The sequence below is a fragment of the Bos javanicus genome, chromosome 5 (genome assembly GCF_032452875.1).
Source record: "Bos javanicus breed banteng chromosome 5, ARS-OSU_banteng_1.0, whole genome shotgun sequence".
Lineage (NCBI taxonomy): Eukaryota > Metazoa > Chordata > Mammalia > Artiodactyla > Bovidae > Bos > Bos javanicus.
Window position 1 is genome coordinate 88,362,268 of NC_083872.1, and position 244,695 is coordinate 88,606,962.

At 40.5% G+C, this 244,695-nt stretch overlaps 1 protein-coding gene, 1 long non-coding RNA gene and 1 pseudogene across 3 annotated transcripts; 2 read left to right on the forward strand and 1 right to left on the reverse strand.

Annotated features, from left to right (window-relative positions):
- The first annotated feature begins 28,088 nt into the window (after positions 1-28,088).
- Positions 28,089-211,106, forward strand: ST8SIA1 (ST8 alpha-N-acetyl-neuraminide alpha-2,8-sialyltransferase 1). 2 transcript variants are annotated; one of them, XR_009736594.1, is made up of 6 exons: positions 28,089-29,199; positions 86,107-86,251; positions 131,996-132,105; positions 140,017-140,109; positions 194,348-195,103; positions 207,939-211,106. XR_009736594.1 is itself a non-coding variant. In XM_061417657.1 (5 exons), the coding sequence occupies exons 1-5, from the start codon at positions 28,964-28,966 to the stop codon at positions 194,832-194,834; spliced, it is 1,071 nt and encodes a 356-aa protein (XP_061273641.1). In that variant the 5' UTR covers positions 28,089-28,963; the 3' UTR covers positions 194,835-203,831. The 2 variants fall into 2 exon arrangements, 1 of the variants encoding a protein (XP_061273641.1); XM_061417657.1 differs by lacking the exon at positions 207,939-211,106 and having other exon boundaries at positions 194,348-203,831.
- Positions 94,454-99,455, forward strand: LOC133248623 (large ribosomal subunit protein uL16-like; annotated as a pseudogene).
- Positions 141,981-159,415, reverse strand: LOC133248017 (uncharacterized). Its single transcript, XR_009736595.1, has 3 exons — positions 157,682-159,415; positions 148,531-150,753; positions 141,981-142,114 (listed from the first exon to the last, which is right to left on the reverse strand). It is a non-coding gene; the product is annotated as an uncharacterized LOC133248017 (long non-coding RNA).
- Positions 211,107-244,695: the final 33,589 nt, after the last annotated feature.

The window sequence follows — 244,695 nt, forward strand, 5'->3', positions numbered from 1 at the left end:
GTTTCATCTGATTATATGGGTAATAAAGGGGAGACACCTTTGGACAAGTTTCTGGAATGCGGATTGGGAAGAAAGGAGCGGAGTTTGATGCACTCACAGCAATTCTGCTTTCTCCCTGTCTCACAACATTTTTTTCTTGTTTTCCCTCATTCAAATGGGCTGGTTCTGAGACTGCTCTTGTGGGTCTGGAAAAGGAAAATAGTATTCAGAACACTACTTTTTAAAGAAGAAATGTTTTTTTTAATTATTTATTTATGTACTATTGGCTGCACTAGATCTTCGTTGGTCTGTGCAGACTTTCTCTAGTTAGAGCGAGCAGGGGCTGCTCTCTAGCTGTGGTGCACGGGCTTCTCACTGTGGTGGCTTCTCTTGCAGCAGAGCACAGGCTTGAGGCATGTGGGCTTCAGCAGTTGTGGCTGGAGCTCAGGCTCAGTAGTTGTGGCACATGGCGTTTGTTGTCCCGCAACATGTTGGATCTTCCTGGACCAGGGATCAAACTCGTGTCTCCTGCCCTGGCAGGCTGATTCTTAACCACTGCACCACCAGGGAAGTCCCAGAACACTGTTTTAATTGCTTTGAATTTGACTCAGTGTATTCTTAAGGGAACAGTGAGTTGGGTAGCATGTCATGTGCTTAAACCAGGCTATCTCACTGCCTGGTGGTGGAAACAGGCTCATCACCCTTACTCTTTCTAACTCTAGTCCTGTTTCCTCAGCAAGGACAGAAGAGGAAACTCTGGCAAGGCTGTGCCTGCAGCTTGCTCTGTGGTTAGGCTGGGACTCTCATCCAGGAAGGCTGAAAAAAGGTAATAAATGAAAGCAAATGGAAACTGCAGAGGATGGAAAGGAGTTAGGTAGCAGGGTGATGATGCTAGGAATAGGCATCATCACATTTTTCCTGGGAGAACAATCTCAGAACAAGAGAATCAATACTTGTAGCTGTTTCAGATGCACTGTTGAGTCATGGCCAAGGCTAGGCAAAGCCCCGAGATTTGTTTTCCCCTGAGAAGGAGATCTGGACTGAAGCCATACTATAAGATTCATCTGAAGAATGTACTTGGGAAACTTGGAGAAAAGCTTAATCAACAGCATCTTATGATGAATCACTGGAATGAGAGCAGGTTGCAAGTGCCATTTGGGTGATGTTCTATTGATTGTGTTTATTGTATTGAATCTTTTGTGGTTTTAAAAGAAACGTATCTTTGAACTGGAAGAGGAATCACAGGTTTAGCATCTATAGCTGATACCATGGCTTGCCAAGATGACAGCCTGCTGAGGCAACTGGGTATGATGGGAGACGATTTGCTGCCTGCCTTAGATATCAGGATCTACTTTGCTCTTTCAATAATACCAGATGTGAATGCAGATAAGAGTGCTTTACAAGCCTGTCTTGATGGAATAAGGATGATCTTCCAGAGGGTGAATACTGGTTTGATATGATTATCATATATCATTGGTAATTTATGCCTGGAACTTCAAAAAGAAAAATTATGGAGAGTTTTACGGTTTACTTAAAATGAACTGTATCTAGGAGTTTCATAGGCTCAATGAACACAATTTCTGAATGTCACTCAAACCACAAACATATGGTGGGAAACATCTGTTGTGCCTTAATCAATATTAGCCATAATTTACTAAGAGGGACTTTCAGGTTTGGGGCGTTGGATTTGGTACATGAAAACAAGTGGAGATAGGGGGTGGCATCATGATAGTAAAGATCTGTTAAGCTGGAAAATGACAACTAGTGAGATAGCTACAGGCTTGGCATTGGGTCTGGAAAGATGATGAAGCAATAGGAGAATGGACTTTCCTTATTTCTAATCTGATGGAGGGCCAGGCTTGGTAATATCTCTGGGGGAAGGCATGAGTCTTGGCACGTTGCTTACAACAGAATCTGATATACTTAAAAGGGCAGTGCCCGAAGATACAATAGAGGTTCAGGCTAGGAGGGGGCATTTGCAGAAAAACTGAACCCAGCCTAAGCTATGGCAAGATATCACCAGAAAGTAGGTTCTTGTTTTTGGATCCATTACACCACGGTGCCATTAATTAAAAATATATTTATATTCCCTGTGGCATATGTTGGTTAGATTTTTGACAAGTTAAGTATCATTGTTGACCACACAGAATAGCAGGCCCAGACTCCAAACCTTATGAAATCGAATCTGGATTTTAACAAGATGCCCAGGTGAACTGTATGTGCATTAAGGTTTGGGAGACACTGGAATAGGCTTTTTTAAATCCTTCTTATGATATAGGAATGCTTTCCTTTTCTGTCAGTAGATCTGAAAGAATAACTAGGGACTTTGCCTGGTTCTGATATTTGTGTGCACGTGCACAGTGTACTCAGTTGTTCAGTCATGTCTGACTCTTTTGCAACCCCATGGTCTGTAGTCCCCCAGGCTCCTCTGTCCATGGAATTTTTAGGCAAGAATACTGGAGTGGGTTGCCATGCCCTCCTCCAGGGGATCTTCCTAACCCAGGGATCAAACACATGTTTTTTGTGCCTCCTGCATTGGTAGGTGGATTCTTTACCAATAGCGCCACCTGGGAAGCTATATTATCTAGTGTAAAAGAGATTTGTCAAGTGCCAAATGCTTATCCCGTCCCTTGTTTATCAGCTTCCCTTGTGGCTCAGCTGATAAAGAATCCTCCTGCAATGCAGGAGACCTGGGTTCGATCCCTGGGTTGGGAAGATCCCCTGGAGAAGGAAAAGGCTACCCACGCCAGTATTCTGGCCTGGAGAATTCTGTGGACTGTGTAGTCCGTGGTGTCACAAAGAGTCGGACACGACTGAACAACTTTCACTCACTCACTCAAATGTTTATCCACAATGCCCAGGTTAAGTTTTTCTTGCTTCATTTCACCCAAACATCTCTATTGGTAGATGGTTGGGGACAGCTCTGAGTTTCACTCAGACCACAAATACATGATGGGAATATCTGTTGTGCCCAAATCAATACTGGCCACAATATACTAAGAGGGATTTGTGGGTTTGTGGAGTTGGACATGGATACATCTAAATCCTCTCCTGCCTTTGACTTCATCTTCCCACATTTCATTTTCATCTTACAGCTTGTATTAGTGTTCTCCTGAGACACAGAACCAATAGAAAACACATGAATATATATATATATATATATATAGCAATCATGCATATATATATATATATTCCTATATATAGGAATTGTCTTGCATGATTATGGAGGCTGAGAAGTGCTGTGATCTTCCATCTATCTGCAAGCTGGGGACAAAGGAAAAAAGCTGGTGGTGTAATTCCAGTCTGAGTCTTAAGGCCGAAGTATCAGGGCAGTTTATGGTATAAATTCCAGTGCAAGATCAAAAGACGAATGATCCAGCTTGAGCAAGTAAGCAGAAAGATAAAAAGGAAAAACTCCTCCTTTCTCTGCTTTTTGTTCTGTTTTGGCCCTAAATGGATTGCATAATGCTTACCCATATTGTGGAGGCCAGTATATACTTTACTTAGTCCACTGATTTTGATGGAGGAAACAGAACAGGCTCTATCTTGAAAGCAGGACTCCCTCTTGGGCTGGACTGTGGACTTTGAGCTATATGCCCAGTACCTATGGAAACGACATACCAACTGGAAAACCAGGCCCCTAAAAGGAAGAGCCCAGGGCTCTCCATCACCTAAAAGAATACCCTGATTATTTGTGTAACCTAATAGAATCACACATTCTATTATGATTATTGGGGTATGACCACAGTTCAGTTCAGTTCAGTCGCTCAGTCTGTCCGACTCTTTGCGACCCATGAACTGCAGCAAGCCAGGCCTCCCTGTCCATCACTAACTCCTGGAGTCCACCCAAACCCATGTCCACTGTGTTGGTGATGCTATCCAACCATCTCATCCTCTGTCGTCCCCTTCTTCTCCTGCCCTCAATCTTTCCCAGCATAAGGGTCTTTTCAAATGAATCAGCTCTCCGCATCAGGTGGCCAAAGTATTGGAGTTTCAGCTTCAACATCAGCCCCTCCAATGAACACCCAGGACTGATCTCTTTCAGAATGGACTGGTTGGATCTCCTTGCAGTCCAAGGGACTCTCAAGAGTCGTCTCCAACACCACAGTTCAAGAGCATCAATTCTTCAGCGCTCAGCTTGCTTTATAGTCCAACTCTCACATCCATGCATGACTACTGGAAAAACCATAGCCTTGACTAGACGGACCTTTGTTGGCAAAGTAATGTCTCTGCTCTTTAATATGCTGTCTAGGTTGGTCATAATTTTCCTTCCAAGGAGTAAGCGTCTTTTAATTTCATGGCTGCAGTCACCATCTGCAGTGATTTTGGAGCCCCCAAAATAAAGTCTGACACTGTTTCCACTGTTTCCCCATCTATTTGCCATAAAGTGATAGGACTGGATGCCATGTTCTTGGTTTTCTGAATGTTGAGCTTTAAGCCAACTTTTTCACTCTCCTCTTTCACTTTCGTCAAGAGGCTTTTGAGTTCCTCTTCACTTTCTGCCATAAGGGTGGTGTCATCTGCATACCTGAGGTTATTGATATTTCTCCTGGCAATCTTGATTCCAGCTTGTGCTTCTTCCAGCCCAGCGTTTCTCATGATGTACTCTGCATATAAGTTAAATAAGCAGGGTGACAATATACAGCGTTGACGTACTCCTTTTCCTATTTGGAATCAGTCTGTTGTTCCATGTCCAGTTCTAACTGTTGCTTCCTGACCTACATACAGGTTTCTCAAGAGGCAGGTCAGGTGGTCTGGTATTCCCATCCCTTTAAGAATTTTCCAGTTTTTTGTGATCCACACAGTCAAAGGCTTTGGCATAGTCAATAAAGCAGAAATAGATGGTTTTCTGGAACTCTCTTGCTTTTTCCATGATCCCGCGGATGTTGGCAATTTGATGACCACAGGCCTATTGATAATTGTCCACTGTTAACAACCTAGGCTTAAGGCCTATGATCACGGGTTAAGTTTGATTGTATCTTTCTTTTTCCTTTGTTCAGACTAGTTTCAAGGAACCTTACGCACTTAGGGTATATAAGGTTTTCACAAAAACTGCTCAGGGTCCTTGGCTAAGAGGAGATTCTGTCTTGGGCCGCCAGTTTATTACACTGGCGGCCCAATAAACTCCACTATCTGCATTGTCCTTCTGAGTGAGTTTGTTTCCCGGAACATATGGCTACAACAATTTTAATGCTAATCTCATGAACAAATACCCTTACAGACACACCCAGAAATAAGGCTTAATTCTGGGGACCCTGTTGGCACAGTCAGGTTGACAAAGAAAATTAACCATCACACAAAGAAATTTTTTTGTTCTTCACCTTTTCTACGTTTATCACTCCAATTTTAACTCTAGGTGGTGTGAATGTAAGAATAATGGCAGAATTTTATAACTAGAGGGATGTTCAAGATAAGCAGGCACAATTCCCTAATTTTAGAAGAGAGAACTATGTGGCCTAGAAAAATTAAGTGACTTTGTAATCTATTGTGGGTGGAATTTCATAGAGTGTACATATTGACATTTAGGAAAAATAAATTATGCCAGATGGAGTGGGCAATAGTCTGCAATGGGTCTCATAAAATAGATTATCTTACAAGGTACCCAAAGAATCTATTTGAAAAAGGCCGTGTGATAAAAATCACCGTAGGCCACTGAAACAGCATTCAATACAAGTTTCCCTCTGGATGTTTTTACTTACAGGATCAAAGGTATTGGACTGTGGAAGGTGGCTAGGCTCACCACTATACCATCAATACCCTAAGGTATTTGACTCTAAAGAGAGGAAATGTCTTTGCTTTAGGCTGTGAACTTGGGGATACAGACTTGTCTTGATAAACACTTTTTTTCCTGTTTCACAAGCACTTTGTATAACATAAAAGTCTGTCTTAAGATATGCTATCGGAATTATGGGTAGGCAAAGTCACCGAATACCTGTTTTATCTCCATTAACACACAAAAGAAGATTAGTGTCAAAAATGATGGGATTTAAGCAGTGTGTGAACTGGGACTGTGTCTGTTTTGTTCATAGTTGTATTTTTATACCTATAGTGTTCTTGCCTGGGGGTCACACAGAGTCGGACACGACTGAAGTGACTTAGCAGCAGCAGTGGTTTAGCCTTAAAAGATAGCCTTTTATTTGTATTTGATGTTACCTAAATCATTTAAAATTTAACTGAGAAGGCAAATCATGTAAATTTAATATATAGGTAGGAGGCATAAGGTATAGTTCGGGTCGAGGCAGAAAAGAAGGAGAGACGATCTCAACGGAAGCAGGTTACCTTTATTCAGGCAAGGAGGAGTGACAGTCGGCCTAACAACCAGACTGAGAGCGAGAGGGATCTGGGAGGCTTCATACTGAAAGGGAGGTTTGTGGAAGCAATAAGGGAAACTTCAGTCAGGCGGGATGATTTGGGTATTCTTTAGTTAAGATGGCATTTGTAGTTGGGCAGGGGGGTGATAAGTCCCTGGTATATACAACTGGCCTGGAGCATCAGGGCAGGACTAAAGTTCAGTTTTGTTTTCTCAGAAGTTAGATGATTCAACAAGGGCCTTTGATACTGTTGTTTTCTTTTCTAGGCCCAAAGACTCCTTCAGGAAGGCAAAGTGAAAATTCAAACCATGTTGAAATTGTTCTAGAAGCACTACTAAAAGAGATTTATAGATACTGGCATAAAATCAACCAGGGGAGTCATGACCGTGGCTTAGAATATTGTGGGGAGAAATGAACATTCATGAAAAAGATGGGATTTGAAGATGGGTGAGATCTACATGGGCAGAATGTTAAATGAAGCTTGTATAAACAAAGTAAACACAGGAAAAGTAGGAACATGAATAGAATGACTTGGTTGGAGGCAGTGTCTTGAATGGGAATACAAGTCTGAGAATAATGATTAGTGAGATTATGGTGCATGCAGCCTGCTTGACTATGGATTTAGACACACATACTTGGAAACTGGGAGTCCTTGTTTAATGGCAGGATGACACAATTAAGAGTTTCTTAGAAAGATAAGCATGTCAATAGTCCACAAGATGGAGGAGCAAAAGGACTGCAGGCAAGGATTAGTAAGATAAAATCAGAAGCAGACTCTTGGGAGCAACTCAGGAAGATTGGATTCTAAAGACACACAAAGAATTAGCCAAACTTAGTACCCATTAGATGAGATACATTCACTAATGCTTCATTCTTTCTACCTATAACCTAGGGACTTAGAATTTTCTTAAAGAAAGATGAATATCATATGTAGAGTTAATCAATAATATAGTCTTTTCAATGTGAACAGATTCATTTCAGTTCAGTTCAGTCGCTCAGTCGTGTCTGACTCTGCGACTCCATGAATTGCAGCACGCCAGGCCTCCCTGACCATCACCATCTCCCAGAGTTCACTCAAACTCATGTCCACCGAGTCAGTGATGCCATCCAGCCATCTCATCCTCTGTTGTCCCCTTCTCCTCCTGCCCCTAATTCCTCCCAGCATCACAGTCTTTTCCAATGAGTCAACTCTTTGCATGAGGTGGCCAAAGTACTGGAGTTTCAGCTTTAGCATCATTCCTTCCAAAGAACACCCAGGGCTGACCTCCTTTAGAATGGACTGGTTGGATCTCCCTGCAGTCCGAGGGACTCTCAAGAGTCTTCTCCAACACCACAGTTCAAAAGCATCAATTCTTCGGTGCTCAGCTTTCTTCACAGTCCAACTCTCACATCCATACATGACCACAGGAAAAACCATAGCCTTGACTAGATGGACCTTTGTTGGCAAGGTAATGTCTCTGCCTTTCAATATGCTATCTAGGTTGGTCATAACTTTCCTTCCAAGGAGTAAGTGTCTTTTAATTTCATGGCTGCAGTCACCATCTGCAGTGATTTTGGAGCCCCCCAAAATAAAGTCTGACACTGTTTACACTGTTTCCTCATCTATTTGCCATGAAGTGATGGGACTAGATGCCATGATCTTCATTTTCTGAATGTTGAGCTTTAAGCCAACTTTTTCACTCTCCTCTTTCACTTTCATCAAGAGGCTTTTTAGTTCCTCTTCACTTTCTGCCATAAGGGTGGTGTCATCTGCATTTCTGAGGTTATTGATATTTCTCCCAGCAATCTTGATTCCAGCTTGTGCTTCTTCCAGCCCAGCATTTCTCATAATGTACTCTGCATCTAAGTTAAATAAGCAGGGTTAGTTATTACATTATTTTCACGTTGGTTTAGTTTTTTATGTACCTATTCGTATTTCAACTCCAAACTACTTAACACAAGTGTCTAATCTCAACACATTCAAACAGAACAGGAGATCACTCAGGTTCTTTTTCTTTGCTTTCTTCCTTATTTTTCTTCTTCTTCTGTTTTTTTGAGAACTCCTTTCTCAGACCCTCTGTATTCCGGGTCCAGTTTGGATTGGCTTCTCTCTTTCCTTCTCTTTTCCAGTTCTCTGTGGTTTTAATTGAGCATTCTTCTCCTCTCTTAACATATTATTAATCGTTATACTTCTTTCTAAAAATTCTTTGTTACCACAGAGATTGCAATACACATTTTTAGTTAATCTCAGTCCATCTTTAAACAATGCTATGGTGATTCATGTGCAGTGCAGGTACCTTCAGATCAGTCGCTCAGTCATGTCCGAATCTTTGCAACCCCATGAATCGCAGCACGCCAGGCCTCCCTGTCCATCACCAACTCCCGGAGTTCACTGAGACTCATGTCCATCGAGTCAGTGATGCCATCCAGCCATCTCATCCTCTGTCGTCCCCTTCTCCTCCTGCCCCCAATCCCTCCCAGCATCACAGTCTTTTCTAATGAGTCAACTCTTTGCATGAGGTGGACAAAGTACTGGAGTTTCAGCTTTAGCATCATTCCTTCCAAAGAAATCCCAGGGCTGATCTCCTTCAGAATGGACTGGTTGGATCTCCTTGCAGTCCAAGGGACTCTCAAGAGTCTTCTCCAACACCACAGTTCAAAAGCATCAATTCTTCGGCGCTCAGCCTTCTTCACAGTCCAACTCTCACATCCATACATGACCACTGGAAAAACCATAGCCTTGACTAGACGGGACTTTGTTGGCAATGTCTCTGCTTTTGAATATGCTATCTAGGTTGGTCATAACTTTCCTTCCAAGGAGTAAGTGTCTTTTAATTTCATGGCTGCAGTCAGCATCTGCAGTGATTTTGGAGCCCAGAAAAATAAAGTCTGACACTGTTTCCACTGTTTCCTCATCTATTTCCCATGAAGTGATGGGACCGGATGCCATGATCTTCATTTTCTGAATGTTGAGCTTTAAGCCAACTTTTTCACTCTCCTCTTTCACTTTCGTCAAGAGGCTTTTTAGTTCCTCTTCACTTTCTGCCATAAGTGTGGTGTCATCTACATATCTGAGGTTATTGATATTTCTCCTGGCAATCTTGATTCCAGCTTGTGCTTCTTCCAGCCCAGCGTTTCTCATGATGTACTCTGCATATAAGTTAAATAAACAGGATGACAATATACAGCCTTGACGTACTCCTTTTCCTATTTGGAACCAGTCTGTTGTTCCGTGTCCAGTTCTAACTGTTGCTTCCTGACCTGCATACAGATTTCTCAAGAGGCAGGTCAGGTGGTCTGGTATTCCCATCTCTTTCAGAATTTTCCACAGTTTATTGTGATCCACACAGTCAAAGGCTTTGGCATAGTCAATAAAGCAGAAATATGTTTTTCTGGAACTCTCTTGCTTTTTCCATGATCCAGCAGATTTTGGCAATTTGATCTCTGGTTCCTCTGCCTTTTCTAAAACCAGCTTGAACATCAGGAAGTTCACATACCTTAAAGCAGAGTGTTTCCAGTTCCTCCCTCCTGATCCTTCCTATGACATTGCTGGCATTCATTCTACTTCTACATCTGCTGTAAATACCCTATAAATTGTTACTGCTATTACTTTTAGCAATTATCTTTAGCTAAAATAAGAATAAGAAAGAAAACATTTTCATTGTACCTTCATTTATTCCTTCTCTGATGGTCGTTCTTCCTTTACGTAGCTCTGAGTTTCTGACCTATACCATTTCCTTCTCTCAAAGAACTTCTAACAATATGTTTTGCAGGGTAGATCTACTGGTGATGAATTCCCTCATTTTTTGTCTGGGAAAGTCTCTTTGAGTTTGGTTTTTTTTTTACTTTTGAAGAATACTTTCACTGAGTATACAATCCTAGGTGAGTGACTTTTTTTTTCTCAACACTTTAAATATTTCACTATATTATCTTCTTGCTTGTATAGTTCCTGATGAGGAACTGGTTGTAATTCTTATTGTATTTCCTCTGTGTATACTCCTTGTTGACTTGTTTCAAGATTTTATGAGAAAATGTCTTTGATTTCTATAGTATATGATAAGTTTATATGCAGTTTTTTTTGTGTGTGTATATTTATCTGGCTTGGTGTTACTGAGCTTTCTGAATCTGTGGTTTGATGTCTATTATTACTTTTGGAACATTCTAAACTATTATTACTTCAAGTATTTCTTCTGTTCCTTTCTCTCTTAGTTTTCTTTCTGGTATTGCAATTAAACGTATTTAACACCTTTAAAAAAGTTGTTCTTGGTTGTTTGTTTTTTCTTCTAGTTTTATTGAGATATAATTGACATACTTCACTGTATAAGTTTAAGGTGTACAGTGTAATGATTTGACTTATATGCATCATGAAATGATGATCAAAATAAGCTTAGTGAACATCCATTATCTCATATGGAAACAAGATTAAAGATACAGAAAAAAATTTCCTTGTGATAAGAACTCTTGGCATTTACTGTTTAAATCATGTTCATGTATAACATATAGCACCGTTAATTAAATTTATCATGTTGTATGCTATATCCCTAGTATACTTATTAATCTAATAGCGACAAGTTTGCACATTTTAACCACCTTCATCCAATTCTTCTCTCCCCTACTCCAGAACTGGTAACCAAAAATCTGATCTCACTTTATATGAGTTTGTTTGTTTTTGAGGTGTAACTGACCTATAACATTATGCTAGCTCCTGTTACAAAACACAGTGATTTGATACTTCTATACATTTCTATACAAAATGATCACCTTGGTAAATCTAGTTACAATATGTCTCCATACAAAGATATTGCATAATTATTGACTATAATCACCACAGTGTACATTTCATACTCATGACTCTTATATTTTGTAACAAAGTTGTATCTCTTAATCTCCCTCACCTGTTTCTTTTCTCCCTTGACCCCTTCGCCTCTGGAAACCAACCACCTGTTCATTCTTCATATCGATGACTCTGTTTCTCTTTTATATTTATTCATTTGTTTTTTAGGTTCCACATGCAAGCAAAATAACATAGTATTTGTCTTTCTTTTATGATTGATTTCAGTTAGCATAATACTCTCTAGGTCCATAATGTTGTTGCAGATGGCAAGATTTCTTTCTTTTTTTTTTATTCCATATAGTATATGCATATATATTACATCTTCTTTATTTATTCATCTATCAGTTGACACTTAGGTTCGTCCATATCTTACCTTTGTAAATAATGCTGCAGTGAACATAGGGGTACATATAGCTTGTCTAATTAGTGTTTTGGTTTTCTTCAAATATATACCCTGATGTGGATTTGCTGTATCAGATTGTAGTTATATTTTAAATTTTTTGAGGAATCTCCATACTATTTTCCATTGTGGCTGCATCAGTCTATATTTTCACCAGTGGTGCATGAGGGTTCTCTTTTCTTTACATCCTTGCCAACACTTGTTATATGTAGACTTTAACAATAGCAATTGGACAGATATAAGTTGATATCTCATTGTTGTTTGGATTTGCATTTCCTTGATGACTAGTGATGTTGAGCATCTTTTCATATGCTCACGGGCCATCTCTATGTCTTCTTTGGAAGAAAAGTTTATTCAGATCGTCTTCTCATTTTATTAAATTGAGTTACTTATTTGTTTGGTGTTGGGTTATATGAGTCTTTGTATATTTGGGATATTAATTCATTGTCAGATACATTGTTTGCAAATATCTCCTCCAACTCAGTAGATTGCCTTTTCATTTTGTTGATAGTTTCCTTTGCTATGCAAAAGCTTTTTAGTTTGTTGTAATCCCATTTGCTTATTTTTGCTTTTGTTTCCCTTGCGTGAGAAAACATCCAAAAATATATTGCTTAAGACTGATGTGAAGGAGAGTACTGCCTATATTTTATTCTAGAAGTTTTATGTTTGGGTCTTAGATTTCAAGACTTTAATCCATTTTGAGTTTACTTTGCATATAGTGTGAAATGGTAGTGCAGGTTGATTCTTTTGCAAATAGCTCTCCAGTTTTCTCAACCCCATTTATTGAAGATACTGTCTTTTCTTCATTATATATTCTTGCCTCCTTTGTCATAGATTAATTGCCCATATAAGTTTAGGTCCACTTCTGGTCTCTCTATTCTGTTGCAATTAGTCCATGTGTCTGTTTTTGTGCCAGTACCATGCTGTTTTGATTATTGTAGTTTTGTAGGGTACTTTGAAATCAGGTTGCATTATACTTCCAGCTTTCTCAAGATTGTTTTGGCTCTTTGGGGTCTTTGGGCTTCCATACATATTAGAATTAGTTGTTCTAGTTCTGTGAAAAATGCCATTGATATTTTGATAGGGAATATGGTCATTTTTGGAGAAGGCAATGGCAACCCACTCCAGTGTTCTTGCCTGGAAAATCCCGTGGACGGAGGAGCCTGGTAGGCTGCAGTCCATGGGGTCACTAAGAGTCAGACACAACTGAGTGACTTCACTTTCACTTTTCGTTTTCCATGGGGTCGCACAGAGTCGGACACAACTGAAGCGACTTAGCAGCAGCAGCAGCATGATTATTTTAATAATATTAATTCTTCAAATCCAAGAAAGCACTATATCTTTCCATACGTTTGTATCATCTTCAGTTTCTTTCATCAGTGTCTTGATTTTCTGAGGACAGGTCTTTTGCCTCCTTAGATTTATTCCTATGTATATTCTTCTTTTTTTTGTAATCATAAATGGGATTGTTTACTTGGTTTCTTTCTGATAGTTTGTTGTTAGTGTATAGAGATGCAACAGATTGCTCAATTAATTTTAATTGCAACTTTACTGAATTTACTGATGAACCCTCATAGTTTTTTGGTGGCATCTTTAGAATTTTCTATGTATATTAGCATGTCATTTGCAAACAGTAACAGTTTTACTTCTTCCCTCCCATTTTGTATTCCTTTAACTTTTTTTTTTTTTTTTTTAAACTCCAATAGCTGTGGCTAGGACTTCCAATGCTATGTTGAATAAAGTTTGAAAGAAAGGGCATCCTTGTCCTGTTTGCTCTTAGGGGAAATGCTTTCAGCTTTTCACCACTGAGGATGATGCAAGCTGTGGGCTTATCAAATATGGCCCTTATTATGTTGTGGTATGTTCCCTTTATGCCCACTTTATGGAAAGTTTTTTTTTTTTATCATAAACAGATGCTGAATTTTGTCTAAAGCTTTTTCTGCATCTATTGAAAAACACTTGACTTTTGGTTTTCAATTTTGTGTGGTTTGTGTGGTGTATTACATGGATTGATTTGCAGATATTGAGCCATTCTTTGATGCCTAAGATAAAACCTACTTTAACATGGTGTTTGTTCCTTTTAATGTATTGATGAATTCAGTTTGCTAATATTTTGTTGAGGATTTTCCACCTATGTTCATCAGTGATATTGGCCTGTAATTCTCTTTTTTATGGAATATTTGTCTGGTTTTAGAAAGTGATTTAGAAAGTGAAATTTACTTGGTCGTGTCTGACTCTTTGTGACCCCACAGACAGACAGAATACCAGACCACCTTACCTGCCTCCTGAGAAATCTGTGTGCAGGTCAAAAAGCAACAGTTAGAACTGGACATGGAACAATGGACTGGTTCCAAATTGGGAAAGGAGTACATCAGGGCTGTATATTGTTACCCTGCTTATTTAACTTATATGTAGATTATATCATGCGAAATGCCAGGTTGGATGAAGCACAAGCTGGAATCAAGGTTCATGGGAGAAATATCAATAAGCTCAGATATGCAGATGACACCCTTATGGCAGAAAGTGAAGAAGAACTAAAGAGCCTCTTGATGAAAGTAAAAGAGGAGAGTGAAAAAGTTGGCTTAAAACTCAACATTCAGAAAACTAAGATCATGGCATCTGGTCCCATCACTTTATGGCAAATAGATGGGGAAACAATGGAAACAATGTTAGACTTTATTTTGGGGGGCTCCAAAATCACTGCAGATGGTGACTGTAGCCATGAAATGAAAAGACGCTTGCTCCTTAGAAGGAAATCCATGATCAACCTACACAGTGCATTAAAAAGCAGAGATATGACTTTGCCAAAGAAAGACCCGTGTAGGCAAGGCAACGGTTTTCCCAGTAGTCATGTATGGATATGAGAGTTGAACTATAAAAAAGCTGAGTGCTGAAAAATTGATGTTTTGAACTGTGGTGTTGGAGAAGACTCTTAGAGTCCCTTGGACTTTAGGGAGATCCAACCAGTCCATCCTAAAGATCAGTCCTGAATATTCATTGGAAGGACTGATGTTGAAGCTGAAACACCATTTGGCCACCTGATGCGAAGAGCTGACTCATTGGAAAAGACCCTGATGCTGGGAAAGATTGAGGGCAGGAGGAGAGGGGACGACAGAGGATAAGATGGTTGGATGGCATCACTGACTCAATGGACATGAGTTTGGGTGGACTCCAGGAGTTGGTGATGGACAGGGAGGCCTAGCATGCTGCAGTTCATGGTGTCGCAAAGAGTCGGGACACGACTGAGGGACTGAACTGAACCGAACTGATAATTTTTTTCTTCATATTTTCTATTTCTTCCTGGTTCAGACTTGGGAGAGTGTACATTTCTAGGTATTTTTCCATTTTTTCCAGATTTTCCATTTTGTTAGTATATAGTTCTATGCAGTAATCTCTTATGATCCTTAGTTATATTTCTGTGGTATTGATTCTAACTTTTTTCATTTCTGATTTTATTTATTCAGGTCTTCTCTTTCTTTTTCTTGATGAGTCTAGGCTAAAAGTTTATAAGTTTATCTTTTCAAAGAAGAAGTGTTTGGTTTCATTGATCTTTTCTGTTTCTTTGGTCTCTATTTCACCATTTATTCTCTGATCTTTATGCTTTATTTCCATTTACTAACTTTGGATTTTGTTTGTTCTTTTTCCAGTTCTTTTAGGTATATGATTTTATTTTTATTTGACATTTTTCTTATTTCCTGAGGTAAGCTTGTACTGCTATAAACTTCCCTGTTACAACTGCTTTTGCTGCATCTCTTATATTTTGCATCATTGTGTTTTAATTTTCATTTGCCTCCAGAATGTTCTTTCATCTTTGGTTTCTTCATTGATCCATTTGTTGTTTAGTTGTATATTGTTCAGCCTCCATTACTTGTGTTTTTTACATTTCTTTTTTCCTTGTAGGTAATTTCTTGTGACATAAAATTGTCAGAAAATTTTTTTTCCTTTTTTTTTTTTTTTGCCACGCAGCATGTGGAATATAAGCTCCCTGACCAGGATTGAACCCATTTCCCGTGTGTTAGAAGCACTGAATCTTGACCACTGAACCACCAAGATTCTTGATATGATTTCAATTTCCTTCCATTCAGTGAGACCTGTTTAGTGTTGTAGCATATGATCTATATTGGAGAATACTTCATGTGCACTTGAAAATATCGTGTGCTCTGCTGGTTTTTGGATGGAATGTTTCATATATATGTAAAATTCTTCTGGTCTAAAGTGTCATTTAAGCCTTGTATTTCCTGATTATTTTCTGTTTGAATGATCTGTCCACTAATGGAGTAGTAAAGTCCTCCACTATTGTTGTGTTACTGTTGATTTCTCTGTTAATGCTTGTTAATATTTGCTTTATATATTTAGATGCTTCAATGTTGAGTGTCTATATATTTATAATTCTAATATCTTCTTGGGTTGATCCTTTGATCATTACACAATGGCCTTCTTTGTCTCTTATTACAGTGTTTGCTTTGTGGTCTATTTTGTCTTATATAAGATTGCTACCCCAGATTTCTTTTGATTTCTATTTGCATGATATAATTTTTCCCATTGCCTCACTTTCAGTCTCTGTTTGTCTTTAGATCTGAAGTAAGTCTTTTTTAGGCAGCACACATATGTATGTATTTTGTATCTATTCATCCATTCTATGTCTTCTGATTAGAACATCTAGCCTATTAAAATTTAAAGAAATTATCGAAAGGTACATACTTTTGCTATTTTTTCTATTTGCTTTGTTTTTGTAGCTCTTTTTTATTCATTTCTTTTTCTTTTCCTGTCTTCCCTTGTGATTTGATGACTAGCTTTAGTATTTTGTTCAAGTTCCTTCCTTTTTATTTGTGTGTGTATATGTGTGTGTGTGTGTATCTAATATAGATTTTTGGTTTGTAGTTACCATGAGGTTTATATACAGCAATCTCTACATATGTGTGATTAAGTTCCTGATCTCTTAAGTTCAAATGCATTTTAAAAATCTGGTATTTTTATTTCCTCCCCCACTTTCACTGTTTTTGACATCATATTTTACATCTTGTTCTGTGTATTCTTAACTACTTGTTGTGGAGATAGATACTTTTACTACTTTTGCCTTTTGATCTTCCTACCAGCTTTATAGGTGGTTGATTTACTACCCTTCCTACATATTTGCCTTTACAAGTGAGTTTTTTCTTCTTGTAATTTTCATATTTCTAATTTTGGCTTTCTTTTCTTTTGCTTACAGAAGTCTTTTTTAACATTTCCTGTAAAGCTGGTTTGGTGGTGCTGAACTCTTTTAACTTTTGCTTGTTTGTAAAACTTGTGATCTCACCATCAAGTCTGAATGAAAGCCTTGCCAACCAGAGTTTTCTTAGTTGTAGGTTTTTCCCTTTCATCATTTTAAATATATCCTGTGACTTCCTTCTCGCCTGCAATTTTCTGTTGATAAGTCAGCCGATAGCTTTATCAAAGTTCCTTTGTATATAACTTACTATTTTTACCTGGCTGTTTTTAATATTCTCCCTTAGCTTTAACTTTTGTGATTTTAATTACAATATGCCTTGGTGCGGTCCTCTTTGCGTTGATCCTGTTTGGGACTCTCTGTGCTTATTGGACCTGTATATTTGTTTCCCATGTTAGGAAAATTTTCAGTTATTATGTCTTCAAATATATTCTCAGCCCCTTTATCTACTTCAATAATATGAATGTTAGACTGCTTGATGTTGTCCTTGAGTTCTATTAAACTGTCCTCGTTTCTTTTTTATTCTTTTTTCTGTTTAGCTTCAGTGATTTCCACTACTCTCTTCCACCTAGCTGATACATTCCTCTGTATCATCTAATCTACTGTTGATTCCTTCTAGTGTACTTTTTATTTCAGTTATTATATTCTTTATCTCTTTTTGTTTTCTTTTTATATTTTTAACTGTTAAAAACTTTCAACTTCTCTGTTCATCTAATTTTCTTCCAGGTTCTTTGAACAGTTTCAGTGGCTCAGTGGTAAAGAATCTGCCTGTCAGTGCAGGAGACATGGGTTCAATATCTGATGTGGGAAGATCCCTTGGAGAAGGAAATGCAATCCATTCCAGTATTCTTGCCTGGAAATCTCCATGGGCAGAGGAACCTGGCATGCTGTGGCCCATGGGGTTGCAAAGAGTTGGACACAATTTAGCGACTGAACAACCAACAACCAACAGTGATTATTACCTTATGCTCTTTATTGGGTAGATTTCTTATCGTTATCATCACTTTACTTAATTCTCCAGGAATTTTATCTTGTTCCTTATTTTGGAACATATTCTTATGTTGCCTCATTTTGCCTACTTTGCTGTATTTATTTCTATGTATATGGTAGGTTGGCTGTTTCCCAACCTTGGAGAAGATGCTTTTTTTGGGGGAGAGGGTGAGACATCCTATGCATCCAACAGTGTACTCCCCTCTGATCATCAGAACTATATGCCCCAGTGGTGCTCTCTCTGTGGTCTGTGTGTCCCTCTGCTGTCATGGGCTCACTACTGTGAGCAGTCTGCTAAGTGTGGCTGGCCCTTGGTCCACTTGATTGCCAGGCCTTGTCTTGTGTAGAAGTTGGTGCCAGATCATAAGGTGGCTTGCTACAGAGCCCTATCATGTCTCAGAACTAGTGCTGGCCCACTGGTGGTTGGAGCTGGGTTCTGTGGCAGAAGCTGTGGGACCAGGGATCCTGGATTTAATTTTGTCCTGGTGGTGGATGGGTCCAGTTCTTGATACAGCTGGATGTGGTGTTAGAGATGTCGCAAAGCTGTTGGATCCTAAGGAGTTCAAGGTGTCTTGGAGCTGGTGTTGGTCTGCTCGTAGGCAGAGCCAGGTTCTGGGGTCTCTGGTTGCAAGGCCGTGAGGGTCCTGGAGCTGGTGCTGGCCCTCTAGTCAGTGGGGCTAGTTCCTAACACTTCTTATTGTGAGATCAGGAGTGTCTCAAAGCTTGTGCTGCCTTTCTGGTGGGTGAGGTCAGATCCCAGGGTGAGTAGCTGAATTGTCCATGGTGTCTCAGAGCTGGTGTTGGCTTAGTGGTGGATGGGTTGTATCTTTACATGGCAGGCTGCAGGGCTCCCACAGTTCTGAGGCTTGTATCTGCCTGTTGGTGGTGGGTCTGTGTCCCTACCTGCCTAGTTTCTTGGCTGTGGGAGATCCAGTGCTGGTGCCAATGGTGCAATAGGTGGGGCCAGGTTCTGGCATGAAAAAGCTAAAGGGAATATTTCCAAATGGTGATTTCCAGCAACATTTTTCTCATAGCAGAACAAGCTTCTGCAAATTACTGTTCCCAGTGTCCTTGTCCCCAAGGTGAGCTCCAGTTTCTTCTTGTCTCTCTGGGAGGCTCTCCAAAAGCAGGGTGAGTCTTTCCCAGTCTCCTTTCACGCTGTCGCCTCTGACCTGTGTCCTCAACCATTTGCGATTTTGTGTGCATTCTTTAAAAGTGAAGTCTCTATTTCCCACACCCCTCTGGATCTCCCTTCCCAAGAGTAAGACCCACTGACTTTCAAGGCCAAATGTGCTGGGGCCTCATCTTCCCAGTGCAGGACCCCCAGGCTAGGGAGGTCTTCCCCTTGTTCCTTGGGAAGAACCTTGAAATTGTAATTATCCTCTCATTTGTGGGTTACCCATTTAGAAGTATGGGTCTTGGCTATATCATGCCTCCACCCTTTCTGCCCACCCTTTTCTGGTTTCCTCATTATAGCTTTAGTTGTAGAATATCTTTTCTGCTAATCTTCTGGTCTTTCTCATCAAAAGTGTATTGTATATAATGGTAATTATATATATATATATATATATAAAATTACCATGGGATTGCAAAGAGTCAGACATGGCTGAGTGACTGAACTGAACTAAATAATATATTGTACATGGTTTTAATTTTGGTATGTCTGTGGAAGGTGAATTCAATCTTCCTACTCCTCAATTTTGGTCATCCTCCAGGAAATGCCTATTTAATATCTTTTGAATTAACTATTTTCTATTGCAGCCATGAAATTAAAAGACGCTTACTCCTTGGAAGGAAAGTTATGACCAACATAGATAGCATATTAAAAAGCAGAGACATTACTTTGCCAACAAAGGTCCGTCTAGTCAAGGCTATGGTTTTTCCAGTGGTCATGTATGGATGTGAGAGTTAGACTGAAGAAAGCTGAGCGCCGAAGAATCAATGTTTTTGACCTGTGGTGTTGGAGAAGACTCTTGAGAGTCCCTTGGACTGCAAGGAGATTCAACCAGTCCATCCTAAAGGAGATCAGTCCTGGGTGTTCATTGGAAGGACTGATGCTGAAGCTGAAACTCCAATACTTTGGCCACCTCATGTGAAGAGTTGACTCGTTGGAAAAGACCCTGATGCTGGGAGGGATTGGGGGCAGGAGGAGAAGGGGACAACAGAGGATGAGATGGCTGGATGGCATCACTGACTCGATGGACATGAGTTTGGGTACTCAGGGAGTTGGTGATGGAGAGGGAGGTCTGGCGTGCTGCGATTCATGGGGTCGCAAAGAGACAGACACAACTGAGTGACTGAACTGAACTGAACTGATCCCACATTTAGTTTGGGAATTTACTTAGACCTGTCTTCTAGCTTGCTGATTCTCTCCTCAGCTATATGCAGTACTGATAAGCTCATCAAATATATTTTTTATTTCCATTATAGTGTTTTCGTTTTCCAGCATTTTCATTTGATCCTTGCTTAGAGGTTCTATTGCTCATCTTACATTAGCCACTGGTCTTGTGTGCTATTTATCTTTTTCATAAAAGCTTTTAACATCTTAATCACAATGATTTTAAATTCTCTGTCTGATAATTCCTACACTTGGGTCATATGTTCTTTGCTGGGTCTGGTTCTGATGCTTGCTTTGTTTTTCATGCTGTTTTTTCTTTTCTTGTTTTGTAATATATAATGTATAATTGTCTTGCCTTATTATTTTTCTTGAAAGCCAGAGATGATGTATTGAGTAATAAGAACAGACATAATTAGGCCTTTAGTGTAAAGTTTTGTGATAATTTAGCTGATTTTTTGCCCATGTTTAATGTTTGTAGTAGCTCCAAAGTGCCATAGGCTTCAAATTGCTCTAACATCACTTGTTTTAACTCATCTATTGACTTGGGGCTTCCTCTAAGTGCTTTCCTCAGAGAGAATTTGCATCTTGTAACTTTTCAGCTATATCCTCTGCTTAGAAACGTATTAGTCTGGTTGTAAGGGGTAGAAGGGGCTTTCCTGGTAGCTTGGCTGGTAAAGAATCCACCTATAGTGCAGGAGCCTGCTGTTCAATTCCTGGGTCAGGAAGATCTCCTGGAGAAGGGATAGGCTCCCACTTCAGTATTCTTGGGCTTCCCTGGTGGCTCGGATGGTAAAGAATCTGCCTGGAGTGCAGGAGACCTGGGTTTGATCCCTGGGTTGGGAAGATCCCCTGGAGGAGGGCATCACAACCCACTCCAGTATTCTTGCCAGGGGAATCCCCATGGACAGAGGAGCCTGGTAGGTTACAGTCCACGGGATCGCAAAGAGTTCGATACAACTGAGTAAGCACAGTACAGCACAAGATATGGAGGAAGGCAAACGTTCCATGATATTATGATCAAAGACCTGTGTCCCTGGGCTGTGAACTTCACAAATGTTACATAGTTTTGTTTTCTCAGCTTAATTGAGGCAGGAAGATACCTGTTAAAATGGGAGAAGTGCTCTTCCTCTAGATGGGATAGAGATATGATGGGACTTTGCTATCAAGAATCTTCTGAGCATATTTTACATATTTTACAATGGTTACTCTTCTCTACCCCTACCAGAGCCTTAAAAGGATCTTTCTCAGTTTTTTACCCTGAGAGCCTGGTGGGATTCCTGGAGTTAAATTTTACAAAATAGGGACCCACCTCATTATTACTCCTAGGAGTTTCTGACTCTTGGTAGTCCACATTCAACTCCCAGAAATTCCGTTTTTACCAACTCCAAGTTATGATTCTTTGCTCCTACGAGTTTTTGGCTTCGTATCTTCTACTTCAAATAGACAGGTCTGAGCTCTGGCTTTGGATCTGCCTATGTCTCTATACATGGACATCACCAGATGGTCAACACCGAAATCAGACTGATTATATTCTTTGCAGCCAAAGATGGAGAAGCTCTATACAGTCAGCAAAAACAAGACCAGGAGCTGACTGTGGCTCAGATCATGAACTCCTTATTGCCAAATTCAGACTTAAATTGAAGAAAGTAGGGAAAACCACTAGACCATTCAGGTATGACCTAAATCAAATCCCTTATGATTATACAGTGGAAGTGAGAAATAGATTTAAGGGCCTAGATCTGATAGATAGAGTACCTGATGAACGATGGAATGAGGTTCGTGACATTGTACAGGAGACAGGGATCAAGACCATCCCCATGGAAAAGAAATGCAAAAAAGCAAAATGGCTGTCTGGGGAGGCCTTACAAATAGCTGTGAAAAGAAGAGAAGCGAAAAGCAAAGGAGAAAAGGAAAGATATAAACATCTGAATGCAGACTTCCAAAGAATAGCAAGAAGAGATAAGAAAGCCTTCTTCAGCGATCAATGCAAAGAAATAGAGGAAAACAACAGAATGGGAAAGACTAGAGATCTCTTCAAGAAAATCAGAGATACCAAAGGAACATTTCATGCAAAGATGGGCTCGATAAAGGACAGAAATGGTATGGACCTAACAGAAGCAGAAGATATTAAGGAGAGATGGCAAGAATACACAGAAGAACTGTACAAAAAAGATCTTCACGACCCAGATAATCACGATGGTGTGACCACTGACCTAGAGCCAGACATCCTGGAATGTGAAGTCAAGTGGGCCTTAGAGAGCATCACTATGAACAAAGCTAGTGGAGGTGATAGAATTCCAGTTGAGCTATTCCAAATCCTGAAAGATGATGCTGTGAAAGTGCTACACTCAATATGCCAGCAAATTTGGAAACTCAGCAGTGGCCACAGGACTGGAAAAGATCAGTTTTCATTCCAATCCCAAAGAAAGGCAATGCCAAAGAATGCTCAAACTACTGCACAATTGCACTCATCTCACACGCTAGTAAAGTAATGCTCAAAATTCCCCAAGCCAGGCTTCAGCAATATGTGAACCGTGAACTTCCTGATGTTCAAGCTCATTTTAGAAAAGGAAGAGGAACCAGAGGTCAAATTGCCAACATATGCTGGATCATCAAAAAAGCAAGAGAGTTTCAGAAAAACATCTATTTCTGCTTTATTGACTATGCCAAAGCCTTTGACTGTGTGGATCACAATAAACTGTGGCAAATTCTGAAAGAGATGGGAATACCAGACCACCTGACCTGCCTCTTGAGAAATTTGTATGCAGGTCAGGAAGCAACAGTTAGAACTGGACATGGAACAACAGACTGGTTCCAAATAGGAAAAGGAGTTTGTCAAGGCTATATATTGTCACCCTGTTTATTTAACTTATATGCAGAGTACATCATGAGAAACGCTGGGCTGGAAGAAACACAAGCTGGAATCAAGATTGCCTGGAGAAATATCAATAACCTCAGATATGCAGATGATGCCACCCGTATGGCAGAAAGCGAAGAGGAACTAAAAGGCCTCTTGATGAAAGTGAAAGTGTAGAGTGAAAAAGTTGGCTTAAAGCTCAACATTCAGAAAACGAAGATCATGGCATCTGGTCCCATCACTTCATGGGAAATAGATAGGCAAACAGTGGAAACAGTGTCAGACTTTATTTTTGGGGGCCCCAAAATCACTGCAGATGGTGACTGCAGCCATGAAATTAAAAGACACTTACTCCTTGGAAGGCAAGTTATGACCAACCTAGATAGCGTATTCAAAAGCAGAGACATTACTTTGCCAACAAAGGTTCATCTAGTCAAGGCTATGGTTTTTCCTGTGGTCATGTATGGATGTGAGAGTTGGATTGTGAAGAAGGCTGAGCGCCGAAGAATTGATGCTTTTGAACTATGGTGTTGGAGAAGACTCTTGAGAGTCCCTTGGACTGCAAGGAGGTCCAACCAGTCCATTCTGAAGGAGATCAGCCCTGGGATTTCTTTGGAAGGAATGATGCTAAAGCTGAAACTCCAGTACTTTGGCCACCTCATGCGAAGAGTTGACTCATTGGAAAAGACTGTGATGCTGGGAGGGATTGGGGGCAAGAGGAGAAGGGAATAACAGAGGATGAGATGGCTGGATGGCATCACTGACTCGATGGACGTGAATCTGAGTGAACTCCGGGAGTTGGTGATAGACAGGGAGGCCTGGCGTGCTGCGATTCATGGGGTCGCAAAGAGTCGGACACGACTGAGCAACTGATCTGATCTGATCTGATCTGATGTCTCTAGATTGGTGGTTTGCCTTGTGACCTCAGTTCTCTGATGGTGCAAGAGAAGTTGATTTATAGCTTGTTCAGCTTTCTGGGAAGGATGAGAGTTACAATTTCCAAGTTACTTTTGAGCTAAAACCAGACATTAATAATTGTTCTTCTGATCTGAGGCTATTTCCTGAGGAATTCCCTTTGTTCCCCTCTTGTATGAGAATCTTGGATCCCTAATTCATTTTTTTCTTGGTAAACTTATTTTAGTGGACTCTTTCCAGTATCTTCCCAGGAAAGAGTGCCCAGGAGTAAAATTTTTAAGACTTTTGAAAATTTGAAATCTGCAGTTGAAAATTCTATTCTATCCTCAGGTTTGAGTCACATGTTGACTCTACAGAGAACTTGAGGCTATAAAAAAATTCCTTAAGAATTTTGATGACTTAACCCCATTTCCTTCTGGTTTCTAATGCTTTTTTTGGATAAATCTAATGCCATCATTATTTCCAGTCTTTTGTGTTAAAAAAAAACTTTCAAAAATTTTTCTTCCTTGCTTTCTAAAATTTCACTGTCATATATCTTTTGTTGTGGGGGTTTTTTATTCCTTATGTTGAGTCCTTGATGGACTCTAATTTTAAGACTTTTTAAGTATGTCTTTGAAAATTTTCTCCTAGTTTTTTTTATCTTCCATTCCTATTATTTTGGATGTTTATTTTTCTGCTCAAATCTGTTCTTTTTTGCTCTTTTATCATTTTGATCTACTTTCTGGGAGACTTCTTCAAATTTGTGTTTCAACTCTTCTATGAATTTTGTGTATGTGTGTGTGTGTTTACATGTTTTTAATCTGGTCATCTGAATATGCCTTTTTTTTTCTCACTTCATGGATTGTCTTTTAACACTGTGAAGATTTTATTATAGTTTTTATTGGAGATTTCCCCACTCTGGGTTGATTTTTTTTTTCTTTTGCATTTTTTTAGATCCTTGACTCCCCACTCTTATTTAAGATTGAAGCCTAACAAAGAAGCCAGTGGGTCTGTGTGAGTTGACTTTATCTACTGATGGGATTCACCACAGGGTGTGAGGTAGGGATATGGCTATTTGGATGGAGACCTCCTGCATATATCACAATCTGTAGGTCTTCTTCTTTGTGCTGGTCAGTCTCTCTAGAAAGCTGATCTCTTATGTTAAGCCAGGCTACAGGATACGACTGTTCCTAGAGACATTACTTCCTTCTAAAGACTTTCAAACAAACCTCTTATTTTCTTTCATCCATTACTTACAGAGCCTTTGAAGAACTCCATCGTGCCAATTAGTTTGACTCTTGTTGGCTTCAATCTATATTGCTCTATCCTGTGTGCCTACACACACACACACACACACACACACACACACACAATATCACTTGAAGGCCTAGAGTTTTCTCCATTCTGATAAATCAGTTATCACTCTTCAATTGCTTACTTGCTTGTGAACTTCTTGACATCATTTTTCTCTTTATGCATCCTTTCCTTTCCTCTTGTTTTTTTTTTTTTTTTTTGAGTTTATGCCTCTTTTATTCCTTTATTGTCCTTTTAGTGGGGTCACAAGATGGAGTGAAGATAAGCAAATGCATTTATTCAGTCTTTCTCACACTACAACCCTATTTACTTTGGTATTATAACTTGTTGTGAAAAGGGCATGGTTTTGGCTTTTATCTCTTCATTCCAAGTCATTCTGACAACAAGAACTTGAGAGGAGACTGAAGAAAGGATGACATTTTTGAATTTTTAATCTTCTAATGAGATACTTCTATGTGACTATTAATATTTCTCTACATACCATTAGTGTCCAAGCTAACTTGTAAGTTGCACCTGACCCATTCACTCTGATTATCTTTCTGCATTTTGGTCTCTCTTGACTGTTCAATGAGAGGGGCTCTTTTTCTCTCTCTTCTCCATGGCTTCAGTTCTGTGATGGATGTATCTTAGACCACTTTCAGAACTCCAATGTCACAAAAGTGCTGCCCATCAAGTTTACTTATGGTATCAGGTAGTTTTGCCCATGGTGTTTACATGATGTTTACTGGTCCAGTAAAAGACATTTATAGAGCAAAGCCCGCTTGTGTGTACTCAGATGCTGAACTATAAAACAACACCTAAACTGCCTACTAAAAGTCATATAAGCCAAAGAGCTAAATATAAGGTAAAATATTTTATTTAAAACATTAAACATGGAGGTTTATACCTTTCCTTAAACAGTGCTGCCTTAGCAACAGCTGGAATAAATTAGAAATGCTCAGATTTATCAAGAAAGGAATCAAGCAACAATTGTTGAGTATGTATGTGTTCAAGCCTGAGATGGCACCTGGAGGAACATGAAAAAAATGTAAAATATTGTTTCTGCTCTTCCCCAGACATTGATCCTCCTTTGGATGAAAAGTATAGGCTTGTCATTTGATACATGAGACCCAATATTCTTACTACCCCATTGCTGAGACAAAGTTACATATGAAAAATGCTAGCAACAGAACACGACACATCTAATGTTTAATCATCTGTCAGAGACAGGTAACTCTACAGACATTCAGATCAGGAGGTCAAAGGGAATAGAAGCAGAAATCAGAAACGTTTAATGAGTTCCTACTCACAAAGTCTATGTTTTAGGTGATCTGGGAACACATAGAGGGAGAAATCCCCAGCACCTTGGATTGGCCTTCAATGATGCACTGTATTTGTATGGAGGGAGAAAAAAAGATATCCCATACAAGAAGTATAAGGACCACAAAACACAGTGACAAAAGAGATGCCTGTGAGACTTGGAAGGGGGACAGGCAATGGTCTGCCTAGATTCAAGTGTTCAAGCTCCAGAGAAGCAGATAATGAGGCTGGATTGTAGGGAAATAGAATCTTAATTTTCAGAAGAAGGAAAAACAGCACACTGCATCACAGAAGCCCCTCAGTTTAAGGCACAACTTTGCTGCATTTTTAAATGATGTTAAATAGGGGAACATTCACACAGACCCTTCATAACCATACCATATTTGTGGTTTCTGTCCTATTGATTTGTAGCCCTTAAATTGGAATAGGCGTATCCCTTGGACTAGCGGGGGGAAAAGAGAAATTAGGATAGTCTGGGTTCGATTTAAATCACTGAAACAAAGGAGGCATATGATTTATCCAGTCTGGCAACTATGGGACACGTTTCCCTGGCCCCTTGGACCACCCCCGTTCCCTGAATCCCCTTCCCAGAGCAGAAGAAAGTGGGTTGGGTATTTTGCCGGACTTCAGGTAATCATCATTTTAAAGACTCTGGATTAGGTTCCACTGTGTAAGATGTAACTTTGGGGTTTCACGCTTTTTCGTCTCTCTTGATTTGCCTAAAGTAAGTAGGAGGTATTTCTGGGGCATGCTTGCAGGCGGAGGGCAGTGGGCTTTGGAGGGAGGATGAAACTTTGGTGGTGATTTTTGATCAATAACTTTCCATCAACTTCTTAAGTCCCATCTCTCAGTAGATAAAGATGCATCAGGCCACCTAACAGTCACTGTAGATTTGAGGGACGCGGTAGCCAAAGTGGGCTTGAGCAGCTGAAACTATGGCCTTAAATTGTGATCTCCTGACGACGAAGGCGACCCCGGTAGCAGGCTGCGGGATTTCTTTGTCCCTGCACACTTCATGCTTGACGCGATGCCTAAGCAAACAGTACAGGCAGCCGCTAGGAGGTAGCCGCGCTATTCGCCCGGCCACCAGTGGTCGCAGACACTAAGGGTCTCTGGACTCCGCCGGCCCAGGCGGGTGGCGCTTTTCCAAGGTCGGGGTTGCGATAAGCTGGTCGTTTGAGCTAGAAAGACGTCGAGGAACAGACGGCCCTGTCGTCTAACAGGGAGAGAAGGCGACCGGGCCTCCAAGGCATTGTCACGTCCGTCCCGAGGTCGGCTCGCTTGGCTACCAGCCGACCTCACATCTGGATGCGGCAGCGCCTTTCCCCGCAGGGCGGAGGCGAAGCGGAGGACCCCGGGGTGCAAGTACCTCCTCGTGAGCGCGCGCGGGCCCGCGAGCCCGCGAGCGTGTGTGCCCGCCTGTGCGCGCGCACGGGGACCACGGGAGCCGCGGCTTCGGGACCGGGGAATGGGGGTGGGGGCCCAGCAAGGACTCAATCTCCGCCGGCCTCCTCGCGCCTCACTGCGGGTTAATAACCAACCAGTTAGAGAGAGCCGAGCGTGACGGCGGCGGGGTGACAGCCCCAGCGAGCCGGCTGCGTGTCGGAGGGTCAGACTGTCCGCCAGCTTCGGCCACGCTCAGGGATTTGAATATATACATTTTGGGGGAGGGGGGTTATTATTTATTGTTTTTATTTTATTGTTTGCCTCTACCTCCGGAGGGACCAGAGCAGGAGAGGGGGGTTCTTTCTCCAGCCGAGCGTCGCGGATCTGAACGGGTCAAAAGAGGCAATTTTGCGGGTGGGGGAAGGAGGGGAGACCTTGATTTCCACCAATCCCCGGGCGTGTGTCTGCGAAGTCCCGGGCGCCGCGGAAGGCTGCGGCGCGCCGCTGAATTCACTGATGAGAGCGAGTTCTTTTCTTCTCCGGGAGGGGTGGGGAGCGGGGGTCCTGGCAAGCCAGGAGGAGAAGCCCGGGGCGGGCTAGCGGTCCCGGCCGCCGTGGAAATTTCCAAGGACTTGGCGCGTCTAGGGGGCGGCGTGGGGCGGGCGGGGGGGCCCTGGCGGCGCAGCAGAGCGGGAGGCGGGGAGAGGCGGCGAAGGGCGCAGGAGCATCGCTCGGAAAGGGACGCCGCGGGCCAGATGTCTGGGAGGGAGCCGAGCCTCTCCCCGGACCCACGCCGAGGGCGACGGTGATGCTGCAGAACTGGCGGGAGCAACACCCCGCCGCCGCCCCCCACCCCCTGTCCCCGCGCTCTCGGAGACCCCGGCGCCCGCCTTCTGCAGGGAGAAACGACCATGGCCGTAGCTCGTGACTTGCTCCCCGGCTACTTACCCTAGCAAGATATCCTTGAAAAAGTTGCATTGGAAAAAAACATCTTTGCCCTGACCTTTGGGGTCCTGGGCGCCCAAGGAGCGGGCGTCCCAGTGCGTGCAAGAAAGCGGAAGGTGTGTGTGAATGGAGGGCCGGCGTGGGGGGAACCCTCCGCTGCCGCTGCGCCTAGCCTGGTGCTGAGGCTCCGGCCCTCGCCCCCAACCCCCACCCCGGGACCCCGGAGCTGCGATGAGCCCCTGCGGGCGGGCCCGGCGACACACATCCAGAGGGGCCATGGCCGTCCTGGCGTGGAAGTTCCCGCGGACCCGGCTGCCCGTGGGAGCCAGTGCCCTCTGCGTTGTGGTCCTCTGTTGGCTCTACGTCTTCCCTGTCTATCGGCTGCCGGACGAGAAGGAGATCGTGCAGGGAGTCCTGCAACAGGGCACTGCGTGGAGGAGGAACCGGACGGCCGCCGGAATCTTCAGGTACTCCTGCCCTCGCGGCTCCACCCCACTCGTGTCCTTTCCTCCCCGGGGCGCCGAGGACAGGGTCACCGGAGAGGACTGCCTCGCAGCGGCCCTTTCTTCCGGATCTTCTTATCCTTCTGCCCTTTCTTTGTCGTTCCCCAACCTGGAGACGGTAGTCAGGGGGCCCTTCCCCAGCCCTTAACCCCCAGAGATGTGCGGACACCTGCCCTGGCCATGAAAAGTCTTTTCGCCTTTCTTCCCAAGCCTGACTGGTAGTCAGCGATTTGCCGATGACCGAGGGGAAGAAAAAGCTAGGCTAACTTTGTCCCTTGAACTTAATGAGAATGTATCTTAGGCTCTGTAGAAGTTCAGAGCAGTGGAGAACTAGAAGCAGGTACCAGGCATCTTCCTGGGGTTTGGTGAATGGTTGGTAAGAGAAGTCACTAACGAGGGAGTCGTGGACAGTGAAAACATGGACACCCAGCCTGGCTCCGCTGCTTTGTGCAGTGAGCCCATAATAAACACAGGACACTCGTTGATAACCCTATCTGCTAAAGAGTCAGGGACTAGGTGATTTTTATTGGGGCTTTATCAACTTTCTAATAATGGATATTATATCCTCATTGTACCCTCTCCGCCCCCCAAACTAAATCTTCAGAAGGAGGAGTTAATTTCCCCCAAGGTCAGGTACCTTTGCGGGATCAGGGCTGAAATTTTTGTCACATAAAGCAATTTTGCTCGGCTTAAACGGTGGCTGTATTCTGGTGACCGGGAGATTGCTTTAGGCAGGGGGTTGAACTCAGAAAACACACAGAACTAAAACCAGCTTGGAAATCAGAACTCTGAGGATCACTCAGAGGTCGAAGTTTCCCTTCCTTTCTGGGACGTTCAGCCTAAGGGTCTAAAAATGAGTTCTTGGCGGGAAGACTGGAGGTAAGGCTGACCTGCTTCCCTCTGCTGCTTCTCAGTCCTCCTGGTCATGTTGAAGGGACACCCTGGTGCTTCTCTCACTGTCAGGGGCCCCTTTCACCTTCAGTCCCTTCAGCTGAAGATGATGCCCTTGGCTCTTCCAGGGATGGTTGCGGTCTAGGGATATGGAGGGGGTAGACAGTGCTTTCCTATGCGGAGCAAAGGAGTATAGGGCCAGGTGAGAACCAACTGAAACAGTTTCACAGCTGTTACAAATGCTCAGAAACATCTGTAAATTAAACAAGAAAACAAACAAACTTTGAAAACATATGGTTTCCCTCCCTTTCTCAGGCCTGCTCCTGAAAAGAAGGTCAAAGAGGTAACAGCCAATCCTTGCAGGGAAAGGCAGCGGAATTCTCTAAACTGGGAATTTCCTTTGCTCTCTTCAGAATTCTGCTATCATTAAGTTTAAAAATAACTCCACTCCCCTTAAAAATATATAAGAGCTCATTTTCTCTCACCTTCACGATATTGATTGTTTTACTCAAAGGGCATAGCATGCAGCAGTTCTTTGCTCTAAAGACAGAAAGCACTTTCATTTCAAGTACTATAAGGAAATGAGTTCAGAACTTCCCATTCGTTTGCAATGAATGAGCCCATTTTTTTGTATAGGAGGAGTAAGAATGAAGCTCTGTTAGAGACTGGATTTCTTTCGGAGGACATCATCAAGAGGAAAATGCTTCATTTTCTGAGAAGCCCAGGCGGGTTGTTCCTGAGACACACTTGCCTCTTACTGTCTGTAGCCTGGGGTGATGTTCAGTGTGCTTGGCTGGCATGTGGGCTAGTCTCTCTGTGCAGAGAATTACTTATGAAAATCCACATGAATTTGAGCAGACTCAGGGAGATGGTGGAGGACAGGGAAGTCTGGCATGCTGCAGTCCATGGGGTCGCAAAGAGTCGGACATGACTTAGCGACTGAACAAGGACAACAAATAAAAACTGCCTGAACACATGTCCCTCAAAGTTAGTATTTATAAAACTGTGTAAGAGGTACCGTTGAATGCATGCTGCTTGACTCAGGCAGTAAAGAATCTATTTGCCATGCAGGAGACCTGAGTTTGACCCCTGGGTCAGGAAGATCCCCTGGGTAAGGGAATGGCAACTCACTCCAGTATTCTTGCCTGGAGAATCCTATGGACAGAAGAGCTTGGCGAGCTGAAAAAGAGTTTGGGCTTCAGAGTCGAATCCTGAGTTTATCCTAGACTGCCATGACTAGGTAAACAGCAGAGTATCTTCAGCAAATTACTGTATCTTTTTGAGTTTTAGTTTCATTATGAGTAAATGGAGATAATAACATCTACCTGGCAGAGTTGGTGTAAAGTTTAAATAGGAAAAAAAAAAAAAAAAAACCAACACTGCCCAGTGTCTGGTACATATAATCAGTCAGTAGTATCATTCCAGTTGTTATAAATTGTAAGTTGTATATGTTACAACTTAAATAAGGGCACTTGGCCAGGCCAAAAGAACTTGGAATGTTTCACCTGGCAGATTTGCAAAGAATCATTATTAGTCCTAATATGCCCCACTGCCCTCCCCACCCCACCCCGACACTTTACACTGAAGCTAATAAACAGGGAGGAGGATTTTGAAAGATAGTCAAAATATCATTGTTTGTTAAGTCTTTTTTTTTTCTACTCTGAATGATTAATTGATTTTTTAACATCTGGATCATTAGTATGTATATAGTAGTGTTGTTCAGTCGCTCAGTTGTGTCTGACTCTTTGTGACCCCATGGACTGCAGCACGACAGGCCTCCCTGTCCATCACCATTTCCCGGAATTTGCTCAAATTCATTTCTATTGAGTCGGTGATGCCATCCAAGCATTTCATCCTCTGTTGTACCCTTCTCCTCCTGCCCTCAATCTTTCCCAGCATCAGGGTCTTTTCTGATGAGTCAGCTCTTCGCATCAGGTGGTCAAAGTATTGGAGTTTCAGCTTCAGCATCAGTCCTTTCAATGAATATTCAGAATTATTTCCCTTAGGATTGACTGGTTTGATCTCCTTGCCACCCAGGGACTCTCAAGAGTCTTCTCCAGCACCACAGTTCAAAAGCACCAATTCTTTGGCGCTCATCGTTCTTTATGGTCCAGCTCTCACATCCATACATGACTACTGGAAAAACCATAGCTTTGACTACACGGACCTTTGTTGGCAGAGTGACGTCTCTACTTCTTAATACACTGTCTACGTTTGTCATGTGGTGGTGGTTTAGTTGCTAAGTCGTGTCCAACTCTTGCGACCCCATGGACTGTAGCCTGCCAGGCTCCTCTATTCATGGGATTCTCCAGGCAAGAATACTGGAATGGATTGCCATTTCCTTCTCCAGGGGATCTTCCTGACCCTGAAATCAACCCGGGGTCTCCTGCATTGCAGGCAGATTCTTTACTGACTGAGCTATGAGGGAAGCATTGTGAGCTATGACATTTGTCATATGTTTGTTAAATATGAAACAGGTCAGCCAGAAGCCTTTGTTGTGTTAAGGAGACACAACTTTGGCAAACAGGTATCTGTGTTTTCCAGTCTGACAAATCTTCTGCACAAATACAAACACGTGTACATAAATGTACAATGTACACATATGTGTGGGGATATACACACATTTATCCATAAACCATGGAATGATGTATGTATATGTATTGACATAAATACATATATTCATATATGTGTGCATGCACGCTACGTCTTTGTGATGCTATGAACTGTAGCCCACCAGGCTCCTCTGTCCATGGGTTTCTCCAGGCGAGAATACTGGAGTGAGTTGCCATGCCTTCCTCTAGGGGATCTTCCTGATCCATGGATTGAATCCACAGCTCCTGCGGCTCCTGCATTGCAGGTGATTCTTTACCACTGAGCCACCTGGGAAGCCCGTATTCATATACACACACATGCAAATAATTGCAGCCAGTCAGTCAACCCATATTTAATGAGTGACTACAGTGCACCGGATATGAGTTAGGATAGCAGTGGACAGGATGGACAGCTGCTTTCTCTGAGACAGCTTACCTCCTCCTGGGTGGTGACTGACAAAAACATATGAGGAAAGAATGGGATGGTCTTGAAGTCTTGTAAAATCCTGTGAGGACAAAAGAAAGTGTTTGCTTAGGTTTATAAGCATCAGAATTTCAGATTCCATTTTGCCTTTTGTGCTTCCACTTACTTTTGTGATTTTCTTCTCCAAGCTTAGAGCTTGTTAAGTGCTGATCCCTCAGAGGGGAACTTTGACAAATCCCCCCTGAGGATGAGGAGCAGCAAGAAAGCAACCAAGCTTTAGGAGTGTTGCTAAACAGAAAGTTTCCCTCTCATCCACATAGCGGTAGAAAATACATAAATCAGTTCACCCTATCACAGAAACTTAAACTTTCTAGGCAACTCGTGCTGCTTCTGATTAAACAGTCAGGTAGTATGTTCTGTGTTGTGTGCTCAGTCATGTCCTGTTCTTTGGGACCCCATGGACTGCAGCCCACCAGGCTCCTCTGTCCATGGGATTTCCCAGACCAGAATACCAGAGTGGGTTGCCATTCCTTTCTCCAGGGGATCTTCCCTGATCCAGGAATTGAACCCGCGTTTCCTGCATCTCTTGCATTGGCAGGTGGATTCTCTACTGCTGAGCCACTTGGAAGGTCCTTAAGTAGCATGAGGAGAGTGGCATTTGTCTCTTCTGTCAGGTCCTTACCCATTGTGTTTGTTCCTCAGAAATAAGCTTCTGTTCCAGGTTTACATGCAAGGCTTTATTCTTGGCACCTGACGTGGTAACAGTGACAGCAAAGCCAAAGAATTATTAGGCCCTGTTATGCGCATGGCACTATGTTCAGTTCAGTTCAGTTGCTCAGTCCTGTCCGACTCTTTGCGACCCCATGGACTGCAGGATGCCAGGCCTCCCTTTCCATCACCAACTCCTGAAGTTTACTCAGACTCATGTCCATTGAGTCGGTGATGCCATCCAACCATCTCATCCTCTGTCGTCTCCCTCTCCTCCTGCCTCCAATCTTTCCCAGTATCAGGGTCTTTTCACATGAGTCAGCTTGTTGCATCAGGTGGCCACAGTACTGGAGTTTCAGCTTCAGCATCAGTCCTTCCAATGAATATTCAGGACTGATTTCCTTCAGGATGGGATGGTTGGATCTCCTTGCAGTCCAAGGGACTCTCAAGAGTCTTCTCCAACACCACAGTTCAAAAGCATCAATTCTTCGGTGCTCAGCTTTCTTTATGCCCCAACTCTCACATCCATACATGACTACTGGAAAAACCATAGCCTTGACTAGACGGACCTTTGTTGGCAAAGTAATATCTCTGCTTTTTAATATGCTGTCTAGGTTAGTCGTAACTTTCTTTCCAAGGAGTAAGCGTCTTTTAATTTCATGGCTGCAGTCACCATCTGCAGTGATTTTGGAGCCCCCCAAAATAAAGTCTGCCACTGTTTCCACTGTTTCTCCATCTATTTGCCATGAAATGATGGGGCTGGATGCCATGATCTTAGTTTTCTGAATGTTGAGCTTTAAACCACTTTTTTCACTCTCCTTTTTCACTTCATCAAGAGGCTCTTTAGTTCTTCTTCACTTTCTGCCATAAGGGTGGTGTCATCTGCATATTTGAGGTTATTGATATTTCTCCCGGCAATCTTGATTCCAGCTTGTGCTTCATCCAGTCCAGCATTTCTCATGATGTACTCTGCATATAAGTTAAATAAGCAGGGTGACATTTCCCGATTTGGAATCAGTCTGTTGTTCCATGTCCAGTTCTAACTGTTGCTTCCTGACCTGCATACAGATTTCTCAGGAGGCAGATCAGGTGGTCTGGTATTCCCATCTCTTGAAGAATTTTCCAGAGTTTGTTGTGATCCACACAGTCAAAGGCTTTGGCATAGTCAATAAAGCAGAAATAGATGTTTTTCTGGAATTCTCTTGCTTTTTCGATGATCCAGCAGATGTTGGCAATTTGATCTCTGGTTCCTCTGCTTTTTCTAAAATCAAGTTGAACATCTGGAAGTTTACGGTTCACATATTGTTGAAGCCTGGCTTGGAGAATTTTGAGCATTACTTTACTAGTGTGTGAGATGAGTGGAATTATGCAGTAGTTTGAACATTCTTTGGCATTACCTTTCTTTGGGATTGGAATGAAAACTGACCTTTTCCAGTCCTGTGGCCACTGCTGAGTTTTCCAAATTTGCTGGCATATTGAGTCCAGCACTTGCACAGCATCATCTTTTAGGATTTGAAATAGTTCAACTGGAATTCCATCACTTCCACTAGCTTTGTTCATAATGATGCTTCCTAAGGCAGTATGTTAAGTGTTTAAATATCCTGTCTGATTTAATTCTCCTAAGAATGTTATATAAATGGGTACAGTACTATCCATTGTTTACAAAGATAAATGTGCCCTGGTCCCTGCCATCAAGGGACTTGCTGTCATCCTGTGCGACAGGCATATATGTATTTAATCAACCAATGTCTTGGCAATAGAGCTGTTAAAGGGAGACAGCATAACAGAGTGAAAAATTTAGCAGATTGTGGAGCTGTCAGCAAATGCTTGGAGTTCCCTGTCTGGTTGTATGACCACTGGTAAGTTCAACTCTCAGAGCTTCACCATCCCTGTTTGTAAAATGGGGCTTGTAGTCATTTCTTACAGGTTTATTGTGAAAGTTACCTGATAGCATACAGATAGCACTTAAAAGGACGTTGCTTGCTTCGTACCTCTGTTTAATAAGTGATCCTTGCAACAGTCAAAATAGAAAGCAAAGGGCTGGGGAAATTCACAGAACTTGGCGCTTGATTCTGGGGAAGGAGGGAAGCTGAAAGGAAGTGGTATTTGTACTCAGGCTTGAAGGTTGTTAGGATAGGGGAGTAGTGAGAGAGGGCAAAAGATGTTCCGGGCAGAGAGGACACCAGTAGTGAGAGCGGAAGGGTGGCGAAGGGTCAGGTGTGTGCTTCCTGCCTGGAAAGTCTTTAAGTTGCTAGTCTTTAAGTCTTTAAGCAGTTATAGCTTTCTGCACGTTCCTTTCTGTCCTTGTGTTTAATCTATGGTTTCCAGAAGCTTTGGGTGTTTCCACAGCTGCCCTGGTGAGTGCAGAAGGGCATTGGGTGGTGGTAGTGAGGGGATGAGAGGCGGGGTGCAGACGTCTGTGCATATGGAATGTAGGTTCATCTTTGTTAAGTGTGGAATTCGTGGAATTCACTGCAAAGGTCATTTAGGAAGACAATGGTTTCATAAATTTGGTGCTTAATGAAAATAAGCTGCCATTATGTTGCAGATTCACACGTGAAAAAACTTGACCAGCAATGACCGTGGTGGGGTCAGTTTAGTCAGTAAGTCATGTCTGACTCTTTTGACCCCATGGACTGTAGCCCTGCAGGCTCCTCTGTCCATGGAATTTCCCAGGCAAGAATAATGAAGTGGGTAGCCATTTCCTTCTCCAAAATAGCAAAAATAAGTCATGAACATTGCTTGGACTCATGATATGTATCAGCTCCTGTTCTTAGTGCTTGTATTGGTTATCTTGTTTTTCCATAGCTATTTTTATTAAGTTCCCATTTTATATTTATATGTTCTTTGTTTTACAGTTGAGGAAATGGAGGTTCAGAGAGAACCATTAACAAAGTGATGGAGTTGGGATTCCACCTAGAGATATTAGACTCTAAGCACATGCTTGTTCCCTGATAATCTTGGGGAAATGATGCATTGCTGATGTCTCTTACGATCTGGCCATGATTACTCCTCTGCCATCATCTTTCATCAGTATTCCCCTTTATGATTTAGTCAGATTGATAAAGGATACAGTCCCTGAAACAAGCCAGGCTGTATTGGTTTTGCTTGTACCATGCCTTCTACCTGGAATCTTTTCTTTCAAGACCACAAGGTCCAGCCTTCACGGGGCCAATCCTTACTTCTGTCTCCATAGTGCCTAATAGTGGTTAAGAACAAAGTTTCCGAAGTTAGCTGTGTTCAAATCCTGATTCCACTGTTTGTTTTGTTCTTGAGCTAACCGGCCTTCATGGTCCATTTCCTCACATGTAAAGGCTGGCTTTTTGTAGAAGTGTCGTGAGTTTAAAATAGATAGTGCGTTGAAAATGCTGAGAGCTGTTTCTGGCATATAGAGTTGGCCCTTTGTATCCACAGGTTCCATATCTGTGGGTTCCACCTCAATGGGCTGAACCAGCTTCGGGTTGAAATTCAAGACCGCAGTTGGCTGAATCCTCCAATGCAGAATCCGCAAATATGGAGGGCAGACTCTACTAGCCATTGTACATCAGGGACTTTAGCATTGGGGAATTTTGGGAGCTGGGTGGGGGTGGGAGGGTAGGGAGCTGGGATGGCGGCCTGAAACCAATCCCTCGAGGGTCCTGAGAGCTGAGTGTAATAAGTGCTTGGTTCACATTAACTTCCCTCAAGGCAGCTTTCCTTCCTTCTCCCCCAGGCTGTGTTAGACTCTTCTCCTTTAAAACAAACCAGACAAAACCAGCAAGAAGAAAACATTATGCCTATTATTGCATTTTTTTCCACTGACCCAAAATATCTACTACTGTTTCTACCACTATTAACATAGAAGGTGCTGGAACCACAACAATGAACTTAACAGAATCCTTACTTTCCTGGAGATTTATAGGCTGATGAGGGGAGACATAAACAGATATATATATATAAGTATCTGGTAATTTCTCAAGCTGTATTAAAAGTACCAGTTTATTTGTCTGCCTTTTCTGCCAACTCCTTCATATTTGCGTACCTGGAGCTGAGCATGGTTACTGTCACACTTGTTTTGCTTGAGTTACTGTGTGAATGAACATTTTATAAAGGAGTGGGCCTGGTTAGCCAGTCAGTTAACCAGCAAAGATTTATTGAGGTTCGACACTCTGCTTGGCTGTGTGGGGTCAAAGGAGTAAACAGCATCCTCTGCAATTTCTAAGAGTTCTTCCTCTAGAACAGTTTCCTAGTCTTAGCACTACTAACACCCGTGTGTGTGTGTGTGTGTGTGTGTGTGTGTGCTCAGTCGTGTCCGACTCTTTGCGACCCCATGGACTGTAGCCCACCAGGCTCTTCCACCCTTGAGCTTCTCCAGGCAAGAATACTGGAGTGGATTGCCATGTCCTACTGCAGGGGATCTTCCCCACCCAGGGATCAAACCTGTGTCTCTTGTCTCTCCTGCAGTGGCAGGCGATTCTTTACCAACTGCGCCACCTGGGGAGCCACTAACATCCTGGGCTGGATAATTCACTGTTTTGGCGGCTTGTCCTGTACATTGTAGAATGTTCAGCAACATCCATGTCTTTTGTCCACTGAATGAAACAACCAGATATGTCTGCAGACTTAGTAAAATGTCTCCTGAGGGGGGCAGAATGGCCCCTGTTTGGGAATCACTACTTTAGAGAAACAAAACCAATCCAGTTGACAGGATTTAAGAAATCCAGAAAACATCATGCAATTAACAGTGAAATGCAAACTGCAAACTGTGAATGCTCTGACTACCAAAAGAGGAGTGAATGAATGGTACTTTGATAGATGGCCAGGTCTTGGTTAGGGAAGGATAGGGAACCCGGGACACATTTGGGGAGATTTATGATAAGCATCTGTGTCTTTTGAAAGCTTGTATGTGAGCCTGTCAGTTGCCCCCTTAGACCTTGGCGAGAGGAGCCCATGCTTCGTGTCCTATGTTTTGGGGAAGCTCACTTGGCTCTTTTCTCATCTCACCCCTTCTCAGTCAGGCAAGGCTCAATGGGGTCTTTGTAGCCTGCCTGCCCTCAGGGAGCGTTTCCCCCTTCTCCATCCTAAGGGTGGCTTGCCCCTCTGCTGTGTGCACTCCTAGACCCCCAGACAAGGAACAGCTCTTTGCAAGAATGGGAGGCTGTGAGAACAACTTGCCTCCGGGGTTAGGGGGATTCATGTGTACACATGTGGGGAGAAGTTCTCCTTGTGTTGCCATGTTTCAGTATGAAATGCTCTGGGATTTGAGAGGCCTAAATTGGAATCTGGCATTCCAGGTTGTTATATAGGTATGTTTGTCCAGGGAAAAGATTAGGAGAGAATATATATTTTACTTGTTTGTTAATGTGATTATAACTTTTAATTAAATATTAGACACATTTGTAATACCTTTGTCTTCTGCCTTGCAAGTAGGGTCTTTTTTTTTTTTTTTTGGCAAGGTGGGAGCCTATTTGTCTTAATTTTGCAGAGGGGTATTTAGGAAGCTAGTTGGATCAACTGGATAATTGTATATGTTAGTCTAGAGCATGGCCAGTTTGTCTTCTGACAGAGTTCTGTCTGGAAGCCAGAGCTGTTGTATCAAACTAAGAACATGCAGATTGGAACCTGCTAAAGGAGGCAATATAAGCTTCCCACTGGGAGGGCAGGTACCTCCGTCAGTATCCAGTTCCCATTTTGGGGAGGTGAAACCCATGGTCAAATTGATTTAGGACAAGGTTTTAATACACTCAAAGGAGTCCAAGATATGTTACTTACAGATCTAAGAAGCCAGGGGGCGCTGTGAGCTGGGGGAGGGGCTGCCCTCCATCCCAGGCTGGGAGCAGGAGATAAGAGAGCCGTGTTGCTGCTGTTGTTCAGTGGCTCAGTCGTGTCCGATTCTTTCCGACCCCATGGACTACAGCACTCCAGGCTCCCTTGTTCTCCACTGTCTCCCTGAGTTTGCTCCGAGTAATGTCTACTGAGTTGGTGATGCCATCCAATCATCTCATCATCTGCTGCCCCGTTTTGCTTTCAGTCTTTCGCAGCATCAGGGTCTTTTCCAGTGAGTGGGCTCTTCACATCACGTGGCCAAAGTATTAGAGCAGGGTAACAAGCATCTATTACTTATAAGGTGGTGGCGGGTGGGGGGTGACTGGAACTTTTCGCGGGCTTAAACTCTTAAGTGGTTATTTTAAAAGGTGCCTGGGAAAAGGCAAAGAGGGAACTTATGGCAGGCATCCTAAACTTGAGTCCTAATCAGAATGTCCAGACTCTTGAGTGTGAGCAGGGTTATCATACTGTTAAATGCCTAGGCAGCAAGTCAGTAAAACGTTTTTTTCTTTTCCTCAAGGGTCATTTTTCTCATCACAACTGTGAATCGTTGTGGAAGTGATGCTGACTATGTATGTATCATCAATGCAGTCCTTAACAATGAAGTTGATCTATTTACAGGAAAATCCTTTTTAACTTTTTCATTCTATTTTGGCTCTTCTGGGAGCTGTGTGACCTTGGGCAAGCTGCTTAACTTCTCAGTTCCTTTGTTATGTCATCTGAAAAATGGTGTACTTTGCTAACCCACTTCCTAGGTTTATGATGTTAATTAAGGGAGATAATTAGTGTACAGTCTGGAGCCATCCTCAGCCTGGCTTGGCGAGGTGACAAAATGATTGTTCCCACCTGGAAAGAATCTGGACTTCAGAGCCCCAGAGAATCAGGTTTTAATCCCAATTCTGTCATTTATTAACTTTGTGACCTTGAAAAATTTATCTGGCTTTTCTGAGCCTTAGCTGTGGGTGGCAGTTTTTACCGTGAGAGTATTAGGTGCTGAATAATTGCTAATTATTAAGCCATAATGATGAGAAATGCTGCTTCCTGAGACACATCCTATGCCTGTTATTACACTTTTAGTAATAGAATAATGACAATAAAATGTGACCTTATGATATCGTTCTTCCATAGTGTTAGAGTGAAGGCTGCTATAAAGTGGCCAGGAGAATTTTAAGCGAGAGAGCAGGCCCCCAGCATAAATCTCCTGTTCATTCATTCATTCAGTCATTCCTTTATCTACATTTAGTAAATGCCTCCTGCGTGCCACTTAGGTGCTGGGATACATGATGAAAGTTAGACATGGTTTATGATTTTATAGAATTTACAGTTGCATCAAGTGTCATTAGTTAAGTCACTAAGAAATTGAGTCATGTGTTCCAAGGGTGAGAGTTTGTTTTAAGTAATCATGCTGAGTTTTGAAGCAGCCGATTTTCTCCCCTTTCTGTTGGACTGTCTTCTGGCTATGGCACTGCGTGAGAGGGAATCAGCCAAGACCGTAAGAGCTGTGTCACTCCTTTAATTGGTGCCAGGAGGAAGCCGAAATGAATTCAGAGCTACAGTTCTCCATTATTCAAGGCTTAAGTAACAGACTGCAAGCCAGAGATTTATTTCCAAGTGAATGTAATGAGAAAGGGCTTGTTTTGAACAAAGTGCTTGTTTCAATTATTGATAAGACAAATGTATACATGATTTTTATATCCCTCATGCTTATTTAAAAAATTTATAATGTTTATTATTGGTCTGATTTTGGAAGTCAAAGATACCGACTGTAGGAAAATTTTTAATGTAGGAAAAAGAAGAAAACAATCACTTGTAATTCCGTCCTTCAGAAGTACTCATTGTGAACAGTTTTTTGTGTTTGCATGTGAATGTATGCTAAATTGTATGTATTTTGTATATTTAGTTTTATATCCTTTTAAAATCATTCAGTGTTATATCTGTAACATTTTCTCATATAATTAATTTTTAACTTACAGCCTTGTGATAGTTTTGTGATTTTCATTTTGGAAAAAGATTATTTACCTATGTTTTTAAAAAGTTTTTATTGGAACAAATTACTTTCTTAAAAAGGATCCTTAAAAAGGATATTGACAGGATATGTTAGATTCTTTTAAAATTTCTTCATATATATGGTGAATACTGAATGTGTTAGTCGCTTACTCGTGTCTGACTCTTTGAGCTATAGCCCGCCAGACTCCTCCTGTCCATGGAATTCTCCGAGGAAGAATACTGGAGTGGGTTGCCATTCCCTTCTCCAGGGAATTTTCCCGACCCAAGAATTGAACTGGGGTCTTCTGCATTGCAGGCAGATTCTTTACCGTTTGAGCCACAAGGGAAATACTGAATATGGAAAATCATAAAGCCTCTTTAAAGAGTTCTTCTTTCTCAAAGTTGACACTTAATGATAAGAGCAATACTGTTTTTATTTGTGAAAGTGACTGACATGTATTCACCCAAAGAGAAACATTTCTAATATTTTGGTATATGTTCTTCTAGACTGTTCATTCTATGCCGGTGTGTGTATACAATGAATTTGGACAGGACATTGTGAATATTTTTGTAGTAACAGTATATGTAGATCTTCATCATCCCTTTTTAATGGCTGTAAGATTTTCCTTTTGTGGGAGAGTAATTTATTTAAGTAACCACTGTCATTGGATATTCATGTTGCAATTTCTCACCTATGTAAATAATGCTTTTATGAACATCTTGTATAACTTTAAGTATTTATTTATTTTCTAAGTATAAATTTCTAAAAGTGGTTTCTTGATAGTTTTTCCCCACTAGCATCAGTTCTTTATAACTGGTGTGTTTGGTTGTGCATAGGAAGTTTGACTTCGGCTAAAGGGCAGATTTGAGTTTTCCTCCATTTCAGTGTGGATAGCAATTGTGTAAATAGTCAGGCATACAATGATTGTTAACATTAAATGATGAAATTCCCCTTAGGGAATTTTCAAGAAGCCAAAGCAGCTAAGAAAGATTCCCACAAAACAGGATACTTACAGTGGCAGTTTTCCCTTACTGAGCATTGCAGGCCTATTAATAGCTATGAGGAATTTATTTAGTGCAATGGAGCATGTACCTTTATCTGCCATGGTTATCCTTCCCATTAGCATGGTCTGTCATGTAGTTTTAAAAAGCAGTGCCTTATTTTGTAAATAAGTTCATTTGTATTATTTTTTCAGATTTCCCATATAAGTGATATCATATAATATTTGTCTTTACTTAGTATGATCATCTCTAAGTCTATACATGTTGCTGCAAATAGCAATATTTCACTCATTTTTATGGCTGAGTAATATTTCATCATAGAAATATGTGTGTGTGTGTATATACATATATATATTATATATGTGTCTATATCACATTTTCTTTACCCATTCATCTATTGAGGGACACTTAGGTTCTACATCTTGGCTATTGTAAACGGTGCTGGTGTGAACATTGGGTTTCATGCATCTTTTTGAATTTGTGTTTTCATACTTTCCAGCAAGTAGACACACAGACACAGAAAACACACTTATGATTATGAAAGGGAAAGGAGTGGAGGGATAAATTAGGTGGATGGGATTAATATTAAGATACATGCTACTATTTATAAAATAGATAACCAACAAGGGCCTACTATATAGCACAGGGGACCATATTCAATATCTAGTAATAACCTAAATAGAAAAGAGTCTGACAAGAATATACATATGTGTTATACACACACACACACACAACTGAAACACTTTGCTGTATATCTGAAACTAACACAATATTGTAAATCAACTATAGTTGTTTTTTAACAGCTATATTAGTTGTTTTAACAACTAATAAAAAACTGTTTAATCAACTATATAGTTGATTAACAACTATATCTCATAAAGGCACTGCCTTTATGAGATCATTTGTATCATTTTCCCAGAACTTAAGCAGTTAAATAAAACTGTGATTTAAAAGGGAAAATGGAATTCCCTGGCAGTCCAGTGGTTAGAACTCTGCACTTTCACTGCCAAGGGCTTGGGTTCAGTCCCTGGTCAGGGAAATAAGATCCCACATGCTGCATGATGTGGCTAAATAAATAATAAGTGAAAAGAAAAGGGAAATGAACTTTTGCTTCATTATAGAGATTTCAAGGAAAATTGCAACTGTGTTAAAGCAATTGTGTTTTCTGACTCTGTTAAGAGTTTTTTTCTTGTTTATTGAAATTAAAACTCTTGAGCTTGAATCTGGAGCAGAGCATAACCACATGAGTGGAGGGTGAAGGTGCAGTAAAAAGGCACAAAACCCTCATGATGATATTTGGTTGGGTTGGGTTTTTGGAGGTTGAGTGATGATGATTGAGTTGACGTTGCCTGTCATTCCTGTCCATGTCCTTGTCCCCTTGCACCTTTTTGAAGCAACTTACACATTGTTGCTTTGGTGTTTTAGCGTCAGAGATTGAGTCTTGTTTTAATTTGTTTTAGATCCCTCATCACAGTCATTACAAATTTAAGAAGTGTTTGTTGATGTCATATAAATATTCACTCCCAATTCATTCGTTCACTCCTCCACTCATTCCTTCCTTCAGCAAATATTTCTTCGGTGCTTTCTATGTGCTGGGTGCTGTTGCTAGGCTCTGGAAATAAAGAAGTTAGTCAGAAGGACATGGGCCTTCCTGCAGAGAACATAGAAGCACACAGTATTTTTAGGAACAGCCATGGTCTCCAAATACCCTCTCAATTCCTTTTGGGAGGAAAGCCAAATGCCGGTTGACCTTCACTTTCAGAACTGAGCTGTGATAATGTCTGTATTCGGCAGAGTCCAGAGAAGGCCCAAGTTCCTCCTCTGGCCCACTGAGGTTTTGAGCATGGGAGATGCACCCAGAGGTCTCCACACAGTTCAGTGGTATAATATCTTTTGACTCTGGGTAAACTGTGCAACATATGAGATGTCAGAGAGGAAAAGCTCTTTAAAGCATTGCTAAAAGATACATGAGGGGAAAGCACAACAATTACTATGGAATAAAAGAGATGGAGTAGCCAGCTGGGTTGGATGAACAGCTGATCTGCCCTCCTCTGGCCAGGCTGCCATAGTGAGAGGGAGCTCAATAGGACTTGGAGAGGCAGGAAGCAGGAGGTGTCCACTGGGATTGGAGCCTCAATTTGGGGGTAAAAACGTGGTCATTTTATTCTTTTCCTGGTAACTGCTCCAACTATGCCTTGTCAAATCTATTGCTTGACCCTCACCCTTAAGCCCCTTTAGGATGCCAATGGATCTGTGACCAACCTGGCCAGACTGTATCAATTTACATCCACCTTGATTACTGGGATAGTCTTATTCTGGTATTTAGCTCAGTTATGTTGCTTTTAAAGCACAATGAAAACTCTTGTGTGTCTACCACCTCTGCTAGCTTTGAGGGCTTCCCAGGTGGCACTAGTGGTAAAGAATCCACCTTCCCATGTGGGAGATGGAAGAGACTTGGGTTTGACTCCTGGGTCCAGAAGATCCCCTGGAGGAGGGCATGGCAACCCGGTCCAGTATTCTTGCCTGGAGAATCCCATGGACAGAGGAGCCTGGAAGGCTACAATCCATAGGGTCGCAAAGAGTTGAACATGACTGAGTGAGTGAGCATGCATGCACACATCTGGGGTGGGAGTGTGCAGGGCACCCTCTGCTGCAGAGCCCCAATCTGCCCCTGCCTGAGAACTACTCCCTTCCCGCTGTGCAGGGAGAATGAGACTATTTCACAGTCCGTCTCTTGGTGACTGCTGCTTTTCATGTGAACCCTGATGGGCTGCCCACATCTTTTTTTTTTTTTTATTTTTTTGCTACATACCACCATTCAGTTCAGTTCAGTTCAGTTGCTCAGTTGCGTCTGACTCTTTGTAACCCCTTGGACTGCAGCACGACAGACTTCCCTGTCTATCACCAATTCCCGGAGCCTATTCAAACTCATGTCTATCTTGTCAGTGATGCCATTCAATGATCTCATTCTCTGTTGTCCTCTTCTCCTCCTGCATCTTCAATCTTTCCCAGCATCAGGGTCTTTTCCAGTGACTCAGCTCTTCACTTCAGGTGGCCAAAGTATTGGAGTTTCAGCTTCAGCATCAGTCCTTCCAGTGAACACTCAGGACTGATCTCCTTTAGGATTGACTGGTTGGATCTCCTTGCAATCCAAGGGACTCTCAAGAGTCTTCTCAACACCACAGTTCAAAAGCATCGATTCCTTGGTGCTCAGCTTTCTTTATAGTCCAACTCTCACATCCATACACGACTACTGGAAAAATCATAGCTTTGACTAGATGGACCTTTGTTGGTAAAGTAATGTCTCTGCTTTTTAATATGCTGTCTAGGTTAGTTATAACTTTCCTTCCCAGGAGCACCATATTCAGGCTCAGATGCCTGACTAGGGATCACACTCGTGCTCCTTGCAGTGGAAGTGTGATTCTTAATCCCTGGACTGCCAGGGAAGTCCTTGCCCATGTCTTTTAAGAGCAAATTGTCCCTATTCCTTTGCTTGCTGGGAAGTCTTCTAAGGTGGAAGAAAGATGCTGTCCTTGCCATACCAAAGGGAATTTCACCACCTTTCAGCCTCAGCCTCACCATATCTTTCCATGTCTGTTTCTTCTTCCCAGACAGCTCAGGACCAGCACATCAAAGCATCTGGGATGAAGTGACAGTTTCTTTTTTAATGCAGACCCTCAGGCCCTTGATAAGTGGTTCTTTTGTTCCCCCACCCCTCTTCTTCCCTAGTTGGCAAGGAAGGAGAGGGATATCTAGCCTCTCTGTAGAGTGGGGAAGCAGTGGCATCATGGCAGAAGTGGGACTGCTTATTCCTCCTACGCCTTCCGAGCGTGGCTCAGTGGCATGGTGCCAGTGCTGCTCCTCTGTCAGGTACCATCACTTACAAGACTTGTAGAGGGGTGGCTGCTCTGACTTCTGGCAGCTTCCTGAACTTAAAGCATGGGGAACTTATTGCCCACTTTGGTCTCAGTTTTGGGCAATGATCATAATGCTCAGATAGAAGAAAAACCTTCATGTTTTGTTCTATTTGTCCCCTGGATGAGTTTGTGCATCCTTCTAAAACTCAGTTATTGTGTATTGTTTCTTAAAGGATCCTCATGGCCCCAGGAACAGTGAAACTTTCAACCTAGTTGATTCACTTTATCCTGAGCAGGTGATCAAGGTCTCACATCACAAAAGGCATCCATGCTCCCCTCCCTCTCATTTTGGCGGTTTACCATGAGTGTTTCCAACTGTTGCCTCATAGTTTAGGGTCACTCTTCTGCTGCCAGTTGGTTTTCATTTCCTTTTCCTTTCACTTTATAAGCTTTGTTGTTGTTGTTTAAAAGCTCTGTTGTTCAGTCACTCAGTCGTGTCCAACTCTTTGAGGCCACATGGACTGCAGCACACCAGGTTTCTCTGTCCTTCACCATCTCCTGGAGCTTGTTCAAACTCATATCTGTTGAGTCGGTGATGCCATCCAACCATTTCATACTCTGTTATCCCCTTCTCCTGCTTTCAATCTTTCCTACAATCAGGGTCTTTTCTAATGAGTCAGCTCTTTGCATCAGGTGGCCAAAGTATTGGGACTTCAGCTTCAGCATCAATCCTTCCAATGAATATTCAAGATTGATTTCCTTTAGGATTGACTGATTTGATCTCCTTGCAGTCCAAGGGACTTTCAGTAGTCTTCTCCAACACTACAGTTCAAAAGCTTCAATTCTTCAGCATTCAGCCTTCTTTATGGTCCAACTCTCACATCCATACATGACTACTGGAGAAACCATAGCTTTGACTAGACGGACTTTTGTCAGCAAAGTAATGTCTCTGCTTTTTAATAAGCTGTCTAGGTTTGTCATAGCTTTTCTTCCAAGGAGCAAGTGTCTTTTGCTTTCACAGTTGTAGTCGTGAAATAAAAGCTTGGGGAGTGTGAAATGAAAATATCTCCTGCCGTATCAATAAATAAGAAATATCACAGCCAGCCTCGAATTCTGGCCTCCAACTGTGAATGAGGGCTCCCTAAACTACGATCCAGTGGATGCTGCCACCCACCAGGGTAATTGCTGAGGAGCTGGGGGAATGCAAGAAGCAAGATGAACAAGGAAACAGAATTGGCCCCAGATAACTGAGGTGCATATGAAAGGAATGAATTCAGTGAGCCCAGAGACTTGAATCTTCCCATACATAGAATGCTAAATTCCTTAACTTGATACCTGATCTTTGATGTTCAGACTGCCCAGCTCCCTTTGTTGCAAACTGGAATATAGCCTGAATTCCTCTCCTGCCTCTTTGGAGCAGTTTTATGAGAGCTACTGACATGCTGTCTCCCTGGCTGGGAGTCCTAAACATTCCCACCAAATAAAATAACTCTGTACATTCAAGTTGTGACTGTATTTTTTAGTCGAGAGGGGACAGATCAACAAGTGTGTTGGCTTAAGCCAATCCTATGGAAGGATACCCCTTTGGCCAGGTACCCCCAGTCTTGATTATCTTGGGTGCTCCCTCTTCATCAGAGTAGGGGAGAATCCCCACTAGTGCCTCAGCAGGGTTCTCTGACTCCAAGTTTTCTCCTTTTCTCTCTTTTTCATAGACATATAGTTAATTTACAATGTTGTCACAGTTGTGCAGCAAAGTGATTTATATATATATATATATATAATATATATCTACTATATATCTATATATTTATCTCTCTCTATATATCTACTCCCAGGTGGTGCTGCTGCTGCTAAGTCACATCAGTCATGTCCGACTCTGTGGGACCCCATAGACGGCAGCCCACCAGGCTCCTCTGTCCCTGGGATTCTCCAGGCAAGAACACTGGATTGGGTTGCCATTTCCTTCTCCAGTGCATGAAAGTAGTGGTAAAGAACCCGCCTTTCAGTGCAGGAGACATAAGAGACACGGGTTCAATCCCTGGGTCAGGAAGATCTGCTGGAGAAGGGAATGGCAACCCACCCCAGTATTCTTGCTTGGAGAATCCATGGACAGAGGAGCCTGGCAGGCTACAGTTCTTGGGGTTGCACAGGGTCAGACATGACTGAAGCAACTTAGCATATATATAGACACACACACACATACACATATTATTTTTCAGATTCATTTCCCTTAAAATATCATTAGAAAATACAGCATCTAGTTCCCTGTGCTATACAGTAGGTCCTTGTTGGCTATCTGTTTTGTATATAAGTAATGTGTGTATGTTAACCCCAAACTTCTAATTGGTCCCTTCCCCTTCCCAGTTTTTTCTTTTATTTTTCTTTCTGATGAGGCTATGGTGTGGTAGTAGTAGGGCCCTTGATTGCTAATGAATGTGCCTCAAGCCCTCCTGGGGGACTGACCACATGTCCAGTGTCACTCTTAACTCAGAATATGGCTTACTTAGCATCTGTGTCTCCAGTTTTGGACTTCAACCATAATTCCAGCATAAAATCCCACTGAAAATCTTGTTATGGGAAAAAGAGAACTTGGAGATAAGCCAGAAGATAGCTCCTGGTGTATCAGATTTCAAGATTTAGAACTTTAAGCAGTCTGAAAGATTCTCTTTACATTTTAAAAATAGAGATGCAATATGGAAAATTAAGTTTATATTAATTAGCATTTATTGAGCACCCGTTACGTGCAAGCACTGTGTTAGATGCTCTTATACGCAATATATCCATCTAACCCTGGATTTTAAAATCAGCTCCATTTTTCAAACAGTAATGCTGATATTTTTAGTAGTATTGTCATTATTTATTTTGTGTCTGCCATATGCCAACCCCTGCTTTAAGCACTTTACACAGTGTTATCATTTAACATTCACAAATGCTCTGGGAGGGAGATATTATTGTCCTTATTTTATAAAGAAACAGGCTATGAGTAATTACTTGCTAAGTCCATTTAGATTGTAGGTGGTGCTGAGAGCTAGCATTTAATGAATGCTTACTATGTGTCAGATCCTCTTTTAAATATTTATGTGTGTTACCATCATCATAGGAACTTTGTCAGTTAGTCCTTCCTCACTCTGGAACAACACAAATTTATTATTTTACATTTTTACAGAAGAGAAGTCTAACATGGGCCTCCTCTCAGTGGGCTTAGATCAAAGTGTCAGCAGGCTTCATCTCTTTTTGAAGGTTTTAGAGGAGGGGCCATTTCTTTCCTCATTCAGGTGGTTGGCAGCATTCACTTCCATGTGGTTGAAGGAGGAGGTCACCGTTTCTTTGCTGGCTGCCAATTGAAGATTGTCTTTGACTTCCAGAGTTTGTGTGCTCTTGCTTAGTCACTTAGTCGTGTCTGATTCTTTGTGACCCCATGGACTGTAGTCCACCGGACTCCTCTGCCCATGGGATTCTCCAGGAAAGAATACTGGAGTGGGTTGCTGTTCCCTTCTCCAGGGAATCTTTCCGATCCAGGGATCGAACCCAGGGCTTCTGCACTGCAGACTGATTCTTTACCACCAGAGCCACCAGGGAAGCCCCAAAGGCCACCCTTATTCCCTGGCCTATGTTTCCCTTCTTCTTCCTTAAAACCCCCCAGGGGACTTCCCTGGGGACGCAGTGGATGGGAATCCACCTGACAATGCAGGTGACTTGGGTTTGATTCCTGGTCCAGGAAGATCCGACACGCCGAGGGGCAGCTAAGCCCATGAGACACAACTACTGAAACCTGCACCCCTAGAGCCTCTGCTCCATCCACAGCAAGAGAAACCACAGCAATGAGAAGCTGAGCACCCCAAGGAAGAGTAGTCCCTGATTGTGCAACTAGAGAAAGCCTGTGTGCAACACCAAAGGCCGAGTGCAGGCAAGTAAATAAGTCAGCTAAGAGGAAGGAAAAACTCCCAAGAGCTGGCTGGGTTCCCCATCCCACCTCTCACCTCCTGCCCCTGCCTTTTTTAAGATGGTATTTTTAAAGAGCAGTTTTAGGTTCACAGCAAAATGGAGACAGTTATAGGGATTTCCTGTGTATCCTCTCCCCCACATATGAATAACGTCCCTCATTATCAACATCCCCCACCAGAGTGGGACATTTGTTGCAATTGATGAATTGACTTAATTACTCAAAGTCCATAGTTTAACTTATTAGAATTCACTCTTGGTGTTGTACATCCTACAGGTTTAAATAAATGCATTATGACATGTATCCATCATTATAGGATCATACAGTGTACTTTCACTGCTCTATTAATGCTCTGTCTATTCACCCCTGTCCGTTCCTCCCAACCCCTGGCAACCACTAATCTTTTACTGACTCCAGTTTTGCCTTTTACAGAAAGTCGTATAGTTGTGTATATACGTATATATATGTATACACACACACACATATATATATAACATCATATAGTATATGAGCTCTTCAGATTGGCTACTGTCTTTTAGTTATGTGCATTAATGTTTTTCCATATCTTTTCACAGCTTGACAGCTCATTTCCTTTTAGCCCTGAGTAATATTCCATTGTGTGAATCTATCACAGTTTATTCATCCATTCACCTACTGAAGGGCCTCTTGGTTGCTTCCAAGTTTTGGCAATTAGGAATAAAGCTTCTATAAACATGTGTGTGTGGATTTTTATGTGGACATAAGTTTTTAAACTTGTGTGGGGTAAATATCAAGGAGTTTGATTGCTAGATTGTATGGTGTGTGTGTGTATGTACTCAGTTGCATAAGAGTATGTTTAGTTTTGTAAGAAACCGTCCAGTTGTCTTGCAGGGTGGCTGTACCATTTTGCATTCCCACCAGCAACAAATGAGAGTTCCTGTTGCTCCACACCCTCACCATCGTTTGGTGCTATCAGTGTTCCAGGTTTTGGCCCTTCTAATAGATGTGCAGTGATATTTCATTGTTGTTTTAATTTGCATTTTCGCTATTACGTATGATGTGGAGCATCTTCACCTGTTTATTTGCCATTTGATAAGGTGTCTGTTAAGGTCTTTGGCCCATTTTTTTCAATGTGAGAACTAATTGACATGTAACATTATGTTAGTTTCAGGTATACAAAGTAATGATTCAGTATTTGTATGTATTGTGAAATGATTACCACTATAGGTCTAGCTAAAAACCACCACTGTACATAGTTACAGAGTTTTTTTCTTCTTGTGATGAGAGCTTTTAAGCTCTACTCTCTTAGCAACTTTCAGATACACAATACAGTGTTACTGACTGTAAATACTGACTTCCCAAGTGGCTCAGCTGGTAAAGAATCAACCTGCAATGTAGGAGACACAGGAGACTTGGGTTTGATCCCTAGGTCAAGAAGATTCCCTGGAGGAGGGCATGGTAACCCATTCCAGTATTCTTGCCAGGAGAATCCCATGGACAGAGGAGACTGGTGGGCTACAGTCCATGGGGTCACAAAGAATCGAACACAACTGAAGTGACTGAGCTTAGCACATTACTCACTTAGTTACTGTGCCATGTATTATATACCCAGAATTTATTCATTTTAAAACAGGGAACTTGTACCTTTTGGCTTCTTTCACTCATTTTACCCACTTCCACCCCCAGCCTTTGGCAAATAGCAATCAGTTCTCTGTATCTATGAGTTGGTTTTTATTTTTTGTGTTTTTTTTTCCATTTAAAATTTGAGTTATTGTTTTCTTGTTGATATATTTTGGATAAGTCATTTATCAGCTATGCTTTGCATATATTTTCTCCCAGTTTCTGGCTTATCTTTTCATTCTCTTGACACTGTCTTTCACAGAGCAGAAATTTTTAATTTTAATAGAGTCTAGTCAATTATTTGGGAGAAGTTAGTGGCACCCCACTCCAGTACTCTTGCCTGGAAAATCCCATGGGTAGAGGAGCCTGGTAGGCTGCAGTCCATGGGGTCGCTAAGAGTAGGACACAACTGAGCGACTTCACTTTCACTTTTCACTTTCATGCATTGGAGAAGGAAATGGCAACCCACTCCAGTGTTCTTGCCTGGAGAATCCCAGGGACAGAGGAGCCTGGTGGGCTGCCATCTATGGGGTCACACAGAGTCGGACACGACTAAAGTGACGCAGCAGCAGCAGCAGTCAATTATTTAAAAATAATTATCAGTTATTTCTGTCATGGATTGCACCTTCGGTATTGGATCTAAAAATCTTCACTACATCTAAGGTCATCTAGGTTTTTTTCTATGTTATCTTCTAGGAGTTTTATAGTTTGCATTTTACACTTAGGTCTGTGATATATTTTGAGGTATTTTTTGTGGAGAGTGTAAGTTTGTGTCTAGATTAATTTCTTTTGCAGGTGGATGTCCAATTATTTCAGTACCAGTTGTTGAAAAACCTGATAGTCTTATTTTATTGATGGAGAAAATGAAGCAAAGAGAGTTTTTAAAGATTTTGCTCGGGCTTATGCAGTTAGTAAGAAGCCTGTCTGGCCCTAGAGCTCGTTGGATCTAGGGTTCGGGGGCTCCTTACTATGCTGGATGCCCCCTTTGCTGTAGAATCAATATCAACATTCAGGGCTTTCAGTTAAAGCCTAGTATATCTCCTTGTGTGTGTGTGAAACTGTTAGTTGCTCAGTTGTGTCCGACTCCTTGCAACCCTATGAACTGTAGCCCGCCAGCCTCCTCTGTCCATGAGATTCTCCAGGCAAGAATACTGGAATGGGTTGTCATGCCCTCCTCCAGGGGATCTTCCTGACCCAGGGATCAAACCTGGGTCTCCTGCCTTGCAGGCAGATTCTTTGCTCTCTGAGCCAGCAGGGAAGCCCGTATCTCCTTATATTGAAATTTTAACAGTGGAAAGAATCTCAAATGGTAAAATTTCAGTCTGTGAAGGTGAATTATCACTTGCTGTATCTTTACTTTATTATTATCCAAGACTGTTTTTACCTGCCCACTTTTCAAGGATCCTGCAAGTCAAACAAAGATCTTGGGGTCAAGTCAGTGGGAAGGTGCCTCCTTCCTTCTCTCTCTGCCTAACATCTCTTATTCATCCCAATGGCTTAGTTTTAGAATTGGTTTTATTTTTTTCTTTCTTATCTAGCTGTCATAGCTTACTTACTTAATTCTCATTCACTCATTCAATGAATTCTCATTCATTCTCTGAGATGGATGCTAAGAAATGATACCAACTATGCCATGTTCAGGGAACTGAAATCTATAAAACTGAGAAACTGAAGTGGGACAGCCAGCCATGTGGAGGCCTTTTCTGTGTCACCTGAAAAGGGAAGTTACCCTCTCTCTTTTATCCATTGCTGAAATCCCCAGGGGCTTCTCTTTTGGTGTCAGTCTCTGTGTCTGAAATGGAAGCCATGTGATAATATTTGAGTTATTCATGACCAACCTAGATAGCTAAGAGTCAGACATGACTGAGTGACTTCACTTTCACTTTTCACTTTCATGCATTGGAGAAGGAAATGGCAACCCACTCCAGTGTTCTTGCCTGGAGAATCCCAGGGATGGGGGAGCCTGGTGGGCTGCCATCTATGGGGTCACACAGAGTCGGACACGACTGAAGCGACTTAGCAGCAGCAGCAACCTAGATAGCATATTCAAAAGCAGAGACATTATTTTGCCAACAAAGGTCCATCTAGTCAAGGCTATGGTTTTTCCTGTGGTCATGTATGGATGTGAGAGTTGGACTGTGAAGAAAGGTGAGCACCGAAGAATTGATGCTTTTGAACTGTGGTGTTGGAGAAGACTCTTGAGAGTCCCTTGGACTGCAAGGAGATCAAACCAGTCCATCCTAAAGGAGATCAGTCCTGGGTGTTCTTTGGAAGGACTGATGCTAAAGCTGAAACTCCAGTACTTTGGCCACCTCATGCGAAGAGTTGACTCCTTGGAAAAGACTCTGATGGTGGGAGGGATTGGGGGCAGGAGGAGAAGGGGACGACAGAGGATGAGATGGCTGGATGGCATCACCAACTCGATGGACGTGAGTTTGAGTGAACTCCGGGAGTTGGTGATGGACAGGGAGGCCTGGCGTGCTGCGATGCATGGGGTCACAAAGAGTCGGACACAACTGAGCGACTGAACTGAACTGAAAAGGTAATTCATCAATCCAATGTGTAATTTCTGCTTTTTGAGAATTCTTTATTAAGGTAATGCATTTTTATTGTAAAAGTTAAAACTCACAAGTGTGCACTGAGCAAAGAGAAAATTCTTCTCAGTCTCATTCCCTGTAGGTAAAGAATGTTAATGTTTTGATGTGTATCATTCTGATGTTTCTTCTGTTTAGAGTATAATTTAGTACCCAAACTGGATACATGTGGTAAAATACTATCATTATCCCAGGACAACAGCAATAAAATAGGACTATTTCAAACAAGCTGGAATGTATTGAGACAGCCCCTCTACTTTATATAAGTGTTTTTATTCACATCTCTGTAAACATCTAGATAAACTCCATATATATTATATAGTGATGGCTTCTAAGATGGCTTCCAATGCTCCCTACATCCTGGTTGTCATGTGTCATCCCCTCTTTTTGAATGCAGGCTGGGTTTAGTGACTCACTTCTGGAATAGAATAGATTACTGTGGAAATGATGGTATGTCATTTCCAAGATTAAAGTATTCTTTTTTCCTCTCTCCATTGGGTCACTTGCTCTGGGAGAAACATCGGCCATGTTGTAAGGGCACTCAGGCCGTTCTTGGAACTGGGGTAAGAAATTGGCACAGAGTACATGGCAGGGGACTGAGGTGTCTTGTCAACGGCCAGTGAGAAACCAAGCCTCCCAACAACCACAGGAAGGAGCTAGGGAGTGGGTCCTCTGGTTTTCAGTGACTGCAGCCAACATCTTGACCTGAGAAACCCTGAGCCAGACTCATGTAGCTCAGATGCTCCTGACCCTCAGAAACTGTGTGAGAACTATGTCTTTATTGTTTGAAGCTGCTGAGTTTTTGAGGAACTTGTTAATGTAATAATAAAGGGCTAACACATTTATAAAGTAATTATCAGATCACATAAAAATTATTTTTAATAGCATCCATCTTTTCCTGCCCACAAAGTATCAATCAGTTGATACCTCATTTAGTTTGTGTAGCACAAAGCAGTACTATCTCATTAAACAAAAAGATGGAGAGAATATAAAATTGCATTTTAGAATTGACCATGATGGGTTTTTTTCCTTCTTTTTAAAACCAGGAGCGACATAACATTCTGGAAATAGGTGTTTCTGCTCCTCAATTGTCTCCACAGGATAGTGTCTTTTTTTTTTTTTTTTTCTGATTGATTGAAAAGATTTATATTATAAAGATACCAGTTTTCTCCAAATCTAAGGCATATGTGTAATGCAATTACAACCATGATATCAATGCTATTATCTTTCTTTTGTAACTTTATGAAACTATTCCAGTGTTTTGAAAGAAGAGTAAATAATGAAATTAGTGGGGGAGAGAAATAGGTATGATTGGGGGCAAACGGTGAGAGGGTGCTTGCCCCAGCCTGTAGTAAGGCATGTGAGAGCTACACTGGTCTTAAGAGTGTGTGGTGCATATGAGGAGATGGACCAGACTGAAAACAGAGCCAAGGATGTATAAGAAAGACATGGCAGGACTGACACCCCAGTCATTGTGGCATAGTTGTGGCTTCAGTCTTCCTTTAGAGACGAATCTTCAGGGTTACGCTCTGGTCTCTGGGGTCGGGGTAGGGGCTGTGCATGATTCTTGAAGGCTGAGGCAATATTAATTGTCCATATCAAATTTAGGCTGGGGAGGGCCAGTTAATAGATATCGTAGGTGCTCAAGTCTCCTAATCCACCCTTTCTCTCCAACCCAGATGGAGAAATGATGACGTTTCACAAACAGATTAAACAGAAAAATACAGCTAATCCTGAGCTTAAGTGTTAAACCCAGTTCAATTCTGGACAGATTAAAAATTTACATGTTAACTAGTGTTAGTTGCTCAGTCGTGTCCGACTTTTTCGACCCCATGGACTGTAGCCCACCAAGCTCCTCCGTCCATGGGATTCTCCAGGCGAGAATACTGAAGCAGGTTTCCATTTCCTTCCCCAGGGGATCTTCCAGATGCAGGGATTGAACCCATGTCTCCTGTGTCTCCTGCATTGGCAAGCAGATTCTTTACCACTGAGCCACCAGGGAAGCCCAATAAAAATAAAAAGAATTAAAAGGAAAGGTTTTTTTTTTTTTTTTCTGTAAACACAAGAATCGGGCAATCAACTTCACCAGTTTTTTTTTGTTGTTTTTTTCTTTTATGGTTTTTAAACCTTCTTATCATGATTCCAGCAGCCTAGGATATTTTCATCTGGTATTTTTCTGATTTAACTTTTTGCATTTAAATTTTAGATCTGTCTGTGACTTATTTTAGTATAATGAGGTAGAGATCCAGTATTTTCCCCATATGTTCTAGCATCATTACTTAAAAACAAAACAGAAAACTTACCCTCCCCACACTGATTTGAAATGTCAAGTTTATACATGCTAAATAATTCTATATGTGTGGGTCTGTTTTGGAAGTTTCACTTTCCTTGCAAAACTCTATCTCAGTAGTTCTGTTTTACAATCCTACTGTCTCAATTACTGTAGCTTTATAGTAAAGGCTAGTCATCATTTCTTTGTCAGAGTTTTCTTTGTAATTCTTTCATATTTTTCTCTTACGAACACTTGAGATTGCTTTTGAAGTTCAAGTGATTCCTGTTGATATTTTCATTTGAGTTTCATTAATTTATATGTTACAAAGTTGATGTTCTCTACCCAGGAATAAGATATGTTTACTTACATATTCAATCCTTCTTTTATTTCCCAAAACAGAATAGTGTTTTCTCTTAGATTCTATACATTTCTTATTGAGATTGCTCCTAATTATTTTATCTTTTTGATGCTTCTTTTTTTATACCCACTAATATCTTCTTTTCATAATTATTTGTGATTATTTTTTGATTAGAGGAAATTTATTAATTTTTATTTATAACAGTCTACCTTATTTAAGTTTCTCAAGTGTTTCTATTTTCAGTTTATCTTCTTTGGGTTTCCATATATGCACTTGTATTTTTATATGTAATAAAAATACTTTATAAATAATGATTTGTTTTCTAATATTTACCATTTCTGTCCTATTTTTTAATGGGCTTGCTTGTGGTGTTTCTTCAGTGGATTTGGCGCTGGATTCCTTTCTTCTTCTGTCTCTTTCTTCAGTTGAATCTTGTCCCTAGTCAGTTTCTAACTCTGGGACCTGGGGCAAATCCCATGGGGACTTTCCTCAAGACTCATGAGGAAAGTGGAGCTCAGAGAGGTAGTGAGTGGCTAAGTCAGGATGCAAAACTCTGACTCAGGACTCACTCTCTAAGCACCATCTCTAAATGTGGCCTCAAAAATGATTTTGGAAGCTTGTTTGCTCCCCATCTCCCTCTTCTCTTCCCCTTCCTTCCTGCCTGCCTCTCTGTCTCCCTCTGCCCGCCACCGCCCCCACCCACTGTTCCGCCCACCCCTCCCCTTCCTCCTCCTCCTTATTCTTCCTTCTCCTCCTCCTCTGATTCTCCCCCTCCCTCCCTTCTTCCCTTCCTCTCTTCCCCTCCCCACCCCTCCTCCTTTTCATCCCCCTCCTCCTTCCTTCCTCATCCTCCTCACATTGCTCCCAGTCTCTCCCACTCCTTCCCTTTCTCCCTCTCTTTTTCCACTCTCTCCCCTTCCCCACTGCTTATTGCCTATAGATCCTCTAAATCTAGTCACCAGACCTCATCCCAGATTGCATCCTGTTGGAATAGTGGTGGTGGGATTCTGCAGTTGACATAATAAACATCCAGATAAAGCCTTATGGTGACTGGAAACAAGATAAGATGGACCTCTGACTTGAAGAAACAGCAGATTTCATCATATAGCATCTCCTCTTTTTGAGGGCCTTTGGGAGGAGGGTCCTAAGTTGGCTGGTTGGTTTGCCCTAACCATTTTCATCTTCTCCAGATTATTCGAAGTCGTTATTTCTTCACTCCTTCAAGGACTCTTGCTGCATATTCTCCCCTTAGCCTTCACTACTGTAAGGTCCTCAATTGGAGAGGGAAACACAGCTCACTGTGAGAGGCTTACATGAATCTGGTTTCTGGAAATGTCATTATTTTAGGAGGGAGCACAAGAGGGAGGGCAGGAAAATAGTTTAGATTTTTGTGGGGAAATGGAAAGCAAGAGACAAAATAGAAGTTCTGTTCAGAAAAGAGGACATTGGTGATAGGTTTGAAACATCGGTATGTGTTAATTTTGTGTTTTTTTTTTTTCTGCACGTGTCTTACTTCAGAGAGAGACTGGCTGCTCTGAACCAAGTTGTTTTGTTAATGAAGCACCGGTTTATCATAAGTGGCTGGGATGGGGCTGGATAAGGAGTAGGAAAAATGAGAAAAATAGCAACTTCTTACTTGCAAGTGATAGAATTTCAGCTCTGCTTAGTGCATCTTTTATTCAGCAAATTATTGTTGCTCTCCTACTATGATGGTGACTTTGAGGAGGGATACAGAGAAAGGGTAAGGCATAGTCCCTGACCTCCACGTGCTTGTAGGGAGTGGGTCAGACAACTCAGTGATGGTACTTGGTGGTAGAGAAGACCACTGAACCTAGGCCTGAAAGACGAGTGGGATTTGAATTGGCAGAGAAATAGTAATAGCACACTCTGCGACTAAGAAATGCTTTCTGGTTGTGAGCTAGTGCTGAATGGTTGGTTTCAACAGAATTATGTAAGTGTGAGAATGAGAGAAAAGCTCAAGCAGTTCGGATGGGGTTCAATAGGCGTTTAAGAGCCACTGCAAGATCCTGGATATGGAAATTACTCAGTAACGGTGATTAGGAGCAGACGTCTGGTAGTGGCGTGGGGGCAGATTGGCAGAGGCGGGAGTGTGAGTTAAGAGCCTGGCATGCCAAGAGCTCGATGTCAAGTGCAGAGATGGAATTGGCATAGAGTGGAGATCTAAGAGACCTAGGAGATGCTCAACACATACACACTATTGATACTATGCATAAAATAAATAACTAATGAGAACATACTGTATCGCACGGGGAACTCTACTTAATGCACTATGGTGATCTGAATGGGAAGGAAGTCCAAAGGGAGAGGATACATGTGTATTATGGCTGATTCTTTTTGCTGTACAGTAGAAACTAACACAGCATTGTAAAGCAACTATACTTCAATAAAAATTAATTACAAAAATAAAAGACCTAGAAGAAAACCCTCTGGACTGAAAAATGGTTTGGTAGGGTTAATGGACGAAAAGGAAGATACAGCATAATTTAGATTTGAGCCTCAGGTGCTACTATACAAATCTGGACCAATAGACCAATTTGGCATTATCTGCATACTCTCCTCCTGAGTCATGGAGTCTGCACTGGAATCGAATTTTCTTCTGCTGGTTGAGCCAGTTATCATTCCGTCTTTCTTCTTTAAATCTTTGCCCCATTTTAGATGGGATTCTCAGTGCATTCCCTTAGCTCTTGCTTCGGCTATGTGTTGACTTGTCCTTAAGTGATCCTCCAGAAGATGCTCCAATGAGTGAAAAGTCAAAGCTCTCACCATGATGGCATAAATAGAGGGGCAGTTAGGAACCTCTGTTAGGAGACACACAGGCTGGCTTCCTTTTCTGTCTTTGATACTGTGTTTGAGAGCTCTTGGATGAGTGAAGATCTACAGTGAATGCTGAGACCAGTGATCATGGGCTTCCCTGGTGGCTCAATGATAAAGAATCCACCTGCCAATGCAGGGAACACGGGTTCGATTCCTGGGTCAGGAGGATCCCCTGGAGAAGGAAATAGAAACCCACTCCAGTATTCTTGCCTGGGAAATCCTGTGGACAGAGGGGCCAGGCAGGCTACAGTCTGTGAGATTGCAAAGAGTCAGACACAACTGAGAGACCAAACAACCACCACCAGTGATCATGGAGGAGGGAAGGGGAGAGTATAAGGCTGGCCCAGTTCCATGTTAATCACTTGGTCGTTTGCTCTGTTCTGGCCCATGAGCTCTGGGTGTTTGTGTACCAGGTGGGCCTGAGCTGGTAGGGTCTGGATGGATGGCACAGGCAGACATCTTGGCTTATGCCCTTCCTTTATCCATCTTCTGATAAACCAACTCAGTGCTCTAACGATCACAGGGCACTTATTCCAAATGCACCCCTTTCCCTTCAACACAGTCAAACATAGACACATACACACACATGCACGTGCCCACATGAAGCAAATACTTTCTCACTAGACATTGAATAAAAATGAAAGTCACTAAATTTGCATTATCAGCGCATTCCAAGGCATAATCACAGCAGGTCTGCTGATGCCAGGTATCTGACCACTAATTGGTAGCCCATATGGCCTAGGACCTTCCTGCTGGCAACACATGCCCTTGGCTTCATGGACATTCCTGGCGTATTCCAGATATAAAAGTACCTGGTGAGAAGTTTCAAGTACTTTCCATTAAAATTGGGAAATTGAGCTTAGGCACACATTCATCAGTTTTGGTACAAATTAGTTTACATTTCGGTAATTCTCTTTTGTTGTTGATCATCAGGTCTGTCTGGCTTAGTAATCCATTTCCCTGAAATAGGGTGACATTTGTGGACAAGTGGTTACCCAAGTCCTTTGGCTCAGGCTGGAATTCTCGTCTCATTTTCTGCTCCCTTGGGTCTTGTCCCATTTTTTCTTCCTGATGGTTTCTGTGTGGAAATAAGTCCTCCATCATTTGTTCTGCATTTTTCCTATTTTCTTGTTGGCAGAACTCAAGTGTGTTTATTTGGTAGCTTTAATCCATGAATTCTTCTTGTCCTTCTTTGTAACCTAGTTTACTTTATGTTTAAAAATGAATTAAAATTATAATTGTAATAAAGGCTAATTAGTTTGGGCAATGTGACAGGTTCCCCAAAAGGAATTTCTGTGACTGATCTTGTTTTGTTTTCTCCACTTCGCTATGTGGTAGATACTGTTTTACTTATATTTCCAGTTGAGAAAACAAACACAGGCTTAGAGAGTTTAAGGAAAGTGCCTAAGGTCTCCTATGTATTAAGAGTAGGACCAGCATTCAAATTCAGGGCCACGAGCTATAACTATACCAGCACACTTATGGATGATTCACATTTGAACTGTAAATAATAGAGGTATGTCTCAAAGTTATTTGAAAATTATAGCATATGACACTGTCAATGTACATACTCATCTCTACCTGCCAAAGAGTTAGTCTAATAATGAACGAGAAACTAAAGTTGTTGGCTAAATTAATCAAAAGTTCTGCTTAAAATTTTAAAGGACCTAAAAATTGAAAAGAATATAGGATGCTTGGTTCAGCAAAGTTTTTTGATTTTGCCCATGATTATTTCAATGCTTTTTAGGAATTCAAGTATTAAGTTATTAAAAAAAAATTTTTTTTTCCCATTTCTGTCATGCCCTTTCTTGGTTGGCATGCCACATACAAACATCATCGGCCTTTTGGTTAATCCAGCAAACACTAAAGTAATTTATATTTACAAATGAGCAGTAGCCATTGAAAATCACAGCCAGTTCCCCACAACACTGATGACGCGCTAATATGACACGTCTTTTCTAGCAATTGTGGGAATCTCAATACTGCCTGTGTCAGGCTCAAAGGAAGCATTGTTCTACAGCCAAGTGTGGTACAGCAGCCAGGCTTCTCTGTAGAATGTTGAGTGGGAATTCTTGATACCCTCTAAAAATGTCATAATTCTAGTATTTGAAGACTAAATTTTTCATAGCTCTCAAAAGTTAACTTGGTAGATTGTTGGGAGGTGGTGCTTTGTCATATAGTAACATCAGACTCTGGTAGAGAGACTTGTTATTCATCAATTGGGACTCAACAAGTGTCTTACTGTTTATGTCACTTCATGTCCTATCGGTAAGACCTGTTGGTCTAGTATTTTGGCCAAAAGGGATGGGGAAGGAGGTAGGAGTTTAAAGCTGATTAGTTTAAATATTTATGTAGAGAAGAGTGAGGATCCTATTAATATTAACCCTTTATCTTTGTAATAAGCAGTCGAATTTAAGAAATATTTCATCAACTTGAGTTTGATTTAAGCACCCGTAAGTCTGGTAGGTGTGGTGTGGTTACCAGCATCGGTATTTTCCAAATAGTTCAGTTCAGTCACTCAGTCATGTCTGACTCTTTGTGACCCCATGGACTGCAGCACGCCAGGCTTCCCTGTCCATTACCAACTCTCAGCTTGCTCAAACTCATATCCATCAAGTTGGTGATGCCATCCAGTCATCTCATTCCTCTGTCATCCCCTTCTCCTCCTGCCTTCAATCTTTCCTAGCATCAGGGTCTTTTCCAGTGAGTCGGTTCTTCACATCAGGGGGCCAAGTACTGGGGTTTCAGTGTCAGCATCAGTCCTTTCAATGAATATTCAGGACAGATTTCCTTTAGGATTGACTGCTTTAATCTCCTTGCGGTCCAAGGGACTCTCAAGAGTCTTCTCCCACACCACAGTTCAAAAGCATAAATTCTTCAACAGAATGAAAACCACAATCACAGAAAACTAATCAAACTGATTACATGGACCCAGCCTTGTTTAACTCAATGAAACTATGAGCCATGCCGTGGGGGGCCAGTCAAGACGGGTCATGGTGGAGAGTTCTGACAAAATGTGGTCCACTGGAGAAGGGAATGGCAAACATTCAGTATTCTTGCCTTGAGAACCCCATGAACAGTATTTGCCAAATAGTGAAGTGAAAGTCACTCAGTTGTGTCCGACTCTTTGCGACCCATGGACTATATAGTCTGTGGAATTCTCTAGGCCAGAATACTAGAGTGGGTGGCCTTTCCCGTCTCCAGGGGATCTTCACAACTCAGGTATTGAACCCAGGTCTCCCGCATTGCAGGCAGATTCTTTACCAGCTGAGCCGCAAGGGAAGCCCATTTGCCATAAGCAACTTGTCCAGCATCATACTTAAGAACTACTCTCCCTTTTGAATGTTACTTCTCTTCTTTTTGTTTTCGTTGTTTAGTCGCCCAGTTGTGTCCGATTCTTTGCGACCTCATGGACTGTAGCCCACCAGGTTCCTCTGTCCATGGGATTTCCGAGGCAAGAATACTGGAATGGGTTGCCATTCCCTTCTGTAGAGGATCTTCCTGACCCAGGGATCGAACCTGCATCTCCTGTATTGGCAAGTGGATTCTTTACTACTGAGCCACCACAGAAGCCCTCTCTCCTTTTTGCTGGTGGGATAAAGTTTAAACTTATTAACTAGCCATATAAAGTCCTTCATAATTTAATCTGGTCCTCACCTACTTTTTAAGTTCATTCTCCTGTGTAAACTAACGCATGCTTATTTGCCATGTATATTTTGCCTTCTCGGAGTACTTGTGGCTCTGTTCATTGTGTTCAGGGTTACTCAAATTTAAAACTTAATGGACTAGAAAATTACCAAAGAAATTAAGCAGTGGACATTAATAAAGTGGATAATTTTGTATTCTGGCAAGTAAGGAAATTCTAAAATACCACCATTTCATTAAAGACTTTACTCATTACCATAAAAATGTATAAAAGACAGGGACGTCCCTGGATGTCCAGTGGTTAAAACTCCATACTCCCAATGCAGGGATAGAGCAGGCACGGGTTCAATCCCTTTTTGGGGAATTGACATCACACGTGCTGTGTGGTACGGCCAAAAAAATAAAAATAAAAAATAAAATTTGAAGTAGAAAGGACATAATCTCAGGAAAAACAGGCTGCTAATTAAAGTAATATATGAAAGCCTCATTCATTGCCTGTATTTTCCTCATTTTACCAGAGTTGATTGAAAAAAATGTTCTGGACTGGCCCTGGCCTGTGGAATTTAGGAGCTTGGTGCTTTTGTACATGCTGTTTTCTTGGTCAGAAAATCTCTATTTTTCTCATGCTTCAAGCCTTTGGTCTGTCTGGCTAAATCCTCTTAGTCCTTCTATTCTCAGTTTACGCGTTGACCTTAGAAAATCTTTTTCCATCTTCCTCCACCTATTCTTTCCCACACAACCCAGCCCCTCAGTTATCTCTCCTCAATGGTGTTCTGTGCATCCTCCTCCAGACACTGATAAATGGTGCTGAGGTTGTTTATTTGCTGCTGTCTCTTGAAAAAGACTGTGAGATATCAGGAGACAGAGACCCATCTTATTCACCTTCATTCATAAGGTTTAGCATACAGTCTTTGCACACAGTGTGAAATAAGCATTTAATCAATGAATAAGTGAATGAATGAATGCATGGCTATCTGGGTACCCTTTATGCCCTTGGCTTGTGTCTTGTTCATCTTTTGTGACCTGCAATTTCCAGCACAGAGGATTTATTCAAACAAACACAAGCACTCATTGAACTGAATTAATTTATGGATTTTTGACCTCATCAGTTCTCCTATTTTTCTTTGTCAAGGAAAACTAATTACATTCTCCATTATCAGAGTGTCTGGGAAAAGTCTGCAGCTGCTGTCTAGAGTACTTCCACAGGCCATAATGCTTCTGTCAGCTTTTCTGGTCAGTTTGTCTTTTTCTTGTAGTCTGTTCACTTTTGGTTCACTATGTCAGTGATCACATTTTTATGTATTTTTATGGCAAAGGAATGTTAAGACATGCTATAAGGGAGGTAGGGAGAATATTTAGCATTTGTTGTAGTCTGATCTTTCTAAATCCACATGGGCTTATGATACTTTTCCTTTTTGTTATTATTCCTTCAAAAAATACATACCTTTTTTGCCTTTTAAAATGTATGTCAAAATAATTTATCCAGAAAGGATAGCCACAGCTTGTCTTGAGATTCAGTAGTGACGCAAGCCCCCTCTTTTGGGGACATACAGTCTCTAGGCAGTAGGAGGTCCTGGGCTGAGCACTTTCCCCACTCACAAGATGAATTTAACTCATGTTATTTCACTGACTTGCTCGGTCACAGTGGGACCCATTCATCGACCCTTCTCACAGAGATGCTCCATGTAAACAGCAAATGACAGAGTTCTTCTCTAAAGTTGTGCAGCCACAGGAAGCCCGGGCTTCAGTCTGGGCTTGGGTCTGTGCCTTGGAAGAAACATTTGCTCCTCTTCTTGAAACTCTCTTCCTTTGCTTCCCATGGCATGCCCTTTTGTTATGAAAATACCCCTACTTTATATTGTCAGAATAATAATAATCACAACAACTTATGAGCACTTCCTATGTACTAAGTACTTTATATGTCTTATTTACAATCTTTTCAATACTTATCAACTAAAATTTCCCCATTTTATAAATGAGAAGATTGAAAACAAGAGTGTAAAGTAGTTTGGCCAAACTCTGCAGTAAGTGGCAGAGTTAAAGCTGTGTGATCCCAAAGCCTCTGTTTTTTCCAGCACTGTGCCTCCTTCTTCATCAGGTAACCTGGGTTTTCTGCTTAATTCTTGTAAAGAGAGATAAAGTACCTGACTATGGGATTGTACAGAGAAGGCAATGGCACCCCATTCCAGTACTCTTGCCTGGAAAATACCATGGACGGAAGAGCCTGGTAGGCTGCACTCTACGGGGTCGCTCAGAGTCGGACACGACTGAGTGACTTCACTTTCATGCATTGGAGAAGGAAATGGCAACCCACTCCAGTGTTCTTGCCTGGAGAATCCCAGGGACGGGGGAGCCTGGTGGGTTGCCTTCTCAGGGGTCGAACAGAGTCGAACACGACTGAAGAGACTTAGCAGCAGCAGCAGCAGCATGGGATTGTGGTCGAGAACTAAATGAGGTAGCATATATTTGAAAGGACTTGGCATAGTGTCTTGTGCCTCATAAGAACTGAATGCTTTTCTTGTGGTGGTGGTTCAGTAGCTAAGTCGTGTCCAACTCTTGCGACCCCATGGAATGTAGCCCGTCAGGCTCCTCTGTCCATGGAATTCTCTAGGCAAGAATACTGGAGTGGGTTGCCATTTCCTTCTCCAGGGGATCTTTCCAACCCAGGGATTGAACCTGGGTCTCCTGCATTGCAGACTGACTCCTATATTGCAGGTGGATTCTTTACTGACAGAGCTGCATAGGAATGCTTTTCTTAATTCCTTCTTTTTTCTCTATGTCTTCCTTTCTCCATTAGTCCAACCTTGCCCCCCAATTTTAGATATCTCCTGATGGTCCATTCTAGATTTGTTCTCTTTTGTAGCTCTTGACGTGATATTGTTAGTGTTCTCAGGTTGAGTGTAAGGAATGTGACTGTGATTCGTTCCTTCATTATTATTAGAATCAAATAAAAGTACTAGGAACCAAAGTTCGAGCCTTGGGACATAACCACATTTAGGTGATGGGAGGAAGAAGTGCTATTTTGTCAGGAAAGAGAGAAAAAGCAAATAGGAGGTGGTTAGGTGGGTTGATACACTGTTTTGGATATCCAGGGCAGAGAAACTTACAAGAAGAAAGCAGGTGGTCAACAGTGCTAAATGCTGGAGTGACCAGAATGAGTAAGGAATGAGGAAAGGCTATCTGACTTGGTTTGCTCATTTGGATATATTTGAAGACATTAGAGAGGGTAGTTTCAGTCAAGTTGATGCACTGGAGGCAAGTGAAAAGATTAATGAAGAAATAGAAACAATGAGTGCATTGAGATGTTTTGTTTGTAAAAGACTTCAGAGAGATTTTAGCATATCTTAAAGAAGGAGGCATTTTGGGGGGAATTTTTCTTCTGTTAAGGACAAATATAAATATTTTTATGGTCAAAAGCTAAGACTTAGATAAGAAGGAGCCTTGGAAGAAGCTGGAGGCAGGGGGTAAGTGATTAGTCAATCTAAATCAATTTTAAAGAAAATCTGAGAATATGGTCTTAAGATCACAGGAAGAAAAAAATTATTACTTATACTTTTCTCAGTGTGGATGTATTGCTTTTTAAATTTCAATTTCCTATTTGTCCTTTTAAATATTTTTCAGATTTTCTATAACAAGCATTTATTAGCTTAAATTTGTAAAAGCTCTAAAAATTAAATTTAATCTGATAAAGTAACAAAATGGTAAATATAAATACATAATGTGAATGAATAAAAATAAATATGACAAATGTGATAAATTGATAAAATAACAAAAATGATAACTTTCAGAGCACTAAAAAGGTATAGAAACATAGAAGATAAATAATAAAAGTCCCTACATATCCTAATAGCCCATTTCTATTTTTTTAAAGCAACCATCATCAGAATGATTTTCCCTGGCAGCCTTTTAGTTTTATACACATATGTTTTCAAATCAGAAAACATTATTGACAATCACCAGTAATGAAGCTAAACTGGAAAAGGTTAATACCACCTGGCTTCTGGTTTTCTGACCTATCTTGAAAGACTAATAAATAATAAGAGAAGAATATAAATATTAATAAACTTGTAAGAGTGAATAAAATGGAAGAGGAGACAATAGCAGACAAAAGACATCAACACAATTTTTGGAGATAAGAAGCAGATGGCCCAATCACGTCTGACAACATGTAGAGTACAGAAATTTGAAATACAACAGGGTAACCCAGCAAGAAGGAAACCAGTTTATGTTGCAGAATTCCTGATAGACTCAGCACTTAGAGGTGAGTGCCAATGACACTAAAAGCAGGAAGATTGATTGAAAGTGTTCCTGATCTCCCCTTGCCCACAGACACAAGGAGCTGCCTTTGTCCATGTGTCAGACGACTAGAGATGAGACAGAGAGGCTGTGCACCTGGTACATCAGCTGAGAACAGGGGAATTAAGAGAAAGGTTGTATTCTGGAGTGAGATATCAGCCTCCTCTTTTCACTTAGCTCTTAGAATGTTATCAACCAGGCTTATGTTGATTGGCCAAAAAGTTTGTTCTGGTTTTTCCATAGTATCTTTTTGGCCAGTGAACCTTTTGGCCAGTCCAATAACATCAAGAAATTGGAAGATTCCTCAATGGGAAAACTGACTAGTAAAAGAGAAAAAGATGTGGATACTGACATTTAGGGATCCTCTCATGAAATGACTGGGTCCCTATTGGATCATACTCTGATGAGGCTCAGCAGTTGGTAATTACACACAAAGATCTTTTATTCATCACTTTAGTACATTATTTTTAACTGTAAACATGTATAAATCTGTAAATATTTTTAGAAAATCTCTAACATGAAAGAGACCAGTGTAAACCAACAGGAAAAACATACATGAAACAAACGATAAGGAAGCAGAAGAATATATAACAAATGATACGGTTGAGTCTTACAAATTACATTGCATTAACAAAGGTTAGGAAGCTATGAACAAAACTTTCTGAAGACCAGAAAGAACTTTTTGATATTAAAAATGTGGTAGTGGAAATTAAAAGTTGAGTAGGTGAATTTGTAAAATAACGTTTAGAAAATAATATCATCTCGAAATAGGAAAGAAAAATAAGACAGTGAAAAAATGGGGAAACGGTGAGACGTTTGATATGGAAAGAGAAGTATAGAAGAAAGGGAAGGTAAAAGTTACTAAAGACATAATATAAGGTTGTTTCCAGAACTGAAGGACGTGCTTCCTGATTGCTAGGGAATACCAAGTGTCTAGTACAGTGAATGCAAAAGACCTATCCAAGCCATATTATTGTGAAATTTCAGAATCCCTAATTTAGGATCTTAAGAAGATGAAAAATGATTAAAATCAAATGATTAGAGATAAGAACGATCCCACATTTCTCAACAAAAACACTGGAAGCTAGAAAACATGGATAATGCCTTCAAAATTTGAAAAAAAAAATCTAAATTGTAATTTTACACCCAGCCAAACTAAGTAAGAGTGTTTTCAACATTCAAAGAGTCAAAAATGTACTTTGCTGCACTGCTTCTCAAGAAAGAAATAAAATATATGCTATACCCAAATAAGAAAGTACTAAAAAAGAGAAAATATGGATAAAGTAACTGAATAATACAATACAGAAAAGAGGTGAAGGCAGTTTTCAAGATGACACGTGTTTATCAGAGCTAGAAAGAATGCAGCCCAGATTGGAACTAGAGGGCAAAGGGCTCCAGAAGAGATGTTCCCAAGAAAAAAAATCAAACTGACTGATTTCTTGATGTGTTTGACCACATTGACTAAAATTTACAGTTCTTTGAAGAATTAGAAGGGGAATTATTGGAAAGTGCATGTTATTAATAAATGAAGCTAATGAAAAAAGTTAGGCAATATTTAACTCCAGGAAGAGCAAATTCAAGACAGGAAATACAGTGATAATACTCAGCTATTAAATCATACTTAGAGACTCATAACACTGTAATAATGTTGGTTAAGTTAAATAGTTTATGTAATTCTTTAGGGAATGTGGAATGAAGAGAAGTCTGTGCATGTTAATTTGGGGTGGGACTGAAAAGTGACATCTTCATCTTCCATAGTTCAGTTAGTTGATAGTACAAATAGTTAGAAAATAAAAATAGCATTATTTGAATGGTAGTCAGAAATAGGAATACCATTGCTTTTTAATCTAGACATCTTTGTGAAGAATATGAAAGGGAACATTTGTTTTTGTTGCCTTATAGTAGCTTAAGCTCTGTAACTATTTTGTGTAACAATATTTTTTTGAATCAAGAGGAACCTCATTAGTATAGAATTTAAAGTAAATACTTTGAAAAATTTATCCCAGGAAAACAATCATGTGTATGTTTACAAATCTAATAATGCGAATGTTTACCACAGTGTTGTATATAGCATCAATAAATTATAAACAGACTAAATTCCCATTTCTAAAGGGCAACTACTGAGTATTTTGTTTACTGCTGTGTCTGAAATCTTTGATGCATGGTAGGTACTCCATAAATATTTGTTGAGTATTTACTGACTAAGGGAGTAATTGACTTAATGCATAGGAAAAATGCACACAAAAATCTATTAATAGTGATTCTCTCTCCCTGGAGGGATAATGTTTTTTTGTATTTCCCTCAGTTGAATGCAGTCTTGTTCACCTCTAAGCAGTGAAAGCATTGAGTAGGCTTATCTGGTCTCTAGTTTGCAGCTTTTTTTTGTCTTTTATTGACAAACTAAAAATGTTTTTTTTTCCCTTTAATCTATCATTTTTCCTTCTCTTTTTCCAATTGTTTCTTTATCCACTCTATCAAATGACTCATTCCATCTACACTTGTAATATCCTTTATTTTCTCAGTGCTTTTAGCTTTTAAAAGTTATCTCCACTTTTGTTTCCATTTTTAAGCATATGCTTCTCCTTAACTGTTGCTGTCAACTCTCTCAATGCTTTTCTATGTAGATAGGGTCAATGATATCCACAAAACAATTCAAAATTGAGTACGAATGTAGTGAACCTAGCAACAAGAAGAGGGATAATAGATAGATGAAATGAAAATGCCTGCCTGATTGTTTTCACAACATGTTGCAGGTAAACTGAGTTTATACATTTGACCTGGACAACAAGGTGTATTCTCATCTATGGAAGTTTATAGAGTGGACAGTTAAAAATAGATACTAGTCATGCAAATAGCTGACTTGTTTGTGGTTTGATTTGATATAAAGAAAATGTAACTCTAACTCCAAGGAGAAACCAGCTAACACATCCCTATGTCTCTCTTCCTTTAACCATACATTTAATGGAAACTAGATAATGGTCAATTGAAGGTTGTTGACAACCTGAATGGCTGATATTCTGTACTGAGTAAAGAGAGACCCATATGTTTTAGACAAGCAGGTGGCACAGTTAATATTCTGGTAAGAAAACTGAGAATCCCTGGTTTGTGTTGTTGCACAGAATTCCATCCTGTGAAAATGGGTCATAATGCAAAAGCCAAAATTTTTCTCAGAAAATAATTTTGAACATGTTCAAATACCAGAATGATTATTCACTGAAATGCCAGGTGTGTGTGCCATAAATCATAGAAGAGACAGCCATGGTCTGGAAAAATTTTAGGACTAATGCTCCAGTCCTGCACTGAAGGCAAAGCTGAGGTGAATCCAACAAACTTGACTCCTGGGCTTGAACTTCTAAAATTTACCACTTAGGTCATCTTATGTTTGTTGGTTCAGTTTCCTAGTTTAGAAAAATCTGTATAGTTTGGAAGACTTACGTGGTTTCCATCACATTTGTCTCCTTTTCTACTAACTCCTTGCCATCTACATTTGTAATATCCTTTATTTTCTCACTTCTTATCTTTCACAGAAAATAATCTCAGACCTAAGCCTTACTATAATAAGAAAAGTGGTTCTGAAGAGAGATGTTTTTATTTTATTTTCAGCATAATGACTTACATGCATCATGAAAGGATTATCACAATAAGTTTACTGAGCATCCATCATCTCATAGCTACAACATTAAAGAAATAGAAAAAATATTTGTCCTTAGGATGAGAACTCTTAGGATTTACTCTTTTAACCTTTATATATATATCTGTGTTACTTATATTTATCATGTTGTACATTATATTCCTAATATTTATTTATCTTGTAACTGGAATTTTGTACATTTTGAAGAACCTTCATCCAATTGCCTTTTCCCCACTCCATCACCTCTGAAAACTGAAAATCTAATCTCTTTTTCTGTGGGTTTGTTTTGTTTTTGAAGTATAATTGACCTACAACACTATGTTAGTTCCTGTTATACAACATAGTAATGTGATATTTCTATACATTTCAAAATGCTCACCATGGTAAGTCTAGTTACCATCTGTCACTATACAAAGATATTACATAATTACTATCTTCCCCATACTGTACATTATTTTTAAAATTTTATCTTTTATTGAAGTATAGTTGATTTACAGTGTTGTTTTAATTTCAGGTGTACAGCAAACTCAGCTACATACATATATACACACACACACACACACACGTGTGCGTGCTCAGTTGCTTCAGTTGTGTCCAACTCTTTGTGGCCCTATGGACTGTAGCCTGTCAGGCTCCTCTGTCTATGGGTATTCTCCAGGCAAGAATACTGGAGTGGGTGGAGTAGGTTGCCTTCAGGGGTCTTCCTGACCTTGGAGGGTTCTTTACCCCTTGCGCCACCTTGGAAGCCCATATATATACATAAGTACATATACTTAAGATTCTTTTTCCTTATAGGTTATTATGAAATATTGAGTATAGTCTCCTGTGCATACAGTAGACCCTTATTGATAATCTGTTATATGTACAGCAGCCCCACACTGTACATTTCATACCTGTGGCATTTATCTTGTAACTATGAATCTGTACATCTTAATCTCCCTCACCTATTTCTCTCCTTTGCTGACCCCCTTTCCCTCTGGCAACCACCTGTTTGTTCTCCATATCTATGAGTCTCTTTCTATTTAGTTACATTTGTTCATTTGTTTTTATATTCCATATCTAATTGAAATTATACAGTATTTGTCTTTCTCTGTCTGACTGATTTCACTTTTAGCATAATACATTCTAGGTCCATCCATGTTCTCACTAATGACAAGATTTCACTTTTTATGGTGGAGTAATATTCCGTTGTTAGAGAAGGAAATGGTATTATTTCCAGCTCTGGTATTATTATTGCCTGGTAAATCCCATGGACAGAGGAGCTTCATGGGCTATAGTCCGTGGGGTTGCAAAAGAGTTGGATGTGACTCAGCCACTACACAACAACAGTGTTCTGTTATATATGTACACTGCATCTTCTTCATCCGTTTATCCATCAATGAGCACTTAGGTGCTTCCATATCTTGGCAAAACCCTTGGTGCCACTGGACTCTCAGTATGAGAAACACTTCCTGCCCACACCTGAGGAGCTGGGCCTCCTGGCCCCACTGCAGGCTCCAGGCTACAGCCTGAACCGACCTCAGGAGGGGAGAGGGGAGCTCCTTTGACAGATGAAGACATAGAGGCTCAGAGCTGAGTCACTTGCCCGAGGACACCCAGCCAAGGAAGAGCTAAGACTAAAGGACCCCTACCGAGAAGGGCCTGGCCCTACAGGGAAAATGTGGATGGATGAGGGAGCAAAGGAAAAATACGTGATATCCAGAGTGGCAGCTACTCCCCAGATCTGTCCTGCTGCTGTAACAGAACTGTAGTTGGATGTACTCCCAGCCTCCCTTGCAGCTAGGTGTAACCATGGACTGAGTTCTCACTGGTGAAACATAAGCAGATGTGACATGTGCCAATGCTGGGTCTGGGTGGGGGCTCTTCCACATTCCCTTCCCTTTCCCATGAGCTGGAGCACTGATGTGCCCTGTGATACAGCTTCGGCCACACCCAAGGTGAAGGCAGCTCAAGAAACAGAAAGAAAACAGAGTTTCCAAGTGATCCCATCAGTTCAGTTCAGTTTCTCAGTTGTGTCTGACTCTTTGTGACCGCACGAATCGCAGCACGCCAGGCCTCCCTGTCCGTCCCATAGAAGTGTCCAAAGAAATAAATTGTTTTCTCTTTTTAGATAGCTGCTGTGGCTTGAGATCTTTTTGTTACAGCAACCACATCTATTTAACTCTCACTGACTCAAACTTTGCTTCTAGCAGAGTCAAGCCCTCCACTTCCCACCAGGAGACAGTGAGGTGGTTCTGGGTCAACAACACACACACTCACACTGTCCGAATGCTTAACATTTATAGCTTTTAGAATTGGTGTTTTCATTTTTCAGATAAATGCCCAGGAGTGGAATTGCTGGATCATATAGTGGTTCAGTTTTTAACTTTGGGAGGAATCTCCATACTGTTTTCCATCGTGGCTGCGTCGGTTTACATTCTCACCAACAGTGTTCCGTTTTCTTCGTATCATTGCCAACACTTGTTATTTGTTGTCTCTTTGATGATAGCCATTCTGACAGATGTGAGGTGATATTTTATTGCAGTTTTGATTTGCATTTCTCTGATGATTAGTGATGTGGAGCATCTTTTCATGTGCTTGTTGGCCATCTGTATATCTTCTTTGGAAAAATGTCTGTTTAGGTCCTTTGCCTGTTTTTTAATCGGAATTTTTAATGTTGAGTTGTATGTGTCCTTCGTGTATTCTGGAATTCAACCCCTTATCAAATATATTTCTTGCAAATATTTTCTCCCATTTAGTAGGCTGCCTTTTTGTTTCACTGATAGTTTCCTTTCCTACGTAAAACACTTTTTTTTTTTAGTGTGATGTAGTTTCATTTCCTTATTTTAGCTTTTGTTTCCTTTGTTTAAGGAAATATTGCTTAAGACTGATACTGAAGTGCTTAGTGCCCATGTTTTCTTCTAGTCATTTTTTGGTTTCAGGTCTACATTTAAGTCTTTAATCCATTTGTAGCTTATTTTTTGTATAGTATGAGCAAATAGTCCAGTTTGATTCTTGTGCATGTAGCTGTTCAGTTTTCCCAACACCATTTAATGAAGAGGCTGTCTTTTTCCCATTGTTTATGCTTACCATCTTTGCCATAGACTAATTGACCAACCTAGATACCATATTAAAAAGCAGAGACATTACTTTGCCAGCAAAGGTCCATCTAGTCAAGGCTATGGTTTTTCCTGTGGTCATGTATGGATGTGAGAGTTGGACTGAGAAGAAAGCTGAGTGCCAAAGCATTGATGCTTTTGAACTGTGGTGTTGGAGAAGACTCTCGGGAGTCCCTTGGACTGCAAGGAGATCCAACCAGTCCATCCTAAAGGAGATCAATCCTGGGTGTTCATTGGAAGGACTGATGCTGAAGCTGAAACTCCAATACTTTGGCTACCTCACGCGAAGAGTTGACTCATTGGAAAAGACCCTGATGCTGGGAAGGATTGGAGGCAGGAGGAGAAGGGGATGACAGAGGATGAGATGGCTGGATGGCATCACCGACTTGATGGGCATGAGTTTGGGTGAACTCCAGGAGCTGGTGTTGGACAGGGAGGCCTGGCGTGCTGCGATTCATGGGGTTGCAAAGTCAGACATGACTGAGTGACTGAACTGAACTGAACTGAATTGATCATTTAAGTGTGGGTTTGTTTCTGAGCTCTCTATTCTGTTCCAGAGATGTGTATCTGTTTTTCATCAATGTTATGCTGTTTTGATTACTGTAGCTTTGTAATATAGTTTGAAATCAGGGCTACCTCCAGCTTTGTCCTTTTTTATCAAGATTGCTTTGTTATTTGGGGTCTTTTTTGTATTCCATACAAATTTTAGAATTGTTTGTTCTAGTTCTGTGAAAAACACCATTGGTGTTTTGATAGTGATTACATTGAGTCTGCAGATTGCATTTGGGTATATAGTCACTTTAACATTATTAGTTCTTCCAGTCCATGAACACAGTATATCTGTTACTTTGTGTCATCTTCAACTTCTTTTCATCAGTGTCTTACAGTTTTCCAAGTAAGTCTTTTATCTTTTAGTTAGATTTATTCTCAAGTATTTTATTCTTTTTGATATGATTGTACATGGAATTTTTTCTTGATTTCTCTTTATGATAATTTATTTTAGTTATTAGAAATGCAATAAATTTTTGTTTATTGATTTTGTATCTTGCAACTTTGCTGAATTCCTTGATGAGTTCTATTAATTGGTGATGTCTTTAAGATTTTCTGTGTATAGTATCATGTCATCTGCAAGCAGTGACAGTTTTACTTCTTCCTTTTTGATTTGGATTCCTGTGATTTTTTTTTCCCCTTGTCTAATTGTGGCTAGGAACAAAAAGGGGAAAAATCCAAAATAAGTTTGTTTAATAGATCTTCTCATACCTAAGTTTGATGTTAAATGATTATGAAAGGAGTCAAAGTTAGAGGGCTTAATCAAGTGAAATTTCTCTGGATAAGAGAGAGAGGTGATGGAGAAAAGGCCAGTTTTTGGATTCAGTTCAGTTCAGTCGCTCAGTCATGTCTGGCTCTTCACAACCCCATGGACTGCAGCATGCCAGGCCTCCCTGTCCATCACCAACTCCCAGAGTTTATTCAAACTCATTTCCATTGAGTTGGTGATGCCATCCAACCATCTCATCCTCTGTTGTCCCCTTCTCCTCCCACCTTCAATCTTTCTCAGCATCAGGGTCTTTTCCAATGAGTCAGCTTTTCGCATCAGGTGGCCAAAGTATTGGAATTTCAGCTTCAACATCAGTCCTTCCAATAATCTAGAGAAAATGATAGAATTGTACCCAGGGGAGAGGTAGATATTGAAGTTTCTGTTGTGTGGCGACCCAGCCCCCTCCATTACAACTTCAATAAAATCCAAATATTTGTATGATTTTGGAGTTGGATTTATTCTTGGCAGTCTGTGGATGATGCCACAAGAAGTTTAGTGGTGAGGACAGATTCTGCTCCTTTCACTGGAGTAAAAGCCACATACACAATCTGACCTGATCCTCCTTCCATGAACCCCTCTCCCCAACCCACAGTCTAGCTTCGTTGGTTTCCTTCATGTTCTTTGAACATACCAGGGTCGCTCCTGCCTTGAGACTTTTGTACTTGTTCGTTCTTCCTAATGCTTTCTCTGGGATATCCTGGATATCTATATGACTTACTTTCCTCACCTCCATCTGAGTAAACTCAGTTACCCAGTGAGGACTTACTTAGCGCTCTGTTGAAAATCACACCCCACCCCTTACCCACATACTTTATTTATCATTTGTCTATCTTCTCTGTTAGAATTTACAAGGGCAAAGTATTCCCACCTCTCCTTTTCCCAGCTCCCATTCTGGCTGTAGTGCCTGGGATAGCACTGGGCACATAGAAAATGCTCCATAAATATTTATTGAATGAATAAAATAATGAATGCTGGTCAAAGGAGTCTAGTCAGTTTCAGTTACCAAAAAAGCAAACAGGTGATTCTCAAAGGATAATATTAAGAGTTTTTCTACTTGTATAGATATATAAGCATAAGTAGGAAGATTGCAGGTAAGTGCTTATTGAGATTCTTCCTGGAAAAATTGATGCTCTTCAGTTCAAATAATCATATGTACTTGTTAAGCACATTACAGAACAAATATGTATTTAGGAAAACCAGATCACCTTTGAAATACTTGTTTTCCAAAAGTTCCTTTCTTAAAGTCTGCTCTGCCTGTGGTAGAGAAATGCAAATTACACGTGGCATAAATTGATTTCTCTTTGGAGTACTTTTTCCTTATTATGTAGTCATTTCAAATGTGAAGAATAAAATGCCGCTAAATAAAAGATTGCTTGCCATCTCAAGTAGTACGCAAGAGTTGTTTTTCCCTGTTTTTGTAGTCCTGGCAAATTATACAGAAGATTAATCTTTGAGAAGCTTTTTTATTATAACTGTGGAAAAGATTATTGTAAGCAGTAATCTCATGAAAGTAATTCTCCTCCACACCATTCAAGAGAATTTTGCAGAGAAATAAGATGAATACAGGTCTCTCCCCTATATTGAGGGGGTATTTTGAATCTCTTAGGTCAGGGATCTAAGCCATCTATGGGACCGTGCTGTGGACAGAAGATGTGGTCTCTGCCATAGAGATGGTATTGTCACCACCTGCTTCCGCGTCTGCTGCAGGCAGGGCCCTGCTGTTCGTTCACTTGAGAGCAACTTCTAGTGCTTGTTCCAGATCCTGGACTCTCAGTCAGTAGTGACTCCTGATTTCTAAACTCGCCTCAGAACGGATAGTTTAAGACACAGATTTCTTTATGTTAGGGCAAAAAAAAAACAAAAAAACTTCAGAGTGGTTCAAACTCTACCTGCCGTAATCTCTGTGAAATCTGTAATTTACATATATATAAAAAAGAAACTTGTCTGATTTCTCTTAGGCCATTAGATTCTGCACTTAAAGGAAGGCCCTCTTTTACAGGATTCTCTGTTTATCTTCTACTCTTAATGGAGTGAACACATAATTTATCATCCAAATAGGGACATATTTGGGAATGGAAGGGGGATAACTATTAATTATTATATATAGAAAGCAATCATAACCTCAGATCATGGGAAACAAGCAGAATCATATGGTGCCTGACTGTTAAGGAGAATGAATACTTACGGAAAGCATATAATGTGCTAAGCATTTTATATATATTACTTCACTTTCAAAACCATCCTCTGATGTGGTTATGTGAACACATTTTTAGCAATGAATCTGGGCTCTATGACGTTAACCCAAGGAGTTAACATATACTAATCTAAAAGGAATTTTATGAACTCAGTACAGTTTACAATAAGAACCATTGATTGAATGGAGGAAATGCATTAGATACACATATGGCCAAAAGCCAAATGTTAAAATCAATACTTGACTAAAGTCAGGTAGTGTTAGAATAGAAGGGACTTTTTGGAGGCAAGATTAAAATCTGAAAACTTATCTAACATTTTAGAAGTCAAATTTTGAAAGTTTGACAGTGGTGAAGGAAACAGAATTTATCGGCACCATTCACTGATGGAGCACTCCGGTGGTCCCTGTGCTGCAGGCCTGTAATCCCAAAGACATGCTCACTTTGATCAGAGTAATGTTTGTTAGTGCACAGTGTTAAGGAACTTTGGATTCACCCATCATCGAACCTTAAAAATCCTGGATCTGCTGCTACTGAAAATGTTTACTCACCTGTAGCTACTGTTTTGTCAGGCTTTTGTGTTTTGGTCTCCATAGTCTAAAACTGTAAAGAATTGACTTCCTCAATTTGAATTTTGACCAGTGGGAACAAAATGTGCATTGAGGTTCTCTTGATTCTCTAATGTGTGTTTTTTTTCCTTTTCTTCCTACTTGTAATTTATTCATCCAGTTGATCAGCATATATTAAGCACTTATTTGGTGTAAGACAAAAGTCTTTGCCCTCAAGGAGTTTAAATCGTGGGACTTGGGGAGACAGACAATAAGTAAAACTATAGATAAAATGTATAACGTATAGGGACTTCCCTGGTGGTCCAGTCGCTAAGACTCTGTGCTCCGAGTGCAGAGGGAGCCTGGGTTCAATCCCTGTTCAGGAAACTAGATCCCACATGCTGCAACTAAGACCCGGTGCCGCTAAGCAAATAATTTTTTTTTTAAGTATATAAATAGTGTTAAGTGCTTTTAAGAAGAATAAAGCAATTAAGAAGGATATGAGGAATTCTCTACTATGACTGGGTCATGATGATTTCTCATGATGTTTGTGGGGTTTTTTTATTTTCATGAAGTTTTTAGGGGCAGATTTGGCATTTGACAATCTTGCATATGAAGATTTCCCAACTATGGCTTTTTTTCCCTGAACAACTCACTCTCTAAATGTAATTAAATAACTAAAAATCAAATATAGTTCTTAAAGGTTATTTTTTTTAAATATTTTGAATGCTAGTATATCAACTAATTATACAAAGATTTGGATTTTCATGAAATTTCAACTCTGTTATACTGTCTTATATTATTATGTAGAATTTTGTAAGCACTTATTGGCAAAAAAAATGCAGTATTTTCCTTAAAATTATCGTCTAGGCACACTTAATATTTCCTTTAACTGACAGTTTATTCGCTTCTGTAATCAATAATCCTTCATAAATTTTGTATGTAAAATTAATCACCTTCACAGTAAATTTATTATTACAGCATTTTCCTCTTACGGTATTAAAGATACATTTATTTATACTTCACCTGATGGCTAGAATTTCAATACAGAAAGCACATAAGGAAATCCTCATTCCATTTACTCCTGGGTTGCTTATAGAATTTTAAATTACACACTCAGTTATAAACATTATGGTATTTCCTGTTTGGGTTACTTCAATACCCTGTTTAGATATGATAATGAAGGGTGTGATCACACAAGCCTTTGTCACATACGTGTTCAGGAAGGCCAGAGATGGCATCAGATCAGATGTTTAGCTGAGTCTAAAGCTGAACTCTTTAGAGGTAGAACTCTTCTTCAAGTTTGCTTTCTCAAATTCAGTTCTTCCTCCGGAGGGGCACGATAGTCAGTCACTGGAGTGGGAGCCTCCCAGCCTTCATCGTGTCTGGTGCCTAGAGCAATGAACATGGCATCTAAGAGATCTTAGCAGGGTTCACATTGCTTTGTTGTTCAGTCGCTCAGTCGTGTCTGACTCTTTGCAACCCCATGGACTACAGTACACGAGGCTTCCCTGTCCTTCAACATCTCCTGGAGTTTGCTCAAACTCAAGTCCATTGAGTCGATGATGCCATCCAGCCATCTCATCCTCTGTCATCCCCTTCTCCTTTTTGCCTTCAGTCTTTCCCAGCATTAAGGTATTTTCCAATGAGTTGGCTCTTCGCATCAGGTGGCCAAAGTATTGTAGCTTCAGCTTCAGCATTTGTCCTTCTAATGAATAGTCAGAGTTGGTTTCCTTTAGGATTGACTAGCTTAATCTCCTTGCTGTCCAAGGGACTCTCAAGAGGCTTATCCAATACCACAGTTCAAAAGCATCAATTCGGCGCTCAGCTTTCTTTATGGTCCACCTCTCACGTCCATACATGACCACTGGAAAAATCCTACCTTTGTCAGCAAAGTGATGGCTCTTCTTTTTAACATGCTGTCTAGGTTTGTCATAACTTTTCTTCCAAGGAGCAAGCGTCTTTTAATTTCATGGCTGCAGTGACTGTCTGCAGTGATTTTGGAGCCCAAGAAAATAAAGTCTGTCACTGTTTCCATTTTTACCCCATCTATTTGCCATGAAGTGATGGGACAAGATGTCATGATCTTAGTTTTTTGAATGTTGAGTTTTAAGCCAACTTTTTCACTCTCCTCTTTCACCTTCATCAAGAGGCTCTTTAGTTCCTCTTCACTTTCTGCTACAACTGGGTGTTATTAACTGAGTGATTGGGTTTTCACTCTTGTCTGTTAGTCTCTCAGTCTTTCTGGCACAGGAAGCCAATATGGTCCTTTTGGCTTTGTTGATATGCATGGCTTTCACTGGTAGGCAATGAGAACCTGAGTGAGTTTTTAGCATGTGGCTCCTAATTACTTAACTTCACAAAGCACCTATAGCGTCATTGGTAGGAGCTCTACTGAAGCTTGAATTCAAATAATAAAAACCACTTGCATTTTAACTCCAGTACTCACCTTATACTCAACTGGTAAAAATGAATAATCTGAAGATTTAAACTGGAACATAAAAATGGATTTACTTTTACCATTTTAACCCTGCGATTTCATTGCCTGCCATAAAAATTGGGCTTCCTAGGTGACACTAGTGGTAAAGAACCGGCTTGCCAGTGCAGGAGACATAAGAGACATAGGTTTGGTCCCTGGGTTGTGAAGATCCCTTGGAGGAGGGCATGGCAGCTCACTCCAGTATTCTTACCTGGAGAATCCCATGGACAGAGGAGCCCGGTGGGCTATAGTCCAGAGAGTCACAAAGAGTCAGACACGACTGAAGCAGCTTTGCTCGCAGGCATAAGAGAAGCAAAGAATAGGCAGCATCAGTGCCAAGCATGAAAAAGGGGGTGGGAATAAAAATTGCTAAACATTCTAAAAGCTGGTACGTGTCTTCTCTCCAGGATCACCTGTAGGATGGCAGGAGGTGAAGCTCAACTTTCTCTTCCCCCAAACCTAGTGGTGTTAAGCAAGAGCTCAGTAAAAATCATTGCTACCACTACCCTGATTCCCACTCCTACTGCTGGGAGAACTATTTCCACTTCTGCTTTTGCTTCTGTGGTTATATAGCCATATGGCTGGTGAGCTCGTGGGGCCCTTCTCAGGCATGGAGGGGTGAACACACTTTTACATTGTAGTCTTTTTTCAGCCACCCTCTAGACAATGGGCCTGACAGACGGAAGATGCAGAGGCACTCTGGATGGAAGATAGAGGGAAAAGTTCATAACTTTCTAGGGAAAGCACTCCCATACTGCAAATGGTGCTATGGTTATTATGAATTTGAATTCATAATTCTTTCTTGAATTTTTAAAAGTAGTTATATGCATGTGATGCTTTCTATTTTTGTCCAGTGTTTGGTTTCCCTCCTCAAGGTATAGTTGCCCTGAGCATGATGATGCTGTAGGAAAAGGTGTGAACTTGAGTCCGTCTAAACATACAATTTGATCGATAATTAAGCAAACATTTATTTACCTCATGAACTTGACTTGAGCAAGTCTCTTGGACCGAGCTTCGGTTTCATTGTCTGTAAATTTAGGATAATGTAATCATCTCTATCTTAGTTTTTTATGAGGATGAAAAGAGGAAGCCAGTATAAAGTGATATGTAAGTGGCTAGGTCACTTACATATCACTCTCCACTGGTAAAGATTAAATGGGGTCTTATTATGTAGCTGGGACAAATTTTTCTTCTGAATTTTCTGTAGCACTTTGTGCTAAATGGCAAGTTTAGCTTGGTTTGGAGGCGAGACTTTGGTCTGGCTGAAAGTAAGTACCAGACATGAAGTGAGAAGACCTGGGAGCAAACCCATGCTCCACCCTGCTTTGTTAGTTATGTGCCCCAAGTTAAATTGCTGAAAAAAAAAATCCTAAAGCTATGTAGCTCCAAGGTCACTCACTGTGAGAACTAAGTAGAGAAAGATCTAGGAAGGCACCTGGAATGCTTGGTGTTTAGAAAGCATTTCTTCAGGGAAGAGAAAGGTAAGGGTAAGTCAGAATGGTCCTGATAGGCAGCCTTGCAGAGAGGAAAAAGCATGTCCTGCAATCACCCTAATACCGTTTCCTCAGATGTGAATTGGGACTAATAATAGTTAGTGCTAGTCACTCAGTCGCGTCTGACTCTTTGAGACCGCATGGACTATAGCCTGCCAGGCTCCTCTGTCCATGGAATTCTCCAGGCAAGAATACTGGAGTGGATTGCCATTTCCTTCTCCAGGGCATCTTCCTGACCCAGTGATTGAACCCAGGTCTCCTGCATTGCAGGCAGAATCTTTACCTTCTGAGACACCAGGAAAGCCCATGTATTCCCTTAATTATCTCTTAGGACCACTCTAAGAACTAAAAGGTATTCCATTTCTGGTTATTTCCATTTAACCAGAAAAGGATTAAGGGCTCAAAAATTTCCTCACCTCACAAAGCTCAGAGTCATGCCTAAGATAATTCTCCTAATTTTTATTTATTTTATTTTATCATTGACTGTGCTGGGTCTCGTTGCTGTGCAAGGGCTTTCTCTAGTTGCCCCTCTGCGGTGAGTGGGTGGCTACTCTAGTTACGGTGCATGAGCCTCTCACTGCGTTGGCTTCTCTTGTTGGAGGGCACAGGCTCACTTTCCCCGAGGCACATGGATCTTAGTTCCCAGATCAGGGATTGAACCCGTGTCCCTCACACTGGCAGGTGGACTCTCAACTGCTGGACCACCAGGGAAGTCCGCAGTTCTCATTTTTAAAGACCTTGTTCTATGTTAACTGACGATATTACCCAGGATGCCCTTTTGAGAAAATGAAGGCAATTCATTGTAAAACTTTCCTGCCTCTGTTCAGGCTGCCTTTTGGGTAATGAAACACAATAAAAATTATTGAACATAGAGGAGGCAAGAGAAGAGGGGCACTTGGAGGAAATGGGATGATGATGTAGGAGCAAGAGGGACACAGATGCTGGCAAATGTGAAAGAAGAAGGCCACCTTCCCCAGACCCCAGCCCTGTCCTTTCTGTTGAAACCTTTGTGAAGTTCCCCTGGTGCCAAACAAAAAGCACCAGAGAAAGCACCAGGTGGTGGGAAGAACCCCAGACTATGACTTGGTTTATTTGTCCCTGCGTTGAACTTGAACTTGGTCTACATGCTGCATCTGTATGTCCTCGGGGGAATTCCCAAGAATAATTTCTGAGACCATTTCTGAAGCCCAGTAACATTCCTGGGTAATAGAGTTTGTAAGTTGCAGAACCAGGTTTTGAACCCAAGTACTGCTGCTGCTGCTGCTAAGTCGCTTCAGTCGTGTCCGACTCTGTGCGACCCCATAGACGGCAGCCCACCAGGCTCCCCGGTCCCTGGGATTCTCCAGGCAAGAACACTGGAGTGGGTTGCCATTTCCTTCTCCAATGCATAAAAGTGAAAAGTGAAAGGGAAGTCGCTCCGTCATGTCCGACCCTCAGCGACCCCATGGACTGCAGCCTACCAGGCTCCTCCGTCCATGGGATTTTCCAGGCAAGAGTACTGGAGTGGGGTGCCATTGCCTTCTCTGGAACCCAAGTACAGTTGCCCACAAATCCTCATCCTCAGATTTTGCATCCAAGGATTCAACTGATGGGTGGATAGAAAGTATTTGGGAAAATTAAAAATGCCAAAAGATCTAAAAAGCCAACTCGAATTTGCTGCACACTGGTCACTATTTAATGGCATTTACATTGTCTTTATAACTATTTACATAATGCTTGTATTAGGTATGATAAGTAATCTAGAGATGATTTAGGGTACAGGGCAAGAAGTGTGTAGGTTATCTGCAAACACAGTGCTGTTTTATGTAAGGAACTTGAGCATCCTTGGGGTTTGGTATTTAGGTGGAGGGGGGGTTACGGAACCAACCCTGTGAGGCCGAGCATGACTATATTCCAATTACCTGCCACTTTTCAGCTCCAAGCTTGGAGCCACCCCTGGTGGCTAAAGATGTCTGAGCCAGCAAGTCTACTTGGGGGTGCCATTCAGAAGTGGTTTATGTCAGCAGTTTATTTTATTGGTCCTTCTAGAAGTGGGACTGGGGAATAAGCTCTTTTATTCCTGAAAGCTCAGTGAGGAAACAGAGTTGGTTTCTGACAGGCTTTGAATTTGAGGAGAATGTGAAGATTGGCTTGTAGAATAGTGGCCTCCATGTGAGGGAACAGCAGAGGAACAGCTGTGAGCCATTCCAGGAGGGTGGGTGAGGGAGATCCAGAAGACCCTGGTGTTTCAGAGAGAAAGGGAGTGAGGAAGGAGTGGGACTTCTAAGCTCCTTCCTGTGCTCAGCTGTGTCCCACCCTGCTGAGAGGTCAGACAAAACAAGAACAGGAGAAGCACACGAGATTTACCAGCTGGAATGCAGGTTGCTTCGTCAGTGCCTGAAATCACATCCCTCATCTCATTCAATTTCTGTTTCCAGAGATTTCCCAGGGCTTGTTCTTGGATCATATCCTCAGTTTTGGGGGTGTGTACCCTTTTTAGGGCCAGTCTGTGTATTTCCTACTCTGTACAGTTCTCCTAAAATCCCTGATCTCTGAAAGTCACCACTTGATGGTTACATCACCATGAAGAGATGTTAGCCATCCAAGCCTTGGATATTTAAATCCATCAGTCTGCAATTACAATGACTAATTCAGACACATTTCAGCTGCATATGAGAGCTGATATGTTTCTTTGTTTCTGTTTAGTTATGTCAGTTTCAGGTGTAAGGTGTACAGCCTTGTAATTTGACATCTGTATACACTACAAATTGATCACCACGACGAATCTAATTACCATCCATCACCAGACAGGTGACCCCTTTACTCATTTCACCCATCCCCCAGCCTCTTTCCCTTCTGGTAACCACTAATCTGATCTCTGTAACTCTGAGTTACCAGTTCCCTGCAGATACCAAGGGACAACTTTAATGCTGTAGTGAACATAGGGAGTGCATATATCTTCTTTTCAAATTAGTGTTTTTGTGCACATGTGATAAATACCCAGAAGTGGAATAGTTGGGTCACACGGTAGTTCTAGTCTAAATTGTCTGAGGCATCGCCATACTGTTTTCCATAGTGGTTGCACCAATTTACAATCCTACCACCTGATGTCTTTTCTTCTGAAACTTTTTAAAACATGAAATACTCCAGTTGTGCATTCCGATGGCTGGAAGGGTGAATGAATAGTTGTCTAATCACCCTGGAGACACAGATGCTTTTGTGAGCTGGTGGTGAGGTAAGGCTGCACATCTCTGTGGGAATGACAAGTGAATGAGTCTGCTGCTCTCTTAACCTGCTGTTCTTTTCTCTCTCCATTTTCTCTCCTAGGAAACAGATGGAAGACTGCTGCGACCCCGCCCATCTCTTTGCTATGACTAAAATGAATTCCCCCATGGGGAAAAGCCTGTGGTACGATGGGGAGTTTTTATACTCGTTCACCATTGATAATTCAACTTATTCTCTCTTCCCCCAGGTTAGTAAAGAGTTTACTGCCTTTCAATATAATTTCTTACATGTCTTGATATCATAGGAAAGGGATCACTGACCTTTTCTTACCAATCAGATCTACTTCTTTTCATCTTCTTTTTTCTAAAAAAAAAAAAAAATATTTATTTACTTACGACTGTGCTGGGTTTTCATTGCTTTCTCTCGTTGCACATCACCAGCTCGAGACATGTAGGCTTCAGTAGTTGTGGCTCACAGGCTTGGTTGCCCTGTGGCATCTTCCCGGACCAGGGATCAAACTTGTGTCCCCTGCCTTAGCAGGCAGATTCTTAATCACTGGACCACCAGAGAAGTCCGTATTCTCTTCTTAATTATAAATTCTCCCCTTTATAACTGTCATTTGTGTGTGTATGTGTGGGAAGAAGTCAAATGGTGTTTTGATACAGGGGAAGCAGTAGGATAGTATAGAATAACAGATTTCCTAGCGCTTCTGATTTGAGTCATATGAGACTGAAGGAGGCAAGCAGAGAAGGAGGCGAGGCCGGGGAATTGTGGAATTCTAGTGTTTTGAGGTTGGCTGTGGAATGATCTTAAAGATTTGCAATACTGGAATGTTTTCTTAAGGCTGGTATTGCTCTCGGGGAGTGGGGACCATATGGTCAGAAGTTGCTTCTTAGAGCTCGTGAATCTTAACCCTGTGGTTAGATTCCTGCTCTGAAGTGGAGGAGTGGTGGTGATGGAAAGAGAGTATCTGACCACTTTTGAAGTGGTCTAAATCAAGCTTTGCTCCCTTAATGTTTTCCTCTGTGGTTTTCCAAGCACTGAAATCAAATGTTTTATTAAAATAGATCTATGTAGCAGTGGACTTTCCCGGTTGCTTAGTGGTAAAGAATCTGCCTGCAATGCAGAAGACACAGGAGATACGGGTTTGCTCCCTGGGTTGAGAGATCCCCTGGAGGAGGTCATGACAACCCACTCCAGTATTCTTGCCTGGAAAATTCCATGGACAGAGGAGCCTGGTGGACTACAGTCTGTGGGGCTGCAGAGTTAGACACAACTGAAGCAACTTCTTGAAAAAACTATATGCAGGTCAGGAAGCAACAGTTAGAAATGGACATGGAACAACAGACTGGTTCCAAATAGGAAAAGGAGTATGTCAAGGCTGCATATTGTCACCCTGCTTATTTAACTTATATGCAGAGTACATCATGAGAAACGCTGGGCTGGAAGAAGCACAAGCTGGAATCAAGATTGCCTGGAGAAATATCAATAACCTCAGATATGCAGATGACACCACCCTTATGGCAGAAAGTGAAGAGGAACTAAAGAGCCTCTTGATGAAAGTGAAAGAGGAGAGTGAAAAAGTTGGCTTAAAGCTCAACATTCAGAAAATGAAGATCATGGCATCTGGTCCCATCACTTCATGGGAAATAGATGGGGAAACAGTGGAAACAGTGTCAGACTTTATTTTGGTGGGCTCCAAAATCACTGCAGATGGTGACTGCAGCCATGAAATTAAAAGACACTTACCCCTTGGAAGGAAAGTTATGATCAACCTAGATAGCATATTCAAAAGCAGAGACATTACTTTGCCAACAAAGGTCCGTCTAGTCAAGGCTATGGTTTTTCCTGTGGTCATGTATGGATGTGAGAGTTGGACTGTGAAGAAAGCTGTGGTGTTGGAGAAGACTCTTGAGAGTCCCTTGGACTACAAGGAGATCCAACCAGTCCATGCTAAAGGAAATCAGTCCTGGGTGTTCTTTGGAAAGAATGATGCTGAAGCTGAAAGTCCAGTACTTTGGCCACCTCATGTGAAGAGTTGACTCATTGGAAAGGACTCTGATGCTGGGAGGGATTGAGGGCAGGAGGAGAAGGGGATGAGAGAGGATGAGATGGCTGGATGGCATCACCGACTCGATGGATGTGAGTTTGAGTGAACTCTGGGAGTTGGTGATGGACAGGGAGGCCTGGTGTGCTACAGTTCATGGGTCGCAAAGAGTCAGACACGACTGAGCGACTGAGCGACTGAACTCAACTGAACTGAAGCAACTTAGCACAGCACAGAGAATCTATGGAGCAAGTGAGGGGGAAAGAAAGGAAATCCTTATTTCTAGGGAGCCCTAGAAATCATTAGGTGAAAGGTGGAGTAGGAGTCATGAGGTCGCTCCTGAAATTACTTAGAACAAGAAGTTACTGCCATAATTGTGGTTTAGAGATTAGGAAAACACAGTGGCCACTGCCATTAGCAGAAACGAGCCCCAAGAAGTTGTTTCAACTCACCTCCTCCCTCCAGACCTTTCTCCAGTGCATCTAATGGGGAAGATTAATTTGCATCCGGAACACTAGTTGCAGAGAATCCAAGAGGGGCAGTTTTCTTTAAAGCAGTCAAGCTTTAGCAGGAAGCTAGAAAAAGAGTGGAATTGAGGTTGAATGAGCCAATTTACAGTATCTTCTTTGTGCAAAAACTGATACCAACTTGCTATGAAATAAAGATGAGATAAGGAAGCAATCTCCTTTAACAGCGCATCAAATAGAAAAATATTTAAAGAAATCCAAAATAGGATTTTATAGATGAAGGCTTTCAGTCATACTAACTGACTCTGTGCTAGGAAATAGATTTGAAGAAAAGAAATGATTAAAGAAATACAAACTAACCTCCCATCTTATCTGTAAGTTGCAGCAGTCAGATAGCAGGAAACATTGTCCTTTTCAAGTGCATGCGCATGAATTCTATGTCTCTCCCTGCCAGCTTCGAGATCAAGGAACCATCCCTGAATAATAAAGGAAACGTACCTTTTTCTTAGAAAGAGTTAAACCATTCTATCACTGTGTGTGCACAGTCATTCCGAAGGCCTGAACCAGTTCAATGGGTGGACTTGAAAAAAAAAAAGTTACATATATATTCTTCTGATGAGATTCTGAAATGACTAATTAATTTATAGAAACCCTGGAAAACCAGTTTGCAGCAACACAAAAGGTATTTATCCCTGGGCCCTCTTATTTCTTAGTGAAAGAATTCTAGTTTGTTATCAGGAAGCTAAATTGTCAGTTAATTGTTAGGCTTCATTCATGCTCCTGGCGGGAAGAAACTGCCATGTGCTCATTAGGCAGAAATGCAGGTGGGTGAGCTGGGCTCCATGTTGTCAATTGAGTATAACATCTCTCCTTTCCCTGTATTTCAGCAAAATAATGCTAAATCACTCCTTCTCTAACTGAGATGTATAGCTTTATATTACACTTTTAATTATATATTTTAATGTATTTATTTTAATTATGTATTATACGTCTCCCCTAAAGGCTCAATATAAGTTAGCTACCGTTCTTATTGGTATTATTCCTTCACCCATTTTTATCCACTGCTTTTATTGTTGTTGCTGAGGTGCAATCCAAGATTATGTGTTTGATGTGGAAAGTAATAGGTCCTGAATCAAGGTTGGAGGGTCCACAGAGGCCCTGTAGAGATGGTGTGTATTTTGTAATTACAGTTAGTGGCTTCTTATTTGTACATCTTACAAAATCCCATGGCTTTATTATCTGCTGCTGCTTCTGCTGTTTAGTCGCCAGGTCATGTCTGACTCTTTTGCAACCCCATGGACTGTAGCTCACCAGGCTTCTCTGTCCATAGGATTTCCCAGGCAAGAATACTGGAGTGGCCATTTCCTCTACCAGGGGATCTTCTTGATCCAGGGTTCAAACCTGCATCTTCAGCGTCTCCTGCTTGGCAGGCAGATTATTTATCACTGAGCCACCTGAGTAGCCTGGCTTTGATTTATTCAGTTTCACGTCGTATGCAATTATCTGCATAATTATCTATCACAATTCTCTAAAATTCTTTATTTTCTGATCTCAATACTATCTTGTGAGGTTTTGTGGGAACTCATTTTTGTGCCTCGTACTGTGCTTTGCACTCAGTGTAGAGGTTCATTTCTAGCTGCTCACGGTTGCCAAGATCTCCTCTGAAACATCCCACCTGGGCTGGACCACTGCTCTGCTCTGGCTTGAACCACAGGAGACCAAGCAGGATAGTTAGATGTAGTTGTTTCCAAATGGCTCTATCAATGTATTTTGATGAGATACTTCTTGATTATTATTAGGTATGAGGTGGTGCAGTGACAAAGAATCCACCTGCCAATGCAGGAGCTTCAGGAGATGTGGATTCAATCCTTAGTCAAGAAGATCCCCTGGAGTAGGAAATGGCAACCCACTCCAGTATTCTCGACTGGGAAATTCCATGGACAGAGGAGCCTGGCAGGCTACAGTCCATGGGGTCGCAGAGAGTTGGACATGGCTGAGCATGCACGCATGCACCGTTTAGACATGAAGGGCTGAATTATAATCTTTATGTGAGTTTTCTAGAATGTACTGTGTGTGTGTGTTTGGAGGGGAAGGTGTGTTCGTAGGTGTTTCCATTTTGAGAATACTTTAGGATCCCTCCATCCCCTGGGTTGGAATCAACTCCTTGCTCTGCCTGTCTCTTTGAAGCCTGCATGGTCCATATTTGTAGATAATGCCGACTAAATACTATTTTGGGGCTTCCCTAGTAGCTCAGCTGGTTAAGAATCCATCTGCAGTGCCGGAGACCCCGGTTCAATTCCTGAGTCGGGAATATCCGCTGGAGAAGGGATAGGCTACCCAGTCTAGAATTCTTGGGCTTCCCTGGTGGCTCAGCTGGAAAAGAACCCACCTGCAATGTGGGAGACCTGGGTTCAGTCCCTGATTTGGGAAGATCCCCTGGAAAAGGGAATGGCTACCCACTCCAGTATTCTGGTATTCTGGGCTGGAGAATTCCATGGACTGTACAGTCCATGGGGGTCACAAAGAATTGGACATGACGGAGCGACTTTCACTGTCACTTGACTTATAACATATTTTTGCCCAGAAAGAGCATAAATTTCTTTGGGAATGAGTGAGGAAGTAGCAGGAATGTTAGAAACCACAACTGTGCTAATATAATCTGAGAAATATTTTTCATTGGTGTAATAAAAACATGGTCAGCCTACCATTCTCTTACATCGTGCTGGATAGTCACGTGATATACATCACAAACTAGATGAGTCATTTTTCCTCAAAATATCCACCCAAGGCCATATGTAAGGAATCACATAATTAATGCACCTCAAACAGACACTCATTTCCAGTTTCTCTGGTTGCCATAGACTTCCACTTGGCCTAGATCCACCATACCCTTGGCCCGTGGGAAACCCAGCAGAACATGTTGAAGCAGTTTTGTCAAAATGACTTTGTTAAAATGAAAATACACATTTTTATTTTCCTTCTGAGTAATGTGCTTAATAGAATCCTCTGAGCTTCTGGACATTCACAGAGCAATTTTTTTTTTTTTTCCTCCTAACAAAATTTAGATTCAACTGTGCGATCTATGGCTTTCAGTAATTCAGCTTTTTTACTTACCAATATGATGGTAGTCATTTTCCAAATACATACCATTTCAGCTGAAGGAAACTAAAGAGACTAATGTTTGGTGGGCATAGATCTTTGCCAAACCAGTGTTGGTTCATGCTGTCAGACTTGTGTTTGGCTAAACTTTGGACCTCTTACGATTCCCCATGGCTTTATTATCAAATTTCTCCAATTCTGACACAGGGACTTAACCAAATAGGTACTTATTTATCTCAAGCAGTAATTTGAAATTAGGTGAGTAGTTTAAGGCTGGGTGGTGGCCACACAGTGCCATCTAGTTCTCAGGCTCCTGCCTTAGCTGATGGCCAGGTAACCCAGTTTTGATCCAGGATCCCTGTAGGATTGAGAGGAAACAGAAGAGGAAAATTTGGATAGACTCCTGCTGATGTGCCAGTGATCAGAACTGAGTCTCATGGCTGTGTCTAACCAAAAGAGAGGCTAGGAAATTTTAGTATTTCATCTCTGGACAGATGCACTCCATGTGCTGACCTGTGCATGCCTGCTAAGCCGTTTCAGGACTCTTTGTGACCCCATGGACTGTAGCCCACAAGGCCTCTCTGTCCATGGGATTCTCCAGGCAAAATCACTGGAGTGGGTTGTCATGCCCTCCTCCAGGGGGTCTTCCCGATCCAGGGATCAAACCCGTGTCTCTTGTCTTCTATGTTGGCAGGCAGATTCTTTACCACTAGTGCCACCTGAGAAGCCTTGTGTTGACCTGCACTATCTGCCTTAGTTTTTTTCACATGTTAGCTCGCTTTATCCTCATAGCAACTCTGTGTGATGGTTACTGTGGTCTTCATTTCATAGGTGAAACTGAGAACTGAGATGGGCTAAATAACTTACGCACAGTTCTAGAGATTGCAAGTGGAGGGCTGACATGTAAAACCCGGCCCATCTGATTTCCAATGTATTATTGTTTATTCTCTTTTTTTTTTCTTCTTGAACAATCATGGGTTCTGGCTATTTATTGTTAATTTATATCAGTCACCTTGAAACCATTTTAAGTTTTTTACTTCCCTTAGATGAATATTCTTAAAGGAAATGGAGAAATTCTTTTTGTAGCTATCTGAGAGAAAAAAAAAGCAGAGTACAGACATGCAGGCTCTAGGATCTCGTGAAGCAGTGTAGCTTCTCTTTGACTTTGAGTGCCTTATGGCCCACTTAGGAAGGAGAAATAAGACTAGTCCCTTTATTTTGGTTTCTATTAAATGGGTTCTTGGGCCCAGTTCCAATGTGTGTGACTGGAGACTTCGCCTCACCACCAAGCAATTCTCAGACACCAACTGGTGGTCTTACAATTCAGCTCAATTCTGACACTACATACCTGGAATTAGCATCAGATTCCAAGGACTAAGAGATGCAGGTTTGATCCCTGAGTCAGGAAGATGCCCTGGAGGAAGGCATGGCAACCCACTCTAGTATTCTTGCTTAGTATTCAAGGACACAGGAGCCTGGTGGGCTACAGTTCATGAGGTTGCAAAGAGAGGACACAACTGAAGCACACCAAGGACTCAGTCCAATAAGACTGCCCTCCTCTTCAAACATCAGTGGCAAGCCCAGGTTATGGCTTTTGCTTTTGACTGACTGACTATGCATTGGAGGTTCCAGTGACTCCCTCCAACTCAGGCTGCCAGTCGCAAGTCCAGGTCTTATCCTGATTGACTTCTGACTGACCCTCTATAAATCAGAGGTTCCTATGACCTCCTTCTTGCGTTCTGTGAGTTTGCTGGAACTGCTCACAGAACTCAAGGAATCCGTTTACTTTCTCCATTACCGATTTATTACAAAGGCTATTAGAGGATATAGATCTACAGCCTGATGAAGAGTTACATACAGCAATGTCCCCAACAAAGGAGCTTCTGTTCTTGGGGACCTTGAGGCCTTGCTTGGTTGCAAGCGGAAGCACCCTGTCTCCACAACCTGGAAGTTCTTTGAACCTCATCCTTAGGGTGTTTTGTGATGGTTCTATTATGTCAGCATAATTGATTACAACATTGACCATTGGTATTTGATTCAACTTCTAGCCACTCTCCTCTCCCTGGAGATCCAGGGAGTAAGACTGAAACTTCCAATCCATTCATGATGAGTTCCCTTGACAACCAGCCCCCATCTGCATTAACATAAAGCCAGTTGTGGTGTGAAGGGGCTTGTGATGAATAACAAGACACCCATTTCACCTTTATGGCTCTGAAGGAGTTTCAGGAACTGGGGAAGTGAAGCGAAGTGAAGTGAAGTCACTCAGTCGTGTCCGACTCTTTGCGACCCCGTGGACATAGCCTGCCAGGCTCCTCTGTCCATGGGATTCTCCAGGCAAGAATACTGGAGTGGGTTGCCATTTCCTTCTCCAGGGGATCTTCCTAACCCAGGGATAAAACCCGGGTCTCCTGCATTGCAGGCAGACGCTTTATCCTCTGAGCCACCAGGGAAGCCCCCAAGAACTGGGGACAAGAGACCAAATATTATAAAAGATGCTCCCTTCACTCATTACTCAGGAAATTACAAGAGTTTGGGGAGCCATAAGGCAGGAGACCAAATATCTTTCAGAAACATATTTTGGTCATCTGAATGACCAAATATATTTGTTCCTTATAAATCACATCACATCTGTCATAGAGAAATCCAGGTTCTCAGAGGGAAGCACTTTATTCTCTGTACATTGCTTCTTTATTACAGGAACCCAGAACACGATTCCACTGCCATTAACTACCTCAGGGCATTTATTCTTTCATCATTGGTTGAGTGCCAGCGATAGAGAAAAAATATGTAGGGAATGGAATCTAAAGATCTAGGGTTTAGACCTGGCCTTTCTATGATGGTATTTGTCATCTCAGGTAAGTCATTAGTGGTTGTAACTATTCTCAGCCTGAATTTTAGAATTTTCAGTTCAGGATTGATAATACCTGGTGTTCATAGTTCAGTGTTCTTATGAGAAACTAAGTTAAAATGAGATTAGGGATGTAAAAGTACTTTGTAATGAATGCACAATGCAAACATATAATAATGTTACTTTTATTATCTTTTTAAGCATTTATGGCATGTAAGCATTTCTTAGGAATTTTAGTAGTAAAGGAACCAATGGGGGAGTGGAAGCACTAGAAAAGGGGTCAGTTTTCCATGCTGGTGAGTAGTGAGGAGATAAATCTGTTGAGTCTTAGATTTGGGAAAATATAAGGAGTGATGGAGAATGCCTCAGACTCTGGCAGTCAGACATTTGTATCCTTATAGTTGGATAATAATGATGATATGCTGAAATGTGATGTGAGAAATATGCAGTGTGAGAAACATTATTAATTTCTAGTGAATTAAGATTCTGTGTCTAAACAGTGGATTAGCTACTGTTCCTCATACTGTTCTGTAACTGAGAGGATAAGGAGAGTGGGTCATCCCAGGATTTCCGCATGTCTGTTATCCTCAGAGGAGAGGAAAGCACAAGATTATAAGTGAGTTGTGGATGAATCTAGAGTCTTTCATTCAGCGTGAAGTAAGTCAGAAAGAGAAAAAACAAATATAGAATATATCACGTATATTGGGGCTTCCCTGGTGGCTCAGTGCTAAAGAATCTGCCTGCCAATGCAGTTAATGCGGGTTTTATCCTTGGTCGAGAAGATCCCCTGGAGCTGAAAATGGCAACAGACTCTAGTATTCTTGCCTGGGAAATCCCACGGACAGAGAAACCTGATGGGCTACAGTCCATGGAGTCGCAAAAAAGTCAGACATCACTTAGTGACTAAACAACAACACATATATGTGGGATCTGGAAAAATGGCCCTGATGTACCTATTTGCAGGACAGGAATAGAGACACAGAAGCAGAGAACAGATGTGTGGATGCAATGAGGGGGGAGGGTGGGACTAATTGGGAGATTAGGATTGATATATATACACTACACTACCATTGTAAGACAGATAGCTAGTGGGAGCCTGCTGTATAGCACAGCGGGCTTGGCTCAGTGCTCTGTGATAACCTAGAGGGGTGGGATAGGGGGCGGGTCTCAAGAGAGGAGATATATGTATGCATATAGCCGATTCACACTATGGTACAGCAAAAACTAACACAACATTGTAAAGCAATTATACTCCAATTAAAATAAACATAAAAGGAAAAAAAAAAAAAAAAGAAGTGAGTTGCCCCACAGAGTAGTTGAAGGTAAACTGAAAGATGTGTTTGTCTTTCAAACTTAAAAATAATTACAAATTAAGATCTTTCTATAATGAAAATTGGGCTTCCCTGGTGGCTCAGATGGTAAAGACTCTGCCTGCAATGCTAGGAGATCTGGGCTGGATCCCTGGGTAGGGAAGATCCCCTGGAGGAGGAAATGGCAACCCACTCCAGTATTCTTGCCTGGAGAAGTCTATGGATAAAGGAACCTGGCAGGCTACAGTCCAGGGAGTCCCAAAAAGTTGGACATGACTGAGCAACAAACACTTTCACTTTTCTAATATTTATCATAGGTTGTCTATGGTTGAAGATAAAATGAAAATGAGATGTAATGAGTGGTCTATCTTGCCATGGTGTGGACCTTTCTAAAATGTTTGCAGTGTATAAAATTTAGTGCAAAGACTGATCATGGCTCAGACTTACAACTTCCTGGAAACAGTTGAAAAGCCTGCATGACACCAGTTACCACTGAGTCAGGTCTCATCTGCAGGTGTGATGGGAGCGATAACTCTTTTCAGGAGGTTTGCATGTTCCATAGAACATTTTCTTCTTAGATTTGGTTGACATGACAGGGTGTTTTCCTGCAGAGAAAACTGGTATATCTCTGTTTTTCTTCAGCTGGTGTCTTTATCTTGGTCCTTCTTAGGAGCCAATGTCCAGATGTAGAGAGGTATTTCTGATTTTGATTTCATTTTGAGCTTTTGTTTTCATACCAGGAAGCCTCTGTTTCTTTTTTGCTCTTGATGTACTCATTTGTACTTCTTAACTCTATTAGGGATCTCACAGAGTCAGACACGACTGAAGTGACTTAGCAGCAGCAGCAGGAACTGCATAACGGAGAAGGCAATGGCACCCCACTCCAGTACTCTTGCCTGGCAAATCCCGTGGATAGAGGAGCCTGGTAGGCTACAGTCCATGGGGTTGCTAAGAGTCGGGCACGAATGAGCAACTTCACTTTTACTTTTCACTTTCGTGCATTGGAAAAGGAAATGGCAACCCACTCCAGTGTTCTTGCCTGGAGAATACCAGGAACGGGGGAGCCTGGTGGGCTGCCATCTATGGGGTCGCACAGAGTCGGACATGACTGAAGCGACTTAGCAGCAGCAGCAGTAACTGCATAAAGATACATTTGATTAACTTAGAGCATACACTAAATTTTCTCTAACTTAATTAGTTTGGTCAGGGAATAAAAAGATACAAAATGAGTATGGAGAACATTTTCTTAATGTTTGTATCTGTTCAAATCAATTTACTCTCTTTCTTCTGCTAATTGGCCTGTAGTCTTTAGGTCCCTTGGGAGCTGATGCAATGTTCTTGTCATCCTTCATGGCCTGACACACCTTCTTATCTGCAGGTCAGAACTTCAGGGTAGACTTGCCCAACAGGGTGAAGAGGGGGTAGGGAGGGGATAGAATAGGGAAGTGAATTTAGCTATGGAGACTAAAAGGAGGTCCAGCCAGTAGTAGCCAAGTAGATTAAGATTCTCAATTTAGGTAACTATTGTCAGTAACCAGGAGATAATAAGAAGCAAAAGAAAGACAAATACCATATGGTATCACTTATAAGTCTGGAGTTGAAAAGAGGACACAAATGAACTTATCTGTAAAACAGAAACAGACATAGAAAACAGACTCGTAGTTGCCAAGGCAGAGAGGGAGTGGTGAAGGGATAGAGCGGGAGTTTGGGATCAGCAGATGCAAACTATTATATAGAGAATGCATAAACAAGGTCCTACTGTATAGCACAGGGAACTGTATAGTCAATGTCTGTGATAAATCACAATGAAAAAATATGGAAAAGAATGTATACATAACCAAATCGCTTTGCTATACAGTAGAAATTAATATTATAAATCAACTATACTTTAATAAAATAAAAAGGGAATAAACGAATGGTTACCAAAGGGGAAAGGGAGGAGAGGGAAGGTTAATTTAGGAGTTTCGGATTAACATATACACACTTCTATATATAAAAAGATGAACAACAAGGACCTATTGTACAGCACAGGGAACTATATTCAGTATCTTGTAATAACCTGTAATGAAAAGAATCTGAGAAAGAATAGATGTATATGTACACCTACATCAATTTGTTGTACACTTGAAAGTAACACAACATTGCAAATCAATTATACTTTAAAAAAGAAAAAATAAAATAATGTTCCACTAGTGTGAAGCTCTATCCAGAGAGCCAGATTCATCTGTCAGTGATTTCAAGTTTCCAGCCACTAGGCTAGACATTTTGGGAACTGGCAGCTTCAGGGAGGTACAGACCAGAGGAGGGCAGGGTCCCATCCTTCTAGAGACTTGGGAGCTGATTCTTTAATCCAGGCAGGGACCCAGGGGAACAGGATGGACGTTTCCAGCATGAACATTGTTAGGACTTGGCCAAGTTATAATGTCCCTCCACACCAAGCTGCAAAAACAAGGAGCATATGATTGAGGCCCTCTCCAAGGCCGAGTTCAAGTTTCCTGGCCACCAGAAGCTCCACAGCTCCAAAAAGTAGAGAATTACTGGCTCTTTCCCTTTGCCACCACCGAAGTTTCTGGTGTCCCGTATTTCTGGTGTCCCAAGTTTCTGCTGCTGCCCCGCACGGTGTTATGGATACTATAAGAAAAAGCCATACCCAAAGTCTCCCTTTTGCCAAGGTGTCTCAGATGCTAAGATCTACATCTTTGACCTGGGGTGGAAGAAGGCAAAAGTGGATGAGTTACCATCACATGGTGAAAAGCTGTGGCAAAGGTGGTTTTCACATCCTGGTGTGGCTCCACCCCATTATGTCATCTGTTTCTATAAGATGTTGTTCTGTGCTGGAGCTGATAGACTCCAGACAGGTATGTGTGGTGCCTTTGGAAAGCCCTAGGGCACAGTGGCCAGGGTCCACTTTGGCCAAGTCGTAATGTCCATCCCCACCAAGCTGAAGGACAAGGAGCATGTGATTGAGGCCCTCTGCAGGGCCAAGTTCAAGTTCCCTGGTGGCCAGAAAATCCATATGTCCTGAAGTGGAGATTTGCTAAGTCTAACGTGGATGAATTTGAAAACATGGTGGCATGAAACACTATCCGTAGGGCTGCAGGTTCAAATGCATCCCTGTTGTTGTTCAGTCGCTCAGTCATGTTTGACTCTTTGCAACCCCAGGAACTTTGTGACCCCAGCATGCCAGGTCTCCCTGTTCCTCATCATCTCCCAAAGTTTGCCCAAGTTCATGTCCATTGCATCAGTGATTCCATCCAGCTGTCTCATCCTCTGATGCCCTCTTCTCCTTCTGCCCTCAGTCTTTCCCAGCATCAGGGACTTTTCCAATGAGTCGTCTGTTCCCATCAAATGACTTCAGCATCAGTCCTTCCAAGGAGTGTTTGAAGTCAACGATGTTAATTTCATCGCTAATCCTGGCCTAATTGGGACAATTTTTGAGAACAAGGCAGAGGCACATTTCTAGAACTGAGTCTGAGCTGGGTACCAGGAATCTGGAAGAGCAACGTGGGAGTGTGTTTTGAAAATAAGACAGAAGCCAAGTTACCAGCATCACACCAAAAGGCTGGAGGCAGAAGACTGTGGGTAACTTGATGTTGGTTCCCACAGCTTTGGGTGGCTACTTCCCCAGATCATTTCCCTGAAGCCAGGGCTGGTCCACATTTCCCAGGGCTCCTGCCAAGTCTGCAGTGACCTGAGTGTGGGTTCAGGCTGAGAATTAGGCCTGATAAAGAAGAATTTTCTGACAAAATATTAAGTTCTTACCCTCTCCTGGGTCACCTCTGTGGACTGACAGTCCAGAGGACGCAGACACTCAGTGAAGGAGAGAATCTGGGCAAATTGTTAACCAAGGCAATGTATTAGCAGTTTGTCTGAAAAATATGGGACTTCCCTGGTGAAGAATCCGCCTCCAATGCAGGAGACATGAGTTTGATTCCTGGCTGGGGAAAATCCCCTGGAAAAGAGACTGGCTCCCCAGTCCAATATTCTTGCCTGGAGAATTCCATGGACAGAGGAGGCTGGAGGGATAGGTGACCGGCTAAGTGTGGTGAAATTTAGGATGGATAGAGTGTGGATCAAGATTCACTGACTATAATGGAAACAGAAGTGCTTTCTGAGAATAACCAACATTTTATACTCTGAAAACTATTACACATAAAATTTTTCTTGCTACATTTTATTTTTCCTGTCTGCTGAGACTCAGACTTTTAACTCTTTGCTAAGGAAAATAAAAAGGTGCTGAGCAAAAAGACAATAGCAAATTAAATTCATTCGAGAATTTTTACTCTGGGCGATCTGCTGTTAATGCATTGGCTAACAGCTCCTTATAAGTATATGACTATTTTGCTTAAAATTTTCTCTTCTTAGGGTTCAGTCTACTCTAATGAGTTGGCCAAAAGTTTCATTTGGGTTTTTCCATACCATCTTACAGAAAAACCCAAATGAACCTTTAGACCAATCTAATACAATTTGGGGTCTCATCTACTATTCAGATGATAGCACATTCACAAAGTATTATTATTCTGGAACCGTAAAACATATACATTTCTAAATTGTTTTGTTTTTTTTGTTAAAGCCTGACATAGATGTTGACTGTTACACCCAAGGTCATTAAGAAATGAAGTAACTGCAGTTGGCAGGTGCTTCCAGATGAGATGGAGATTGTTGGAGTTCTTCAAACCTGAAGGCCAGTGATATGTATGGACTCCAGGGAAAAGTATAGTATTTCTTTTCCAATAAAAATAAGCTTTAATCTTAATTTTATTTGTATTTACTTATTTATTTACAAGTATCTATTGGTCCTGTTCAAGTGTCATTTTTTTAAAGAAGTATAGCTGATTTACAATATCATGTTAGTTATGGGTATACAGCACAGTTGTACGTATATATACATCTATATAGACATATGTATTTTTTTTTCATATTCTTTTCCCTTGTTACAAAGAATTGAGTATAGTTTCCTGTGCTTTCCAGTAGGTCTTTGTTGATTATATAAAAACTATAGTACTTCTATGTGATCCATAAAATTTAGTACAAATCGAGAATCAACAACATATAATAAGAGTTGAGTTAAATTTTAAAATAAGGCTTTGCTGCCCCAGAAATTCCCTTTCATGTGTGTTGAACTTGCCACCAAAATGAATATGCCCTGTGCCAGAAAAACTATGCTTTCTTAAAATTTGGGTAATTCTGTACAAAATAGAGAGTTGACACATTCATTCATCAGGCATTTATTAAGCAACTTCTATTGTGTACTAGGGGAGGTGGTGGTGGTTGAAAAGAGACCTTTCTCTCCCCTTATTTGGGTCCTGTCTTCAGTGTCCCAGAGACTCCTTACCTTCCACATGTTCAAAATTTAACTCCCTCCCTCCCCATCAGCTTCTCTTTATTCTCTGCTGCAGGAAATGATACCATAACCCACTCAATCACTGGAGTTGTACTTAACGTTTGAGTCCATCCTCTGTACCAACCACTTTTCCAGTGCCGTTTCCTTTTGTAAATATCTCTTGATTTCACCCCTTCTTTCAAGACCTCTCTGCCACTGCAGTAGGTCAGGGTTTGTCATCTGTTACATGGGTTCATTCGAGAACTTTCTGACAAGTTTCACTGTTAACGAACTTGCTTCCCTGCAATGCCCTGCACCCTGATGCCAGTGGCTGTCGTGACAAAATGTAAATGGTTTGTGTAGCTTCTCTTAGGCTGCTCCTCTCTGCTTGCCATGCAAGCAAACAAAAGCAAGTGGCCAGACTGAACACTCGCCAAGCCTGCTGGAACAGGGTCAGAGCAGGAAACTCATGGAGAAGGACAAGTAGCAGCTGGCAGATACTCTGCTGCCTTTGCATGATTAAAAATGATGAGATTCTAGATGTTCTAGACTCCAGGAGAGGGACCCTTAAGCTAGGCTGGCATATTAATCATCTAATTAGGAGTGCTAACCCTTCCCCTCATCTGGTCCCATCACTTCTTGGGAAATAGATGGGGAAACAGTGGAAACAGTGTCAGACTTTATTTTTGGGGGCTCCAAAATCACTGCAGATGGTGATGGCAGCCATGAAATTAAAAGACGCTTACTCCTTGGAAGGAAAGTTACGACCAACCTAGATAGCATATTGAAAAGCAGAGACATTACTTTGTCAACAAAGGTCTGTCTAGTCAAGGCTATGGTTTCTCCTGTGGTCATGTATGGATGTGAGAGTTGGACTGTGAAGAAAGCTGAGCACCGAAGAATTGATGCTTTTGAACTGTGGTGTTGGAGAAGACTCTTGAGAGTCCCTTGGACTGCAAGGAGATCTAACCAGTCCATTCTGAAGGAGATCAGCCCTGGGTGTTCTTTGGAGGGACTGATGCTAAAGCTGAAAGTCCAGTACTTTGGCCACCTCATGCGAAGAGTTGACTCATTGGAAAAGACTCCGATGCTGGGAGGGATTGGGGGCAGGAGGAGAAGGGGATGACAGAAGATGAGATGGCTGGATGGCATCACTGACTCAATGGACATGAGTCTCAGTGAACTCCAGGAGTTGGTGATGGACAGGGAGGCCTGGCGTGCTGCGATTCATGGGGTCGCAAAGAGTCGGACACGACTGAGCGACTGGACTGAACTGAACTGAACTGAACTGAACCCTTCCTCTCATGTGATCAAAACACTGTGGTATTTTTGTACTAAGATGCAGCAGAGCTTGACTTTGTCTTGGTTTATCATCTCAGTGTTTGTGGCTGATAGAGAGCCCTCTGTAGTCATGACTAGCAGCCAGAGGACAAGCCTTGCACCCATGGGTGAATGACATAGCTTGCCAGAAAAGGATTTATCAGTTGGCTCAGGGATGGATAAGAGTTGGCCTCTTCCCTGGCATGATGGGAGGGCTGGGATCCTGCCTTGCTATTGGCCTGGATTGAGGGCCTTCAGTGCCAGACCACTGCTGGCCTCAATGGTGCTCTTCCCAGAGGCCACTTCCTTTTCTAGACTGCAGGCCCTCAGTCTTGGACAAGTTAATCCTGCCTGATTACCACCTATAGATAAAGGTCAGACTTCATGCAGTGGCACACAGGCCTTCAATATCTGAACTCTTGGAGAATATAAGATGGTATCAGTTTAGTAATAGCCATCCACCTTCTTCCCCTGCTGCTTATTACTTTATACAATTGATTCTCAAACAACACGGGTTTGAAGTGCATGGGACTACTTATATGCCGATTTTTTTTAATAGTAAATACTAAAGTACTACTTCATCTCCTGTGGGTTGAAACTTAGGTTCAGAACCATGAATACAGAGGAACCATGTATAAGAAGGGCTTATTATAAGTTAACATGAGAATTTTTTTGACTGTGCAGAGGATTGGGCTCCCTAACCACCCCTCCCCCTACATTCAAGAATCAGCTGTACTCTGTGATTACCACGTGACTTGCATTTCCCCTCAGAAGTTGTGCTTTTTTATTCCCTCTGCCCAGCATATTCTTCCTTTTGTTGTCTGATAAATTTTTCTTCATCTTTCAAGATCCAGCTAAAACATCTTCATATGTGTATAATCTTCCCAGTTACCTCTCCAAAATCTCTGTTGCCTGCCGTGTCAATTAAAAATCTGTTCTCCCCCTCCTCTGCCCTGTATATCTCTGTCACTGTACTACTGAATAGCAGTGATTTGTTCACATGCTTTCTGCACACCAGAAAGCTTCTGAGGGCAGTATCTAGACAGGTTCTGGCACATAGCATGGCAGATGGTAAGTGAAAACAAGCTGAATTAACAATAGAAGGGAGAGTTGTTCTTCCAGAGCCTTTGCAACCACATGACTGCAGCCTCATTCTTTTGGAAGGAGATGCTGCCTGTACTGGAAGGACCCAGGATCAGACCTGTGAAGGCCACAATACTGGGAGAAGGAAAAGGGAGTGGGTGTTAACAGTGATCCACGTTGTGTGGGATGTGGCATGTCCGAGATCACTTAGGGTTTCATTCTAGATTTGAGATGAACACAATCATACAGTTGTAAAGTTAAGCCACAGTTTTGGTGCTGGACATGTAGTTGTTATACTAAGTCCCCTACATATGAATGAGTTTTGTTTCAAGGACGCATTCATAAATCCAATATTTTTTAAATCCAACAAAGTTAGCCTAGGTACCTAACTAACAATCACCTATATAGTAGAGTACTGTAATAGATTTATAATACTTTTCACCCAAATAATACATAAAAATACAAAAATAAAAGCATTTTTAGCCTTATAGTACAGTACCTTGAAAAGTGCAGTAGTACAGTCCAAGGCATATGGGGGCTGGCATCGAGTGAACAGGCAAGAAGAGTTACTGACTGGAGGAGGGAGAGGAGGTGGGAGATGGTAGAGCTGAAGGATGGTCAGCAATAGGAGACGGAAGGCAAACTAAAATGTCACTGATGCCTGACATTGATGAAACACACATTCACATCTTTAAAAGTTTGTAACTTGAAGGTTTGTATATAAGGGGATTCAGTTCAGTTCAGTCGCTCAGTCGTGTCCGACTCTTTTCGACCCCATGAATCACAGCATGCCAGGCCTCCCTGTCCATCACCATCTCCCGGAGTTCACTCAGACTCACGTCCATTGAGTCAGTGATGCCATCCAGCCATCTCATCCTCTGTGGTCCCCTTCTCCTCCTGCCCCCAATCCCTCCCAGCATCGGAGTCTTTTCCAATGAGTCAACTCTTCGCATGAGGTGGCCAAAGTACTGGACTTTCAGCTTTAGCATCAGTCCCTCCAAAGAACACCCAGGGCTGATCTCCTTCAGAATGGACTGGTTAGATCTCCTTGCAGTCCAAGGGACTCTCAAGAGTCTTCTCCAACACCACAGTTCAAAAGCATCAGTTCTTCAGTGCTCAGCTTTCTTCACAGTCCAACTCTCACATCCATACATGACCACTGGAAAAACCATAGCCTTGGCTAGACAGACCTTTGTTGACAAAGTAATGTCTCTGCTTTTCAATATGCTATCTAGGTTGGCCATAACTTTTCTTCCAAGGAGTAAGTGTCTTCTAATTTCATGGCTGCAGTCACCATCTGTAGTGATTTTGGAGCCCCCAAAATAAAGTCTGACACTGTTTCCACTGTTTCCCCATCTATTTCCCATGAAGTGATGGGACCAGATGCCATGATCTTCGTTTTCTGAATGTTGAGCTTTAAGCCAACTTTTTCACTCTCCTCTTTCACCTTCATCAAGAGACTTTTTAGTTCCTCTTCACTTTCTGCCATTACTGTATTTTATTTTAGTTTGTTTTGCTATTATTAAACCAGTTTTCAAATATATTATTCTTGAGAAATTGTTATTGGATAGAGCTGAAGGGCATTTGAATGTTTGTGAAGATCATTTCTTTCTCTTTCACATCTCTCTTCCTTATTTTCCACCATTGCCTCTCCCCTCCTGTTCCAGGTGACAGTGGCCTCTTGCCCAGGATTTTATAGTAGTCCCTTATTGGCCTTCTATCTAATCTGGCCTCCTCTCCAGTCGATTTCCAAATTGCAGCCTGAGTTACTATTTTAGAATGCAAATCAGATTGTGTCATCCAATTGTTTAAAATCCTTGATCAGCTATTCCATTGATTTCAGGATAAGACAGCCTTCTTAGGCCACAAGGCTCTGCCTACTCTGTTCCTGCCCGGGGCTCTAGCAGCAGTTTGCATGGTGCTCCCTCTCACCCTTGACTCTTCACCTTTCTGGCCTGCTTTCAGTCCCTAATAAATACTATGTGCTCTCTTTCTATACAGCTTTTTGACACTCTGTCCCTTTCCCTGGAAAGCTCTTGTGTTCTCTTATCTGGTTCACTCATGTTAATCCCTTGGATCCTGTTTGAGTATCAGTTCCTCCAGGTACCTTTCTTCAGACACCTCTCATTCATCACTTCATATTTAGTTGTTTAGGTATTTGATTCAAGGTTCTCTCTCATTTGAGACAGTATTCACTGTCCCACGGACAGTATTTAATTTGGGAGGATAGGGAGCTCTGTAGTACTTTCTATTACCGAGTCCCAGCTCATATTGCTTGCCACACGACAGGCCAGTCAGTGGAGAGATGAGATGTTTGGACAAGGAATCATGACTTTATCCAGAAAACCCACAGACGGAGAAGATGACAGACTAGTGTCCCAAAGATCCATCTTACCCAAATTCGGATTCAGTCTTCTGTACTAAAAGGGGAAGAGGTATGGCTGGTTTTTGCAAAATTCTTGGCGCAGAATCCTTTTGTTCTTGTAGTTGTCTCCACAGGTCAGGTAAACATACAAGAAGACAAATGTTATTCTCTAGGACATCCTGTAAACATCCAGGAAGTCAAATGTTATTCTCTGTTCTGCAACTTTTTATCTCGATATGAATGAAAGTGTTATAGCTGTAAAAGTCAAGCCTGGGAGGCAGAGCTTTGAGAAAGGGCTGTTGAGTATATTTCAGGTTTGTTCTCTGTTATAGTATCTCAGTTATTACCCTGAAGCTTGGGATGTGATAGAGGGTCAGTAAATTTTAGTGGAAGGAATGAAGCAGCTTGATTTTACTGTGTAAAATCACCAACTGTAATCCTGATAGACCTCCCAGCTAGGTGTGGCATATATATATACACACACATATATATATACACACGCACATATATATTTATATGTAAGAAACTTGGAGTTCATTATCACAGAGCAGAGGGAGAAAGCCCCACATTGGATGCAGTCACTTGGGAAGCCCCTAAATGATTGTCTGAGACTGAAGCCTATAGGAGAAGCCTGGTGGTGATGCTCAAGTAGGGTTGAACAGCCCAAATAGACATTGAACCCCTATTGTTGCTGTAACTATTATTGCCCTTAGGTGGTTATTTATCAATACAGGGTCTCAGGTGTTGCAGTGAAATCAATCTTGCAGTCTTAACAATGAAGAAATTGCTTCTCTTTTCAAAGATTTAAAATCACTGTCAGTGATGTCAGTTCAGCCAGGCTCTGCCCTCTGCCCAAGCAGAACTAAAGGGCAGGAGCAGTGACGGAGCTAGAAGAGTAGGTGTCCCCTGGGTCTCCTCCCTGCCTGGAGATGGCATCCCCCGGCTCTAGGCCCCTGTGTTGAGGCCATCATGCTCTCTTCTTCAGTTTTCCAGCCATCAGATATCCCAGCACCAATTTTCTTGCAAAACAAACATGTGGGATTTGTATTTTGAAATGACGGCTCTTAAAATACCACCATCTTTTCAATTAACATACTCCTTCCCTGCTTGTTTTCAAGGTATCTTGCCTCAGCTGCTGGAGGGAAACATTTTTTAGTCTTTGTAGCACTGCAGAGCCAAGATATTTAGGAAACAAACCAATCAATATAGCTCCCAAACAACCTCTTGCCAGAGACTGTGATAATATTTTAGCCCCTTGGAACTCTAATAAGGAAAAATATTTCAGCCAGATTATAGACACTAAACTAGTATGTTGAGTGTGTGGTTAGAAGAATCATCTTTTGACTTGAAAACTTCATGACTTTTCCAGGAAGTAGTAAAAGCCAATTAAGTAATCCTCTAAGACTTCTTTTTTTCAGATTGTAATCCTATTTCATGGAAAAGACCTTGCAGCTAAAATAGTGGAATGCTGTATAATATTCAGAAGGAAGAAGATAAAACAGGTCAAAAATTAAAAGTCAATGACAGGCATTAAGTTCTTAAGGCATTTTATCACTTCATTGCTGACCTTTCCCTTAAGGAACAAATAGAGGCAAGGAAAGGTTTGGAACATGAAGATTTAGGTCCAGAAAATTAAATCATGGTGAGGATTTGTCAGCAGTGAGGTGGATTAAGTGAGGACTAGGAGACCTTGGGGGCAGGAAAGGCAAACTGTTATCATATTAATAAAAAATAGTGGCATTAAAATGTAATGGATAATGTCATGTCTTTAAAAAGAGAGTGCCTGAAGGAAACTTGGGTTTTATGTTTTAGTTTGTAAAAACCACTGGAATCTTGGTCAGTCACCCTTGCAGATAGTTGAGAGAAGTTGTAAGCTGAATAGGGCAGGAGTATGTAAGCTATGGGGATAGGCAGAGCAGACATGGGGAAGTGGGCACTGGAAAAATGGTGGAAAACAGGGAGGAAATCAAAGCAATGTGGCTATTGGTTACGACCAGTCCATCCTAAAGGAAATCAGTCCTGGATATTCATTGGAAGGACTGATGCTGAAGCTGAAACTCCAATACTTTGGCCACCTGATGCAAAGAGCTGACTCATTTGAAAAGACCCTGATGCTGGGAAAGATTGACGGCGGGAAGAGAAGGGGATGACAGAGGATCAGATGGTTGGATGGCATCACTGACACAATGGACATGAGTCTGAGTGAACTCTGGGAGCTGGTGATGGACTGGGAGGCCTGGCGTGCTGTAGTCCATGGGGTCACAAAGAGTCGGACATGACTAAGTGACTGAACTGAACTGAAGTGGTTAATTAAGGTTAGTAATTGCTAATATTTACTGAGTAATTTTGAAGTGCCAGGCTTGGCACGTTTTTTAATTATCATCTTATCTAATTCTCTTAATACCTCTCAGAAGGTACTTTTATTTTCATTTTATAGAAAAGAAAACTGAGACTCAGCTTCAGTAGAAAGCTCAGGGTCACACAGTTGGTGGGAGAATCTCTGACTGTCATTTGTGTGTTACGCCCTCCACGACTTGAGTCCTTTCCATGACCTGGACACTTAGAGAATGATTGACAAATAATATAGAGTGTTATGTTGCACGTATAAATATGCAGTCTGTATATGTTATTCTTCTATCTGTCTGCAAAGTTTTCTTCAGTTAGGATGTGTTTGAGAAGTGCTGAGGGTTAAATTGGCCAACCTCGAACTTTCTATTGCCAGTGCTGCTATGGGGTTGGCATTATGTTTAGTACACTTGAATTCGTTCTAGCCTTGAAAATCACCCTGTCAATGCACAGTTTTTCTCAGTAAGTCAGTTGAGGGTTATGTGAGCCAAATGGTCCCTCAAAGCTGCTGCTGACAAAACAATGAAGCTTCATTTACTTGAGAATCTTATTGGTAAGTGAAAAAAATCTGTGTGTCTCTGGGAAGTGAAAGACATCATGGAACTATCCTACAGCACATGAAAGGCTGCCGTAAATGCAGGAGAGACAGGGGAGCAGTGAGGAGTGCATGCAAATGAAGATGGCCAAATAAATAGAAAAAAGAGTTTCAAATGGAGTTTCAAATACGTTTCAATTTACTAATTATGACTCTACAACAAGCATATATGCAAATAAAGCAATGAGTATAAGCTGCTTATGACTCCTCTACAAGTTCCTTAATTGCAATACTTCTATTTAGAAGAAGAATAATGTTGAACATATTTTTGTTTTAATTCACTGTTCTTATTTTAAATTAGAAACAATAGGTACATTTATTTAAATAATGTATTATTTCTAATTTAAAGTAAATACATTTATAAAACTGTTATCTTTTAAGTAAAATGTCTAATAAATATTCATGAAAATCAAATATGTTAAATAAAATCTATGAAAGAGGGAGTTAATTATATTTTTGTAATTGGTGCCTCAGATGGTTAAGTGTCTGCCTGCAATGTGGGAAAACTGGGTTCAGTCCCTGGGTCAGGAATAGCTCCTGAAGGAAGGCATGGCAACCCATTCCAGTATTCTTGCCTGGGGAATTCCATGACCAGAGCAGTCTAGCGGGCTATAGTCCATGGGGTCTCAAAGAGTCGGACACGAGTGTGCGACTAACACACGCACAGTGAAGTGTAGATATACTGTACAGCTGTAGTTGGCTGAGGACTTACTATGTGCTAGGCTTCTTGCTAAATGCTTCATCTGATAAGGGTTTTATCATCTCCATTTTACATGTAGAAATTAAGGCTGAGAGATGTTAATGCGACCCAGGTCTCCCAGCTAGAAACTGGTTCCAAGCTGAGTCTGGATTTGAACTTAGGCCCACTGATGCCAAACTGTGAATATATCCATTTAAACTGCACTGCCTTTCTTCAGATTAAGTAACTGCCACAGAATGATTACTACACAATAAAGTCTCTCCTTTAGTATGTCTGGGAGAGAGAGCTATAAGTATATAAGGAAATTTCCATTGTGCTTTTCTTGTGGAAATGGATGAATACTTGGTCAGTTGCTCCCTTTTATTGATACAACCCAAGTTATTTTCAATGCAGGGTACACTGGTGTTAGTGAACCTGGTACAGTTTTTTTCTGGTGAGAAATTTCACAGTGTATATCGAAAGCCTTAAATCTGTGCTTGTTATCTGACCCAGTGATTCCATATAGTAAGGATTTACTTTAAATAACTGATCAAGTTCTCAAGGTTATATATATCAGGTCAGTATATATATTCCTCATACAGAATTCTGTGTGTATGAGTTAGGGATGACAGTCCATGAGGAATTCTGTGTGGAATGGGTTAGGGATGACAATCTTTCTGGAAGGCAGTCGTGAAGAGACTCTTGCATGGTGCTTTACATAAAATTAAGCCAACTTGATTGTTTATACAAAAGGAGAAAGAAGAATGGATTCATCTGTTCTTCCCCATCCACCTTCCTGGATTTGCCACAATTCGAAGATGTTTCTAGCAGTGTTATTTAACGCAAGTGAAAAATTAGGAACCACTTAAATACTCACGGGACTTTCCAGGTGGCCCTAAGTGGTGAACAACCCACATGCCAGTGCAGGAGACGCCGGAGACTCCAGTTTGATCCCCTGGGTTGGGAAAACCCCAATGGGAGGAAATCACAACCCATTCCACTATTCTTGCCTGGAGAATCCCATGGACAGAGAGGAGCCTGGCAAGCTATGATCCATAGAGTCAAAAAGAATCGGACACAACTGAAGCAACTTTGCACTAAAATACTCACAGTAAGGAACTGGTTAAATTATGAGCCACCTATCCAGTCAAATAATATCCTGGCATTAAAATAATGCCCATCATATCTTGTTAAATAAGATATGCTCATATCTTTAAATAAAGATATGGTATGGGCCCATACCATTAAATAAGCTTTGCCCATCATATCTTGTTAAATAAGCTTGTATGTTGCAATAGCAGGGATAAGATGATCCCATTTTGGTTAGAAAACAAACAACTGTTTGGAATGAGAGGCTTCAGCCACTAAGGGTTGAGAAATCACAGTGGGTAATATCTGAATATGACAATATTACTTTAAAGTAAGGCTTAGGGAGACTTCTCAAAAAACTTTCCATCTGTTGTCTCTTCATGTCCTGAATTCTTCACAGACTGCCTTCTGAAAGGACCTGTTTCTTCTCTGGGCCTGCAAAGGGGAAGAGAGTCTTCCTCAGTTTTTGGCTAAAGGTTCTCTAACACATGTCTTTTCCTATGTATTTCTGAATAACTTGAGATTTACTCTCATCTCGAGCTTCCTGTGCTGTGTGCTGCACTTAGTTGCTCTGTCGTGTCTGACTCTTTGCGACCCCAGGGACTGTAACCCACCACGATCCTCTGTCCATTGGATTCTCCAGGCAAGAATACTGGAGTGGGTTTCTATGCCCTTCTCCTCTAGCTTCCTACTCTTTGAATAAATATAAATCTGCTAGGGCCCTCCTTGGGTTCTAGAGGAAAAATTGCTACCAGCAAGGCAAAACTGGCCCTCAAATGTATTTTGTTTGGCTTTTACTGTTTTTTTTTTTTTTTTTTTTAAAGCCATGTGAATTATATGATCAATATTAAAGACTAGATTTCATATAAAAATATGGATTTTTAGTTTTCCTTAGAAAAAGCATCAGTATATCTGGCAGCACTGAGTCGCAGTGCCCATCAACAGAATATGGATCAGTTCCTGATCTTTTCAGTTTGATCAGGTGTCTTCTGTTTACCGCAGTCCTCAGCACTCCCTGTTATTTTCCTTCCATTCTGCTTGTGCTTCCAACCTGGATTCTGTAGATGTGTGATTTTGCAACTTCTCTATGCTAGACTCTTTTTAGCTCAGCTGTATATCCTTAACCTTTATACCAGTGGCCTGAGAAAGTTAACAGATTTGCTTCATTTGCTTATATTCTTGGCATTTCTGGGTAGGTACATCAATCATCTCAATAGACATGGGATTGAGCAAGCTCTGGGAGTTGGTCAAAGACAGGGAAGTCTGGCCTGCTGCAGTCCATGGGGTCGCAAAGAGTCAGACACAACTGAGCAACTAAACTGAACTGAAACCAATCAAATGAAAACATCTATATATACTGACCACAGTAAGTACGTAGATGCTTTCATCGTACTTACTGTGGTGAGTGTATAATGTCTGAGGACATTAGGAGTTACAAGACATGCTTTATACTCTTGGGTGGCTTATTCTCCATTTGTGGAGGATGTATACGTACAATGGAGGACAGCAATTGGTACTAAATGCCTAGTGTCCAGAGTGTCTGGTTAGAGGGTGTAGGTTTTTTGGTGGCAGTGGGCAGGACTGTGGATGACAATCCTAGAAAATGAGATTGGTCAGGGGAAGTGCTAAGGAAGGAAGACCTTAGCCTGTATTTGAAAGTTGGCAGAATCTGGTGACTCACAATCTTTATTGTGCACGTGAATTTTATAGAACTTCAGCTTTTCAATGGGCTTCCCTTGTGTCTCAGCTGGTAAAGAAGCCGCCTGCAATGCGGGAGACCTGGGTTCAATCCCTGGATTGGGAAGATCCCCTGGAGAAGGGAAAGGGTACCCACTCTAGTATTCTGGCCTTGAAAAGAGTTCAGACACGCCTGAGTGACTTTCACTTTCACTTTCAACTTTTCACGCTGTACTCAGAGATAGTGATTCAAGAGGGCTGAGGTGGGACCAAGAATATTGTTGTTGTTTAGTCGATTCATTGTGTCTGACTCTTTTTTGACCCCGTGGACTGTAGCCCACCAGACTCCTCTGTCTGTGGGATTTCCCAGGCAACAATAGTGGAGTGGGGTTGCCATTTCCTATTCCAGGGGATCGAACCAGCATCTTCCACAATGGCAGGTGGATTCTTTACCGCTGATCCACCAGGGAAGCCCAGGACCAAGAATCAGTTCAGTTCAGTCACTCAGTCGTGTCTGGCCAAGAATACTCGTCTCAGCTATGCATGGCAGGGTGATTCTGATGTCCCAGACAACAATACTGGAGTGAGTTGCCATGCTGTCTTTCAGGGGATTTTCCCAGCCTGGGGATCAAACCCACATCTCCTGCAGCTCCTGCATTGCAGGCAGATTCTTTACTCACTGAGCCATTTTTTATATATAGTAGTGTGTATATTTCAGGGCTTCCCAAGTGGCTCAGTTAATAAAGAATCCGCCTGCAATACAGGAGACACAGGCAGACACCAGTACGATCTGTGGGTCGGGAAGATCCCCTGGAGGAGGGCATGGCAACCCACTCCAGTATTCTTGCCCGGAGAATCCCATGTACAGAGGAGCCCAGCAGGGCAACAATCCAAAGGGTCACAAAGAATCAGATGTGACTGAGCATGCATTCATTCCTGTATAAAACAGATAAATAATAAGAACCTACTGCATAGCACAGAGAACTCTATTAGATACTCTGTAATAACCTTTATGGGAAAAGAATCTTAAAAGAATAGAGACATGTACATGTATAACTGATTCAGTTTGCTGTATGCATGAAACTAGTGAAACATTGCCAATCAACTATACTTCAATAAAAAACTAATAAAAACATTTTTTAAATGAGGAAATCAAGTGGGGAATATTCTCTTCCAGAGTTACTGGCTTCTGAGCTTCCTACCTCCCCTAACTGTATTTTTTAAAAAATCTGTCATCCTTACTTGTGAGAAAAAAGGAAAAGTTCTTTCTAGAACACCCCTTTTCCCAGTTTTGCTCCCTTAGTCAATTCCCAGGAACGCCCTTACCCGACAAACCTCCAATCAGCTAAATTTTACAGCCTCTAAATTCCATACTCACATCCTTACCTCTGTTTATTTCACCCTCCCACCCTCCCCAGTTCCTTCAGTGTGGCCCATGTATGTCAGAGTCCCCCTGCCATGCTTATTAGAGATGCGTATTCTTGGTCCTGGGCTTCCCTAGTGGATCAGCAGTAAAGAATCCACCTGCCATTTCGGGAGATGCCGGTTCGATCCCTGGGTCGGGAAGATCCCCTGGAATAGGAAATGGCAACCCCACTCCACTATTGTTGCCTAGGAAATCCCATGGACAGAGGAGTCTGGTGGGCTATAGTCCATAGGGTCGCAAAGAGTAGAACATGACTGCAGCGACTGAGCATGTGTATATGTCTATCCCAATCTCCCAATTTTTCCCTCCTTTTTCATTTTTAATGGAAATAGTTATATATGGGACAATACTGATTTTTAAAAATGTAATAATTAATAGTTAACTAGCAGGCAGTTGCTACTTCAAGTGCTTAATCAGTTAAATTGGATTAACGGTTTAACAGTCTGCTGCATTACTGAGTAACTGTGCACTATTTATAGTTGAAAACAAAACAGATGTCTTAATTCCCACCATGTTTTAGTGGAATAAACATTGAACTGGGGGTCAGGGTTTTTGCCCCAACACATCATATGGTAACTGGTTTATGGTTGGTTGGCACTCAGTAAATACTTGTCGCATTTTCTTAGCTAAAAGGTGTTTGATGTTTGTGGTTCTTCATTCCTGGGGGGAAAAAGGAATTTGATTAGGTTAGTAGTTTTCTGCAGTATCAAATTCCTTACTGTGTCTCAGTGTCACTTTCAAAACTGAGAGAGACCAAGAGGTCAGTTGGAGAAGGAAATGGCAGCCCACTCCAGTTTTCTCGCCGGGAGAATCCCATGGACAGAGGAGCCTGGTGGACTATAGTCCATGGAATCTCGAAGAATCAGACACGACTGAGCAACTAACACAAAAGGTCAGTGTGGAAGGATGCCCACCTTGACCTCAAAACATCTTCTCATTTGTTTTTTGTATTTCTTTTTCTTTTTATGGAGTTTTTCTTCATACAATCTTGTTTGAAAAAACAAGAGACTTCCATTTCAAAGCAAACAGAATAACAACATCAACAGTAGTAAGTTTAAAAGTCTCTGAAGTATTGAAGAAGTGATTTGATTCAATTCCACACATATTTACAAGCCTCCGTGCAGAGCTTTAATACCTAATTCTCATGACTCATTGAGCATAAATGAGTTACAATGTTTTTCACTTCTGCTTTAGTTTTTGGAGTATTTCCTTGAATTTGTAGGGGATCTTAGTGGACATAAACCTGCAGACACTTCATAAATATTAACAGTAAAAAATAATTTGTTTGGTAGATAATAGAGGAGGGAAGTTATGAAGAGGGGAGAGGAAGAGGCACTGGAGCAGCCTCAAACGTGTGTGCTAAGTCGCTTCAGTCGTGTCTGACTCTTTGCAACTCCATGGACTGTAGCCCGCCAGGCTCCTCTGTCCATGGGATTTTTCAGGCAAGAATACTGGAGTGGGTTGCCATTTCCTTCTCCAGGGGATCTTCCCAACTCAGGGATCAAACCCACATCTTTTATGTCTCCTGCATTGTATTGGCAGGCAGGTTCTTTACCACTTGGGCGACCTGGAAAGTCTCCAACAAAAGTACAGAGAGACAAGAAATTCAGGCCGTATTGGAGGTCAACAGTTGTAAATAAAATGGTGTGGAGAGAACTTGGGGTGTGAGCATAGATGATGTGGTTTGAGTAAAGGATGAACAGGGACTTCAGCATGTTGATGGGTCCTGAGTGTCTCAATGAAGATCTCAAACATTTTTGCCTGTGAATAAAGAGCAAACGTATTTTGTACGTTTTTCTTTTGATAGGGAAGTGATTCACACTAGCCTTTGTTTATATGAAGATTTACTGTGAGATAATTCTGGTTCCAAATAGGAAAAGGAGTATGTCAAGGCTGTATGTTGTCACCTGCTTTTTTTTTTTGTTTTTGAATGTCTTATTCTAAATGGTGAAAGCTGATCTCATCATTCTCAAACCTAACCTGCTTCTGACTTCTCTATTTCAATTAAGAGTGTGTTGTCCTCCTTTCATTAAATTATGGTTGGTTGATCTTTTTTCTTGCCTTACCAAATACTGATGAGAGTCCTATTGATTTTTCTGTCAAATATTCTCACATATACACTTCTGTCTCACTGAAATCACTGTAATTTAGGCATATTACTATAAATAATCTTCCATCCAATACTTGGGCCCTGCTGGGTTTGGTCATACCAGTTAGGGTAGATAGTGTTGTCACTCAGTCATGTCCAACTCTGCCACCCATGGACTGTAGCCTGCCAGGCTCCTCTGTCCATGGGATTCTCCAGGCAAGAATACTGGAGTGGGTTGCCATTTCCTTCTCCAGGGTGCTTTTTTAACTTATATGCAGAGTACATCATGAGAAACGCTGGGCTGGAAGAAACACAAGCCGGAATCAAGATTGCTGGGAGAAATATCAATAATCTCAGATATGCAGATGACACCACCCTTATGGCAGAAAGTGAGGAGGAACTAAAAAGCCCCTTGATGAGAGTGAAAGAGGAGAGTGAAAAGTTGGCTGAAAGCTCAACATTCAGAAAACAAAGATCATGGCATCTGGTCCCATCACTTCATGGCAAATAGATGGGGAAACAATGGAAACAGTGTCAGATTTTATTTTTGGGCTCCAAAATCACTGCAGATGGTGATGGCAGCCATGAAATTAAAAGACACTTACTCCTTGGAAGAAAGGTTATGACCAACCTAGACAGCATAATAAAAAGCAGAGATACTACTTTGCCAACAATGGTCCATCTAGTCAAGGCTATGGTGTTTCCAGTAGTCATGTATGGATGTGAGAGTTGGACTATAAAGAAAGCTGAGTGCTGAAGAACTGATGCTTTTGAACTGTGGTGTTGGAGAAGACTCTTGAGAGTCCCTTGGACGGCAAGGAGATCCAACCAGTCCATCCTAAAGGAAATCAGTCCTGGGATTTCTTTGGAAGGACTGATGCTAAAGCTGAAAGTCCAGTACTTTGGCCACCTCATGCAAAGAGTCGACTCATTGGAAAAGACTCTGATGCTGGAGGGATTGGGGGCAGGAGGAGAAGAGGACGACAGAGGGTGAGATGGCTGGATGGCATCACCGACTCGATGGCCGTGTGTTTGAGTGAACTCCGGGAGTTGGTGATGGACAGGGAGGCCTGGCGTGCTGCAGTTCATGGGGTTGCAAAGAGTCGGACACAACTGAGTGACTGGACTGAACTGAACTGAACTTTTAAAGCAAGTTGAGGGAGGGATGTGATTAGTTTGCTGCAAACTTCTTGGCGTCAGAATTCTTTGTTCTTGCAGCTGTTTACATAGGTCAGGTCATAATGTCCTGCAAACCTGCAATGAAACAAAAGTTATTCTCTGTTCTGCAACTTTTTATCTCCATATGAAGGGACTCTAAAGGTCAGAACCCTAAGAATAAGCAAGCCATCCTGTAACATTCTTTTACAAAAGATGCAAAACCAGAATGACTAAGCACAAGAAAAGGAACAGATCTAATATGGAGTCAGATTTGTTCTTTTCTACTGACTTGATGGATGTGAGTCTGCGTGAACTCTGGGAGTTGGTGATGGACAGGGAGGCCTGGCGTGCTGTGATTCATGGGGTCGCAAAGAGTCGGACACGACTGAGCAACTGAACTGAACTGAACTGATTATAATATAAACTGATGTTTTATAGTTGGCTTCCAGAATTTATATCCAAATATGTGCAAAATACATAATACAACAATTGAAACTTAAACTGATGTTTTATTTTGTAGTTGGTTTCCAGAAGTTATATCCAGAATAATGGATATGTGAAAATACATATTACTCCTTAGAATGATTAAGTGTTATTTTTAAATAATGAATTGAGTCAAATAGTTTAATAGGGAGCTCAGTTCAGTTCAGTTGCTCAGTCGTGTCCGACTCTTTGCAACCCCATGAACTGCAGCACGCCAGGCCTCCATGTCCATCACCAACTACCAGAGTTTATCCAAACTCATGTCCATTGAGTCAGTGATGCCATTCAACCATCTCAGCCTCTGTTGTCCCCTTCTCCTCCCGCCCTCAATCTTTCCCAGCATCAGGGTCTTTTCAAATCAGTCAGTTCTTCACATCAGGTGACCAAAGAATTGGAGTTTCAGCTTCAGCATCAGTCCTTCTAATGAATATTCAGGACTGATCTCCTTTAGGATGGACTGGTTGGATCTCCTTGCAGTCCAAGGGACTCTCAAGAGTCTTCTCCAACACCACAGTTCAAAAGCATCAGTTCTTTAGCACTCAGCTTTCTTTATAGTCGAACTCTCACATCCATACATGACTACTGGAAAAACCATAGCCTTGACTAGACGGACCATTGTTGGCAAAGTAGTGTCTCTGCTTTTTATTATGCTGTCTAGGTTGGTCATAGCTTTTCTTCCAAGAAGAAAGCGTCTTTTAATTTCATGGCTGCAGTCACCATCTGCAGTGATTTTAGAGCCCAAAAAATAAAGTCAGCCACTGTTTCCACTGTTTCTACATCTATTTGCCATGAAGTGATGGGACTGGATGCCATGATCTTTGTTTTCTGAATGTTGAGCTTTAAGCCAACTTTTTCACTCTCCTCTTTCACTTTCATCAACAGGCTCTTTAGTTGTTCTTCACTTTCTGCCATAAGGGTGGTGTCATCTGCATATCTGAGGTTACTGATATTTCTCCTGGCAAACCTGATTCTAGCTTGTGCTTCCTCCAGCCCAGTATTTGTCATGATGTACTCTGCAAACAAGTTAAATAAGCAGGGTGACAATATACAGCCTTGACGTACTCAGTTTCCTATTTGGAACCAGTCTGTTGTTCCATGTCCAGTTCTAACTGTTGCTTCCTGACCTGCATACAGATTTATCAAGAGGCAGGTCAGGTGGTCTGGTATTCCCATCTCTTGAAGAGTTTTCCAGTTTATTGTGATGCACACAGTCAAAGGCTTTGGCGTAGTCAGCCAAGCAGAAATAGATATTTTTCTGGAACTTTCTTGCTTTTTCAGTGATCCAGCAGATGTTGGCAATTTGATCTCTGGGTCCTTTGACTTTTCTAAAACCAGCTTGAACATCTGGAAGTTCATGGTTCACGTATTGCTGAAGCCTGGCTTGGAGAATTTTGAGCATTACTTTACTAGCGTGTGAGATGAGTACAATTGTGCAGTACTTTGAGCATTCTTTGGCATTGCCTTTCTTTGGGATTGGAATGAAAACTGACCTTTTCCAGGCCTGTGGCCACTGCTGAGTTTTCCAAATTTGCTGGCATATTGAGTGCAGCACTTTCACAGCATCATCTTTCAGGATTTGAAATAGCTCAACTGGAATTCCATCACTTCCACTAGCTTTGTTCGTAGTGATGCTTCCTAAGGCCCACTTGACTTCACATTCCAGGATGTCTTGCTCTAGGTGAGTGTGAGTGATCACACCATCGTGATTATCTGGGTTGTGAAGATCTTTTTTGTATAGTTCTGTGTATTCTTGCCATGTCTTCTTGATATCTTCTGCTTCTGTTAGGTCCATACCATTTCTGTTCTTTATTGAGCCCATCTTTGCATGAAATGTTCCCTTGGCATTTCTAATTTTCTTGAAGAGATCTCTAGCCTTTCCCATTCTGTTGTTTTCCTCTATTTCTTTGCATTGATCACTGAGGAAGGCTTTCTTGTCTCTCTTTGGTATTCTTTGGAACGCTGCATTCAAATGGGTATATCTTTCCTTTTCTCCTTTGCCTTTCACTTCTCTTCTTTTCACAGCTATTTGTAAGGCCTCCTTAGACAACCATTTTGCTTTTTTGCATTTGTTTTTCTTGGCGATGGTCTTGTTCCCTGTCTCCTGTACAATGTCACGAACCTCCATCCATATTTCATCAGGCACTCTGTCTATCAGATCTAGTCCCTTATATCTATTGCTCACTTCCACTATATAATTGTTAGAGATTTGATTTAGGTCATACCTGAATGGTCTAGTGGTTTTCCTTACTTTTTCCAGTTTAAGTCTGAATTTGGCAATAAGGATCTGAGCCACAGTTAGCTCCCAGTCTTGTTTTTGCTGACTGTATAGAACTTCTCCATCTTTGGCTGCAAATAATATAATCAATCTGATTTCAGTGTTGGCCATCTGGTGATGTCCATGTGTAGAGTCTTCTCTTGTGTTGTTGGAAGAGGGTGTTTGCTATCTTCAGTGCGTTCTCTTGGCAGAACTCTATTAGCCTTTGCCCTGCTTCATTCTGTACTCTAAGGCCAAATTTGCCTGTTACTCCAGGTGTTTCTTGACTTCCTACTTTTGCATATATAAATACTCGGGCTCCCCTGGTGGCGCAGAAGGTAAAGAATCTGCCTGCAGTGCGGGACACCTGGGTTTTGATCCCTGGGTTGGGAAGATACCCCAGAGGAGGGCATCACAACCCACTCCAATATTCTTGCCTGGAGAATCCCATGGTCAGAGATGGTGGGCTACAGTCCATGGGGTCACAGAGTCAGACTGAGCAACTCAGCACAGTACAGCACATATAAATACTCAACATCATTCAGTTTCCAGAGATGCATCCTGTGTAGCAGAACTATTAATAGTGAACTAGTCTTTTTATAATCATAATTTTATTAGTGGAATGGGGAATACAGATCTTAGCAACAGCTTTCTGGAAATTCATTTTGTGTAATTGAAGAACAGTTAACCTTTTTTAAATGGAAGGGATGTGCAAATATTCTATCATTAGTATTTATAAATATATATCCCCAGGCAAAATTTTGGGTAATGCTTTTTTAAAGGGCTCAATAATTAAATATCTGTAATGAGAAGCATTTGTCTCTGAAATAAATTAACTAATTACTAGATCTTTTCATCACAAAAATGCTTAAGCATGCAAAGTTAAAAAAAAATACAGCTGAAATTTTAATTTTGACTTCCAAGGGCCTGGCTAAATAAAACTGAAAAAACGAATACCGGAAAAGCTTATTTACTTGAAAGCACCAAAGCTGCTTTTGATTCAGCTGCATCTGAACATGCATCATTATTTTGCATGTTTATCTTGGTGCCATACTTGCTAGGAATTTGCTTGTGGGAAGTTGGCAGTCTCTAGCTGAAATAATAAAGTGGGGTACAGAGATAAAGAGATGTGCATCTGAAGAATACGGTTGGAGGGTTGGGGGCTTAATTGATGGACTGGTTAGAATGTAATTAGGTCCTTGAGCAGGGCAGTGCAATTAAATACGTCAAGGAGGGCATAATTAGATGGGTGGCTGAATGGTATAATTACATTCATAAGAAGGGGGGGCTGTAATTAGATGTGAGGCAGGGGGTGTATTTAGATGCTTAGACTGAGGATATAATTAACATAGGGATGAGAAATTAAATTATGTGTGTGGGTGAAGCATAATTATATGTGGGAGTCCATGTGGATATGTGGGTGAGGGTACATAGAAATGAACGGTTTGGACTGCAGTTAGGTGTGAGTTCATCTTCTTTTGGACAAAAACTTGATATTTTCATCAAGTAAGGGCAAGCATATGTTTTGACTTCATGAGTAATAGCAGCTGACATCTAGTGACAGCCTTTCAGGCCATTCTAAAGGGCTGCAAATCAAACCCCCCTGTTTTTCTATTAGAACTTGAGACCCACATCCAACAATGACATTGATTATTCTTCTTAATCATGGCACTGTACGGTGTTCTAAGTACTGAAAGATTTGGTAAATTTTCCAGCTTGAAAACACAACTGCATGACAAGGAAGACTTACTTTTCCTTCCTATCAAAGAGGAGTTTGAAAGGTAACAAAAAAGATTTCCCTTGAATTGTGAAAATAGAAATGCCAACTCTTCTAGCTAAAAGTATCAGTGTAAAGTTACGTGCGTAACAAAACCAACAAAATTTAGCTTGACAGCCTCATCTTTTTTTGTTTGTTTATGAAACCATGTTTATTCAGAAATATTTATGGCATTTCTCCCCTTCCCTCCAAGTATAAAAGCAACAAGGTGAGGAATAGAGGTTATAGATACAGTAGGGATAGAAGAAAGAGGGATAGAAGAGGGAGAGAAGAAAGCTAGACGAGGAAGAATCTAGAGTAGCGGGTAAGTGAAAATCACTCAGTGAGTCTGAGAAACTTATATTGAATCAGTGAAGTATGGTGAGAATTATAATAACCTAAGTATCCTATATTAAACTTGAAACAGTGGTGTCTTTTGTTGCCATCTTCAAAAGCAAGAGGGCATTTTAAAATACAAGTTCAGAAGCTGGCTTGCTTAACTATAAAGCCATAAGTAAAAGCACAAAATATGCCCCAGGCCTTTAGGTGGAAGAAAAATGTCACAAGGCCCAGTACTATGGTAATTCTAGTTTGACCTCAGGGTCAAACACTCTCCTGCTCAATACAAAGGAGGACCTAGTGATGTAAGCCTGAAATCTTCTCAAAGAAGGTGGTCTTTTCCCCCTCTCTCACTTCCCTTTGATTATAAAATTGTAGTCCACTTAATCCTGGGGGCAGAGCCCCCTTGCCTGCCCATTTGCATCTCTCACAAGCATCCTATATTAATACATCTACTCCTTGTCTATCAAAAACATACAAGTTTATTGCTTACAGAAATTTCTTGATATTAAAGTGTTTTAATTGGCCACTAGTCTGCTTAATCTAATTCAGTCTGTTACTTAATTTTCCTAATGCTAGGCACCCCAGAGCTGCTTCTCACCTTTTGAGAGCCTAAGTTATTTCTGGTTGAACTCCACTGTAGAAAGAATCTAAGTGGGACACTTACAAGATTTCAAACTTTTTGACTTCCTGGTGTTCCTACTTCTGCTGCTGCTGCTGCTGCTAAGTCGCTTCAGTCGTGTCTGACTCTGTGCGACCCCAGAGATGGCAGCCCACCAGGCTCCGCCATCCCTGGGATTCTCCAGGCAAGAACACTAGAGTGGGTTGCCCTTACCTTCTCCAATGCATGAAAGTGAAAAGTGAAAGTGAAGTTGCTCAGTCATGCCCGACTCTTAGCAACCCCATGGACTGCAGCCTACCAGGCTCCTCCATCCATGGGATTTTCCAGGCAAGAGTACTGGAGCCTAGATCTGAGGTTGTGCTTGCACACCAAGTTCCTTCAGTCGTGTCCGAGTCTTTGTGACCCTATGGACTATAGCCCACCTGGTTCCTCTGTCCATGGGATTCTCCAGGTAAGAACACTGGAGTAGATTGCTAGGCCCTCCTCCAGGGGACATTCCTGACCAGGGATTGAACCCATGTCTGCTGCAGCTCCTGCATTGGCAGGCGGGTTCTTTACCATAGTGCCACCTGGGAAGCCCCTGGCTTTAAAGTTAGTTATATTTATTACTTCGATGTAGAGACATTACAGCCTGCAACCTAGTCCTCAGTTTTGCCCTACCGTGGTTCTGTAGAACACTTTTTATTCTTTGATTCTGAGTTTACATCAGTGTGTGATGCTAGTTTTTTACACTGAATGCCTAAAAGTTACCCTCTCTCTCCAAGACTGTTGTAACTTAATTTTCAGTCAGAGGCACTCTTACTGAAATGTTCTATATTCCCGTGAGAATAATTAACGGCAACATTTTTTAGCCCAGTTCTTTCTATATTAAATGGTTTGCATGTTTCTTTTTTCCCATGCCTGTCCTTCCTCCCCTCTTCCCAAGGCCAGCTCAAGCTCCTAAGAGTTTTAGAGATTGATGGTGGTCGACTCAGTCCTCCACAGAGGTAGTGTAATTATCATTCAGGACATCTAGTTAGGTCTGTGGGATGGAAGAGGAGTAAGTGATCGTGGTCACTGTGTCTTACTACTTTGTTGTCTTGTGTGGATTGCCCATGAGGAGGAGGCAGAAGTCAGGCACTTGGCTTTGGACATGACTTGTTAAATAAGACTTTTAAGGGCTTCCCTGGTGGCTCAGCTGGTAAAGAATCCACTTGCAATGCAGGAGACCCCGCTTCGATTCCTGGGTCGGGAAGATCTGCTGGAGAAGGGATATGTTACCCACTCCAGTATTCTTGGGCTTCCCTTGTGGCTCAGCTGGTAAAGAATCTGCCTGCAATGCGGGAGATCTGGGTTAGACCCCTGGGTTGGGACGATCCCCTGAGAAGGGAAAGGCTACCCATTCCAGTATTCTGGCCTGGAGAATTCCATGGGGTTGCAAAGAGTTGGACATGACTGAGCGACTTTCACTTTTCAAATAAAGCTTTTATTCATTTAATTATAAAATCCATTCCTGGATCCTCTGGAGCTATTTATGTAAGGCAGGAAGAACCAGGTTTAAGTTCTTCAGTTTTTAATAGCCTTTGTCAAAAGTCATATTCTCAGCCAGGAATATTTTCACAGTTGGCATTTGTGGTTTTTATCTGAAAAAGTCTTCCAGCCTGTAACAAGTCTTTTTACCTTCATTCATGCCATAAGACATCAGCGACTCTAATTTTTGTCTTTTTTTTTAATCTTGGCATCTGGTCCGATCACTTCATGGGAAATAGATGGGGAAACAGTGGAAAAAGTGTCAGACTTTATTTTTTGGGGCTCCAAAATTACTGCAGATGGTGATTGCAGCCATGAAATTAAAAGACGCTTACTCCTTGGAAGGAAAGTTATAACCAACCTAGATAGCATATTGAAAAGCAGAGACATTACTTTGCCAACAAAGGTCTGTCTAGTCAAGGCTATGGTTATTCCAGTGATCATGTATGGATGTGAGAGTTGGACTGTGAAGAAAGCTGAGCACCGAAGAATTGATGCTTTTGAACTGTGGTGTTGGAGAAGACTCTTGAGAGTCCCCTGGACTGCAAGGAGATCCAACCAGTCCATTCTGAAGGAGATCAGCCCTGGGATTTCTTTGGAAGGAATGATGCTAAAGCTGAAAGTCCAGTACTTTGGCCACCTCATGCAAAGAGTTGACTCATTGGAAAAGACTCTGATGCTGGGAGGGATTGAGGGCAGGAGGAGAAGGGGATGACAGAGGATGAGATGGCTGAATGGCATCACTGACTCGATGGACATGAGTCTGAGTGAACTCCGGGAGTTGGTGATGGACAGGGAGGCCTGGCATGCTGCGATTCATGGGCTTGCAAAGAGTCGGATACGACTGAGCAACTGACCTGAACAGAACTGAAGATTATCTAATAGGCCAGAAATCTCAACTGTCTTTCTTATGCCTAAAAACTGTAGTCCTCAGGTCCCAGCGTCATTTCCTCAGAAAGATCTTTTTCTTAACCTTATATAACACTCTATACTTCCCTATTTGTTAAATTTTGTTTCCTGTTTCCATGAGCAAGATATATGTCAGGTTTGTTCATCAGTCCCTTTCCAGAATTCAAAACAGCTCCTGCTCCTTAACAGGGCTCAACAAATAATTGTTGAATTAAAGGCAAACCAGGCATCAGAGCTATTTAAGAAGAGACACAGAGAGTGTAGGCTATGGACAGTGATGAGGATGAGGTAATCTCAGAAGCAAGATTCTGAATGGCTTCATTAATTGACTCTTATTTAGAGAGTGGTGGAATTTGTGTTTGTTCTTAACGTTTGGAGATTAAATTATATATCCATTATGGCAGAAGATTTAAATAGACATTTTTTCCAAAGAAGACATACAGATGGCCAATGGTCACATGAAAAGATGTTCAACATTGCTAATTATTAGAGAAGTACAAGTCAAAACTACGGTGAGGTACCACCTCACGGTGGTCAGAGTAACCACCATTGAAAAAATCTATAAACAGTAAGTGCTGAAGAGGATGTGGAAAAAAGGTAACCATCCTACAGTGCTGGTGGGAATGCAAATTGGTGCAGCCATTGTGAAAAGCAGTGTGGCGATTCCTCAAAAAACTAAAAATGGAGTTGTCATGTGATCCAGTTATTCCATTCCTGGGCATATGTCCGGGCAAAGTGATAATTCAAAAAGATACGTGCACCCCTAAATTCATAGCAGCACTATGCACAATAACCAAGACATGGGAACAACCTAAATGTTCATCAAAAGACAATGGATAAAGAAGATGGAATACTGCTCAGCCATAAAAAAGAATGAAATAACACAATCTGCGGCAATATGGATGGACCTAGAGATGATCATACTAAGTGAAGTAAGTCAGACAGAGAAGAACAAATACGTGATATTGCTTATATGTGGAGTCTCAAATATGCCACAAGTGAACTTAACCTACGAAACAGAAACAGGCTCACAGACGTGAGAACAGATTTGTGGTTGCCAAGGGGAAGGGGGAATGGGGAAGGGATCAAGTAGGAGTTTGGGATCAGCAGATGCAAACTATTATACACAGTATGGATAAAGAACAAAATCCATCTGTATAGCACAGGGAACTATATTCAGTATCTTGTGATAGACCATAATGAAAAAGAATATAAGTAAGGAATGTATGTATATGTGTAACTGAATCACTTTGCTGTACAGCAGAAGTTATCACTGTAAATCAACTGTATTTCAATAAAATATATTTTAAAAATAAATAAAATAATATATCCATTATGATGTTAAGAAAATGCCACTGTTTAGGGCAGACACTGTTTCAAGTAGATTGGATGCTCAACAGAACTCTTCGGATTAAATATAAATAATTAGCTTATTGAGCAAGCTGTTGATCATCTCATCTATTCTTAATTTGTGTGTAGAGCAGTGAGCAAAAAAAAAATATGGTATTTGGAATGATTCATACAAATATGTGCATTTAAAAACTCATTGACTGGGCTCCCTGGTGATCCAGTAGTTGAGTCTACCTTGCAATGCAGGGGACACTGGTTCAATCCTTGGTCCAGGAAGATCACACGTGCTGCAGGACAGCTAAGCCTGTGCAGCACAGCTGCTGAGTCTGTGCTCTAGAGCCCGGGAGCCACAACTACTGAGCTCGTGTGCTGTGACTACTGAAACCTGTGCATGCTGGAGCCTGTGCTCTGCAACAAGAGAAGCCACTGCAATGAGAAGCTGGTGTGCTGCACCTAGAGAGTAGTCCCTGCTCTCCAAAACTAGAGAAAACTCGTGCACAGCAACAAAGACCCAGCACAGCCAAAAGTAAAAATAATAAATAAATAAGGTAAATAATTATTTAAAAAAAACTTCTTTGGTCAAGTAGATACACCCTCAAAGGGCCAATGATAAAAAGTGCTTTGTTTAAAATCTATATAAAACCTTTGACATTGCAAGCCCCTCACACAAGGATAAACTACGTGTAATAGTAGGGATCCAGCAATGTAATGATATTTTTTCTCCAGAGAATTTAGTTTTTTAGTGTTTAGTAATGTACTAATCTCATTTGTATAGGATTTCAGAGTTTTCTGATAATTTTCAACACCTCAGTTCATTTTTAATTTTCATAATCATACTGAGAGACAGATGGGAATGGTTATTATCATTCCTCATTGCCTGACTTCCAGTGAAGCACTGAGAGTTTGAGGGGCCTGGCAAACCATAATCTGAATCCAGATGGTTAAGATAATATAGTCATTAAGAAGATGGCCATTAACAGATGGAAGAGTGATAGGTGAAAAAACGTGGACAAAGATTTATAAGGTGAATTGGTGGTCATGCAATATTTTGAGCCCATGGCTGTAATCAATTCGCCTAATCCAGTCTTTCATTTAGAGTAGTACTTTTAAGGTTAGCACGAGGAGTGTTGTAGCATAGTGCTGTGTTCTCAGATCTAGTAGATATTTTCTTACATGGATGCAAGGAGATACCTTTGAAAAGAAAGAATGAAGTTAGTACCTTAATAAAAATACTCCTTAACAGAATCACAATCTTTATGTGGAAATGGACTATCCAAAACATTATCAGTTCTTTCTATGTGGATGCGTATGTGCTAAGTTGCTTCAGTTGTGTCTACTCTTTGTGACCCTATGAACTGTAGCCCATCAGGTTCCTCTGTCCATGGGATTCTCCAGGCAAGAATACAGGAGCAGGTTGCCATGCCCTCCTCCAGGGGATCTTCCCAACCCAGGGATTGAAACCACATCTCTTAGTTTCCTGCGTTGGCAGGTGGGTTCTTTACCACTAGCACCAACTGGGAAGCCCCCCTTTCTGTGTAATAAACAACCAAATGGAGAACACCTTGTTCACACATCATTCTAATAAGCATTGACCATTGCCAAGATGAGATATTCTGCATCTTAAATAGAACAATGTTAGTATTATCTCAATTAGTTAAAAAAAATTTTCACAGTATTTTCCCTATTAAGTTTTTCCTTTTTAAACTTTGGTGAGCTCTTCTGTTTGCTGCTGCCAATGCCCTGAAGAGTGCACTCAGGGCACTGGAGAAACAGTTATTGAAATGAAATTGCTGTGTGAGGGCCAGTATTGACCAAATGAAGAGGAAGTAAGCAAATATTACCAGCTCCAACTCATACCAGCTCCAACCAGACTTCAGTTCAAAGGCTTTGAAAAGTATATATATTTATATACGTATATACATACATAAGGGGCTTCCCTGGTGGCTCAGACAGTAAAGTGTCTGCCTGCAATGCAGAAGGAAATGGCAACGCACTCCAGTATTCTTGCTTGGAAAATCCGATGGACAGAGGAGCCTAGTAGGTTACAGTCCATGGGGTCGCAAAGAGTCAGACACGACTAAGTGGCTTCACTTTATACATACAGGAAGATTACATATGTACGTGTGTGTGTTCTGTCTTGTCCGACTCATTTGCAACCCCACAGACTGTAGCCCACCAGGCTCCTCTGTCCATGGGATTTCCCAGGCAAAGTGGAGTGGGTTGCCATTTCCTCCTCCAGGGGATCTTCTCGATCCAGGAATCAAACTGACGTCTCTTGAGTCTCTTGCATTGGCAGGCAGATTCTTTACCACCAGTGTCACCTCAAATAGGTAAACACCATAGAAAATAGGTAAATTTTCTGCCATAAGATCATCTGTGTTAAGATAGATTTTGAGAATCACTCTTTACCATGTATTCCCCAAAACTCATGGAATCTGAGTATTTTGCGGCTTTAACAAGTCAGTAACCTTGCTAGGAGAAGGAAAAAGGTGAAAGAAGAGGGGGAAGGGTAATGGGGGAACCACCATGCTAGTAGCTTGGTGAAATGCTTTACCTCTGTTGTTTCATGTAATCCTATGCAGCATGTTCCGTCTTTAGAGACAGGAAGTGAAATGTCAAGGGGTCCCAAAATCTGGAAGTTAGGAGGTAGTATTTGTGCCCAGGTTTATGCTGTTACTACTGCTTTCCAGATTTGCATGTTCTGTGCCCAGATTCTTGTTCAGAAAACTGAGATTGCCAGTCAATCTGGTCCAGGGACTTTTCCTTAACAACGGGGGTGGGGCGGGGGTCGGGAAGTGGGGCTTAAGTTGACTTTTACAAAGTAAACTAAATATTAGTTGAGCATGAGTGAGACCGTACTTTTCACATAAACTATATACAAATAGTTGCAAATAGCCACATATTACTCACTGTACTCCGATCAGGCTTCCATCCTCACTTCTGAACCAGATCTGTCCTGGTGAAGGTTACCATTGACCTCTGTGTTCAAAATCCCATGGCAATTTTCAGCTCTTATTTTATATAATCTATCAATAGCATTTGCTGCAGTTTTCTCCTGTTCTTCTTGAGTATCTTTAGGTTACTTTTAAACAAAGAAAAAACTTACTTCTACGACACATTACTTTCCTGTTTTTTTTCTCCTCCATTGACCACTCCTCAGTCTCTTTTACCTATTTCTTCCCAGTCTCCTAATTTCTTTCTTGGAGCATCTGGAGATTCAGGTCTAAGACCTCCTCTCTTTCCTGTCTAAACTCGCTCACCAGGTAGTCCTCTGATTTTAAATACCAATTGTATGCTTTCTATCTTCAGGAGAAATAGGTTCCCTGACTGTATTCTTATATATTCAACTGCTTATTTGACATCACCACTTAAATGGCTTATGGAGATTTCATATTTTATGTCCTTAAAAGTGAACTCCAAATCATCTCACCCAGACCTGCCTCTCTGTTACTGTCCACGTCACAGTAAACGGCAAGTCCCTCTTTGCAGTTGTCTGAGCCCCGGCCTTGGCATTGTTCTTGATTCTTCCCTTATCCTATTTTCATTGCAGCTCTGGTCAGCTCTTCCTCCAAAACATCTCCAGAATCTGCTTACTTCCAGCCACCCCCACTGCTCTGACTCTAGCCCAGGCCACCATAATCTCTAGCCTGTCATTTCAGGAGACTGGTCTCTCTTTCTGTACGTGACATCTTGCAGCCTATTCACCCAGCAGCAGAGTGATTGTTCTAGAATATGACAGAATGCCACTCCTTTGCTCACCCTACCTTGACTTGATTCTCATCTGAGAATAAAACTTAGTCTTTACAGTATCCTTCAAAGCCCTTAGAATTTGTTCCCCAACCTTCCTACCAGCTAAGTCTCTGATCTCTTCTCCTCTGTCCCTTGCTTACTCATCTCCAGACACAGTGACCTCTTTCTCTTCATTTAAAACCCAGGAATGTCCCTCTTCCATGTCTGCCCCAGCGACTCCCCCAGGTGCCTGAAAGGCTCACTACCCCCTCACTTTCAAGGGATTTGCTTCCATATCTCCTGACCACCCTAGTTCAATGGCAGGTTTTCTTCAAAAGTATTTCCTGATTTTCTCATGCCAGTGATTTCTTTCTCTCCACCATATGATATTCTGTTTATTTTATTCATTTGTCTTTATCATCCATTTTCCACTGGAATCTGACCTCCTTGTGAACAGGGATTATTATATCCTGGTCACCCAGGACAGTGCTTGGAACATAGTAGGAACTCAGTAAATATTTGTGGAATAAAAGGGCAGTTAACTTGAGCATAAATACCTTAATCTACATCTAGCAAATTACAGATCTGACTTGTGTATTTCTAGTATTGATTCAAATCTTCCTCCCAGGAGTGAGTGAGAAAAATGCCATGTATCATCCTGGCTCATCCGGGAGAGCTGGAGTGCAGCCCTTTTCCTGACCCTCCTTCTCTGTATCCTGCTCTGGAGGTCACTGGACAGTCTCCGGAAAGCCTTTCCATCTGCAGGCATACGCTTAACACTGCAGTTTCAGTGCTGTATCTTCATTACCTTTATTGTCAGAGCTCTGCCTGTTCCTTTTACAAACTAGAAATCAAGGAAGTTAAATTTCCTTCTTGAGCTTTGCTGAGTGCCCCTCAGCTCCCAGTGACTATGTACATTCCTGGAATTTCATTTTTCTGCTTTAATTATTTATACCTATGTGCATATGTTCATATAATCATTTATCCTTTTGGTGTAATCCATATGATGCCCTCAGATTCATCAACAGTGGTGACTTAATATGGGCATGGTTGTTTTATACAGATGTAAGGTCTTCCGCCAGAGACTGCCAGCCACTGTGCCTGGTTTCAGCAAGCAGGAAATGCTGTGCTGGTGGTTCTTGCTGACCCAGCTAAAAGAGACTGAATGTCACATTTCACTTCCAGGGCTGTTGCTGGGTTTTGATAGTCCCTGGTACTATAAATAGCACTCCAGGGAACATTCAGGTACATGGGACATTTTCTTTGCAGTCCAGGTCAATGTCTGCAGAAAGTCACATGCTGCCTGGTTAGATACAAGTCACTTGCCCCTGAGTCGCTCCTAAGTTCTAAACAGACCCAGAGTGTGCATTTGCTCATAAACACTGCACTCGCTCTCAACATACTTCTGCACCTCTGTTGATGCTGCTCTCCCTGCCTGCAAAATCCTACTCATCCTTAAAGATTCATCTCAAGTTAGAAAGCTCTCCCTGAGTCGGCTTCACAGACGTGCCTTCTCATCCCTCTCTGGCTTCTCCACCACATGTGAAACATTCCTGTTGTACAGCGAGGTCACCTTCACAATACGGTCTGTTACATAAGCTTATATATTCACACTCTCCTCGCATCCCAAACTGTGAATCCTGAGACCTGTGACTTTGCTGTCTTTGTGTTTATCCCCAACAGTTAGCATAGGAAACGCTCAGCAACGTCTGTTGAGTGAATGACTGATTGTATGAACGAATGAAAGTGCATCTAAATAGGGGAGTAGAATTCATTTGAGTTTGTTCCCAGCTTAATGCCTTTGAAAAGAATCCAGTGTCTAGTGGGGATTTTCCCATTTTCCTTAGCAGTCACTCCCTATTATATGCATGGCCAGTTTGAGACCCAAAATGTGGTTGTATTGAAATCCACTTCAGGGAGTTAAAAAAGAAATGTTTTTATTTCAAAGGAATGGGCTAGTTTGCTCCTTGCAGGCTTCCTGGCATCTTTCTTTCTATGCGCTCTTTTCACTTTGCCCAGTCTTCAATCAAATTCTCCGGCCGGGTCTGCTGTAAACAATGATTTGGTGAGCGGTTGTGTGTTCTCTGCAGTGAAAACCCGCCTTGTTTTCTGTTGCTAGGCAACCCCATTCCAGCTGCCCTTGAAGAAATGCGCGGTGGTGGGAAATGGTGGGATTCTGAAGAAGAGTGGCTGTGGCCGTCAAATAGATGAAGCAGATTTTGTCATGCGGTAAGAGAGAGCTCCCACAGCGCGGCCTCCGCCTTCTCTCCTCTCCCTCACCCCTCCCGCCAGCCCCGGGGCCTTTGGCGACCAGTCACTGGTGATTAATCAGCTGTAGCTTCTCTTCGACTTCCCTCCAGGTTCACATACAAGTGAGTTGAGGAGAGGGCCAGGGAACCAGGGAACAGGCCCCAAGAAAGCACAAAGAAAAGAAACACTCAGAGGCCAAGGGGAGATACCCAAAGTGGAAACACTCATCTTATTTTAGATGATACAGTTGGGTGACTCCAACTTTAAAACTTGTCCTTAAGATGAATTCTCAATGAATAAACGATTTCATTTCATTCTGCACACTTTGCTGCTTTGTTTTTCACAAAAGCATTTGGAAGTAGTGAGTGGAATTCAAAGAGGGAGTGGATCTGTGCAGGACTAGGAAAACTGGAAGGAAGGAGGGGGAATACATTTTGAGCAAGGTGGCAGCTTAGTAAGGGGACTGAGTGGAGTGGTGACGTGATGTCGTTTGTACTGGAAAACAAGAGGTTCCTGCAGGGGTGTGTAAGGAGACTGCTAGGATACACCCAGCTGAGGATAGAGACCGTGACACTGAAATGGTGCCAACCTGCACCACTGGGTGATTTTGACCAGAAGGAAAGACAGTGAGTGATCAGATGGACACAGGCTTAGGATTGTCTGGGGGAGAGGGGAGAAGGGTGAGGAGGGACAGCATGGCTGGAGAGAGCTTTGGAATCTGAGCTGGAAGGAAGTTGGCCCTGAGAGGCATGGAGAAAGGAAGGGGTGCAATGGGGCCATACGACAGGACCATTCAGACCTGAGGGAGTGGAAATGGGAAAGATAAAGGAAGATGGAAAAATGAGAGTTAGTGTCAAAGAATGGCCCGCTGGAACATGTGACTTCTTAAGAATCTGACGTCAGCTTCTCTGGGATGAGCAGATATGTTATAGACAAAGAGGACACTTGTTACTGAAGAAATGTAGGAGCTTGGAGGCTACTCTGGGGAGTGTCTTACACGATGGCCCCAAAGTCTCCTTGAAGTGGGAATAAGTGAGGCATTGAGGCTTTGTGTTGGTTGCTCAGTTGTGTCTGACTGTGGCCCGCCAGACTCCTCTGCCCATGGAATTCTTCAGGCAAGAATAGTAGAGTGGGTTGCCACTTCCTTCTCCAGAGGATCATCTCAGCCCAGGGATTGAACCTGGATCTCCTGCATTGCAGGCAGATTTTTTACCTTCTGAGAAGGCTCTGGGGCCAGGACTATTGACTCTCAAGCAACACAGAGGGTGGAAAGCTGAAGTGGGGTGGAGGTTGGGGTTTTGTGTTCATTTTTAAGGATAATAAGGATAAATAAATAATGGTCTAAAGTGACGAAACAAACCAAAAAAAGGTAGCTGAGGGAACATTTAGCCACCTCTGGACTCTGAGCTAAGTGGAGTAGGGGAGAGTAAAGCTTGTCTGAGAGTGTTTCAAGGAAGCCATTTCAAGGGGAGGGTCAGATTCCTTCTGAGAGAGCAAGGGTTGGGTTCCTCAGAAGACTTCATCTCACTGGTGAAGCCTGCAGCAGAGGGGGAATCCTTTTGTATCTTTCCTTTATGGAGGTACCCTGCCCTAGTTTTTCCAGTGTGAGACTGTGTTTTCCTCTCCACTGTAATGATTAATTTTTGCAATAAAAATAGAAGACAAGAAAGATAAAAAAAATAGAAGCGAGGAGAAGAGAAAAATGTAGTTCTCTTAATTCAGGTCAACATCTGCTTCACGAGTATCTGATCTGTATTAGGTCTTCACTGGGGTTGGAAATGGTATGTTGGACAGGTCCATCATGGACTTAGAATCTGGAGCTGTGTCATTGCCGAGGTCAGGGTGGCTCAGAGGTGAACGATGAGTGAGTGGGGTCCTTCTGTGGGGAAGGGGTGTCTGGATGGAGCCCTCTGTCCATTCCACTCTGGGTACAGGCCAGCCTTTCCAAGCTCTGATGTGGGAAGGACACCAAGGCTCCACAGGGTTGTGAGCCATGGGGTGAGCATGGTGAGATGGTAGCTATAGAAGCGGAGACGATCACCTGGAGAGCAGAGTGGAGGAGGAGACCAGAGGCACTCCCTCCATGACACTGGCGTTAGGGGGGGTCTGAGGGCAAAGAACCAGCCCTTGCCACAGACTCGCTCTGTGACCCATAGCGCACCATGGTACCTTTGCTGCAGCTCAGCTTTCTGATAATCTTGCAGAGGTGGCTGCAGACAATTCCCTAAGCCTTTCCATTGTGGAAACTCTGATTCTGTGATAATGTGACTATCACACAACTGTAACACATTCGTGTAGTCTAGTTTGATTTTTCATATTGCTCTCGAGTATAAGTTGACTTGCTTTTTCCAGAAACTATGTAAGGAGGAAGTGGAAATATTATATTCACAGATTCAGGAAAGTTAATTGATTTTAAGATGTCTGAGTACAATGTAGAAGAAGGCAGTACAATAAATGTGTTTTCTTAAATTATTCCTGAGCACACATGTGTGTGGCACCACATTTAGGAAGATGGATATTTTTTAAACTTAATGTGTAGAAGATCAGTATTAAGCATCTTATGGGGTTATCCACATTTATTTATTACAAATACTCAAGACCACATTTGCATTGTATACAATCACTGTTGATATATTCACATTCAAAATTAACAAGTGCCTGTGATTAGGGTGCACAGCACAGGATTAAACAATGTTCATGGGATGTTCATGGGATGATGAGAGAGGTGAGGATTGAAAAGAATTCAAAAAAGACAGCATCAAAACTAGAGGTATATGTGCATGTGCCTTTGATTCAATTTCAAGAATGGTGCCATTGTCATAACACATTTGAATCTTTAAAAAGCTTTATTTATAGTTCATGGCAAATAGATGGGGAAACAATGGAAACAGTGACAGACTTTATTATTTTGGTCTCCAAAATCACTGCAGATGGTGACTGCAGCCGTGAAATTAAACGACACTTGCTTCTTGGAAGAAAAGCTATGACCAACCTAGACAGCATATTAAAAAGCAGAGGCATTACTTTGCCAACAAAGGTCCGTCTAGTCAGAGCTGTTGTTTTTCCAGTAGTCATGTATGCATGTGAGAGTTGTACTATAAAGAAAGCTGAGCACTGAAGAATTAATGCTTTTTAACTGTGGTGTTGGAGAAAACTCTTGAGAGTCCCTTGGACAGCAAGGAGATCCAACCAGTCCATCCTTAAGGAGATCAGTCCTGAATACTCATTGGAAGGACTGATGCTGAAACTGAAACTCCACTACTTCGGCTCCCTGATGGGAAGAACTGACTTACTGGAAAGACCCTGATGCTGGGAAAGATTGAAGGCAGGAAGAGAAGGGAACAACAGAGGATGAGATGGTTGTATGACATCACCGACTCAGTGGACATGAGTTTGAGTAAGCTCGTTGGTAATGGACAGGGAAGCCTGGCATGCTGCAGTCTGTGGGGTCACAAAGAGTTGGACATGACTGAGTGACTGAATGGAATTGATAGTTTATGGGGCTTCCCCAGTGGCTCAGCAGGAAAGAATCCGCTTGCAGTGCAGGAGACATGGGAGACACGGGTTTGATCCCTGGGTCGGGAAGATCCTCTGGAGAAGGAAATGGCAATCCCCTCCAGTATTCTTGCCTGGAAAGTCCCAAAAACAGAGGAGCCTGGCAGGCTACAGTCCATGTGGTCACAAAGAGTTGGACACAACTGAGCGCACACACACACACACACACAAACACATACACACAAAGAATTTATAATATGGGAGTAATTAAATGTTGATTAATTGTAAATTATTCTTATTTGACCACTTATGGATCTATTTATACATGGTTGATTAATACACATTTTGGGGGCACCTTGCGAAAATTGAGGTAATAGCATATGTTCAAAATGAAACACTTAGTGAATATGATTAGAAACATGTATGTCTGATCCTAGACTATAGGGTACATGCACCATTACAGTGAAAGACGAGATCCCAAAATAGCCTTACCTATACACAATGGTGTACCGGATTACAGTTCAAGATGTTTTCCAGAATTGTAACAATGCCATAATTTCCTTTGCTTGGACATTTTCAAACACGTCTTTTAATGCTAAAATATACCTTCCCATATTTCAAAGTAAACATTTGCTCTAAACATTTGTAACCAAAAGTGACACTTAAAAAAAATAATATTGTTAAATATCATTTAGCTTGAAGTTCTGAAAGACAGAGGTAACAGTGATTATATCCTGGCAAGAAATTGGCTGGCTCAGGAATATGAGTGAAGACAATATAATTTTGGTGCTTGTGAATTATACTCAATTATATGTGTTTTATGTATTGAAGTATACATATAATTTTAAAAGGAATTTTTAAATGTATTCTATTTCATTCTACCCATTCCCCACCCATCTTCACTCCCCACTTCAAAGAATTTTCATTTCTCATCAATTCTGTGGTCACATCCTCTATGATCCCGGGCACAGTTACTAAGACACTTCAGCCAGTAATATCCGTTCATTGTGCCAATAAACAATAAAGCAAAGTTTGAAACACTTTTACACAATTATGCCTTATAAGAAACAATTTGATTGTATTAAATGTGCCTTTTATGTAAATCTATGTAATTATCAATTTAGGAGTTGAGCTAAAAATTACAGTGTGCTTTTTTTCCCCTGGGAGCTGCAGGGAAGTATCACGAGCATTCATACTTGAAGACAAAGTTTACCCAGAAGAACAGTTATTTATACCAGAGTACAATGGCATTATTTTCCAGAAATGGATGTATAAAATATTATCCTTATTGTTTTAAACATTTCACTATGTTATAGAATTTGGCATTTAGTCTCTGGAAGTGTATTTCTGAGGTTTTGCTTTGTAATAGGAGGTGTCTGTATAGTCAAAGGTGTGATTTTTCCAGTAGTCATGTATGAATGTGAAAGTTGGACCATAAAGAAGGCTGAGCGCTGAAGAGTTGATGCTTTCAAACTATGGTGTTGGAGAAGACTCTTGAGAGTCCATTGGACAGCAGAGAGATCAAACTAGTCAATCCTAAAGGAAATCAACCCTGAATATTCATTGGAAGGATGGATGCTGAAGCTCCAGTAGTTTGGCCACCTGATGCATAGAGCTGACTGATTGGAAAAGACCCTGATGCTGGACAAGATTGAAGGCAAGGAAGGGGATGATGGAGGATGAGATGGCTGGATGGCATCACCGACTCAATGAACAGGAGTTTGAGCAAACTCCGGGAGATGGTGAAAGACAGGGAAGCCTGGTGTGCTGTAGTCCATGGGGTCACAAAGAGTCTGACATGACTGAGCGACTGGACAACAAAGGAAATGTGAAGGGATCCAGACATATGAGCCGTGGATCAACCTACAAGGAACACACGGAAAAACAAAGTTGTTATCCATGAACACCAACTCCTTTCATTTACTGATGACAGAATAGGTTGACTGCACTTTCTAGCAATAGAGTTTACAGTTTTAATATAGTGAGATTGATTCTCAAATGTTATGAAGGGCCATCAAGATCGAAGGGGAAGTGATAAATTAAGAGTTTGGAATTAACATACACACACTACTATATATAAAATAGTCAACTAAGAAGGACCTACTGTATAGTACAGGGAATTATACTCAGTATTCTGTCATAACCTAAGAATTTGAAAAAGAATGGAAACATATCAATATATATGTATAACTGATTCACTTTGCTGTAAACACTTGAAATTAACAGAACATTGTAAATCAACTATATTCCAATAAAAACTAAAAAAAAAACTAAGTAAATAATTATATTCATCCAAGAAAAGAGAGAAAAGGTGCTCGAATTCTAGCCTGTGTTTTATCCTGAGAGTTCTGTTCATCTTAGCAGAGATCAGTTGAATCCCAAGGTCAGCACCATGGTCAGATGAGCCTGGCCATTATGAGTAAGCTCATTCCCCAGCACAGCCCTCAGAAACCGCATGGATGTGATGGGACCGTTAGACTGTGGATGCCTCAAGTAGGCTCTGAGACTCGGCTTCCCCTGGGCTTCTCACAATGCCCATTGTGTTTGTTTTCAATGGGCACTCAGCGAAAGTCACCAACTGGCTGACTCATTACTCTGTGGGGAGCTGTCAGAAGAATCAGGATCTTATTACCAAAGAGCAGATGAAAGTAAGATTCCAAATCAAGTGAGACAGATTTCTACCTCAAATGCCCTGATGTGGTGGGAGTCACGGGGATAAATACAAGAAAACATCAAGGAACTTGTGCTAATCAGCTGAGTCGATTCTGGACAACCCCATGTCCTGAAGGAAATTTGTCCAGGAAATTTTAATAGTTGGGAAGTGGCTGAGGCCTTGATATTTGTAAGATCTCTAACAACAAATAAATGATTCTTTACTTTGCTGAAATAATACAAAGTTAGAGGTGCTCTGATGGTTGGAGTCAACTTAGAGATATGGCTAGAGAGGAGAAATCAATACTCAGTAATAAAAGAAAAGTCCAGTGGAAGCTATAGACTTATTTGGGGTGGTCATAAATAATAAATATGTATTTAGTTATATTTATATGATCATGGCAACCCACTCCAGTATTTTTGGGGCTTCCCTGGTGGCTCAGTGATAAAGAATCTGCCTGCCGACAGTGCAGGAGACTAGAGTTCCATCCTTGGGTTGGGAAGATACCTTGGAGGAGGTAATGGCTACACACTCCAGTATTGTTGCCTAGAGAATTTCATGGATGGAGGTGCCTAGCAGGCTACAGCCCAAGGGGTCGCAAAGAGTCAGACATGACGGAGTGACTAACTGAGTTACCAAGATATGATATTGCTGATATGGAATATTTTTGAGCTTTTGCTATGTGTGAGGCATCAAGGTAGGGACTTTTTAATACATTTCTTACTTTAATCCTTACACCCAGCTTATTGAAGGAAAAGTCATTATCTTCATTTTGTAATGGGGAAACTGAGGCAGATGTCATAACTTGGGTGACAGCCCACTAGTAGAAAGCCATGAGATTGGATTTGCAGTTGCAGCATTTTCCATTGTAAGCATTCATAAGACATTGCAGTCAAGGAGAGCACCCAGGGCAGGGTGTTGTGTGTGGGAGGGAGGAGGGGCTATTTCTGTCACCTGCACTCTTTCCCTTGTTTAGCCTGGGATGGTGGAGAATCACTGCATTTTTTTGGATGACAAAACATTTTCACTGGAAGTCAACCATACGTTGGTCATGCATGCACTGATTTAGGTGGCAGAGTTTGCCTCAAATGTACTCATAATTCAGAATTTGGGAAAAGAATGAGAAACACAAGCAAATACAACTCTTCCGTTTCTCTTGAGGCTTGTTGGTATCTACAGAGACGACTGTAGGTCCTGTATCTTCTAGCACAGGGATCCCCAACCTCTGGGATCTAATGCCTCATGACCTGAGGTAAAGCTGATGTAATAATAATAGAAATAAAGTGCACAAAGTGTAATGCGCTTGAATCATCTTGAGACCCTCCCTCCCACCCAGTTCGTGAGAAAGTTGTCTTCCATGAAAATCAGTCCCTGGACCCAAAAAGGTTGGGGACCACTGCCCAGGGGCCACACCCCTAAATGCTCATTTCAAGTCTAATGCACCCTGACTTCTCACCTCAAAAATATTTTGAATGGAATAAATTCACACTAGTTGTATCTTTCCTTTAGTAGATTTCTTACCTCTCTTGCTGACATTTTCTTTCTTCTAACACAGAAATAGTTTTTATGACAACATTCTGAAGATTCTGTAATAGTCCTCTAACATCTATTAAAAGGAAGAGGTGACAAAAATCATTTATTTGTGAATTGAGCTAGACTTAGTAAATTCCTATTTGCCATGATAGTTGACTTGTTTTAAAAGTATGTAAATCATTCTGAAGTACTTGTTTTTGTTTTTCTAGATGCAATCTTCCTCCTTTGTCAAGTGAATACACTAAGGATGTTGGATCCAAAAGTCATTTAGTGACAGCTAACCCCAGCATAATTCGACAAAGGTAAGAATTTATGACTTCTGCTTGTGAGGAATTAGAAAGAAGGCTTTCAGGGTATTTAACATCTTAAAGACAGTGAACATAAATCAGCTTGGGAAACAGACAAAAACCATCTGGACAGGCAGGAAGGATGAAGGAGGGAATTGTAAATAAACTAGGCAGGATTAAGGGAATCCAAACACTGTTTCATGCTTCTGCTGGGTTTCTGTTTTTTGCCTTTAGAGATGGTAAAAAATAACATGCGAATCCACCGTTTTTGCTCAAAGAAGTAATAATATATCATGTTTACTCATTACTACTACTTTCCAACTTATTGGCTTCAGTCCCAACTCATTGATTGGCATTGACTGGTGAACTGAAATCAGATCAGTTTTATTAAAGACAAAGAAATGACCACTTTGCTGCATCTGCATGCATGAAAATAGCAATATTGTGGGAGTGTACAAGAATGTGTGATTATATGATAATACAATATAGTACATCAAATGATATCCAGTCAGATTTTGGGGAAGAGATGGGAAATTCCTGCTCTAGTATCGATTCCAGAAATCTTGGCAGCTGCTGTGGGAGCTTTTGGGGGTCAGTCTCTATCTGATGAAGCCCAGCGGTGAGCCGTGAGCTGTTTTTCCAAGGACTGCTCATGTGGAGATTCTTGATCTCTGTGAAAAGAAGACTTGAGCATCACCTTAACGCTGTCTCATGTACACCAGCAGTTAAGGGTAAAATATCCAGACAGTCTGGGCGCAGGCACTTGTCACCTAAGGAAGTCTTATCCGACTGAATAGCACTTGAGTGTCACTTGGTAAACAATGCTGCGCTCCTTGTTTCAGTTCTGAAGTAAGTATTCCCATAAAATAGACGTTCAGAAACACAACCAAACAACATTTAATTTGACAGATACCATGAAATTACACTTCCAGAATGTACCATTACTTCCTCTTCCATAATGCATCAGACTGCCTGTTTCCCAGTATTGAAAACATTACGTGCTATTCATCTTTTCTTTTCGGTTTGTTGAGTTAAAAATGATACATGATTTTTTACTTCATATGCGTTGTTTTCTGAATACAAGAAAGCTGAGTGGGTGTTGACTCTGTATTTTTTATTCTGTAAATTACCTGTATTTTTTGCTAATTTTGTGCTTTTTTCTTTTTAAAAACTATTTTCCTGTTGATTTATACAAACAGTTTATATTATGTATATAGCAAATATTAATGTTTTCTTCTAACCTGACACATATTGTTTAGCTTATGTTCTGTCAGAATTCAACATTTCTATACAGTGAAATTTATTAGTCTTTTTCTTCAAAAAAATTTTTCTGTAGAGAGTCTTCCTTACCACATCCACTTCAATGAGAAAATATTATCCTAATATTTTTTAATTTATTAATTATTGCTAATATTTTAGTGCATTTATAGTTTCACTTTTATATTAAGAAATTTAATCCATTTGAATATCTTTATTTTTATAACAACGATCTTAATTTTCTCAACAAAAATATATGATCATTATAAGAAATTAAAAGAGAAAAAGAAGAAAAAGATGGTAACAAAAAATTTACCCCAAACCTCACTATTTGTAGATAACTGTAATTAACATGAGGTGAACTTTTTTCAGATATTTCTTACATTCTTCAGAACTTTGAGTGTACTGTTTCATTTCACTCAAAGTTGCCAGTCAGAAACCTAATAGAAATTTATTCATTTTTTGTTTGAGGGAAATCTTTATCTCCTCCACTAAAGTTTTTATACATTTCCTTTTATCATTGAAATTCAGAAAGTTTACCAAGACATGTTTTATCTTAGAGTGGGTCTTCTTTCATTAATGTTGCTGGACGCATTAATGGAGTTCCTTTGAGTTGGAAGACGTGGGATGTAGTGGTTGGGATGTAGTGGTTAGGAGTCTGTCCACTAAAGCATGATGACTCAGGTTGCTCTTCCCTCTCACCCACTCACAGCTGTGTGAGCCTGACGGAGTTACTTAACAGCTTCTCCTTCAGTTTTCTCATCTATAAAGCAAGGATAATAATTCTTACATAATAGATATAATGAATTAAACTATGTATGTATGTATATGGTAAATATGTGGGTATATCTGTATCAATATATTATATATGCTTATTTATGCCTGCTATATGTAAGCAATATATAAATGTTAGTTATCATTAGCATTGTTTTTCATGTTTGTGAGCATTCTTTCAGATGCCTGATAATGTCTTCTTCTCCATTATGTTTGCTCTCTCTTTCTAGTCCTCCTATTAGGTGGATATTAGAACTTCTGGGCATATTACCATTATTTGTAACTCTTTCCTTGTACTATGTAGCTTTGTGTGTGTATACGTGTGTGTGTGTGTGTGTGTGTGTGTGTGTATATTATGTCCCAAGTATTGTAGTTGTGTTCATTCTGCTATGTAGTCTACTACTTCCATTTTTTAATTGTGTTTTTGTTTTCCATGAGCCAAATTATTTTTCCGTATCATTTTTTATGGCTATAATGTCCTCTTAGTTATCATCAAGACAACTTTTGTGTTTTTGTTCTTTCTATATGCAGATTATTCCTCCTATTTTTTTGGACTTAATGACATTTTCTAAAATTTATACTTTAATTTTCTGTTCATTTTTATATGATAAGCCTTTTTGTTGGTGGAGTATATTTAAAATAGTTGGTTTTAAAAATATCACTGAAAACCAAAAGTTCCAGTCAAATTTATGAGTTAGTAACTTAACTGAATTTCCCCAAATTAGTGCTCTGTATTATTTTTAGTGTGATTTGTTTGTTGACATAGCTAATGTTGCATAGCAAGGAATTAGTAAGAGTAAGAAAATGAAACATTTCTATTTTATAGTTTAGTTACTGACCCTCACTCAGTCTTGGTTTTCTGTGGTTATTTTATTTTTGAGGGGAATGAGAGGTCTGATCAGGAAAATATTAGAAAATCACCAGGGATGATGGTGATGTCTCTTTAATTCAATTAAGTGGATTGAGGTTCTGGGAAAATTGAGAAGGATTCATATCAGATACAAGAGAATGAGCAAAAGATCAAGAGAATACTTGCAGAATTATTTTTCTTTGCTTATTTAAATTTTAAAAAATAATTTCAGATTCACAAGAACTTGTAAAACAAACAAAAAATATGTAGGCAAGTCCTTTGTACTCTTCAACCAGTGTACCCAAATGGTAGTGTCTTGTATAACTGCAGTATAATACTTTAACTCTCATTTTGAGTAGGAAATAAAATCACTTTTAAGAACAAATAAATGTTCTTATGAAGGGAAATGAAACATTCAGTACATTATATTGAAGGATAAAAGATTCTATTTTTCTACCTGACTATGTGGAATTGGTGATAAGATTTTTAAAAGCATGTGAAAAAGAGTATTTATCTAGAACAAGACTTAGAGCAAGATGAGAGGTTGAGATGGTGATTTTGAGAAATGTTTTAACTACAGCAGGAGAAAGCAAAGTATTTCTTTCCTTTAAACACAATAATTAAGTGTTTAAAAGGAAAAAATTTAATATAAAAAATTAATACCAGGCAAGCAAGAGTTGTTATGATTAATCTTGGGTCAACATTTAGTCAGTGTTTTGGCATGCCAGGTTCTGTGTTCTTTTTGTGCTTTGCTTCATTTAATCCTCAGAATAATCCTAATAAGGAAGTATCTTAATGTGTGCTTTTACGGAAAACAAGATGTAAATTTTGTCATCTGCTTATGTTCACAGCTGCTACTCATCGGTCTGGGACCTCACCCAGACTTGTCTCAATCCAAAGTCACTCTTAACCAGTGACCATTGCACACCTGATCTTTCCAGATGAGCCATATATTGCACAAGGAGACAATTAAGTTTTCACAAGTGATGTCATTTTGGAAAAGGGAGTGAAAGTTTTTCATTTAACAAAATGTATTCAATGTTGCAAGGTTTTTGAAGACAAAATCAAAATGCATACAGCAATTCCATTTTGTGAAATAAGGAAAAACATACCACTTACAATAATATTAGAGAACTTTATATACTTAACAATTAGCCAATAGGCATTCCTCGATGGTCCAGTGGCTGGGAGTTGGCACCTTCACTGTTGGTGCCGAGTTCAATTCCTTCTCAGGGAACTAAGATCCTGTATGCCACAACTAAGAGTTTGCATGCTACAACTAAAGATCCTGCATGCCACAACCAGGATGCAAGATCCCCCGCGACCCAGCTAAGACCCAATAAGCCTGTATGCCGCAACTAAGAGTTTGCATGCTACAACTAAAGATCCTGCATGCCACAACCAGGATGCAAGATCCCCCGTGACCCAGCTAAGACCCAATAAGCACAGCCAAATAAATAAATACACATTTTTTAATAGAAATTTTCACTCAGTAAGAAGGAGCTCTGCTATAGCCTTTGTCAGGATATCTTGTCCAGCATACATTCTTATTTTTAAAAAAATAGCTTTATTGAGGCACAGTTTATATACCCCCAAAACTGCATATGTTTATTGTGTACAATTTGATGAGCCTGGGCATATGCAAACACCCGTGATACTATCACCATCATTAAGGTCATAAACAGCAATCACCTCCTAAAATTTCCTTGTGTCCTTTTTTTAATTTTTTTGAGTGTGTGGTAAAAATAAGAACACTTAACGTGAAATCTGCTCTGTTAACAAATTGTTGTTCAATGGGTAGAAAGTGAACTCCTTTTGATAGCACCCAGAATGAAAGGATTAGTTAAGGTGTCTGGGACACAGATTAGAAAGGGCTCTGCAGTTGCAGTCACCCTCTGGATTGTACCTTAATGGCCTAGGAGAAGTGAGGTTATTCTAATGTGGCAGCAGGGTCTGTTGGATTTTTAGACCCATTGCTGTCATCGTCTTCTTTCCTTTGCTGGGTCTTGCAGGTAGAGGCAATAAGGATCTCTTCATGAATTTACTCTTCATTAACATATACCGGCTCTAACCCATTGGTCTGCAAACATTTTTGTTCAAATACTCTTTAAAAGAACTAAGAGAGGTTCAAGAGGGAGGGTGTATTACGTATATCTATGGTTGATTCATGTTGATATATAGCAGAAACAGCATTAATATAGCATTAATATTATAAAGCAATCATCCTCCAATTAAAAATAAATAATATTTTTAAAATATAATTTTTTAAATCCAACATTATTTCCTTCATCTTTTACAAGTTACCTAATATTTTTGGCATAAAGTTAAATTGTTGCCAAATATGTACTTTTAGAGCATGCTGCATTGTCCATGTTTAAATATATAGTTACAAAATCTCTGAAGTGCAGTGCGGATTTAACTTTTTGTATGCTACATGTCCTTAGAGCAAAGCCAAAGCTCTTTGTCAAATTGATTCATTAAGTTGAGTTGGCTTTCTGTCAGAAAAAAAACCTGACTACCTTCTATTCAGTAAAGTGTTAACATATAACACCTTATATGGTTACAAGGTTAGCATATAACCTCGCTTCTGAATTCTAATTATTCAACATATAAATAAGGTATAGAACTTTCCAAGAATTGTCCCCCAGATAAAATAAGGCACAGCCTCTTTCTATTTCTTATAAAGATCTTTTTGCCTTTTCTCAGAGGACACTCTTTCAGAAGCTGTGTACCTTACCAATATTTCTTTCCTGGGTGACCAGCTGGTGTTTGCACTCTGGGGCAATGCATCTTTATAATATTTGGGATAATAGGAGGTATGTCTTTCTTTTGTGAAGTGGAAAAGGGAAAATTATGAAAGTGGAGTTTGGAAAATAGTTGTTTAGACCATCAGATTAGTCTTGAGTAAATGTTTTCAAAAAACATGTATGTAGAGGTTGAGGTTTAAAAATTCATGGGGGGGAGGGGTGTTAATATGGGAGCTTTACAGGAACAGAGTTGCAGAGGTGCTCATTCGACAAATATAGTTTGAAATCTACTCTGGGACAGAATATACAGAGTTGAAGAAGATGGACAACTTATACCCTGAAGTTACTCCCAATTAAGAGATATTCTGTGGTCTAAGTGTTCATAAGGGGCTTAAGGGGATCTCTGAACACCTCCTGAAGTTTATTTTAAAAATTTATGTGTATGTATTATATATTATTTATCAGCTTTTTGAAGGTTTCCATTACTCTTAATCGGTTTAAAATTCACTGGCCTAAACTGAGTCATTTTATCCTAACATGATATAAAAGGAGAGATTGTAGTTCTCAAAGCTTGTTTCTCAGTTTCTGAATCGAATTGAAAACTCAGCCATTTTGCCCATAACAGAAGGTCAATACATATTTGGGCCAATGATGGTTAAACAAATAAAAACTGGAACTTAATTGATTGCTTTATTATGATATTAAGAATTCACTTTCGAACTTTGAGACTTCAACTTGGGAAGTTATTATTTGCAGCCACAAAAAGGAGCAGCAATGTTCCGTTTGTGTGTTTCCATGTAGGATAATAGAGATAGTAGTATCAGGGTGAACAGCTTGGGGTCACTAATTGTTTATCTTTGCTTTTGAGATCTCAGCGAATATATATGGGCTTCCCTGGTGGCTCAATGGTAAAAAAAAATCTGCCTGCCAATGCAGGAGATGCAGGTTTGATCCCTGGGCCAGGAAGATCCCTTGTAGAAGGGAATGACAACCCACTCCAATATTCTTGCCTGGAGAATCCCATGGACAGAGGAGTCTGGAGGGCTACAGTCCATGGGATCCAATGGTTATCACCTCTAATTTTACTCAAAGCAGTTGGGATTATGGAGATATTATCTGGGAGAACAATTATTTGTTTTATTGATGTACTTTTTAAAAAATAATTTGAGCTTTGAGGAAAATGACTTGGGTCCAAAAAAGGGTTATAGCAACTTCTGTTTAATATTTTATATGACTCATGCCCCAGACTGTGTTCCTAAAATGTCCTCGTCTCTTCTGCCAGCGACTTCTTTTTCCTTTTCTCTCCAAACTTAGAGCAACTTATCAGTGTTTGCACCAAGTTTTGGCAGTCACTGATAGCCATTCTGTCTTAACATCTGCCATGATGTAAGGGAATTTAAAAGACAGATGCTAAAACTGGAACTACAGAGAACAAACAGAAGACAGAGAAGAAACACCTCTGAAAGGGTGTAGATCTGTATTGGGTTTCAAACAGACATAAGCTCTTAAGAAAATATTGAAATTAGCAATATTGAGAGTCCTCAGAGATTAAAAAAATAGAAAATAAAAATTGTGGATAAACATGCCTGAGAACTTACTGAAATTTTCAGATGCAATATATTACTAAGTATGAAATTCTTATAGAAAAAAAAAACATGAGTTAAGTCAGTAGTAAAACATGAAAATTACATAGATAGCTTTAAAGAAACCAAATAGGAATTTTAGAAATGAAAATATAATTGTTGAGATGAACAGACATCAGATTAGACATACCTGAAGAGAGTATCAGTGAACTGGGAGATAGAGCAGATAATTTGCTAGATATGAGATATGCTAGAAAATATGCTAGATTTGCTAGAAAATATGCAGATAAGGCAAAGAAACTTGGATGATGGAATAGAAGTTGCTCAGTCATCTCCAACTCTTCGGGACCCCACGGACTGCAGCCTGCCAGGCTCCTCCATCCCTGGGATTTTCCAGGCAAGCGTACTGTAGTGGGTTGCCATTTCCTTTTCCAGGGTATCTTCCTGACCCAGGGATTGAACCGTGGTCTCCTGCATCATAAGCAGACTTTACTATCTAAGCCACCAGGGAGGATGGAATGAGAAGGCCTAAAATCCAATCTTTATTTAAATGGAATTGTGGAATTATAAAATAGAGGTGCAATGCAAGAGACCGGAATTCAATCTCTGGGTCAGGAAGATCCCCTGGAGAAGCAAATGACTATCCATTCCAGTATTCTTGTCTGGAGAATTCCACGGACAGAAGAGTCTGGCCATCTACAGTCATTGGGTCTCAAAGAGTTGGACATGACTAAGCAATTAACACTTTCACTACTTTCAATGGCTGAGACATCTTCAGAATTAAAGAATAATATACTCCGTAAATAGAGAAAGCAAGGTATCAAACATGGGTGAAATTAAAATTAAAAATGCAATTCAGTAAAATTGAACTAAAGATAATAAGAAGCTTTTAAAAGCAGCTAGAGGAAAAAAGACATTATCTGCAAAAGAAAGATTAGACTAAAAACAGACTTCTTCCAACAGTCAATGGAAGTCAGAAGACAGTGGGACAAGATCTTCCAAGTGCTGAGAGAAGGAAGCTATCAACATAGGAGTGTGTACAGATTATCTTTCAAATAATATAAAACCTTTTCTAGAAAAACAGTAAAATTAATTATCATCAGCAAACCTTCACTGAAAGAAATTCTAAAGATTGTATCTCAGGAAAAAGGAATGTTACTTCAGAAGGAAAATTTGAGATGCAAAGAAGTTGATAAACATATAAACAGATCTAAACAAACCTCACCTGCATGAAGTAATAATTATATGTTATCTTTACATTTGATATGTAGAAGCCACAGATATGGAGAGCCTAGTTTAAGGGCTGTGAGCATCCATGGACTGGGTCCTGGAACCAAGGGATGACTGTACTGGAAAATAGCATCACTTAAATTGAGGAGAGACTGATGTTTTTTAAAACTCTTGTTTCAGTTTTTGTTGCTCAATAGCAAGTAATTCTCCATGGCTTAAACAACAGTCGTTTTATTGTCTTTCACAGTTTCTGTGGGTCAGGAATTCAGGAAGGACCAGGCTCGGGAGATCTGATGCATCAAATCAACTTCAGAGGGTGGCTGGAGTTGAAATGGTGAAGAATTGGAGCAGCTGGGATAGGCTGGGCATCTCTCTTTCTCCTTGTGGTCTCAGGAATCTCTTTGTGGTCACTCACAGCATGCTCGCTTAGGACAGTTGCACTGTTTATATAGTAGTTGGCTTCCACCAAAGCTAGTATCCAGAAAGAACATTGCAGGCAGAAGTCATGGCGTTTTTATGACCTCACGTTGGAATGACGTATAGGTCAGTTCCATCACACTTTTTAGGTTGAGGCAACCACGAAGACCCATCCAGGGTTGAGGCGGAAGAGTCCTGGCACAGATCTTCCTGATATTAGGAGAAGTGCCAAAGTCACATTGTTAAAAGAATATGACTTCCTTCGTGGTCCAGTGGTGGGGTCTGTCTGCCAAAGCAGGGCATGCTCAGGTCTGGTAGGATCCCACATTCTGCATGGAACAACTAAGACCTTTTGCTGGAACTACTGAGCCTGTGCTCTAGCGCCTGTGCTCCTCAACAAGAGAAGCCACTGCAATGAGAAACTCACGCACTGCAACTAGAGAAAGCCCCTGTGTGGCAGCGAAGACCCAGTGCAGCCCCCTCCCCCAAAAAAAGAATATGTATGCTGCTGTGCTTAGCCACTCAGTCATGTCTGACTCTTTGTGACCCCATGGGCAGAGGAACCTGGAAGGCTACAGTCTGTGGGGATTCTCCAGGCAAGAATACTGGAGTGGGTTGCCATGGCCTTCTCCTGGGGATGTTCCCAACCCGGGGATCAAACCCAAGTATCCTGCATTGCAGGCAGATTCTTTACTAGCTGAGCCATAAGGGAATCCTTGTGTATGCTAGGTCATCTTTGGACAACATAATCTGCTACTGTCTGCCTTACATCACAACAATTCATATCCCTCGACTATTCAGAATAAACTTAACTCCTCCATGAAGACTTACTTCATCACAGCATCAGTTTCAAGTCCCAGGATCTTTGAAGAGTTGAAAGAAGGAGCAGCAACAATAACAGAAACCCAAAAAAGAATAACTTGAAAACAAAAGTACAACAAAGGGGATCCAAAAAGCTAAAATCAATTCTCTGAAAAGTTGACAAAAATTACTTAAAAGAGACATTTTATCATTTTTCTACAAATCTATCCTAAAAACTAAGAGAAAAATCTCTAGTGTGTGCAAGCACATATATCATGTTGTAAGTAATTTGAAAATAGTTGCACTCTTTAGATATCCAAAAATATAGCAATCGTTTTGTAACTTGTGTCCATGTTGATGGAATATTATGCAGTGATGTTATGGAATAATGTTCATGAATAATTTTAGCAAATGGTAAAATGCTTATTTAAGTGAAAAATAAATATATAAATGCATTGCTTCAATTATATAAAATTACATGCCTAAGGAGATAAATCAACATTTTCTGATTTTGCTGCAAAGGTTTATAATAGGAAAAAATCTTTAAAAAGAAAGCCTAGTTGTTTTACATTATCTCCTAATATTAACTCATTTTGATGATATAGTAGCTCCTCCAACAATAGAGGAGCAAACAATAGAATGAAGCCCTGATTTTCTGTGTGTGTGTGTGTGTGTTCCTTCTTTTCCAGATCTAAGTGGGATTGGCTTGATCCCCAAATTTTATATACCAAATTCCGAAAGTTAGAACATTCTATGCATCTTTTTGGGAACATTGTACCAGGAGCAGCAGAAGTGAGCCTGGCAATAAGAACCCAGCTCCTGACATGGAGTAGTTATCACATCAATGTCCATTTGTTTCTTCCCTTTCTCTTTCCCTCTTGTTATTGTTGTTCAGTCGCTAAGTCGTGTCCAACTTTTCGTAACCCCATGGACTGCAGCATTCTTTCCATCTATGAAGTTCTGATCCTCAGAATTAAGTAGCTGGTCAGATCAAATGTAACTGTAAAAAGAATAATTAGTACTTAATGAGTAAATAAATATTGAAGTAGCCTAAATTCTCATGATGCTTTCATGCAGGTCCATTGAGAGTAGGTTACACTCCAGAGAGAAACCTTAAGGGGTTGACCCAGCAGAGTTACTAAGTTTATATTTACTTGCAACAGGTTGAATTATAAGAACATGCCTCTGTAAGTTTTTATTAGTAAATTGCTTTCATTTGTTTAGTAGAACTTTTAAAAAATAAGAAGTCTATTCTTTGACCCTATAAATTGTGATATGCATTTTAATTTAAACGATATCTGGATATGCTCTCATATCTGATCTCTGTATGACTCACACCTGCACACACAACCACAGCCCATGAGAACAGGCGTCTTAAGGATCAGAGTCATGATGTAAATTATTGACGTGGGAGGAATGTACACTTGTGAGAGAGAGAACATATTTGATAAATATGATCCTTGGTGACTCAGACAGTAAAGAATCCGCCTGCAATGCAGGAGACGCAAACCCTGGGTTCCGAAGATCCTCTGAAGAAGGGAATGGCAAGCCACTCCAGGATTCTTGCCTGAAGAATTCTATGGACAGAGGAGCCTGGTGGGGCTATAGTCCATGGGGTCGCAGAGAGTCGTATACAACTGAGCTCCTAACGTGCATGCGTGCATACACACACACACACACACACACACACACACACACACTGCAAGTACTAATGAAGGGAAGGGCAAAAAAAAGGGATACACACAAGATAAAATAATTGATCAGAGGAGTCCAATTTCATATTATACCATTAGTGAAACTGAGCTGCCTTTTACAGTCTCTGGTGACCAGTTAGAAGCTGAGGCAGAGTTGACACTGCCTATGTAGGCCTTGTGCATTGTGGGTCCTGCATGTTAAGTTTGGTTGACATTTAAAATATAACCAAAATGTTGGAGTGTCTGTTGTGTATAAAGGAAGGCATGGAAACAGCAATGAGTTGCCAATTTGATTTATAAACAAGTTATTTCAGAGAAATGCTGAAAGCAACTCTATATTTTCTTGTAAGGCCGCAAAATGAAGTGAAGGAAGAAAATACCCACAAGTAGATGAAACTGTATTATAAATAGTTACCAAGATGGGTGCAAAATGATTGTCTTCATATCAAATGTCAAACAGTGCAAAGTGAAAGTAGGAAAAATTGCTGGTTCCTTTTTGTGTTGCTTGTGTGTGCTCAATTGTGTCCAACTCTTTGCAACCCTATGGACTATAGCCCGCCAGGCTCCCCAGTTTCTTAGAATGGATCAAGGAAATATCTAAGTGAGGAAGTTCAGCTAGTGGCAACTTCTCTGGTGGTCCAGTGGTTAAGACTCCATGCTGCCAATGCAGCGGGTACAGGTTTGATCCCTGATCAGGGAGCTAAGACCCCACCTGCTGCATGCCTAAAAGATTAAAAAAAAAAAAAAAAAAAGAGGCTAGTGTAGGACTATCTGTAGCACTGTTGTAAAATCATTGAGTTGTAGTTTCATTGCAGTATTCTTTTTTGTGTGTATTATTGTTAAATACCATAATAACATCTCAGATCTGATTAAATACTATTTCTTTTATATAAATAATACTTGCTAATTACTGAGAAATAAAAATTATTAGGTAGAAGGAAAGAATAAATGGAGGAAGAGTGACCCATACCAGAAAGAAACACTAACCATTGCATAAGCATTAGGTATATAGGACTGACCCATGGAGAGGCTGCTAAGACAAGTATTAGCATTATCCTGATTTTTCAATGACAGGCAAGTGAAGAGATTGGCTTCAATCAAATATTGTGTCAAATTGGCTTGAACCTAGGACTTTGGACTCCTTTCTTTTCCTGGAGAGTAGTTGGAGAACTATCACCTAGGGGTTTATAGTTGCTATCACAGCTTATAATTAATTGTTATCTCTGGGAGAAGAGGGAAGAGAAAACTCCAAGAGGCCAGGAAGGAGTTTACCATTTAAAAGGGAAAGGGAGAATTTTTGATTAGGAAACAATTGGGTGAAACTCCTGAGGACATAAAAAGAAGTGATTTATGCATTTGTAATACTACATACTGCAGCCAAGAAATTAAAAGATGCTTTCTCCTTGGAAGAAAAGCTATGACAAACCTAGAGTGAGTGAGTGAAGTCGCTCAGTTATGTCCGACTCTTTGTGACCCCATGGACTGTAGCCTACAGGGCCCATCCGTCCATGGGGTTTTTCAGGCAAGGATACTGGAACTAGGTTGCCATTTCCTTCTCCAGGGGATCTCCCCAACCCAGGTATCGAACCTAGACAGCGTATTAAAAAGTAGAGACATTATTTTGCTGACAAAGGTCCATCTAGTCAAAGCTATGGTTTTTCCAGTGGTCATGTATAGGTGTGGGAGTTGGACCATAAAGAAAGTTGAGTACCGAAGAATTGATGCTTTTGAACTGTGGTGTTAGAGAACACTCTTGAGAGTCCCTTGGACTCCAAAGAGATCAAACCAGTCAGTCTTAAAGGAAATCAACCATGAATATTCATTGGAATGACTAACGCTGAAGCTGAAGCTCCGATACTTTGACCACCTGATGGGAAGAGTTGGCTTATTGGACAAGACCCTTGATGCTGGGAAAGATTGAGGGCAGTGGGAGAAGGAGGCAACAGAGGATGAGATGGTTGGATGGCATCATCGGCTCAATGGACATTAATTTGGGCAAACCCTGAGAGATACAAAGAACAGGGAAGCCTGGCATGCTGCAGTCCATGGGGTTGCGAAGAGTTGGACATGAGTGAGTAGCTGAACAACAGCAAAAATACTGTAGTAGCAAGATTCTGACAGCAGCAGGAAAGAAAGAAAGAACACAATCTCGATAAATGTTAAAGAAAAGAAAAACAGAAGAAACCACGGGATTACTACTGAGACATGAAGAGTCAGAAAGAAAAAGACCCTGGCCACTGCAAGTTAATACAGAAAACTTTTGTATAAAGGCTGAATTTACCATCTCTCCTATTTCAAGTTGTTTTGTTGGGGGCTGTTTCAAAGAGAAGCACCCCTTCACTAAATACTTGCTTTTCTTCTTTATAGCTTTAAACTCACCCCTAAGCATTTCCCAGGCTTCACCTGTGGTTCAGCAGTAAAAGAATCGGCCTGCGAATGCAGGAGACTTGGGTTCTGTCCCTGGGTTGGGAAGATCCCAGGGAGAAGGAAATGGCAACCCACTCCAGTATTCCTTGCCTGGGAAATCCCATGGACAGAGGAGCCTGGTGGGTTACAGTCCATGGAGTTGCAATAGAGTTGGAGGTGATTTAGCAACTAAACAACAGCAACAAGTATTTCCCACCTGCACGAAAGGAAATTGATTACTCGTTTTCAGGATAAATTGTGATTACCCCTCACTGGGTTCTCTTCTTCTATTATGATTCACCTTTTTACAATCAATTCTCACAGCCAGATTATCTTGTGATATTTTAACTGAGATCTTTAAATGCCTCCAATTGCTTTCCTTCAGATGAGGCCCTTGTCAGCACCTTCTAGTTCAATGCGCACTGCTGTGGGAATACTCTTCCCCGGCGTACCTCCTCTCCTGGACCACTCCTGCCGTTTCTCCACTGGAGCTGACTTCCGCTCTTCTTTGTGACCACTCAGGCTTGTGAGCCACACTCTCTGCTTAGTGTCCTTCTTTCTCATATTGGAGGAGTTTCTCTTTCTTACTGCTCTCCCCTTCCATTAGCGGTATTTATCAGGCCAAAGAAACCAGCTTTCCGATGTGCCACTAAGAACTGGTAGGCAGTTCCACAGCATTTTCCAAGTCCATTTACTCTTCCACTTCTAGATGATTATATACTGTCTTCTCTCTCAGACTTCCAGCATCTCCTGTTCATCCCGCTTCTTCAAGGTGATAACCTTGCTTTCCACTTTCCAGAGAAAATAGATGAGAAGGAAACCTCCCCGCTCCCCCTCCACAATCCCAGTTCCTCTTGCCTGGAGTTAATCCACCTCTTATTCCTTCTTTTTTTTTAAAGTACCTGTTTATAGTACAGCTTCCCAAATCTTAACCATTTGTTTAAGTCAGTAGTCCCCAACCATTTTGGCACCAGGGACCAGTTTCATGGAAGACAATGTTTCCATGGACCAGGGATGGCTGATAGCTTCAGGATAATTCAAGCTCATTTCATTTATTATGCTGCCATTGGTCTGACAGGAGGCAGAGCTCAGGCAGTAAGTAGTGCGAACAGTGGGGAGTGGCTGTAAATACTGATGAAGCTTTGCTCACTTGCCCACCTCTTACCTCCTGCTGTGTGGCCCAATTCCTAACAGGCCTCAGGTTGGGGACCCCTGGTTTAAATGACATTTAGCTGTATCAGCAATTTCAGCTTTTTTAAAGAATGAGTCCTGGAATCTTTTCACGTGTTCTAATATGTGTGTGCTGCATGCTCCATGTCCAACTCTTTTGCAACCCCATGGACTGAAGCCCCCCACGCCCCTCAGTCCATGGAATTTTTCAGGCAAGAACACTGGAGTGGGTTACCATGCCCTTCTCCAGGGGATCTTCCCAACCTAGGGATGGAACCCACATTGTGTCTCCTACATTGGCAGGTGGATTCTTTACCATTGCACCACTTGGGAAGCATCATTCTAATCTACTAGATGCAAGTTGGTAGTCTAGAATCTTCCCGTGTGTGTCTGTATATGTGTATGTGTGTGTCTGTAGAATCTTCCCGTGTGTGTCTGTATATGTGTATGTGTGTGTGTGTAAATCTTCCTTTACTATCATCCTAAAGATTCCCTTCACCTTTTATGTGTATTGATCGCTGAATTCATGTAATCTGTATCATCTTGCTTTGATTATCTCTTCAGTTTGCTGGTGCATAGTCTCCAATAGCTTACCAAGAATAGGTACAAGGGAATTAAAGGTTTTGAGACCCTGTGTGTCTGAAATTCTGAGAAGGCAATGACACCCCACTCCAGTACTCTTGCCTGGAAAATCCCATGGATGGAGGAGCCTGGAAGGCTGCAGTCCATGGGGTTGCTAAGAGTCGGAAACGACTGAGTGACTTCACTTTCACTTTTCACTTTCATGCATTGGAGAAGGAAATGGCAACCCACTCCAGTGTTCTTGCCTGGAGAATCCCAGGGATGGGGGAGCCTGGTGGGCTGCCATCTATGGGGTCGCACAGAGTTGGACACGACTGAAGTGACTTAGCAGCAGCAGTGTCTGAAATTATCTTTATTCTGCTCTCACACTTGATTGACATTATTGTTAGAATTTTACTTCTTGTTTGGAAGTCCTTTTAGCATTTAGAAGGCATTTTTCCAGTATTTTCTAGATTCCAGGGTTGCTTTTGAGAAAAGTGATGTCATTCTGATTCCTTACTTTTGTATATGACCGGGAGTTCTGTTTCGCCTTGCATTCCAAGCTGGTCTTATCTTTACCTCCTCGTCTTCCAGCACCCCCAGTATTTTGAAATTTCACAATGATGGGCCTTGTTATTATTGGCCTACTTTCATTTATCATGTTAGAACTCTGGACCTTTTAAATCTGAAAGCTCATGTCCTCCCACTTTAGGAAATTGTCTTGGGTTATTTCTTTAATTCCATGTTGTTACTTGTTAGTTCTCATCTTACTTTTCCTAGTAGTACCATGTGACACATTTGATCCTTCTTCTTAATGCATCTTCAGTTAGCTTCCTGAAGCTTCCTTCACTTAGTTAGCTTCACTTAGCTTCACACTCTTGATTTCATGCTGTTTCAAAAGCCACTGCTTCTTAGTAGCGTTTTCTGGCTTATCTTCTAAATCTATAAACATTGGAGTGGCCCAGGAATCTATCCTCTAACGTTTCTTTTTCACTGTTTGTTCATTCTCTACAGGATTTCTCCCAGTTTCATGGCTTTAAATACTATATGTACTCTGATGACTCCTAAATTTGTACTGTAGCCAGGACCTAATTCTATAATCTCCAGGCTCATATACCCAACTCCCAGCTTGGCTAATCTATTTGGATATTGAATATGAATTTCAAACTTAAAATTATCTGTGCAGAACTCTTTTTTTTCTCCCTTTAAGACCCATGGGTTCTGTCATCTTCTTTGTCAGAAAAAACAAAGAAAAATTTTCAGTTGTTCAGTTCAGAAGATTCCACCCGTTCAGTTCATAAACCTTCGAGTCTATCTTGGCTTATCTCTTTCTTGCATACCTTGCATTTGATTAACTCCACTGCCAGTGCTGATGAACCTTCTCTTAAACATTGTAACCATTTTTCACCTTATCCACAGCTACCACCTGGTCCAGGCCACCACGGTCTCTTTTCTGGTTTATGCAATAGTCTTCCAACAAATTTTTATGCTTCCACTCTTACCACGTGTGCCATTCAGTAGGCTATTGTCTCTTAGCTATGGACACAATTTCCTATACAGTGTTTTGTGATGTTGGAACCAGGACTCTACAGATCATATTTTTCCTTTGCCAGCTGGTTCCCTGAGGCTTTCCAATAGGAGGCAATAGACAGAGACTAGAGGAAGAGGGCCTTTCTTCTTCCTCTTGGCATCCTGTGGATTTCCTATCTGTATCCTTGATTTTCCTGTCTCCTTATGATTCTTATAGCATTACACTAGCAACCGTCCCTTTCCATAGCAGTAGCTGAATCCATTGGCAGTTTTTCTAACACTTTTAAGCCAGTCACCACACAGATAAGAAATTCTTATTCTTGTCTTCTTGTAAACCCACAACAACCCAATCTAAGTATTAGCATAAAATGGAAGAGTTTGTCTTGGCCATCCCAAATTCTTTTGTTTCCTCATTCTCTTTTCAGGCACTTTCTTCCCACATGGGCTGGTTTTTCTGCTTTAAATTTTGGCCTCAGCCTTAAAACAATTATTTTCTGTGATGTTCTTCAGCTCAAGGGTGGGAAAATGGCTAGTATTTGTTAATCTGATCAGTTGCTTGCCTCTTACCTGTCTGGGAGTGCAGATGTTAGTGACGGGGTAGTGATGGTAGCACAGATGGTATTTCACATCAGGATCTCCAGCAGGACATGGGTCTTTGGGAAAACATATGCAGGATTATAATATAATTGTATATTTAAATATTTACATTTGGGAAATTTAAGAAACGTTTTTGTTGTTTTCACAATTCAAATTAAATGAAATCGTGTTCAGCCACATTTTATTTTGGTTGTTTGGGATTTAAAGATTTGTGATTCTTAGTGGAGGTCACAGCTGCCTTGGGAAGTACAGTGTAGGGACAGTGATCCAAGAGATCATAATGTTTATTTGTTTATTTTTGGCTACATTGGGTCTTTGTTTCTGTGTGAGGGCTTTCTCTAGTTTTGGCACACGGGCTTCTCATTGTGGTGGCTTCGCTTGTCATGGAGCATGGGCTCTAGGGATCTGAGTCATGTGGAATTTTTCTGGACCAGGGATGGAACCAGTGTGCCCTGCATTGGGAGGTGGATTCTTTACCACAGCCCACCAGGGAAATCCATAATGTTTATTAAGGAGAAATTTGGTTTGAGAAACTCTGCTTTATATTATCTCTTTCTCTTATTTCAGCATCCTATCTCCCATTCCAGTGATGGGGAGTTCCTTCTTTACAAGAGCCCTGTCCCAGAGGCAGGACCCTTTGATTCAGATCTTTTCAACGCCCAGTCCCTACTCTTTTTTCCCTAAGACAGTAACAAGTCAATTGATGAACAGATCTTTATTGACATATTAATGACTGATAATGGGTTAGTGTTTTACTCCTCTCAGTGTCTTTATGGAACCACCTGGAGGAATCTAAGTGCTTTAGCAAATGAGAATAATTCTCTAACTCTGGAAATGGCAGACACCTCCACTATCTTAGGAGTGGGACCTGGGGAGGTATTTTATGTGAAGGATTGGAAAGGAGTCAACTTTAGGGCTGTTTGTGCCACAATAGGTATACAGCTGGTTATTCCTAGAGCTGACCCTGCTGCCACAAGATTAATGATGGTTTTTGGAGAACTAATAGGAAACAGACTCTGCTTTTTTTCTATGTCACAGAGCCTGTGGTCTGCTGCTGTCTTCTAAGACCAGAGGCTCCTGAAAGGTTGTCTCCGTCTTAGGTTACATCTCAGTTCATCACTGCAACAAATTCTGTGAAACAAAAAGGCTGCCTTTTTCAAATCTTTGCTATATAATAGCCTGTTCCAGATATCATTAAAAAGTCCAGAAGGCATAGGCTTCCTAATGAATTCTCATTAGATACTTGTTTTCTGATTAGAAACACTTGTGTTATTGTGAAGGAGCTTTCAGTTATTATTTGTTTGAACATTTTTCTCCTCCCTTGAGATGCTTTTCTTTCGTTTAAAATTGAAGTATAATTGATTTGGGCTTCCGAGGTGGCTCAGTGGTGAAGAATCCACCTGTCAATGCAGGAGATGTGGGTTCGATCCCTGGGTCAGGAAGATTTCCTGGAGAAGAAAATGGCAATCCGTTCCAGTATTCTTGCCTGGGAAATGTTAGGGACAGAGGAGCCTGGTGGGCCACAGTCCATGGCATCACAAGAGTTGGACACACCTGAGAGACTATACCATCACCACTACCACCATGGTATAAGAGTGGCCATGGTGACCAATTTTAAGCTACAAGTGTGATGTCTGATTGGAATTGAGAAGTGCAAAGGACTCATGTGCCTGTAGGAGCTAACTTCAGCTGATCTGTTATTCACAATTTGAGAAAAAAAAATAGTTTGAACATTCTCTCTAAGCTCACATACCAAAATCCTTGGTATGTATTGTATACTCCTTATATTAGTTTGTGCGCTGCCATAGCAAACTGGGTGGCTGAAACCAACAGTTGTATTGTCTCACAGCCCTAGAGGCTGGCAGTCTGGAATCCAGGTATCAACTTGTAGATTCATCATTCCCGTCTCTGCCTTTGCCATCACATGGCATTCTCCCTGTGTGCTTCTGCGTGGCTGTGTCTTCTCGTCTTACAAGAGTATCAGTCATTGGATTAGGGTCCATCCTAATCTGCTGTGACCTAATTTTGACATAACTAATTACATCATGAAGGCCCTATTTCTGAATAAGGTTGCATTCTGAGTTTCTGGGTGGACAGAGATTTTGGGAAGGACTCTATTCAACCCAGTGTAAGGATTAATACATGAAACATAAGAAAACAGGGACTTGCCTGGTAGTCCATTGGTTAAGAATCCACCTTTCAATGAGAGAGACGCAGGTTTGACCCCTGGTCAGGGAACTGGGCTCCCACATGCCACAACTGGAGAGAAGCCTGCACTCTGCAACCAGAGAAAGGAAAGAGCCCTCTTGCCGCAATGAAGGTACTGCATGCTACAACTAAGACCGGATGCAGCCAAATAAATAAATATATAAATGAAATCTTAAAATAAGAGTAAGTTTTTTTAGAAAAAGACAACAACCACACAAAAATAACATTAATGTTACTATTGTTCTGAGGATGGAATGTTTTCTGCTGGCAGAAATCACAGGAGGATGATTATTTGACTCCAGAACTTTTAAATTTCTTCATTCCCGGAACATGAATAAAGTAGAAAATCCAACAATGATTTGGGGGAGAATTTACATCAGCTATGAAAAGAAAAAGGGTAAAACTCTTCCATATTTAAAGACAGTATGTAAATAGACACCAAAAATATTACAGCCCAGGAGATAATTGGATATAAAGGTGGAAAAGTCATAAAGAAGTACAGAGGGCCCATGAGATGAGTAAGTATTCACAGTATTGATAGTTAAATACAATTATATCAAAGTAGCAAGCTATCTATTTTTAACCATCAGAATAGCAAAAATAAAGAGAAACAATAATGATGTTCATTCTCACAGGAGAACAATGGGGGACTAAATTAGTACAATCTTTTGTTTTAGAAAAACAAAAGAATTTACATCTATTAAGAAACTTAAAAATGTTCTTACCTTTTGAATTAGTAATAACACTTCTGAAAGTCAATCCTACAATGATAATCTTGAAATCTGTATAGCAAAACAAAACAAAAAAAAATAGGAAGGAGGGAATCAAAGAATTAAGTCTTTTTTTGAATAATTAGAAACATTCTATTGTTGAAGATTTATTGTGGAGAATGTAATCCATTCTAGGTAGTCTAAGCATAAAGGGACTTTTAAAAATGGATCTTAAAATCATTGGGAGGCTGATGAAACATTGAGGAAACAGAGAACAACTCCCAAAGCTAGACTGCAGAACAAGTGTGATCAGTAGGGTGCAGAGCAGGAAGCCTGCCACAATGAGAAACCACACCAGCAGCTGCCAGCTCCAGACTCCAGCTTCTTTAGTCAGAATCTGACTTGCAAATAAAGACAGTTGTTTCCAGTTTTGTTCTGCACTCCCAAGACTGAAGTTGTTCATTTGGCTGAATTTCCATAGGAAATGACCAAGCAAACGCACCCAGTTGGAGTTAGTTGAGTTTCTGCAGCCTCGGTAAGGTCCTTCTGGTCTTTTTTCCCCCACTTCTGTAGAATTTCCTGCGGCCAATACTTCTTTCTCCTTGCTTGCCTCAGCTATGATGTTCAGATCAGAAATGGCAATCGGAGAATATCTGTCTCTTAAAAAAAGCTAAACACTTGAAAAAAGAACCTAGAATCTTCAACTGAACAGTCACTATGAAAATCTTTAGAGTTGGACCACAAAGAAAGCCGTGTGCCAAAGAATTGGTGCTTTTGAACTGTGGTGTTGGAGAAGACTCTTGAGAGTCCCTTGGACTGCAAGGAGATCAAACCAGTCAATCCTAAAGGAAATCATTCCTGGATATTCATTGGAAAGACTGATGCTGAAGCTGAAGCTCCAATACTTTGGCTACCTGATGCAAAGAACTAACTCACTGGAAAAGATCCTGATGCTGGGAAAGATTGAAGGCAGGAGGAGAAGGGGACGACAGAGGATGAGATGGCTGGATGGCATCACCGACTCACTGGACATGAGTTTGAGCAAGCTCCGGGAGTTGGTGATGGACAGGTAAACCTTGTGTACTGCAGTTTATGGGGTTACAAAGAGTCAGACATGACTAAGTGATGGAACTGACTGAATATTACTTGCTTTTCTTCCACATTGAGTTCTTATTTAATTAATATTCCTTTGGTATTTTGAATGAGTAATTTTTACCAACTATGACAAAGACACAAACTCTTTAGTGTCTTTTCTCTCTTCCTAAGTGTTGGAGATTCTTTTTGGAAAATTAGGGGTTTTCTCATGTACCTTGATTCCTGGATTAAAACTACTCAAGAAGAGCAAAAAGGTTTCCCCCCCCCCCTCCCCATGACGCCTTCTTGTGAGTCAGCTTCTCTTGCTGAACATTTCTCTGGACCATGCTTTTTCAACTCAGCATATGACCTAACAAGACTTTTTTCAGAGATTCTGAGGAGCACTTAACTGCTCCACCTAGTTGCAGGAAACCCTTACAGGATGATGCTAAATGATATTGACTCATGTGTTAAAAATAAAATTAACCCAAAAGCAGATATAATACATCAATGCATTTTCCCCCAAAGTGATCCTTCCTACAAATATATTTGGTCTATCATCCTAAAACACTGTGATTATAGAGCACGATATTAAGATGATTTCAGCATATGTGCTGTTCTCTTTTTTTTAACCTTTCTTTCCCAGTTTTGAACAGTGGGAGAAGTTGATATTAACCGTGTTTTCAAGAGATAGGAGAATGACTTTTGTGTATATATAAAATATTAAATTTGTTATCAAAATACTTTCTAGCTTAGGTAGGCAGTGACTCAGGACGGAGAAATGGAAGAAATCGCTATTTGCTCCACATCTACGTGTAAGTGCCAAAGATGGTTAACTTTAAAAGCTGATGTAATCTACTAAAACTTGAATCACAACATTAAAATAGACGTTCTGTTTTCAACAACTGTAATATAATTAACTCTTAGCCTCTGTTCTTGCCTAGCCATAGAATCAACTGTTTTGCAGTCTGCTGAGGTCTGTTTGGGGCTGTTTGCAGTTCATGATTAGAAAGAATTAGAGGTGAGAGGAATGGGTGTATAATTAGTCCTTGAAGTTGAAGAGAGCAAGTGGGACAGACCTTTTCACCTCCTCTTCTTTATTATTTTCTTCCCTTTGCTATTTCTCTCTAGATTGTTGATCATTGTGGCATATAAAGAATGGAGTCAGTGATAGGGAAAGAAGTGAAGTGATTTTTGTTCCTTTTCTCTATTTATTTCTCTAATTCTGTAGCACACAAGCTTTTGATCCCCTGATTTTATCTTCCCATTTGTTCTTGGTAGCATTTTTCATTCACCTCTTCTTCTTGTCCCTTTGTTTCCTATTCTTCTGTTCTCTGTTTTTTCCTTTCTTCTCCATCTGTCCTCATGCCTCCTTTTCTTTTTTCCAGGTGATGGTATACATTGGAGAGTTGGGGTATTAAGAGAGTGTATGAGCAGGGTGTGTGTCTGAAAGGACCACATATCTCTCCAAGGCAACTGGTAGCCCAAGTGGAGTCCATGTTGGTGCTGGGAGGTGAATTAAAAATGACTGAAGAGTGTGCCCAAAGGTGGGCTTGAGATAATATCTCCAGATCTCCATAGCCTCCCTGGATATTTTGAGAATTATGACATTTCCATATTTCCAGTTGAAAGATACAAAAACATTAGAAATACCAATGGAGGGGGAATTCTCTGGCAGTTTAGTGGTTAGGACTTTGCACTTCCACTTCAGGGGCATGGATTTGATCCCTGGCTGGGGAATTAAGATCCCATATGCGGTGCTGCCTGGCTGGGAAAAAAAATAAATAAAGTACCAGTGGAGAAGAAGAGGCCCCACACTGGAGAAAGGCAGGCAGCCATGGATTACAGAACAGCAGAGGGGACCATGACTTGAGTAGAAGTCAGCTTGGTGTCCAAAAAAACCAGAGATACTAGCCACATCTCAGAGACACTAGAGCTAAACCCTAAGAATCTGATAACAGCAACCACACCAAGTTAGAGATGACCAGAGAATCCATTATTACTATGAGACTCAAGAAGAGAGATGAGCAGGAGAGACTCCCTGAAAGAGGAAAAATAGCTCTGATGGAGTTTTGCATTTTATTTTTTTTAATCTTATTTTATTAAAGATTTTAAAAATTTGGACCATTTTTTAATTCTTTATTGAATTTTTTACAATATTGCTTCTGTTTTATGTTTTTTTTTTTTTTTTTGGCCATGAGGCATGTGGGATTTTAGTTCTTCTACCAGGAACTGAACCCAAGCCCTGCATTGGAAACTCAGAGTCTTAACCACTGGACCTCCAAGAAAGCCCCAAGTTTTGCATTTTAAATGGATAAAATATTTACCCCAAAGACTGTTTTACTTCAAAAGACACTGAATTACTTTAAACTGACAAATTGAAGGTTTTCTTCTGTCATTAGTAAGAATCTAACAAGATGAAGGCAACTGTAAAGGGTAAAAAGTGAGTGAGACTTTTCTGAGTAGTATATAAATTTCAGTCCTGCTTTTAGGGGTGTGTGTGTGTGTGTGTGTGTGTGTGTGTTGAAAGATGGAAATCGGTGTGTTAATAGAGGTCAACTCTGAATGGTGAAATTGTTATGTGATTATTATTTTATTTTTCCTTCTCATCATTCAACATGTATTTATTGAACATTTACCATATGCCAAACATGCTTCTTTATGCTTATCTATATTTCTTAATTTCTCTACAATTATACAATTACTATGCTTCACTTACATAAAGAGAAAAACATCATTTAATGCTACTTAAAAATGAGTTTATCCAGTTTACTCAAAGATGGGGTATTTCAATGATCTGTATCCCACCATGTGAGTTGTAAACAAGCCTTGAAGTTGGATTCTTCTCTTCCCGAGTATATGTTTATGAGTTTCAGTTCAGTTCAGTCGCTCAGTTATGTCTGACTCTTTGCAACCCCATGAATCACAGCACGCCAGGCCTCCCTGTCCATCACCAACTCCCGGAGTTCACTCAAACTCATGTCCATCGAGTTGGTGATGCCATCCAGCCGTCTCATCCTCTGTCGTCCCCTTCTCCTCCTGCCCCCAATCCCTTCCAGCATCAGGGTCTTTTCTAACGAGTCAACTCTTCGCATGAAGTGGCCAAAGTATTGGAGTTTCAGCTTCAGCATCAGTCCTTCCAGTGAACACCCAGGACTGATCTCCTTTAGAATGGACTGGTTGGATCTCCTTGCAGTCCAAGGGACTCTCAAGAGTCTTCTCCAACACCACAGTTCAAAAGCATCAATTCTTCAGTGCTCGGCTTTCTTCACAGTCCAACTCTCATATCCATACATGACCACTGGAAAAACCATAGCCTTGACTAGACGGACCTTTGTTGGCAAAGTAATATCTCTGCTTTTTATTATGTTATCTATGTTGGTCATAACTTTCCTTCCAAGGAGTAAGTGTCTTTTAATTTCATGGCTGCCATCACCATCTGCAGTGATTTTGGAGCCCCAAAAATAAAATCTGACATTGTTTCCACTGTTTGTCCATCTATTTCCCATGAAGTGATGGGACCAGATGCCATGATCTTAGTTTTCTGAATGTTTATGAGTTTAGTTAATTGTAAATTCCAAGCTTCTCAGTAATCATTTTGTAGAGTTTATACAGAGCTTACTTCCTACACAGACCTTTTCATTCACAATTTTAGACCTACCGTGTTGTGATTATATACAAACCAGCATTCTGTCTTGATTTTCAGAAGTAGGGCAAGCTTGCTGAGTAGCACAAAACCCTAGTGATCAAATGATCGTACACAAGGATGGATTAGAAAGGTTCAGTGGAAGTTAAGTCTGGTAGTTGATTATGTTTTAGAGATAATGACCTTTCTATGTAATGACCACATCAAATACAATGAGTGTTCTTTGCAGATCAGTCATGGACACCCTGACATGTCTTGTGGCTGCCTGTACAAGTATTCTTTGCAAGGTACAGGTGGCACAGCTAGTGAGATATTTCCATTAGCTCTCCCATGACTATTAAATACACTCTCTGGTGGCTTTTGGGATTTGTAAATGATGAGTTGATAATAATTTCATTTTAAAAAATTCTCATGAAGATATCTCCCCAAATTAGTCATATCTTTTGGTGGTAGTATCTAGCATTCAACCTGCAAAGTCATCCAAAGTCGAGTAGAACATGAAGTCTTTGTTTCTTTGGATCAGTCAGCAGACTGCACAGTGGTATCAAGTGCCGCTGCCTTAACTATTTCTTAGCTCTTAAGTTCAACTGATTATCCTCCTCTATACCCCTGCCCCCAGATTCCTAGAGGGAAAAGATCCCTTTCTTCAGACTTTTCCCATATTTTCAGTTTGAGTTGAGTTTATACCACAAAAGAAAAATGCAAGTTATCTTCTAACTTTTTGATTGAGAAGTAATCAAAGAAATAAAGACTCTACCACTCCAATATTTTTGGCTGGAAAATTCCATGGACAGAGGAGCCTGGCAGGCTACCATCCGTGGGATCACAAAGAGTTGTACTAATGTGTGAGTGACTAACACATTCACATTCAATGACATTAAGACATTATTTACTTTAGATTTATGACAGTGATTTTATTGACAGATTTTTAAATTAAATAGTCAAATAATGAAATATATCATTAATTAAGTAAATGTGATACCTAGAATAAACATTAAAGTTGTTGGTACAAGTGGTTCCATTAACTTTTAAATTACATTTTGGAGGGCACAAATACATTCTTTGTGATAAATAGAGATGCTACATTTTATTGTATTTTGGAGAAATCTCATTCTTTCATAAAACTTTGATGATATTTAGTTTTTCTCTTTTTGATTATAGAAAAGATTGTTTGATATTCCTTTTTTGCTCTCAATAAATCTCTGACAAATTACCTGACATTGACCATTTTCACTGACCCTTAGACTTATTCTTTTCTTGTTATTTCCAAGTGTTCATTGACAGTTTGAATATCAGTCATGTATTTAATTTTTTTTTTCCACAAAATAGTAAAAACTGACAAATGTACAGTTAATACTTCAGTATTCTAGTATGCCTATATAAACTTGTGCCAGCCATATCCTGCCTAGGAAGTAGCTTTTCTGTTCATTTATAACTTGTTCCTTTGGCAGTAATATTTGCTTTCTCTGGGTTCTTTAAGAATCAGTTTTTCATCACTTGTTCTTGCAGAGAAAAGAGATAGAAAGATGATGACAGTGATGACGATGATAATTCTGGTGATGATGTTGATGCTGATGACAGTGTTAATAGTGGTGATGATGGTGATGATGATGGTGGTGATGATGGTGATGGTGATGACAGTGTTAATAGTGGTGATGATGATGGTGGTGATGATGGTGATGGTGGTGAATATGATAATGGTGCTGATGGTGGTGATGATGGTGATGGTGGTAATGATGGTGAATATGATAATGGTGATTATGATGATGGTGGTGATGATGGTGGTATGATGGTGATGATGATGGTGGTGATGATGGTGATGGTGATGACAGTGTTAATAGTGGTGATGATGATGGTGGTGATGATGCTGGTGATGATGGTGATGATGATGGTGGTGATGATGTTGATGCTGATGACAGTGTTAATAGTGGTGATGATGATGGTGGTGATGATGCTGGTGGTGATGATGGTGATGGTGGTGATGGTGGTGAATATGATAATGGTGATTATGATGATAATGCTGGTGATGATGGTGATGATGCTGGTGATGATGGTGATGACAGTGTTAATAGTGGTGATGATGATGGTGGTGATGATGGTGATGGTGGTGATGGTGGTGAATATGATAATGGTGCTGATGGTGATGGTGGTAATGATGGTGAATATGATAATGGTGATTATGATGATGATGATGGTGATCGTGGTGATGATGGTGATCGTGGTGATGATGGTGGTGATGATGACCATGTTGATAGTAATGATCATGATGGTGGTAATGATGAAAGAGAAAAAAATTGTAGAATTCTTATGTGCCACACACTCTTCATATCATCCATATGAACTCAGCTAGACCTCACAGTGACCCTATAACTATGACAAGTGCTCTTGTCATTTCCATCTTTTTTCAGAGAAGGAAAACTGAGGCATAAAGAGATGAAGTAACTTGCTTGAGGTTGCATAGTTTGCATTAAGCAAGGAAGAGACTGAGTGTGTAGTCTTAAAGTACCCTCTCTATAATTGGAAGCCCATTACTGTATTAAAATCTTCGTGAGATACACATATAGCAAAATCTGTTGGCTTTTAAATTGAATCTATTTTTTTAAAATACAGTATTACTGTTTGGTACCAACATTGCCATATATTGTTACTTATATGGTCGTATTCCATGGATTAGAATATACCTCACTTAACTTTATATCTTAAAAGAAATCAATATCCGTTTTTAAAGTTTACTGTGGCATTAAATTCTCACAAAGATGGAAAGCAGTGAAGCAAGTTAAGTGTTTATTGCATGCATGCTAAGTCCCTTCAGTCATGTCCAACTCTTTGTGACCCCCGTGGACCGTAGTCTGCTGGGATCCTTTGTCCATGGGATTTTCCAGGCAAGAATGCTGGAGTGGGTTGCCATTTCCTTCTCCAGGGGATCTTCCTTACCCAGGGATCAAATCTGTGTCTTGAATGTCTCCCGCATTGGCAGATGGGTTCTTTACCACTAGTGCCACTTGGGAAGGCCAGGCTTTAAATATGGAAATTTAGAGAAATGAATATAACTGTTATTCTGAGAACTACAAAAGAAGCCACAAAAGAACAACTTTGATCAGAAAAATAAGCACAATTTTATTTGTCCTGGAAAACAATGAAATTTTTCTAAATGGTTCCTGAGATTGAAAAATGATTATTGGATTCTTATAGAGTTTGATGTTTGTCAAGAATTATCATATTCTTTTTACAGGAAAATGAACCAGCTTCTAATGAGAGATTTGTATTTAAGTGCGTTATTCAGTTTCTAATTACCCATTTTCTGGTAAGGCAGGGTAATAGTTTGCATAAAAGCTAGTGAAAGAAAATGTTGCTTGACAAATGTGAAGGCAATCAGAAGTATCTCTTGTATTTTCTTAGTATTCCTGAAAAAAAAAAAAAAGACATTTTGTTCTGCAGAATATTTTGGAATGGATTAAATACATTCTGTGACAAAGATGCAAACATGCTTAGGAATTCCTTGATTCCTGTATGCATTTATTCACAATGAATGCTTTCAGTGTGTCAGACACAGTATTTGGCTTAGGGAACACAGAGATAAAGGATATTAGCCTTTTCTGAAGGAATTCAGTAAAGGAAACATAAAGAGAAGATTACATGACAAGGTAATTAGTACCTTAATAAAACTTAAGTGCTAGAGGAGTGCTAAAAGTTAGCTACCTAATCGAGGCTTGGGGTCATGGAAAACTTTCTCTAGCAGATGCTATGAGTTGAGTCCTGAAAAATTAGTAGAAATTAGCAGGGCAATAGGGGTGTTCACTTCAGACAGAAAGCTAGCATGTACAATGGCTTGGAGGCATGAGTGTGTGTGGACCGCTTGAGCAACATCAGGTAATTGGCCTGAGCAAAAGCAAAGAGTGCTGATGGTGATAGCAAAAAGAGATGCTGGAGAAGTAGACAGGGATTATATCATGAAAGGTTTTGAATATCCAGATTGGTTGGACAAGCTAAGGACAAACCACTGAAGAATTCCTCCTTGATAGGGAGTGATATGGTCACACTGGGACCTGGGACAGTGACTTGGGGAGCCTTGAGAAGGATGGACTGGAAACTGAGAGATCAGTTTGGATGTTGTTGCTATGATACAGAGGAGGATATATGATTATCTGAAATAAAACTGTGGCATTGAGGATATACATTAGTTAGGGTGTGCTAATTGCTCTAATGAACTACTCCAAATCTTTATTGATACAATAATATAACCTTTCCCATTCAAATATAATTTGAGGTCATTTGAGGAAGGGGAAGGGATCAATTCCATGTTGTCATTTATGAACCTAAATTTCTCCACAGTGGTTCCACCATTTTCCTAGAGCCATAGAATCCTTGACTATGTCTACTTTATTCTGTCTTACTGACAAAATAAAGACTAGGGCAGCAAATATTGAGTATTAGAGAGAGATTTGAGGGTCCTTGCTCAGCAGTGTCATACAGTAGTTCTGTCCAGAGCACATCATGTGGCTCTACCCAGCCACAAGGGATTCTGGGATATAGTCCTTCTGTGTGCTCTGGAGCTTGGTGAGCATGGTTCTGTCACTTAAGTCATGTCTGACTCTTTGCGACCCCATGATTGCAGTACACCAGACTTACCTGTCCTTTACTATCTCTTAGAGTTTGCTTAAACTCATGTCAACTGAGTCAGTGATGCCATCTAACCATCTCATCCTCTGCTGACCTCTTCTCTTTTTGCCTTCAATCTTCCCCAGCATCAGGGCCTTTTCCAGTGAGTTGGTTCTTCACATCAGGTAGCCAAAGTATTAGAGCTTCAGCTTCAGTGTAAGTCCTTCCAGTGAATATTCAGGGTTGATTTCCATTAGGATTGACTGGTTTGATCTCCTTGCTGTCCAAGTTCTCAAGAGTCTTTAATAGCACCACAGTTCGAATGCATCAATTCTTTGGCACAGCCTTCTTTATGGTCCATCTCTCATATCCATACCTGGCTACTGGAAAAACCATAGCTTTGACTATACCTATATATACATGCATAAGTATGTAAGTAATGGGCGAGCACATACCCATATTCAACTATTTTTAATCTATAAAATGTCCATTTCATGTGGCTCAATCTGTATGTAATAGAGACAAGAAAGTAGACTCAAAGGATGTTATAAAAAGGAAAATAGTGACCAATTGGGTACAGAAGCTTCGAGAAGGGAAAGAATGTATGTTTATTTGTTCACATAAGTAACATGGTCATTGCAAAAGATAATGAGAAGAGGATGCTGAGTTTGAGATGCTTCCTGTAGAACTCCACAGGACATGCTGTCTCATTTTCTTCAGACCTCTGCTAAAATGTCACTAAATAAAATAGCAGCATGCCACCCTCTCTTTCCCTATGATCCTCCTTTATTTTCTTTATGGAACTCCCCACATAGTGTTCATTTTTTGCTTATTAGTTGTCTCTTCTCACTCAAATACAGGCTCCTAGAGAGCAAAAATGACTTTGTTTATATTCACCACTGTCTCCCATATTGCACAGAACAATGCCTGGCACGTAACAGGTACTCAAAAAATAAGTGTTGAGTGTGTAAATGAATCAAAGTGGAAGTTGCCAGCAGTCTATTGGTTGTAGTAATGAATGCTAATGTTTATTGAGTATTGACAATGGGACAGATACTGCTCTAAATACATTGCAAGTATTAACTCATGTAATAAAGCATGCCTGTAAGCTAGATACAACTAGTTATCTCTGTTTTACAGATGAAGAAACTATAGTGCATACAGCTTAAGAGACTTGGCCAAGTTCACAGTGCTAGATATGAGATTCAAATGTAGGTATTAGGGTTTCAGAGTTTACACTCTTAACCATTATGCTATTCTGACACTTAATTTTAAAACATTTGGGAGCTGGACTGGAGCCTGAGATTAGGAAGTTATCAGTGCATGTGTGCTCAGTTGTATCCAACTTTGTGTGACCCTTTGGACTGTAGCCCACCAGGCTCCTCTGTCCATGGGATTTTCCAGGCGAGAATACTGGAGTGGGTTGCCATTTCCTCTTTCAGGGGATGAAGTCATCAGATGAATTTAAATGTGAGTAGAGGTCAACTATGCATTGAAATTTTTTTCAGATTGACCTGGAACTCCTACCCTGAATTTGCCAGAGTTCATTGCTCTCCCCATTATTTTGGGAATTTCCATAAGCTTAAATTTACTAGACCATTGTCTATTACAATTACCTATTTCCTTTAGTTACTTTTAGTTTACTTGTCTCCTCATAGGATTTCCTGTGACTGTTCCTCTCTTTCTGCTTCACATCAGTGTAGACATGGATGAAAGCTTTCTTTCCCTAGCTTTTCCAGAATAACTGTTCCCAAAGGCATTATGCAAGTAGCGAAATCTATAGAAGGTTAGAGGTAAGAGAGCAGAAATACTGAAAAACTCAAGCAAAGAATATAAAGAGGAAACATCTGACATTTCTGTTTGTAAAAGTATTTGAAGGACAGTTCTTCTCAGTACCTGTCACTGAGAAGGTCCCACTGGGTGTATTACAGCTACTCACTAGCCTCTCAGGGTGTTGTTACTCTTTATTCCTTTCTTAAGTTCTCCCTTCATTTCAACCTTTGGCTCTCTCCACCTCCAAATTCCCCTTAATTACATATGAGGAGAGGTTAGTTACTTATTTTCCTTTCTGTTTCCAGGACCTATTCTTAAAATATAACCTTAACACCCAAAAGCACCTCTAAACTTGTTCAGTTGCTAAGTCATGTCCGACTCTTTGTGACCCCATGAACTGCAGCATGCCAAGCTTCCCTGTCCTTCACTATCTCCCTGAGTTTGCACAAACTCCTGCCCATTAAGTCGGTGATGCCATCCAACCATCTAATCTTCTGCTCTCCCTTTCTCCTCCTGCCCTCAATCTTTCCCAGTATCAGGATCTTTTCCAATGAGTCAGCTGTTTGCATCACATGGCCAGAATATTAGAGTTTCAACTTCAGCATCAGTCCTTCCAATGATATTCCGGGTTGATGTTCTTTAGGATTGACTAGTTTGATCTCCTTATTGTCCAAGCAACTCTCAAGAGTCCTCTCTAGCACCACTTAAACAAGGGGAATTATCTTTCCAAAAGAGACTCTGGTGTCTGTTGTTAAGATGGTATTTTCCACCCTATTACAATCAAGGCCAGAGGCGGTGGGCGGGAGGAGCTTCCCCACACCCCCACGCCTGAGGCAAGGGCAGCGGCCGGGAGGAGCAACCCCACGTGCTCCCCAAGGAGCCGTGGCTGCGCTTGCGCAGGAGGGCCTAGAGGATCTATCCCACGTTGAAGGTCAGGAAGGGCGGCAGTGAGGAGATACCCCTCATCCAAGGTAAGGAGCAATGGCTGCACTTTGCTGGAGCAGCCGTGAAGAGATACCCCACGCCCAAGGTAAGAGAAACCCAAGTAAGGCGATAGGTGTTGCAAGAGGGCATCAGAGGACAAACACACTGAAATCATACTCACAGAAAACTAGTCAATCTAATCACACTAGGACCACAGCCTTGTCTAACTGAATGAAACTAAGCCGTGCCCCCTGAGGCAACCCAAGACGGGCGGGTCATGGTGGAGAGATTTGACAGAATGTGGTCTACTGGAGAAGGGAATGGCAAACCACTTCAGTATTCTTGCCTTGAGAACCCCATGAACAGTATGAAAAGGCAAAATGATAGGATACTGAAAGAGAAAGTCCCCAGGTCAGTAGGTGCCCGATATGCTACTGGAGATCAGTGGAGAAATAACTCCAGAAAGAATGAAGGGATGGAGCCGAAGCAAAAACAATACCCAGCTGTGGATGTGACTGGTGATAGAAGCAAGTGGTCCAATGCTATAAAGAGCAATATTGCATAGGAACCTGGAATGTCAGGTCCATGAATCAAGGCAAATTGGAAGTGGTCAAACAAGAGATGGCAAGAGTAAATGCCGACATTGTAGGAATCAGCGAACTGAAATGGACTGGAATGGGTGAATTTAACTCAGATGACCATTATATCTACTACCGCGGGCAGGAATCCCTCAGAAGAAATGGAGTGGCCAACATGGTCAACAAAAGAGTCCAAAATGCAGTACTTGGATGCAATCTCAAAAATGACAGAATGATCTCTGTTCGTTTCCAAGGCAAACCATTCAATATCACAGTAATCCAAGTCTATGCTCCAACCAGTAACACTGAAGAAGCTGAAGTTGAACGGTTCTATGAAGACCTACAAGACCTTTTAGAACTAACACCCAAAAAAGATGTCCTTTTCATTATAGGGGACTGGAATGCAAAAGTAGGAAGTCAAGAAACACCTGGAGTAACAGGCAAATTTGGCCTTGGAATACGGAATGAAGCAGAGCAAAGACTAATAGAGTTTTGCCAAGAAAATGCACTGGTCATAACAAACACCCTCTTCCAACAACACAAGAGAAGACTCTATACATGGACATCACCAGATGGTCAACACTGAAATCAGATTGATTACATTCTTTGCAGCCAAAGATGGAGAAGCTCTATACAGTCAGCAAAAACAAGACAAGGAGCTGACTGTGGCTCAGACCATGAACTCCTTATTGCCAAATTCAGACTTAAATTGAAGAAAGTAGGGAAAACCACTAGACCATTCAGGTATGACCTAAATCAAATCCTTTATGATTATATAGTGGAAGTGAGAAATAGATTTAAGGGCCTAGATCTGATAGATAGAGTACCTGATGAACTATGGAATAAGGTTCGTGACATTGTACAGGAGACAGGGATCAAGACCATCCCCATGGAAAAGAAATGCAAAAAAGCAAAATGGCTGTCTGGGGAGGCCTTACAAATAGCTGTGAAAAGAAGAGAAGCGAAAAGCAAAGGAGAAAAGGAAATATATAAACATCTGAATGCAGAGTTCCAAAGAATAGCAAGAAGAGATAAGAAAGCCTTCTTCAGCGATCAATGCAGGGAAATAGAGGAAAACAACAGAATAGGAAAGACTAGGGATCTCTTCAAGAAAATCAGAGATACCAAAGGAACATTTCATGCAAAGATGGGCTCGATAAAGGACAGAAACGGTATGGACCTAACAGAAGCAGAAGGTATTAAGAAGAGATGGCAAGAATACACAGAAGAACTGTACAAAAAAGATATTCACGACCCAGATAATCACGATGGTGTGATCACTCACACTCACCTAGAGCCAGACATCCTGGAATGTGAAGTCAAGTGGGCCTTAGGAAGCATCACTACGAACAAAGCTAGTGGAGGTGATGGAATTCCAGTTGAACTATTTCAAATCCTGAAAGACGATGCTGTGAAAGTGCTGCACTCAATATGCCAGCAAATTTGGAAAACTCAGCAGTGGCCACAGGACTGGAAAAGGTCAGTTTTCATTCCAATCCCAAAGAAAGGCAATGCCAAAGAATGCTCAAACTACCACACAATTGCACTCATCTCACACACTAGTAAAGTAATGCTCAAAATTCTGCAAGCCAGGCTTCAGCAATATGTGAAATGTGAACTTCCTGATGCTCAAGCTGGTTTTAGGAAAGGCAGAGGAACCAGAGATCAAATTGCCAATGTCCACTGGATCATGGAAAAAGCAAGAGAGTTCCAGAAAAGCATCTATTTCTGCTTTATTGCCTATGCCAAAGCCTTTTACTGTGTGGATCACAATAAACTGTGGCAAATTCTGAAAGAGATGGGAATACCAGACCACCTGATCTGCCTCTTGAGAAATTTGTATGCAGGTCAGGAAGCAACAGTTAGAACTGGACATGGAACAACAGACTGGTTCCAAATAGGAAAAGGAGTACGTCAAGGCTGTATATTGTCACCCTGTTTATTTAATTTATATGCAGACTACATCATGAGAAACCCTGGACTGGAAGAAACACAAGCTGGAATCAAGATTGCCGGGAGAAATATCAGTCACCTCAGATATGCAGATGACACCACCCTTATGGCAGAAAGTGAAGAGGAACTCAAAAGCCTCTTGATGAAAGTGAAAGTGGAGAGTGAAAAAGTTGGCTTAAAGCTCAACGTTCAGAAAACGAAAATCATGGCATCTGGTCCCATCACTTTATGGGAAGTAGATGGAGAGACAGTAGAAACAGTGTCAGACTTTATTTTTCTGGGCTCCAAAATCACTACAGATGGTGACTGCAGCCATGAAATTAGAAGACGCTTACTCCTTGGAAGGAAAGTTATGACCAACCTAGATAGCATATTCAAAAGCAGAGACATTACTTTGCCAACAAAGGTCCATCTAGTCAAGGCTATGGTTTTTCCAGTGGTCATGTATGGCTGTGAGAGTTGGACTGTGAAGAAGGCTGAGCGCCGAAGAACTGATGGTTTTGAACTGTGGTGTTGGCGAAGACTCTTGAGAGTCCCTTGGACTGCAAGGAGATCCAACCAGTCCATTCTGAAGGAGATCAGCCCTGGGACTTCTTTGGAAGGAATGATGCTAAAGCTGAAACTCCAGTACTTTGGCCACCTCATGTGAAGAGTTGACTCATTGGAAAAGACTCTGATGCTGGGAGGGATTGGGGGCAAGAGGAGAAGGGGACGACAGAGGATGAGATGGCTGGATGGCATCACTGACTTGATGGACGTGAGTCTGAGTGAACTCCGGGATTGGTGATGGACAGGGAGGCCTGGCATGCTGCGATTCATGGGGTCGCAAAGAGTCGGACACGACTGAGCGACTAATCTGATCTGATCTGATCTCTGAGTACAATCCTAGTTTGGGAAATGAAAGTGAATGAATATTCTCAGAGTATGAGTGACTTGAGATAAGAAGAAATCAGTTATGGATGGAAGGAAAGAGATCTGGAAGCAGCTAGAGAAAAATACACTCTTGAAAAAATGTTTGTTTGTTATTAGTTGGTTTTCAGTGAGGAAGACTTGGTCAAGAGTTCATGTGGGTGAAATGGGCCAGTGGGAAGAAATGGATGAAGACAAGGGCAATAAAGAGGGTAACGTGGACCAAATCCATGAGAACGTGAGAAGGAGTATATGCTAGATCATGGGAATGAATTCCAATCAGTGCAGGAAGGATCTGTGTTTCCATCAGGGAAAAGCTACACAGTGTAATTGAAAGAGTGTTAAGTCAAGAGTCAGATTGAGCTGAGCTGAAATCTGGAGCCTACTGTATACATTCCATCTATGAAACTTCGCTGGAATACTTAACCACTCACTCCTTAGTTTCCTTCATAGCAGAAAACAGGCAATGCCCTTTTCATAGAATTACTACAAGGCTTAAGTAGGATAACATGTGTTAAGCAAGCATCTTATGATAGAATTTATTATTTCTGTAATTTGATTATAGGTCTTCCTGTTTCTTATCTGAGACTATCACTAAGGTCATAAAAAAGAGACCGTATCTACTATATTTGTTTTTTCATCTGCCTCAAAGGGATTGTAGTTCCATGGTGTCATTGTCATTCAGAATTTTGAATAAGTTTTGAGGGTTGAGCTGTTATCATTGGGTCGGACCTGGTCTGCATAACATTTACTTAGCCATTACTTTTTATTTTTAGTTAGAAATCCTTTTAAATTGGACATGGACATTCCATTTTCAGATCCACTCCCTCTTGTCTGATTCTTTGTCCCTTTACATATTTTCCTAATTAGCTTGGCCCTGGACATGAGAGTTTTCAACCCATGATCTAGATTGATTTCTACTAAAATAGCTGATGCTGCCGAAAACGGGTTTGTTGTTGAATCTCCAGGTAGCGTTTTCTATCTTCATTTCGCATAATCTCTCCTCACCACCTACCACTGTTGACAAACTTCTGAAACTCGTTTCTCTTCTGTTATTGATCCCATTCCTGGTGTCCCCTTACCTCACTGCCCATCATACCTTTTGCTATAATTTCTACCCACATTGCCCACCATTTAAATGCTATGATTTGTCAATATTTTCCTGGGTTGGCACATTGTTCTTCCGGGTGATCCTGTGCCCAGAGTTCAACAGGTTCAAACCTGGGTAATAATCTTTCCCCTCAGACAACCTTCTCCTCTTGTGTTACATATCATTGTAAGAGCCACAAGAACCGAAACCACCGGCACATCTTAGAGGGACAGAAATCTGACAACTGGTACAGAATTCACACTAAATCAGCATGGACACTGCATCGTAGACCTCCACTGCTTACACCACTTTTCAGTGTCCCTTTCAGTCAGCAGGGGCAGCTATTCCTTCCTCTACTGTAGCTCTGGGGGTAACACCCTCATCATCTTCCTCACAGAGTGATGATTGCTAATTAGTCTCCATTTTTCCTTTTGAGTAAAGTCTCAACCTTGACTGGCAGTGAAGAGGAACTAAAAAGCTTCTTGATAAGGGTGAAAGAGGAGAATGAAAAAGCTGGCTTAAAACTCAACTGAAAAAATACTAAGAGCATGGCATCTAGTCCTATCACTTCATGGCAAATGGAAGGGTAAAATATGGAAACAGTGACAGATTTTATTTTCTTGGGCTCCAAATCACTGCAGACAGTGACTATAGCTATGAGATTAAAAGCTGCTTGCTCCTTGGAAGAAAAGCTATGACCAAACTAGACAGCATATTAAAAAGCAGAGACATCACTTTTCTGACAAAGGCTGGTATAGTCAAAGCTATGGTTTTTCCAATAATCATATACAGATGTGAGAGTTGGACCATAAAGAAGGCTGAGCACCAAAGAACTGATGCTTTTGAAGTGTGGTGCTGAAGTCCCTTAGACTGCAAGGAGATCAAACCAGTTAATCCTAAAGGAAATCAACCCTGAATATTCATTGGAAGGTCTGATGCTAAAGCTGAAGCTCCAATACTTTGGCCACCTGATGGAAAGAGCTGACTCATTGGAAAGATTGGAAAGATGCTTGGAAAGATTGAGGGCAGGGGGAGAAGGTCACAAGAGAGGATGAGATGGTTGAATGGCATCACTGACTCAATGGACATGAATTTGGGCAAACTTCAAAAGACAGTGAAGGACAGGGAAGCCTGGAATGCTGCAGTCCATGGGGTCGCACAGAGTCAGACACAACTGAAGTGACTTAGCATGCACATATGTGCACCACGCTAGCTTCAACTCTAGATAGTCCCAAGGTGCTAAAACTCTATCATATTAAATTAATTGCACTTCCCAGAACCCCCTCTCTCCCTCTGTTCCTTTGCCCATGCTGCTTTCTCAAGGCAGAAATGCTCTTTTTTTTTTTTTTTCAATTTCATATACATAGCTAACTTCTGCTCAGTCTTCAAAATTCAGTTCAAATATATCCATCTCTTAAAGGCCTGTCCTAAATTTCTCTCTAAGAGGAACATCCTCTAGCAACATCCTCAGTTTAGGTTTGAAAGCTTCACCCTGAAAATATTTTTAAAGTTTGCCTTCTTAGGGCATATTTTAATATGTACTGTATATGAAGAGAATAGCTTCTTATTATGTGTTGTTTGCCATCTGGTAAAATATTTCTTGTGGAAAAGACACCCCTGTAGGTTGAGAAGGTCCAGAGGAGGAAGGTATTATAAATTAACAAATCAGTGTTCATTGACAGAGAAAAAGGAAGCAACAGCTGGTAAACAGCTGCACAGAGATAGAAAAATGACAGCAACTATGAACATAGTAGTTGATCCAAAATATTAAAAAAGCAAGTAAATAACACAAGATCTCTTCAAGAAAATTAAAGATACCAAGGGAACATTTCATGCAAAGATGGGCACAATAAAGGACAGAAATGGTAGGGACCTAACAGAAGCAGAAGATATTAAGAAGAAGTGGCAAGAATACACAGAAGAACTGTACAAAAAAGATATTCACGACCCATATAATCATGATGGTGTGATCACTCAGCTAGAGCCACACACCCTGGAATGTGAAGTCAAGTGGGCCTTAGGAAGCATCACTACGAACAAAGCTAGTGGAGGTGATGGAATTCCAGTTGAGCTTTTCCAAATCCTGAAAGATGATGCTGTGAAAGTGCCGCACTCAATATGCCAGCAAATTTGGAAAACTCAGCAGTGGCCACAGGACTGGAAAAGGTCAGTTTTCATCCCAGTCCCAAAGAAAGGCAATACCAAAAAATGCTCAAACTACTGGACAATTGCACTCATCTCACACGCTAGTAAAGTAATGCTCAAAATTCTCCAAGCCAGGCTTCAGCAATATGTGAACTGTGAACTTCCAGATGTTCAAGCTGGTTTTAGAAAAGACAGAGGAACCAGAGATCAAATTGCCAACATCCACTGGATCATGGAAAAAGCAAGAGAGTTCCAGAAAAACATCTATTTCTGCTTTCTTGACTATGCCAAAGCCTTTGACTGTGTGGATCACAATAAACTATGGAAAATTCTGAAAGAGATGGGAATACCAGACCACCTGACCTGCATCTTTTTTTTTTTTTTTAAACTTTACAATATTGTATTAGTTTTGCCAAATATCGAAATGAATATGCCACAGGTATACATGTTTTCCCCATCCTGAACCCTCCTCCCTCCTCCCTCCCCATACCATCCCTCTGGGTCGTCCCAGTGCACCAGCCCCAAGCATCCAGTATCGTGCATCGAACCTGGACTGGCGACTCATTTCATACATGATATTATACATGTTTCAATGCCATTCTCCCAAATCTTCCCACCCTCTCCCTCTCCCACAGAGTCCATAAGACTGTTCTATACATCAGTGTCTCTTTTGCTGTCACGTACACAGGGTTATTGTTACCATCTTTCTAAATTCCATATATATGCGTTAGTATACTGTATTGGTGTTTTTCTTTCTGGCTTACTTCACTCTTTATAATAGGCTCCAGTTTCATCCACCTCATTAGAACTGATTCAAATGTATTCTTTTTAATGGCTGAGTAATACTCCATTGTGTATATGTACCACTGCTTTCTTATCCATTCATCTGCTCATGGACATCTAGGTTGCTTCCATGTCCTGGCTATTATAAACAGTGCTGCGATGAACATTGGGGTACACGTGTCTCTTTCCCTTCTGGTTTCCTCAGTGTGTATGCCCAGCAGTGGGATTGCTGGATCATAAGGTAGTTTTATTTCCAGTTTTTTAAGGAATCTCCACACTGTTCTCCATAGTGACTGTACTAGTTTGCAGTGTAGGAGGGTTCCCTTTTCTCCACACCCTCTCCAGCATTTATTGCTTGTAGACTTTTGGATCGCAGCCATTCTGACTGGCATGAAATGGTACCTCATAGTGGTTTTGATTTGCATTTCTCTGATAATGAGTGATGTTGAGCATCTTTTCATGTGTTTGTTAGCCATCTGTATGTCTTCTTTGGAGAACTGTCTATTTAGTTCTTTGGCCCATTTTTTGATTGGGTTATTTATTTTTCTGATTGGGTTATTTATTTTTCTGGAGTTGAGCTGTAGGAGTTGCTTGTATATTTTTGAGATTAGTTGTTTGTCAGTTGCTTCATTTGCTATTATTTTCTCCCATTCTGAAGGCTGTCTTTTCACCTTGCTTGTAGTTTCCTTTGTTGTGCAGAAGCTTTTAAGTTTAATTAGGTCCCCTTTGTTTATTTTTGCTTTTATTTCCAATATTCTGGGAGGTGGGTCATAGAGGATCCTGCTGTGATGTATGTCGGAGAGTGTTTTGCCCATGTTCTTCTCTAGGAGTTTTATAGTTTCTGGTCTTACGTTGAGATCTTTAATCCATTTTGAGTTTATTTTTGTGTATGGTGTTAGAAAGTGGTCTAGTTTCATTCTTTTACAAGTGGTTGACCAGTTTTCCCAGCACCACTTGTTAAAGAGATTGTCTTTAATCCATTGTATATTCTTGCCTCCTTTGTCAAAGATAAGATGTCCATATGTGCGTGGATTTGTCTCTGGGCTTTCTATTTTGTTCCATTGATCTATATTTCTGTCTTTGTGCCAGTACCATACTGTCTTGATGACTGTGGCTTTGTAGTAGAGCCTGAAGTCAGATAGGTTGATTCCTCCAGTTCCATTCTTCTTTCTCAAGATAGCTTTGGCTATTCGAGGTTTTTTGTATTTCCATACAAATTGTGAAATTATTTGTTCTAGCTCTGTGAAGAATCCTGTTGGTAGCTTGATAGGGATTGCATTGAATCTATAAATTGCTTTGGGTAGTATACTCATTTTCACTATATTAATTCTTCCAATCCATGAACATGGTATAATTCTCCATCTATTAGTGTCCTCTTTGATTTCTTTCACCAGTGTTTTATAGTTTTCTATATATAGGTCTTTAGTTTGTTTAGGTAGATATATTCCTAAGTATTTTATTCTTTCCGTTGCAATGGTGAATGGAGTTGTTTCCTTAATTTCTCTTTCTGTTTTCTCATTATTAGTGTATAGGAATGCAAGGGATTTATGTGAGTTGATTTTATATTCTGTAACTTTACTATAATCATTGATTATAGTGAATCAACTAATCATTGATTAGTTCTAGTAATCTTCTGGTGGAGTCTTTAGGGTTTTCTATGTAGAGGATCATGTCATCTGCAAATAGTGAGAGTTTTACTTCTTCTTTTCCAATTTGGATTCCTTTTATTTCTTTTTCTGCTCTGATTGCTGTGGCCAAAACTATGTTGAATAGTAATGGTGAAAGTGGGCACCCTTGTCTTGTTCCTGACTTTAGAGGAAATGCTTTCAGTTTTTCACCATTGAGGATAATGTTTGCTGTGGGTTTGTCATATATAGCTTTTATTATGTTGAGGTATGTTCCTTCTATTCCTGCTTTCTGGAGAGTTTTTATCATAAATGGATGTTGAATTTTGTCAAAGGCTTTCTCTGCATCTATTGAGATAATCATATGGTTTTTATTTTTCAATTTGTTAATGTGGTGTATTACATTGATTGATTTGCGGATGTTGAAGAATCCTTGCATCCTTGAGATAAAGCCCACTTGGTCATGGTGTATGATCTTTTTAATGTGTTGTTGGATTCTGATTGCTAGAATTTTGTTAAGGATTTTTGCATCTATGTTCATCAGTGATATTGGCCTGTAGTTTTCTTTTTTGGGGGATCTTTGTCAGGTTTTGGGATTAGGGTGATGGTGGCGTCATAGAATGAGTTTGGAAGTTTACCTTCCTCTGAAATTTTCTGGAAGAGTTTGAGCAGGATAGGTGTTAGCTCTTCTCTAAATTTTTGGTAGAATTCAGCTGTGAAGCCGTCTGGACCTGGGCTTTTGTTTGCTGGAAGATTTTTGATTACAGTTTCAATTTCCGTGCTTGTGATGGGTCTGTTAAGATTTTCTATTTCTTCCTGGTCCAGTTTTGGAAAGTTGTACCTTTCTAAGAATTTGTCCATTTCTTCCACGTTGTCCATTTTATTGGCATATAATTGTTGATAGTAATTTCTTATGATCCTTTGTATTTCTGTGTTGTCTGTTGTGATCTCTCCATTTTCATTTCTACTTTTATTGATTTGATTTTTCTCCCTTTGTTTCTTGATGAGTCTGGCTTGAGAAACCTATATGCAGGTCAGGAAGCAACAGTTAGAACTGGACATGGAACAACAGACTGGTTCCAAATAGGAAAAGGAGTAAATCAAGGCTGTACTTTGTGACCGTACTTATTTAACTTCTATGCAGAGTACATCATGAGAAATGCTGGGCTGGAAGAAGCAAGAGCTGGAATCAAGATTGCCGGGAGAAATATCAATAACCTCAGATATGCAGATGACACCACCCTTATGGGAGCCTCTTGATGAAAGTGAAAGAGGAGAGTGAAAAAGTTGGCTTAAAGCTCAACATTCAGAAAAAGAAGATCATGGCATCCAGTCCCATCACTTCATGGCAAATAAATGGGGAAACAGTGGTAACAGTGGCTGACGTTATTATTTTGGGCTTCAAAATCACTGCAGATGGTGATTGCAGCCATGAAATTAAAGGACACTTACTCCTTGGAAGGAAAATTATGACCAACCTAGACAGCATATTAAAAAGCAGAGACATTACTTTGCCAACAAAGGTCCATTTAGTCAAGGCTATGGTTTTTCCAGTGGTCATGTATGGATGTGAGAGTTGGACTGTGAAGAAAGCTGAGCCCCAAAGAATTGATGCTTTTAAACTGTGGTGTTGGAGAAGACTCTTGAGAGTCCCTTGAACTGCAAGGAGATCCAACCAGTCCATCCTAAAGGAGCTCAGTCCTAGGTGCTCATTGGAAGGACTGATGTTGAAGCTGAAACTCCAATACTTTGGCCACCTGATGTGAAAATCTGACTCATTTGAAAAGACCGTGATGCTGGAAAAGATTGAGGGCAGGAGGAGAAGGGGATGACAGAGGATGAGATGGCTCGATGGCATCACCGACTCGATGGACATAAGTTTGGGTAAACTCTGGGAGTTGGTGATGGACAGGGAGGCCTGGTGTGCTGCGGTTCATGGGGTCGCAAAGAGTCGGACACGACTGAGCAACTAAACTGAACTGAACTCAATAATACATGATGTAGAACGTCTTTTCATGTGCTTATTTGCCATCTGGTGAATTGTCAAAGTCTTTGGCCTATTTTTTAACTGAGTTGTTTTCTGCTTCTTGTGTTTTAAGAGTTCTTTGTCAGCTGTCTCTTTTGCATATATTTTCTCCCAGGCTGTAGCTTGTCTTCTCATTCTCCAGGCATTGTCTTTCACAGAGCAAAAGTTCTTAATTTTTATGAAGTCCAGCTTATCAATTATTTCTTTCATGGATTGTGCCTTGGTGTTTTATTTAAAAAGTCATTGCCATACCCAAAGTCATCTAGATTTTCTGTTCTGTTATCTTCTAGGAGTTTTATAGATTTTCATTTTACAATTAGACTTATGTTGCATTTTGAGTTAATTTTTGTGAAAGGTGTAAAGTCTGTGTCTAAATTCCTTTTTTTTTTTTTTTTGGCATTTAGATGTCCACTTGCTCCAGCACCATTTGTTAAAAAGACTGTCTCTGCTCCACTACCTTTGCTCCTTTGTCAAAGACCTACTGTATTTTTATGAGTCTCTTTCTGGGTTCCCTCTTCTGTTACATTCATCTATTTATTCTTTTTCCACTTCCACACTATCTTGATTCCTATAGCTTTATAGTAAGACTTGAAGTCAGATAGTGTCAGTCCTCCAACTTCATTCTTTTCTTTCCATATTGTATTCGCTATTCTCAGGCTTTTGCCTCTCCATATAAGCTTTAGAAATGGTTTGTTGATAGCCACAAGAGAACTTGCTGGACTTTTGATTTGAGTTGCATTGAATCTATAAATCAAGTTGGGAAGAATTGACGTCTTGAGAATATTGAGTCTTCTTATTTGTGAACATGTAGTGTCTCTCCATTTACTTAGTTGCCTGATTTTTATTTAGCTCATTAGAGTTTTACAGTTTTCCTCACATAGATTTTGTACATATTTTGATAGGTTTCTGGCTAAGTATTTCATTTTGGGGGTTGCTAGTATAAATTGTATTGTGTTTTTTTATTTCAAATCCCACTTGTTATTACTGGTGCATAGGAAAGCAATCCTGCAACCTTGCTATAATCACTTATTAGTCCCACCAGCTTCCATTCTTTCAGATTTCCTATATGTGTCATCTGCGAAGACAGTTTTGCTTATTTCTTCCACATCTGTGTACTTTTTACTTACTTCTCGTATCTAATTGTATTAGCAGTGACTTCTAGGATAATGTTGAAAAGTAGTGGTGAGATCCTTGACTTGAAGGTATCCTTGACTTGTTCCTGACGTTAGTGGAGGAGCTTCCAGTTTCTCACCATAAAGTATGATGTTAGGTGTAAGGTTTTTTGTAGATATTCTTTATCAAGCTGATGAATTTCACCTCTATCCATGAAGTTTAACTATGGATTTTTAGAAGTTTATCCAGTCTTTTTTGGTTTAAATAAATAATTTTTCAGTTGGTTCTCTTATATATTCTAATAGGTAATTATGTCATCTGTAAAAGTTGACAAATTTCCTCTTAAAATATGTTTTCTATGGCATCTTGTCCCATCACTTCATGGCAAATAGATGGGGAAACAGTGGAAACAGTGTCAGACTTTATTTTTGGGGGCTCCAAAATCACTGCAAATGGTAACTACAGCCATGAAATTAAAAGATGCTTGTTCCTTGGAAGAAAAGCTATGACCAACCTAGACAGCATATTAAAAAGCAGATTGCCAACAAAGGTCCATCTAGTCAAAGCTATGGTTTTTCCAGTAGTCAGGTATGGATGTGAGAATTGGACTATAAAGAAAGCCGAGTGCCGAAGAGTTGATGCTTTTGAACTGTGGTGTTGGAGAAGACTCTTGAGAGTCCCTTGGACTGCAAGGAGATGCAACCTGTCCATCCTAAAGGAAATCAGTCCTGAATGTTCATTGGAAGGACTTATGTTGAAGCTGAAACCCCAATACTTTGGCCACCTAATGTGAAGAACTGACTCACTGGAAAAGATCCTGATGCTGGGGAAGATAGAATGCGAGAAGAAGGGAACAGCAGAGGATGAGATGGTTGGATGGCATCATTGACTCGATGGACATGAGTTCGAGTAAGATCTGGGAGTTAGTATTGGACAGGGAAGCCTGGCGTGTTGTAGTCCATGGTGTCGCAAAGAGTCAGACACAACTGACCAACTGAACTGATTGAACTGATGTGTATTTTTATTGTTGACTTCTCATTTTATTACATTTTTGATCAGATGATCTGGACTGAATGGTGGTAATTATTTTAATATATTTGTGTATACATATATATCATACTATATGTTTTCTTTTCTGACATAATATCTGATCATTTTAGAAAGTTTCTGTTCATGTTTAAAAATAATAGACAGTTTAAAATTAAAGACTTAATTATGAACGTGAATTTGTGAATATCTATCTGAATTTAATTAGTTTTGCTATGTGTATATTTGAAACTATCTGGTTAGGTGCATAAAGTTCCTTGACTATTACTCTTTTGGGTGGTATTGTTCTTTGGATTAATATACATTCATTTATGTTTTTAAAACTTATTTTATTGAAGTACAGTTGATTTACAGTCTTGTGTTAATTTTTGCTATACAGCAGAGTGATTCGGTTGCACACATATATATTCTTTACTTCATATTTTTATGATTTAAAAACTTTAGATTCTAATTTTACCAAAATGTGTATACAGTTTTCAAGATCAAATGATATGACAAAGCTTCATACAGAAAGCAGCAGTCTCCTGTCATATACTCTCTCAAAAAATGTTCCAAAGCCTTCAGCTTTTCTAGCTGATTTTTCTCTTCTCACATTTTAAAGCCACATGATTAATTGTAATTTAAAATTTTTTCCATTTACCTATTGATTTCTTGTGGAAAATTAAGATTTTTCCTCTCTTAAAGTGCTCCTCACAGCACCGCTCCCCACCTCATACACTTATACTTTCCTGATCTCTCAATCCAGATACATCACAATCAGATCAATGGTCAGTGCCTACCTTAGTGTCTAAGTCCTGTTCGCATCTGAGACCAAAAAAAAAAAAAAAAAATCTATTACAAATATTTAATATTCGGTTCAACTTTTAATGATACTTCCCTGATAGCTCAGTTGGTAAAGAATCCGCCTACAATGCAGGAGACCCCGGTTTGATTCCTGGGTTGGGAAGATCTGCTGGAGAAGGGATAGGCTACCCACTCCAGCATTCTTGGGCTTCCCTTGTGGCTCATCTAGTAAAGAATCTGCCTACAATGTGCTAGAGCAGGGCTTAATCCCTGGGTTGGGAAGATCCCCTGGAGAAGGGAAAGACTACCCACTCCAGTATTCTAGCCTGGAGAATTCCATGGACTGTATAGTCAATGGGGTCACAAAGAGTCTGACATGACTGAGTGACTTTCACTTTCAACTTTTTAAATATTTCCCCAAAGTGAATAAGGACTTTTGATGCAACAGTCACTAATTCATCTCCAGACTCTCATTAGAGCTGCAAATCTTCTTTAATTACTGCCAGCATGTAATCTATCAGGGGCTCTTTTTTACTGTTGAGACATCCTTTTAGAAACTTTTCTCTCACTAGAATCTGATTGATGGCTTTCTCAGCCTGCTGTGTACGCTGACTTTCTGGGGCTTTCCTTTACCAGAATCCATCTGTTATTATGTATGTTAATTACCAGTAGCTCTTTCTTTCTACCTAAATGTTCTCTTTCATTTTATAGCATCCCAATCTTAGTTCATAGGTGTGATAATTATTACTATTTCTAAACAAATTATGGACTTCCAAGAGTCTTCTGATCTTGGCCTTTTCTGAGTTCTTTTTTTCTTCCATTCTGTTCTCTAACCCTCATACTGAAGACTTCCCTTCAGCATCTTCTCATCCTGAGTATCTGTTCTTGTTTGGAGCTCTGTGAGAGACTGGACCTGTCGACAAGTGGGCTTCACTTTCAGTTGAAAAAAAAGCGGCAAGGTGGCTTTCTCTTGGGTGACTCTCAGGTGTCATAATATATAGATCTCTCTCTTGACCCATCAGCGTCAAGCCTGGTATAAGCCTGGCTGCCAATATTGTATGAGTTGAAAAGAAGCTTCAGTTTCCCATAGGCTGAGCCAGCTGTCACCTATGCACACAGCCACTGCCCTTCCCTGGAGATCGACACTCCCTCCTCACTAAACACAGTGATAATTGGCCAGTGCAGGATTTTAGGGTTCAATGCATCTGCATGTCCCTGCTGCTCCATAATCTGAATAATAACCTTGTTGATTGTTCCAAGACACCTACATTCTCCAGGGTCTCCTGCCTTAAGGCATAGGGCACAGCTAGCTTTTAGACCAATACTTGGCAAATTAGTTTATGTTCTGCTTTTTTTATGTAAGCTGTCTGTTTTCAGAAGTATTCCAGATGTGGGAATTCACTGAAGGTTTGCTTTCTTTTTTCTTTTTTTTTTTTTAGAATAAATATAGATTTTAAAAAGGTCTTTTCTCTCATTTCTAGAGATTTGCTGTAGGAGAGGAGAGCTGGACCTTTAATCTTCCTTGATTCTATTCAGTTTGCATCTTGACTGGCAACCTGAAGCTGAATATTTTATGAATTTCAGTTCAGATTTTCTGTTTTTGTCCATTTTCATGTTGGTGGCTTCCCTAGTGGCTTCAGACAGTAAAAAAAAAATCCGCCTGCAATGCTGGAAACCGAGGTTTGATCCCTAGGTCAGAAGGTTCCCCTAGAAAAGGGGATGGCTATCCAATTCAGTATTCTTGCCTGGAGATTCCATGGACAGAGGAGACTGGTGGTCTATAGTTCTTGGGGTTGCAAAGAGTTGGACATGACTGAGCTACTTTCTTTCTTAGTGTTTCACACTTTCTTTCATACTTTGTTTCATAATGTTATCAACATTAACATTCTGTTTGTCATGTTGGCTGAACATATTTTTTGGAGTCATTCCCTCTTTTATTTCATTTATCTTATTTTTCATGGCAATGAAATTTCACATCTCAACATAATTTTGTCAGTATTTTTCTTTGGAAAAAGTACTTTGTAAATGATAAGATTTTGATTGTTTTCTTTAGTTTTAGTTGTATTCTTTAATATAGACTTTAAATATTTATCCTATCTTTTTTTTTTTTTTTGAAATTTTCTTGTCAAGTACAAATATGTTTCCCCTCAAATTTCCAAACTGTTAACTATTTATCTTGACATAAGAAGGAGAAGGAAATGGCAACCCACTCCAGTATTCTGGCCTGGAGAATCCTATGGACAGAAGAGCCTAGCAAGCCCTAGTCCTTGGGATTGCAAAGAGTCGAACATGACCGAGTGACTAATACTTTATCTTGATATTGTCTATTAATTAATTTAAAAAATTTCATCAACTTTCTACTACCACATATTAAATTCATTTGTCAAATGTGCTGTATTTCTGTGCTTTGTGTTGTGTTTTTCTACTACATGTCCATATTCATGACATATTAATCATTTCTATGCTTAATGATTTATTGACTGGTCAGTTTCATTTTTCTTATTTTTCAGTTGTTAGTTAATAGTTTTCCATTCATACAGTATACAGCAATTCTGAGCTATTCTGAAGAATGAGGTAGATAAAAATAATAAAATACATAGGTTCCTTTTAACCACACCAATAAAATTGGGAGTATAGTACATTCAAGATGTGTGTTTCTTTTCAAGGTTAAAACTCAAGGAAGGAAGACTGCCTTCTTTGTGAATAATCAGTCAGCTTTAAGACAGGGAACACAAACTCAATTGCCCTGATTTTATTGGAGCTGTCTGTTATTCTCTTTAGTATGTAGTCTACTACAAAAATAGGGATAAGTTCCAACTGCCAACAGAACCCTATGGAATACAAACCATTCTGTACAGCAATGAGGAGGGAATGCAAGCAAGAAAGAGAACAAGCAGGAGTATACGTACTGCTCTAGAATGTTGATGATGAAATGAGAGGACTAGAGGGTAGCTCTTGGAACAGCCTGGGCATACAATGAATTTTCTTGTATTAAGTTAGAACCATGTTTAGTAGATAAAAGGGAATGATTCAATAGAGATGGAGAGTTTGACTGTTTTCACACCCCCGCACTAGGGGGTGTGAAACAGCCTGTTTCACAATTTCTAAGAGAAACTTCTTCCTCTTAGAAAAGCAACAAGGATGAAATTAGAAGATGTAAAGAAAGAGATGCCCATAGATGTGTACAGAGAGTTAGATAACTTACATTGATGGTGTTGATCTTCTGAATAACTGTAGCCTCTGACGTCTGCATCAGAATCAGCAGGGAGGGCTGGATAAAAATTCACCTCCCTGTGTGACTGTCATCAAAGTCTAGGAATCTGTGATACAAGTTATTCTAACTAAAGTTGGAGAACCAAAGTTCAAATTAAGTTGGAGGTAATTTGCAGGATATGTCTATATGATCGGGAAAGCATTGGTGAGCAGCAGATATGGGTGGGCAATGGAGAGAAAAAAAGAATATTAGACAGAGCCTATGGAAGTTGGAAGTAGGCATTTGTGTTGAAGAGGCTGGCCCAGTTCCACGGTAGGGATCAGTGTGCTTCCATGGCTTCTTATAGGTTAAAGTAATCACACCTAAAAACCTGTTATCACTTCTCTATTTGTCATGGCCCAGGAAAAGTTACTAAGGCAGGGTGCTGAATCAAGGACATGAAGAAAACCTGAGCAATTTCCTTTCCTATGGGATTGAGAGACCCACCTTTCTTGGCAGGCAGAGTTCATAACACTGATTGCAACATAAAATCCTGTGGATTTGTGTATTCAGAATTTCAGTTTCACTTATTTCTGATGAGCCCTGCCAACCCGTCAGACCAGACTTTCCTCTGCTGATATGGCTCAGTTCCATTCTCAGATGCTGCTGCTTTTTTTTTCTCTTTTATAATTTCATATATTTATTATACTTGACACCTTTTCTGCATATATGTATGTCTTGACTTCTGTATACATGTGCACTACCTCATTTTCTCTGATAGCTACATATTATTCCCTAATTAGTTTTTCTTTTTAATTAATTAATTTATTTTAATTAGAGGCTAATTACTTTACAATATTGTGGTGGTTTTAACCATACACTGACATGAAGCTTTTTGCATTTCTTTTCCATGGGGATGGTCTTTATCCCTGTCTCCTGTACAATGTCATGAACCTTGTCCATAGTTTATCAGGCACTGTCTATCAGATCTAGTCCCTTAAATCTATTTCTCACTTCCACTATATAATCATAAGGGATTTGATTTAGGTCATACGTGAATGGTCTAGTGGTTTTCCCCACTTTCTTCAATTTAAGTCTGAGGAGGCCTTACAAATAGCTGTGAAAAGAAGAGAATCCAAAAGCAAAGGAAAAAGGGAAAGATATAAGCATCTGAATGCAGAGTTCCAAAGAATAGCAAGAAGAGATAAGAAAGCCTTCCTCAGCAATCAGTGCAAAGAAATAGAGGAAAACAACAGAAAGGGAAAGACTAGAGATCTCTTCAAGAAAATTAGAGATACCAAGGGAACATTTCATGCAAAGATGGGCTCAATAAAGGACAGAAATGGTGGGGACCTAACAGAAGCAGAAGATATGAAGAAGAGGTGGCAAGAATACACAGAAGAACTGTACAAAAAAGAGCTTCACAACCCAGATAATCACGATGGTGTGATCACTCACCTAGAGCCAGACATCCTGGAATGTGAAGTCAAGTGGGCCTTAGGAAGCATCACTACAAACAAAGCTAGTGGAGGTGATGGAATTCCAGTTGAGCTATTTCAAATCCTGAAAGATGATGCTGTGAAAGTGCTGCACTCAATATGCCAGCAAATTTGGAAAACTTAGCAGTGGCCACAGGACTGGAAAAGGTCAGTTTTCATTCCAATCCCAAAGAAAGGCAGTGCCGAAGAATGCTCAAACTACCACACAATTGCACTCATCTCACATGCTAGTAAAGTAATGCTCAAAATTCTCCAAGTCAGGCTTCAGCAGTACATGAACCGTGAACTTCCAGATGTTCAAGCTGGTTTTAGGAAAGGCAGAGGAACCAGAGATCAAATTGCCAACATCCGCTGGATCATGGAAAAAGCAAGAGAGTTCCAGAAAAACATCTATTTCTGCTTAATTGACTATGCCAAAACCTTTGACTGTGTGGATCACAATAAACTGTGTAAAATTATGAAAGAGATGGGAATACCAGAGCACCTGACCTGCCTCTTGAGAAACCTATATGCATGTCAGGAAGCAACAGTTAGAACTGGACATGGAACAACAGACTGGTTCCAAATAAGAAAAGGAGTATGTCAAGGCTGTATATTGTGACCCTACTTATTTAATTTATATGCAGAGTACATCATGAGAAACGCTGGGCTGGAAGAAGCACAAGCTGGAATCAAGATTGCCGGGAGAAATATCAATAACCTCAGATATGCAGATGACACCACCCGTACAGCAGAAAGCAAAGAAGAACTAACAAGCCTCTTGATGAAAGTGAAAGAGGAGAGTGAAAAAGTTGGCTTAAAGTTCAACATTCAGAAAACTAAGATCATGGCATCCAGTCCCATCACTTCATGGGAAATAGATGGGAAAACAGTGGAAATAGTGTCAGACTTTCTTTTTTTGGGCTCCAAAATCACTGCAGATGGTGACTGCAGCCATGAAATTAAAAGATGCTTACTCCTTGGAAGGAAAGTTGTGACCAACCTAGATAGTATATTGAAAAGCAGAGATACTTCTTTGCCAACAAAGGTCCATCTAGTCAAGGCTATGGTTTTTCCAGTAGTCATGTATGGATGTGAGAGTTGGACTGTGAAGAAAGCTGAGTGCCGAAGAGTTGATGCTTTTGAACTGTGGTGTTGGAGAAGACTCTTGAGAGTCCCCTGGACTGCAAGGAGATCCAACCGGTCCATCCTAAAGATCAGTCCTGGGTGTTCATTGGAAGGAATGATGCTGAAGCTGAAACTCCAATACTTTGACCACCTCATGTGAAGAGTTGACTCGTTGGAAAAGACCCTGATGCTAGGAGGGATTGGGGGCAGGAGAAGAAGTGGACGACAGAGGATGAGATGGCTGGATGGCATCACTGACTCGATGGACATGAGTTTGAGTGAAATCCAGGAGTTGGTGATGGACAGGGAGGCCTTGCGTGCTGTGATTCACAGGGTCGCAAAGAGTCGGACATGACTGAGCAACTGAACTGACATGAATCAGCCATGGGTGTACATGTGTCCTCCCATCCTGAACCCCCATCCCGGCTCCCTCTCCACCTCATCAGATGCTGCTTCTTTACCTGCATGTAACCTGAGACAAATGACTTCCATGTGGAAGAAGAAGAAGTCGCAAGGTCTTCCTCTCACTCTCTGTCTTTTTTCATTTGATCTACATCAGCAGTCCCTTAACTGGTCTCCAGGCCATCAGCTTCTCCTTCCCCAGATCACCAGAGTCAGCTTTCTTGACAAAGACTGAGAGCTAAACAAATGATGGAATATTTGTAATCCAGGTAGTAAAGTGCTGTGCATACTCACTTCTGTGAAGGTTCCCCATCATCAGAGTGCAGTCCAAACAAATGAGAGACACACAAGGGTTTCTGCAACACACCTCGTCTTCTGCCACTGCCTCTTCCAGTCATCCCTGCCTCGCTCATTCCAGAGACACAGAATCTCTATCACAGGATCTTTATCATTGCTTCAGGACTCTGTGCACCCTTGCAATTGGTATCTTTCATAGTCTCGTGGTTATTCTTCTTTTGTTCCCCTAAGGAAATGTATTTAAGTGCCATCCCCTCAATGTAGCTCTTTTTGGAACCCACTCTCCCAAGGCAGAATTATTTTTTCATCTGTATTCCATAGTAATTTATATAACTGTCAACTGTTTGTCTTAGAACATTAAAGTTATTATATTAAGTGCTTAATATATAATGTTAATGTAATATTATTATATTATATTAATGTGCTCAGTTATATTTTTGTTTCTAAAACTGGACTTGAATTTCTTTAGATCAAAAATTTTACTTCCCCAATGCCTGACACATAGGATGTCCACCATAAGTTTTAACTGAGTACATTTCAGTCAAAAATCCTCCTATATAATCCAAATTGAAAGAACATAGAAAAGTAGAGTTCTTTGGAGCTAGCAATGTGAGCAGCTCTCAGCAACCTTGTTTAATAGAAACAAGTCTTTCTTTTTCCATATATTATTATAGTTGTAGCATTCATTGATAAAGCTTCGTACCTGTAGAATCAGAGCATTTCAGTAGGAAGAATATCTCTGAAATGGCTCTTTTGATTTGCAGATGAAGAAAAAAGTCCTGTGTTTATGTCTGCCCCACAGGTAGCTTTTATCAAGTCTATTCAACAACCAACAACCTTTGTGAATTCATGAGTATTATATCATTTTTATATTCCAGGCAAGTAAATTCTAAAAGAGAACAGCATGTGCGATGCATTTCAGTTCAAACAGAATCTCATTAAGAAATCTTAACCTAAGATGTTGGGGTGGGGGAAAGCCAGGCTACTTGATGAGAGATAATTGGTAAGTTCAAGGTGGGTTTTAAATCAAGAGAAGTGCTTTTTATGTTTTTTGCAGAGATGACATGCCTATCAGGGCCTCAGAAGAACTGTAGAGTGGGTATTGATGAGTTACTTTTCCCCAGGTTTAATTGAGCCTCTTCTCTTTGATAGGTTTCAGAACCTGCTGTGGTCCAGAAAGACGTTTGTGGACCACATGAAGGTCTATAACCACAGTTACATCTACATGCCTGCCTTTTCTATGAAGACGGGAACAGAGCCATCCCTCCGGGTTTATTACACACTGTCAGATGTTGGTGCCAATCAGACAGTGCTCTTTGCCAACCCCAACTTTCTGCGTAGCATTGGGAAGTTCTGGAAAAGTAGGGGAATTCACGCCAAGCGCCTGTCCACAGGACTCTTTCTGGTGAGCGCAGCCCTGGGCCTCTGTGAAGAGGTGGCCATCTATGGCTTCTGGCCCTTCTCGGTGAATATGCATGAACAGCCCATCAGCCACCACTACTATGATAATGTCCTGCCCTTTTCTGGCTTTCATGCCATGCCGGAGGAATTTCTTCAACTCTGGTATCTTCATAAAATTGGTGCACTGAGAATGCAGTTAGACCCATGTGAGGACAACTCACTCCAGCCCACTTCCTAGGGACTGTGGAAAAAGAAAGGACTGAGCCAGGGTATTTTTGTTAGGTTTTCTACGTAACTTCAAAAGGAAATGATCAGGTCATTTCATGGATTTGCATGGACAACTTGGAAAAAAATGACAACAGAAACCCAAGGGAAACTCTATTTTGACTATGGCTTGGAAGACAAAAAAAGAAGTGAACCATCCCATGAAATATTTGGCACATGGTGGATTTGCAACTAGTAATATGCTGATGAAGTGATGTTGGTAAAGCACATTTACATGAGAAGGTACAGTTCACAAACTAGTCAAAACTAGTTATTGAAGCTGAGGAATTAAGGTAGATTAAGTGAAATGCCAGAGTAGAAGTGTTACTGGTTATCAACCTGAACTGACTTAGTTTAAAAAAAAAAAAAAAAAAAAGCTATCTTAATCAGACTAACATTAGAACTATAGGTTTTTAAAAAATTCTTATTTAATTTTGCCCTATTTAAGGGCAGTGAGTAGGTGATGGGGTACATTTTTTAAAAATCCCTTACTGAGTAATATGGATACAAAACACTACAGCTGATAATTGTAATTTGTTGAACCAAGTCTTTGTTAACTAGAGTTCCCCTCCCTTCCATTTAAAAAATTGTTAAATAAGAATTACTTCCTCCCCTTTTGTCAAGTCCACTTAGACAATGTGAAACATTGTTGAATTTAGATTGTGTTGATTCATTGTCAGGAGGACAAATCACTTTCCCTCCTCAGAATTTAGGGCATAAACTCAGTTTTAGGTCTGCATTATGCAAGCCTATTTGCATTATTATTGTGTGTGCTCAGTTGCTCAGTTGTGTCCTACTCTCTGTGACCCCATGGACCATAGCCTGCCAGACTTCTCTGTCCATGGGATTTGGAGTGGGTTGTCATTTCCTATTTCACAGGATCTTCCTGACCCAGGGACCGAAACCCATATGTCTTGCTTATTATTTTAGTGCAAAAAACTAGAAATACAAGTGCATTATTTGTTTGCAAATTGGCATAATTATCTTCATAATTTAATATTCGGAGATGAAGTAAAGCACAATGACATCAAGCTTAGTCTCTGGAAGACAGACTGGAAGATACTCCCTTTTCTTTCTGCCATGGTAAATAGGTTCTCTCCAAGATGAAGCATATGCATGCACAGATAAAAGCATGCATAGACTCATGTACACTCATACACACACTCAGACAAAGCTAATTCCTGTGCAGCTATGAAAGCGGAACCCATATGACCTGGGATGGCAGAAATCTGTAACTCGTGTTGGAGAGCTATGAATGCATTACGTGCTACCTACCACACCTTGCTACAAGACAAACCAGCTTACTGGTTGCTGCTCTGATGCTCATACCAGCATGAGATGTGAGCCTTAGCCCCAAATCATTCCAAATGAACAGAACTGTTTTAGTGTATGTGACTCCCCCCCACCAACATCTCATGAGTAAATCCTGTGTCACATGCAGTCATCAACACATGGTTCACAGCAGTACAGGGATGTGAGTTAGTAGTTGTTGATTCCCTTAGTAACAGGTAGGACAGCTTAGAAGGCTTGCTACCTCAGCTTTGACACACTGCACACAAACTCTGTGGACAGTTTACAGGCAGCCAGATGTGTTTACATACAGAGAAAGGTAAAAGAAACCTCACATGGTCTTTGTGTTTGGGAATATCTTAATCTAAAAGGAGACAGTACATATCACTAACTTGATTCTTTGAAGTGTCACCAAAATGTAGGTAAACTGTACCCAAAAGTTCTGCTTCATTTTCCATGAAAAAGACATAGTATACAATGTAGACCAAACCAGGTGGCAGTTTTGGGGTGGATTCATTTAAATAATACCGAGATAACAAAGCCCTTGGGAAAATTCTACATCATTGGGATGTGGTGGTGCTCAGTCGCTCAGTCGTGTCCGACTCCTTGCAACCCCATGGACTGTAGGCCGCCAGGCTTCTCTGTCGATGGACTTTTCCAGAAAAGAATACTGAAGTGGGTTGCCATTTCCTACTCCAGGGGATCTTCCTGTCCAGGCAATTTCTAAATAAGATTGAATATTAAGGTTATTATAGAGATCAACAGTTAAAATATGACTGGTGACATAACACAGATTCTATTGATACTTAGAAAGTTAAGAATTTAAGGATATTGATTCTGTGCAGATCCAATTTGCTCTTTTGATCCTATTTGGCAGCAAAAATGTAATGAGAATGTGCTATGAGTGAGTTGCACTAAATATGCACTGTATGTGCAATCCTGAATATATTTCCTCTTTTGAGCTGTTATTATTATTTAATAACTACCTGAAAAAGAATGCATTTTTACCTATACACTTCATCAAAATATAAAAGGCCTAACAAAACACACACATAAAAGTTAATAAAATAGATAATACTCAAATTAGTGCTTTAATTGTTGATTGTTAAAATCAGTAATTAATGAACTCCATCGAACTCATGTGTCTTGGCTCCATTGAAGATGTCTTCTGGAAATTTTGCATTTTGTAATTCCTGGGCTAGGTTTGTGCAAGAGATTTGTACTGTGGTTAGTTGTACATTTGGGGCTTCTGAAAGGCAAGCAAATGGATAGAGTATAATTAGATCACGGCTTCTTAACTGGAGTGATTCTCCTCCTCTATCTGGTGACATTTGCCAGTGTTGGAGAAGGCGATGGCACCCCACTCCAGTACTCTTGCCTGGAAAATCCCATGGATGGAGGAGCCTGGTAGGCTGCAGTCCATGGGGTCGCGAAGAGTCGGACACGACTGAGCGACTTCACTTTGACTTTTCACTTTCATGCATTGGAGAAGGAAATGGCAACCCACTCCAGTGTTCTTGCCTGGAGAATCCCAGGGACAGGGGAACCTGGTGGGCTGCCGTCTATGGGGTCACACAGTCAGACACGACTGAAGCGACTTAGCAGCAGCAGCAGCAGCAGACTTTTTTGTGGGATCTTAGTTCCCCCACCAGAGATGGAACCCAGGCCCTCGGCAGTGAAAGCTCAGAGTCCTGACCGCTGGATCACCAGGGAATTCTTAGGAGACATTTTTGATGGTCGTGGCTTGGAGGGTGCTGCCAGTATCTAGTGGATAGAGGCCAGGGGTCCTACTAAAGATCTACAATGCACAGAGCAGCCCCCCCAACAAAGAATTACCCATGTGAAAATCCCAGTAGTGCCAAGGTTGAGAAACCCCAGATTAGACCAAAATGATATTTTGATTATCCCATATTATCTTCACTTATATGCTCATGTCATTCAAAGTATGACTACAATTTAATGGGAATGCTTTCTCAGAGTAGATTACAGTTTGGCATTATTTTATAGTGATAATTCACAAGTATGCCATACATATTTCCTTTTCTGTGGTTAGATATATCTCAATGTAGGAGTTGTGAGTGTGTATGCTTATGTGTGTGTACATGTGCTTATAGCATAAAGTTAGTATATCCATCCTTATTGGAATATATGTGTTCCTAAGTGAGGATCTTTCTAGAATTATCTCGCACAGTACTCTGGCATACTCTATTACTCTTAAGTTAAATTCTAAGCTCCCATTATTTTATTTTTTTGAAATTGAGACCTTCAGAATTGGGCCTCATTATTTGTCAAATTTGGTTGAGTACATTTTAATGTTACTGACCCTTAAGATTCAGCTCAGAAGAGAGTTAGGTTGCACACATGTGTTGTAGACACATTTCATAAGAAAGTATTTCATCACTTTTGATGCACCTGCAAGGAGAAGGCATCATCCTCTAACATATTAGTCTAATTTTTAAGTTACATTTCAGTGGCAAAAATTAGGTTGCTCCATGGGGATAAATGAGGGGATGAAGAGACTGAAAATGAGTACCTGATGTGAATTTTTATTTTTATTAGCTCCATATGGAGAACTGCACTAATATTATGGATCATGAGTAAGAAAGACTTCTGTTTGATTTTAATCAGACTTAGGTCAAATTAAGATGCCTGAAGGATTAAGTCTTTCATAAGAAAGTAATTTTTTATATGAAAGATTTTTTATGGAAGAAGACACCGGACACATGCTTTCTATAGAGTATTTGACCAACAGTTTATACAACACTGTGCGTCTAAATTGAAAGTAACACAAGAAGTTAAGGCGTGCTTCCTGGATTTTTTTTCTGCATAGTTCACTTTTACCTGTTTTAACAAGGGCGAATGATTCAAAATGATACAGAGATCCAGAGTGACAGATGTTCAAACAGTACTCTGTTTTTTGGCTTTGTGCTGTTTTAGGCCCTTTTCTGGACTAAAAACCTTGTTTAGGTTAAATATAACTTGTATCTGAAGCAATGGGCAACCTGGCTTAAAAATCTATTTGGAAAACAACTGGGGAAATCCTAGGATTCTGAATTTGCCAAAAGTATTCTGAGATTAGTCCAAAGCTTTACAGTAGTATTAGTGATAATTTCAAATAGAAATAATAACCCATAACATTGTCAGCAACTCAGGTAGGTTTGTCATTTTATTATATACCACCTCCTGTTTCTCAGTTTGGAAAATCAGTCACCTAGGGTTTTCATTTCTATGTTTAAAAATACTGATTGTATGAAAATTTTAACTGATAAACCCTTGTTAGGAGGGACCTAAAGAGGAAAAAAAAAGTCACAGTCCACTGAAAACTTCAGGAAATGCTTATTGGATTGTATAAAAACTTTCCCACCAAAATCAGGTAATGTATGCTCTCTGTCAGTAGAGTTTCAAAGATCAAACTCTAAGAGGACTTTTATGGGAGCTTTAGGAAGAGCATGTGGAGGAATAAGGCTTGAGAACAATACTGTGCTTTTTATTTCTTCTTTTTCCCAGTGTAGAGGTCTCCTCTGAGATTATCTGATTTTGGTGGGCACACATCAGGAATGGACATGGGCGGACAATACTGAGGCACCTGCAACGTGGGTCAAGCCTCTTAGAAGATGAACAGTGTGTGTGGTGTGTGTGTGTGTGTGTGTGTGTGTATGTATGTGTTAGTCACTCAGTTGTGTCTGATTCTTTGCATACCCATGGACTATAGGCCGCCATGTCCTCTGTCCATGGGATTCTCCAGGCAAGAATACTGGAGTGCATAGCCATGCCCTTCTCCAGGGGATCTTCCCAACCCAGGGATCTAACCCAGGTCTCCTGCATGGCAGGCAGATTCTTTACCCTTTGAGCCACCATGGAAGCCCCAAATGAACAGAAAATACAACTGAATATGACTAGCAGTTTAGGCAACTTCAGTGAACAGCATGCTGGGGTGAAGAAGAGGCAAATGGAAAGGAAGAAAAACCCAGTCCCCAAGCTTTCCACATACAAAGGGTCAGAGAAGTCTCTGCTCTTGGCTTTGGCCTTCCAGCACTCTCTATCTCTGTCTACTACCACAGAAGATCTCCAGGCTTTGAGGTCAAGCTAGTAGTCTTGTGATTAGAGAGTTGGTGTGCAAATTTGCTGGGAAGCTTAAAATTTTACACTTAAACATTAAACATTTCTTTTTTTTTTTTTTTTTTTGATTTATACTTGTGCTCTGTAAATTTGGGTGTCCCATGATAGAATTCTGATCATCTTGACCTAATTATGGCCCTGCCAGCCTTTATTAAAAATGAAACATTTTCCCCCCACTTTGATGCATTTTTTCTAAGTTCTCGAACCTGGGAAGATATCAAATATTCTACTAGTTCTCCAGTAGCCTGGAGAAAGCTCTGGAGATGCATGCAAAGGCCTAGACTGCCTGTTTATAAATTCCTAAATAAGAAGCTACTGTATTTAGGTTGAACACCATAGAATTTCTATTTTGTAAGTGAGAGGAAATTTATGTGAATCTCCAATTGTGTTGGCCATTTTTTTCCCTATTGTAAGAAAATGGATACTACTGACTTTACTCCCAGCGTAGGCCTATCTGAATTTTTTACCTGAAATAAATACATGAGTGGAAAACTCATTCACACATAACACAAAAATTCCACTTGTCATTGCAATAAGAAAAAAATATGTGCTTCCATTTCCTTCTGATTTTCTGGTGCCAGCATTTCTGATTTGTTCTGCTCTAATAGTTAAGGAATAAATAACATTATAAATTAACTTACAATACTTGAGATCACTTGTACGATAGCCAAAGCCCATAACTATAAATTCTAAAGCACAAAAGAGGAATTATATTTTGGCTATGGTCACTCATTTACCTACCTCCTGTATTCATATTGATCTCTACATTGTGCTAAAATTCTTTCTGATTTGCTTTCTTGTTGAAGCTATGGGATATAATCAATAATGTGCAACGACCTTGAAGTTTTATAGAATACTGTCTAAATGTATTGATCATGTCTCTTTCTGCTTCTATATAATTAGATTTTCTCCAGTTATTTGTCATTTTAAAAGCTCCTGTTTCACATGATACGAATAAACATCTAAGAGATGTGATTTTATCCAGGGCAGAGAAAATTAGGAGATAGATATGTCTGTTTTTCTCTCTACCATAAGACAAATGGAGAACTGTCATTAAAAAAAAGGAGTTTAATGAAAATGACAGAACAAAAATCAGGGCTTTGAGAGGGACCACTGGGAGGAATCTTTATTTTTTTAATCAAAGTACATTTGCTTACAATGTTGTGTTAGTTTCTACTGTACAGCAAAGTGAATCAACGATACATGTACATATATCCCCCCATTTTGGATTTCTGTCCCATTTAGTTCCCCATGGAGGATTGGGTAGATAGAGTTCCCTAAGCTATACAGTAGCTTCTCATTAGTTATCTATTTTATACACAGTGTATGTATGTCAGTGGGAGGGATCTTAGTGTGCAGTGAAGAGGAAGCATGGAGGTGGTTGTCCTTGTTGTCAGCCCCAAGAACCTTTTCAAAACATTTTAAAGGAAATACATTGTCATGTAACTGTTATTGCTAATGATGGAAACATGCTAGAGGAAGCAGTGTGAGACTGTGCAACGCTTGGGGAAAAAAGAAGAAGTGGTACCTCTTTACCTACTTGGACCCTCAGGGTCTAAACTCTTCCCCACTTCCTGTCCTCTCCACGTTGGGTTTTCTTTGGTGTTTGAGCCTGAATATGCAAACACTCCCATTCTCACACCCTTGTCCATCTCTACCTTGATGCATACTCACAAAATAAGGTGATCTTGATCTTTTGTCATGATGAGGCAGCAATATAGTAGCAAGTGTCACCTTGAACTTGACCCTTTGAAACATGATCACCATGTGCTATGCATAAAGTTAGCTTTCGTTACTGCTCCCACAATTATACCTCAGTAAAAGGCTTTTATATTCATTATTACTTAGGCAGACTAGATGTGTTTTCTCTCCTATGTGCTAGTGTAAACACACACATACACACACCCCTTACATTAGTTAGGCCCATTGAAAGAGAAAGATGGCTGACCTGGTTGGGGGTGGCAGAGGGTGCCTTAACTTTTTCTGGCTTGGCTCCCACTTCCTTATGTATTTCCCTCGTGTACCCCCTGTCACTCTAGAGGTGTAACCATGTCTGTTCCAAGTTGTATCTTTATCATCAGCAAGAACTCTTACAAGTGTAGTGAATGTGACTATTTTATATAAATGCACAATAGTATCTAGGCCTTGGAGACATCTGATAACAGTATGTAAATATCCTTTGTTGAAGTAGTAGAACCTGCTCATAGGGAATGCCTTAGGTGATAGCTGCAGAAGGACACAGACTAAAAATGCTTGTTTTTTCAGCAAATTCTAGCATTCGTGGAAGCAAGAAAACAATTTTTTTCCCATTTCTCATTTATTCTTTAACACCAATCCATTGGGCTTTCTTGTTGAAAGGTTTCTAGAGACTTTCATAATGTGTATTGTTGTTGTTTAGTCACTAAGTCACGTCAGACTCTTTGTGACCCCGTGGAATGTAGCTTGCCAGCCTCCTCTATCCGTGGGGTTTTCCAGGCAAATATACTGAAGTGGGTAGCTATTTCCTTCTCCAGGGGATCTTCCTGACCCAGGGATGGAATGCATGTCTCCTGCACTGGCAGGATTCATTACCACTTAGCCACCAGGGAAGCCCTCATAATAATGTGTATAGGGTTCACAATTTGTGATGATTGATGACCACTGGGGTACGTCAGAGACACTAAAAAGGGGTGAGAACAGACAACACGGAAGCTCCACTGAACAAGAGAGCTCCACTGAAGAGCTAGCCTCGGGGCTTCCCTGGTGGTCCACTGGTTAAGAATCTGTACTTCCACAGCAGAGGGTATGGGTTCCATCCCTGGTCCAGGAATTAAGATCCCTCCTGCCAAGCGACACAGCCCAAAAATTAAAAGGAAAATTAAAAAGGAAAAAAGAAAAAGCTTGCCTAAATTTTTGAAAGTCTGGAACATGACTAGAACTTCAGTCACCATACAACATAGTTGGTCTGAAAAGCTTTGAAAAAGAAAATTTCTCTTTAACTTGATGATTGAACATTATATATTATTCTGCATGTGTGAAGGCTATTTTTCAAGAGTAAATTTGCAGAGACTAGAGCTCAGGAAAAAAATAGAAAAATTCAAATAGACTTTCTCATGCAGTGTAGTCTGACTCCAAGTCGATAGATGCAATAATTCTGGAAAAGATGTTAGATTAGACCATAAAATTGAAATCACTTTTGAACTGTATGTAAAATTACTTCTTCCTAATAAAGCCAAACTCCACTGGCAGTAGGTATGGGGAAAATCAGTGCTCTTCATTTCTTTTTTTTTTTTTTAGTTTCATAGAAAATGTAGCAGGTAAGAAAAAAACTTTAATTGGTACTTTTTATAGTATGACTTGAAAAAAACAGTATCTCTGTTGGTTCTGCTGAGTTGTTCTTTCCACAGAATTTAAATGCAATGTCACAGGAGGAGGTTTGCTGTTAAAACATGTCTTTTTCTTTGCTGTGTTCATTGTAATTATGGCTGGTACTGAGAAGTTTCAGTAAGTTTCAATTTCTCTACCTCCCTTACTTGGAGAAATTTTGGAAATGTACTCTGTGAATAAAATGTTTTTTTATATAGCTTGTGAAGTCTTTTTATTTCCCAGAAGCATTTGGGTAATTCTATTTTCTTTTCTTCCTTTATTTTTGTATGCATATCAGCTACACTTTTTTTTTCTTTCTTTCTGGGTGCAAATTCAGTGCTATTTAGTGAGAAAATTACTTTAGAAATACAGAATTATAAATGCTGTGTCTAGGATACAAGGACATTATTTGTACTTCTTATGCCCGTGAAAGTTACTATCTACTGGGCAACATAAAGTAGAAAGAAAATGGAATATTTATTTAACATGGTGTATGTACATGAACCCACTTTTTCCAGGGATAACATTTTTCCTGAATGCAATAATTCAGTATCAGTATGTGTGTCCTTGAGATACATTAAAAAATTTCCAACAAGGTTCAAAATATTTCAATTCAGTGACTTGGACAAGCCTAAGTGTGCCTTCTTGCCTAAATTATTTAGATAACTGCTTCAAACTCCCATTTTCCCTTGAGCTCTGGTGGCCCCGTTCTGCCACTTTTTCAAGAGGGAGAGATATCAGGAAAAATGACCTTGGTCCATCCATTACCATGCACTTCACCTCAGAAATGACCAGGTGCTTTGTGCAGTTCTCCTTATTAATTCTCTGACTTCATTCTCACATAACAGCTTTTTGGACTGTAGCTATTTTAGGAAAGGACATTCTATTACCTAATGTTAAATCTTCATGAGGTTTAGCTGAATCACTTGGGAGAAAAGGACAGAGCTCCAGCATAAATGTGGGTTACTCTAATCTATTCTCAGATCACATGAGAAAAATAGATCCTGCTTGTTTTCACCAACTATCGTTAAGTAAAAAAGTCTAGGTATTACTGAATCCTGCTGTTCTATGTTATTTTGATTTAAGCCTTCAAAAGCAGATATTAAGAGTCCAAAGGCATTAATTACTCAAGAATTCCTAAACCGAAGTAAAGGGTAATTACATGTCACAGACTGTATTTTTGCTTGAAAAATTATTATTTGGATATTCAGTTAGATTCTTGGTGATAAAGGTCTAAACACATAGGATGATTGAATTAAATCTTGTGAAGTTCATTGTGAGTGATCAGGAAACCATGGAATGAAATTGAGGCCCTATCTCCTAATGCTTAATGCGTGATTCTGAAACATATTAACTAGTTTCTAGGATTTTGAAAATATGGGAAAACAAATACTTTGTTAACTCTTTTATATGGATAGAAAGTTAATTTCTGTCCTCCACAAGAGTCATGGTTTCCAGGCATGAATTAAAAAATCAGCCTCAATATTTGGAAACTTTTTCATCATAAACAATGAAATCAAAAATTATGTTACAAAACAATCAAGAGTTTATTGGTCTCAAGATATCCTTTGATCAAGAGGATTCTGACCTTTGTGTGTGGTGGAAGAGGGCACAGTAAGAATGGAGTATGAGTGTTCCTTTGGTGAGTCTGCTGTAATTAACATCACACCAGGTGAATTACTGATCTGTTTGGAAATGGTTTTATATTGGCCTATGCTGTTAATGCTTGGGCACCCAGCAGTGGTGAAAGCAGGATTATTGATTGTATGTACAATCTCCATCAGTTCCGTTCAGTTCAGTCACTCAGTTGTGTTCGACTCTTTGCCACCCCATGAATCGCAGCACGCCAGGCCTCCCTGTCCATCATCAACTCCCGGAGTTCACCCAGACTCACGCCCATCGAATCAGTGATGCCATCCAGCCATCTCATCCTCTGTCTTCCCCTTCTCCTCCTGCTCCCAATCCCTCCCAGCATCAGAGTCTTTTCCAATGAGTCAACTCTTCGCATGAGGCGGCCAAAGTACTGGAATTTCAGCTTTAGCATTATTCCTTCCAAAGAAATCCCAGGGTTGATCTCCTTCAGAATGGACTGGTTGGATCTCCTTGAAGTCCAAGGGACTCTCAAGAGTCTTCTCCAACACCACAGTTCAAAAGCATCAATTCTTCTGCACTCAGCTTTCTTCACAGTCTAACTCTCACATCCGTCCATGACCACAGGAAAAACCATAGCCTTGACTAGACAGACCTTTGTTGGCAAAGTAATGTCTGCTTTTGAATATGCTATCTAGATTGGACATAACTTTTCTTCCAAGGAGTAAGCGTCTTTTAATTTCATGGCTGCAGTCACCAACAATTACTAAAAGAATTTTGTATATAGAAGACTATCAAGAACCGAGAAAAGAGATTCATGGTATCTGTACAACGTACTGTTTGTCTCGATCTCTTATAAAGGTTAAGACTGAGATGGGGGCAGTTAATACCTTAAAAGGTCAAGAGTGCTTTCAGTGCTTTCCATCATGGAGATGCAGCAGTTTGTTGTCATTGAAGTAGACATTTATTCTGGATTTGTCTTTATTGTCCTCAGTGCTCCTGCTATCACCACCATCTTCTATGGCTTATGTATATATTACATACATCACCATCTACAACGACTTATGTACCATATTGGTATATATAACACACAGCATCCTTTTGACCATGGACGTATTTTACAGTAACTGCAGCTGCAAAATTAAAAGACATTTACTCCTTGGAACAATAGCTATGACAAAGGTGCTGCTGCTGCTGCTAAGTCGCGTCAGTCGTGTCCGACTCTGTGCGACCCCATAGACGGCAGCCCACCAGGCTCCCCCGTCCCTGGGATTCTCCAGGCAAGAACACTGGAGTGAGTTGCCATTTCCTTCTCCAATGCATGAAAGTGAAAAGTGAAAGTGAAGTCGTGTCCGACTCTTAGCGACCCCACGGACTGTAGCCTACCAGGCTCCTCATCCATGGGATTCTCCAGGCAAGAGTACTGGAGTGGGGTGCCATTGCCCTCTCTGATGACAAAGCTAGACAATGTATTAAAAAGCAGAGACCTTACTTTCTTAACAAAGGTCCGTATAGTCAAAGCTATGGTTTTTCCAGTAGTCATGTATGGATGTGAGAGTTGGACTATAAAGAAGGCTGAGCACCAAAGAATTGATGCTTTCGAACTGTGGTGCTGGAGAAGACTCTCTTGAGAGTCTCTTGGACAGCAAAGAGATTAAACCAGTGAATCCTAAAGGAAATCAACCCTGAATATTCATTGGAAGGATTGATGCTGAAGCTGAAGCTCCAATATTTTGGGCATCTGATGTGAAGAGCTGAGTCATTAGGAGAGACCTGGTTGCTGGGAAGGATTGAAGGCAGGAGGAGAAGGGAATGACAGAGGATGAGATGGTTGGATGGCATCCCTGACTCAATGGACATGAGTTTGAGCAAGTTCTGGGAGATAGTGAAGGACAGGGAAGCCCGGCATGCTGCAGTTCATGGGATCGCAGAGTCGGACACAACTTAGTGACTGAACAACAACAATATTTTACAGCAAAATAAGTGCAGAAAGGAGCTTATGTCTATGGAATTAACAAGTATTACTCTTTATCACAGGCTTCGCAGGTGGCACTAGTGGTAAAGAACCTGCCTGCCAATCCATTAGACATAGATGTGGGTTCAATCTCTGGGTTGGGAAGATTCCCTGGAGAAGGGTACTGCAACCCACTCCAGTATTCTTGCATGGAAAATTCCATGGACAGGGGAGCCTGGCATGCTGTAATCCATGGAGTTGCAAAGAGATGGACATGACTGGGCAACTGAAAAACAACAACTACATGCTTGTATTGCTGTTTAATTCAGAATATTTTCTAATTACATTGTGACTCTTCTTTAGTTCATGGGTTTTAAACATATACATTTCAATTTCCAAATATATGGAAGGTTTACTAGTATGTTTTTGCTATCTCTTTCTAAATTTAATTCTCTCATGATCAGGAAATATGCTATGCATGATTTAAATTTTTTGAAGTTTATTGAATCTGGTTTGATAGCCCAGTGTGCACGAGCACAGTTGTTGGCAGGAGTGTACTAAAACTGTTTACTCGGTCAAGTGTATCCTCACTCACACTTTACCTGTTTGCTCTTTCAGTTACAGAAAAAAGAAGTGTTAAAGTTTCCAATTGTATTCCATTTATTTTTAGTTCTATAAAGCTTATCCTTATATACTTTGCATTTCTTTTGTAAACTACATACACTGAGGAATCTGAGTCCAGGCCAAACAATTGTCTGATCTTTTATGCCCCAACCATAGGTAATTCAAGGCCTTGCCTGGCAGGCCTCATGAGGAGAAACTGTCCCGGCCTCACCAGGTTTGTACAGAGCCAAAGCATTGATTTTCTGGAGTCCCTTGGCCTGCAAGAAGACCAAACCAGTCAAGCCTAAAGGAAATCTTCACTGGATTCACTGGAAGGACTGATGCTGAAGCTGAAGCTCCAGTACTTTGGCCACCTTATGTGAAGAGCCAACTCATTAGGAAAGACCCTGATGCTGGGAAAGATTGAAGGCAGGAGGAGAAGGGGATGACAGAGGACGAGATGGTCAGATGGTATTAGTGACTCAATGGACTTGAGTTTGAGCAAGCTCCTGGAGATGTTGAAGGACAGGGAAGCCTGTCATGCTGAAGTCCATGGGGTCGCAAAGAGTTGGACACAACTGAGCGACTGAACAACAACAAAGTCACTTTACTCTGTCCCTCCTGTCCTCTTATTCATATTTTCGTGTGTTTTGAAATAAGTGTTTATGTCCCCCCCAAATTCAAACATTGAAATTCTATACCACAATGTGATGGTATTAGGATGTAAGGCTTTTGATTTAGGGCTTGAATTAGGATTCAGTGAGGTCATGAGTGTGGAGTCCTCATAAAAGAAATTAGTGTATATAGAAGAACCACCAAAGAATTTGCTTCCTTTCTCTGCTCTCTATCATTTGAGGACACAACTAGAAATCAGAAATTTGAAACTTCAAAGAGAGGCCTCGCCAAGAACTTGATCATGCTGGCACCCTAATCTGAGACTTGTAGCTTACAGAAATATGAGAAATAAACTTTTGTTGTTTATAAGCCACCCAGATGTAGTACTTTGTTTTAGCTGCTTAGACTGACGTGAAGACAATATGTATATTTTTACCATGTATTTTATGCAATACAGTTACAAAACCTTGCAATGCAATATTGTTGTTTCACTTTGTCTTTCAAAGAAATTGGCATATTAAAATATACTTTGCATATTTACCCCCATTTACTAATTTCATGCTTTATTATTATTCTTGTAGAACTGGTATCATTTCTCACAGCTTGACGAAAATTCCTTTTCTAATAGTGCTGGCAGTAAAATCTCTCAGCTTTTGTTTATCTGAAAATGTCTGTAGTTCATCTTCATTTTTGAAATATGTTTCACTGGATATAGAAATGTAGCTTTTTAGTTTTTAACATTTAAAATATGTTACTCCATTGTCTTCTAGTTTACTTTGTGATGAGGATTTTGCTAACATTATTGTCATATTATGTGTGATCTTAGCTTCTTTTTCACCTTCTAGCTTCTTTTAGAATATTTTTCTTTATCTTTGTGTTTCAGCACCATGACACAGATTTTACATTTGGATTTAACAACAAAGTCTCCAGTTCTAGATATCACCAGAGTGTGCTAAACTATGTAAGTTCTTATATTTTTCAGGCCCAATTTAACTAAGCTTTTCACGTCAAGAAGGTTGTTGTTAGTAGTTTAGTAGGCCAGAAAGTGTCAGGCCAAGTAAATTGTTGCACCTGAGGACTTTTCCAGTCCTCTTTGCTCTGATTGCTAATAGCTTGACAGACTTACTATTGCTATTGCTATTTAATAGACAAGCTACCTAAGGTCTCTGTGGGAGATGAATATTACATTTCATCTTAAAAGAAAGGTTAAAACAGAATTGGGTTGCTAATATATTTTTAACAATTATATTTTGGGGTACTTTATGTACCACACAATTTACCCATTGTAAATGTACAGTTCAATGAATTTTAGTAAAGTTTATTGTTGTAAAACCATTACCAAAGTCCAGTTTTATAATACTTTCATTGCTCCCGCAAATTTCCTGCTTCCAGTAGTCAACCTTGTCTCTCAGTCTTAACCCCAGACAACCATGAATCTGCTTTCAGTCTCTATTGCTAAGTCACTTCAGTCATATCCGACTCTGTGCGACCCCATAGACGGCAGCCCACCAGGCTCCCCCGTCCATGGGATTCTCCAGGCAAAAACACTGGAGTGGGTTGCCATTTCCTTCTCCAATGCATGAAAGTGAAAAGTCAAAGTGAAGTCGCTCAGTCGTGTCCGACTCCTAATGACCCCATGGACTGCAGCCTACCAGGCTCCTCCGTCCATGGGATTTTCCAGGCAAGAGTACTGGAGTGGGGTGTCATTGCCATCTCCCTCAGTCTCTATAGTTTGGCCTTTTATGGAAAATTTATTTAAATGAAATAATAAAGTTTATGTAAATGAAATAATATAAATGAAATAATTTATGTACATAAGTTTATGTAAATAAAGTTTAAATAAATGCATTTGTATTTTATATGAATGAAATAATACAATATTCAGTTATTTGTGTCTGGTTTCTTTCATTTAGTAAAATATTTTTGAGACTTATCTGTTATTGCATGTATCAGTAGTTTGCTCCTTTTTATTGCTGAATAGCATTCCATTGCATGCATTTAACACATTTTGATTATTAATTCATTAATTTATTAATGTATATTTGGGTTGGCTTAGGCCCTTAGCTATTTTGAATAATGACTCTATAAACATTTGTGTGCAGATTGCTGATTCACATGGTAATATTTTCCTTTTAAGAAACTACTAAAACTATTTTGCAAAGTAGCTATGCCATTTTACACACCCAACATAAATATGTGATTGTTTCTTCACATACTCCATGACAATTAGTATATTGTTAATCTTTTAAAAAATATCCCTCTTCTCAATGGGTATGAAGTTAAAAAGTTCTAGAGAACTTTCATACAACATTGCATCTATAGTTAACAATATTATACCAAATACTTAAAACTCGGTGAAGAGGTTATAGCTCATGTGATATGGTTTTTACTACAATAAAAAATGATATAAAAAGAAAGTAAACAAAAATATCCCTCTTAGAGACTGTATAATAATATCTCTATGAACTTTTCATTTCCCTAAGGACTAACTGAGTATATTTTCAGTGTTTGGTAGTCTCTTATATATCTCCTTTGGTGAAATGTCTATTAAAATCCTTTGCATTGTACATTTGGAGTGAGGAGTGTTTCCTCTTATTACTGAGTTCTTAGATTTAGAAAAATTATTTTTATGCATATCCTTTCTCAAATTTGAAAATATTTTTACTTGTCTGAATTATTTTTTCATTTTATTAATGATATCTATTGGAAATAAAAGAATTTTAACTTTTATGAAGTTCATTTTGTTTTTCCATAAAGATAACACTTTAGTGTCATCTGAAAATAAAGACACATGTATTTATTTTTTTCAATATGCTTTTAATTTTAAAGAATTAAATTAAAAGAATGCCTTTAATTTTATTCTTGCCTTATTGAGTTGGCTTCAACTACAAGAATAGTGTTGAATAGAAACGCAGAGAATAGATGTCTTTACCTTATTCCTGATCTTAAATAAAAACATTTCATCCTTCAGGATTAAAATGATGCTAGCTCTAGTCTGTTTGTTTGGTATATGCCACTTACCAGAATGAAAAATTTGAATTCTATTGCTAGATTTTTTGAGAATTGTTGCCATGGGTGACTGTTGCTACTTACAAATGCATTTGTGTACCTGTTGAGATGTCAGTCAGTTCATCCACTCAGTCATGTCTGACTCTTTGTGACCCCATGGACTGTGGCACTCCAGGCCTCCATGTACCTCACCAACTCCCGGAGTTTACCCAAACTCATGTCCATTGAATCCGGTGATGCCATCCAACCATCTCATCCTCTGTCATCCCCTTCTCTTCCTGCCCTTAATCTTTCCCAGCATCACTGTCTTTTCAAATGAGTCATTTCTTTACATCAGGTGGCCAAAGTATTGGAGTTACAGCTTCAACATCAGTCCTTCCAGTGAACACCAGGGCTGATCTCCTTTAGGATGGACTGGTTGGATCTCCTTCAGTTAAAGGGAATCTCAAGAGTCTTCTCCAACACACAGTTCAAAAGCATCAATTCTTCAGCACTCGGCTTTCTTTACAGTCCAACTCTCACATCCATATATGACTACTGGAAAAACCATAGCCTTGACTAAAAGGACCTTTGTTGGCAAAGTACTGCCTCTACTTTTTAATATGCTGTCTAGGTTGGTCATAACATTCCTTCCAAGAAGTAAGTGTCTTTTAATTTCATGGCTGCAATCACCATCTGCAGTGATTTTGGAGCTCCCAAAAATAAAGTCAGCCAATGTTTCCACTATTTCCCCATCTATTTCCCATAAAGTGATGGGACCAGATGCCATGATCTTAGTTTTCTGAATGTTGAGCTGTAAGCCAACTTTCTCACTCTCCTCTTTCACTTTCCTCAAGAGGCTCTTTAGTTCTTCTTCGCTTTCTACCATGGGTGGTGGTATCTGCATATCTGATGTTACTGATATTTCTCCCAGCAATCTTGATTTCAGCTTGTGCTTCTTCCAGCCCAGTGTTTCTCATGTTGTACTCTGCATTCAGTTCAGTTCAGTTCAGTCGCTCAGTCATGTCTGACTCTTTGCGACCCCATGAATCACATCACACCAGGCCTCCCTGTCCATCACCAACTCCCAGAGTATACGCAAACTCATGTCCATCGAGTCAGTGATGCCATCCAGCCATCTCATCCTCTGTCGTCCCCTTCTCCTCCTGCCCCCAATCCCTCCCAGCATCAGGGTCTTTTCCAATGAGTCAACTCTTTGCACGAGGTGGCCAAAGTATTGGAGTTTCAACTTCAGCATCAGTCCTTCAATGAACACCCAGGACTGATCTCCTTTAGAATGGACCGGTTGGATCTCCTTGCAGTCCAAGGGACTCTGAAGAGTTTTCTCCAACACCACAGTTCAAAAACATCAATTCTTCGGTGCTCACCTTTCTTCACAGTCCAACTCTCATATAAATTAAATAAGCAGGGTAACAATATACAGCCCTGACATACCTCTTTTCCTATTTGGGACTAGTCTGAAACCGCCACACAATTGCACTCGTCTCACATGCTAGTAAAGTAATGCTCAAAATTCTCCAAGCCAGGCTTCAGCAATACGTGAACTGTGAACTTCGAGATGTTCAAGCTGGATTTAGAAAAGGAGGAGGAACCAGAGATCAAATTGCCAACATCCACTGGATTATCAAAAAGGCAAGAGAGTTCCAGAAAAAAACATCTATTTCTGCTTATTGACTATGCCAAAGCCTTTGACTGTGTGGATCACAATAAACTGTGGAAAATTCTGAAAGAGATGGGTATAGCAGAACTCCTGACCTGCCTCTTGAGAAATCTGTATGCAGATCAGGAAGCAACAATTAGAATTCGACATGGAACAACAGATGGTTCCAAATAGGAAAAGGAGTTCTTCAAGGCTGTATTGAGATGTACTTGGATGGAATCTCAAAAACGACAGAAGAAATATATCTATCTAAAGAAACAAAAGACCTATATATAGAAAACTATAAAGCACTGGTGAAATAAATCAAAGAGGACACTAATAGATGGAGAAATATACTGTGTTCATGGATCAGAAGAATCAATATAATGGAAATGAGTATACTACCCAAAGTAATCTATAGATTCAATGCAATCCATATCAAGCTACCAACAGTATTTTTCACAGAGCTAGAGCAAATAATTTCACAATTTGTATGGAAATACAAAAAACCTTGAATAGCCAAAGCCATCTTGAGAAAGAAGAATGGAACTGGAGGAATCAACCTGCCTAACTTTAGGCTCTACTGCAGTGCCACAGTCACCAAGACAGTATGGTACTGGCACAAAGACAGAAATAGATCAATGGAACAAAATAGAAAGCCCAGAGATAAATCCACGCACCTATGGACACCTGATCTTTGACAAAGGAGGCAAGAATATACTATGGAGAAAAGACAATCTCTTTAACAAGTGGTGCTGGGAAAACTGGTCAACCAATTGTAAAAGGATGAATAGAACACTTTCTAATACCATACACAAAAACAAACTCTAAATGTAAGACCAGAAACTATAAAACTCCTAGAGGAGAACATAGGCAAAACACTCTCCCACATAAATCACAGCAGGATCCTCTATGGCCCACCTCCCAAAATATTGGAAATAGAAGCAAAAATAAACAAATGGGACCTAATTAAAATTAAAAGCTTCTGCACAACAAAGGAAACTATAAGCAAGGTGAAAAGACAGCCTTCAGAATGGGAAAAATAATAGCAAATGAAGCAACCAACAATTAATCTCAAAAATATGCAGGCAACCCCTGCAGCTCAATTCCAGAAAAATAAACGTCCCAATCAAAATTGGACCAAAGAACTAAACAGACATTTCTCCAAAGAAGACATACAGATGGCTAACAAACACACGAAAAGATGCTCAACATCACTCATTATCAGAGAAATGCAAATCAAAACCACAATGAGGTACCATTTCATGCCAGGCAGAATGGCTGCTATCCAAAAGTCTACAAGCAATAAATTCTGGAGAGGGTGTGGAGAAAAGGGAACCCTCTTACACTGTTGGTGGGAATGCAAACTAGTACAGCCACTATGGAGAACAGTGTGGAGATTCCTTAAAAAACTGGAAATAGAACTGCCTTATGATCCAGCAATCCCACTGCTGGGCATACACACTGAGGAAACCAGAAGGGAAAGAGACACGTGTACCCCAATGTTCATCGCAGCACTGTTTATAATAGCCAGGACATGGAAGCAACCTAGATGTCCATCAGCAGACGAATGGATAAAAAAACTGTGGTACATATACACAAGGGAGTATTACTCAGCATTAAAAAGAATACATTTGAATCAGTTCTAATGAGGTGGATGAAACTGGAGCCTATTATACAGAGTGAAGTAAGCCAGAAAGAAAAACACCCATACAGTATACTAACGCATATATTTGGAATTTAGAAAGATTGTAACAATAACCCTGTATGCAAGATAGACAGCATAAGAGAGAGATGTATAGAACAGTCTTTTGGACTCTGTGGGAGAGGGCGAGGGTGGGATGATTGGGGAGAATGGCATTGCAACATGTATATTATCATATGTGAAATGAATCACCAGTCCAGGTTTGAAGCATGATACAGAATGCTTGGGGCTGGTGCACTGATATTACCCAGAGGGATGGTATGGGGAGGGAGGAGGGAGGGGGTTCAGGATGGGGAACACATGTACACCTGTGGCAGATTCATGTCAATATATGGCAAAACCAATACAATATTGTAAAGTAATTAGCCTCCAGGTAAAATAAATAAATTTATATTAAAAAAAAAAAAAAGACTGAATGATCTCTGTTCATTTCCAAGGCAAACTATTCAATATCATGGTAATCCAAGTCTATGCCCTGACCAGTAATGCTAAAGAAGCTGAAGTTGAATGGTTCTATGAAGACCTACAAGACCTTCTAGAACTAACATCCCCCAAGGTTGTCCTTTTCATTATAAGGGACTGGAATGCAAAAGTAGGAAGTCAATAAACACTTGAAGTAACAGGCAAATTTGGCTTTGGAGTACAGAATGAAGTAGAGCAAAGGCTAATAGAGTTTTGCCAAGAGAATGCACTGATCATAGCAAACACCTTCTTCCAACAAAACAAGAGAAGACTTTACACATAGACATAACCAGATGGTCAACACAGAAATCAGATTGACTATATTCTTTGCAGCCAAAGATGGAGAATGCTCTATACAGTCAGCAAAAACAAGACCGGGACCTGACTGTGGCTTAGATCATGAACTCCTTATTGCCAGATTCAGACTTAAATTGAAGAAAGTAGGGAAAACCACTAGGCTATTCAGCTATGACCTAAATCAAATCCCTTATTATTATATGGTGGAAGTGAGAAATAGATTTAAGGGACTAGGTCTGATAGACAGAGTGCCTGATAAACCATGGACAGAGGTTCGTGACATTGTACAGGAGTCAGGAAACAAGACCATCCTCAAGAAAAAGAAATGCAAAAAAGCAAAATGGCTGTCTGAGGAGGCCTTACAAATAGCTGTGAAAAGAAGAGAAGCCAAAAGCAAAGGAGAAAAGGAAAGATATACCCATTTGAGTGCAGAGTTCCAAATAAGAGCAAGGAGAGATAAGAAAGCCTTCCTCAGTGATCAGTGCAAAGAAATAGAGGAAAACAATAGAACAGAAAAGACTAGAGACCTCTTCAAGAAAATTAGAGATACCAAGGGAACATCTCATGCAAAGATGGGCTCAATAAAGGACAGAAATAGTATGGATGTAACAGAAGCAGACTATATTAAGAAGAGATGATAAGAATGCACAGAAGAACTGTACAAAAAAGATCTTCAAGACCCAGATAATCATGATGGTGTGATCACCTAGAGCCAGACATCCTGGAATGTGAAGTCAAGTGGGCCTTAGGAAGCATCACGACGAACAAAGCTAGTGGAGGTGATGGAATTCCAGTTGAGCTCTTTCAAATCCTGAAAGATGATGCTGTGAAAGTGCTGCACTCAATATGCCAGCAAATTTGGAAAACTCAGCAGTGGCCACAGGACTGGAAAAGGTCAGTTTTCATTCCAATCCCAAAGAAAGGCAATGCCAAAGAATGCTCAAACTACTGCACAATTGCACTCATCTCACATGCTAGTAAAGTAATGCTCAAAATTCTCCAAGCCAGGTTTCAACAATATGGGAGCCATGAACTTCCAGATGTTCAAGCTGGTTTTAGAAAAGGTAAAGGAACCAAAGATCAAATTGCCAACATCTGCTGGATATCGAGAAAGTAAGAGAGTTCCAAAAAACATCTGTTTCTGCTTATTGCCTATGCCAAAGCCTTTGACTGTGTGGATCACAATAAACTGTGGAAAATTTTGAAACAGATGGGAATACCAGACCACCTGACCTGCCTTTTGAGAAATCTTTGTGCAGGTCAGAAAGCAACAGTTAGAACTGGACATGGAACAACAGACTGGTTCCAAATATGAAATGGAGTACCTCAAGGCTGTATCAGAGAAGGTGATGGCACCCCACTCCAGTAGTTTTGCCTGGAAAATCCCATGGATGGAGGAGCTTTGTGGGCTGCAGTCCATGGGGTCAAAAAGAGTCAGACACGACTGAGAGACTTCACTTTCACTTTTCACTTTCATGCATTGGAGAAGCAAATGGCAACCCACTCCAGTGTTCTTCCCCCCAGGGACGGGGGAGCCTGGTGGGCTGCCATCTGTGGGGTCGCACAGAGTTGGACACAACTGAAGCGACTTAGCAGCAGCAGCAAGGCTGTATATTGTCACCCTGCTTATTTAACTTGTATGCAGAGTACATCATGAGAAACACTGGGCTGAAAGAAGCACAAGCTGGAATCAAGATTGCCGGGAGAAATATCAATAACCTCAGATATGCAGATGACACCACCCTTATGGAAGAAAGCAAAGAAGAACTAAAGAGCCCCTTGATGAAAGTGAAAGAGGAGAGTGAAAAGTTGGCTTAAAGCTCAACATTCAGAAAACAAAGATCATGACATCCAGTCCCATCACTTCATGGCAAATAGATGTAGAAACAGTGGTTGACTTTTTTGGGGGGGGCTCCAAAATCACTGCAGATGGTGACTGCAGCCATGAACTTAAAAGACGCTTACTCCTTAGAAGGAAAGTTATGACCAACCTAGACAGCATATTATAAAGCAGAAATAGTACTTTGCCAACAAAGGTCTGTCTAGTCACGGATATGGTTTTTCCAGTGGTCATGTATGGATGTGAGAGTTGGACTATGAAGAAGGCTGAGCACTGAAGAGTTGATGCTTTTGAACTGTGGTGTTGGAGAAGACTCTTGAGAGTCCCTTGGACTGAAAGGAGATCCAACCAGTCCATCCTAAAGGAGATCAGCCCTGGTGTTCACTGGAAGGACTGATGTTGAAGCTGAAACTCCAATACTTTGGCCACCTGATGTGAAGAGCTGACTCATTCAAAAAGGTACTGGTGCTGGGAAAGATTGAGGGCAAGAAGAGAAAGGAACAACAGAGGATGAGATGGTTGGATGGCATTTCTGGACTCAATGGACATGAGTTTGCATAATCTCTGGGAGTTGGTGATGGACAGGGAGGCCTGGTGTGCTGCGGTTCATGGGGTCACAAAGAGTCGTACACGACTGAGCAACTGAACTGAACTGAACCAGATATATCATCAACATATGAAAATCAATTTCATTTTTTATCAGTAGTATTTTCTAACAGCTAGAAAATTCAATTTGAACAAATAGTTGTTCTCTTTCATAAGCAAGAAAGTAATAAAATGTCAGCCCATGACAAATACTACAAAAATTCACAGGTCTTTTACAAAGTAATTTGTAAAATACGTACATATATGGCACAACTTCTTTATCCGTTCGTCCACTGATGGACACTAGGTTGTTTCTGTGTCTTGGCTATTGTAAATAAAGCTGCAATGAACATGGAAATACAGAGGTCTTTTCAAGTTAGTGCTTTTTTTTTTTTTAATCTCTGGATATATTCCCAGAAGCGTACTGGTTAGATAATATGGTAGTTCTAGTTTTAATTCTTTGAGGATCCTCCACACTGTTTTCTATAGTGGCTGCAGTTATGCTGATTTATTACTTGTGCTCATTATCTTGATCTTGTTAATGCTTTTATCATCATCAATATGATCTTGAGAAATGTTTCTACCTTAGAGATTCATCAGGATGTTCAATGTACCATTATTACTGTTTCCATTTTTACTTCAAATGAATCATATATCTTTACAAGCAAACTCTTTCTGTTCCAAAAAATCAGGAATGTGATGACAAATTAACATCTTATTGATAGCCCTACACAAAGTACAAATAGATCACATCGTCACTTGTTACTCTGAAGTTTCTCTTATCTATTCAGAGGGAGAGTTGCCAAATTTCCTGCCTCTAGTTGCATTGCTCAGCACATACTAAGCAATCTTTTTGCATGTATCTCAGTAATAGAATGCAACACAGCTCCATTGATTATGGTCTCTTCCCCCTCTTAGGCCTTGTAGGAAACTTTGTTGTTGTTGTGCAACACAATCATAATTCTTTAAAAAAAATAATCAGCTTACACTAATTGATTTTAGTATAATTTTCCTGTGGTGTTTGCATATGCACTAGCTTTATATTTTAAAGACAAGTGTGGCTCTATCTCTCTATGTATATGTATATGTGTGTGTATAAATATGGATGTGCAATTGTTAAGTGTGTCTTAATATATATCTTTCAAAAGATATTCAAATGACAGATAAATTTAACAAATGGTATAAACAGTGCTCATAACTCAACTGATGTGAGATGTGCCATAACCAAGTGTGCCCACGTGTAGACAATGGCAGCTATGTTAGGAATACTGCTCAGCTAAGAGTGATGGTGAAAGGCATCGATTTTAAGATGCTGTTTGACTTCAGAAATGTGAAAAGGTGTATGTTAGAATCAATAACATGTTTTATTTTCCATTAATGGGATGAATGAAAAGGCATTTGTGAAAGAGACTGAAGCAGTCAGTGCTGCTGTCAAGGAGAATTAATGAGTTCTAATATTCTAAAACCCATCTTTCCATCTCAGAAGAATAAATCAGAGAGATAAGAGAAATTTTAAAAAGGATCTTGAATCAAAGGAGTGAGTATGAGATGGTTCCCTTGAAAACGCACTCAAACTGCCATTGACCTGGGCTCCTTCACAAAGCTCTTTTTGCACACTAGGGGGCTCTCACACACAATGACATGTCAAATGAAAATATTGATAGCTTAGTTGTTTAGTTTTTATGTCATGTTAACTCAAGAAATATTTATTGAGAATCAGTTATTAGCACTACACTGATCTTTTTGAGGAATATAAAAATTACTAAGTTCTATACCCAGTCTGTAGGAAATTTACAATTTGGTAAGGAAGATAAAAGAGAAATAGATGTTTTTCTGGAACTCTCTTGCTTTTTCCATGATCCAGCGGATGTTGGCAATTTGATCTCTGGTTCCTCTACCTTTTCTAAAATCTGCTTGAACATCTGGAAGTTTACGGTTCACTTATTGCTGAAACCTGGCTTGGGGAATTTTGAGCATTACTTTACTAGCATGTGAGATGAGTGCAATTGTGCAGTGCTTTGAGCATACTTTGGCATTGCCTTTCTTTGGGATTGGAATGAAAACTGACCTTTTCCAGTCCTGTGGCCATTGCTGAGTTTTCCAAATTTGCTGGCATATTGAGTGCAGCACTTGCAGAGCATCATCTTTCAGGATTTGAAATAGCTCAACTGGAATTTCATCACCTCCACTAGCTTTGTTCATAGTGATGCTTTCTAAGGCCCACTTGACTTCACATTCCAGGACGTCTGGCTCTAGGTGAGTGATCACACCATCATGATTATCTGGGTCTTGAAGATCTTTTTGTACAGTTCTTCTGTGAATTCTTGCCACCTCTTCTTAATATCTTCTGCTTCTGTTAGGTCCATACCCTGTCCTTTATCGAGCCCATCTTTGCATGAAATGTTCCCTTGGTATCTCTAATTTTCTTGAAGAGATCTCTAGTCTTTCCCATTCTGTTGTTTTCCTCTGTTTCTTTCATTGATCGCTGAAGAAGGCTTTCTTATCTCTCCTTGCTATTCTTTGGACCTCTGCATTCAGATGCTTATATCTTTCCTTTTCTCCTTTGCTTTTCACTTTTCTTCTTTTCCCAGCTATTTGTAAGGCCTCCCCAGACAGCCATTTTGCTTTTTTGCATTTCTTTACCATGGGGATGGTCTTGATCCCTGTCTCCTGTACAATGTCATGAACCTCCATCCATAGTTCATCAGGCACTCTATCTATCAGATCTAGTCCCTTAAATCTATTTCTCACTTCCACTGTATAATCATAAGGGATTTGATTTAGGTCATTCCTGAATGGTCTAGTGGTTTTCCCTACTTTCTTTAAGTCTGAATTTGGTAATAAAGAGTTCATGATCTGAGCCACAGTCAGCTCCTGGTCTTGTTTTTGTTAACTGTATAGAGTTTCTCCATCTTTGGCTGCAAAGAATATAATCAGTCTGATTTTGGTTTTGACCATCTGGTGATGTCCATGTGTAGAGTTTTCTCTTTATTCTCTTTATTAACTATGCCAAAGCCTTTGACTGTGTGGATCACAATAAACTGTGGAAAATTCTGAAAGAAACGGGAATTCCAGACCACCTGACCTGTCTCTTGAGAAATTTGTATGCAGGTCAGGAAGCAACAGTTAGAACTGGACATGGAACAACAGACTGGTTCCAAATAGGAAAAGGTAGTATGTCAAGGCTGTATATTGTCACCCTGCTTATTTAACTTATATGCAGAGTACATCCTGAGAAATGCTGGGCTGGAAGAAGCACAAGCTGGAATCAAGATTGCTGGGAGAAATATCAATCACCTCAGATATGCAGATGACACCACCCTTATGGCAAAAAGTGAAGAGGAACTAAAAAGCCTCTTGATGAAAGTGAAAGTGGAGAGTGAAAAAGTTGGCTTAAAGCTCATCATTCAGAAAACGAAGATCATGGCATCCGGTCCCGTGACTTCATGGGAAATAGATGGGGAAACAGGGGAAACAGTGTTAGACTTTATTATTTTGGGCTCCAAAATCACTGCAGATGGTGACTGCAGCCATGAAATTAAAAGACGCTTACTCCTTGGAAGGAAAGTTATGACCAACCTAGATAGCATATTCAAAAGCAGAGACATTACTTTGCCAACAAAGGTCCGTCTTGTCAAGGCTATGGTTTTTCCTGTGGTCATGTATGGATGTGAGAGTTGGACTGTGAAGAAAGCTGAGTGCTGAAGAATTGATGCTTTTGAACTGTGGTGTTGGACAAGACTCTTGAGAGTCCCTTGGACTGCAAGGAGATCCAACCAGTCTATTCTGAAGGAGATCAGCCCTGGGATTTCTTTGGAAGGAATGATGCTAAAGCTGAAACTCCAGTACTTTGGCCACCTCATGCAAAGAGTTGACTCATTGGAAAAGACTCTGATGCTGGGAGGGATTGGGGGCAGGAGAAGAAGGGGATGACAGAGGATGAGATGGCTGGATGGCATCACTGACTCGATGGACATGAGTCTGGGTGAACTCTGGGAGTTGGTGATGGACAGGGATACCTGGCATGCTGCGATTCATGGGGTCGCAAAGATCGGACATGACTGAGCAACTGTACTGAACTGAACTGAAAGGAGATAAAACATGTATAAAAATTAGAATAAATGAAGCCATGAGACAAATGTTGGCAAAGAATTCAAAAACAAAGAATTCTAAAAATTCAAAGGAGTAGTGAACGCTTGCCCAGTTTAAGTTTCACTGACTTGGAAAAAAAAAAAGTGGCATTTCCATAGTGCAGTGGCCAGCCCCTGTATTTCAAATGATTCTTCTCACTGGGGTTTGAGCAAGAATCAGCCACTTCTTGCTAGTGCCTTCAAGGGACAGCTGAGGTAGTGGTGGCAACATGTGCTTATTCTTGTCTTTCTCTCCCTTTTTCTCTTCCCTTCACAGACTTCCCTTCTATCTGTGTCTTCTTTCTTGGAGTATTTATTCCAAACCACAGTGGCCCAACAGTGACTGTAATATGCAGTCTTAATCTTAAGGGCCACATTGTGGACCTAAGAATTTGTCTACCCCAGTTCCAAGGTAATTTCTGGAGCATATTTTTCTCCCCAGAAAAAGACTGTGGCCATCAACACCTCTGATTAATAATACTAAGTTTTCCACTCCAGTTCCAGGGTAAATTCTACAACATTTTTCTCCCCAAGAAATTATGGCCATCAACACCTGTTATTAGTATTACTGTGTATGCATTTTCCAATCTTGCCAAAACTGCAATGAAATGTTCAACTCCCTCTGAATTAAAGAAGCAAATTGTCAGAGCAGGAGCAGAAATAGAGCTGAAGAAATATTGACCTCTTTCCGTTATCATCATGCATACACATTTTTGCCCACTTCCTACCCCAGCTATACTCTGGCCTTACTTTCTGAGCTCTTAGACCTCCCAAAGCTATAATCTTTGGGACATTTTGAAATCTTTCCTGAGAATTCAAGAGGTCTACTCAATTCTAGGGGCCAAGGGCAAAAAAAAAAATCTCTGTTTTCTTATTTTGGCTTTCCTTCTTCATTGAGAAACTATCTAAAGATTCATTTAAATTATTTATTTAAAAATCCAAATTTAAAAAAACCATCAGATTTAAAATGTTCTGAAAATCCTGCTCTCTTATAACCTTTACTCAGAGGCAACAATCATTAATGTTTTGCCCATATTTATCCATCTCTCTAATCTTTGCTACTGTTATTATTGATGAAACATCTCAGAGTAAATTCTAGACACCATAATCTTTTAACCCTTTAATTCTTCAGCATATATCTCCTAACAACAAGGACATTTTCCTACATAACCACAGTATAAAGATAATTTCAGAAACTTAATATTGATGTAATAGTATCATATAAGTATTTTTATTCATATTTTATCAATTGTCCCATTTGTGGTCTTTAAAATTAGTTTTCTTTTTCCTGTTTCAAGATCCATTCTAGGATCACATATTGCATTTAGTTGTCATATCTTTTTAGTTTCCTTCAATTTGGAACTATTTCTCTGTCTTTAACATTGAAAGATTTTAGGAGTTCAGAGTCATCAGAAAGTCTCTGAGTTTGGGCTTGTCTGATAGCCTCACCTGATTAGATTCTGTTAATGCATTTTTTGGCCAGAATGCTATACATTCTGAGAATATTATATAAAGAGGCATATGATTCCTCTCCTTAGGGCTTGAAAGATTTTTTCATCCCTAAGCAATATGAGTATTCATTAAACCCAACCTCACCAAAAAAGTGTGCTGTCTAGCTTTTGAATTTTTTGCTAATGTGATAGGTTTTAAAAAAATGGTATCTTAATAGAGTTTTTAAAAATCTTTATTGAAGTAGAATTTAAAAGGAATAACATGAATATGTTTTAAATGCACAGTGTGATGAGTTTTTGGAAATGATGTAAGGGATAGATTTGTCCATCACTCTAAAAAGTTTCTTGTTATCCTTTTCAGTAAATTCTCCCAATATTGGCCCCAGAAAACCACTTTCTGACACTATAGATTAGGTTTTTGTACTGTAGAATTTTACACAAATGGAATCATATGGACACATTTTTGTCTGTAAGGAAGAAAATACTGGTGGTATCCCTATGGTAGATTACACAAAGAAAATGAGATTTATTTTTAGTATGATTAAATTCAGGCCAGATGACCTGAAATATATAGATTATAAATAAAACTGAATTCTTCTAATTTTAAATAAAATACACTTTCTATTCTAAATGTTTTAGTTGGTCTTCCTACTATACCAATATAATAAGCTACAAAGGATGGCAGAATTTTACTATCTGTAGGAATGTTAAGACATCATTTTTATAAGTTCTACCCTTACTCTGGAGTAACTTTTTGTAAACCTTCTGTGACAAGGATTCTGTATCTTCCAAAGAAATTAATCTCCATTTAAAATAACCTTCTTTCTCTCTTGGGATGCTATATTAAGATCAGTGGTTATTTCTGGAAAAAGGAAAAAAAAGACTGAGTTTAATTCTACCTTTCCAAAAAATGCATTCTGAACAAGTGTTGCAAGGGTTATATGAGGGGGGATGGGGGATATAAGTGCTCTCATTTGTAAAATTGTCTTTTCTCTAAAGGTCCTCAGTTTGTCAAGGGGCACTAAGGATTTTATTGAAACATTGATTCCATATCATTCTTAACTTTTCATTGTGTCATAGGTGTCTCTTCTGGGGTTTAGGAGAAAAAAAAAGAACTTTGCATCTTTGATACTTCATTTAGCACTGACTTCACTGGGTGTTAGTGCTGCTTTTAGCAATCTTTGAAAGTACGTGGGTGAGCACGGTGAACAAACCGAGCTGATGCAATAAAGGAAGATCCAGTTGATTGAAACATCTAATAACCCCCTCACAAATCAATCCCTACCATACTTGTATTCACAACTAAGCTTCTTGGTAGCTATGAATCAATATCTGTGTGAGATTCAAAAGAAGAAAAGCAATTAATCTTCAATACTAGCGAGAAATATGCACTGTTCTGGTGTAAAATACTTCCCCAAACTGAATCTTGTCTGCATAAAGTGTATCTCTGATTCAACAGCTAAATGAGGAAATAAAGCCCTGATATTTAAAGTCAGTGATGCTTTGGTTCGCTTTGCTTTTCAGATGGTACTTCTGGGGGGCCGGGAGGGAAGTTGACAGAAAATGACACACTAGAAGGAGGGGAGAGTGGCAGGCTGGGAGGGCAGAGAAAATAAGGGCATGTAAAAAGCCTCTTGATGAAAGTGAAAGAGGAGAGTGAAAAAGTTGGCTTAAAGCTCATCATTCAGAAAACAAAGATCATGGCATCCGGTCCCATCACTTCATGGGAAATAGATGGGGAAACAGTGGAAACAGTGTCAGACTTTATTTTTGGGGGCTCCAAAATCACTGCAGATGGTGATTACAGCCATGATATTAAAAGACGCTTATTCCTTGAAAGTTATAACCAACCTAGATAGCATATTCAAAAACAGAGACATTACTTTGCCAACAAAGGTCCGTCTACTCAAGACTATGGTTTTCCCTGTGGTCATGTATGGATGTGAGAGTTGGACTGTGAAGAAAGCTAAGAGCCAAAGAGTTGATGCTTTTGAACTGTGGTTTTGGAGAAGACTCTTGAGAGTCCCTTGGACTGCAAGGAGATCCAACCAGTCCATCCTAAAGGAGATCAGTCCTGAATATTCATTGGAAGGACTGATGCTAAAGCTGAAACTCCAATATTTTGGCCATCTCATGTGAAGAGCTGACTCATTGGAAAAGACCCTGAGGCTGGGAGGGGTTGGAGGCAGGAGGAGAAGGGGATGACAGAGGATGAGATGGCTGGATGGCATCACCAACTCGATGGACATGAGTTTGAGTGAACTCCGGGAGTTGGTGATGGACAGGGAGGCCTGGCATACTGTGATTCATGGGGTCGCAAAGAGTCAGACACAACTGAGCAACTGAACTGAACTGAACTGAAACCACTGAAAATACAAATGTAAAAAAATCAGTAACTTTAAGGACCAAGATGGCAGTGCCCATGTGTGTCCCGGAAGTGGAACCTGCGGTGTCTCTGGCCTGCCCTGCACACCTGCATGGCCGGCATCAAGAACCACGAGATGGTGAGTTCTAGCAGGCGAGAGGGACAAGCCAGTGACCTGCAAGGAGGCACGCACCTCGCTACATCACCCACCCCAAAAACTGGCCATGCCTGCACATAGGTAACTTGGATGGGGAGGACCATACTGCAGAGTGAACGGTGGAAGATGTTTTCCTTCGCCAATTTCTGATGGGCATCTTCCCAGCCTGCCTGGCCAATCAGCTTATTCTAAAGCTCAGGGCTAATCAGGTTTGCTCAACTCTGGGAGATAGTGGATGACAGAGGAACCTGGCTGTGCTGCAATCCACGGGGTGGCAAAGAATCAAACAACAACCTAGCCACTGAACAGCAACAACAAAATCAGGTGGAAATCTGTGCCCTGGTCCCTGCCACCTAAGTTCTACTTCCTTGTGGGCTATGGTGAGACACTGTCCCACTTTTACAACTGTCCTGTGCCTCTCCAAATTGTGCCCTCAAAGGTTATGTATATCTATGACAACCACCTTTTGGAGGGGTTGGGGGAGGACAAGTGGTAGCTTGCAAAGGACAGAAACTTGTGGAAAGATCAGAGTACATCATGAGAAACACTGGGCTGGAAGAAGCACAAGCTGAAATCAAGATTGCCGGGAGAAATATCAATAACCTCAGATATGCAGCTGACACCACCCTTATGGCAGAAAGTGAAGAGGAACTAAAAAGCCTCTTGATGAAAGTGAAAGAGAAGAGTGAAAAAGTTGGCTTAAAACTCAACATTCAGAAAACTAAGATCATGGGATCTTGTCCCATCACTTCATGGGAAATAGATGGGGAAACAGTGGAAACAGTGTCAGACTTTATTTTTGGGGGCTCCAAAATCACTGCAGATGGTGACTGCAGCCATGAAATTAAAAGATGCTTACTCCTTGGAAGGAAAGTTATGACCAACCTGGATAGCATATTCAAAAGCAGAGATATTACTTTGCCAACAAAGGTCCATCTGGTCAAGGCTATGGTTTTTCCAGTGGTCATGTATGGATGTGAGAGTTGGACTGTGAAGAAAGCTGAGTGCCGAAGAATTGATGCTTTTGAACTGTAGTCTTGGAGAAGACTCTTGAGAGTCCCTTGGACTGCAAGGAGATCCAACCAGTCCATCCTAAAGGAGATCAGTCCTGAATATTCATTGGAAGGACTGATGCTGAAGCTGAAACTCCAATACTTTGGCCATCTCATGCGAAGAGGTGACTCATTTGAAAAGACCCTGATGCTGGAAGGGATTGGGGGCAGGAGGAGGAGGGGACGACAGAGGATGAGATGGCTGGATGGCATCACCGACTCAGTGGACAAGAGTTTGGGTAAACTCCAGGAGTTGATGATGGACAGGGAGGCCTGGCGTGCTGCGATTCATGGGGTTGCAAAGAGTCGGACACGGCTGAGCAACTCAACTGAACTGAATTAAGAAATAGGAGAAAGACATCCACTCAGAGTGTGAAGGCTGTGTCTTCAAGGTGGCTGTTGAAGAAATGGCTCTTCATCTTGTCTTGTCTCTGGGTCCTTCTAAAGAGACTGGGGTTTCTTTGAGGATGCTCCAGGGTTCTCAGGTAGGATGCCAGTTACCTGAGGTATGTTATAGCTACAGTTCAGTAGTATCTTGTGCCAAACACTGTGTCAGGAACTTTACCTGAAGATTTTTGCCTTCTCTTAAAATGGAAAGATCCATTTTTTTGGCGATTATAAAGCAATGTTAATTTTTTTAAAAATCAAAACAATAGGGATATGTGATAAATCAACCATGTCATTTACTCATAATTCTGCCCCAGAGAGAACCACTGTGAACAATTTGTTGTGTTTTATTATCAGATATACTTTCATCCCCCAGAAATACTGTAGTGTGTACTCATCATTTGTTAAATAAGTTTTTAGCTGTGCAAAACTAGTAACTCTAATAAGAAAGACACCAACACAATTACATGATATTTCTAATCATGTGGCATTGTTAACTTTAAAACTGCTAATCAAATTTCTAAATAAAAACTTCTAAACAATTTGTAAAGATAAATGATTTATCAAATAATTTCAGTAGCACTGGTAAAGACCAACCTCATATTGACTACACACACACATTAAATAGGAAAGAGTCTGCAGTAATCTTTGATTGTAGGTTCTACATATTGAAATATTTTCCTTGATAATTTTAACAGCTTCATTGAGGTACAATTGGTATACAATAAATTGCACATATTTAAAGTATACAGTTGGCATATGTACACACCTATGAAAAACATCACCACAATCAAAATAATGAGTATATTCTGCTGCTGCTAAGTCGCTTCAGTCGTGTCCGACTCTGTGCGACCCCATAGACGGCAGCCCACCAAGCTCCCTCGTCCCTGGGATTCTCCAGGCAAGAACACTGGAGTGGGTTGCCATTTCCTTCTACAGTGCAGGAAAGTGAAGAGTGAAAGTGAAGTCGATCAGTCGCGTCCGACTCTTTGCGACCACATGGACAGCAGCCAACCAGGCTCCTCTGTCCATGGGATTTTCCAGGCAAGAGTACTGGAGTGAGGTGCCATTGCCTTCTCTGAATGAGTATATTAATCACACCCAAAAGATTCCTTGCACACCTTTGTACTTCTGCTTCCTGCCTATCCCCACCTCCTTCCAATCCCTGGCAAACACTGATCTATATTCTGTTATTATAGAAGAATTTACTCTTTTTTAAGGATTTTCTGTATATAAGATCGGAGAAGGCAATGGCACCCCACTCCAGTACTCTTGCCTGGAAAATCCCATGGATGGAGGAGCCTGGTAGGCTGCAGTCCATGGGGTTGATAAGAGTCAGAAACGACTGAGCGACTTCACTTTCACTTTTCACTTTCATGCATTGGAGAAGGAAATGGCAACCCATTCCAGTATTTTTGCCTGGAGAATCCCAGGGATGGGGGAGCCTGGTGGGCTGCCGACTATGGGGTCACACAGAGTCGGACACGACTGAAGTGACTTAGCAGCAGTAGCAGCAGCATATATAAGATCACACAGTGTATACTCTGTGTTTTCTGGCTTTTTATCTAGCAAAACTACTTTGAGATGTATCCATGTAGTGGCACGTATGTGTGCATGCTCAGTTGCTCAGTTGTATTCGATTCTTTGCAACCCCATGGACAGTAGCCCACCAGACTTCTCTGTCCATGGAATTTTGGCAGGCAAAAATGCTGGAGCAGATTGCCATTTCCTACTTCAGGATATCTTCCCAACACAGAGATCAACCCATGTTTTCTGCATTAGCAGGCAGATTCCTTACCACTGAACCACCTGGGAAGCCCTATGTATCAGTTGTTTATTCCTTCATATGGCTCTACCATGATTTGTTTTTCCATTTACTTCCTGATGGACATGTGTTTTTTTGTTTTTTGTTTTTTTTTTTTGTCTTGTTTCTCAGTTTTTGGCTATCAGAGACCAAACTGCTATGAGCTATATGTACACATCTTTGTGTGGATGTTTGTTTTCAATTCTTATACCTACGTGTGAAATATCTGGGCTACATGATAGCCCAGATATGTTTAACTTTCTAAGAAACTACTAAACTGTTTACAACATGGTAATAACAAAATTTTACATTCTCACTAGAGACCTAGACCAGTCAATTAAATTTAGTAATTTAATAAGAAATATGCAGTAATATGGGCAGGATAAACTACTAATCCCCTGTTTCCAATGTCTTAAAAATCTATTGCTTCTTGATGTCCAACTCTTCTGACCCCATAGACTAAGCCTGCCAGGCTCCTTTGTCCATGGGACTTTCCATGCAAGAATACTGGATTGGGTTGCCATTTCCCTCTCCAGGGGATCTTCCTGACCCAGGGATCAAACCCTGGTCTCCTTCTTTGCAGGCAGATTCTTTACCAACTGAGCCACCAGGGAAGCCCTATTGCTTCTTAGATCTTCTATTTTGTTCTTTTGTGCCTGTTTTATTTCAAGTTGGAATGTAAGCCAACTCCCAGGTACTCCATCTTTGCCAGAAACCTCTCTCAATTTATATTAGAGGCAAGAAAACACTCCGTGAGAGAAAAATAAAACACTGAAGTAAACAAATAAATTAAAAACCAATTTTCACTTGCCAATACTGCATTGGAATAATGGCTGTATCTGTGTTCAGCTGAGAATTTTCCCTACCAGTGAGCGCAATTTAACAGTGTCAGGACTCTCTTAGCAAATTCCTCAGGCTCTGTCCTCCTTGGCTCAGGGTGATTTTCTTTTCACTTACTCATGTAACAGTACACGTTTAGATTCTAGATGAGGACCTCCTCTTGAATGTAGAAAATGGAAACTGGCCCCTCATAGAGAAACCTCTCCTGACCACCCAAATCAAAGTACCCCTAGTTATTCCATACTGCATCACTGTGGTTTTTCTTTGTATTTTACTTATCATAACTTAATATTTTCTATTTTAAAAAAATTATCTGACTCCTGAACTAGAATTCTTTTCACGAAAGTACAGACTTTACAATCATATTCAGATTCTATTTCCTGTAGTCAGAATAATGTCTAGTGCATTAGAAGTGCTTGATAAAATATGTCAGAAGAGTATTTTCTGCCTCTGGCCTTGGAGCAACTGTTGCTTTATTAATTAAAAAAAAAAGTGTCCTTAAAGATAAGGAAACATTAAAAAAAGTTGGTATCACAAGACAGCTCCGTATTCACTGACATCCAAACTCCTTTTTACTTCAATTCTTGTATTACCTCTGAACCTTTCCTGAAATCTTCTTGTCTGATTTCTTTCTGCCTGTTACTGCTCCTGTGGCTTCACATCTCCTCTTCGGGAGTACTTGAGGTCTTGAGGTCACTGTCATACCCTCCCTTGGTATCAACATCATGGGAGAAAGAAAAAAAGAAATCCTTTTTTCTTTCTCCCCACATCCTGCTACCAAATCCTAAGTCTCTTTCACAGTCCTACCCCTGGAAACACCTTTCCATTTCCTTAGCATCCTACTCATTTCAAGCCAAGCTTTTTGAAAGATGCCCTAACTGGTTATCTGCTTTCAGTTCTCCTTTTGCTTTAGTTCATTTCATATATGACCAGCAGATATGTTCCTAAAGTAAATTCTAAACGTGTTATCCTTCTATTCAAAAAGCATTATTTCCTAAACAAAGGTGCAAATTAGGAGCCTATAGTTCTAATGTAGATGGAATATATATTTTGTTTATTTGGCTTACTCGGTTTTTTAATTTTTTAGGCTTTGTTAAGCAATCAAATGACTTTACATCAAAACCAGAACTTCTGATTTTTCATGAAAACCTAAAAGATCTGCAAGTCCTGGGCCCAGGCTGTCATGAGGCAATAAAGAGCTGAGTACTGAGTACCTCCTAAAGATAAAACAAGTCCACGCCAGTTTGTCCAAGTCCTCAACTGTCCCTTTTGATTCCTGATTCTGGGACTGATTTGTTACTTACATGTATGCTTGTGCTGTTGTTCTTCTTAGAGTGGAGAACTATTCTCTTTCCTCATATCACTTTCAAAGATAAGACGATGAAAGATAGCCTGAGAAGCTATATATTTAAGTTATAATTGAAAAGTAACGTATTTGCTTAGGAAAGTAAAGATAATTTCGAAGTGGTTAATATGAATTAAGTGTATGCCTGTGTCTTATACTAGGCCCTCTTCACCCACTTACGTTACCTACCTGGCCTCTGTTGCGGTGAGAATTTGTGATCCTGTCCCATTTCAGACTGAGAGCAGACTCCTCACTTGGGAGTCCAGTACTGTCAGGGCAGAGACCTAGTCTGACTTTTTAACCTCATCTGCTGCTGCTCCTATTCTATCTCCAACCCAAGTTGTTGCACCTGCACTTCTCAGCTACTGTCCTCTAGGCCTAAATCTCCCTCCTTCAGCGCCCCTACAACTTCTTTCTAAATAAAATCCTTACCCACTTCAGTTCAGTTCAGTTCAGCTCATTCGCTCAATCATGTCCAACTCTTTGCGACCCCATGGACTGCAGCACACCAGGACTCCCTGTCCATCACCAACTCCCAGAGCTTGCTCAAACTCATGTCCATCGAGTCAGTGATGCCATCCAACTATCTCATCCTCTGTCGTCCCCTTCTCCTCTTGCCTTCAATCTTGCCCAGCATCAAGGTCTTTTCCAATGAATCAGTCCTTCACATCAGGTGGCCAAAGTATTGGAGTTTCAGCTTCAGCATTTGTCCTTCCAATGAATATTCAGGACTGATTTCCTTTAGGATGGACTGGTTGAATCTCCTTGAAGTCCAAGGGACTCTCAAGAGTCTTCTCCAACACCAGAGTTCAAAAACATCAGTTCTTCGGTGCACAGGTTTCTTTATAGTCCAGCTCTCACATCCATACGTGACTACTGGAAAAACAATAGCTTTGACTAGATGGACCTTTGTTGGCAAAGTAATGTCTCTGCTTTTTTTACCCACCTACACTTTGTGAAAATCTTCCCATCTTTGAGGCCCTGGTCAAAGTCCACCCTCTCCAGGACCCATTATTGAGTGTTTATTAGATGCTCTCTTCCTTCACTCAGCTGCCAGAGCACCACGTTTCTCCTTCACAGAGCCTGGGTCTGCTCTTGGGTTTAGTTCCCTACTGAGGATTATACCTAGACTTCTGGAAGGCCCCAGATATGCAAATCTTGCTTTTAGAAATGGAGGGAATGAACAGAGTTTATTTACAGTAAGTCCCCTACATTAAAATGAGTTCTGAGAGCACATTCTTAGGTCCAATTTGTTTGTAAGTCCAACAAGCTTAGCCTAGGTACCCAACTAATACTAATTATCTATATAGTACTATACTGTAATAGGTTTATAGTACTTTTCATACAAATAATACATAAAAGCAAACAAACACAAATAAAGCATTTTTAATCTTATAATACAGTAGCTGGAAAAGTATAGTAGTCCAGTACAACAGCTGACATACAGGGGCCAGCATCCAGTGAACAGCCAAGAAGAGTTACTGACTAGAGAAGGGAGAGGAGGTGGGAGATGGTAGAGCTGAAGGATCATCAGCAATAGGAGATGAAGGGCAAACTTCGATTTCATCCATGCCTGATGTTGATGGCACAGGTTCTGGTTTCTTGCTGAGTTTAATTCTGTCTGAATTTAACCCTTTTGAAAAAATGATCCAGTGAAACCTGGGTGGTAGCTCTTTTTTTCTCACCCATAGATATCATGGTAGCACTGGATTGCATTCTAAACAGCTGATGCAACCTTCGGGTACCATTCTTTGTTCAGGTCCTGTGATTCAAAAACTAATGGTGGAGGTTTAGGTGCTAAGTCGTGTCTGACTTGTTGCAACCTCATGGACTGTAGCCCGCCAGGATTTACTAGGACATTAAATATCAGATAAAAACTTCTAATATTTACAGACAAAGGAAGACACTTTACTCATACATTAGTGCACATACACACAGGCACATGCTCTCACGCAAGTGAGACCAGAAGGACTATTTCACATGGGCAAACACACACAGACACGTTCTGTGTTGGTTAAGAGCAGATGTTTTCAAGCTAATAATATTTACCACTGACGGTGATATTCTAAGTGTATACTTAAGTAAATTACTTAATTCCCTTGCTGTTTCTTTTCACTAAAATACTTGAGTTTAACAATATTTCTTGTATAATGTTGTTGTAAGGATGTGCATATAGAATACTGCAGTGTCTGACATGTAATAAGTTCACTGTAAATGGAACTTGTTGTGATGGGGTAACATTTTGGTAATATTACCAAAATATTTGGTAATTTTTAAAAATAATTACTATAATTTCCTCTTTTGAATTTCCAAGCACATGAACTTTACCTCAGTACTCTTAGAGGTAGGAAAAGGGAATTATGCAATGTTACAAAATAAAGCAAATAAAAGATCATTTTCCACATTTGACATTGAAAACAGAATTATGCATTAAGATGTATTCTAGTGAACAGTTTGTCATTTTGAAAGAAGACTTAAATTTTTCCTTAATATTCTCCTCCCACCTTTTTTTAAAGCCTATAAAGGCTAGCTTCTTTACTTTCCCAACCAGTCCTTCCAGGTGAGGGTCTTCCTTCCGGAGGTTCAGACAAGATGGCTACGGAAGAGAGTCTGCCCCTTTCTGGCTCCAGGGGATTATGGGAGGAAGGAGAGGGAATGAGGGTGGAGTTAAGGGCTTGCACATGTGTTGCTATTGGCAGTTGTCATTTCTTGGTCATCACTGCCACACACACTGATACCCAGTCGCCACACACACTGATACCCAGTCGTCACACCCACAAGGGCCCTGGCCCTCTCTCAGGCAAGAGGAGAGCACTCCTATCTGTATGATGGGTTTTCCTTCCCATACTATTAGATCTCTTTTGGTCAACTTTCAGTTCTTGAGCTATCAAGGCTCTCTTGCAGGACCATCCAGTGCTACATCAAAGCATATTTCTGGCTGATGGTCAACCAGGCATCCTTTCAGCCCTTTTCTAATGTGTTCATTAAAGTTTTATCTAGTCTTCCTCTCCACATTTTTGAGGATGTGAGGATATTGTCTGTAAAAATAAAATTCAAATGATTATTAACATGTATGTAAGAAAATTATAGATATATATAATATATATATATATAAACTCCTTTCTGCAAATAGATACACATTTATTGTTGTTGCTGTTCAGTCACTAAGTCATGTCCGACTCTTTGCTACCTCATGGACTATGGCACACTAGGCGTCCCTGTCTTCCACCATCTCCCAGAGTTTGCTCAAATTCAAGTCCATTGAGTCGGTGATGCTGTCTAACCATCTCATCCTCTGCTGCTCATGTCTCTTTTTGCCTTCAATATTTCCCAGCATCAGGCTCTTAACATCATGTGGCCAAAGTGTATGTCTATGTAATTACATAATTTGTGCCATATCATGTTTGCTGTTTTTCTCAGAAACAATCTTCTTGATCTTTTTTATTACCTCTTTCTTCTTATGCAGTCATAACATCCATGTGTTGTAAGTTTTTGTGTCTTTCTCTGACTCATATTATCATATACAGACAAATACATATTTTGTAAGGTTTTGGGGGAAATGCTTGCTTTATAAAAATGGGATCATATTATGATATTTCTTTTTTATGCTTATACCTTTGATGTATCTTTTTAATGGTACTATAATATTTTTACTGTATGACTATATCCAAATTAATATAGCCATTTCCTTATTGATGAAAGTAAGGTTCCTATTATATATTTACTTTGATTTGGATCTGTAGTTTGTCTCATATTTTTATCAAGTTTTCTTTTTCAAAATCAATTTTAAGTCTTTTTATTATAGGTAAAAACACTATCTGCCATAGTGTTTGGAAATAGTTTGCATGCATTCATGCTGAGTCACTTCAGTCACATCCGACTCACTGTGACCCTATGGACTGTAACCCACCAGTCTCCTTTGTCCATAGGATTCTCCAGGCAAGAACACTGGAATGGGTTGTTGTGTCATCCTCCAGTTGGAAATAGTTTATATTATCTTAATTTAGTTCATAATTTATGATCTCTTTTCCCATTGTCATTGTTCATTTGCTAAGTTGTGTCCTACTCTGTGACTCTACTGACTGCAGCATGCCAGGCTTCCCTGTTCTTCACTATCTCCTGGAGTTTTCTAAAACTCATGTCCATTGAGGTAGTGATGCCATCCAACCATATCATCCTCTGTCACCACTTTCTTCTCCTGCCCTCAATCTTTCCCAGCATCAAAGTCTTTTCCAATGAATTGGTTCTTTGCATCAGGTGGCCAGTATTGGAGTTTCAGCTTCAGCATCTGTCCTTCCAATGAATATTCAGGATTTATTTCCTATACAGTTGATTTTTATGATATCTTTTCTCATTAAACATTTATTTTCTACCTAGGCAAATATGTCTATTTTTTCTCTTATGTCTTGTAATAAAATGTTATGCCTCCTGGATCAGTCCTCCATTTATATTATTTTTGCTTTATTTCTTTTACATTCTGCTCTGTGTTTTGTGATTTTCCTTTGAGTGGCTCTTATAGGTTACCTGTGGGGTATTCATCAAGAAACAATCTCTCCTTTGAATCACTTTCTAACGTTTGTGATTGTGAATCATTTCTAAAGGTCTTTAAAAAGGGTTTTAATAGAATCTCCTTAAATACTCTGATTATTTATTTTCTAAATTTGTCACTTATCTCTTATAGCAATTCTAATCCACAAAGTTCTTCCAAGTCTGGGTATTCCATTTGTTTTTCTTCTTTCTGGCTATTTGCTGATGGATTATAATTACCCATCACTTATTTGTGGTTTTACAGCCTTAGGTCTCAAACCAAGCTTTAGGGACCCCATGTGGCACAAACCTACTAGTGATGGGCGATGTACCATGCTCTGCACCTGTGGGCCAGAAACACATTTACTGACAAATTGTTGATATCTAGTCAAGACACAAAAATGATGTCTCTCTCGTCTCAGGTTTCCTCACTGCAAAGACTAAAGTCTCAAAGTATCAAATAGAAAGAATGGAAGGAAAGAGGAGGAAGGGAGAAAGAATGAAAGGAAGAAAGAAATAAAAGGAAGGAGAGAGAGAAAGAAAAGAGAGGCAGGAAAAGGAAGGAAAGAGAGAAGAAAACAAAGAGAAGCAAGAATAGGAAGGCAAGAGGGAAGGAGGTAAGTTTATCTGGTAGGCAGTCTAAGATGAGCTCCCAGCCAACAGACAGCATTAATTCTTACCCATGTAGGGGAGCCATCTTGGATGATCAACTCAGTCTTCCTGTGACTCTAGTCCCAGCTTCCATGAAAGACTCCAAATCTGAATTGCCCAGCTAAGCCCATAACATCATAAAACCCTGAGAGATTATACTGTTACTTTAAAATGCTGCATTTTGGTAGTTGTTTGTTAGTCAGCAAATATATAATGAAATAGAAATTGATACCTGTATGTGAGGTGTTTTTGTACCAAAAACCTAAAACATGTAACATTGATTTGGGGACTGGACAGTGAGAAGAAGCTTGACAGAGCATAAGGAAACTGTTATTAAACTTCTGTGAGGGACTGTGAGGAAGTTATTATTGGCGTCCAGATGAGAGAGGATATATGGCAGGAAAATTAGGAACACCATCCACTGAATACATTTGGAAAATAGGAGTTCTTAACAAACATGTAATTTTTCTAAGGAGAATTTCAGGCAAAATTTGAAAGTGATAAATGGCTTCTTCTAGTGTCTATAATAAAAAGAGGAGAGAGTTGAATTAAAGAAGGAACTGTCCAGTTTTGTTTTTTCTAATCAGAATTTATGAAATAAGACCCATGACAGTGTTTCTAGCTAGCAAAATGTTCTCAGCATAACAAATGACCTCAGAACAAGATTTGGCGCTATCAGCAAAAGATGGTCTCAGGGTAAAGATGAGGTCTAGGATGTGGCTGTAAGATCTTTTGCTGATAACTCAGAAAGATAGAATGTTTCCCATAGACCTCATAAACAATAGACTTTTAAGAATCTTAAGAGCGTGACTTTCAGGCCATATCTGCTAGACAAAAAGGCTTCTAAGAATCTCAAAGACATCATCTCAAAGCATTCTGTTCCTCATTCCAAAGAAGAATGTGACCTATCTGGGAGATATTTTGGGGTGTGCCTTTTTGTCTCACAAGCAGAGCAACAATAATAATCACAGAAAGCTTACACCATTTTCCAAGAACATTGTATTGGAAAAATAAAATAACAAACAGACAAAAACAACCACCTGCTAGGACTTCAGGGACAGAGACATTTCAAAAGAAAAAGAGCCCTTATAACCCTTAACTTCCTACAAGAATGAGTCAATCTGAGAAATGTGCTCAGCTCTTAGAGCTCAGAGTGTAAAACCAAGAGCCCAGAACAACACAAGAGAAGACTCTACACATGGACATCACAAGATGGTCAACACCAAAATCAGATTGATTATATTCTTTGCAGCCACAGATGGAGAAGCTAAAAACAGTCAGAAAAAAAAAGACAAGGAGCTGACTGTAACTAAGACCATGAACTCCTTATTGCCAAATTCAGACTTAAAATTGAAGAAAGTAGGGAAAACCACTGGACCATACAGGTATGACCTAAATCAAATCCCTTATGACTATACAGTGGAAGTGAGAAATAGATTTAAGGGACTAGATCTGATAGATAGAGTGCCTGATGAAATATGGATGGATGTTCACATTGTACAGGAGACAGGGAACAAGACCATCCCCAAGAAAAACAAATGCAAAAAAGCAAAATGGCTGTCTGAGTAGGCCTTACAAATAGCTGTGAAAGGAAGAGAAGCAAAAAGCAAAGGAGAAAAGGAAAGATATACCCATTTGAATGCAGAGTTCCAAAGAATAGCAAGGAGAGATAAGAAAGCCTTCCTCCATGATCAGTGCAAAGAAATAGAGGAAAACAATAGAATGGGAAAGACTAGAGATCTCTTCAATAAAATTAGAGATACCAAGGGAACATTTCATGCAAAGATGGGCTCGATAAAGGACAGAAATGGTATGGACTTAACAGAAGCATAAGATATTAAGAAGAGATGGCAAGCATACACAGAAGAACTGTACAAAAAAGATCTTCATTTTCATCCACCTCATTAGAACTGATTCAAATGTATTCTTTTTAATGGCTGAGTAATACTCCCTTGTGTATATGTACCATAGCTTTCTTATCCATTCATCTACTGATGGACATCTAGGTTGAAACTGGAGCCTATTATACAGAGTGAAGTAAGCCAGAAGGAAAAACATCAATACAGTATACTAATGCATATATATGGAATTTAGAAAGATGGTAACAATAACCCGGTGTACAAGACAGCAAAAGAGACACTGATGTATAGAACAGTCTTATGGACTCTGTGGGAGAGGGAGAGGGTGGGAAGATTTGGGAGAATGGCATTGAAACATGTATAATATCATGTAAGAAACGAGTTGCCAGTCCAGGTTCGATGCACGATACTGGATGCTTGGGGCTAGTGCACTGGGACGACCCAGAGGGATGGTATGGGGAGGGAGGAGGGAGGAGGGTTCAGGATGGGGAACACATGTATACCTGTGGTGGATTCATTTTGATATTTGGCAAAACTAATACAATTATGTAAAGTTTAAAAATAAAATAAAATAAAATAAAAAAAAAGATCTTCATAACCCAGATAATCACGATGGTGTGATCACTCACCTAGAGCCAGACATCCTGGAATGTGAAGTCAAGTGGGCCTTAGGAAGCATCACTATGAACAAAGCTAGTGGAGGTGATGGAATTCCAGTTGAGCTATTTCAAATCCTGAAAGATGATGCTGTGAAAGTGCTGCACTCAATGTGCCAGCAAATTTGGAAAACTCAGCAGTGGCCACAGGACTGGAAAAGGTCAGTTTTCATTCCAATCCCAAAGAAAGGCAATGCCAAAGAATGCTCAAAGTACTGCACAATTGCACTCATCTCACATGTTAGTAAAGTAATGCTCAAAATTCTCCAAGCCAGGCTTCAGCAATATGTGAACCATGAACTTCCATATGTTCAAGCTGGTTTTAGAAAAGGCAGAGGAACCAGAGATCAAATTGCCAACATCCGCTGGCTCATGGAAAAAGCAAGAGAGTTCCAGAAAAACATCTCTTTCTGCTTTCTTGACTATGCCAAAGCCTTTGACTGTGTGGATCACAATAAACTGTGGAAAATTCTTCAAGAGATGGGAATACCAGACCACCTGACCTGCCTTTTAAAAAATCTATATTCAGGTCAGGAAGCAACAGTTAGAATTGGACATGGAACAACAGACTGGTTCCAAATAGGAAAAGGAGTACGTCAGGGCTGTATATTGTCACCCTGCCTATTTAACTTATATGCAGAGTACATCATGAGAAACGCTGGGCTGAAAGAAGCACAAGCTGGAATCAAGATTGCCAGGAGAAATATCAATCACCTCAGATATGCAGAGGACACCACCCTTATGGCAGAAAGTGAAGAGGAACTAAAAAGCCTCTTGATGAAAGTGAAAGAGGAGAGTGAAAAAGTTGGCTTAAAGCTCAACATTCAGAAAATGAAAATCATGGCATTTGGTCCCATCACTTCATGGGAAATAGATGGGGAAACAGTGGAAACAGTGTCAGACTTTATTTTGGGGGGCTCCGAAATCACTGCAGGTGGTGACTGCAGCCATGAAATTAAAAGACGCTTACTCCTTGGAAGGAAAGTTATGACCAACCTAGATAGCATATTCAAAACAGAGACATTACTTTGCCAAAAAAGGTCCGTCTAGTCAAGGGTATGGTTTTTCCAGTGGTCATGTATGGATGTGAGAGTTGGACTATAAAGAAACCTGTGCACCAAAGAATTGATGCTTTTGAACTGTGGTGTTGGAGAAGACTCTTGAGAGCCCCTTGAACTTCAAGGAGATCCAATCAGTCCATCCTAAAGGAGATCAGCACTGGGTTTTCTTTGGAAGGACTGATGCTGAAGCTGAAACTCCAATACTTTGGCCACCTGATGCAAAGAGCTGACTCTTTTGAAGAGACCCCTATGCTGGCAAAGATTGAGGGCAGGAGGAGAAGGGGATGACAGAGGATGAGATGGCTGGATGGCATCACTGACTCAATGGACATGGGTTTGGGTGGACTCTGGGAGTTAGTGATGGACAGGGAGAGGTGGCGTGCTGTGGTTCGTGAGGTCGCAAAGAGTCGGACACGACTGAGCGACTAAACTGAACTGAAGAAGGCAGAGCCTAGAGCCTCAGAGAATCACTTGTAGAGAGGAGTACCAAACCCAACAGAATTTCTCTAATTCACTGACAGTTACGTGCTTTTAAAGTAGAAATGTCTCCTACAGGTATCTTCTCCCTGTCTTCCCACTGTATGTTGGGTGTGTATGAGGAGATAACCTGTCTCTTTAATTCACAAGTCTTCAGAATTGAGAAGATTGTGTTCTAGGTGCTATACTCAAGAACCTTCAGGAGAGGGACTGGCTCCAAGGAGCTCCAGTCATGTCTATACCTGATTTAGGTAATGAGATCACAGACTTCAAGCTTGACCCTGATGACTTAATACAATGAGGATTTGGAGATCTTGAGAAGGTTTTGAGAGCATTTTGCTGCTTTCAAATGGACACGGAGGTCAGAGGATGATGGTAAGAGCTCATCTTCCAGCATTCATGTGCCCTGTGGTCCTCTTCTCACTGAGTCTGGGCTGACCCTGTGTAGCTTATAGACTGTAGCTGAAGTGCTGCCACATGACTCCCAAGAATCCGTCATAAGAAGCCTTGTAGTTACTGCTTTGGTCTCTTGGAGGGCTCACTCTTGGAATGCTCTGTCTTCAAATCCAGCTGGCATGCTGTAAAAAGCCCAAACCATATGGAAAAGCCACATACAAGCACTCTGATAGAGAGCCCCTGCTAAACTCCCAGCTGACAGCCAGAATCACCTGCCAGCCATGTGAACAAACTGTTTTCTACATCAAGCTCAGTCAGGTCTTCAGAAAAATCCCGTTCTTAACTACCATCTGAGAGTGACTGCACCAAAGGCCTGAAGCAAGAACCACCCAGCTGAACATGGTCAACCAATAGACCTGAGAAAGAACAGACTTTTGCTTTTAAGTCACTGCAATTCATGGTGGTTTGTTACCAGCAATAGACAAATGGAATACTACCAAACACTTTGCCAATGTATTTGTAGGTGATTTATATACTCTTGCCAGTGAAGTACGACAATATCACATTCTGGCAAGGATTTGAATCAAACTAGGATTCTTGTATTTTGCTGACAAGAGATTTTGGAAGATTGTACAATACTAGTTGTTTTTCTTCATATGACAGATTTATTTATATATACTCACATATCCTGGAATCCACCCATTGAAGTGCACAATTCAATCGTTTATATTAATAGTATATTCACAAAGTTGTGCAAGCATGTCACAATCAATTTTGAAGCATTTTATCATCTCAAAAAAAGAAATCCCATACATATTAGTAGTCATTCCCCATTTCCCTTCAACTTCTCCTGTTGAAGGCAACCACTAACCTACTTTTGTTTCTATAGATTTGAATATTCTTGGCATTTTATATAAATGGAATCATAAGATTTGTAGTCTTTTGCAAATGGTTTCTTTCACTTAATGTAATGTTTTCAATGTTTATTCACAGTGAAGCCTGTATCAGTATTTAATTTCTTTTCATTGCTGAATAATATTCCACTTTATAGTGTAATAGATGGAATAATAGCCCCACAAAGATGTCCATATCCTAATCCCCAGAACCTATGCATATGTTACCTTATGTAGCACAAGAGACTGAAGAGATAATTAAGTTATGGCTCTTGAAACGAGGAAATTATTCTGAAGTATCTGAGTACACCTATAGAATCACAGGAACTTTATAAAAGGGAGGCTATGGGGTCAAAGTTAAAGAGAAAATGATGTGACAATAGAAGCAGAGGGGAAAAATGTTTCAGATGCAGAGCCATGAGCTAAGTCTAGAGAAGCTGAAGCGGCAAGGAAATGGAATTTCTCCCCACAACCCTCAAAAGAAGCACAATTCTGCATTTGAGTGGTTTTCACTTTTGGCTATTGTGAATAATGCTGCTGTGAACATTTATTTACAAATTTGTGTTTGGACACATGTTTTCATTTTGGGGTATATAGTTGGGAGTGGGATTATTATATTATATAATAACTGCATGTTTACCATTTTAAGAAACTGCCAAACTATTTTCCAAAGCAATTTACCATTTTATATTCCCACCAGCAGTGTCTGAGTGTTCAATGCTCTCCAGAAGTTGTCAACAGCTATTATTGTTTTATTTATTATAACCATCCTGGTGGTGTGGAGTCATCCTTCACTGTGCTTTTGATTTGTACTTCACTGATGGTTAATGATGTTGAGCGACTTTTCATCTGGTTATCATTCATTTGTACACCTTTGGTGAAATGCCTATTCAGATTTTTTCATTTGTTATGACAAAAAGGCACACGGGCCTTTTCTCTAGTTGTGGCTTGTCAGCTTAGTTGCCCCATGGCATGTGGGGTCTTAGTTCCCTGACCAGGAATCTAACCTGTGCCCCTTGCATCAGAAGATGGATTCTTAACCACTGGACTACCAGGGAAGTCCCCTACACGTTCATTTTAATTATTTATAGTTTTTTTTGAGGAATTTTTAGGTGTATAATCATTTAAAATTTTGTTTCTGCTACTTTTATATCTTTCTTCTTCAATTAGTTCTTCAACAATTGACCTCTACTTTTTTGGTGCTCAATTAAAACGCTGATTATTTCCTTGTTGTGTACATTTCTTTTTAAAGGTTAGACAAGCAAAGAGATTGAACTATGGTTCAATGAAGTAACTGGGCATTTCATTGCCATATGTAACTGAATCCAGAATATAACAATATTGGTGACAAAAGCTAAGAATGACTCAGACAAGAGTTTATTTAGTTTAACCAAAATGTCCTGTATACATCAAAACTCAAGATACCTTTTTACTTGGGTTTCCTTATTCCCACAGTAGCTTTAGTACTTTTTATGTAAAGTATTTCTTGTAAGGTTTCTCTTTCGTCACAGATTTACCTGCCAGTTCCTCGAAAAAATTGTATTTTCTTACTCTATTCCTCTTTTCTTCCTGAAATGCAATACCAGCTGCTTCCTCTCAGATCAGATCAGATCAGATCAGTAGCTCAGTCATGTCCGACTCTGCGACCCCATGAATCGCAGCATGCCAGGCCTCCCTGTCCATCACCAACTCCCAGAGTGCACTGAGACTCACGTCCATCGAGTCAGTGATGCCATCCAGCCATCTCATCCTCTGTCGTCCCCTTCTCCTCCTGTCCCCAATCCCTCCCAGTATCAGAGTCTTTTCCAATGAGTTAACTCTTCGCATGAGGTGGCCAAAGTACTGGAGTTTCAGCTTTAGCATCATTCCTTCCAAAGAAATCCCAGGGCTGATCTCCTTCAGAATGGACTGGTTGGATCTCCTTGCAGTCCAAGGGACTCTCAAGAGTCTTCTCCAACACCACAGTTCAAAAGCATCAATTCTTCGGCGCTCAGCCTTCTTCACAGTCCAACTCTCACATCCATACATGACCACAGGAAAAACCATAGCCTTGACTAGACAAACCTTTGTTGGCAAAGTAATGTCTCTGCTTTTGAACATGCTATCTAGGTTGGTCATAACTTTCCTTCCAAGGAGTAAGCGTCTTTTAATTTCATAGCTGCAGTCACCATCTGCAGTGATTTTGGAGCCCAGAAAAATAAAGTCTGACACTGTTTCCACTGTTTCCCCATCTATTTCCCATGAAGTGGTGGGACCGGATGCCATGATCTTCATTTTCTGAATGTTGAGCTTTAAGCCAACTTTTTCACTCTCCTCTTTCACTTTCATCAAGAGGCTTTTGAGTTGCTGCTGCTACTGCTGCTGCTAAGTCGCTTCAGTCGTGTCCGACTCTGTGCGACCCCAAAGACAACAGCCCATCAGGCTCCACCTTCCCTGGGATTCTCCAGGCAAGAACACTGGAGTGGGTTGCCATTTCCTTCTCCAATGTATGAAAGTGAAAAGTGAAAGTGAAGTCGCTCAGTCTTTGACTTAGCAACCCCATGGACTGCAGCCTACCAGGCTCCTCTGTCCATGGGATTTTCCAGGCAAGAGTACTGGAGTGGGGTGTCATTGCCTTCTCCGTTTGAGTTCCTCTTCACTTTCTGCCATAAGGGTGGTGTCATCTGCATATCTGAGGTCATTGGTATTTCTCCCGGCAGTCTTGATTCCAGCTTGTGTTTCTTCCAGCCCA

What these genes read in the sequence shown, in the direction of transcription:
- ST8SIA1 (XM_061417657.1), top strand. Translation starts at nt 28,964, where the DNA reads ATGAGCCCCTGCGGGCGGGCCCGGCGACACACATCCAGAGGGGCCATG. An exon ending in CTTATTCTCTCTTCCCCCAG is followed by an intron (nt 86,252 to 131,995) that starts GTTAGTAAAGAG and finishes TTCTGTTGCTAG; the next exon opens with GCAACCCCATTCCAGCTGCC. An exon ending in GAAGCAGATTTTGTCATGCG is followed by an intron (nt 132,106 to 140,016) that starts GTAAGAGAGAGC and finishes TTGTTTTTCTAG; the next exon opens with ATGCAATCTTCCTCCTTTGT.